The 281,369-nt window shown below is 47.5% G+C and overlaps 9 protein-coding genes and 3 long non-coding RNA genes across 20 annotated transcripts; 7 read left to right on the forward strand and 5 right to left on the reverse strand.

Moving 5' to 3' along the window:
- Nucleotides 1–2,111: 2,111 nt before the first annotated feature.
- On the reverse strand, nt 2,112–13,328 carry CYSLTR1 (cysteinyl leukotriene receptor 1). 2 transcript variants are annotated; one of them, XM_075763018.1, is made up of 3 exons: nt 11,601–13,328; nt 10,708–11,500; nt 2,112–4,079 (listed from the first exon to the last, which is right to left on the reverse strand). In XM_075763018.1, exon 3 carries the CDS (start codon nt 4,031–4,033, stop codon nt 2,996–2,998), a length of 1,038 nt encoding a protein of 345 aa, XP_075619133.1. In that variant the 5' UTR covers nt 4,034–4,079; nt 10,708–11,500; nt 11,601–13,328; the 3' UTR covers nt 2,112–2,995. The 2 variants fall into 2 exon arrangements, with proteins under 2 accessions (XP_075619133.1, XP_075619132.1); XM_075763017.1 differs by having other exon boundaries at nt 10,708–13,328.
- A 4,042-nt stretch (nt 13,329–17,370) lies between these two features.
- On the reverse strand, nt 17,371–161,897 carry LOC142603311 (uncharacterized). Of its 3 annotated transcripts, none has more exons than XR_012837206.1 (3): nt 160,061–161,897; nt 112,427–112,583; nt 17,371–19,304 (listed from the first exon to the last, which is right to left on the reverse strand). It is a non-coding gene; the product is annotated as an uncharacterized LOC142603311 (long non-coding RNA). The 3 variants fall into 3 exon arrangements; XR_012837204.1 differs by lacking the exon at nt 160,061–161,897 and adding an exon at nt 155,899–156,876; XR_012837205.1 differs by lacking the exon at nt 160,061–161,897 and adding an exon at nt 128,116–131,364.
- On the forward strand, nt 36,214–45,897 carry LOC142603308 (uncharacterized). The gene is made up of 2 exons (XM_075763016.1): nt 36,214–36,380; nt 42,625–45,897. Exons 1-2 carry the CDS (start codon nt 36,343–36,345, stop codon nt 43,319–43,321), a joined length of 735 nt encoding a protein of 244 aa, XP_075619131.1. The 5' UTR covers nt 36,214–36,342; the 3' UTR covers nt 43,322–45,897.
- On the forward strand, nt 64,694–98,341 carry LPAR4 (lysophosphatidic acid receptor 4). Of its 5 annotated transcripts, none has more exons than XR_012837201.1 (3): nt 64,694–65,077; nt 67,220–67,377; nt 79,237–83,433. XR_012837201.1 is itself a non-coding variant. In XM_075763020.1 (3 exons), the coding sequence occupies exon 3, from the start codon at nt 96,816–96,818 to the stop codon at nt 97,860–97,862; it is 1,047 nt and encodes a 348-aa protein (XP_075619135.1). In that variant the 5' UTR covers nt 85,213–86,239; nt 91,372–91,512; nt 96,663–96,815; the 3' UTR covers nt 97,863–98,341. The 5 variants fall into 5 exon arrangements, 4 of the variants coding, with proteins under 4 accessions (XP_075619137.1, XP_075619138.1, XP_075619135.1 ...); XM_075763020.1 differs by lacking the exons at nt 64,694–65,077; nt 67,220–67,377; nt 79,237–83,433 and adding exons at nt 85,213–86,239; nt 91,372–91,512; nt 96,663–98,341; XM_075763022.1 differs by lacking the exons at nt 67,220–67,377; nt 79,237–83,433 and adding an exon at nt 96,663–98,341 and having other exon boundaries at nt 64,730–65,077.
- Nucleotides 134,491–143,643, forward strand: P2RY10 (P2Y receptor family member 10). Its single transcript, XM_010311321.2, has 2 exons — nt 134,491–135,108; nt 140,428–143,643. Exon 2 carries the CDS (start codon nt 140,430–140,432, stop codon nt 141,450–141,452), a length of 1,023 nt encoding a protein of 340 aa, XP_010309623.1. The 5' UTR covers nt 134,491–135,108; nt 140,428–140,429; the 3' UTR covers nt 141,453–143,643.
- On the forward strand, nt 147,408–153,470 carry LOC104638458 (putative P2Y purinoceptor 10). The gene is made up of 2 exons (XM_010306257.2): nt 147,408–148,039; nt 151,263–153,470. The coding sequence occupies exon 2, from the start codon at nt 151,313–151,315 to the stop codon at nt 152,426–152,428; it is 1,116 nt and encodes a 371-aa protein (XP_010304559.1). The 5' UTR covers nt 147,408–148,039; nt 151,263–151,312; the 3' UTR covers nt 152,429–153,470.
- On the forward strand, nt 159,297–165,937 carry LOC142603310 (uncharacterized). Its single transcript, XR_012837203.1, has 3 exons — nt 159,297–159,615; nt 161,924–161,996; nt 165,804–165,937. It is a non-coding gene; the product is annotated as an uncharacterized LOC142603310 (long non-coding RNA).
- Nucleotides 165,938–166,216: 279 nt separating this feature from the next.
- Nucleotides 166,217–169,468, forward strand: GPR174 (G protein-coupled receptor 174). Its single transcript, XM_010306258.2, has one exon. It carries the CDS (start codon nt 166,217–166,219, stop codon nt 167,195–167,197), a length of 981 nt encoding a protein of 326 aa, XP_010304560.1. The 3' UTR covers nt 167,198–169,468.
- An 11,928-nt stretch (nt 169,469–181,396) lies between these two features.
- On the reverse strand, nt 181,397–192,578 carry ITM2A (integral membrane protein 2A). The gene is made up of 6 exons (XM_075763024.1): nt 192,063–192,578; nt 188,118–188,249; nt 187,710–187,898; nt 186,232–186,342; nt 184,955–185,105; nt 181,397–182,466 (listed from the first exon to the last, which is right to left on the reverse strand). The coding sequence occupies exons 1-6, from the start codon at nt 192,144–192,146 to the stop codon at nt 182,378–182,380; spliced, it is 756 nt and encodes a 251-aa protein (XP_075619139.1). The 5' UTR covers nt 192,147–192,578; the 3' UTR covers nt 181,397–182,377.
- Nucleotides 192,579–238,158: 45,580 nt separating this feature from the next.
- TBX22 (T-box transcription factor 22) lies at nt 238,159–243,965 on the forward strand. The gene is made up of 8 exons (XM_075763033.1): nt 238,159–238,440; nt 238,578–238,707; nt 239,018–239,119; nt 239,397–239,571; nt 239,769–239,933; nt 240,207–240,271; nt 240,354–240,439; nt 243,355–243,965. The coding sequence occupies exons 1-8, from the start codon at nt 238,302–238,304 to the stop codon at nt 243,963–243,965; spliced, it is 1,473 nt and encodes a 490-aa protein (XP_075619148.1). The 5' UTR covers nt 238,159–238,301.
- A 14,817-nt stretch (nt 243,966–258,782) lies between these two features.
- On the reverse strand, nt 258,783–264,069 carry LOC142603315 (uncharacterized). The gene is made up of 2 exons (XR_012837210.1): nt 263,350–264,069; nt 258,783–262,399 (listed from the first exon to the last, which is right to left on the reverse strand). It is a non-coding gene; the product is annotated as an uncharacterized LOC142603315 (long non-coding RNA).
- Nucleotides 264,070–265,742: 1,673 nt separating this feature from the next.
- On the reverse strand, nt 265,743–277,313 carry CHMP1B (charged multivesicular body protein 1B). 2 transcript variants are annotated; one of them, XR_012837211.1, is made up of 9 exons: nt 277,154–277,312; nt 274,441–274,538; nt 273,576–273,722; nt 272,862–272,930; nt 272,371–272,478; nt 271,333–271,376; nt 270,393–270,465; nt 268,245–269,373; nt 265,743–266,110 (listed from the first exon to the last, which is right to left on the reverse strand). XR_012837211.1 is itself a non-coding variant. In XM_075763027.1 (8 exons), the coding sequence occupies exons 1-8, from the start codon at nt 277,167–277,169 to the stop codon at nt 269,329–269,331; spliced, it is 600 nt and encodes a 199-aa protein (XP_075619142.1). In that variant the 5' UTR covers nt 277,170–277,313; the 3' UTR covers nt 265,743–269,328. The 2 variants fall into 2 exon arrangements, 1 of the variants encoding a protein (XP_075619142.1); XM_075763027.1 differs by having other exon boundaries at nt 265,743–269,373; nt 277,154–277,313.
- Nucleotides 277,314–281,369: the final 4,056 nt, after the last annotated feature.

Here is a 281,369-nt window from a genome sequence, read left to right on the forward strand (position 1 = left end):
GAAGGGGACAAGGGTGCAGGTAGGAGCTGAGACTGGACTACTGACGAGAAGAAACCTCGTTAGGCGACAGGCAGCGGCTGCAGGATCTCTCAGCACTAGGGGACACTCTTGTACCAGAAATTGCAGCCATGCAGCAGGAAAAAAAAAAGTCCTGTTTCAAGCAAGAAACAACCCCTCGCTTTCCTTTTTTAGGCATTTCTGACCAACACTGCACCAGGATGGCCCTTCGTCCCGCATCCCCCTCCTCTCACTTGTACAGCCCGTACAAACGCCGCAATTTCTAACTCGCCTCACCACGGGAACGGGTCCTGTTTCTTGCCACGTATTTCTCTCCGGGTCCCTATTCCTGAGCAAAACCTGGTCAGCGTTTGCTGCCAAGGTGGCATTTTGCCACCGGAGGGGACGGCTGCCCTCGCCTCTCCTCTCGCCTGGGGCTGGCGAGACCCAATTTCTGCCGAGCCGATGGCAAAGCTCCCTCCTCACCACTGCAGGCTGGAGTTTTATAACTAAAAAACACTTTGCGGATCCTAGATGTATTTTTGGAAAACACAAATAGAAAAATATCACTCTCAGCAGACTTTTTCCGTACAGAAACCTCTGTACAATAGGCAACTGCACACGACACCCAAATACATCGTCGACACCCAAAGCATCACTTCCCTCCAAGTGCCTTGCAAGCATTTTCCATCCCTAAATACAGATTTAGCGAGGTCCCAGCTGCCGTTTGTTGGTGTGCTCCACCTCTGCCAGACCTGATGGCAGCTGGGGTCTCGGTAGAAGTGGTTTGGCTCTGACAGGTCCCCACCAGCAGCCCCAGACAGTGCCCTGAGTGTAGATAAAAAAACCCCACATTGTAGGGAAAAATCCATACACAGAGACTTTAAAATAATACACAGAAAACAGTAATTGTCAAAGTTTAACTTGTAACATTTTAATTTAATTTTCAGTAATCTTTTTAAATAGTCTTTCCTATTGTACAAAAACCTACCATTCCTCTTGCCATAACCATTGTCTCAAAAAAAAGATAAAATGGAAAAAAAAGATCTCAGGTACAATAAGAATGCTTTGCAGCACAAACACACATACACATAGCTTTACTGTACAATATTTTAAAGTCTAGAACATGCACATTATTTCTACATATCCTGAAATGCAGTTTTCCACAACAATTTCTACTTACAGTTGCACGACGCCTTTAATGCTTTGAGACACAGCTGTAACACTCAACGCTGACCCCTGAGGAGAGGTTTTAGCCAGCTCTGCCCTTACAGACGCTTTCTCAAAGCGACCTGCGGTTCTGGCGCTGAACTACGAGCTCTGCCCTCGCACGGCTTCAGGGGGAACTGTACGCTCCTCTACGCGAGCGGCTTTCCGCCCGCTTCCACCCTACGGATCCTTACGGTCTTCAAAAGGTGTTTCGGATCTTGTTGAAAATTCACACCCATAAGCTGTCCTGCAGGTGAATTTGCTTTTTTAAGTGCCTTTTGCTGGCCAGGGAGATGCAGACCATGGTGTAAAGAGTGAACTTACGCTCTCCTGCGTATCTGTAAAGATAATTGCTCAAGCAGACCTCTGCCCCCAAGCCAAACTCCTTTTGTTCACTCTTATTCCACCATATTAAACCCATTTTCTTTATTTAAGATATAACATCAAGTAACTTCACAAATACCATATCAGAACATATCCATTTATCAATCACTTTGCCAATTAAGAGTCTTAACTCTACAAGAATTACTATTTCTCTCTGAATGTATCACGCACATCGGGCTGGGCTTTGCTCCAGCAAAAGGCAGGCAGTGCTGCAGTTCTGTGGTTCACTGGAAAACCACAGGAATATTTCCTTCTGTCCAAAGTTTTGAAGTTTTTCTTTATATAAGAAGCATAGCCCAATCTGGTTTTTCATCATGCTGTACTCAAAATAAAATTCACTCCTGTCTCAGACTCTTGATCTCCAGGTCTTCCTAGAGATCTTTCCCAGGCCCTTGGGTCGTCTCTTTTCTGCAAGGTAGGAGCAAGGTGAACACTTTTGAACAGGAACAAATATCATATATGGCTATTTTTAAAAAGGACTTATGCGTTCATTTTTTTAATTTTTTTTTTTTTTTAAAAAAAAAACCCCTCAGTCAGTAGTTCAGAAAGGCAGACCTGGTCCTGCACTGGACTCTGAGCACCCAGAGCTCTACTTTTAGGTAAAGTCTCCAAAGAACCGGAGTGATAATCCAGATCCTGCAGCCATCGCTTACGGGACCAGTCCCATTGAAGCAAATTTCAAATGCACACTAGGATACCACAATTTTAAAATCTGCTCCCACAAGCAAGATTTTTCTAGAAATTCAGAAAACGCTGGCAGATCCACTGCCCACAAGAGCACGCCCGGAGAGCTGCTTGTTCGGGGTGGGAGAGGGGCTCAAGCCCGAGCTCCGGGATTTGCAGACCCGGGCTCCAACCCTGCAAGTCTTACACACATAATTAGGCTGAAAAAAACAAAATGCAAAGCAGAAGCAGCTGGGAGCAGGGCAGGACTTATCCTGGCCTCTGCTGTGTAAGTAATTTAGCAGCTGTTTGAAGACTGAATGAAAAGCCTGCCCTCTTTATTGGTCAGTGGCTCCCCCGAGCTCCGCGTACAGCAAACACGGTGTTTACATCTCCCACTGACTCGGAGAATTAACACTCTTTGTAGAGTTGTTAAACTAAGCAAATGCCCAAACACAGGCTTTGAAGAGTTTGATCTGGTGATAAACTCACATAAACAACAGTTTTCTGGTGCTGGCTCCTCCACGCTAAGTGGCTGTGCGTGCCCGAGCAGTGCTCCTGGGGAAGGGGCTGGCCATTCCCAGCGGCAGCTGTACCACCAAGCTGCAAAAATCAGGGACCATCCACCGTTATTTTGACATATCCAATTGCAACGAAGGCTTGCGAGCCTCCATCGCATCTCCTGGAAGAGTTCCGAGATCTCCGTTGCCTATCTGAGATCTTAGGGGAAGGTCTGGCCCCCTTATGAAGGGGCCACAGATGCTTTTCCATCCTCCCTATGGCTTCCTCCAAAAGGTTCCTCATCTTTCTCTTTTATGGAGAACTTTTTCCTGAAGGCTTGCGTTAAGCTGGAGGAAGAAGCCTTCCTAAATGTGGTCAGTCTTTTCCGAAAGTTGCCCCCTGAGAAGAAATAGAGAAGAGGATCAAAGCAGCAGTTGGCAGCTGCCAAGGGGAGTGTTACCACGACTGATTTCTGCAGGTATATGGCGTCCTCGCAGGTGGCGTTCTTCAGCCGCAGGACGTGGAGGTGGACCGTACGCAGAATGTGGTATGGGGTGAAGCTGACCAGGAAGGTGGCCGTCACGATGATGATCATCCAGACCGCCTTCTTGCGGTTAGCCTGGTTCTTCTTCAAGGAATTTTTCAGTAAGGTCCTTATGATCATGGTGTAGCAGATAGTTATGACAACAAAGGGGAGAATGAAACCCACGAATAGGGCAATGAAATCCAGGATCACGACTAGATTTGTCTTCTGACGGTCTTCTGGGGGTTCAAAGCACTTGGTCTTGTTGTCATATTGGTATGTCCCGTTTAGCAGAAAGGGAGCACTTGTCAGGGTGACAAAGATCCAGATGCCAACGCAGACAAATTTAGCCTTCTTCTCTGTTACCAGATTGATGTTCTGGACTGGAAAAACAATGGCTATGCAACGGAAGAAGCTCATTGCAGTCATGAAAAAAATGCTGCAATACAGGTTGACGTACAACGCGTATGAACTGATCCTGCATAAGAAGTCACCGAAGAACCAGTTCCCTTTGTGGACGTAGTAGATGACACGCAGGGGCAGGGTGCACACGCAGAGGAAGTCGGACATGGCGAGGTTCAGCATGTACACCTGGAAGGCCGTCTTCTGCCGGTACGTTTTTATGAGGACGTACAGCACAACGCCGTTGCCAACAAAGCCCATAATGCTGATCATGGAGTAGAGCGTGGAGTAGACTCGGTTTCGGAAGTCGTGAATGGAGTGGTGACATGACAGGTTATCAAACAGCGCCGTCATGTTGCCTGGCCGAGGCACCAATTCCACCTGGCGATGAATGTCAAGCCTAAGGATTAAAAACCTCAGGTGAGTTATGTAAAGCAGCACATGAAAATAAAATGCTATTATTAAAAAGGAGGGAAAACCCACCATCTCTTTTGTACAGGAGAGAAGTGCTAGGGATGTGGATCTGCACAGATCCGTGTTATTGTAACTATCCACTACAGCCACCGTTCTTAACCTGGTGCCAACAACTGGTGATGTAAAGATGAGGGCACATTTTCACAAGTTCTCAGGACTGGCGGCATCCTTCTTCCACTAAATTACCAAAAAATCTCTCAGTCCCCTGCAAACTAAGGTAGCTACTCATTAAACAGCGGAGAGGAACCAGACAGGTGGCAACAGCTCTATGCAATTTAACATCTGAACTGGTTCCTAACGACTGTTCAGTCCCGCCTCTCCGCATGCCACCTCCCTGCCTGCGTAAGGACGGGTCACCGCAAGAAGGTTTCCGAAACAGTAGAGGATGTGGTCAAACAAGCCTTTCTCCAGTTAAAAAAAACAAACAATTAAAAAACCTCAAATCCTTTGCACAGAAGGTGGAAGATGATGCCAAGCCAGCGGCTGCTCAGTGCACGACCAGACATTTGTCAGCTCCCCAAACTCTGCATCACTCTCCTCTACTCACAGGTAGCAGCATTTTTTTAAGCTTGCTATGCTAATAAATACGTGTAATTACCAACTTTGGAAAAGATACCGCCTATTATATATCTGATGAACAGGAAGGATCGCTGTAGCGCAGAGGATGCTGCAGGGCTCTGGTTTCCCTGGCACTGCCCGAACAGAGATGCTGCTGCAACACCCAGCAGATGGGGCGGGAAGCCGCAGGGAGGCTCATGTCGGAGAACAAACCTCTTGGTCTGGAGACACCGGCACTGTCGAGGTAACTCCCCAGCAAAGGGTTTCTTCCTGGGCTTGCTTTTGCACGTTGCTTTGATTTACGTTAGCAGGTCCAGGGCTCTCCAGAGCAGTCAGACTCTACAGCCAGGGAGGGTTTTGGATTGGCTCAGCCTCTCTGTCATGAAAATTTTACTGTTTCCTTTTGGCATTTGAGTGCCACAAGGCATGACACTCTTAATTTGGGTCATCCTGAAGTGAGAGGAAAATACACACTTACGTATTTTCCCTGTTCCTTTTCAACTTCTAATGGTTCAGACACAGAACCTCACCTGCAGTCTGAGATGACATAAAGCCCCGACAATCAGAACCGCAGGATACACCCCGACCGAAATAACAGGACTTGAACAAAAACAACGATGGAAGCAACAGCTGGGATGAGAACAACTGAGAACCCACACTATCTATGTGCTCAAAACTGATGATAAATGGTACATGTTTTCATTCATAAAAATAGCCTGGCAGCATTACAGTAAGATTCCCCCAGTCTCCCTCTCTCCAGGATATACTGGGAATTCAGAACCACACCAGGATGCTCAAGGCTTCCAGGTTTCAGTCAAGTTTCAGCTATTTGGGAGTTTATGCTCTTAAAACAATCCTTTCATTACCTGCAACACACAAAATACATTAAAGCTCAACAGATACTAGCGAGGTGGCACAGATAGAAGAGAAGGGAAAACCTGACACAAGAGAGGATGGGGTTTTTTTTCCCCCTTGGGCTATTTGTGGGCACGGAGGAGTGTGTGAGCGACAGACCGTGCAACTGCACAGAGGTCTGTGGCCAGAAGAGGCAGCCAAGACTCAACAGGGCTCTGCCAAAAGCCCTAGATCAGTACATTGTACTTCAGCGCTCACCGTAGCTTGCATAGGTGAAGCTTATCTAGCTGTGCTCATTACAGATAACCTGTTAACGAGGCAGGCAGGGAGCGTGCAGCCGTGTCCTCTCCCTGTCTCGGCAGCCCGGTTCTGGCTACGGCAGAACCCAGATCTCAGCCCCAGCTTGGAGGAGTCTGGACTCCGCCCGATGGAAACCCCAGAGTGGGTCTGAACACCAGAAACCGCCCCACCAGCCTTTCGGGGCTCCAGCCGCCCACCAGCCTTTCGGGGCTCCAGCCGCCCCTCCTCTGCGAGGGCCAGCCAGCACCACGGAGCTGCTGCCGCGGTGCGGAGCGCAGCGAGCCCTGGGTCCCCTGGGAGATGCCGAGAGATCCGGCCTTCAGCCCACACCACTGGCATCCTCGCTTGGCCGGGGTCTTCAGACCTGAGGGTCCAGGTACGAAAAGAGCAGCACTCCAATAACATTTGAAAATCTCCACGATAGGGCAAAAATTAAGTTTGCAGTAACACTGGTCTGGTTTTAACCAACTGCTTGGGAGTGGCGGGCGGTACAATATTCTCTGAAAAGAGCTGCATGATCCCCATTCCTTGTTTTTATCTGTCAAGATAACGTGATGCAGGTGCTGCAGCTCTTACTACCGTTACACTCTTATTGCTGCGTTAACGCCTAGCAAACAGACCTGCCGAGCAAAACCCCGCCGTGCTATGCCCCGTACAAGCACATCGCGATTAGCAGCTCAATTATCTCATGAAAACTCACATAGATAAAATCTCTCTACTTACTAAGGCATCTTATATCAGTTCTTTCTCAGACATTAAAAAGAAAACACAGCCAAGATGTTTGAAATTAAGAGGCTGGAATGATCTCTTGTACACACTGAGGCTCTTTTTCCACCTGCCTGCACCTCCAGTTACGATCAGCACGAAGGAGCAGAACGCGGGACCGACCGCACGGCGAAGCCAGTGGGTAAACAAAGACATTTTGCCTAAAAGCAGTGATGCGATGTAACGCCCCGAGAAGGGAGAGACCGCGGATGAAGAGATGCACAGGAGCGCTGGGCAGAACCTGCATCTCCCAGGTTGCGGGTCAGGTTCCCACGTGCCTTTGACAGCACTAGCTGTGTGCATCTGCAGAAGGTACAGCTGATTTCTCTTCCCTTCGGCCAGTTCAGCTATCCTCTCAAAGAGATCACCAAGAGATAGTGGTAAATGCCTCAGCCCACCATTTGCGCATTAGATAAACTTCCTTATTTAATCTCTGTGCCTATTTGTGCACTTCTCAAGTGGTACTGAGCTGGTTTGTAAACTTTTTGCCTCCTTTGGGGAATAAATTTCAGTCTTTCAGCTGCTGCTTGTACAGACATTAGCAGATAGTAAACAACCATGAGAAGTATTTGTCTCAAAGAGATCAAGACCTGTCACCTCTCATATTTCTGGATGTCACTTAAAGTGTCTTTTGTAACAAAGAGGAAAACTGAGAATTAAAACATTGATGCAGACTGCTACAGTATAACAGAGCTCCACATCTGGAATTGTAGCTTTAAAAAAACCAAGAAAACCCCACAAAACACCATTTCCTAGCTGAGACTTTAGGCCAAGTTTGCATAACGAACTGAAGACAAATCTAATTTGTGCCGCTATTTATTTGTATAACCATGGTTCACTGAACCATTTATTTATGTGCTGGCGAATTCAGCTAATTACAAACGTACACAAGCGAGAGGGAGCAGCGATGGCCGAGACAAGCACCCCAAACAACTGCAGCTCTCCCAGTCTCACGCAGCGCAGCCGCGCTTCCAGTTGCTCAGAAGTAGATTACACTAAATTTAACTACACGCCCAAAAAGCACACCACCACAGAAGATGCCGCCAGTGGGCTCAAGCTCAGGTGCGAAGCATCCCCGTCTGCAGAACGCTCGGCGTTTGGTGGCAGAGGCGCAGGAACACCCAACGCACCGCACCCAACCGGCCGTGCCGGGGGCGCGGAGCCCGCTCTGCGAACCGGGAGCGGAACCAGCAACCGAAGCAAGCAGCGGACGCGAATTAACGACCCAGCTCAGCAAGACGAAGCGCTACGACCGAGCTCCGCAAACCCGGCTGCGAACTGCTCCCTGCAGCCGAGACACCGCGGCTCCGGGGAGGGGGGGGGGGGGCTCCGGGGCAGAGCCCGGCCCGTGCGTCCAGTCCCAGTCCCCGTCCCAGTCCCCGTCCCAGTCCCGCGCAGCACTTACCGGAGCGGAGCCGGGCGCGCAGCTCTGCCCCGGCCGCCCCTCCGCCGCCCTTAAAGCGCGGCCCGGCCCGCCCCGCCCCCGCCCCGCCCCGGCCCCCAGCGGGTCCCCCAGCCCCGGGTCCCCCGGCCGCCCCCTCCCGGCTTCCCTCGGGGGGAACACTGGTGTGCCCCGCTCCCCCCCGCCCCGTTCCCCCCGGTCATGGCGGGGCTGCAGGCATCGCGGCTGGGGCAACCGGCCGGTTTTCGTTTCCTCCCGGCTGCTGCAGAGCTGCCGCCGCCTCCGGGGGAGATGGGAAAGGCTTTTTGGGGGGGAAGCTTTTGTCTATGGTGGGGACGGCTCCGATTTGCACCGACTGTAGCATCTAAGACGGCCCTGTCGGGATAAGTGGCTGGGAAGACCTCTGTCCCCATGTGCCTCCCTGGTTCCCGAGACCCGTCTGGTGCTGGTGTCCCCAGCTGCCCAGTCCAGCTCCTCTCCAGTGGGCAGGTGACCCAGGTGCTCCTGCATGGCCACAGCTTTTACGTGGTGCTGCGTGGTTGGGTGGCCGCTTGGCCGAATTTTGAGCCATTTTTTCTGGCCCGGCTCCGTTTTTGACGGCTGGTTTCGGAGCTGCCGCAGACCTGCACGTTCTCTAGCTGGGTGAGGACAGCCAGGCTGGTTGCACGGTCTCCCCAGATGGGATCCAAAGTGGTGAAGGACACGACTGGGAAACAGTGGTAGCTTAACAGCATCACAGGGGGGCACGAGCAAATGAGGCAACCTCGGCTGCGCACCAGCAGCGGGACTGGCAGGTGCCCCAGTAAAACCCCCGGTGCGCTTGGCTCGTTGCTGTGCACGGAGAAATTGCACTTCTGGAGGCAGATCTTTTCACCTGATGGCAAGTCAGCTACTGAAAAATCCCCACCCACACGCTGACGAGCCTCCAAGCACTTTGCTGCTCACCTGTTCAAAACACGAAATGGGAGATCACGTGCAAACGTGCTCGGTGCTGACTATGGTTGCACTGGACCAACATACGCACCAAAAGAGATTTTTCCTGCACTCGGGAAAGCTTTGCCCCTACACTGTCCTGGAAGTGGTGTCATCACCCTGCCTTCTGCAGAGTCGAGGTTCCCAAAGGTACAGCCGAGGTGACCTTGGCCATTGACACCAGCAGAACTGTCGGGGCTGTCCCTGCAGCATCGTCAGCCCTGCAGACCCCGTGTCCGTGCAGGGGACGAGGAGGAACACAGCTCTCCGCCAGCCCTGCCTTGGAATGGGGGGGTCATGCAGAGCCGCTGCGGTGGCCGAGGAACAGCTCGGACACTCATCTGGGACCTGGAAAGGTGACTTTCTTCCATGCGATCCCAGCTGTACTCTAGTAGTAACTCTAATATTAAGCTTTAGCTTCTCGTGGGAAATAGCAACACTGAGTAAATACATTTCCTTGGAATTAAGGATTAACTTCCAAAGTGTCAGGCACAAAAAAATTTATAGTAACCAAGAGATCCTGTCAATGCTGCTCTCTGCTCATGGGACGTACGTCTCTTCACGTCCCCCTGTTCCCACGGCACCTCTGGGGTATGAAGGTCGTGTGAGGGAACCCCTCCTTGTCCGTCCGTGTCCCCGTGCGAGGGTCCCCGAGGCTGCTCCTGCCCACGGCCCGTTTTCTGCTCAGCAGGACATCCCACGCTGTTATTTAGGAGTGCTCAGTGTAGGAAGGAAACATTCCCGCTATAGGGCTTGCTCCCCCCATTTGGCATGGGTGGGATCCCACCACAGTGTAAGGGGCCAGCCGGGGAGGACGGCGTGCGGGGAGAGGGAGAGCGGTTCTTTCCAGCCCTGCCTCCCACGTGAGCCCCTCGGACCCCGTTGTCCCTGCGTGTGGGTCAGCACGACCCGTGGCTCTTTCCGGAGGGAAGGGCTCAGCACAAGCATTGCTCATGATGTTCCTCCAGCTCTTTGCTTTCTTATAGGCTGTTTCTGCATCTTCCCTTCTGCCACAACAGTGGGTGATAACATTTAAAAACCCCCTACCGATGGTTGGGCAGTGACGTTCAAGCCCCGGGACTTCCCAAACCCTCCTTTCCTCATTCACAGGGAGCAGATCCCGGGGCAGTGTCAGCTGGGTGGGTGCCAGAGCCTTGGCCTGGGCAGGGAACGGGGCCAGCAAGGTGAACCCGGAGCCGCACGGGTGCAAAGGGCCAGCCGTGGCCCCATTCCAGCGCTGAGGCACAGAGATGACATCCAGGCGCTGTGCTGCAAGAGCTGGAAGGGTGCAGAGCTGAGCAGCGGCTGGAGGGCACTAATCACACATTTTGCCACCTGAAACCTTTTAAATGAATGGTTTAGAAGGAAATAAATGCCACCATGTCAATAAACTTGTTATTGCTCTCTAGGAGTGAATGACAAACAAGGTCAACAGTACGCTGGAGTCTGCTCTCGCGAGAGGTAGGTGGATGAGGGTCTCTTTGGAGACTGCGTGATGGCAGGTTGTGCCTGGGCTGCGCCGTTTTGCTTTTGTACTTGTGTGTTTTAAGTGTCACTGCAAGCTGCTACTCACCGTGCTCTTATTGTCCCTTCTTCACTGTTTTACATCACCGGAGCAAACAAAGGCTTGGAGATGGGCTGAACACAATGACAAAGCCCTCGTGCCCCTGGCACTGGAATTACAGACCCATTACAGACCCACCTGGAGGTTTCGCAGTACCGAGCGTTGCAGCTGTGCCTGCTTCCTCCAGCTGCAAGGCCAGGTCTTTTCTTTCTTTTTTTGCTTGCACCTCTTCCACCCTGGTGTGTTCCAGAAAATTGTTCTGCTGTCAAACCCAGAATGTGCAGAGTTGCTTTGCAGACAAAGCCATGGCGCTGTGGAGATGGCAGTTCCTCTTTTGCACCACTGCCTATGAACAGTGAAGGTGTGTGAGAAGTAAGTACACCTCATCCACCTGCCCCTCCTAAGAGCCTTCCCTGCCTTCCTCACCCACCCCGCGCACAGAAGATCCTGCCTGTCTCCCAGGAGCCACTTGGCAGCGTATTAGGAACAGACAAATCATGGGATAATTCAGGCTAGAGGGGAGATCTCTAGTCCGACCTCCTGCTCAACCAGGTCAGGCCAGGTTGCTCAGGGCTTTATCCCACATGGTCTTGAAGGTCCAAGAGCCTCCAAGACTGGGCAACCCATTGCACCACCTGCAATCTCCTACGCTGTGAAGCCAGTTCTGGAGTTTGCTTTTGTTGTGGTGCACAATTTGATATTACTCCACTCTGCCATTCCTTCTGCTTTTTTGGTACCTTTTTTTTTTGCTATTCCTTCTGCTTTTTGCTACTCAGTTTTGTTATTCCTTCTCCTTTTTTTGCTGTTCCTTTTTCTTTTCTTTTCTGCCCTTTACTCTGAAGAACAGGAAGATTTCTAGTTGCAAGGTCAGACTGAGGTTGGTGTAGGATCAAGGAAGCTGATGTTCCAGATGTGTTTCGTCACCAGACTCCTAAGAGGACATCAAACTGCAGCTCTGATACGAGGCCAAAAAGACACGTGGTATCTGATGGGGCCAGGTATGATAATCAGGGCAGGAGTGGGGTACTCACTGAATATATTCGCACTGTGAGGAGCTGGATGAAACCTTTTGTTCTCCAGGACGGCTGGCTGGAGGGTGGCTGACCGTGACACCTCCATGCACCATGGGGACCTCCACATTCCAGGGAAAGGATGGATCCGCAGCACACGAGGAGAGGACAAAGCAGATCTCCTTGGCCGTGGGTGACCATCCCTGAGGACAGCCATCACTGCTTGGTGGGACAGGCCAAGCTGCCCCCGGTTTGGGCAGAAGACACAGTGGGAAATGTCATCAGTGTGGTGTCCCTGGCACACCACATAAGGTCACCTCCTTGCTCTTCTTCCTCTGCTTGGTTTGTTAGAGGTTTCCTGTAAGTTCAAACTGAGATAACATGCCATGGGGACTGACAATTCACAGTCTCAAGAAGATGCTACAGGGTAGATTAGACAAGGAACTGGGAGGGGGCAGTGCAAAGGATGGAGGAGATGGCAGCAGGAACATGCATGTATAAAGGCCAGGCGTGGGCAGGGGAGATACCCAGAGGAGGGCAAGGAAAGGGGAGGAATCCCCAAAGGAGCCCCTGGATGCATTGCCAGAGAAGTAGGGGTGAAGAAGACCCCCACAAAGTGATCCTCATCAGGTCTGGAGAATGAGGTTACACATTACCTCTCCCGAGCAGAATTAGCCTGGGCAGGACTACGGGGATGGGGAGGCTTCAGGAAGACCTTTAGGTTCATGATGTGGAGTGTGAGAACCTGTTCTTGGAGGCTGAGCGTGGGTCACGAGGGGCGAGACTGGGGTCTGAGGTGTGGGTGCGCTGTGGCAAAAGCATGGGGAGTGATTAGGAGAAGGTGGCAGGATCAAGGGTGGTTTTGTCTAGTGCGGCACCTGAGAGCACGCTTGTGTCCTGCGGGGAGAGATCCTGCTCAGACACGGGAGCCCAAAGGCACAGGGGCTGGAGAAAAGGTAAGAAACTAAATTCAGAGGAACATAACGCAGAGGAGGATGAGGGGGGGAGTGGCAGGCAAAAAGAAAACTACAGGAGGTGAGACGTGCAAAAAGACACAAGGCAGCGACAGTCTGAAAGAGGAGGGAAATCCCTGAAAACTTGCATGGTGGAGGTGGGGACGGGATGAAGGCTGGAGATAAAGGGAGAAAGAGGGAAGAAGAGAGTTGTAGGGTGTTTGGGGGGAGGGATGGAGGTCAGCAAGGGGAGGAGGGCTGCACTTCAGGATTTGGGGCTGGGTGAGGATAGCCATAACCTGTCATTTCACTTCTAACGTGGCATAAAGCAATTTCTTTGCCCTCCTTCAAAGTCGCTGGAAGTCTGGGCTAATTAAGTAACAATTTGAATTCTAGCTATACTCGGGAACCAGACACATTTTGGAAGGGGTCGTTTAGCTACGTTAATAAGACACACACACACATGCGGAGGGGAGGAACCAGCCGTGGGTCTGCAGACTCTCTGCACTGGGAGTTTCAGAGCACTTTAGAAAGCGAGTGATGCAGCAGATGTTCACAGCCACCTTGCTGATGCTGATGCTGGCACTTCCCGTATGTCAGCAGATCTCTGTGCGAGCATGAGTGTCGGAGGCATCAGCTCTTTCAGTATTTCACCAGAAGGATTTGCCTAGATAAGATACTTTTTGCCTCTGGGAAAGATTTTCACTGATACAAAGGTGATTATTAATTAACAATAACACAAATTTTAATGGCTGGGTAGACATCTGGAGGCTGAAGATTTGTTCTGTTAGTGCTTAATAAGGCTGTAAATCAGCCCGATTCCTCTTTCATAGGACAATCGGATAAGGCACAATTTAGGGGTACGGGCTTCGGAGATCTGTCTGCGACCATCCAGATCTGGAAAAAGCCTGATCATGCTTTAGGGCTAAGGAAAGTTGCCCCGTAGCACCAACTGACCCTCCATTGCCTTCTCCTCCTGGACCCCGAATACCCGACACCAGACTCCAAGATGTTGAGCCCTTCATTAAATGACATAAATGTCATATCAATCCAGTGCACTGGGCTGCTTCTTCCTTTACTCCTGGAGTTTCAAGCAATTTTCCTAAACACCTAAATAGTTTGTTGCCTGAATGTAAAAGCTCTTCAGCTTTGGTAACTGCTTTTCACGCTGCTATTTAAGAAGGAGAACTCAGAAAAACAGCATTTCATGATAAAGCAAACATATTTTTTAACACGTTGCTGTTTCTTTCCTCTCCTGGGACTTCCTAGAATAGGTTGTTTCTCTTTGAATCGTGTGTGAAAAGGGTGGTGATCTTGACTTCAGTTCAGACTTGCTCATAGTTGCTCAAAGCTGGACTGTGTGACACTGGGGGAGAATGACTAGTGGCGATGTCACCTGCCAGATGCACTTTCTGCAGAAAAGCCTGACCATGGTGATGCCCGAGATCGGGGATGGAGACCTGGGCGCAGCTCTGCCTGCTCTGACTTAGCTGGACTTGAGCTATCCCCAAGCTGGGAAGTGCGTAGCTGCGGTCCCTGTGCTCTGCCGAGGGAGGACTCATCCCCCCAGGCACGTCCTTCCCTTGATGTGGATGAAATGAAGGACATGAGGAAAGGAGGGGAAAAAAAAGGAGGAATGGGGCACGGAAAGCTTTTGGTGTGGGTTAATGAAGGGAGCACCTGGCTATGGTGGCCTGGATCTAGCAGGTATGGGGGGCACTTTCATTGCGAAGCGATGGGAGAGAAATGGAAAGTTTGAAGGTGTTGCCCAAGTGTGGGAGGAGATGAAGAGTCTTTTTCATGCAACAATTTCCATTCCTTGATGCCTGACAGCCCGTAGTCATTCTGAAACAAAAAAGTCAGGGCCGTCCCCTCCGTTTCTGAGCGTTGGCGAGCCCAGAGTCAGCCCCAGGTTGGCTGAGTCAGTGTGTTTGGGTGGCAGAACACCACACCAAGAAATGATGGTATCAGCGGCCGGAGTCAGAGTACCCTCTGCCTCCCTCCTTCTTCATCAAGCTTGCAAACGTGATGCCTTATTTGGAAAAGTAATTTCTGCTTCTTGCCAAGGATAGGCAATCTCTTTTCTGCTCTGCTCTCGCTATAACAGTTCCTGAGAGGGTCCCCAGCCAGTGGAACCTGTTTCTCCAGGGGACCATCCCTTATTGTCACCTAGACCCTACAGGATGTGTCTCCATTTGTTCCCAGACCCAGCACAGAGACCTGATGTCACAGTTCCAGCATGGGCCCTGTCTTCCACTTGTTTTTTTAAGGACTGATGTTCATACGTGCGGCCCTTACTGGCAGCTGCGAGAAGCTGCTCCATCCCAGCCATAGGAGACCAGTGAAGCTCCCCGTTCCCCTGATTTCTGTGGGAGAAGAATGGAGCTGGGGAACTTTCTGTGAAGAAAACCTCAGCCCTTGTCACGGTCTCAGATCTTGAAGCTGTTGATCATATCCTACTGCAAATGCAACCTTTTTAACTAGCTGCTGTGGAAATGAGGACTGAGAAGACGCAAAGCCGGGTGAGATGGTAGAACATCTTCAGCACTGTCTCTAGTTAGCGTTTTTTGGAATAAAGCACTTGCTGTCCTGAGATTAATGAAATAAATTACTACCAGAAATGACCACAAGGACAGCATTCAGACAATCCCATCATTGTGAGCCCAAGTATTTGGAGAATTATGTTATTCTTTCACAGACACAAATCTCTCCTCTCAAAAGGAGGCAGTAATGGTCATGGGTGACTAATCTGGGAAATGACAGAAGACATCAGCCAGGGAACAATGTTGTTTCTGTTTCATCGAAGAAGACAAGGTTCATGTGGTTTTCACTCAAAATGCAAACCAAAAGGTGAGAGATTGTGCTGCCTTTTCTGAGAAGCGGAGCAGAGCGTGTGGTCCCCGCCACAGAGGTACGGGTACGGGTATGGATATGAGTCCGGGTACGGGGCTGCCCGTGCTGCCACAGCCTCCCTGGGGTGCTGCAGCCAAAGTGCTTCATGGCGTTCTGCAGCTGGGTGTGCTTCCACCCTCCCCTAGACTGATCCACCTTGCCTTCACACCGGGGTTTGGAGAGGTCTTTGGGAGCTGTGATTGCAGGGTATTCTGCCAGCGAAAATTTCTGGAAGTAGGGCTTTCAGGGACCCTTTAACCTGCTCCGATCCTTTCACCTTGTGCAAAATGAAAGGATGGGCTTCTCAAGCCAAAACTCCAGACAAGGAACCAGAGACGTCCTTTTGGTGGGGTTCGGCAGGTGAGGGACCTCAGCAAGCCATGAGAACCGGACCATGCGCAATCAGCTCATCATACTCCGTACAAGAACGCTACATATATGCTTGTAAAAGATAAGGTTTGAATTTTTACCTTTCTGTAGGCATTATGGGATTGGCTTTACCAGATGCTGAACACCTGCAAGTCTTGCTACCTTTGATGGCAGGCAGGCATTCCTGGTGTCTTGCAGGTTAGCGTCCTAGGTCCCTTGCGTGGTTAGCCACCTTAGAAAAAAGTTAAAGACGTTATAAAGGCTTTTGGACTGCTGATTTGAAAAGTTGGATTTCCTTGGGGTTTTTTTATGGTTCCAACATGTCAACCTGTAATAAACAGAATAGCCACGCTGTCGGGAGATGCCGTCCTGATAGAGCTAATTGCTGCTTCCTCTTCCTGTTTTGTACATGTAACAAATGAGTGCTTCAGCAGATGGGTAAGATATAACTTTCTTTAAGCTGTGTCTCCATTATTTCACAAGTCACACTGCAGACATACCAGTCAAGAAATGAGAAACGTTCAGTGTCGCTTTGTGGATGTCATGTGTTCAGGCAGAAGCAGCAGAATGTTTTCCTGTTCCCAGAGGCTTCATTTATCAGGAGCTGGGAAATTATATTAATTCTCCTGGTTTTGTTAGAACTGATGTGAAATCTGTATTATATAAAATCTGTCCAAAGCATTCTATCATTCTAATATTTTTTTCCAGAACGGGACAGATCTAAGGTGCATTTGTTGGCCCTTAGACTGGAACTGGGTGTGAGGGTCTATGCAGGTCAAGAGTGACTCTAGTCTGTGCAGGTAATCCTAACTAGCATTTACCTTCAAACTGACAAATGTTGTGCTTCGATTTTCGAGTTTTGTTTCAGATAGTGACACTAGATTTATTGCTTCTTAACACTTTTTTTTTGTTTGTTTAAAAATATTCAGACATAGAAATTTTAAAAATAAGAATAGTCCATCAGAGATTTTTTTATTACATTTTTTTCCCACTGTCCTGGTTTCGGCTAGGGTAGAGTTAATTTTCTACCTAGTAGTGGCTCTAGTGCTGTGTTTTGGATGAGAATACTGTTGATAACACACTGATGTTTTGGTTGTTGCCAGACAATGTTTACACCAAGTCAAGGACTTTTCAGCTTCTCACACCACCCCACCAGCACAAGGAGCTGGGAGGGGACATGGCCAGGACAGCTGACCCAAGTGGCCAAAGGGATATTCCATACCATATGACGTCATGCTCAGCATAGAATTTGGGGGAAGTCGGCCGGGGGTTTAGTCCGCAACTCGGGAACTGGGTGGGCATCGGGAACTGGCTGGGCATCGGTGGTCTGCGAGTGGTTAGCAATCGTGCTGTGCATCACTTGTTTTGTATATTCTTTTATCATTGTTACAATTATTATCGTCACCATCATCTTCCTTTTCTGTCATATTAAACCGTCTTTATCTCCACCCACAAGTTTTACTTTTTTCCCCCCCGATTCTCTCCCCATCCCGCTGCTGTGGGGAGCGAGTGAGCAGCCGTTTTAGTGAGTGGTTGTTTTAGCTGCCAGCCAGGTTAAACCACGACACCCAGCCACAACAGTAAAGTAGCATTTTAATTCTCTGATGCTCATGTTTTGGTAGGAGAGTTTTCTGATTACATAAAGGGTTATTTTTCTCTGGAAGATGAGAAAACAAACTTATCCCTGGAAAATTCAACAGTACACAAGAAAACATTTCTCATGGGGAAATTTTGCTTAAATCTTTTAAAAGTAATCCAAAAAGCTAGAAATAGTATATGCAAGTTGACTTTCTCCTTTTGGAAAGGGAAATGGAAAAAATTCATCATGAAAACATGTGAATTTTTAGCATTAAAATTATTTTTTGGGCTTGTATCACTTGGAAATTTTTAAAAACCTAAACTGAAAGGCAAATTCACGGGCATTATTGAATCTTAACATTGATAATAGAGACACTTACAATTAACTAAACCCACATTTATCTAGTGCATCCATTGAAATACATTGCTTTTACGTATTTGAGGATGGCCAGATAATTATCTATGATACAGTACAAGTAAATTACCACAGAACATCAGAGATCGTGTTCATCTACTTGTATATGAGTAAGATAGTGGGCCCTGCCAGCTGCCTTCCAGCAGAGGCTTTTCTTTGGAACTGTCCATCAAGATACAAACCCCCTGCCCTTCAACGGCACAGCTCCCCGTTAGCTGTATAAATATACCCTCGTGGAACTCAGACCCAGATTTTCCTTAGCGCTAGATTGCCTCGTGCTAGAGCTGCTTCAGGGACTGACTTTACATGTCGTTCAAACCCTGTGCTCCATCCTCAGGAGGTGCCGGCCAAGCCCAGGAGCATCCCTCGGGCTGTGGGAGGGAGTCTGTGCACCGGGGGAGGTGGTTGGCCGCTTCCCAGGGGCCATCCCTGGAGCTGTGCAGCAATCAGCACTTTGTGATTTACACTTCTGGAAAAGTCGGTCATTTAAAATGGCCTGATTTGCCAAAGTTGGGGTTTGTTTTGTTTTTAAATTAAGAAGAAATACCAGGTCAGCAAAAATGTGCACAATTAATCTTTGCTGATTAAGCATACGCTGCTACGGGCTTAACCCTTTAGTTACTTCCTTTTTCCATCAGCATCTTCCCATTTTGTCAAGGTTGCACCTATGCTCCCTGTTCTCACTCACAGTTTTACCCGAGAAAGACACAGGGAACACAAGGATATGACTGGCTAAGCTGGTTCCCAGGAGAAAACTCATTCTTCAACTGTTAACTACCAGGACGACCCATGGTAAATAGTCTGGTGTGCCTGGAAGCTCTGCACACAAAGGTCGTTTTGCCCCACCGTAGATGCTGGGAAGAGAGATCAGTTGTCTCCACTGGATGCAGGTCGCTGAGTGACCAGGGCAGTCAGCAGAGGGAAGAGGAGCTGTGAACACCCTACTGACCCTAAGCAGGCGCTTGGGGAAAGGACAAGGGCTCCGGGGGACGAGCCAGCAGCCTTTTGCTGCAGTGCTGTATTGCTTTATGGCGTGCCAACCTACAGAACGGCTTCTGCCGCCAAGATCTGTCCGGCGACTATGTGCACCGGCCGTGCGTCCAGTGTAAGCGGTCTCTACTGTTGCATTTGACAGCTCTCTTTTTTAATTTGCACTTGCCGCAATGCTTTCTGTGGCAGACTTTTAAATGAAGAGAGAAGTTAATGTTCTGTATCCATCACTTCCGTACTCTGATCTCAACTCGTGACAGGTCTGTAAGAGAGAACAGCTTCGCTCTTTTGTGCATCTTCTTATTTCTTCTTAGGATAACATCCCTTGATTTCTGGACTATATTTAGGTGGTATAAATACTCTGTGTCAGGAGGACGATGCTGTTACTGACTGGTTCATCCAAGAAAAGCCCCATGTTCTTGTCTAAGCTGAGATCACTGGTGGGCATCCTTGGAGCTCAGTAGTCCTAGGCTTCTAACATTCGCGAAGCAGTGAAGTCAACAGGTAGGCACTGGTATCAGATGGACCCTGCAACGAAGGGGGACAGAAATAAGGTCTTAAAATGAGATAATTAAAAAAATAGCAAAACTAATGGGGCACAAGCCTAATCAAGTTCTCAGAGAAAGGAGGACGCAGGCTGCAAGGTGAGCAGAGGGTTAAACACCCATCCCCGTGCCTGTGCGGAGGGGTTTGCCAACCAACAAAAATATCAGGGGAGCCAATGCCAACCCAAACAGAAAACAACCAAAACAATCAACTTTAAATCAAAATAAACTGTAGCACATAATGGCAAGATAGCAACAGATAAACATTGTGCCTCTCTAACAACTAATGCAAGGGTAGGATCTACAATGATGTAAGTCAACAAAAACTGAGACGTTCAGCATGACAATGATGAATAAAGATCATCAGATATGCAAAGTAATTTGGTTAAAATCAGAGGCAACAGTATTAGAAATTTTCTGTTCTTTGAGCATGCAAGTGCTCAACTTGTTTGGTTTTTATTTGTTCTTGTTGTTCTAAAAGGAAAAAAGTAAAGTGAAACCCCCTGACGAATGATGGCATACTTACGTAGGCTCTTTGTTCAGATCTGAGATCCAGATAAGGGGACCTCGCATACCAGGAATCTGTGAAAAGATGCTCTTACACCTACAACACTGGTGTATTTCTGCTTCTAGAACACATCGCAGAAGACATCTCTGGGAAGTTTTATGAAATAGTGGAAGTTTGGGCTTTAATAGTTACACCCTCTTATTTCCTGAATGTCACTGGGGGAACTTCCTGAAAATAATTCACGTTCTTGGTCAGAGAGATGAGTTGTGCAGCATATGCCACCCCCCTGAGCTGCTTTTGCTCTAATCCAGCTGTTATCCACTGCTTCAAAACTTCCCATATTTCTGTCCCGTGTTTTCTGCTTGGATTTAATTACGTATGGTCCCAGCCCTGTAACGATGTGCCTGGCCATAAGCTTCTGATCAGCCCCGAAAGCATCTTCCCCGGGTTGTGAATCAAGCCCTTCGATTATATAACCTACCGCTCTCTGCGGCTGCTCTTATCTGATGTGCTGAGAAGTAGGTGCTTTTTAAAAAAGAAAAAAAACCTCGCTGAAAAAGGATGCAACTTTTTCTCCCACAATTCAACTATTTTGTGCATTAAACCTGTCTGCAGGATAAGAAGTTGATTTTGGCTTTTACCAAGTGAGCTAACTGTCATATAGGGCATATATTTGTAGATTTAAGAATCTCTCTAAAATAGGAGAAAAACAGACTGAAGAGGATCACAGTTTTCCTTCCCTTATGCTTCCTCCTTGCTCAGCTCCACGTGTAACCGCCAGTCCCTGGTTAAAAGATTCGTTCTCCACCGGACTTAAATCCAGGGGATTTTACAGTAGATGTCATGCAAGCTTCTGCCAATGGGGACCTGCAGGAGTTTTCACTAACCAGGATTATCTCAAAAGTAGTGTGCGTTTTGATGCTCACCCCAGCCGCAACTCCCTCGCCGCCTGCTCACCAGCCGTACTCCCGGGAGAGAGCATCGCTGCTCGATCCCGAATGTGGCAGTAGCGATGGGCTGCTAATGCTCGATGGGCATTCAGTGAGCGATACTAGGGTGATCTCAAGCCTTTGTAGCAAATGAGAATTGCAGAAATTGGGGGGAAAAAAAAGAAAAAAGGTGAAATGATGCCTTTCACCTCCAGGGCTCAGGTAAAGCACAAAGCGGAGGGACCACATCAGTCCTGACCGTTAGGTATCTGGTCCTGAGTCAGATAACTGCAGCCTCCAAAGCTGCCCATCAAGCACCATCTATACGTGTTAAATTCACATCACACAGACGCCTACGTGGACAGACAACGTCGGATAACTTTCCATCGATTGCAATGGAAAACATCCTGCTGTCCCAACGGTGGAACGAGGAGCGTCCTTCCTCCAGCCAAGTGTAAGCTCTGTTTAATACACGTGCTCAAATTGTCCTTTACAGACCGTGCACACAAAATGCCACGAATATGCTTTAGAATAGAATAATTCAGTTGGAAGGGACGTACAACAACCATCTAGCCCAACTGAAACTGCCAGGACTCTTCCTCAGCTTGGTCAGGAGATTGCCAGTATTTTTGGAGCGAAGAATCTCAGCTCAGCCCCTCTCGGACACCAAGTGCCGAGTCTCTTTGCCTGTGAAGTGAAATAGCTACAAACCGCACGCAACTTCGCCAGTGTAAACCAAGCATTGTTTTTCATTCAGCAATGGTTTTAGTACCTGGATATCTTCGCTAATCACTACATTCACGCTAATCTAGTCCCATTGCTAAAAATGCTAATCATAGGCTGTTGTAGTTTTACAACTAATAGTTTCTTGTCAAACCAGTGATGCAATATCTTTCCAAAAAATTGTATTTTTTCTCTTTATTAATTCTGCTATGCGATCCTCAATATTTTGAAATGCACTTCAAGGTTTTGCACTTTGATATTCGTTTCCTGTGGTGGAAAGAATTAGTAATGCGTTTAAGCCAATTTAAATGAAATACATGGTTTTTTTTCAGATTGCACTAATTGAAAAATCCTTCTCCGGCAGATAATAGATGGAGGACAGAGGACAGGCAAGAAACAAGTCATTGTGATTAGAAAGGAAAAAGTGCACTGGAAGCTGCCTAAATAACATCCAAGGACAGTGGTAAAATTAACGGGCTAATAAAGATGATTTTTAACGGTAGATCAAAGAAGGGGCTCTGCAGTCAGCACGATATATTGCCCTTAGGGCGCTTCACTGTATTTCATGGACTGAAGCACGCACAGGAAACAAATTATCTTTATTACCATGCCTGTCAAAGTCAAATTTTGCAGGAAGAAATGCTCCCAATTCCTCCTGACACGGGTGCAGGACTGGAGAGGGCACCAGGACGTCTCTGTACCTGCTCCGAGGCGGGGAGTAAACCCCCAGTCCCGCTTACCCACGACCCGGTGCACACTGACGGGAACCTGTACCAGGCTGGTTTTGTTTCCTGGCAGTATATCAGATCTTACACAGCCTGGGATTTAGTTTCCCTCCAGTTTACAAGGCAAAAAAATTTTGGCAAGTGCAGACTATGAATATTGCAAAGTAATAAAAAAGTATCTCAGAAAAGTTGCTCTGCTGGTTCTTGGCAAGAACACTAACCTTTCAAGTCCGAGCAAACCACGGGACTTGCTTTTCTCCTAACATGACTCCTACTTCCCACAAAACAGAAATAAGAAATAGCTCTGGGAAAAGGAATTTCTCCCTTAAAATGTGAGCGTGCTTTACCCATCAGCTTCAGCGAGGCACAGACACACATTCTACATATTCACGTGGTGATCTAATTCCTGGAAACCAAAATCCACTCAGGATCCGTCTCCATCAGGAAGTTATTACAATGTTTACACTCAAATGACTTTTTTTTCTTTAATTTAGTACTATTCCAGCTCTAACCTGAAGCATCACCTCCAATAATTATGCTCTCTTGCTGGTGTTAACCTCTGACTGGTGCATGTTGCTTCTTCCCCTCCCTTGCTTGGGCATTTCCACATCACATTGCGAGTCTCTGGCTGTTAGATTCAATGAAGTGTATTAACGCTCTTTGGTTTGATTTCAGATGCCTTCAGCTATTTAATTGCTTTTAAGGCTTTAATCCATCATCCTTCCTCTTTCAGACAGCACTTCAGGCTCTTTTTACTCTCCTGCTCCTCGCTGGTGTCCCTCCCATCTGCTGATAAGCGTTGCCCAACAAGCTTGCAGTGAAGGACCGCTGCCTTCCTGTTTACCAGCGTGCTCTTCTGTGCCAGCTCAGATCACGGAGGCCATCTCCTGCCCAGGTCAGCCTGATTTACAGCCCACAGCCATCCATTTCCGTACCTGCTGCTCTTGCCTACCAACACAACCGCAGCATCTGATCAGCTCCCGGTCCAAGACACGCTCATCTGCAAGATCTCCCTGGGCGGAGAGGGAAACCATCAGCAATAAGTGACCAACTAGCTCTGGAGATGCAGCCCAAAAGTCATTCACCGTAATTCCTATTTCCCTTCCCCTTTTGCAGCCAGATAAGTTGAGTCAACACAACAATCAAATCGGAACAGCTTTGAATTAAAAGAAATGACAAGAGAAGAGTGTAAGATGGGTCTAGCTGTACAATGAAGCATGAAACAGCAACTGCACCGACTGGTTTTCCTTTCTCACAATTCTCTTTAGTACCAAAGCTTCTGAGCTCCATCTGGGTAAGAGAGGGGTGTTTCTTGCCAGAGGCATTAATTTTCATGTTCTTTTATGACACCAGGCTAGATGAAGTATCTTACAACAAACAAGAACTGAATTTCTCACACTTAATAAACTAATTTGTACAGCCACGCCAAGGAACCATCAAATAAACTTTTTTTCTGATTTGGGAAATCGGACAAAACCCCAGGAGATGAAATGGAGAGTATGGAAATGGAAGGAAAGGAACACGTCTGAGGTGCTGGGACAGTGTCTGTGGAACACCTGTAGGTGGGCTGAGAAGCCTGCTGAGGGCAGGAGGCTAAACAGAAATATATTCTTTTGTTTTCCACTTTCCTTTCAGCGATCTGTGTAAACCTCAGAAACCATCTGGTGTGAAGCAGAGTTGGAAGGGCTGAAAGGTAGTCTGAGCCTGTCTCCTCATTTCTAATTCTGAAGGATCACCACGTAAAAATGAATCGTGCTAGTCTCAAGCCAGACAATACTGGAAACTTGCCCTCATTGCAAAATCCCATTCAAAAGTCAGAATCAGTAAAAGCCTTTAAGAACAAACCATTCTCAGCTTTATGATGGAAAATAGTTCCTTACTTTTCTATTGACCTATTAATTCTGAGTTTGTATACACAACATATTAATTTTTGTGGGCTTAGCATAGCAAGATTCTTCCTTTTGTCTCACTCTAGATGTATCAAATACCCCTGCAACTGAGTTGACGAGGAAGCCCTCTCGTGGCTTTTCTGTCCTGGCAACTGCTCTAAAGTCCTCTCCTCTCAAGGCTCTGGGAAGAAACTTGCAGAGAGTTCCTAAATCTATAAACAAACAAGGAAGGGACACGTACTTAATGATGTTTGGGGAGAATGTGTAGCAGAAGCATCTCTAGTCACTTGCTGATGGGAATGGTCTCTGCTTCCCATGAAGTGCCAGGTCATGCAAACTGGCTCAGCTATTCTGGAGAAGATGGATTGTTGCTCGCAAGAGGAGATGCATTAAGTACAGGTCATCCTGTCATCTGGGTTGGGAAAGGAAAGGGGAGCAGCTAACGAAGTTAGTGGGAAAGCTTTTTTTTCCTAAAAAAATAAAATCACACACAAGATCATCTCCCTTGTGATCACTGATAATTAAGATGCAGTGGTGCCACGTGTGGTGGTGCAGGCTGGGAACAACCCACAGCCTGTAGTCCTTGGTCAGCCGCTTCCAGGGAAGGCCACGCCATTGGGCTGAGACTGAGGGTACCAGCCGTGAACATGCCATAACATGATTCATTGGTGTTGATCTCAAATTCAATACAGCAGCAATTAAAAATCATAGCTTTATAATCATCGCTTTATAATCATATTGACTCTGAGTTTTGGCAACAGCATTTAAAATCCAAAGATAACATGTCTGTTTCCATCCATCTGAAGATCACTTATTATAAAAATACTGCTGGACGAGAAAAATTATCTTATGGGGGATGACAAACAACATACCCTGTCCAACAGATACCAGTGGAGCTTTTGCAGAACTGAGACTTGCTCATGTTGGAATAAATGCCTTTTTAGTCTCTTCCAGTAAATTTCCAAGTGCCAAGAAGCAGAGAGCTAAAGGAGTTCTGTAGTCACTGCCCAGTAAAGACTGGAGTTCGTTACCCATTGCCAAGCCACGTCTTAAACCCCTCTTTGTGCTGCTTCTGATCCATCATCTTGTGAGTTAAGGGATGCAGGTCACCGGGCAGTCAGTGTCCAGAGGTACCACTGGTGGAGACAGATCCTTCCCCAACTTTTTATGAGTTCCTTGAAGTAATTTTTAGGAAGTTTTGTTTCAAATTTGCAGCATGCTGAGTACACGTAGGTATAAAGCACACCAACACAGTTTTTCTGTTCGCTTTGTGGCTGTTTTGGCCTCAAACCTACGTTGGCTTTGCGAGGTCAGGCTCAGGAGTGACTTCTGACTTTGGACTAACAAAACCCCATGTCCAACGCCAACCTCTACTTAGGAGAATTCAGACTTCTGTGCAAACAGCCTGCACATATCTGTGAGATTTAAGGCTGACACTTGCTTCCCGAAGATCATCCTTCATCATGGAAATTGGCCTTTTTTGGCCATCTGAGTACTTCTGAGATAAATCAGCTATGCCTTTGTTTAACTTACAGGCTGAGACTGACAAGGAATTGATGTTACAGGATGTTTGTTCAGAAACTTGTGCTTAATCTGAATGGCTGCTCTCTGTCCCGCAGCCCTCGTATTTGTTCTTCCAAGGCCTTTCCTGATGGGCACCATAAAGTTTTACACTCATGCAAGTCCTACGGGATTACTGTATACTGCATACTTTGTACTTGCCCATCCTCCGAAGGGCAGCAGACCCAAGCGAAGCAACCCAGTTAGAGACGGTGACACCTGCACAAAGTGGAGCATTTTGTGCCTTCCCAGTGCTAAGCCTAACAATTGATATCTGCATTGTCTTCGGATTAATCTACCCACATTCAAGTTCTTCCACTGCCTTCAAAAATCAGATTTCAGCTTCTCATTCCTGCCTCTAAAGTTCTGTATTAGAATAGAATTAAAAAGCATCAAGCTGATGTTTTCCGAACTGTTAGACTTGCACTGCAGGAACCACGAACCATTAGTTCAGCTGAAGTCTTGGCTTGCTCCATTATTTATTTAGTTGTAAGCATTACTCTTTCTATGTTGTGTTTTCCTTCTGATTTTTTCCCACAATGCTTTTTTCTAAGGCGCAGCAGGACTCCATAGAACAGGAACATCATTATTTAGCCTTTATTTTTGTTTTACAGCCATCCGAGATTTTGGAAGGAGTTCTAGCAAACCCACAGGGCCGTGTCAGTGCGGAAATCGGCACGAGTACCTGCTGCATCTCCCTGCCAAGGACCAGCTCTCGGTACTTCTGCACCTCTGCAACCGCATTGATCTGCCAGTAATAACAGATGGGTCCTAGGTCCTATTTTACACCTCCCAGTGCTCTCTTCAAATGAGAGGACAAAACAAATCCCAAGAAAACTACAGAAATCTGGGAATCCTTTAGCCTTCTCTGTGCAGGTTGTGGTGAGAACCACTGGCATTAGCACCATCACCTGTGCACGCTGGGCTGGGTTTGTGGGGAGGCAGGTAACACACCATCTGCAGTTTCGGCTGGCAGTGAAAGTCATCTTCCGAAAACATCTGGTGTGGCCTTAAAAAACCCCCACACCAAAAAAGTTCTGGTAATTCCCCCATTTAACAGATATTTTACTCCTCCTACCCCTTGACTCTCTCCGGATCTTTTATCTTATCAGCTTCAACAGACTCGTGATCTGCCAAGCCCTGGAAATCCTGATACCAACTTTGTCTGATCTTAAGACCAGAATTTCTCTGATCAGCAACCAACATTTTCCTCTCTATTGCCCTGGATCACAAAAGCTACAGCTGTCCCAGCTCGTACGAAGCTCTCTTCCACTCCCAACAGCGCCAATGCTCTCTCTGGTCTAACTTGTCTCAATTTGCCCAAAACTCTGTCTTTGTCATAAAAGCCTACGTGGTATTTGCAGTGAATTGAGGATTTTCATGAGAACAATCAAATCTCTCCTGTTACCTTGCATGGCGAAAATAAAAAGGCACCTCAGAAGATGGGCTGGGTTGTTCCGGCCCTTGCTTATCCCAAACATTTGCAAACCCAGCGGCATCCGCTGCTGGTGGGGCTGGCCAAAGCCCTGTAACCACTAGATGGACCTATCTGTAACCGCTCTGCCCGGCCAGGCCATGGTACCAGGCTGACACGGGCCCTCCAGAAAGGATGTGGTTTAAGAATAATTCCTCGTCAACCAGAAATGAACATTGCATAGTTTTCTTCTTGATAGTTCTACAAAATAGGAGGGTTCAGAGGGCAAAGCATCAAGTTGTGTCCTGCCAAGAGCAGCTCCCCAGGTCTCCCAGCTTGGAGCTGAAGCTCACCCGAGGACTTCTACAGTACCGAAGCCAGCCCTATTTTAACCGCAATTTTATCCATGTCTGTTACGAACTTCTGAAAACCAAAGTAGTGCAATAGCCACGCACAAAAAGAGGAACAGGAGAGATATGACAGCTGAGAGGATAAGAATGAACAAAGTGCCATTTCTGTTTAGTACGTGTTTGTGCTGGCCCTGAGCTTTTTATCAGAGTTACAGCATTGCTATTACAGAAAACGAGAAGCAGAAGAACAGTAAAGGCTCATGCAAGAACCTGCAACGCTGCACATGAGCTGCAGCAGGAGAAAGAAAGTGAAGCAAGAGGTGATAATACAAACGTGACAAGGCAAAGGCTTGAGGAAATAGAAAGCTGCAGATACTCTCACCCCTAACTCCTTGCTTGCTTCCTCATATGAGCCTGCGCTTACAGGAAAAGGAATAATTTTCACCGCAGCAGTGAGAGAGCAGGTCTGCAGCCACATTAGTGCTGTACGGTAAGCACTAAATAGGTGAGATTAGATGGACCAAGTCACTTCAGGAACAAGTGCCAGGAAACAGGAATCACTTGTGCTAAACTCCTACCAGAGGGCTGTAGAGATCGTCCTCCATTAGAGCCAGGCACTAACGAAGCTGTGGACTGAAGGCATGCAGGTCCGCTGAAGAAAGGACACAGGTAAGGGGGTTTTCCATGGAGGCCAGGGTTGAGGGTGTGCTGGACGCTCTGCGTAGCTTGGGAGAAGAATATTTTGGCCAGGACTAATTGAGATGTGAACAACTCTACCCTTCTCCTTTCCTGAACCCTAGCTGGTCTGGTCAAACCCACTTTCCCCTTCTTCCAAGCTGACCTTCTCGCCCTCAGCTGTGCAATTACCAACAATCCCTCCCACTCTGCAAGGACAGCCCTGCCTGCCTTTTCTTGCCCAAGGGAACTATATAAAACGGTGATTGCTCACCAGGAGCTGCTGTGCTACACTTGGGGGCTGTGTTCCATGTGAAAGACCAAGATATTCAGTCTCCCTTTGAGAGCAAAGCGCGGTGAGAACTTGGCACAAGGTGGTCCCTGCCAGCCCCTCTGTCCACGGGGCTGCCTGTACGGTCATTTTTCCCCAGACACCTGCAGGATTTACTCCTTCCATGTGCCACTCAGTGACTGCCAGCTTCAACCTGCCCATGCTTAGTTACATTACTGACTGCCAAAAATGTTAAATGGGAACACAAAGAAATCTTGGCAATGAGGGACAACGGCCAATTTTTCAATGTTTAAACAATCTAAGCATTAAATAAGCCTAAATAACTCCCTTAGGACAACTGTGTTTCCAAAATGATTTTCTAGGGTTGCCAGTGAGGTTGCTCAGAGTGTCTGAAGTTTGACAATGGTGCAATTAGGTTGCTCTCTTAATTAACTGTTTTTCTGTGTCATTTATTTTTGTCCATCTGTGTGGTCCTACTAGGAAACAATTTGCTAATGCCTGTCATCTGTCCAAATAAAATACTTCTACTAATAAGAGAATTGCATGGAGTAGCACGGAATTTGTTTCCTCTTTTCATTCTTTTAGGCAACAATAACACTCTAAATAGCTCCCGAGATCTTTTGTTAAAGAAATAATAAATTATTCTTCCTGTCAACTAGTTTTCCCCCACGCCAGCTGAAGATAACCAACGTTAATCTTCAATACAGAGAAAGCAGATTTCTGGCAAAGACTGAGAGCAGTACCAGTAATCCATCTCACACTTTTTTCAGCCCCCCTCGGCGGCAGTAGGGTTGCTGCCTGTGCAATGACCCGGATGCAGACAGATCACGGCATTAGCTCTGCTGCTGCTGAGTGAGCTATCAGAAATTCACTGCCTAGTACAGGCTTCATCTGCCTGAATCGTGCCACGCTCCAGCCATGCCTCCGCATGGGAGCTAAACTCTTACAATCCCAAATAGTCCTTCTGGCTTTTCCGGTGACTCCGCATTTACCTCCCACCACCGCAATGAGCTTTTGCTCTGCTTACATTTGTCACAAAGGTGTAAAGGTTGGAGAATACCCTTACTCCAGGTAAATACGCATTTGATGAGACATGGGACAACATCACTTCTGCTTGTACGTGACCTGCAAGACCTGGTCTGGGCTGGTACCTCATCCTGGGAATGGCATTGGTGCTATGTGTCACCCATCCCGAATTAAAACCCAGCAAGACCTGAGCAAATCTTGTATTTCCTTGTGCCGTTAGGAAACAGAAATCTCATTCTACTAAACTCAACCATTTGCAACATGTCCAGACCTCAAGGGCTCTTTTCAACACATGACTGAATTTTCAGTTCCAGTGGTTCATCATTCTTTACTCAACGATAATTTGCTGTTCCAGTTTACAAGCCTGAACAAAACTGCTTTCTCAAAAAAAACATAAACAAAGCGAACCAACCCCCAGACATCAGGAAGAATTTCCCCCCAAACCCAGAACAAAGTCTCAACCTCAGGCCAACATAGCCTTGGAAAACAACTAATGCCAAGTTGAAAAACATATTTGCAAATATTTTCTTTTAATGAAGCCCCAGTCACTGGAAAACAATTTCCTTGATGTGTCTTCTCTTTTCCCTCAAGGGAAAATAGAAATTAGAGTCATATTCAGGGGAAGCATCACAAGTGTTTATGGAGGAAATGATTTCCAAAGAAAGTCTGGGGGAGCAACATATGTGTATCCTCCAGGGCCTCAAGGCTAGCAAAGAACACTTTTCTGGGAAATCTGCGTTGAATGTATTCCAGAATGGTAGCAACAATCACATGTCTGCGTGACCGTGTCCCCGTCGGCTGCCTGGATTCACTGCCTGGTGGATGCTCACCAGCGCCAGCAGATATCCAGTCCGTGCTGCTGGTGCTGCGATGGACTGCCGGGATGCCCGTTGCTGGTACCCAATCCTCCCCTGCGCTGCCGGGACTCAGAGCTCACGCAGAGCAAAAAGGGCTTTTCTCTTGTGCCTGCCTGGCCGCTGGAGCAGCACCCACCAGCATCAATGACTGGAGACGCTCAAGCTGCCAAAATTAAAAAAAAAAAAAAAAAATCAGGCCAAAAAGTAAATTCGCTGTCGCCATTGGATACACCAACAATAGCCTACGTAGCAGCCTCGTTGTGTCTGACCATAGCAAGGCTACACCTAGGAGCAGCAGAAGGCAGACAGCGAAGCAGGGAAGACAGCGAAGGGGAGAGCAGGGCAGGTGCCTGGGGGAGCACGAAACCGGGGAGCATCGCAGACAGACGTGAGAACAGCAGCGTGTTCCTGGGAAGTGAGGCAAGCATCGTTTCCAGCACGACTCGGACTCTCCAAGGACCACCCCTAAACACTGCGCAGCGGTGCTGTGGGACATGAATCATACTTTGCTACAGTCTCATCATTATTACACTAATGTTAACAAAATAACCCAAAATTTCTAAGGTGAAGCAAGGAAGTGAGTGGACCAGCTGCTCCCAGTGACATGGCTCGCTCCCATTTTCCCTCTGCTTGGGAGGGCTGGGTGCGGAGCAGCTCTCGCAGCCATCTGCGTTTCCAAGAGGCACCTCGGTGCTGCTCTCCTGCTTCGGTTTGCTGTTAAGAATAATAATAAATGTAGGCTGCACGTAGGACGCAGCTCCAAATTTGATAATACAATTCCTATCAGAAGACCACAGAAACGAGCTCGCTCTCCTCTTTTGTGGCAAGCTGGAGGATGTGGGTTTCTGCCATCTCATGTGCTTCACAGGGCGTATTTGTTTGTTCTCAGGTGTGAGGAACTGGAAGGAAAACAAATGTCTTGAAAGACTTTTGGTCAGATGTTTTATGAAATGCAGGAAATACAAGAAAAGAAAAATAATTGTGTATCTGTATCTTGGCTTGAGGTTGAAAAACAGACTCCCTTATCCACGCAGATCATATGGGATAACTTCTTGCTGATGATTATGGTTTTGGCTTTTGCTTTCCTGGAAAAGCTGGTAAAAGTTCACCATATATTCTTACCGATTGTCCTACGCACCTTGTTTGAGCGAAAAAGGTCAAGACAATTGACCCTATTTAGGAATATAATATTAGACTCTAAGACATTTTTACGTATGTGTTAGGTACAAAGAAACACCAGGAAAGTAAAAAATAGAGGGACAACACAAGATATGAATAAATTATAATTGAGATAAATGGAGGCAAGTAACAAGGGGACACTTAAGAAGCAAACATGCCATTTACAGTAGGAAGAGCTCCTAGACTGTGCATCGAGGAAGGGGAGGAAGGGTCATTAGATGGAGACATTAAATCTAATCAAGACAAAGTACTGGAGAAATAATTACAGTGAAAAAAAGCCTTCTGCACTGATGGGATGTAGTAAGAACTTTGAAACTCAAATATACTTAATTTTATGAATCAGTTAGCTAAGTAACATCATTATTCTTGGAAACAGAATAATGCAAGAGGATAGAATTTAGGATGGGGACACATAGAGGCACTGCCTTTGGAGGAGACAGCAAAACTGCATCTGGTGCTCCTCCAAGGGCAGTGCAAAAACCACATTTAATTTTTGGCACCGAGAAGAAGACACTATTTGCATGTAGGTTCGTGCTGTGTGGTCCAGGAGTACTGACCATGACGGAGGCAGGCTGGTCAGGGGCACGGCGAGCGTGCGTTGGGTGTGGAAAGCAGAGTAGTTCAGCAGAAAGCTGCGGTGCCAGAGCCGAGGAAGTTTGTGGGTGCCAGAGAAATTCCCACCGGCTGCATCCTTGGAGATGAGCCAAGCGGTGCCACCGCAGGAATGCTCTGACTCAAAGGAAAGATCCTTGATTGAATTGACTCTGGTTATAGCTACTGCGGGAGCTGCGGCCGCTGTGAGCCCCGAACAAGAATGATAGACTGCGTGTGAAGCCACGTTATGAACGAAAATAAAAAGGCACAAAGGCTGGTTCATCACACAGCACAGAGAGGAACAAGCGAGCAGCTGCTGGGGAGGGATTTGGGCAGGCAGGGTCCGTAGCTCTGCAGGGGTAGAGCCCAAAAGCGGTTAACCTGGGCTGAAGGGAGGTTTCAGGCTTTCCTGGGTTGTTCGTTTAGAAGAGTTGTCACCTGAGAACTTGCAAACTCATTCAAGAGATTCCCAAAACTTCAGCTATGGGCAGTTATGGGGAATTTCCTTCTCAACTACCTTGCTCGGATGAGGGGCATTTCCTAAAACGCTGCTACCACTATGGTTTCGAGTTTGGAAATGCTAGTAAAGGAGGAAGCCAAAACCAAGTGAGATTTGCATTAACCTTTTTGTACCTAGTTCTTCCCCCCAGTTTTATGAATCACCACCTTTTCTTTATGCATTTTATCTGTAATCTTGATATATTCAATACCTTAGACAAAAAGGATTATGCTGTCAACCTTTCCACCGTTTCCCTGTAAGGAAATCTCTGTCAGGTATGCAAAAGGGGCTGATGAAATCCTGGAAGCCACTTGCAAAATGTCTTATCCCCGCATTTGCTGTCCACGAGGAATAAACATTACATTAGTAATGCTTTACCCCAGCATTTGCCCTCATTAAAAGTGAATTTCCTTTTCTATAGTGAAAATAGAGAACAGAGGCAATAAAACAAGTGAGCTGATTATTTCCTTTGCTGACGAGCTGTTTGGAAAAAGTGGAAAGTGGAAACTCATGTTCTTGAGGGAACTGCAGAATATACCCAGGTCACACGTCTCCATAACTGCCCCTGCGTGTTTTACCGAGGGGCCAACATAAACCATCCTCTCTGTAATGAACATCTTGGAAGATTCTCATCTGTGCGTGGCCAGGGCAGGTAATCGCTGTCCTCTGCCAGCAAAGGTACGATCGCCTCGCCTTGCATCCTGCCTGGGGATGTTGGTCATGCCCAAGAAGCAGCTGCGTTGGGTTTGGGGACACGTTGGAAAGCCCATCCCTCCCTCAGGCAGTGTGCTAGTCGTTCTGCTGTTTGAAGCACCGAACCAGCAGGGATAGGGCTGAAACTCCAACTCCTGCTTCTCCGGCACCCAGGCTCTGCTATTTTTCCATCAGAAAGGACACGAAGCAGGTCAGCTCAGCAGTTTTTGGGAAGCCCTCCTGTTGGTTTGCTGCCCGTGAAGGTCCGGCCGTACTGTCTGTAGCTCGGTGCCCGCAGGAGCTGCCACATGTCACTCCTGTCCTTGAGACTCTTCCCTTCGTCGCCCAACTCTTCCTCACACTTGCAAATACCTGCCTGGCTTCTCCTTCTCCCTTTTCTAGTCAGAAGAGACAGTCATTTGGCTGGTTTGTAATTTTAAAATGAGCTTCCTGAACCCTGTGAAGCTAGGGGGAAAAGGTGATGATAAGGAATTGTGGACAACTTCAGCGAGCAATCACAAAAGGTGCTGGAGAAATGCGTATTCTCTGAGGATAACAAAGACGGGAAATGATAGAAAGTCAGACGCCCAGGCAGGAGACCCTCCGTCCATTGAATGAGGGGGAAAAGGGGAAACCCTGGCTGAAGATCAGTCAGTAACTGGTCTGGTTTCTCAAGCCAGCGGAAAAAAAACCCAAACAAACCTCAGGCAAAAAAATGGGAAGAGCAGCGCAGGCTGCACGTACCATAGATGTAAATCGTCCCTGATTGCTCAGGGAATCGCAGCAGCTGGCATGACTTTATAACCCGATAAATGGTTAATCACCAAAGAATAAGAATTAGGACTTGTTTTCTAGGACCAAGTGGCAGTTACTTACAAAGAAAACTGCCTTCCTACAATTTCCTCAAAATCTTCAAGCACGTTAAAGAAACCTCTCAGAAATGCAAGTTATTCAGACGATGTTCATTTATCTGGATTTCCTCGACAAAGCCTCGGCACAGTATAAAGGAGAAGAAATAGGAATGGGATGGTTTTGGTATCAGCGAGAGGGAGAGGCTGTAGGAGAGACGGGCAGTTGTCACGGTGTCCCTCGGCAGTGCTTCTACTGCACTACAAAGAGGTGGTGAGGAGACATGGATGAGCTGGTGAGGGAGAAGTGCTGGAAACCCTCTGGGGTCCAAAGTAAAGCAGAGTACTTTGGACTGAAGAAAATTGAAATTTGCTTATCTCTTGCTGAATTCTAATTGAATTCAATTGTATTTCAGTTGCTGAGGAAAAAAAAAAAATTAGAAGTCCTCAGCTGTAAAGAACACTGCTAATCAATGTACGGAGCTGGCCAAAGCCTTCAAACAAAGGTGTAGCACAAAATAAACAGGTTATGGAAAAATACTGGAAACCATCTCATGCCACTGCAGAAATCCCTTGGGGATGCTGTGTTGGTTCTGCTTGCGTTAAGGGAGTTACCCGCGGGTTCCAAGAGGAGCAGAGAGCCATCCGTCATCGGGAGTGATTACTAATGCAGGTAAAGATTAATCGAGGGGAACTGATTAAAGGTTTCACCGCAGCTGCCTTTCCCATGGCCGGTCCCGTCTCTCCACGCCGGCTCTGCAGACGCCTGCCACCCGGCCAGCTGAAGCGGGGCACGGCTCGGGTCTGGAGCACCCCGTCCCAGCCCGTCCCAGCCCTCCCGCCTTCCCTGGGATTTCAGTATTGTTTTCACAGAGTCAGTGCCACAGGGGAAGCGCTCTGATGAAATGGGTGGTGCCCCAGAGAAACAGAGGGGTTTGCTTTATCTTTTCCCTGGGTTGTTATGAAATTTCAAGCTGGTGAGAAACTGTGTAGCTACTTTGCAGAATTTATGCTCTTGCAGCTGACGGTTCTGTTTTGTCATCTCAGCATGCAAGCAAAATAAGCAAACGTAAATAGAAACAGTAGCTGTAAAAAAAAAACCAACCTGCTATGGAGAGCCTCTGGCAAAAGCTACCTCATTCTTATTAAAATAAAATACAAAAATAAATCTTTATACACATTAATCAAAGCCCAAATTATATTAATCACCAACCAGTCAAATCCCTTTTTTCAGGGACTTTCTCTGGCTTTGGCAGACGTCCTCTCACCAGCACGCCAGTGCAAACCCAGGGCTGCCATTGCCCTCGGAGCGGGCAGGAGAGCACGGAGCGTGCAGCCTTCCCCGCACGATCCTCAGGTTGCGGCTGGAACGGCAGCGCTCCGCAGCACCTGGATTTTCAGCCGCTTTATCTGGCTACAGCTTTCTGGCGCTCAGAGAAGCGGTGAGGGAAGCGGCGTGCTGCCGGCAGAGCTGGTGTCGGACTGGCAGCAAACCCTCGCCGTTGATCAGAAACCAACGCAGCGTCGCTGCCTTTAATTCCTCGCTTTCCCGTCCTGACTCTAGGCGTGAGGTCGGCACCCGCGATAAGGCTGGGAGCTGTGGTACGTGGTCATGTGGCTGTGAACACATCGGTTTGCTGTTCTCCATCATACCTGTGGGATGCTTCTCCGCTCTCCCACTGCACCGAGACCTGGTGAAGAGACTCCCCTGCCCCGAAACACGGATGAACTTGGCTTAACCAACGTCATGCCTGGAGAACAATGCTAGTGCAAACGTAATCAGCATCGAACCTGGGTGTCCCAGGCAACACCTACACAAACACTCCTTGGGATAGCCCAGTCCAGCTAGATGTAGTGCTGCTTTTCATGCCAGGGGACATCCTTTCTTTGCTCAGAATAAAATACATTTTTTACTCATGGATAATCTGTGTTAGCTCATGCGACACCGCGACGAGTTCAGGATTACACCCTGTAATCTGCTCCATCTCCGAGCATGTACTTGAGGAAGTGTCTGGGACTCCTCTTCCACACAGGGCATCAATTTTTCCAGACAGCTGAAAGTTAATAGCTACCATGATTCAAGTGAGTAATTCTTGTGAAACCAGCTCTAGGGATGTTGCCTAGCAAAACAAATTCTGTCGGCGTAGCCTCGTGCTCTGACGTGGTACTGAATACGGGACGCTATATATAAAAACCAGGAAGCAATCCAAGGGAAACGGCACACGTTAGCTCTGCTGCAGACCATACGCAGGGTACAGTGATGCAGAAAACTATTCCTGGCTGCTTTTTCCAGCAAATGTAAGTATTTTTGCTTTTAAACTAAGTAAAAGCTAATACCACTTCAGTGCAGTCAGGATATTCAGTGGTAATCTGGGTTTCAGATTCATTCTCCTCTTCTGTATATTTTTGGACACAATTCCAGGATGAATTTTGAGGCAGTATCTGTTTGAGAGTAGGAGATATTTTTGTGTACGTCTCAAACTACAACAGCGTACCAATGACAAATGAGAAGTTATTAACTGGAACTTGTAAGTGTCTCAGGGGAGCAATTTCTGTGGAGATAAAAAATAGTACTGTTGAAAATGCAAAATGTTAGTTCAGGAAAACTCCCATGAACTTGAACTGAGGTTTCATCTGAATAAGGACTAAATAAAAACTGTCTAAGCGTCACTGTCCACGCTCAGTGATCCTCCTGCGCCTGACTTCTAACAAATACCACAAAAGGCTGCTTTGAAAGCTATAAATAAATAGATGAATTGGCTCAGGTTGCCTTCTTCACCCATTCTGGCCATTCTGGCAGGATGGGAGCAGCTGTTCTGGAAAGATCTCCCCATTCCTGTTCCCATCCGGCACCATCCCAGGCGTGATCCTGCCTGCCCTGGCTGGGTGGAGGGAGGGCAGCTGCCCCCCGCCCCGCCTGCCTGTCCCTACCCCAGCGCAGGCAAAGGGAAGGGTCTGCTGATGGAGAACACCTATTCTCCATTCCTCGGAGTCCTTCGTGGGCTGGAGGCTTTCCCAGCTGGAGGGAAGCTGCTGGGGTGGCTGGGGAGGAGGATGCTGGCAGCGGGAGCTCAGGAGAGCTGTGCCGGCAGCCGCCTTCTCCAAAGGAGGAGCCTGTGGCTTCAGACCTTTCTCTGCACTCTCTTCATACATCTGTTCTTTATCCAATGACTCTTTAATCTTACATATGTAAAGGCTACGTCTCACTAGTGACCGACCTCAGACACCGAGCTCAGCTAGAGCAACGAGGACCGTACCCTCGAACCACCCTCGCAGCGCGGGCAGGGCAGCCATGCTGCCTGCGGGCAGCACTCCCTGCCGCCTGCTAAAGCCCGTGCTGTGCCCGCACAGCGTTCGGGAGGGTGTGCATCGCCAGGCGCCAAAATGTGCTGGGGCCCTCTGGGGCTCTCTCAAGACTGTGAAGAACTGAGCTCCAGCACCTGGAAACATCTCCCAGTTCTGTTTCATTTACTAGAGCAGATGTATCCGAGCAGCATCTGGAGCAAGTATTGGAAACCGGGATGCCTCTTCCCTAGCAAACATCCGCCAACTGTCTGTGTTGTGATCCATGAGCCTTTTCCTGATCCTTGCCCCTTGGCCCAGGGTGTCAACTGTTTTCCTACACTGTGCCTAGATTCCTTAGGCGGTACGAAAAGCGTCCCCACCTCAGGACAACCTGTAGCCTGTTGGTGGGGACACCCGTGAGAGATAAACATCTAAATCCCCTGCGGCGAAGCAGGAAATCAAACCTCGTTCTGCTACATTCTGGATGAGAGTTTTAACCACTAAATCACAGTGTGAAAGGGGTGGAGGGAGGCAGGAGGGAGCCGCAGCAATGATCCTGCCTCCTGGGGCAGCCGTGGCTTGGAAGGAAGGGCACCACCGACACAACTCTAACAGAAAGTGGGAAGGCATCTTCCATCCAGAAACTCCAGTTCCTTTCCAAAGTACATTGCAGTGTTATGTAAAATGCTGGCAGCATTATGTAAAATGCCAAAGTTTTCAGAAGAGAAGACGTGAAGAACATGCTGAGCTCCTTAGTGTCTGGACTGGCAGCTTCCAGGCAGCTCCTCCGGCTGTACCGGCTGCTCGACATCCTCTTGTAATGCTGGTCATTAGGAGAGCCTATGGGCTCATCACCAAGTCCTGGGGTGTGAGACGGGACCCAACGCCCAGAAGCTCAGAGTTAATATGCTCCACATGGACAAGATAAAGTTCTGCTGTAAATCCAGCCATCGATGTCTTCTTCCTTTCAAACTTCTTAAGTGAAAAAAAAGGATGGAGGAAGTATATGAATGCGACCAGCTCGAGTAACAAGATAAATTGTACATTATCACAGCCTGGTTCTCCTCCACTTCTAGCTAGCAAGTTGTGCAAGCTTTCACACTGTGGATTCAGATTGTTTTCTTCCAACAGATCTTAATTTCATCGATGCTCTGTATCGAAACAAATAGTCAAACCAACACTCGGATATCGCTGCTCAGAGGTTAACCCTCCTCTTCACCACCTCCTGCATCCTCAGCAGTGCAGCAAAGCCACATCTTGGTAAGTTAGTACACACGAAGGGGGCTGCACTAGGACTAGTGGCAAAGCCCCTTGACTTTAAGGAAAAAGCAGATACCACTGATATCAGAAAGATTTTTCTTTTGACAGAAAATGCAGAATCATTTTTCTAGTTAATCACTGTGGAAAACTAGGGTAAGATGAACTGTATTACAGTTCAGCTGAACAGGATGAAATTTTTCCTACCTCTTCCCTAAAGGATTCCACTAACAAGTTGGCTCAGATACATAAAGAAAAAGAGAAAAGGTGCATGTGAATCTCGGATGAGTCAACCTGGTACAAATCAAGTATCAACAAGGAGCGGGAATCCCACTCTTAAAAAAGTTGGCTTAATACCTTTCATAGGAATCACTCAGAATTATAATTTTCCCACCATCTCATCAAAAGAAAAACAGGCAAGGACTAAAGCAACCACCCAGACCTGTTGAGTAACTGTTCTGGAAAAGCTCTGCAGTACAAGCTCCAAGGAATACTGAGAATTTACATAAGGAGATAAACGCTCATCTATGAAAGAAATGGCGTCGTTACCTTTAGCTAAACCTCTGATCCCCTCAGTCTCCTTCAAACATCTTCAGCAATTGACACCTTCCTTGAACTGCCAGCCTCAAAACTGGTCGCATACTTCAGTCAAGACCTAACTTCTGCTGAGCGAACCCAAAGACTCATCCCATGTGGTCACAGACATTTCTCCTGTTTACGCATCGCAGGATGACGCCTGCCCTTCCCGACACAGCTGTCTCTGACTCCCGCTGCGGGTGTTGCCATCGATGGGTATCGATACCCACCTGCGCCGGCATTGCTGCCTACGGCTGCCGTGCTCCTCCCCTTACTTGCTCCCTCCTCCTGCCCACACGTTCATTCCTCCTCTCACAGCTACACAGGGACCGGCTCTTGTACGGGGCTGAAATTGCACTTGCAGATTTGTGATAGCTGACTTAATACGCAAACTTACTAAGCACAAACTCGATTCCTTATTGTAGTTAATGAAAATGCACAAAATGTCAGACCTCTGCAGAACCCTGCCTGATACACCATGCCCCTAATTTCTGATATTTAGCCTTTTCTTAGTTTCCCATCCAGCTATGCATGACTTAATCAGTTTTGTCTAGCCCACATTTCCTTAGCTTGCTCCTTTATAAGAATGCCTTATGAAACAATATTGACAGTCTTAATAAAATTCAAGATACGTGACACTTGCTAGTTTTCTCCTCACCCATGAGGTCTATTATCCTACTACAGCAGGAAGCTGGGCTCAATAAATTTGCTTTATCTGTGAGAAATCCACATTGTTATTCCTTATCTCCTCTCTATCAACTAGATAGCAATTTGTTTGATTATTGTAGTAGTATTCTGGGAACTGAAGCTTAAAATTTTCTGGCTCCTCTTGCCCTACTCCTCCCCTTTAAAGACAGGCCCCATCTTTGCTATTTCAAGTTTTGTGGAATTTCTATTTGCGTTTTAAGACCTCTCATTAATAACGATTAATATCTCTGAAATTGCATCAGCCAGTTTCCAAGTGCTCTTGGATAAACTCCTTGAAGCTCAGGAATTTGAAAACACAGAGTTTAACTAAGCAACGTTCATCTCGTTCTTCCTTTAATCTAGTCAGGAAAGTTTGTCTGACAATGGATTTGTGGAGTGTTTCCTCCTTACCCGTGCATCACTTCTTCACTGCACCTGATCTTATGTCTTGGTCTTTCTGACATCATTCTTATATGTTTATGCTATCTTTTTATATTAATCTTCACCATATAATCCTCTCCCCATTTTTTGTAAACCTCTTTCTTGCTTTTGAGATCATAGGAAACTAATGATTTAACCAAATTAGTCTTTTCCTGGTCTTTGTAAACTTATCCCCCACAGGGACAGTTCACACTTACGCCCTTTCGATGTAATGTTACACAAGTTATGCAAATAGCTAAAAACACCTGGGCACTGAACAAACTTCATTCCCGCTTAAGATATGAATGTGTAAATACAAGGTCAGATCCTGAGCTGTTAGTCATCTCCAGCCAATTCTCTATGTCATGCACAGCTGTAGTTGAAGGTGATGGGTACTTGGTATGCATAGGAAATGAGTACAGCCTTAGGATGCAGCCCTGATTTATTAGATTACTTCGGCATGTTGATACAAAATGACTGTGAAGAGTTTCTAAGCAAACTTAATCTCACTGATGCAAAATACTTCCCCTGAAGTCACCCACTGAGATGTGGAGGACCCCCCCCAAGCAGAAGTGTATCATCCAGGTACCTCTTTCCACTGAATTTAAGGCAAGGGGACTCTTCACAACCTTTTACAGGAGATAACAGTCGGACAAAGAAGGAATCCCACTGGCAGCCTACGGGAACTGGCTGTTTTCATAAATTTCATTGTTCCGAATGTTGCCTAAATGCAGCAGTCGCAGTTACTGATGGCTGGTCGTGTTGGCAGCATTAGCTAACAGTTGGAGGGGAGCAGTTTTTCCTCTTGCTCACGCACCCTGGTGAATTCAGGCTTGTACCAGGCCTGTCAAGAGAGAAACTCAACCCCAAAGCACACCATCGCTGCAGAAGACTGCAGGCAACCAGAGGTGGGTAAATACGAAAGGACTCCTGGCATCCAGAAGCCCCAGGAGCAAAGGATGTGGTCCTCCTCCAAATGCCTTCATCCCAAGGCTCATTCGTGTACCTTCCCACAGGTCTATAAACCTTCCCTCAAATTCCGGGTCGGATCTCACAATTGATTCACAAACCTCCAACTGGATGCATTAGGAGATTCAACTAATAAACAAACTGGAAACACAACAGTACAGCTGTCTCAGGGGGAAATTAGAGTTGTATCTAATTACAGCTCTGCTAAGCCCAAGGAGTGCAACGCCAGCGGTTGCAAAGAGACACCCATCGGTGGGACAGCAGGTTGGTCTTAGGCTTTGTTAATGGTACTTAAGAAAACAAAAACTTAAACAATACACTTTAGCAATAGCGCTTAAAATGGGTCTTGGCTTTTAGTTTACTCCCAGAGAAATGTAGCTATAAAATCAGAACGTTAGAGAAACGCTTTAAGTGGTGCCGTAGCTGGGGCCGGGCACCAGCTGGACCAGCTTGCAGCCATGCAGCAGTCGGGGTGGCCCCGGGAAGCTCCACTCCTGTGCTCAGAGCCGAAAGCTCACACGAACAGGGAGCTCCAGCACGCACGGGGATGCTATCACCAACTGCACATCGAACCAGAGACCACATCCCTTCTCAGCAAAACTCAAAAACCCCATGGGCTTCTGCAGCCAGCAGTCGTGCTTGTGAAGCTGCAGCAGCGAGCGCTGCCGAGCCCACCTTTTCCCCTGCAGCCCAGCGTCTGTAAGTCATTGCCATTTCCCACACTGCGCCCGGGCGCTCAGTTTTATTCAGAAGCTATAGCTGCCGTAGGAATGCGTATGAAGAGTTGAGCTAATGACCAGAAAAGGAAACCAAACGGATACTTGTATGGTAATTCTCAATTACTGAATCAACTGGGACATTTCTTGGATAGCGTTCCCTTTAGATTATTACTTTGTTTCCCAGAATGAATAATAAATATCTCATTTATTCTTCTACACAGCACAACTGGAAATCTTTTTCTTGCTGCAACATTAGAGAATGGCCTCTTCATTCTTGAATTGAGTCACAAAGGCAAATAGAAAAAACTCGATAATGAAATTAGCCCTATTCTGACCTCAATTTTTCCCGTATTAGTCCAGAGTCATTCCAGTTCCCTGCAATGACTCCTGCGTTAACTACAATAAAATGCTGTCGCCTGGGTTTATATGCAATTTACTGCACAATTGATGCAGTCTGAGAATTTCACATAGTGAACGCCTCTGAAGCTGGGTACCCAACCGAAGCCGCGATAGTGCTGGAGTGTGGAGGATGCCAGCCTGCGTCTGTACCAATGCAGGTACATAACTAGTTGTCTGGAATCTGTCCCACTAATTTTACGTGTAATCACCCTTTTTTATATGCGTTCTAGGTATTCCTCCCTGACTGGCATTTCTATGGAGAGAGACCACATGAAAGATCTCAGAAGATACCTGGTACTTAAATACATCCAATACCTCGTCCTGTCTTCTTCAAATGCTATCAGCACTCTTCTGGGCCTGCTGGGCAGTTTCTACACGATAATCATCCTGCAGTCTGCAAAGGTTTCGTCCAAGTCCACTGCGGTTCTCATTTCGAGCCTGGCAAAGGCAGACATCCTGGTTTCCGTTAGCGCTGTTTCTGAGATGGTCGTATGGACCTTTGATGTTACTATCTCATCTACAGCGTTCACGTCAGCTCTGCTGCAGAACCTTCTCACTGCAAACACGCACATCAGCTGCTTGCTGCTAAGCTGCGTTGCCTTCGAGGCTTACTTGATAACCTTCTTCCCCACAGAGTCTCGACATTTACGGACGGTGAAAAACGCCAGACTGACATCCAGGATCATCTGGATCCTGGTGACTGCAGAGTGTGCCCTGCTCCAGATGGATGACCTCCTGAAGGCCAGCAGCACTTCTGCGCCCACCTGCAGCCCTTGCGTTTTGCTGTTCCACTTCTCCAGCATGGCTGCAGCCCTTCTCAGGTCCCTCAGTTACTTCCTGGGGATTCTTTTAAGGATTGTCAACGTATACATCTACTACAAAATATTTTTTAGCATGTCTAACAGATCTACGCTAAAAACAAAGTAGCGCCTATTGCCGGGGAGGTGGTGCTGTGACACCAAGCAGAAGATACTTCAACACAATTTCAAACTACTGGTTTGAAAATTGTTCAGTAACCAGGACCAAGGCTCCTGTTTTGGCACACCACTGAGTTTACACCTTCCTGTTTCCCGATGCTGTTTGGCCTCGGTTATTGTGTGGAGCTTGGGGTTGAGGTGGCCCTTGGCACTGAAGCACAACAAGCTCGCGCTGACAGCCATAGAGCACTGCCGCCGTTTCGATTGTTCTCAATCGAGAGTTTATTCACTGTACAGGTGAAACAAACCTCATTTCATGAACGGTTGAAAAAACTGAAGCAACCCAAATATCATTTATATAAAAAGGGTGCTTAGACGCTTACTCAGGTATCTGTTGAGCCAAGAGCTATCTAGCTGTATACTAAAGATATGATTTATGTCCTAAAATATCTCTAACTCAGGTGACCCACCAGGCTCAGCAGGTAGGACCAAGAGACAAGGCAAGCACCAAGCTGACCAAGCCAAGCTGGGCTTGTCCTGCATCAGCCCCACCATGAGAGTCCCCCAGACAGAGTGGGGCTGAGTTGCCACACCTCAGTGCACACCTGGAGCGATTCCTGGGAGGCTGCTATTTACAGTAGTAAATAGCTTCTCTCACATCCCCCTTCAGAAAAAAAGAGGAGGTGGAAAGCCAGAAGGCAGTTGTTTGCTGCAGCCCTACAAGGGGAGAGAGGGTTTGAGAAAACCTCCATGTGCTGTACCCAGGAGGACCTGTGATTTCAGTGGCCGTGGTTTCGGAGGCAGGGAGGGATGCGCTGGAGTTAGCAGTGCTGTTCCAGCTCCCTCGGCAGTGGTGCAGAAGATCAGGGCCATGGATGTCCCTCTGGCCGCACTGGGGCTCAGGTGGGTGTATAACAGAGCTGTTACCCAGGCGGCGATTCCTGGGGTCTCCTCACAGCACTGGGAGGTTATCAGCAAAACATAAAGTACTCCAGATACCTCAGACGCTCCCCTACGCACAAGCAGACGTAGCTACTTCCAGTTACTCTTGCACTCTTGCATGGGAGATGGCCTCCAGCTTCAATTAAAGACTCTGGTTTTGGGAGATTGAACTTCTGTGATATGTTCCGCAATCCGCAGATCGTAAAAGGTGGAAAGCAAAGTGAAATAAGCCCAAACCCAAGTATTAATATCCAAAACGCTACGTACAGCCTCTCTCCATCATGCTTCCAGACCTTCAGTACACCTTGCCAGCTTGAACACAGCAATAAGCCTCTGCCCATTGCAGAAGAAGAAGGACGTGGGGCACAAGGCCCAAACATTTCAGCTCTAACCTTCCCTCCTTCAGCCTGCAGTAGGTCCTCACACTCAGACTGGTACCAGTGAATGCCTGATGTGCCCCACTGGTAGCAGCTACTTGACACTTAGACTATTAGAGCTGAAACTTGGAGCTGTGACCACTTTCCTGAGCGGCCTGTAGCCCAAGGTGACCAGGGGCACAGGAGTTGTCAACTGAAGATCAGACTTCACAAAAGCAAGGCAAACAGCAAGCGTGGAGTTTCCTCCTCTTCGCTCTGCTCACCAGCCGGTTTCCAAATTTCACAATCACACTTTTTCTAGTCGGCCTCAGAAGTGTTTTCTTCCTCCTTCACAAAGATGAACTTGACTGAAAGGCAACACCCCAAAAAGGGGCAGTGAAACCGGGTGCACCCATGGTGCTGCGGGGGCAGGAGGTGGCCAGCAGCGGGAGGTCCTTCTCTGCTCCAGACTGTCTGCATCACTGCCAGAAACAAAATAGGGTTTTTGGCATGTCAGATAAAGTCAGCTCAGTTTTAAGGAAAGGCAAACATCCTGGCCCAAGGAGCATGCATCTTACATTGGGATCTCTGAGATGACTCAAGTACATTTTTTCTGACAAGGACACTAACTAAAATCTTTTTTACATGACTATACCCTGCTTAGTATCTCCAGAGTCATTTTAGAGACCCTTCCTGCTTCCTTTCCTCCTTCTCTTTGTGTTCCTTCACGACCCTTGCCACACTCTCTGAGAAAAGGCTGAATCTTTGCTTCTACATCAAAAATCAAGCAAGAATAATGATGATGTACTTGGCTGGCTCTAAGAGAAGAAAATACTGAGCTCTTAAAACTGCTAAAATCTTTAAAAATATTCAAATCCCTTTGGCTGCAGTAATACAATTCAAAAGCTATGAATATTGCAGCTATCAGAATTCACAGAAGTTACCTGCTGAGTATCGGCAGCGTCGGAGATGCTGCGGACAGCGTGGGGCCAGAAGTGAGTGAAGAGTGCTTGACATTGTTGCTCAGAAGACTGAAAGGAAACACTGCTAAGGGGTGGGTATCTAGTAAGAGCAGAACAGAAACATAATCAAGTCATTTAAAACAACTTTGATGCAATCCCTGAAATTAGGATGTTGTCTAACAAAGCTGATTCCTTCTGCAAGCAGGATGCCTTAATTTGATGCACTGTGACACGCTGTTCTTATCCTGGAAGCCTGAAGTGCTGCGCTCAGGAAAGACAAAATGCTACTTGAAGTGCTATAATTAATAAAATTTTGTTTTGCTAAAGCGTGGGCATTATTTATTACAAATGTGTATTTTTCCTGAGGATCTGCTACACTTTGGGCTGCTCCTACAGAAGCCTGTGCAGATGGGTGTTCACGAGCGGACCGGGGCTGTGTTTGGTACACAAGGCATACAGGATTTTTAATCTTTGAATCCACCCCTTGGCTCACAATTTTTTTCTGCCTGCTTTTCCTGACAAGTGCCTCTGCCCTCAGGACAATCCTTTTCTTAAGAAATCAATGAAAAAAACACTGAGCGTGACTTGGCTTAAACAGCAAGCACGTAATAAGAAGGTAGCCTATAGCACAAAACAGCGGGATTCGCTCTCTTCCCGGGGGGACATGGGGACACAGAGCTTTTGGCAACCCTTTTACCGTAGCAGCTGTAGAGCAGCGCTGCTTCTTTCTGAGCAGGAGAACACCAGGCAAGGGGAAACCGTGCTGCCTCCCTGCGGTACTTTCCCAAACGCCCAGACCGTTAGCTGAGCTTCACATTGACAAGAATATGTGAATGGGTGAGTCCAAAGCTCGGCTCTGAGGTCACAAGAAGCAAGGACGAGTGGATTCAGCAGCAGAGATGCTGTTTTTCATGGATAATAATTTGATGTAGCTTTTAAATTGGTCCCTGCGTAAGACGGAGTGCCTCCCTGCAGTGCAGCACGTTGCAAGCTGTCCTGGCTCCCGGGTGGGTCAAATGGGACAGGAAGGGCCAAAAATGCTGCCCATGCTGTACCGTGCCTTTTCTATTTCCCTGCTCAGTCTTACCTCAAGGCTTTCGGGACAGGAGGCATGTAGACAATGAGTGTGTCTTACTGTCTTACAATGCCAGGACACGTCTTTCAGCAGGCTGTGAGGTCAAGCTTTAAATAACACCATCCACTTGTTTCTGTTGGCTTTTGGGCACCAAAGCAATTGTTATTCTAACATTCGGAAACATCGAAAATCCACATGCCCTGGAAAAAGTGAATCATTTAATACAAGGCACTCCATGAAATGATGACTAAACAGAGCTGAGACTCTCATGCTGTGCAAAACGAGAGTTCGAGAAATTTCTTCTCCCTCCCAAGTGATTCATCTCCATAGTATGAATGAGCATTTTACCAATCTTAAGTAAGCTAGCAGCCAAAATCATGTTAGCTGATGTTAATACTATAGCAAGCCCCATCAAAAGCAAAGGAATCGATGATGGTTATCAGCTTACTCCTGCCAGTCTAAACTTGCTACGAATCCCAGAATATTGTGTTAGGTGCTTCTTCACAACAGTTCTTATTTTCTGGGAAGTCAGTGATGGAGATCTATCAAAAAAATACTAATAAAAGTAGTTATCTGTAGAGCCTGGCAGGAAACAACCTGGCCGTGTCTAGAGCTGGGTCATCTGTTGTCCTGCTGCCGGCTCTTGTATGTCTTAGGAACCAATGAACTCTTTAGTGACCTTTCCTATTCAAAACTGGAAGAATATACACATAGAAATAAGTAAACCCACAGCTGAGATCTTTTTCAGCATCATCTAACGACACACACCTCTGAAAGGCAAATGAATCCCCCAAATAGTCTTCAACAATAAAAGCATATACTAGAGACAAACCCAAAAGCCTAGGGACTGTCCTCGTTCTGTGAAGGTAACCACAGACCCCATAACCATCGCTGCTCCCGTTGCTTTGATTGCTGCTTCTCCACCTCGATGGACTGCAAGAAAATCCCAGGGAAGGTGAAGAACACGCTGGTGAGGACTTTCTCATCTGCATTGAAGTCAGAGGCTTGATTTATCTCTGATTTCAGTGGCTGCAGATCAGATCTGGAGTGGAGCTTAAAACTTCCCCCATCTGACATGGTTTGAGGACCAGAGGTTCCCAAGTCACATCATACGCTCACCAAAGCTAAGACAGGCGTAAAATAAAATGTCAGGTATTGGAATTACTTAGCTGAGATCTACAGATAAGATGATTATCTTATCTCAGCCAAAGTTGGCAAGATTTTTATTAGTGAACATTTAGACTACATTTGACTCCTTAGGTGGCAAAGAGAGACACAGAGAAAACCCAAATAACAGAGAGATGCTGCTTGTATCTCCTGTCCTAAATCTAAGCAGCAGAAAGCAAATTGACATTTTGCTGTTGCACGCCTACCAGCAGTCTGTCCCCATCACCCCCACTTCTGATCACCTTCTCAAATGTAAAGGAAATAAACCTTACACAGGATGATAAAACTGATAAATACAAAGCATTTCCCCTGTCAGCAGAAAGCCACCAAGGAGCTTGAAGATCCAGGGTCTACTCGTGGTTTCAGCATGCAGATCATGGGTGCTGTGGAGGGGAGATCCTCTTCCTCCTCCCCAGGGCTGAAGAGCTGCTTTCTGCAGGTTGCAAATAAGTCCCCAAGAGGCTGAGCAGCCTTTAGCTGTCCCCCCCTGCTACTGCAACCTTATGGACGTGAGAGTTTGCCCCCGCACACGACCTGCCACCAGCGTCCCTCCTGAGACCAGGCGGGTTTTCTGGGCAGCAGTCAGGCTGAAAGGGAAGGACATGCTCTGCAAAGAAGTTCTGTTCTCCGGGCCTGTAGCTGGGGCAGAAGACTGGGTCACCGAGAGATTTGCATAGCTGGAATCCCCAAAGGGTTTTGCGGTCGATGACCAACCCTCTATTCCCTTTGTTTGCAACCCTACATGAAGTTTCAAAAGCATTAAAAGAAAGGGGATTTCTCTACAGCTCTACTAAGAGACATGGGCTATTTTACTTTTGTTTTTCACTTGAAATATGACTCCCTAAGCAGTTTGGGCTGGTTCATGAACCAGCACATCTGATTGTTCATATAGCTGTGGCTGTGAGGTCAGGTCACTCTCTGCAAAAAGTTCACAGACCCATCTTTCTCTGCCAAGACCTTAGAGTCATCTTCTGCACTGAAAAACTACAGCACTTCTTCCCCTGGCTTCACAGGCACTGCGGACACTGCTGTTCCTCTGAGCACCCGAGGAAGTCCAGTGCATCCTCTCCCTGACCGCAGAAGCCTTTTCTGGGGTGCAAGGAGAGGAACCCATCTCTCTGCAGCGGGGTTGCAAACCAACGGAGGTGGGCAGCGGAAGGCGGGCAGCTGCAGGCAGGGAATAGATGTGTCCTGCGCCTCGCACGGCTCCTCCGTGAGCAAGAGGGGAATCCTCCGGCTGGGGAGACCGAGGGGCCACCTCTGCCCTGATCTCCCCCTCAGAAGCCACCACCTGTAAATGCTTTTACCTCCAACTGCTGCACGGGTACCTGTGGGCACCAGACCTTTGGTTCGCGTTCAGTGGGGACGGTGTATTTTGAGACTTGAAGATGCAACAGAAACCGACATTTTGGGGGCCAACCTAAAATCCTTCTAGAGCTTTAAAAAAAGAGTCAGACCTGCTGTGCAGTTCCGGCAGTGCTTTTAAAGGCTTTTCCAAGTGGTGGGAGGCCCAGGGGTCCATGGTCAACGGCAGAAAGTCCACAGTAGATCTTCTAGAAACTACGAACAAGGTGTAGTCAGTGGTGGGACTGGGAAGGAGCTGTCAACAAAAGCAAACACCACGGGGCCAGCGCGAGCTGGTGGTGATGGAGAAAGCAGGGCGGGCAGGCCAAGTGCACATTCACAGTCTGTCTGTTGTTTAGGTGTTGATAACCTTAGATAAATCTCTCCAAAGCTGGAAAATATCCTGGGCTACAAGATAATGGGCCGGCTGGGAAAACCAGCCGCGCTGCTGTTTATTGGGAGAATATCCTAAAAGCTGGGCAGGGGTGAAACAAAACCACAACCAACTTGGGTTGTGCCAAGAGCTTCGTGTTGCTGAGCAATCCGTGTGATAGCTCAGGGGCTATCTTTGGGGCGAGTTCTCTTTTTCAACACACGCCAAGCAGCATAAAATAAACTGTAAACCACACAGAAGCCCCAGCGGGCAGGGGTGTGAAATCCTTGTTGAGCCTTTTATTAGCTCTCTTTGAACATCCTGAAGCTTCATGGCCCAGTCAGTTTGTCTCACAATACTAACAAACAACAGAGTTCATGAAACCATGAGCAGATAAGCAATTCTAGCATGCAGCTCCCAAGGGAGTGGTACATCACAGCCCTCTTTCTCGGGTGGCAGCACCAAGGAGACCTTGTGCTTGTCATTTTTCCCTTCTCATGTCACAGGATTTGCTCGGAGCAAGTGATTCTTTCCGTTCAGCCCAACTGGTCACTGCACTGATCTAGGATGTGTGTAAACTTTGCCTCTTGGAAGAAAATCAGTTTACATTTCAATGCTTTTAAGTGTGTGTCGGTTAGGAACCACATCACTGCAGTAGGATTATATGAGCAGAAAGTTGAAATAAAAGGAATTTTGGAATAGATACATGATGGTGCACAAAGAGGGAAATTTCCAGGTCATGGGAATGACCAGAACAGTGAAAATATACAGCTGAGGCTTATCAGCATGTTTGCCTCAGTTAATTATTAAGGCAAGAACTGAACCTTTCTCATGTCTTTGCTGGGAAGCCTCTTTCAAAGAAAGTTTGATAATAATCCAGGGAGCAATTTCTGAGAAGGAGACAGTCAGACAGGAGAGTATTTTCCTACAACTGGGTCATCTTTCAGAGATCTATTTTCTTAAGCATTGGTAACCCAAACAAAGGTTAATTTAGACCTCACAGAACCCACAGGAATAGATTGAACTGAAGAGAGGGGTTTGTCCCCTGCAGTAAATTACGTTGCTAGAAGACATTGAATTGTCTTGGAAAATGTTGCTATTTTGACATCAATGCCTCAAAATTCTGGAAAATGAGGAGCAACTGCATTCCTTGCTAACAGATGCTGGCTCCGTTTTCTTCAATTCACAGAAATTTCTCCAAATCACATTAAAAATAGTTTTGAGGGTGTATTATAACGAAACCGAGTGCTTTCGAAAGTGCAGAAGATGTTTGGCCACCGAGGCTCTGGGCTGGGAGCGGTCAGCAGCGCGGGGTGCTCGCTCGAGAGGCAGCCGGAGCCTTTGCAAGGTGCTGAGCAGCCCCGGCCGCACGAAGGGCATGCCGTGCCCCGACACGTCCTGCCTTTGGGGTTTCTGGCTCTGCACACTTGTTCCTTTCTGCCGCATCATTTCAGAAATCGCTTCTGGCGGGGGCGATCACCATTCTCGTTTGTACATCGTGCCCTCTGCTGGGAAAGCAGCGGCTTAAGCCAGGCAAAAAGAAAATCCTCCTGGTTTGCTCTGGCAGATGCTGCGGCACAGGGCGATGCTGGGAGGAGGCAGCGAGTCACGGCCAGCTCCAGACCTGGTCCCACGATGGCACCTTTCACCTGCCACACGATGCTCATTTATTCAGATGCCGTTCGGGGAGCTCTCCCTTGCCCGCTGCGACTGTGCCAAATAAATCCCGCCGGGGCTGATTATCCACCCCCTTGCCCCAAGGATTCTTTGAGTTGGGGCAAGCAATTACGTGGCTATACAGCCAATGCTGAAGAATAAATCTGTCCCTCTTAGGTTGTGGTAGATAAACACTGATACTCCTGGAAATTAATACATAATGTGGCTAGATAGATAGATAGATAGTTTGGTCTAAGACCACTCCTTTTTTTTAAACTTTTAGCCCAAATGTCCGTTTGTTGTCTGCTGCTTGCATTTGCATTCTGACTTTTGGTATTTGTGAGTGTTACTTCCAGTTCGCTGAGAATGAAAGCAGAAGCTGAAAAATAGCACATCTTTCTTGGTTGCACACAGTGACCAGTTCCGGCCGTGACCAGAACATGCTTGTGCCCTCGGAGATCACGAAGCCTTTTGCTGTCGCGAGAAGCCAGACCTGTTACAGAGCGGGGCTCCCAGTGCCATTTCTAAGACGCTGTAGAGGCGCTGATCCCCTCACCCTGCTGAGCCTGTGCTCACGTAGCTGGGGTACCACGTTTGCCTGGTCATAAAGAACAAAACTGATCCGTGCAGAGGGTAGATTTTCAAAAAATGAGACGTATCTGTGCTCAGAACATATTTTAAAAAATCCTTGAGCATCCAGTCCACCACCAATAAGCCACTACAGGAGAAACCAGTAAGACCAGTAGGCTTTGATTCGCTGTCGACAGCTGAATGATGGTGCGGGGTTGCAGTGTTACCCCACTGCGGGGTGGGTGCAGGCGGGAGGGATGCTGTGAGCGCTCTGCAGCTGCTCCAGCGCGAGCTCGGCGGAGCAGCACCCCCAGCCCGGGGCAGCACCGTCGCATGGAAGCAGCTGAGAGGTGCTCTGCGAGCCGTGCTGCTCGGCTGGGCAGCAGAAACCACCGGCAGAGTCTTTCAGATTCACAAGTTAAACACACTGAAATGCAGGGAAAAACACTTCCTCTCTTGTGTTGCCACCAGGTTTGGCAATCCTGTCTGATCGTGGGTAAATGGGGAGAAGTATTATAGCTGTCTCCTAAAGCCCTCCAAAACAAACGAGCAACAAACCACAGCGATTCATTGCGTTTCGTTCAGACGCGACAGCACCGCCACTATAACCCCAAGGGGAAATGGGGAAGGACAATGAGTCACCTACAGCTTTTATAGAAGAAAGGGGGTTTTTTTCAAGCAAAGTGTTAGAAACTTGCTTCTTAAAACCTGCATTTTATACAACTCCCATGATTTAATACTTGGAGAGAGTATTATAAAAGCAAGAGACATTCCATATCCATCCTTTGCAGGGCTCATAAATGCAGCATGTTTTTTGTTTCTCTCTAAATTGTGGTTGTGGTACGGGTAGCAAGAAGGCAACCGGAGAAATGCAACAGCAGCCCATTTTCTACCATTCCCTGCATTTTCTAATTGCTGTGCTCATGTGCCTGACTTGTGGCAGCCCTGTGACCGATGTGTGACACCAGAGGTGACAGCAGGCTCAGGGATGTTGTGGCTCATTAGTTGGTGGACACATGTACAGCGTGCTAGATTAATCCTGTCCAGCTTTGTTTACCCAAGGAAACCGTGCTGGAGCAGCAGCAGGTAGCTCATCTCAAAGCGTAGGTGTGCACGTCCCGGGTCTCAACTCAGAGCGAGTGGGACAGACATAAGTGGTTTGTAGCAGGTTTGTACACCAGGTTTGTGTGAATCCTCTCCCAACGACTCTATGGACAGTCCACACAGGACAACCCGGAGGAGCAGGCGGCTGCTGGTACCCGAGAGTCCTGCACTGCTCTGCAACCCTCTTGCTCAGGATCTGGCTCCTGCCAGGAGCTGCCCATTTGTTGTAACAGCGTGACAAGGTGCTCGCGCCCGAAGATGCCAAGTGATTACTCTGGGTGCAAACAGCGAGCCTGTGCAGGGGTCAGAACGGGGCTCCCGCCTGCACCCCGCAGACCTGCGCTGCGCGTTTGCAAGGGGTGCTGCTGCGAGCAAACCCGTGCGCGATGAGGGTCGCGCAGGCAGGGCACAGCACGTGCAAAGCTCTCTCGGTGACATATGGTTTTCAATTTAACAGGAGCTTACCAGGGTATCAGATGACACCGTGACTTGGAAGTCACCCCACAGCTTGACATTTGCAAGAAAAAGTGCTCGATTCCAGGTGCATGACCCAGCGCTCCCAGCGTCCTGCGCATATATCTTACGATATAATTAGGGGAACACCAGATTGCAGCTACAGATGGGACACCAGGAGGCTGTACGCAGAGTTGAGCAGTGAATTCAGGCTCATGGGATGGGGAAGGACCGTAACCCGTCGGAGCAGAGCGGGGCTGAGCTCTGCTCACTGCTGCTAGCACCAGTCCCCGCCGGCCACCACTCTGCACGGAGGTAACAGCTTCGTACCTCATACAACGGATGACTTAATTTCCTGGTGTTTTGGGATTTGTTTCATGTTTAGCACCGTTTGATCCCGCTTGGTGCAGGCTCAGCCATGCGAGGAAGCAGCTACCCGCTGAGGCGGGAGCCAGCGTGGATGGTCGGGGGGAGGGCAGGCACTGCTGTCCCTGTTAGGGGTTTAGTGAGCGACGCTGCCAACCTCCAGCCATGGTGGCTTTCTCACAGGGGACTTTGTGCTCCCCAGCACCTCAGCAGGTGTAAGCCCTGCGGGCACGTCCGCTTGTTCCCCAAAGACATGAGCTGGAGAATGGGTGTAAACGCCCTCCACATTAACCATGATGTACACGGTTCAGCCAACTCTGTCCTTAAGAATCCTTTTCACTAGGAAACACAGACGATTTCATCTACATAAAAGAAAAATCCTCTCTTCTTTCATGTATTTATTTATAGATACAGTCTGGTAACAGTGGTGTTGGCAACCTGAATCACTAGCCCAAAAGCCTGACCAGCTGAACACGCCACAAAGCAGCTCTGCGGGGACCCCTTGCCCCAGCACAGCCTCCGCAGGACGCTCGCAGCCCCACCACACGCCGAGCCACGCTCCCTCAGCTTAAAGGACCTCCAAGCAAGCCCCGAAACAGAGAAACTGTCGGGAGAATTTCCTTAACATCACCCAATAACTTCTCCAGTTTTACTTTCCTTCGCACCCCGGGGTCAGCCCCAGGACGCCCCAGGAAGAGGTCCCGCGAGTCTCCCGTTTCAGTCGACAGCAATCACGCCGCGACGTATAAACGATGCTGCCGAAAGAGCCCTTGCTGACGTGTCTTCCAGGCTGGCTCTGGGAGGCAGGGGCAGGTTGAGCGGCAGGTCCAGGCATAGCTCTGCCCGAACGAGCTGCACCCCTGCCAGCGCCCGTGCTACGCGGGGCAGGGAAGCTGCGGCTCAGCTCAGCTGCGCTTGCCGGTCCTGCCTGGTAGAGGAGAAAGCAGTTCGGCCACCCCAAGACCCGGCGGCTCAGCACGATCCAGGCTCCTATCCCTATCCCGCATGGCAATGAAAACATATTTTCATCCCAGATAGAAAGTGGGACAATTTTATAATAAATTATGTATTTGCCTTGCCCGCCTGTTTGGCTGAGAGGAATGAGATGTAATTGAGACTGAACTCAAAGCCCTGGGATAATTCCCAACGATGGGAACACTGTGTACTCACTCCTGCCAAATTTCACGTGGTGGTAGAATGTATGTAAAAACAATAAATAGCGTATATGAAATAATAAAATGTTTAAGTCCGTGGTAAACATTTCGCATCCTCACTGCAGTTTACCAGGAAGGAAAGACAGGCGCGGACGCGAGAGCACACGAGCCGAGTCCGGTCAGATGCGGGAGGGTGCTGGTGCCACTCAGCAGGGATGCGCCTGCGAGACAACTCCAACCCCATCAGCACTCTGGGGAGAATGTTTACTGAAAGGGTTTTCACGATCTAAATCCTGCTGGTTGTGTCTGGGCTGCCCTAGTTGACACTCAGCTCCAACGCACGCTCCTTCGCTGGACGTTGCTAAACCGCAGCGATAGCCCTTCGGCAGCTTACGGAGCGCCGGCTTGCTGCGCCTGGGCTGGGACGATTCCCGCTCTCCGGGTGATGCTGTGCTGTCCGAGAGCGTGCAAAGGAGCCGCTGCAGCAGTGTCGATGGGGCTGTTCCGCAGGATTGGCGTTTACCGACGATTTAACCCACGGCATCCATCCACGGAGGGACGCAGCCCGGCAGTTGGCAAAGGCGAGCCCATCTCCGTTTGCTGAAGCAGCACACAAATGTTTTATAATATTTAAAACTGGAGATGTGACACGCTGTACATTTCGATTCCTGTTTTTTCTCTCCCTCTGATCTCCGTGTTTTCCTGAAATTAGGTGGGACAGGCACCCAAAACAGTAGCATCTGTTTCTCCTTCCAATGTCAGCAGTGTAAATAAAATATATTTGTGATGTTTTGATTTCATAAACATATTGCTTTTGGCTTTTCTTTGAGTATGCTGCGGAGCTTTGCTGCGGAGCTGGACGGGCTGATTAGCGTGGCTCTGATCTGTCGCCAGGCCCACAGAAGGCTGTTTACAGAGCCGGGCAACCATCGGGAAGTGTGGGACCCTGCCTGGCCTTTACAGGAGCTGTGCTTTACCCCGACCCTTGCTGAAACAGCTCCCTTAACAGCAGCTGCTGAAGGGGCGATGTACCTCGCAGGGGGCTGGGGGTGCCGGCACCCCGTGGTCGGCCGCCACAGGCCGTCCATCGCCTTTCCATCCTGCTCCAACCTCAGTCGCGGCTGGCTGCCTCCGCCGACACGCTCGCCAGCTAAAATCGCTCTTGTTGCCACGGTGGGGAGCCAGCATCCTTCTGGAAAGGGCTGTTTGTCTGTCCGGCTGCCAGCCTGCACAGGCGAGTTCCCCAGAGCGGGCTCAATCCTTCCTGCCCTTTAGAAATGTCTACCCAGCGCTCCGGCTGCGAGGGGCACTCACCCCCTGCCTGCTCCGAGCCCTGGGGCTCATTTGGGGCAGAGTAACCAAGCACCTCGGTGTTTTAAAACTCAGACCAGATGCATAACCAGAAGAGGTAGCGTATGACTATTTAAATCTGATTTTAGCCAATTTCTTTTTTTTTTCTTTCTTTTTTTCTTTCTTTTTTTTTCTTTTTTTTTTTTTTTTAATAGTGGCGTAAGAATATTTATTCACTGCAACTTTACTGGGGTGAGCAATGCTAACCAGCCTGCTTCTCCCAAAAAGGATTTTTCATGAGACGTGCTGTGGCCTTGAGAACCCAGAAAGCACGCATTTTCCTTGTAAACACAGCAGCACAGTGGTTTGCTGGAATTTACCCCAGAACAGAAAAAAACCCCCTCAGGTTAAGAGGTCACACTATAAGCAGATACTTTACCATAGTTTACATTTTCAGATCTAAGAACACGCATAAACACACCAGATTTTCCTTTGCCTACTAAAGAAAAACGGTGGATGGGAATCCAGGCAGACACCGACCTCAGCGCTGCTCCGCTGCAGGGCTGGTTTGGGGACCTCCAGGGCTTGCAGACCCGGATCCCACCTGGCCCCAGTTCTGCTCCGTATTTCTCTCCTTGAAACCCCCTCTGCCTTTTAGCCACCAGACAGAGCCATGACCTGGCAGCTTTTTTCCAACCTCCTTTCCGTATGACGGGCCGTTTGCCCGGGTAGCCCCGAGGAAGGTGACGAGGAGGAGGGGATGCAAACCCCTCCAGGCTGGCGGGGTCGGTTATACTTCAGAATACCCCACCCGAGTGTGGGACTGCCTTCTGCCTAATAAAAGTCAGTCATGGGACTTAGTGGCTACCCTCACTGTTGATCACCTAGGTGAGAAAATGCAGATTTGCCTGTTCTGTGGCTGGTTCAAGACGCAAGAGAAGCTCAGCCACAGAAATACAGAGATACTGTAGCGTGAAGGGATGTTATTCAAAGGGCAAGCTTTGTTCAGGGAGATAAACAACAAAGAATGGGGAAAACATCAGAAAAAAGAAGAGGGATTTTCTGAGAAGAAAAGGGGCTTTTCTCTGAGGAGGCTGTAGCGAGTATCAGAGGAAGGAGGCATCACTGTCGTGGCCCGTTCGGCTCGTGGAGCTGCTGACCTTCAATCCAGGCAAAACTTCGCTTCTTGCTGAGGCCAAAAGTTGCATTTGCCTTTTGAGAAATGCCCCAGAGCTGGGGCCTCCTTCATCCAAAAGCAACAACGCCGTGTTTATCGGGGAGGAGGAGAGATGGGAAGAGGATTGCCGGCTGAAACTGGTATGGAATAACTGCTTAACCACGGCTCCCCCCGCACGCGCAAACCTCGTAATCGCAGCTGGGGAAAGCAGAGGTGCCAAGACCCGCCGTCGCAGGGCAGCGGTGATGCTCAGCAGCGTTTTCATGCCAACGGATGACAAAAGCTGAAGAATCGGCTATTTCTGACATTATGGCTAGATGCTTAACCAGAAGAAACCGCTCACCCGGGAAGCCCGATGCTCTGGAGACGGATCCTGGGCTAAAAGGCTGAACCATGGCTTGAGTCCTAATAGCCCCAAGTAAAGAAGGGAGAGGTCGGAGGCTGGGAAAGGAGTTTCAAAGCCGTCAGGTAGAAAGGTGGGAAAAGATCTCAATTTGGAACTACAGAATGGGCTCGGCCCATTTCAGATTCCTGAGAAATTTAAAGCTCATCTTGCTATTTTTTCCCCATCTTCCTTTATGCGGAAGGCAGTTGACATTACTCCTTTATTTATTTGTGTGTAAAATATGCAACAGCTTATTTTAAAATGATTTTTGAATTCAATTAGCTGCCCGTTTCATTGACAAGACAGGAGACACATAAAGCAGCTGAAAGAAGAAAGGCATTTTTGAATACCTACATGGATAAAGAGCAGAGATGAAAAGCAGATGTTGGAGGCAGCTGTGTAAAACAAATATTGAGTAGGCCAGAAGAGAGATCATAGAGAAATAACATCCTTGGTGATACGCTTCTCGAGCACCATCTCTGCATTGCTGTTGGTAGCAGCCAGGTTTTTAGCTAGCCAGGTCTGCAGACACCACCTTTTGTCTCCCGACTAAAGCTGTGCCAGTTTGTAGCCGCGCCGATACCCCCAAACCGCAGAGAGCACCGAAGAGGCATCGCTCCCGCCTGCCCCGGGGCTGGGTGAGGGCTCCACGCAACCATCTGCCAAACCTCGTGAGCCTCAGCATCTCCTCCACGTTATTTACTGGTTGTAGGAATACATGCTTAGAAATGTTGATCCTTGCTGTAAGATAACATCTAAGCAGCCAAAACACGCTGCCTCCAAACGAACACGGTCACATATAAACTCACCAGGTAAATGCATTTGGAACAGCTAAAGCTGTGAGGTTAAAAAGGTTAAGCCTGTATCTTTTTCCCCCAAGAATCTTAATTTCCATCTTTAGAAATCATTTCCAAACTACAGAAGGAGCATCTGAAAAGCAAAGGGCAACGCTTCCCGCTTCAGTGCCGGAACAAACACACACACAGTTTGTGGTGCGGCAGCTAAGCACCCTTGTACGCGGGCTGCCTCCGTACGGCCCACGCGCTGCCTGGCTTCAGAAACTGGGCTCAACGGAGAGCAATCACACACAAACGTCTAAGCTGCCCTACTTCGCCAGAAGGACTCGTCTCCCCTCACTCCATGGGATGTGCTTACTTGAATTATGGTCTACCTGAATTTTCATTAAGAGCAAGGAAATGAAAGATTAAATTAATCACAACTTCTACTCTCCCCTTCCCTTAAAGAGGGGAAAAAGAAACAAAGGGCAGGGGGAAAGGATTAACTAGTTGCAAAATAGAAGTTCTTTGTTTCCTCTACAAAGTAAAATGCCTTTCATAATCTTTTTCATTAAATCCTTCAAGATCATTGCTGTCACTAATTAAATTACGGACAGACATCTCCACGCAGCCCTTCCCTTCCCACTGTCGGAGGTCACCTGGGTGGCGTGTCCCCTGCAGATGTCAGGACCACGCCGCGTCCTGCTGCAAGGCCACCGGTACCTGCCCTTCCCTCGCTGGTGCGGCGGCGAGCAGGAGCTTCCACGCCAGCACACGTCACCCCCACGGCCAGCCGCCGATGAGCACGGGGCACGTTACCCGCTGAACCCCAGCCCAGACGCTTACGGGAACCTCAGGGAAACGAACACCAGCCTGGCCCACAGGTTTGTAACAGGGATAAACGCCCAATTCTTTCCAGACACTTTGGAGTATCGGTGTCAATCAAGTGCAGAAATCAAAGTTAGGGCTTTGAAGGAAATAAAAATTACTGTGTTTCAGACGGTCAAGTACAGGTTCATCTGTTTTCTGGCTAATAATGCTCGCTTGTTCTGACAAAAGGAAGACAAATGCCTAATCTGTTCATAATCCAACTGCAGAAAATTCTGTTTACTTCTTTGTCCAAGCGAATAAGAGTTCACAACCAGGCAAACAACACGTTAGTTACTTGAACATTTTTGGTCAATCTCCATATACAGTGCAGCCTCGGAACCGGCCTGGTACAAGCTCTTTCCCTGCTGTGTATCTGCCAGCCTCATTTAAGCCCCCACAACTCCTTCCGTAAGGAAAGCGATGGTGAAAAGCGCGTCACAGAAAGGGCTGGACTCCTTTGTTTCCCGTATAAAACTGAGAAAACAGAAAACCAAGCTGTATGGCAAGATCGAGGCTTGCTCATGTTTTCCGCTGTAGATCAAGGCTTGACCCAAACTGCCGAGGAGTTCTCCCACTGCCTTGAATAAGCTCTCACTGCAAATCGATGTGCCACGCTTGGGAACTGAAGAGAGGAAAAAGTCACTTTCCTTTCCATTTGGCCATTTTGCCTTCCCCAGCCCCGCGGATGTTCCTGGAGAGAGTGCTCCAGCACTGACAGCACGAGCGGCAATCAAGCCTTCCCGCTGCATGCGATTGCTCCATCCAGGTATTTCTAAGGACTGCAGATGGTTTCAGCCCAAATTTAATACCAAATGCAGAAATTAGATCTCTTTTCCCCAATAAATAAAAGCTATAATAATTTCAGTACAGGATATCGCAAAGATCTGGTGATTAAACACAACATGAGACTCTTTGTCCTACTCAAGACAATATAAAACTTTACTCAAGTTCCTGAGTTACAAAACTGCTTGTCATGGTAGGTTTCTCTCTGACACAAATGTTGAAGATGCCACATTTCATTGTCTGCAGTAATTCTCCAAGGAGAGAAATTCAGGCAATGAAAATAGTTTGGCATTTAACCAACTATTTAAAATATTTAACAATGACCTTGAGGATTATAGAAGGATCCATTTAAAGCCCTAGTTTAGGAGAAAAAAAAAAAAAAAGACAAAAATATGTTTCCTTGAAGAATCTGATACTAATGCATGTTTACTGCAAAGTTTCTCTCAGATACGCTCTGTACACAATGAAAATGGGCTTAAATACAAAGGAAAAGGAAACAAGTTGAACTCCTTGTCTTAGACTTACTCTGTGACCCTGCCTGTATTTGGAAATTAATTTAATTTCCAGGATATCTGATCATTTAATTCCAAAAAGTCAAAAAGTTGCTCAGAGCAAGGAGAGTGACCAGGTCTTTTGCTGAAACTTAAGTGGATTTTTTTTTTTAAATTTACGAAAAGGATATTTGTATATACGGTCATTGCACTTATGGCAGGTCCAGCTGGCAGAGTACATGGGCCATGGAGCTGCCTTAGACAGGACCACCCAAGGCAAAGCTCCCAACTGTCCCCAAGTGAATATGCCAAAGGCATCGGCTTCTGCACCTTCTGGGCAAGGGCAGGTCACATGGAGAAGCCCAAAGGACGAGACTGGAGCTCTCTGCCACCGACAATGTGCTCTCGGGGAGCTCCAGCAGCGCAGGACCTGGGCAGGACGTTAGGGGAATATATATGCACGTATCAAGTCTCATTTATCTCATTTATAAGTCTTATTTATGGTTTCCCACCCACAGAGGGGCTTTATTTGGCCAAGAGGAGCAGAAGGCTCCTTCACCAGCTAGTTAAACTGGGCAGCACGGGGCCACCCAGGTGGGGAGGGAGATGGGGAAGAGAGATCACGTCACTCGGGGTCCCTGTTCTCCGGGCTTTGGGCACAGACGGTTCAGGCTGGTGCTTTCCCCATCACCGTGCCTTCCTGCTGCTAACCCATACCTGCTTCTACTTTATATTTTCCATGTGCATCTCTTTGCCACCTATTGTTGTTTCGAAACATAAGTGCAACTTCAGCACACATTTTAAGGCTTATTTGGTACAAAGATTTTAATTTAATAGGTGTGTAGTGACCTGCATGCCGCTCTAATAGGTTGCCAATGTGCTAAAACTGTTGCTTTCCTCTTCTGGCAACCTGAAAAACAACCCCTGGAGCACCAGGTGTTGCTCTGTGTTTCTTGAGCATGGTTTTGTGGTCCAACAGACAGGAAGAGGAGCTGTTTGGTGGGGAGATCCTATTTGTCCTTACAGACCAGCGTAGCTGGCTACTTAACGTGTGGCTCTCTGTAATGCTGTGAAGCTGTGCGACTTCTTTTTCCCATATTATGGGACCTGCAAGGTTTCCTTGTATTTCTTAGCAGGTGTAGCCCCAGAGAAAGAACTCACATGGAGGCCCTGGGGAAGCAGCGAGCAGATGTGCTTTGGGTCCAACTGCAAAGAAATGTGGTTGTACCAACTCAGAAAGCTCAGAACAGGGTAAGAGGACAGATGTGATGGCCCGTGGTACTCGAGGTCAGATAGGTATGTTGAGGTCCTCCATGCTTTAACCTCTGCTAGTGCTTGTCTGCCTTCTTAGGGACTTACAGACTACTGTCAGCTGCTTACCCATGTCCCAAAAGCACAGAAATTAGCACGGAATTCATAACCATCTCGGTTTTGCCAGCATAAGACTGTTTGCTTCAGTCTATGCATCTAGTTTTGGTCATGGCTTTTCACATTTGGTGGATCTTCCCCAGCTCCCAGTTGCTCAGTGATGCTCTTCCCATAGGCTAACAGAGGGATTTGGGAAATGCCAAAAAGCTTCCAGACTTCCAGCCACAAGCCACAGAGATAAACCAAACCATCGAAGCCATAGTACATTTTCCACTAAATGCCATTGTACACCACAGCATTTCAGCTCCACTTGCAGGAGCAACCTGCTTCAGCAGAACCTACGTTATCCATGCTGCTACTCAAGCACTACTCAAGCTTGCATCCACGCTTAGTTTTCATAGACCTAGAACCAACCTTCCTCCCACATACAGCATAAACCTAGCAGGTTTTTCCCCCAAAATAGTCTTTTTTAGGGGGAAAAAAAGAAAATCCTAAAACCAAGAACATTTTTTTTATTATCTTGTACCTCTTAGGAGGCTGTAGGAAACCATGTCATGGATCAACACTTCAAAGTATTATTCAAACAAAGATCAAAACAAGCACTCCGAATCTAAAGAGCACATAGAAAGTTATGCAAACAAAGCCCCGGGAGATCCAGCAATGTCACCAGACTTCGCAGGGCCTCCTAAGCCACAGTGTGCCTTAGCAGACAGAAGCGTTTTGTGTAAGTTTGGTCAAAAAGACCTATCGAGGGAAAAGGCACGCAGAAAGTAATCAGGGCAAGAGTCAGCCAGGCAGCAAGCGGCTCGTCCATGACCTCTGGAACTGGCCCTGTCGTAAAACCCGGATTTGTTCGGTTTTGTGCGACCCGCGCAGAGACGGGAGGAATTAGGGACCTGCACCTGAGCTCCTGTTCACAGCAAGGCTGCTCGTGGTGAGAGCAATACGGCCCTTTGCTTTGCGATTCAAGACTAGAAACCTGGGTGAAATTCACCTGCGCGCCTCAATTTTCATAAAATGTATACATGCTATGCATTTATCTTCTGCAACATTTGCGTTATTTTTTAAGTCACTCAGTGTGTTAAATGGTTAGTATTGTCGATAACACAGCTTTAAAACAATTTTTTGGATAACTTTGTGAACTGGTTGCCAGCTGGAGTGAATGTGGAACCTAGATCCAACTTTCTATTAAATGTTTTTCAAAGAAAACAAGATCTCTTTAGGGATATGGAAAGTTTTTCTAAGATTTTAATGGATTTTCCCCTCTATCCTCAGTTTTGGCATCTGACATAGATACATCCAGACTTGCTGATGGATGGCAGAATGGCAGGGTCATGGGGGACATGTTGAAGAGAAAACCTGCCCCAGCAGCTGTCAGGCATCGCTGTTAAAGGAGGAGAAGAGAAGCAAAGACCGTATCTGTATAGCACAGGCAAAGAACTAGCTTATCTTGACTATTAAGGCCACAAATTTAAAAAAAAAAAAAAAAAAAAAAAAGCATTACCAGAAAAAAATAAGTGATCCCCTCCAACAGTGAGCTCAGCGTAACGCTGCAGGGGCCCGGGGAGAGCGCGGGGAGGAGCCGGGAGCTATCGCCGCAAAGTCCCGCGTCTGTGAAATGCCAAACACGTCCACCTCGTACTTGGAAGATAAAGCACATGGTGAGGATTGCACAAACAACAAGAAGCAGTCGCACGAGGTTGCGTTAATCACTTACATGTGCCTGTTATTAGTTAAAAAGGCTAAAAGGAAGGGAAAGATCAAGTGAAACTAGACTTCGTTTCATACTTTTCAGCCACAACAGTATAGATATTTTTTAAATCCTGAGTGCATGAGCTGTGCTCTCACGTGCTCAGGCCCCTCGCCGTGGGGGTGGTAAGCATCCTCGTGCTGGCGAAACCCTGCGTGAAACCCTCCCCAGCCCCGGAGCACATTCACGGAGTAAAGAAAGCTGGGGTGAGACCTGCAGCCACCCAAGCTATGTGAGTTTTCTGCACCCAGAAAGTTGTCCCTTGTCCCAGACAACCTGTTGCGCTCGGGCACGGCTCTGCCCGTACCCGTAGGGACAGGCGCTGCAGCACGGTCCGCAGCATCCTTCATTACAAAAGTCACCGAGGCAGCAGTAACGCAGAGTAAGACTTCACCGGACACCAAGACAACAGCAACCGACTGGGAACAATTCCGTGAGGCAAAACTGCATCGTCGGTGGTTTTCAGTGCAGTCCCTGCAGTGTGACTGTGCAAGTGCGAGGCGATGCTCACTTCGAGCTGGTCCAGCACCGTAGCCCTTTAGGAAAATGTACCGCCCAGAAAGCAAACAGAGAGCGTTCGGCGTTAGCTGCAGCTGCTCTGTCGGCTATGGGAAGCGTTTTATGGGTCTGCCTAAATATTTAGGTTTCTGCTCCCTTGCATATTTCCATCAGCCTTCTAGTCATCTTGTAAAAATAGAAATTCCTCTTTTAAGGAGATAATTAACTAACCCTGAGCATCTGCGAGGAATTAAGCACGGCAGAAGACACTGAACCCGGCAGCGCTCATAGCCAGATGCATAACATTACTGTTTCCTACCGAGGTCTTTCCTCGACATTAGGCAAAAAAAAAAGGGTAAATGAAGACATAAATCAGGCAGCATCCATTCGCTCTTTTCAGATATAATTTTAACGTGAAGCACGCCTTGTGCAGTCTGACTTGTCCGAGCAGAGTTGAGCAATGCCCGAGATGTTTTTTCCAGGGGGTTGGAGCGGCTCCGTGCTTTGGGAGCGCTTGTCGAGGAGCGGGGCACGAGCAGCGCACGCCGGAGCAGCTGAGCGGGCTGCGACCGCAGCGCCTGCACAGCCTCCGTCCCTGCCAGCTCGGCGGGGAGATGCGTCGGGATTTCACCCCACGTACGGCTACACGTCTTGCTGCACAGCCCAAGCGCAGCCCCTGACCGCTGTCCTGGACGTGTCCTATAGCCCGTAAGCAAAAATGTTCATCAAAGAGATGATAAAATCAGACGAAGGGACACGCTGCCCGGGGCCATCTGTTACAGCGGGTTGGAGGAGCACCGAGGGGCAGGAACCACTGTCTGATGGCTGAATAACTTCCAGTGCAAGGGCGATTTGGGTAAGCTCGTTCGCTTTATCTGTACCTTCTCCTCCACTGTTAGGCAACTGGTTCCCATTACTGACAGGCAGAGAAATGAGCCAGTGATCGCCCGGAGTACCAGATATTGCAGATAGGAAGCAACTTATCGGGAGGCGATCTGGGAAAAAAGGTTTCGTATTGAAAGCTGCCCATGGCGACAGCTGGGAGGCTGACGGCTTGCCACGAGCAGCTTCTCCAAATCAAGACGTCAAAGAATCTGGCTGGTTTGTTTGCTCTGGCTTGCAAGAGAAATAATTCACGTTATTTCAGGTAACAATCTGTTGTGGCAGCACTGCACGGGGTGCTCGTATACTTATTTTTTGTAGGGGGAGATAAGTCTTTGAGAGCAAGCTATATGTGTGCATTAAAGAAGAGAAGCCTCTAAGCTAAAATTGCAAGAATAGTTAACGAGTTACACAACCACAGCTCACTTTTCAGTATTATATGAAAAGCAGAAGGAGAACACATTTGCAGTGACCCTCAGAGACGGAATTTGGCAAAGTACTAAATGCTCTTGGTGAAATAAAACAGTTGGGGGAAAGACATGCCCTGCGATCCTTTTGCTCATGATATCAAGTATAACATTCAACGGTCTTCAGAGACTGAAAACTCCTCTGCTGCTTTTGGATTAAAATGAATTGATTCAACTGTAAATTAACAGCAGATGACTTGTGGGAATGTTTATTCCCATATTTACAGTTTTGGGCTATTTTTCATTCTTCAAAAGCGTTAGAGCAGAAGGCAGCTTGGGCAGGGCTCACCTGGAGCTCCAGGTAGGCAGCAAGAGCCACCAGTACCGGTAGCCAGTCTTGGCCATCGCTTGGCAATACCACTTCAGCCCCCTCCTCCCCAAATATATAAGTGCAAGCTTAAAACTAAGCAGATGCTTAACTTCTGTAATGGGCTGGGGTATGATTGAACACGTGCTGAAATGTTTTGCTGACTCAGAGCCCGAGCCCTGCGCTGACAGAGAACGGGTATTTATAAAGCGCAGGTGAGCCCCAACCGCAGCTGAAACAGCACTTCATAAAAACGCGGCCGAGGAGGCAGCTGCCGACAGAGCGGCAAGAGCTCCTCGGCTTGGGGTAAAGGAGCAAGGGCCGCATCCTGCTCACGTGCACGCTGCTGCAAATCTCTAGGGCCAGCTTCGCCGTGGATGTAAACAGGCACAGCTCTGAACGCAGGCTACGCGCATCCGCTTAAGCAAGCTGTACTTTTAATCAGCTGGTTTCAAAGGTCTGCGCCACTGAGAGCTGGAATGAAAGCACGAAACTGCTGTTAGGAAAAGACTCCTCATTCTCTCAGCTTCTGACAAATCAGCCCCGCTCTGCCTGTGTCAAGTGAACAGTAGCTAGAAATAAGATCTCTGTTGAAAGAGGCTCATAGCTGAGCACCAAATGGCCGCTCACAGCTCTGCGGCACGGCCCGCTTCCCTCCCGGCAGCGCTCGGCACTCTGCTGCTCTGGTTTTGCAAACTGCCTGGGCATTTTGGCCGCCTGTTCAGGAAGCCTTAGTGCCAGAAACCAAATACTGCCCTCCTCCTCCTCTCTCCAAAATTTGTCAGTTTTGTTTTGCATTAGCAATCTTAAATCACAAAGCAATCTTAAATCAAAAGCTAATTTAAAAAATAAAAAAAATAGCAAATTAATTATCAGAGCTCCTGATTTAAGCCCCTTGTCCCTGGGCTTGGATTTTCCTTGGAATGGGGCAGAGCAGGGCTGTGCCATGCCATCACCTGCTGGCTCAGTCATTCCCAATTTCCCCGTGTATTTGCAGACCTGCACCTGCCCGAGCCCATCTCAGGCCAGGGTGACTCCCGGTCCCTGCAGTGTCAGGCTTAGGGATGCTCCCTCGGTGCTGAGGTTACACCTGGCTTCAGCCCTTCATATGCAAACTCCTGCTTGACCTTGTCTACAGACTAAAATAAAAGGGTAAAACTCCACAGCCAGCTCTGCAGGGAGGATTACACATTCATTTCATCCGCCTTTCGTAGTAGCTGAAAGTTCCACACTTCCAAGAAAGAGTGGGTGGCATCTCCCTTTCCTTCCCCTGGCCCCAGCAACGTGGAATTTTACCTGAGCATCAACACGACATTGCGGGCCCAAGCTGACTTTTTCTCAGGCAACAACAGTTTACCAGATGCAAAGCAGTTCGCATCACATCCACTGCCCCTCTCAGCTGCCCCGCGGGATGGCTGCCTGCCCCATAGCTCTTCATTCGCAGGCTCTACGCTGCTCGTTGCGGAGCTGAGACAGCCGGGCACGTTCACCATCTAGCTGGTAAGTGAGGCTTGAATTGGCACAGAGAACTTATTTTTACAAATGCACCTGTGGGCTGTGGCTGGTTGACAAATGCTGATATCTCGGACACTGGTTGAGGACGGGCAGTACAGGTAAAACTATTCTCTCTCTCCTGTGTGTTTGGAGCGGCTGCCTTATCTGACCACACGGTTTTTGCTCTCTGCCCTCAGCGCCGCTGCTGTAAAAGCAACAAGAAGCAAACCAGAAATAGGTAACGCTCTTCGTGGTAACATCCAGCCAACTCCGGGAATCCGGGCGTCTGCGGGTCTGCAAGAGTGAACTGATCTGCACTACGTGACCTGGGTTTCCGTGCAAATTCAAATGGTGCCTGCAGCTCAGCCCGCTGGGCTCCGTGCAGGGACACCTGAGCTGAACAAAGTCCCTCAGTCCCAGGAACAGTGCAGGGCTGTCAGCAGGCCGGTCCTCCCCGGCTGGCAGGCTTCGTTTCTCAGCAGAGTTAATTAGCACAGGATGAGCTGCCTCTTCAGCAGTAGCCCAAATCTCTGCACAGCACTACCTTGTAATATAGGCGCACGCTGACAGATCCAGCCCACCCCCCAGCAGTAGAAGTAGGTATATCTGGAGTATTTCTTTCTAATGCAAGGCCACGTTTGCAAATGCAAACGCACACCAAACCGCTAGGAAGACATCCCACAAACACTCGTGGAGATGTTTAAAAGGTTCATCACGTTTTGGGGCACCACTCTGACAAGAGAGCTGACCTTCAGGTGCTGAGCACCCGCTTTCTGAAAATCAGGTCTCCGCAGCACTCACAATCTCCTGTTGACCATCCCAAGTACCGATTCCGGGTACTCAACCACTCAAACCCCAAACCCACACAACTGAACGGACCCTGACGCTGCTGCTTCTGCCTTACTCGTAAGAGGGAGGCAATCAGGCAGAGGAACACAAAATATCAGGTTACTCATTTTATCTCCTTAGAGGCAGGCGGAACACAGACTTTACTGTCGCAGAGAAAGCAGCAAGAATAGCATCCTAAAAACATCATCCCGGCTGGATCCTTCATTTGGGGGAATAAGCAGATTCGAAGAAGAGAACAGGAATGTCTGCAGCAGTCCTCTGTGGGAGATGATATTTGCTGCCTCCAGTGCTGAGGAGTTAATCAGCAAAAGCAACAAGGGAAAGGCACTTCTCGGATGAGTTTCTCTAATACTGAAAGGGAGAAAAATAATGGCTTTTATGGTTTGGTGTTTTGGGGTTTTTTTAGCAGTGGTCATTAAAGCCTCCTCAGGGAATTCCCCCGAGACAACAAAGCGATGCTTCACACTGTTCTAGCAGAGCTAAACACAGGGAGCTGCGGCTCCTCTCGGGCAGTTGGATTAGATGATCGTGTTAGGTCCCTTCCAAAGGAAATATTCTATTCTATTCTATTCTATTCTATTCTATTCTATTCTATTCTATTCTATCCTATTCTATTCTATCCTATTCCTCTCGCGTGCTCAGCTATGGGAGGAGGCTGGCGGGGGGTGGTTAAGACAGCCCGAAACTCGGTGGGTGGGAACTCCCTGCAGCTCTTCTATGAACTTTCTGCCCTGCAGAATATCCCGTTCTGAATCACGAGCGCGGGTTTCTTTATGACAGAGGTGGCTACGTCTTCAATACATAGGAAATGGGGTTTATTCTCCAAGTTATCCACAGAACTGCTGTTACCCAAAACACTGATACTGTTGTGAGGCTGTAAGAATGTGTTAAATTATCTGGTTTCCATTAATATAGAGCACCAGGGAAAAGCTCACGAAGAAGTCTAAGTTTACCTGAAAATCAAGCCAAACAAGTTTTTCTCTCCCCTTTTCTGTGTGCTTCTGTAATGGAACGAGTTTGAATCTGGAGGTATCAAAGTCGTAGCAGTTTAAATGTTAAATGTGGACTGAAAAAGCAGAGCTTTTTAAAAGATTTCATTGAACGTTGTTTTTCCTTGTGCAGTCTCCCCACTTGTGCAAATCGCATGTAAGCCTTTTTACAAGCGGTCTATTCATAGTGACACTGGCTACTAGATCTCCCTCTGCTCACAAAGTCGTTGGTCCAGCCCCAGTCCCTCGTCTTCATTAAAGTGTTTGTGTTTGGTGAACATGCTGTGGGCTCCTTTCATCTCTCAGCCTATTTTTAAACGTCGGGTTTAAGCGGTGTGCCTGGGCAGAGGAGCCGCCGCCGCCATCGCCGTGCCCTGCGTGTTCAGAGACCTGCTCAGCTGAGAGCCGGAGCAACCTCAACGCTCAATGTAGTGTCCTTGGTCAAGAGCTCAGAGCATGCTCAGAATCGATGCAGCTCAGGAAATTCTGCCAGGTAGATTAAGAAAAACCCACCCAAGTAAACACAACCGAACGGCGAGCGCTGTGCTGACTGACGGAAAGCTGCGGGACAGACGGAGGAAAGCCAGGGTCCTGCCTGCTCCCCGATCGCGGCATCGGGAGCTTTGGTGAGCAGAGGTTTTGCTGTATCTATATTCCAGGGCTGGTTTTGTGGCACTTAACAGGTTTTTTATATCGTTTGCCCTGGTTTGTGTAGCAGGTTAGCGTAGCATTCCCTTCTGCTTGTTTCCCGGGAGCACCGGCCCCTCCCTGGGGCAGAAGGGACCAGAAACTTCCCTTCTTTCTCCCTTCCCAATTTCAAACCTCCCTTTAGAGAAGTGGGACACAGGCATCATACTCTGTGCTTCTGCCAGACTGAGGACAGTTCTGCCTGCAGCCAGGAAAAGCGGCATTACTTTCTGCCTCTCTGAATTAGAAGCACAGCCGGCTCCCTCCCAGCAGACCAGCGACCGCTTTTCCCCCCGAAGTCGCTTTTGCTGGGTTCTGGCCCTGCTTTCGCACACGCAGCTACGCCAGGCTCTGTGCCAGTTGCTTTTTTTTTGCCCGTGGCTCTCTGGACCAAAAAAAAGACTCGTGCAAGCCCTGCCAGGAGCACAGGGTGAGGTTTTCCAGGCGAGATGCTGGGTCCAGCCAGGCTGCAGGGCAGGCAGAGCCTCGGGCTGTGCCCAATGTTTCCCTGGGGCGAGAGGGATCGTGGAAGTGCTTTATGCCATGTCAAATAGCTCCAGGACTAAACCAAATAGTCGTTTAAGGCAGTATATTATCAGAGACTACCCACATTTCAAATCTCTTTTTCTCTGTACTACAAAGGCAAGTGATAACAGCTCCCAAATTGCATTTTAAAATTTTCTCAGAAACTGTCCCAAGAATCTCTGTTGCTGCCAGTGTTTGAGGAAGCCTTTGAAGACTCAGCCAATTTTTCAAGTTCTGAAACCTGCTGTTTACCAGCCTGTGCACCAAAATGGAGTGGCACCTTGTGGAGAAAACAACATACTCACTGGGTCAAAAAAAGTGCAGATAACCAAAATAGTGGCGTTTCTTAACTTTGGAATGCTCCATTTGCAGTCTAAATTGATAGGACTGCTCCCTCCACACCTGCCTGAGGTTAAGACACTAGGTGGGAAGCAAATTCTAAATAACAGCGTGGGAAATTGTTCTTATTTGTAGAAGCAACTTGTACGAGCCAACAAAATGGTCTCAAAGCCTTGTCTGTGCCAATGCTGCCAAGGCAGTTCTGCAAAACACAAGCATTTTTTACAGTAAACCCTTCCTCATCCTTTCCTGAGGACCTCATTCCATAACTGAAACTCCTTCTGCATGGGCTTTGTAAATCTGATAGTCACGGCTCAAAACACTTAAAATCAGCGTAAGGTGCGTAGAGAACTGTTGATTTGAATCATGAACAGCACAAGTAGTTTCTAGTTGTCCTCACCCAGCGTGTCTAACCCCCAGACACTGCTGTAGATAAAGCCGTACAATCCGCTGGCAGGGCTAAGCGACACAGAGCGAGAAAGGAAGCCTTTGCAAGTTACTACGAGTCTTGTGAACACAAATGCCCACCCGTAAACAACAAGATCCAAGATCCGGTCGTGATGGCTCCAGGATGTGCTCTTTCATTTTGAACACCCTCTATTAAGATTTGTCTAAGCCCTTTTCTGGGGGGCTGACTACGGGGAGCCGTCTGGATGTGTAAAACACTGCTTGTACCTGTTCCCCCCCTGGCCCCAGCAGATTTGGTAGAACCAGTAAATGGAGATTCCTCGCCAGATCCTGCCCCAGCCTGCTGCAGGCGTGCAGGGGGGCTGTGCTGCCCCGGGCGGTGGAAAAGCCTCGCAGTATGCCCAGCTACCCACTGCACGTCAGACGACAGACCGCCTAGTTAAACACGGCAATGACGTCTTGATTAGAAAAAAGAAAACATCAATAAATGTTAAGAGACCAGCAGCTGGTAAATCTATACATAGGAAAACAAATAACCACGAGCTTTGATTGTTCAAGTTCACAGCAGAGATTACTTACCTTGGCAGATACATATTCAAGACATACGGCTTGTAATTCCTTAGCTAGTGCTAAGCAAAACCATGTGTTCTTCTAAAACAAGGGGAAAGTTTAACTCCAACACTGCGCAAAGACAGAGCTATGGTCATAACTTGCGCTCGTAGCAAAACTAAACTGAAAAGGGCCAAGTGAGAGAGGGGAGAAGAGCAAAGACTGAGCAGCAGCAGCTTGGAAGGGAAGGTGGGTTACAGACCCTCGCTGGGGATGGAGAGAAGACATCCACTTGACCACCGATACACCCACGGCAACGTGGGGTGAAGAAGAGGGTATCTAACCACGAATTTCTCCAGCGACGAGAAGTTATGGTGCTTCCCGTGATTTCAGGTGGAGCAGTATCTCAAAAAATGAAGAATTTCAGCGGCTCCTCTCCCCTTCTCTCCTCAGGAAGCGAGCTGTGGCCGCAGGGCTGGCTGCGCACTCCCCCTTCTTCACAGCGAGATGGCTACAGCACCATTTTAACAAACGGAAAGCTCTGTTGCCTATAACGGGGTGCGAGGATAAGAAATACAGGACTCTAAAGTTGGCTTGCTCTCGTGTGACCCTCATGCAACCCAAACCAAGTTTGGGAGTGGGAGCGAAGCTGAGCCTGTGCACTAGGCAAGTTTTCTCCTTCCATCAGATGGCTTTATTGAGATTTTGCCTCCCTCCTTCTCCAGATAAAGGACCATTATTGAAAATGGTTGTAAAGCTGCTGCAGCCACCACTTACCACCCAAAAAGGCCTCAATTCTGGTTCATTTCCCACGGATGGTATTTTTTTGCTGCTGCTGCTGGCTTAGACTGAACTGTCATTTGGCGACACTGTCCTCATTAAAAGATAATGCCGTCAAAAAATAAATAAAAGCACATGAAAAAGAAAGAGATTGGAGACATGCGCAGTGTGTTGAACCCCGTGCTCAGCACCAGCCGGGCCAGCAGCCGCTGCTCTGCCTTGGCAGCAGCTCCCCAAGCGTGGGCACGGTATCAGAGCCGGCAGCTGCCAGAGGCACGTGCAAAGCGCTCCTGCGATTAAAGATGCATCCGTCATCGTTATAAATTAGCAGAAGCCAAGTTTAAGTGTGAAGAGCCAACAAGAAGAAGTTAAAAAAAAAAAAGGCTACAGTTTTCTATCACTCACATTGCAAACAGATGTCCCACCAATACCGGAGTAGGGTACCCCAGCCAAAGAGGTGAAATCATACTTCTCAAGGGACATTTAGAAATAAGTCATTTACTCCGAGGTGAAGCGGAGGACCACGTGCTTGGCAGTCGAGGGCAGCGTGTACTGAAAGGCCGTGTAAGAAAGGGGGGTGATGAGGGATTTGGAAGCAGTTCAGCAGGATTTGAAAGATGGTAGGAGAGGTGGTTTGGGAAAGCTAAAGAAAACAAAAAGAGGGGGAAAACGTTTACACAAGAGGTGTAACAACGACTGGACACAGAAGGGAGAGTCTCTGGCAACTATTTCTGGTCAGATAAATGTTAGCAGGATCAAAGTGGCGCTTAGGGAGGCTCTGCTCCTTTTCAAACTGCTTTGAATGAACCACACTCAGCAACCGTGACAGTGGTAAACTCTTTAAACAGGGACCTTGTAATGTAACCGTGCTATTTAAAGATGTGTCAGCATTAGGATAAATATAGCATCCACTAGTAATGGTCCAAGAACTCACATGGTCGCTTCAAACTCACATGAGAATATCTATCGCAAGCTCCAGCAGCGAGAGCTCCCAAAGCAAAACCTCCCCGTGCCGCTGCAGAAAACGGCACTGCAATGGCTGGAGCTTGGTCTGAAACCCGTGCCGAGGAAACTCTTCACACCGCTCCGGTCCCACTGCCCTGCACGCTGCCTCGCAGAGGAGACATGACGCGGAGACCCAGGCCATGTGTGGTCCTTAAAGTTTTGGAGGAGATGGGGTGACAACCTCGAGGACATGGACAAATTCCAGGCTTTTTAATTGCTTTCTGTCTCCCTGAATTCCTGCTGCGCTTCCCTTTGGGCATGCTGGTTTCTGCTTCCTGTCCTGAATCACAGCCCGGTGCTGCTGGAGCCCAGTCCCTCCAGGCATGGAGCTGAAGATGCTGGCTTGGTTGAAAACTTACTGTTTTCCAGTCCTGCGAGGAAACTGCACCTGCAGGTCCTGCAGAATTGCTGCCTCTCCCCAGCGCTGGGGTCTGCCTTGCAGCTCTGCTCCTTGCAGCCCGGCTCACCGCTGCACAGCGAAAGCAACTTCACCGCAAGCAGGGAAATCGCACACACCAAGCCTACAGAAAAAGGAGGAACATCACGCCTTTTATCTGCCCCAAGAACGTGGTCTGCAATGAAATGGGTAGGGCGATGTGCGGGCAGAGCTGCACAGCCAAATCCCCGAACAGGCAGAGCTGCGCCGACAGGCCAGAGCTCAAAAAGGGCGATTTGGAGGAGAGGAGAGGAGAGGAGAGGAGAGGAGAGGAGAGGAGAGGAGAGGAGAGGAGAGGAGAGGAGAGGAGAGGAGAGGAAGAGGAGAGGAAGAGGAGAGAGGAGAGGAAGAGGAGAGAGGAGAGGAAGAGGAGAGGAGAGGAGAGGAAGAGGAGAGAGGAGAGGAGGAGAGGAGAGGTCCCCCTGCCAAGGGAGCAGGGACAGCCCGCGGTGGTGGCCTTGACATGCCGTCCTGCTCTGAACTCAGGCTGCAGCCAAACCGGGTACCGCGGCCTCTTGTCGCCCACTGACAACTCTGCTCCCTGACGTTCCCAGCCCTCCCCGGGACAGGCAGCGCAGAGGCAGGCCCAGGGGTGAAGAGGGCTGGAACTGGGCCATTTGGAAGCTTTTTGGATGCATGAGGTTAATAAAAGCCTTTTCCAACACATACAGACTAGCTCCAGCAAAGCCTTAGCAAACCCGCCAGCCGCGGCTGTGTCACTGCCTAGCTAAAATCAATGAAAATCTTCCCAGCTTTCGTTTTGCTGAACATCACGTCTGTGGCTCTGACAAAGGCAGCGATGGGGACAGGGTGGATGAAATGACCCTCGAGCCCACAGCTCGCACCCGAGGGTGGCGGGTGCCGGCACAGCTCGGACAGCAGCTGCGCAGGTGCTATTATAAGCAAAAAAGCATCCCATCTTCCCCCGTTTCACAGCCAGTTTGCCTTGGAGGAGTCCATGATGATTACTAATTAGTAAAATCACATCGCAAGAAACAAGAGATGACTTAGCAAACAGCAGGAAAGACTTTTTAATCAGAGTATGTAAAATTATACGGGTTGGTTTGGTCTACTTGCTTCAGTCAATAACGCTCACCGTTAAACGTTAAGTAAAATCCTTCCTTTAAGTAAATGTTCTTCCACAGAATAAGGACGGTGACAGTGGGAAGACATGAACCCAGGAGTAAAGCCTGTATTTTGCTCCAAGTCGCAGGCAACACATTTGTCCTTCCCTGTTCACGTAGTGATGATAAAATAGGAAGTCCATGACTTATGAGCGAGGGGCTCACGTTTCACGGAGAGCTGTCCTCCAGGGCAGGGCTCTGCGGGAGCTGAGCTGGCACCGTGGGCCACCGGGGAGGGATCAGCCATGGGGAGTTTTACAAGATCTCCGCATCAGTGCAAACTGTCAGGGTGTCATTCAGATAAGAATGCTATTTGAATTTTGAATCTGAGATATTCCACATTAATAATGGCTTTTGGATAAAGGAAAAACAAAACTGCACATTCAAATCCAGACGCTCTTCAGCCTTCCCAAGTTTTACGTGTAACCCCTGTTGCTGTGGTACCACATAATGCCTAAAACCAGAGGGAAGGGATCGCCTGAACACGGTTAAATCTCGGAGGAGCAGCTGGTTTCACAAGGGCTCTCGAACTTTGGCAACTAAATCCCACGGCACTGAATGGCAAGAAAACTTTAGTCAAAATCCTGAGCATCTTATGGAAGGAGGGACGCAGTCTGGTGTGAGCCCTGTCCTGATCCAGACCCAGCGCGGCACCAGCTCTGCTGAGGGAACAAATTAGCTAACACGTAGCCCCAGTAACAAATACAGAGCACCAGCAGCCTGGCACAGTGTGCATTCAGTGAAGCAAGGGACTCGGTGCCCCGAGAGCAGACGGAAGAGCGTGCAAGATGGTCACGGGGATGGGAAGCAACGGGCAGGGGGTGAGGACATGGTGCCACAGGCAGGTGAGTAGGCTCACGCCAGGGAGGGAGGAGAGGCACGAGAGCAAAAACCTCTCCTAGGTTTGCAGAGTCGCACCAGGAACTGATGAAATCCAGAGAGCTCTGGGAGAGCCCACGGCAGGGATGGGCAGAGGACAGCAGTGGTGGGTGGTTTGAAGACTTGGCTTAGAAGGCCATCACGAGTCAAGAGAGAAAAGGTAAAAGAAAAAAAGTCGTGGCCCCGTTGGTGTTGCTTTCCTCTGAAGAAGCAATGCTTTTAAAAGTGTTTCTTCCCCCCGATAACAAAGGGAAACGTTATACAAGGATTTCCATTCTTATCTAGGGAGCTCCTAGACAGGGTGGCCTTTCCCCTCCCATGGCAGGCTGCCTCTCCAAGCTCCTCCTCCTTCAGGAGTAAAAACATTTTTAAAAACACAGCTTGTCTTCAGCATATCTTCTGTATTTATTTGTCTTGGTGCTCTTTTTTCAAGTTGATGGTACTGTAGAAACAGCCATCTCCTCTGAAAGGACCACTGGGTCTCAGCCACTGTGTGACTTGGGCACCGGGTCTTTCCATGTGATGAGCAGCTGAGAGCTGCAAATACATCTCAGAAAGTCATTACTATTGGAGCAAATTCTCCCCTTGTGCTGAAGTGCCCCATGGCAGCCTGTCTCAGACATTGAAATATTCATCACGACAGGCATGCCGAGGCACTGCTGTCGCTGTACCCTCAGACCCCGGAGCATGGCGGGGGCTAGGAGGTGACATCTGCGTTCTCTGTACCATAACCTGTTGGCAGCAGCCGAGCGGTGCCCAGGTGTCACAGCCGGAGCCTCTCCGCAGCTCTCCTTGGGCGCTCCAAGGAAGCGAACAGAGACCATCTGTTGTTATCTGCTAACAGCACCCCTCTGTATTTTAAATCATAGTGCTGGTGATACCGTTTCCAAGGTGGCTCACGCCGAGATGCGCGCCCTGAGCTCCCCACGTCTGAGGGAGAGTTCCAAACTCTGTCATTTGGCCTCATCTGTATTTCTGAACCTCGCAAGCTGCACAGCTTGTCCTGTACCAGTGACGGGCTGTTAAGCTAAGCCTTGACCAATACACCACTGAGATACGTAATCAGATATTTGCAGTTGCCTCCTTGCTGGTAGAAGCTCTCTCTGAGGAGTGTGAGCAGCATTTGGCCCATTAATAACTCCTTTCCAGGTGACTCCAGGAAAAACTGGTTGAATTTACTCTCCAGAGGACACCCGGTAACAGGCAGCGTGCAGTATGCCTTCCGTCAGCCACGTTTCCTCAGCGTTAGCCTGGGCATGAATTTTGGGTTGTGAACTAGAAGCTTTGGGATTAATTCCTATCTTCAGGGTGGACTCGCGGTGGATGCCAAGTGTCTGCTAGAGGCTATCGTGGTGCTGGAGAAAGGGAGAGTCGGTAGGAAGAAGGTCGGGTCCTGGTGCACCAGGAGGGGTTTGTGAGAGCTCCCGATGGGCACTTCGGAGGCGTTTTGGGGCCATCTGCAAGGAAATGTTTCATTGCAGGCTTCCAAGGAGACACACGAGCTCTCAGACGGGAGCTGGCTCCTGTCCCTCTGTATGTGAGGATGGAGAAGGGATCTTCTCTCACGTCACGGAAACCTTGATATGCTCAACTCACACTAAATTACTGCAAGTTGCCTTTCGTTTAAAATAAAAGGAAATTGGGCAATGCCTGTATTTGCATACCTGATGTTTATTTTGTGTTGCTTTAGCACAGATGCAAATAGCAGTTCACAGACTTATGGAGTGAAATGTAACGGTCCAGGGTGAAGTGGAGAGCAACAAGAAATGCTGGAGAGAGCCTGGGATAGGCAATTCCTGCACTAGGTCAAACAGTCAAATGTTAAAGAAATACCTGTTTCCTATCGTTTCTGGGTTAGGTGGGCTGCAAGCAGGGGAGGATGTCAGAATTGCAGAGCACAGCAGAGAGAAAATTTCTGTATTCTCTGTAAGCTGACGTAAAATAGAGACTTGAGCAGCCTAATTCCTGCACATTAAGCTCATTTGCAGAAAAAAACCACCGCCATTACCCACCCTCCGCAAATGCCAAAATAATGTCCTGAGACAGAAGAGGACGAAAGAATGTAAAGGATAATAACTCTTACAAGTTTAAACCTAACAAACCGCCCCCCTGCCCGTGAGGAGGGGGGTCCCAAGGTACAGACTTTCCCCCAGTCGCTGGCTGGACGCTGCTGCCTTCCCACATTTGCTCACCAGCTTTACTGCAGACACTAGCGAACCAAGGCAGCAAGTTGCAGCTGGAAATAGTGTCTATTTCCAAAATGAAACGCAGGCTCCATTTTATTTTTACATCTGTGTATTGGCAACACACTTAGGCCTTGATCTCTGTATCAGAATCTTTCCTCTTTACTGCTCTTCTACACATAACATCCTGCTTTCTTTAGGACCACGGGCATTTTTCTGGAGTCTCTGGTAGAAGAAACTTTAAGAAAGTCTTTTTTTGGTAGAAAAAAGCTTCAGAAAAAAACGCATAACCCTAAGACATTAAATATGTACTTTCTTTTCCTCGGAAACCACTTTTCAATCAGAAAACCAAACAAGTTAGTACCAAAATAGCCTCCATGAGCCACAAAAAAATTATCAAAACTATCAGACAAGGGCATTATCAACACAGTTGGTAGCATATTCCCCGGAACATCCATTGTGGAGAACCCTTCAGAGCACCAACAATCAAAACCAGAACAGACAGCCCTGAACGACGCTTTGTAAAAAGCTTAATTGCAATCAGATTGACGCGATGCCAAAGTACTATCTACAATGGGCTGGTAGGGAGCAGGAGTTAAGTGGTGGTGCAACACGAATAATACCGCTTTGATTTGCATAACACTGTCCGCCTGTAAGTTTGTGCAACAGAAAAGCACATGGCTTGGCAAGATTAGCTCCGTTAATACTCCGTTAACACGGTTCCTAGGAGAGAAGTACAGCCTGATGGTTTGGACCACAGCGTGCAGCATGGCCCTGCACACTGGCACACACCTCACGGCAGAGCCGGGCATCAGCCGCGCTCTAAACAGTCTTCTCTTGGGTTGAGAGACTCAAAAGGGTCATCCACTGAGAAGCCGGGGGAAACTGCAGGCTACACCACCTCCTGGGTACTGCAGTGGCTTGGATGCTAATGAAAATTGGAAATATTTAGTTTTTTTCCGTTCTAGCATTTTTTTCATCGATAAATTTTCTGATATTAGCTATGCTGTCATATGTTGTGACGCTGCAAGAGGCTCTCTAGACAGTGAAGCTACAGAACATGGTGAATTTTACTAATTTAGCTCTGTTTCTGTTCCCCATCGGTGATACAGCCGTGGAGGCTGGCGCAGTGCCGAAGGTGCGGGGAGCCCGATGGGGCTCTGAATCATCCGGCATCACTCTGCCGTCTGTGGCACAGCCAAAATCCTGCAAGCCCCCAAAAGTCCCTGCACGTAAAGTGGGGACCAGAAGACGCTGGTGGGGAGATGACTCTCCCAAGCGGTTCTAAGGGAAGCAGCTGCCCTCTAGAGGGAGCGGGGCCTGGGTTAATTGAGATTTCTTATGAAAATGCAGAAAACGGGCTTCCTCCTAGGGACGGGGATAGCCCAGGCAACCGCTTCGCGTTGTTGGGAAACGCAGGGCTGTGACGGGCAGCGCGTCCCCTCTCCCCTTTCTCTACTGCCCGCCTCGCAGCGAGAGGGCCTGCACAGCCAGCTCACAGCCTCCTCGTTAGCAAGAACTCTTCTAAATCTGGGAATCAAAAAATGCATCTTAAAGATGTTATTAATAATAGCAACGCTCTGTTCACTAGGTATTGTGAATTGTGTCTGACTGTACTGAAGGATTTCTTTCCAGTGTATGTACGCTATGGTTTTGTCTAGTTTTCCATTATTCAGCCCATGCGGGCTTTTACCACTTCCCTCGGGAGTCTCCACCGAAGGCTAATAGTCCGCATTGTTAGAAAACGTTTCCTGATATTCAGCTGCTTCTTCCTTCTATTCATGCACAGCAGAATTGCAAGCTCTTGCCCGGTTGCGCCTTCAATTGTTTTAGGTGCTCCAGGGCTCCTTTCAAACTCTGCTTTTTTGCCATCGGAACACAGATTATATTCACCGGCTTCTCGCGTCCTTTGGGTTTGTTTTGTCGAAACTTAATATCCCTCTGCTGCGGAGCTCCGGGATGCTGTCCCTGCTGCTGTGTGGGGAAGCCAGCCAGCGCTGGCCTGCATCGTCCGTTGTTCCCTGCTTGCTTCGTTAACGGTGCTGCAATGGCTTTTCCTGGCGTCGCAGCTCTTCATCCTTCCCAATTCATTTGGTGAAACTCAGGTTTCCTCCAGTAAAACGCCAGCGCTCGCCGATGCCGTGTTACGGTCTGACTGCGGCCGCTCCCCAGCCTCAGCCCAGGGAAGCTGTGCTGTATGAAAGAGGGGTACGGGTCCTCCTGCTGACACCGACAGCCGCCGCAGGCCCAGTCACACCAGTCAAACAGTGCTAGCCCTGCTAAAAAAAAAACCAGGCTACATCATGCCTGGAGTAGGAGCCATTGGTTGGCTATCACTGGAATTCAATTAGAGAGTAAACCAACTCTATTTCACCCGCTCTTCGTTGAAATCTGCTCCGCTGCCTGCAACGGGAAGAGCAAGGCAGGCGCCTCAGCTTCCCCTTGGACACGTTCAAACATCCTCCACCGCGACGGGCGCAACGTCGCTCCGTTCTGAAATCGGGCTCCTCCTCAGCCGGTGCTGGCGGCGGCTCACGCAGGCAGCCCGGCAGCTTTGCTGGAAAACACCTGCTCCGCTTTCCAGGGGATAAGATTTCGGCATAACTGGTGCCTCTTGTCAAAACAGTGGTGTACGTTACCGCGTGTTTATTAAAGCGGGGACTCTGAAGCACGCAGAACTGAAAAGCAGTTCCTTTGAACTGGGTAAAAAGAATCAACGAACCCAAATCCCACACCAAATTAGGAGAGAGCAAGTTTCTGAACTCATTCCGGAGGAGAGAATAATCAGGTAGTTCTTGCCCGAAGTAACTCCTGGATGCAGTTTCTGAAGGGAGACATCATGGGCTAGATTTGGTCATGAAAACTTGGAAATTGCTCCACGGTATGGGGAAAATTACTAATGACCAGGGAGTCTGCACAATGAATCCCTTTTTCATTGACAAGAAAAATTAAAGACTGAAATGACTGAGACACACTTGGAAGAGCCTGACTAAATTACTGCAAAACATGGAAAGCAAAGGGAGAGGCGTGCCTGGAGGCACGGAGAGGACACTGTCCAAAAGACTGACATTCTCGTAGCTTATTGATGATGCTACACAGCAAAGAAAAGCAAAGGTTTAGGAAAAACCGCATGGTTTGGAGGGATATTCAGGTTCAGGCACTTGGTGCCACCAGAGGTTTCCATTTGCCTGACCTAGCAAACAGCACAAACTTTTGGGTTGTTTTTTACACAATGAAATACATTTCATCTAACGCCTTTGCTTGGAGTTCAGTGCACTTAATAGAGGCAGACCCTCAGGACTCAGGAGAATGCAAACAGTTGCTATCGGATGGGTCTGAAAACCAGAGCAGCAAACCACAGGTTAGTCAGTTAATCCAGTCCTTACCCCGACGGACCGTGTTCGTGTCTGAGCAGACTGTGCTCACAACAAAGCTCTCACACCCAGAGCCGCCGGGAATTTCTGGACACCCGGTCACCCCGCTGGCACGAGCAGCGCCTTCCCCTGCCCCCAAAAAGCTTCGATTTGATTAAACATTTGGAGAAGAAATATGCTGTCATTTGTTAGCAAAAAGTCCTGTTGGACTGGAAAGTCATGGAACTTTAAGTGCTGGATGATTAACAAACCAGAATTTCCAAATGGAGCCTTCTTAAAATTGCAAGGATACCGATTCAAACAGGCACTTGCTTTTTTTTTTGTTTCCCCCCCCTTTGGTCATCTCTCTGCAGCATGTAAAATGATTTAGAAAAGGTCCTTCTAAATGCATATTTAAAGAAAACCAAACAGGATGAGGCTTCACATTTCCATTTGATCCCAAAGTGATCTTTTAAGGTTTTGTTATAAAACTCTTCAAAAAGGATTTCAAATGGAAGCACTGACAAACCATTAAGCATTAGTAAACACTGCAGCATTAGTGAGCTCCTGAAGGGTTCTGCTACATCTGCTCAGGAATTTTCTTCAAAAGCTTTTCCAGCACAGACTGTGCTTTCTGTAAAGGGACATTCCCCCCCCGCCCCCCAAGAAAAATGTCGGTATTACTGATTTTTTTCCTTCAGCTTTCCTGGGGAACATCAAAATGAAATCCTCCTTTCTAACAGAAGTGAACCTGTTGGTTTCATCATCCAAATGTTTCCTTTGGGGTCACCCAAACATTAACCTTATTCCACCGGAGCTGCTGTACATGGGAGCTGTAGTCCCACGGCTGGTGCTTTAAAAGCGCGAGACCTTAGGAAGCTGCGTGCCTCATAGGACGAGCAAATGATACAAGACATCTTAAGGACGGATTGCAGACAGCCAAAATTCCTAAATACAACCGAATTTATGGCAACGTGGGGTTACCCACTTCCCCAAGCAGGGTCCCTCGACCACTCTGGTGCCATGAAGCCGCTCCTGGACGGTCCGCTCTGAGCGCTGCAGCTTGTCCGCAGACTCCTCTGCACGGGAGGGAGCGCTCAGGGGGCCGCAGAGCATCGGATATGCGCTGCACTACCAGGAGGAACTCAAGCCATGCAATATTTAGCTACCGAATGGTAAATTAAGTCTGCTGTGGTAGGAAAGCAAAGGAAGGAAATAAGCCTTGGCAACAAATAGAGGAGGAAAGGGGAAAGCGACTGTCTATCGTATATAGTCTAGTGGCTTTTAAAATGCAATTTTGATTGGGTTTCTGCTCTTTGGCTCCTTTTGAGTGCTCCTAAGTGCCCTGAAGTAGGAATCTTGGCACAATGAAACATCAATTGACTGAAAATAGTCAGTATGTTCGACAGCAGAAGAATTAAGCAATCCAGAAATGCAATATGCTAGTCCTCTGGGCAAATTTTTTCTTAAAATTCAGATATTCCCGCCTGGCTGAAATCAACGGGAATTTCCTATGGCAGCCCAAAAGCCACCAGGCCACTGACACAACAGAAGTATCACATCGGTAGGGTTTCTGTGCACAAGCAGAAAATCTGAGTACTGTAAACAGGGGGTAAAACTTTTGCTTCAACATGTTATGCCTTCTCAGCAGCCATGGTTTCCAATAAGATAACAGTCCGGTTTCCCTTGTTTTCCAAAATAACTAGAGATTATTGATGTACTGCCAATGTTTTAACAAGGGGAGCTCACCAAATCCCACCCTGTCCCAAGTCTAAGATGAACACCATGGGATCAGGGTGGGGACAGCAAATGAGTTGTGCGGCGAGGAGAGATGAAGAGCCGAGGAGTCTCTTCATTGTTTTTCCATTTTAAAGAAAACACTTGCCTGTAACTGTAACCAAGAAGAGAGGCAGCCACCTCCTTTTTTTTTCGTGTTTGGCAAATAAACCTATGTTAAGGGTACTTTGTTGGAAATGTTTATACTTTATTTATTTTAAAAAAATATACAGAGTACATTGATAGCACAGCGTTTGGCCTGTTTAAACTGGCGTGGAGAAGGTAAAGGCCTGTGCGTATCGCTTTGTGAAATGTGCCGCGGAGGGGAGCAGGAATATATTGCTCTGGGGACATTTTCTTTCTCGTTAATACCAAAACCTTCCTGTGGCCCATAAGGGAAAAATTTGGGATTTTTTTTTTTTTTTTAAATAATCTCTCAGGGCTGGAGAGTAGCATCATGGGTCAACCTAGAGATTCTACTTTTCCAGCTTCTAGTTTTGGCTATAGCCAGCAGAAAAAGATGCTCCTTTTCAAAGAGAAAACCCAAAGTAACAGGTGACCGAATAACCTGCTCGCTAGAGATGCTTTTGAATTCAATGGCAATCGTGGATGGATGTGAAGTTGGAACCGCGACGATGGTTTAGAAGGACGGACTCCCTAAAGGGCAAAAATACCATCCCTGGTCTCCTGTTAGGTTAGAGGTAATGTTTTAAGGAGGAGTTTCGGAGAGCCCTTGAAGTTCACAACAGCTGAAGACTTTTGTTAGGAGCGTTTAATGAAACCAGTAACTCTAGAGAGAAAGCAAACATCCCAGATAGGTACAGCTGCCTGGTTAAATTCCAAAAGCACCAAAGTGACACAGTTGCCACATTCTGACTAAATACTGTAAGCAGCACAGAAGTTTTGTTTTAAGATTTATGCTGTATTTAATCTTCAAGGAGTAATAAGCCTCCTCTCTAACGGGGTTGCCCAGCGACTGGTAGTTTTGAAGCCTGACACACAAAATGTTAATCTGAAGAGAGTTTCAGTGTGCTTATTTTAATCTGTGTCAGCACACCCCGCTTCAAACCATCTAAACCACGCTTCTTTCCCTAAAAAGGGCGATTTCAAATGCAGACATGTTGTTTAATTGGTCCCCACTGAGAGCACTCACACTCGCATACGAATGGCCCCCGGGGTGTGAGAAGCAGCCGCATTATCGCCGAGGGACGGGGATTTCCATGCAGCCAGCCCGAAAATGCCCGCTAGCCATGAAGGGCCAAAGCTGATTCTGAGTTTACCGGTGGGTTTTGCATCTCGAGCCTTCTCCCAGCCCACATATTCACCCCCACATTTGTACACGAGCGAGGTGATGGCCGGTAGCTTTGGCCATCCCTTCACAATTTACCCGGATCGTCTGTCATCTTTACCAGCTAAAAAAAGGCAAAACGGACCTTTGACCATTGGGGGCAGGAAACATCTGCACCTTCACCGTTTTCAGTCCAAATCCACGCTCGTGTTTTTATACGTTTCGTTAAACCGTGAGCCCTCAGAGGATGGGGTTTTGCAGACTGGAGTTGGGCTGTTATATGAGATATTCAGGAAGTTATTTGCATCGACTGGATAAAAGCCCGCGGCAGCTGGGCCGTGCTGCAGAAGCGAGTCAGAGACCGCTGCATCAGCCACCAGCCCAAGGAATAACATTAGTTCCAGCTTCACAATGAGTTGTTTACTGGCCTTGGCTGCCTGTGGGAACAGCCAAGAAGAGCGGAGGAAAAGGAGAGACAAACACAACGCGAGCGAGACACGTTAGGTGGGAGGCTGGGCTTTAAAAGCAGACTCAGGATTTCAAACCTATGGAACTGGAGAGGGATGAAAAAGAAATAAAAGGGCACCAGCTGCTCCACGGCATAAACAGGCTGATGTTAAAGGTAAGAGAGAAAAATAAAAAGCTTTTAGCTAGTGGCTGTGCTGGAAGGCAGATTCACTGAAAGGCGGCAGCAGCTCTCAGGGTGAGCTACACAGGGAAAAGCAGCCACGCTTCCCTGGAGTATTTTTAATTATGTCCCTGAACGTTTGAAAGCCTACAGGTTTTCCAGCAGGAACCCAGGGCTTTCAGAGCAAACGGCTGGGGGACAAGAGCCCAGGCTGTTTTAGTCAATTCCTTTGAGAAGATTTAAAAAACAACAACAAAAAAAAAAAAACAAAAAAAAAACAACCCAAAAACCACAACCCCCAACCTGAAAAACAACCCTTTTCTAAATCTGTTTAGAAAGCTATTTTATTTTTATGGCCAGCTTTGCTTTGCAGCTTCTTACCCAATGCTTTCCCGATTCCCAGCTCCCCCCGCTCCTCCTCGCTTTTTTAATTGGAAAGAAAAACAATTACAGCCATGCAAAGGAAAATCCGAGATTTAAACAGCTTTTCCCCGGCTCATTACCATCCCCGGCGCGCGGAGGCGCGGGCACGCTCTCGCAGTCTGTGTCCGCCAGCTAATTGCTCAGGAAATCCGCGTTACCCATTGTCGGGCTGTCCTTAAGCTGCTAATTCTGAACTGGGAGCTGCTGGGCGATGCTGGGGAAGGGAATACAGCCCTGCGAGAGGGACCCGGCAGAGACCCGGGCGCGGGGCGGGCCGGCACTAATAATACATCCCTGCCCAATGGAGAGCGTTTCCTAGCGAGACCCCCAAGAGTTCCCCCTGCCCACAGACCCTGCCCAGACATTGGGCCCATTCTTGTGTCCCGTTTCCCAAGACACGATGGCTGCAGCGTACAGCGGTTTTGTTTCCTCTCCGAACAAAGGAAGGCAGACAACTGCCAGTCGCTTTAGATTTTAAAGATGAACGGGTGAACTTTTAGAAACTCGAACACGCAGATCTTCCGCGTGGGACTAACTCGGCTTGCGTTCCATGCACACAAAAAGGATAAATGTGGGCTGTCAGGGAGGAACTGGGCTGAAATCTGCCGAGCGGCGGGCGTGATCGCAGCCCCGGCTGCTCTGCCGTGGTAAGTTTCTATTTCCTCACTTTTTAACTCAGCAGAAAAGCATGCAGATTTCATGTCAGCTCTGAAAAAAAAAAAAAAAAGGATTTTAGTGTTTTCTGAAATCTGACGGCTCAGAGAAATCTGTGGGATAAAACTGGCCGGGGATGGGCTCGAGTTGTACGTTTCAATGGAGATTAGCAATGTTTTTTCTGTACAGGCAGCTCTCATTCCTCTTACTTGAGCTTTGCTACGGTTGGGATGGGAGAGGCGAATGTTTCTGTTTAAAGTGAGAAAGACGATCTCCAAGTTTTTGGAAAGCGATTACTATGGGAGCTACTCCTCCAAACTGCTGCAGTGGAAATTGTTATAATTCACATCGTAATTCTCATCATGTCACTGCAGATGACAAGTTAAGGACTTTTCTGTTCCTGTTGTTTCTTTCAGATTTGCGAAAAATATCCCTTGGTTAGGGCTTTTTTTTTGTGTGTGTGTGTGTACTTGAAGTCAGTATCATAAAGACACTTTAATATAAGCTTAGGAAAGGTTTGTATATAAATGTGGCATAAACTTAGACTTTCAGCTTGCAATGATACATGCTTTCAGTTTCATGTAATGTGAGGTCTAGTGCCTACAAACTGTATTAAAAATTAGGAAATAAGTTATATTTTTTATACTGCAAAAGTTTAAAATTTCATTTATCACTTTGGCTTTCACTTATGGCTAAAATCTACTCCTTTTAAGCTCAGTGGCAAAATTCCATGAAACAAATTCAAATACAGCTTTAAGCAGATAGAAAAACTGGTGTCAGAAGTAAAAGGAATGATGAACAACATACTTAATCTAAAGATGCAGCTGTTTGGAAGAAATAGGATTTAATACAGTATAAGCCCACTGCAGAAGAATTTGCAAGAAAAGTTTGGGGTTTTTAATGATACTGCTTAATCTTGGTTTGAGATGAGACAATTGGATGTGTTTATATCACTCCCCTACATGAACAGAACAGTAAAACCCAGAGGATGGGAAGTGCAAAGTTCACAGATCGGTGATAAGGATATTCCCCCCCTCATAGCACATTTCCATCTTCTTTCCCTTACTAGCTTTCTGAAATCCAAAATAAAACAGGCAGGAAACTAACCTTGGGACTTTAGGGGGTTCAAAGCCTCTGCATTTTAAAAGAAAATCCTGAAAACCATGGGAGGGAGGGAGGGGGAGGCTGAGCATACATTTCACTTTAATCCTGTGAGACTAAAAATGAGACTACTCCTCAGCTGGGGTTATGTCAGTTGATAAAAATCAGCATCTTTCAAATTCTGCAGTTGGGAGCTCAGCTCCTACGCAGACAAACAGAACTAATGCCTGAACACAACTACCCATTCACTTTCATTCAGAGTATTGTAATGAGGAAGGGAAAAAAAATAACGAAAACCTGCGCCTCCCGGGTTTCTGAGAAGCGGCAATCGAAACATTCACGGTGCCCGAGCGCTGCAGGTTGTGCCAGGGAGAGGATGCACTCCCAGCTGTAAGATGGTTGCTCTAGTTCAGCCTGTGACCTCATGGCTGGAGCACAAGAGCAGGAATTAAGGCGATTTTACCCAACCCTCGGGCCAGATCCCGGGGAAAGGGTGCACTGCAGGAGGGTATGTTACTCTGGAACAGAAGGTGAGAGAGGATTGCTCCTTGGGGAGAGCAGTACATGGCAAAACAATTTGGGACTTGGGTATCGTGGTACTGCCTCGGCACGTACGTGGCCCTTTGCAGCCATGCCTGTTTATGCCGCTGTTTGGGATGCATCTGTGCAGGTTGCGGCTAACTCTGGCTGAAGCGTATCTGAGCGTCAGGGCTGTGTTTACCGATGTCTGCGTGCTGCTGGCCAGGTGCACAGGGGTGACGTGGTGGTCCCAGCCTGGTGGCTCACACAGTGCCCCAGGATCACAAACTGGGGTGGGTGAGGATGGCTCCTGGAGCACACCTCCAGCCTCAATAGGTCTTTCCAGGTCAAGCATGCGTGCAGAGACTCACTCTGCCCCTTCACATGTTGCTCCTCCTCCGTAAATAAGGATCCGATTTAGTCTCAGGGCAGGGGAGCCACCACCTTTCACAAAAGGCAAATTCTCTCCTCGAAAAGAGGAGCTCTTTATTCACCAGAACAGACAGTGGCTCTGCAAGACTTCCTCTAATGTACCATCTTCTCAGCTCAGTCCCAGAAAAGGGGGTAAAGATCCACATCACTTTGGAGCCAAACTAGCCTGAGCTGACCTCAGCTGCAAGGAAAATTTTCTGTATTATTTGTAACAGTTTGGTTTTGTAGAAAAAAGAAAGTCTCTTTATCTTGGCAAGCGAAATTGAGGGACATTCATCAGTCCCTAAGCCCTGAGACAAAGATGCACGCTAGCAACAAGGCAGATTGCTTTCTCGGTATGTAACATGAGCTCGTGACATTTTGAGAACCTATTATGCCTGTAAATAGATAGCCACAATGGAAGCTCTTATTTTCATCTAATAATATTCCCAGTTTAATTTCTTGAACCTGCAGATAACGCACCATCTTCCGCCTCAGCATGCATTTGCTGTTGCACGGTAAATGCAAATTACCACATTTAGCAGTAAAAGCAGCATCCCTTATACAGCGCCAAAGTGTCATTCCCCTTCTCTCATCTCATTATTAGAAATCTGATTTCTAAGAAACTTCACTACAGAAACATCACTCACTGGCTGAGATCTGATACTTTTGCATTGCGAAGTCACTTATTTATTTTAACGCATTAGTGCAAATTTACCCTCTGTAGTTCTTACTGAGAAATAGCGTGGCCATGTGCTGTGCTTCCTCACGCATCCCTTCATTACACACCACTAAATATATTTCAAGAACTTAAGGTTTTTCTCCAGAGGGGAGTTGAGGGTGAGATGACGTGAAAACTCCAATCATGCCTCCCAATCAGCAAAAATTTCTTGCTGAGAAACGTGCACCGAGGAGAACAGGGAGCCCAGCAGCTCCGGGAGGGACTGCGCATCTCCGGCACTCAGAGACCAGAGCAAACGACTCTCGGGCTGACGATACCCACCCAGACCACGCTGCTGTCAGAAGAGAGTTCTCAAACCTTCCCCTTTCCCCCCCAGAATAAAGCAGTTTGAGAGAACAAAGCCCTATTTTATCAAATCCTTCCAGTAAATAAGCGCAGGGTACAGATACCCCAGGGTCCTGAGCACCGGAGTACAGATTGCCTTCTGTGCTCAGCACCCGCAAGGAAACCAGCCGCACCTCCCCGCACCCGGTTCAGCTCGCAAAAGCTGAAATAGGTGTCTGTGCTGTGGTGTTGGCGGCTGGATGGACGCTTGTTGGTGCTAATATATGCAAGGGGAGGGGGGGAAGAAAAAAGCCTATAATTTTTGGATAAACAGAGGTGAAAGTTCAGCTCTCCAGCTTCAGCAAAGGGACTGCAGAGGAACCAGCCCGCGGCGAGAGCGGTCAGTCCGGGCTCGGGTGAAAGGAAGGCTTCATGCGGCTGCAGGCGCCTCGCGAGGAGCCGAGTAAAGGCAACAAGGAGCCAAAAAGTCAAGCAATCACCGAGGAACCACTGGAAATTGTGTCAGAGAAAGCAAAGAAAGGAAGCTTTTTGGGCAGGACGCTGACTGGAAAGTGTTTTGGAACCGTAAGCAAATAAACCGAGTCCTGTTGTTGGATTCCCCAGTGGTTCAGGGAAACAGGACTCTCTTATTTTTATTTTTTTTTTTCTTAACCACGCTTTGTAAATAAACAGGGCTACATCAAAGACACAGCTACCTCCGTCACCAACTTCTACTTCTGAGTGAAAACAACCTGTAAATCTTCAAGTATTGGGTCAAACAGCGTAACTCTGCTTTTCTTCAGTTCATCAGTTTTTTCTTTGCATCTAAACCTTCTCTTACTGGGATTTCTATTGAATCTAGCAATGCTATTATAAAGGGATCTCCCCTTAATGAGAGACCTGATGGTCAAAAAACGCAGCATTCTTAGAGTCTTCCATCATCAGACTGAGGTTCCTTTGCCGGCAAAAAAAGTCCCTCTTACAAGAGTAAAATAATGCAAGCTTTGCTGAGAAGTTTGGGGTGAATTTCATCATTTCTGGACCAGGCTCTCCGAAGGCCGTAGTGGATGGGGAAGGCCAAAGCACGTCAAGGGTTAAAGTGGTGATGTAAATGGAGAGAGACATTCTCAGTGAAAACAAAGAGAGAGTCATGCCCTGAGGATCAGTGTCTGAATATGGGGTAAGTCAGTTCACTATTCTCTTCAGAAGGAAACATTTTAATTAGCTCAATACAAAACAGATACAGCACAGAGAAGTCACCATGAGCAGGAAATGCTTTGTAAGTCTCAGAGGACAGTTAGGAGACAACAGTGCTGAGCAATTAAAAAAAAAAAAAGGGGGGGGGAGAAAAAAGGAGAGCGCCTTTAGGATTAGGTCCGATAGGCTCAGGTTTCCACTGCCCCACTCCGTCTTGGAGAAAAATTAAATTGGGGTCTTGCCGCAATTCATTCACTGACTTCCAAGCAATGGAAAGTAGCTGTTGAACTTGGAGGGTCTGAGAGGTTCTGGAGAGCCAAAGCCACCCCAGGCAGGGATGAAAGGAGTGGCCGGCACGTTCCCAGCTAATCCCAGCGGGTCCCTGGGATCGCTCTTGGTGGCTGAGCAAAGGGAAATGCCCCGTGGGCTCCCACGTTTTGTTTTTCTTCTCTCAAAGAAGATTTGAAAAGCAGGCGGTGAAACCTGATGGACTGAAACCATCACGAGCAACTCATGATCTCACCTTCCCACCAGGTGCGGGAGACATCACGACACTCACGGCAAACACTGGGGCATGAAGGTACTGATGGTACTGAAGAGCCTTGCACAATAAGTGTCAAAGCCATGAATAAAAGCCTGCCTGCCTTTTATGCTAATCATCAGAAAACGTCCCCCTTGTGCCGGGCGTACCGGCTAGGCATTCACTCTGATAAAACACAGGGAAGAATGGCTCTTTGAAGCTACAGAAACCTTTGCTGGACTTCAAAGTCACACTTCTGTCTACTTCTTTCCTACTGTTCTCAAATACATCATTTGGGATTAGTAAATGAAAGAGATTAAAGCATTTCTACTTTCCGTCACTTCATATAGTCAATGGTGCTTTGTTTACAGGCAGCTGCTTCGTTTCCCACTGTCTAATCCCAGCCTTTCTCCTGCTCCTACCACACCAGGGAAGAACCCTAGGCCGAGGTTACCGTGCAACCGCAGGAAGCTCCGGGGAGGACGGAGAGCTCACAGCAACTCTGCAAACCGGTCACTTTAAAAGCCAAACTGGTGTCCCAAGGCATTTCCCATCCCCAGGCATTTCCCTGCTGCAGCAGCCGGGTCCGGCAACGCCCGCCGTCGCAGGTACAGCTTTCCCTAAGCCCACGCTGCTGGCACTGGGAAAACGGAGCCAGCGTGGCTGTGCAACACAGCTACCGCCTCGTCAGCCTCCAAAAGGGAAAAGCCAGCAACCAGATTCCCTCGAACTGGAGGTTTGCTCTTGTAACTGCTTTCGGCTGATGCTCTCAAAGTTCTTTGCAACCAAAAATAACTAGTGAAACTTTTATTGGAAAGAGAAAGTATGAGTAAGTGGAGCTCCCGTTGCAGGCACTGAGGTATTGCAAGAGCGGCAAAGCAGCGGGGAGCTCAGCGGTGTGACGGTTTTGTTGCGTTTTCCATCGCTGCTTTGCTTTCTTTGAATTCATGTTTCGTGGTTTTCAAGTGAACATTTGTAAGCCTTTAGAAACGATAGCTTGGGGGTGTTACGATTCCTCATTAGCACTGCCATAGAATTGTCAGAAATGTTTACTTTTTCAGGTGGAAAAAGTTTCTCGTTTATCTATTTAATCTGTATTCAAACAGTTGCAGTATACCTCACCTTACCTATAGGACGTAGTCTGCAAGAATCCGAGTCCTGTAGCCTTATACAGAATTATCATCCATGCAAAAATCTTCAAAAAACCCAAACAGCTCTTCCTCCATCTCCCCAACCAACAAAACCTTTTTTGAGCCTTCTGCATAATTAAAGCAGAATGAAGGAGGGAAATAAACACCAAGAATTGAAGAAATGATAGAGTTGGTGGTTGTTAAAGCTGTAACCCTGGGCTCAGCGGAGGAGGCGAGTTACACACCGTACGATCATTGTACCAACTGGGTGAGTAAGAGGGAAGTGAAAACCCTCTAATGAATGTAGTTCTTGTCAAGAGAAGGCATAAAGTGCGTGCTGTGCCCAAGGGAAATACTCATTTATTTCCAAGGTCAGGGTCTGAGACCATATCAAAACACAACAAGTGCTGCTATAACCTAGAGACGTTTCTGGACAAAGCCCAGAGAACCCCCCCAAAGCCAGGACCCCACCTCTTGATCTGTCAGGTTTTGGCTTCTGTACCCATCAAACCTTTGTGTCTCAAGATTTAGAGATAACCTAAGTACACATAGTGGTAATCCAGAAAGACATCCTTCAGATTTGAAAGGTTTTCAATGTTTGGTCTGTGTCAGACCTCACAAGAAAAGGCTTTGCAGTTATTTAGATGAACGCACAGAGGATGTCCTACATATTCAGACTGAAAAAGATTCATCTTACATCTCACATGAGAAAAAGAAAACGTAAAGAAGCAAAAACATCAGTCCCAAACTTCACACTGTTTTTTGTGACCTCAGTTTGATGGACTTGTGGAAAATGGGACACATGAAGCAGAAAGAATGGGCTCAATGGAATTACAGAATCCGATTGTGAAGCGTGCTTTTTACCTGCAGTAAGTTTTTGTACTAACAAATGCTTGATCTGAATTCAGCTGCAAGCTGGTTGTTTTGAAGATGTCTTGGGGTGCCAGGCGGAGGAAATTCAAGAATTGTAAACAGGATACTTGTGCACCGTAGGAAGCAATACGCAGAAGTTTTCCTTTCTTTTCCGTACAGGGAGGACAGGGGATATCTCTACAATACAAGGCAAACGGGAGCAAACCCTGTCAGCTACTCTGCTGCACCCTGCTTCATAACTCTGAGAATCACAGGGCTGCGTAAGAGAGAGCTGCAGAAGGTTTGCTTGTACCATCCCCGCTACGAGGGAGAATATGCTCAATATTACCACATTAAACTGGCTGTATATTCTGTTATGGCACCGCTTCTGACAACAGCTAGATACATCCTCCCCTTGGGTACTGCCCCCGCCCCGTTTCAGATACAGGATTTAAAGTTTTGGCCTGCCTGAAAAACAGAACGGTAAGGTGGTTTTCTTTATAGTCACTTAATTCAGCATTTTAAAATGTATTGCTAATTTTCTTTCCCCAGCAAGGCAACAGCAGTAGTGAACACGGTGTACACAACGAGCATCCTACTGCTTTAATCCTTAGTGAGAAGGAAGGAAAGTGACTCTTACATTCAGAAAACTAAAACTGTAGGCTCATGCTGCAAAATTTAAAGCACGTGGCTGAGTTTGAAAGCAACTTTTCAGCTTCTTTAAACACCTCGGTGTTAGATAGGAATATTTTAAAGGCCTGTATTTTAAAGACCGTAACTTAGCTAGACAATTGCTGGCAGGCAATCCCCGTAGATTCACACACCAGAAAAACTGGTATTTCACCGTGTGGCTGGCTGATGCAGAGCAGGGAAAGAAGAATCAAGTGATGGAGCATCTTTTCTCCTGTGTAACGAGTATCTAGGTCAGGCTGCTGGCAACGACCATGAGTGTCAGTACTAAAGGTGAGCATTTCAAAGCTGCCTTTCAAACCTGCTGCGTCAGGGCTGTGTTTTGAGGAACAGCCAAAATCCTGGACTGTGTGCACAGAGTGGAAAGCGGGGTTTCCATCGACCTCCCAGGCACACGGCTGTGTAAGGTTTCGAAGGACACCCAATCCCCCTCACACCTCCCCAGTCAGGACCCAGAGATGAAGCCTGGACCAGGACAGTCTGGTGCACCTGGTTTTTACGCCCCGCAGAAGAAAAAGATCTACTTATGGAGGTTACATTTCAGCATAAACAAAAATTGTTCCTGATGGAGATAACATGCACTCTCTTTCTTCACTGAAAGGGAGTTCCAAGCCAAGAATTTAATGCATTAGGCTGTGGGTTAAGCCAAGAGGCACAGCTATTCCTTTTGGAGCTCATGTGCGCTTTTGAATCTGACTAAGTTCTTGCTCAAAGGCGTTTCAACCTATAGGTGAGACCTTTGCTTATTTAGATTACCTCATACTGAAAGAAAGTGCACCTTTGAGATTTTACTACTATCCTTTTCATAAGTTGAAATTCTTGGTATCTTCTTTAGGTCATTTCACTATGAAGTTAATTTAGCCGTGAATTTAGTAGGAAAAATACTGAGATGAGTGCAAAAGCCCACAGGGGCGCAAGGAACGTTTTGTTCCCCTGCACAGCCCGTTCCCTGCTCTGTCCCTCTGTCCCCAAAGCGCTGTACAGTTTGCATAACGAAGCACCTGCTTACACATGATCTAAAGCCCCAACGCGGGCTTCGGTCTCCTCTGGCATTACCACACAACCAACAGCAATCGGATAAGGGCGTATCTACTTCTGGTTTCAACATTTGCTAATACAGGATATCATTGCAAACGCGTAACTCAAAACGCAACTAAAAAGAAGGAAGGATTTACTAAATTGGGTGAAGAGCGTGTACCAAAGCCACCTAGGAAAATCACAGGGAATTCCAGTAGTTCAAGGCATGCAGAGCAAGCACAGCCAGAACAGCAAACCAGCACAAAACGCCGGCCTGCAGAGAGCATGAACCCTCCCCGACAGGAGACCCCTAATAGTTCCAAGTTATCTTTTTGGATGTCAAAAAGTTCAAGTCATTTGAAAGTCATCTTTCTGAGCAGTGAGATCTGGGGATCCTCCCTTCCTGCTATTTTGCTTTACGTCCGACTAACCTCTCAGGTGCAAAGGCGAGGTGCTGCCTGCTCTCTGGGTCACGGCGCTGGTTTTTGCAGCTGTCCGGGCACTCCCAGGTGAGGGCAGAACTCACACCTTCCATCTGGCAAAGCCGAGGCTATTACATCTTGCTCAACACTTGACATTTTACCAGCTCGCTCCCTGACAGCCTGCATGCAAGAACAACTCTCAGCATGAGCTTTTCCAGTAGGAAAACATATGGAAAACATTTGATTTTCAAAAATCAGGTCAGCTTGTGTCCCAAATTTTCTTGATTTCGTGCTTTCTTCCCCAGTTTATTTGTTTACACATTGCCATTTCAACCTTTAACACAAGCTTGCTCAGTTGTATGTTTGCTGTTGAAACTATGTTGACAGAGATCACTTGCTGGAAAGGATCCTATTCTTCACAAGGGTTTCATCTCTCTAAATCACTCCATAGTTGTAGTTACTAAGATGTTTCTTAGATTACAAGAAGATTACAAACTTTGTTTCATATTTGGTTTGCTGTATTTTACAAGGCAAAGGTCTTTCCCTTAGTTATCCAACTTTGCTCCACGTTTCCAAGACGTACGGGCTGCCCTGCCCGTATTCCGACACACAAACCCTTCTCACTCTGATTTCCAACAAACGGCATGCTTGCTCCAACTCTACACTTCTCTAAAGCTTCCTGAATTGGGACAAGATCTTATGAGAGTGTAGTTTATGAGGTTTCCCAAATTTCAGGTTCTGAACCTTGACGAAGAGAAGACTTCAGTGAAGCTGTCAGTACAACTCAGAGAAGTCCTTTTTGCAAAGCATTTTACATTTGCAAAAATGTCCTCTTGAAAGTAATACCATTTTTGCTGGAATTCTTAAGGGGGGGGGGGGGGGGGGGGGGGTGAAGGCAACATTTTCCAAAAGTGGCAAGCTTAACTTTGGAAAGTATTTTTGAAAAAAACATTTCTGAAATACATCATTTCAGTTTTTCACTTTGAAAAACGTGTGTAAGGATGCTCCTACTTTCAAGTAGAAAAAAGGCAAAGCGGTACTTTGTTAGCATAGGTTTGGGGGCGGTGGTGGTTAATACTTTTGCATCAGAAAGGTTAAAAAAGCATAGAAATTTCATTTCTGCACAGTTAAAAAACAAACACTAAACCTTTCAGCTTCTTTCTCCTCTTGTTACAAGTTTAGGTGAACGTTTCAGACTGTTTGATTCTATACCTGGGCAGTATTGTGGGTCCATGATTTAATTTATTTCCAAACATCAATTCCATCTCAAATTTTAAAGAAAAACATTTCCAAGTGGAAAGTTGGAATTAGCGACCCCTCTCCTTCCAATAGGAGGACGAGGGAGCGATGGAGGAAGGAAAGGAAAAGCTGAGTACAGTAACTGCTGCGTTCAATTTTGAAAAATCCCAGTAATCGTACAAACTAATTGCCAACTAATTACTGGTCTTGGTTGCGCATCCGTTCATTTGGAAAAGAAAGAGTACGTGTTCTCTGTCACGTTAGTTGATAGCAGGTTGCAAGACTGATGGCTTCTGTTTCTCTCTCCTTTAGGATGAAAGGATTTGTGACTGAGCCGTGGTAGCAAGGTGTCAAGCAACCTTCCTGGAATGCGTTCCTTCAGGAAGAGAAGAGATCACTGCCTTATTTTATGGATGTCACTGAAGTAGACTTTGAAGTTCTTTGGAAGCACATCACAAACTTGGCATGGGAAACCACAGCAACAATCATACTTGTTTGACAGATGATTCCTTTAAGTACAACTTGTATGGAGCCGTGTACAGCGTGGTCTTCATCCTTGGTTTGATTACTAACTGTGCCTCCCTCTTTGTTTTCTGCTTTCGGATGAAAATGCGAAGCGAAACAGCCATTTTCATGACAAACCTGGCTGTTTCAGATTTGCTTTTTGTGTTCACTTTGCCTTTTAAAATTTTTTATAACTTCAACAGGCATTGGCCTTTTGGAGACAGCCTGTGCAAGATTTCTGGTACAGCATTTCTCACTAACATCTACGGGAGCATGCTGTTCCTCACCTGCATTAGCGTTGACCGTTTCCTTGCTATCGTTTATCCATTCCGATCTCGCACCATTAGGACCAGGAGAAATTCTGCCATAGTCTGTGCTGGTGTTTGGATACTGGTCCTCAGCGGCGGAATTTCAGCTTCGTTGTTCTCCACAACCAACATTTCCAACACCAGCACAACCTGTTTCGAAGGTTTTTCCAAACGTATCTGGAAAACCTATCTGTCTAAGATCACTATATTTATTGAAGTGGTAGGATTCATAATTCCTTTGCTACTCAACCTTACGTGCTCTTCTCTAGTTCTCAGGACTCTCCGGAAACCTGCCACCTTGTCTCAGATCGGGACAAACAAAGAGAAAGTATTGAAAATGATCATTGTGCACGTGGCCATTTTTGTCGTGTGCTTTGTGCCTTACAATTCCATACTCTTCTTGTATGCTCTTGTGCGGTCCCAGGCGATAGCAAATTGCTCCTTGGAGAGGTTTGCGAGGACAATGTACCCAATCACATTGTGCATTGCAACAATGAACTGCTGCTTTGACCCGTTCATCTACTACTTTACATCAGAATCCTTCCAGAAGTCTTTCAACATAAAAACCCAAATAAAAATGGACTCTCTTTTCAAGACTGAGACACCTCTAACAAAGACTGCGCTACCAGCGCCACAGGATGAAATAAGTGACCAGGCTATCACGAATGGAGGAGACCCAACATCTGAATCGCATTTCTAGTGAGATGTTTACACACAGTGTTATCCCCCATTAATTTTTGATTAACACCATGTGTGAAATAGTTGTTTCAGAATATGTGGGTTCACACACGGTGTCAATGAAGAAAAGTTGCTGGGGAATAACTACACAGGCAGACAAAGCCTTACACTGAGATGGTCCCATCAGATGCAACAGGTCAACATGAAGTACAAAAATCCCAATGGATCTCCCTTTGGAGATTACAGATAGGTAACAACGTACGCGCCAACTAAGGAGGGAACAGAGCAGCTTCTTTAATCAGAAGATGCCAACATTTGACATTTTTTTTCCCTAGCAGTTGACATGGGATCAGTCGGGAAATAGAAAATTTGATTTTCTTAGAGCTATCTGCCAATATTTCATGCCTTCTGGAGATGCATCATCATATGTTAACTCAATAACGTCACACAATATGTATGTTTGCTTAAAAAGGCATAATAAAAGTTTTTGGCTTTTCCTTATTTCACTGCAAGAGGATACATCCTGGTTTACTAGATACTGGCACGTTGAATTTATTGTATGGCAAGGTTTGAAGTGTAAATAATTGTTTTGAAAGCAGGCGAAACAGTTACTTAATGATAGAGAAAATAAGAGAAAAGAATAATTAATAACACAGTTTCATTTTTGCCAGATTAAGCTACCTTTTAATTTATTTTAAATGCCCCCTCTAGAGAGAAGTAACAAGCACATTACTGCCCTGCTGCACCTGGACTTTGACATCCCAGGGGATGATACTTCTGGTAAGGGTTACACTACAAAGTCAGCCGAAAGAAAGGGCCCGAAACCCCAGAGTTCTTGCAAGGGCAGATCTCTGGTATGGAAACGTGTGCAGCTGAAGAACCACAGAGTGCTGACCCCAAAGAGCTTGTTTGGATACAGACAGCTGGTGTCCGAGCACCCCGTTAACTGAAGGTCTTGTAAGCGACTGCTTGCTGGCTTTTGCTGTACAGTCGACTAATTAAACTGGAAGGTCTCAAAATAACTCCAAAAGAAGAGCAAGTAAAACAATGTAGCTGCACTTTTTTTTCTTAGTTACAGCAATGCTTTCTTGTTTTCAATTAATTACATATCCTGCATTCCCTTTTGTAAGATTATATAAGCATATGGGAAGTTAACTCTCTGTACGTCGTTGCATTTTACTAGATGGTTCATTTCTCCAGCCATTGTTTCGTATTTGAAGCTATAACAGGCTCAACAGGTTGATTCACTCTGAAGTGTAAGACACATGAATGAGAAAAAAATATAACTTGAAACTGCAAAGTTACGACTTGTTAGATCAGTAATCTACATTTTCCACATTACAGCATAAAGCTACTTCTAGGACTAGGTTGCAAAAAAGAGACAAAGTATTAATTGAACAGATGCTTTTCAACTATTTATCCAAAGTCTCTCAGATCAAACCTCCTGAGCTACTGAGAGCTACATGCTAAATGTGATTACTGCTTAAAGCAATCGCAGGTTTTTAAAGTGTGAAAAGAATTCAGCTGCAAAAATACTACGCTTTGCAGGCAATGTTTATGTTGCTCTACATTCACTTTGAATAAAAAAAAAAGTCAGTTGCTTACCAGGGCTAAGACAGACCCCAGAGATCATTCTATTCTAGCCCTAAAATGACTGTTGCTAGTCTAGTGGTCCCGGCTTTTGGCTTTTACTGCAGAAAAGTATATGATCAGCTCATAACAAGTATGAGAGCAGCCAAACTATTATATCGCAGCTTTCCGTTACAGCTGTATTTACTAGAAATTTGCACAAAGACTGGCTTGGGAGATTTTTACTGTACATTAAACCCTCGGACGGCACCACTTTGGAGCAGAAAATAAAACAGAAAACAAGGACAGGTCATTGAAACTGGTTGGCGGATGAGACAGATGTGGCAGGACAAGGGCACAGTCAATTACAGCGGATTTGTCAGCAGCTGGGAAAAGTTTGCGTCAAAGAGAAGCAATGAGCTGTGTTTTAAGAAGCATCAATATTTGTCACTTAACCATAGGCAAAGTGAAAGCCAGTGCCATGCCCCTTTCCTTCCCGCGCAAGCCTGAACTGAACTGTTTAGAGGGCTTTTTAAAATTCGTATTTCCTTTGGCTGATGAGCCTGTTTCAACACTTGCCATAAAATGTATATATTTCAGAGAAGCTGTTTCCATAACTTCAGATCAAAATGCAAAGCGAGCCAAGAGGGATTTTACAGGCTTCGCCGCGGGCAGGGTTTTCCTGTATGCAGCAAACCGTCCTTGACACCGCAGCACTGTCAAGCGAAGAAGAGGGGGTTGTGAAATCATCCACAACTCAGACACATCCTCAGCTGTGCGAGAGGTGGGGCACCCCCCTTCCACTGCCCTACCCTCAGCTGGTTGTTAAAAATTGTACTTAAGTGCTCCGTTTGTAGGGACAGCAGATAGAAGGAATGAGAGGGAGAAGGATTCACTAAAAAGCTGAGGGTATGTTTCAAACCCTCTTCCTATTTGCAAGAAAAATATATGGTACATGAGTGAGTGCTCTTCTCCGAGGCAAAACCCCTTATTATTTCAATTTTACAAAGAAAGACTAGAAACTCATTTATACACCAGCTTGCTGTCAAGGGCCAGCCTTTTAACTGTCAGCTTGTAAGTCCTAATTTAAAGCTGCTTCTTTCCACTTGCCGCAAGAAGCGGAAAGAGGAGATTCCCGAGTTACGTGGGGTTTGGGAGCTTCGTGGGACAGGGCTGTTCTCACGCATGGTGGCTGCTCAAGCGGCTCCAGGGTGAGCGAGAGCAGGTTTTGGCCCAGAGGAATAGCTTGTTTGCAAGAATCCTGGAAGACCTTCTACTCTGCGCTCCGCAGACCTTCCTCTAGTTAAATCCAACGGGAAAAAAAAAAATAATCTAACCTAGAAACCACTGTCTAGCCTTCTTAAGGAAATGTTAAAAGAGAGGAGGGAAAGAACTGCGTGTGACTGGACAACCTCCAGGCTCTACATACATAGCTTAACTGTAATCCCAGCATAATGGGCGTCTTTTTCTAAGCACAACTAGTGCCAACGCTTACAAATTTCTGTTTGCAGTTTTATAGGGCAAGAGCTGTGGTCGATATTCTCACATAAAATGTAATACTATCATCATGTGCCAAAATGCTAACTGAAAAGATTCATTATTTTGTAATTTAATACCTTATAAATTATATGGAGATCATATGTTGACTGACACGCACATCTGGTAGGATAGTTCCTGACTAATCTTTTTTTCTAGGTCAGGTATACCAAGTAAATGCTCTGTGGTTTGTGTATAAATAACCAGTTATGCATTCAGAGAGAGGAAAAGTAATTTTTCAGATGTTGGTAAAGCCAAGCTGGAAGGAACAATGGTGGCAAAAGAAAAGTGGATTCACAGTTTTTCTGGCTGAGGTGCAGCTGAGCGTTCCTGCTCGTCTGACAAAGGGCTATTGTCAGCAAATGGCATGCACCACAACTGGGAGTTTACAAGCAAAAATCAAATTAATTAGAAGTTGATGCCTTTATCCAGGAGAAGCTGAGGGGCAGGACCGGGCAATCCTCGCAGATGCTAAACATACAGCAGCACTCAAGGATTTCATTGCTCCCAGCCAGCTCGCTTGTCCTCCTCCCCAGTTCTCCGCACGCGATTCACTCACTATAAGTTCACCACAAGCTTTGCAACTCATTGTCCTGCTGGAAAGCTGAAGCTTTAAAAGGCAACATGAAAACCTCTGTGCCCAAACTCACCTTTGTCTATGCACACCTATGCAAAATGCCACACCAGTCTGAGTTTGCATGGGAGACGTCAGGACAGGAGGGAGCAGGGCTTGGTGTTACAGTCCCCGTGACAGCCCCTCCTCTCACAGCAGGCTTTTCTTAGTAACACAACAGGCTCTACATCAGATGAACAGTGCCAAGCGTTGGTGGGACAGCATAATTCTTCACCAGCTTTGCAGAAATCAGCACGAACTACTTAGGCTCAAGTCTATGAAATGCAAGGGCAAGGAGGCAGCACAAGTCACATATACAAGTCTTGTACTGGCTCCTTGTGTGAGAAGGGTGAAGAGTTCCTGTGCTGTTCACGTGAGTACACGGGTACACATCAGAGAACAAGGCTCTGTTCCTCCTGAGCTTGCCCACTGCAGACCTGCTGTGCGGATTCAGCCTCGAGGTCCCTTTAAAAATACCCCCATGATGTTTTTAGGAAGTTCTCCCCATGGTGCTGCAGGGGTGATGGAGTGAGACTGCTCCCCCTCCCCAGCAAAAACCTGCTGTAGAACCCAGCAAGGACTTCCCTCAGACAAACAGCTGGTAAAGGCAAAGGAGACCCATCACACTGAGAAGATTATATGGCACCTCTGGTTATCTTCTTTGAGGGCTGTGTCCCCAAAGAGCTCCCCAGTAACGCTCCATATCATTCCCAGTGGGTAGATTTGCTGTAAAATGGGCAGGAATTGCTGCTGTCCCTGTTCTGAGGCAGCATACAGAGGTTCCTGTGAAAGTGTCTACGCAGCGCTCTGTTTGGAGAAACCAAAAGCAGGAGGTGTGAGGGAAGTGAGAGGAGCAGCCGAGGCTGTTTTCTCAGCACGCCATGGAGATGCTGAAATGCTCACTGATGCAGGCTGCAAAGTCCAAGCAGAACAGGCAGAGCGGTGCATGCCAGGAGCAGCACCGCCGTGCTCCTGCGCACCCCCAGCTCCGCTCGGCAGCCAGCTGCACAAAGGTGACCATCCTGCAGAAGGGTCATTAGAGCCACCCTGTCCTTCTCCGCTGGGCCAGGGCTGGGCCTCACTGTGCCTGCCGAGCAAACGTAACCCTAAGCGCAGGATAACCCCAAAGCTTCGCTGCATCCGAAAGGACGGACTGCAAATGGTTCTTTGGGTAGGATTTAAGAACAGAAACAAAACAGCCCTCATTTCAGTAAGCTGATTATGTTGCTCAGCATTAATTTAAGAAAGAGGCAGAGCTATTCTTCATCAGCTTGGAAGTCCAAGCCGTTTCCCCCGCTAATGCCGGAAAAGCTGTAATTTTAACTTCTGAACACTGACCTCAAGCTTACCCCTGAGAGTCCTGTCTGGCTACGAGCTGTGCATTCGCTCTCCGACACACTCCTAAGGACCATAACTCAAATCACCCTTGAGATGCCGTGCTACGGAGATGTCTTGTTTAGAAAATTAAGTTTGTGGGAGATTCAAGATGATGCACTTAAAGAGCCTAGAAAGTGAGGAAGATCTACTCAAAATACTTTTTTTTTTTCCTTCCCACACCAATAGTCAGATATCCTTTTCTCTGGGTACCAGTTCCAGCTGCTGGAATCTTCTTTATTTTGTGTTTGTTCTGTCAATATCTGGGTATATTGGTAAGGGCTTGTTCTGCCCCTTGCTGTAGATGTGCAATGCAGTGAGTGGAAGCGTGAGAGATTGAGACACGGGCTGTACCTGCTGGGGTTCCTCGTGGGGAAAAAGGCTGGTCGAACTTTGGAGCCTGCTGGGCTGGGGGAAAGGGAGGGCAGAAAATGGACAGTCTTAAGCTTGTCATTTGACGCAGTGATTTTAACCTCTATGAAACGGGCACATTTCACAGCAAAAGAAAACATAGCACTATTCTTGGTTTTTCTCTGGAAACTGCCACTTTAAAATAACGTTTAACACTGCTGGCTGTTCTCACATTTAATTCTTAAATTTAACTTCCATGGAAAAACAACAGGACGCACACACCTAAAACACTGGGATAAGTAAGGAGTTGAGTGGTTTCTCTTTAGGATCACATCTGTTTTCCCAGAATATTTAACTGTCCAGTACCTAAAAAACCCTGTGCTAGCTTTTCTCTGCCTAGGGGATTTTCACCAATGTAAATATCATATAGAACTCAACCTGCATGTTTTGCACTGTTTGCTCTTTTACGTGTCTGTGCATGTGTGTATATAAAGAAAAAGGAAAGTTTTTTCCGGAAAAACAGCATATGTGAGCATGCTCATTTACTCTGACTTCTATAAATATACATATTAACTGCAATAATATTTAAATTTAAGGTTTTTTTCTAGTTGTCTTAAGAAACTCTGAGTATATCCAGCTTACATGGAGAATTTCCTGGAAACCATACGCATGGGAAACTGGTCACTTGTTGTTTTGTACAAATCTCCCAGCTTCTTCTAAGGCAGTGTATTTTCAACCTCAGCCATCTCTGCAGAGTACTTTCTTGGAACTCGTTCACTAGATCGCTTCTGAGAGTCGGCATCCTAAGACCACATGAGACAGATGAGGCTAGAGCACCTATTGTAATAGATCTGTTTCCCTGAGCTCCCATCTCTCTCCCGCACAGGACGACAAAGCCAGAGCCTGGGCTGCCAAAACACCTTCTGTCCCTGCTTGTGCCTCCCAGAGCTGCCCTCCTTTCAGCGTGCATGTCTGCAGTCCCCCTCTCGCCCTCACGTTTCCTACTTCCCATGCCTTGCTGGAAGGGGTTTGTATACTGTTACAGCACACTCAACCCAAAAGAAAGCGAGGGTAGGTATCCCCTCTAAGGGAAAAGGAAAATGTCTTCCTAGACTTGGTATTTTGGATGTTACACATTAATTTCAAACTCAATCATGGCACAAAGTTTGTGTCCCCACACTAACAGAATAAAATTAATCGTGAAATCTCTTTTGACCACTGGAAGGACTGTTGCCGCTTCCAAAGTTGGCATCAACGATCCTGTACTTTGTCACTCTCCATTACAGCCTTGTGCAGAACCTGTGCAGTAACGCACTCACAACCTGGACTGAAAAAAGCCCCACCAAAAGTGTCTTGTGTAGGCAGAGGGCATGATTCAGCGAGGGCAGATGCTGACATCCAGGTAAGGCAATAAAGACACTTTAGCAAAAGAATATTTTCTGTTAGAAATAGGACGACCAGCACCGCTCCTATAGAGCTTGAGGTTACAAAGGAGTTGGTATTCACTCATGCAGCTGTAGAGCTATCAGAAAAGAAACAGTTTCCTGCACCTTAGCAGTATCACATACGTAAAATGACTTCTTCAAACCAGTAGAAAGCCAGGCATGGAACTACCTGACTGCAACCATACCCATCAGTAATTTGATGAGACCCTGATTCATTTTCAGATTTGTACAGGAAAAAGGTTCAGATTTATCAAAGGACAAATTTCAGACTCAAGTCCAACAATCACATCCTGCTGAATGTTCTTCTCGCAGTAATATCTGGAGAAGGCACGGTCTGTTTCTGGTCCCTGGTTAGGCTGTTTTCACTCCTGGCAGTGGTCACTTGGCACATGGACAGCTAGGAGGCCACAGAGCAAGGGGCCAAGGGTTCCTATTAAAATTCCTCCACTAACCTACAGATTTTGCATTACAAATTATACAATTTGAAATGCATCTCCCCTCAGCATTTCTTGTGAGAGTTAGTTTTCATTTTCCAACACCACTGCTACTTGCGTGTGTGGGAAAAGACATACCTGTGCGGTAGAGCCATCCCAACCGATGAGAAAGGAGAATACTGGTAAGACCCGTTTATCATGATGTTGGTACAGCCATAAACATGGCTGCTGTGTGGCAGTTCAGATTCCTTTCTCATTCCCATATATTATCATCACAAACTAGCATAGCAGCTAGGGACGCAGGCAGAAGTAAGGATGGGGGATGTACATGTAAGACACTGCCACGCAGCACTCATATTCCCAAATATTTATTCTACAACTCCCCCTTTAAACACAACTCATGTTGGTTAACTGACACTCTCTGAAATCAGGGTTCACAGTTCAATTGTCCCTTTTTTTTTTTTTGAGGTGTGGAGAACAATGAAACTGATTTTAGGGGCTGCCACCCCTCTCGAGTTCTTCCACTGCCCTTGAGCTGTGCAACAACTGCTTGGGAGGTCACATCGTCTACCAGATCACTGCAATGATCTGGTCTAAATATAACTTGTATTTCCATCACCTCCCCCCCAAAATGGGGGTTTATTTTTAACCTGGATCATTTAACCAGGTTCCTGTTAACAGCTCTATCCCAGTAACGATTGTGCTGGCACAACTGAGGGGAGGGTGTACGTGGGGGTAGGACAACGGGAACCTTTAAAGCCAAGGCCAGTGCATGACAGAGCCCCTCTTCCAGAATAAAGGCAGGTGTGTAGTGGAGGTGGATTTTGATTTCTGTGTGAAGCCTTAAATAAAACACCCAAACATTTAAGCTGATAAGACTAGCACCTCAAAGCCATCTCATCCTTAGAGGTCAAAGGCAGCATACCTCTAGTTCAGATCAGAATTATCAAGGGCGATTCAAATACTGTTTCACTGTTCAATATAGAAGTGAACCCATTGCACACATTGTTTACACCGCATAAAGTCTGGTTTTATTTAGTTATCTTAACCTGTTTGGGTTTGCACTCCAGCTCCCATAACATCAGAGTACCTTCTGCTGATATAGCAACATGCCCTTGGAAAAAAAAACCCACAAGAATACTGTTAAAAGCATCCTTTGCAGTTGTTGGGAAGCCTGCAGCCGAGGAGGGACCATTATCTCCCTATTCCTGTTAGACAAAGCAGGATCAGTCACAAGGCCAGAGGGAAAAAAAAAAATCAGGATAACTGCTGTCAAGCAGTGAGAACAATTGCCTGAGTTCTTGAGGAATCCTCGTATGTGACAGACTGCCATGGCCTTGAACCAGACTTTGACTGATGCAAAAATCACAGGACCAGACGTTTTGGCTATTTAGGGATTTTAAAAATCACCCGTGGATTTGTCTGACACCAAAACCTCAGACTTTGTGTGATCTAACACTTCAGTGAAGAGCCCAAGGACAAGCTCCAGTAAGAAACTCACAATGAGTAAAATTCTTTAAAAGTAAACAGTAAACAAACTCATATAGTTACCAAACTATGAACTCATAACAGACCCTTCAGTACCTAAGTCACTGAAAGTTAAACCAATCTAAGCCTGCTATAAGCAGAAGAAAGTGTCACACTGTAGCAGGCTACTAAATAAGGTTTAAATGGTACCTTCTGCTAAGGCCATACATCTTTTTCCACAGACAAGACGCTGCATTAGAGGGAGAGACTTGTTACTCATTTTAAGGGGCATGCTTGAACATAATTCACCGCTGACAGCAACAGTCCGTGTCCTCGGTGCCCGAAGAGCTGCCAGACAGCAATGTCTAGCGTGCACTAACGCAGGGGAGAAAGCTCAGGCGTGGGGGAACCGGCGCTCTGAATGACGTGCTCAGTGGGCAAGGTGACAAGTCATTAGATGGAAACACCTCTCGGTGACTGCGATAACAGAAAAAAATGTCTGGTTCCTTTTAAATAACTTCTGAGCGAATTGGCAAGATCTCCGCAAGGTGCTGTAAGCCTGAAGAAACGACCTTAAAACCCACACAGCCAGACAGGCTTGCTGCCTTCCAGCTCTGCTACACACAGACCGACCCAGGAGTAATTGCACACCCTGGTGTAAGATACAGGAGTGCTCACAGAGATGCACGCCCCACACTGCTCAGCTGCTGCAAGGCGCCAGACTCCCAACCTGCTTCAGAGCACACGGTAAGACAAAAACACCAGAAATACCACCAGAAGCGCCGTAAGGTTTTCTCATCTCTATGGGTGATGGCCTAAAAGCACGTTCCTGCTGTTTCCCAGCCGGTATATGACTGTACACAATGCTTTAAAGAGCCAAAAGGGCAGAAGGGTAAGAAGCGAGCACAGTACAGAATCCAAAATAATCCCACACGTACATATATCTCGAGGAACTGATTTAGAGTGATTTCTAGAAGGAGCAGGTTGTACTACAGAGGAGGGTAAGGATTTGGGAGGAGCAGGGCTGAGGGAGAGGAGAGAGAGGCTGTGTGCTGGAATTAGAACATGAATTTCCCCAAATAACACGTGGGCTTGAATCTACCACAGCATTCGCATCCACTTGCCAAGCTGGCTAGCTGCCAGCCAGCTCACACCTGAAATCCCTGTCCCTGCTTCAGTACAGCACTGTGCTCCAGGTTTAATAAATCCCGGCTCTCGGCAGGGGTTGCTGGCCAAGGAACAACGCTGAGCTAACACGGCCCCGTTGTTTCCGTTCGGGGCTTGGCTTGCACCTGGCCAGCCCAGAGCACGAGCAGAGAGACAGCCCACACCAACTGCAAAAGCACCCAGCTTCAACACATCAGGTGCTTTTCAAACCATTTTGCAATGCAATTTTTTTTTTTTATTACAAACAGGATTTTTTTTAACCAGAACAAGCTAGAAACTAGTTTTGCAAACAAGTTTTATCACATCTTAGATTGGAGGTTTTATCATCCTCGACATCTTGGACTGGAAGAGGGATGAAAATCACAACCCATTGCCAAAGCGATTCCTCCTTGCCCGTGAGTCACCGGTTTGACTCAGCCTGGTGGGACACAAGCCATCTGACAACAATAGGAACCTGGCAGTTTGCATTGAGAGTTAAACAAGCTCACGCGCCCTAAAAATAAAGCCTGCTAAGCTGCTGAAGTTATATTTTCCTACCTAATTTCCTGCTGAGCCGTTCCAACCATCATTTGACCACATACTACCTCATTGATAGACCTTCTTGGTTTATTGTAGGCAGACAGATTTAATTACTAAGTAAGGAAGCAAGGAATTCCTGTTGGTGGGGTTTTGTTTGTTTGTTTTTGAGGAGGGAGTAGGAGGGAAGAAGAAATGAGATGGAGAATTATGAGCGATATGCACATTTTCCTGGCATCAGAGTCACTTCAGAGTAAGCGATGCTATGAAACACACACCTCCTTCCTTTGCATGTGTCTCTCCTTTCCTTCCCTTCGTAAAGTATGGTTTAAATAAAGAAACATCTGCGGAAACTCTGCAGCAGATGAGCCCTAATCAGGCAAAGATAAATATAAGTATCTGGGGCTTGCACAGAGGTGCAGGATACCAAGGGTCTTTGTGAGAAATGGGTGCCAAGTCACTTGAGCTGCAGATCAGAATTGGCAGGGGTTTCAGGGAGCCCAACGCCTGGCCCCGGCACACGGAAAACGTGCTTACAGGAAAGCATCACAGCACAAAAAGGACATCTGGGTGAAAAACAGAAATGCTACAAGTGAATCTATATAGCAGATGTACAGAACAAGTTCCTAATTACATAAATTTGTGGTGCGCAGCGTTAACAGCTAGTGCTGGAATTACCCTTCGGTTCAAGGATTACTTGTCGTATGCGTGGGAGCTCTCAGAAGTATATCTCTACATCTTTCTGTCTGCATTTAGGGAGAATCCAAGGCAAGAGTTCCCATCCTGACGAGAGATTTGTTTGGAAAATAAGAGCTGTTAAGGGTCCCAACCTCAGACAAAGGTGCTCTCTGGATGCTTTACAGAAAAGAAGGACATGGCCTCCGCTCCTAATGGATGGGCTTAATGCTTTCTGCTATGGAAGAAGCAGTTTATATACAAACAGTACAATCGCCTCAATTCATGCAGCTATACCGTCTCACCATTAAAAATGATCTTTATCTGGTAACAGTGATCAACACCACAGTTGTGTCTGTGCTTCAAACAGGAAATCTAAGCAAACACCACGCAGGGCTCTGTGAGCAAACATTGACGTTTGCTGGTAGTGTTTTCACACCTCTCTCCCGGACTGCTCTTTCCCTTGCCTTTCTGCTAAATATTTCACCAGGGGGAGATGGGTAACACAGGAGATTTAAAGCAGTTCCTCATAAAACGCGCTCAGTTTCAGAGCCCAAGCTCCAGCAGTAAAATTGCATCTGGGAAGGTTAAACAGACAGTTGCAGCTGGAGCAGGGTGAGACCAATGGCTAGAACAGGATATATTTTTACTGGCTTTGTCTCACTTGATTGCTACAGAAACCTAAGGGCTCTGGGCAAGGACCAGAGATCAAGTTTACTTCCTTTTCTTACAGAATTTAAAGGGAAAGATCATATTCCACAGTGTGCTCTCACGAAAATATATTATTACTCTTTCCCCCCACCTTTCTTTTTGCAATAGCCTATGCACGACTGTCCTGGATAAAGACCAGAGACGGGGCCTGGTATCTGTCTGTATCCTTGACATTGCACTGGATGGGCTGAGCCACATCGCAAAGTTCCAGAGATACGTTAAAGGACACGTTCGCAGGAAGAATTCAGCCAGCTAAGTTTTAATGGGCTTGGCCCCGCGTGCAGAGCCAGGGGCTCTGCGAGAGGCCTACGGGCACCTTACAGAGCTGATGAAAGCTGCGCATCTCGGCTTTATAACACTCTCCAAGCCAGAACTGCCAGGTCCTTATCAAATCGAGTCAGATTGTGCAGCTCAAGGTCACGTCTTTGCACAGAACAGCACAGTCAGACTGCAACCTCGCACCATGGAAAAAGCCCTCTCCTCTCAGCTATTGCACAGGACTAAGGAAAAGAATTATTCCAAAACCTCCATCACCCCAGTCACTTTTGTTATGAAGCTCAGTGTCACAACATTTCACACAACTTCAGACCTCACGAAGTAATTAGCTAAAAACAAGCAATCGCAGAGATTGCCAGGTTGTCACTTAGTTTCTCAGGAAAAAATCTAGTGGTAGGTAGCAGGTTTCTGATTCATGCTCTTCTGTTCACACTGGGAATGTGAAAAGCAAGCGAGGAAGGAAGTTCCATCCCCATATGGAAAACAACGTGTTAACTAAGGAAACACAGGACAAATTGAAATACAAAGGGATGCAGATAATTCAGAAGTTGAATGACTGTGTGTTAGCTAGCAGTGTCCAGTGGTATTTTGGAGACCATCCTAAAAATGGCTATTTATTCTTAGCACCATAGCGACGAAAAATAGGTTCGTGTTAGCTGCTCTTGTACTGCAGCCAGGCTCGCAGCCTTGAGTCTCCAGCAGGAAATCAGGGAAGGAATTTTGATTACGAGTGATCACTGCTGAAGATGTGTATTCAGATAAAAAGACTTTTCATCCAGTTCCTTTTGTTTCTTGATTCATAGTCAAACTCTAATCCTATGCATATGGCCTGGCAAGTTTGAATTTCCATAGCAACTCTTTTTAAGCTAGCTTCAGGATAGCAGAGAAAGCTGGCAAAGGGGAAAGGTCATATTTAAATACCTTATTACTATTACTTCTACAGCAAATCTGATGCCAAACACAAAAGAACAACTAGGCTTATTTTTAAGCTTGATCTAGTTAAAAGTAAAAACTCCTCCAATGTGAAAATCCTTCATTTTAGGATCCACAAATTCTTGGTCTGCTTTCACCGTGTGGCCTATATATCCATACAGCACTTAAACCACTGTTTCCCAATGGAAGAGGCAAGCTTTCTGGTGAAGGTGTAGGGCAAGAGAGCAAAGGAGGCTTTATGTTCAGGGGTGTAGACTTTGGAGAATCATGCAAAAACATTTTGAGTCTTCTCTGCTGTAGTCCCTAATGTTGAAGCAGTTATCTTTTCTAGTCACACTGATGAACAGAGGAAGAGGCAGGACAGATTGCTAGCACAGAAACTAATCTCCCTTTAAGCAGTCTAGATTTTGTCCACTAGCCAAAGAACTGGCATTTAAACTGTTTTATTTAGAAACATACAGAAAAGAAGAAAGCCTGCCTAGTGTGCTGCACACCTTCATTTGGTTCTGAACAAGCATACCCCCGTCACAGCTCAGAGCTGTGACACCGGTAGGGCTGTTGCTGACCCTCAACACAATCGAGACCTGTGTCCAGACCTTCCCAAAGCCATCCCCCAAAACCAACGGGGAAGGAAAAAATCAGCCTTAGAGAGCTCTCTGCTGAGCTGGCCCCGAGCTGTTACAGACTTGGAAGAAGCAAACCCCAACTCAGGGGTCACCCCAAGATGCCTCTTCCCTGCATGCTATATTTCTCTATCAGAATTGCAGCTGTTTGCACAGGGTGTTTGTCCCTAACCATGGAAATGAGACAAGCAGTTTTTCCTTAAAACAACAAAAACCTCAGACACAGAATTGTAAGTCAAACAACAAAACAAGGCATAATATCCAGAGTCTGCAAACTCCTGCAGTTTGGACACCTGAAGCAGCAAACCACTGCCTGTACCAGCACTGAGGCTTCGTGCACAAGTACTTCCCCGGCCTCCACCTTCAGAGCCGAATGCTGACAACATTGTTCTTCCCCTCCAAAAACCCAATACTTAAGTCAAATCTGTCAATGGGAAGGAGGCAGCTGGGCATTACTTGGCTGGGAATACCCAGGTGTTTCACCTCAGATGGCCAGTCACCCTACCATGGCCATCAAGGTGCCTGGGCACCACTGCCACATTTGATTTCATGTTAGAGCTTGAGACAACAGCTGTGCAACTACTTCAAAATATCAAGCATTTAGTTTATAGGCAATGTCAGCATTTCTCTTTGGTCTTTGGACATCTGGTGCACATTTCAGGTGAGAACTGAGGTTAGGATACATTTCCAAGCACACTCCATGTGCCTTCCCCTGTTCTCTTAGGTGTCACTGGGATGGCTCAGACACCATAACAAAGAAAAATGCCAAGTATCCCATCTCAAAGTAAGACTTTAAACATGAAACATCTTTTTCTTTCAGCTTTCATAAACAATAAAACCATGGTATACCCAAAAGGGAGGTTTGCATAGTCAGCAGCTGGGCGCTGACTCCTTACCTCTGACCCAAAGGCAAGAAGCACAATGTAATCACGGGGGTGATGCTGACTGCTATCCGTGGGCAGGCACTGCTCCTTGCGCATGCAGCTCTGATGAACCAGGATCAGGCACAAGGGTCATCCCAACGCTTTTCTGCCTGTCATCTGGAGGGAGACCCTGAAAAGGAAGGCGTTCCTTAGCAGCCTGCATTTGTGCACTTGCCACACTGCAGACGCAGAGATGTCACCCACTCTTAGCAGGTCCTGCTTACAGAGTCTTATACCACTTTTGAAGGTAAAAATCAGTCCTAGTACTGGCTTTGCAGCCATCTACCTGCCCTTGGAAATCCACCTGGATATTACCTGGCAGCTGGTGCTCCCCAAATGCATCTCCCTTGACCTACCCTTTAGCTTGATTTTACCCAGTTAAACATGTTAGCCTGCATTAAAGAATCAGCACTGAGGTTGCGATCTGCTAATATGGGTTGGTTACAGATGGCTTGAATGCTTCTACCTAATTAAAAAGTAGAGGAGGTAGAGCTCAAAGTCCTCTCCCATGACCCCAAGGGAATGGAGGATGCAAGGAACAACAGAGATGAAAATGGGATGTGCAAACAGAGAGAAAGACATGAAGAGGCAAGATGGGCTTGGGCAAATAAAAAGAGGTAAAGAAGGAAACCTGTAAGAACTAGAGGGAAGGCGAATGCTAGCTAGAAAGCAGACATAATGGGGCAGAAAAGGAGAGTGACATAGGACAGATAGGAAAGAAAACTCCAGAACATAAAGCATGAAATGGGAGGATAAGTTAAACCAGCGTGAGTCACATTTTTATAGCCCCCATCTATGACATGCTGACATCGTCTCTCTCAGGCACTACAAAGAAAAGGGTAGACACTCCTAGGTCCAGGATCAACAACTCCTGTCATCAACTCCTACACCAAAGTTTCCCAGCCCAAAAAGGATCCATGTCACCATGGATCATCCTGTTTTCTTCTTACAGAAATGACTATGTAAGAAGTCAGGAAGAATAAACACATCATTGCTAGTTCCAAGAAAGCCAGGAAGTTGCAAACTGCTCTTGTGAGACACCCCCCACAATGATATCGGACTAAGAGGGCAGGCAATTGCCTCCCCACCACACCCGGCACCTGTACAATAATTCCTAAATAATCAACAAGCACAAGGCCCTGCGATCCCATAACAGCCTTTCTGTTGAGCAGAATGTCACTGACCTGTTAGTACTACAAGTTCTTCTCAAACTGGTTGAGGCCTCAGACTCCCTGTGCTGGGTGCTCCACAGAGCTTACAGATTGCTGTGGAAGGCAACTATCAACTTACTATGCTATTTGCTCAGAAATCACTCAGGGCCAAGGCACCTGCTTTGCTCAGCACCCAACAGCAATTTCTGCAGAATGCCTTTTTCTGGAGACTTGCTTGAACCCCTTTGTGCAGCAGCACAGCCCTTATCCTAACTGCAAACTCATCTCCATCCTGGATCTGTTAGGAGAGCTCTGATGACCAAAGATGGGTGGGTGACTTGACACCCCCACTCCCACCCAAACTCCATTATCCTTGCAACTGAGATCTCCACAGCACCCAGGGGGCTGTTTTCCTAGAGGGAGGGCTGCTCTCTCACACCCAGCCCCTGACAATCCTGATCTCCAAGGCTTTCCTGCTGCTTTCTACTCAGCAAAGCTTCAGTAGGTGACAAGTCATAATTTCATTGGTACTGTTTGAAGACAGATCAGATTCTGATTTCACCACTCCCCCCAGGTGTGCACACTGCAGTCTTTGGATGAGATGTGCACCAATCCTAAATTTGGGAAAACAGGGATTTTCAGGGATACACCTCATGCTTTACTGCAAATCACAAACTCATATTCTCTAAACTGCGTCCACCATCGTATTTAATTTGCAGATTATACGGCTAGATAAAAATTAACATCAAGCCTTAGAAATCGGGAGGAGTGTTTCTGAGACCTTTTAGCAATGCCAGTAAGAGGGGTTTTGGCAAGTTTTAATTAATACTTCTTTCCCACCAATGAGACCTGGAAGATGGCCAAAGCTACGTGGGAGCACTGATGCTGTGCGTAGCTATGTGGGAGCACTGGTGCTTTGTTTATCTTAATTCCCAGAACGCACAAGTGACTTGTCTCCTCTCCGGATCGGCAGGAACGCTGTGTCAATACACTCCACAGGAAACGTCTGGGAAGGACTTGTAGTTTTGCACTTGGTGTCGTTAGGACTAGAGCTCTTCAATTAACCTCTTCAGGGTTGAAAGCACTTTGCTAAGATTCACTTCCAGCATTCGCAGCTCTTCAGGTCTGGGGCTGCCTCTCCCAAAAGCAGCACAGATCATGCACAAATTCCTGCTCCCCCACCCCCCACCCCCAAGGATCTCTCCCAGAACTCTGCTGGCCTGTCAATTTTTTAAGGTAGTCTTTGTGAAAGTCTGAGCCCTGCAGGTGGTAAAGGATGCTTCTGGATTTCACACATCTAATTATTTGGGTTCTGTGTACAAGGAGAACATTCTCCAATGACAAATGATTGCATCCACACGGGCAGTTCTTTCCTGGTGCTTAGAAAAGCAAGAATATACTTCTCTCTAATTCTCTGCCTTTGCACATGAGCAGCTGTCCAAGGCACATCAGTCCTGTGCGATAGGTAGGTTCCCTCTGCATCACCTTGAGCTTCCCTAACCCACAGAAGACATCCACAAACTTCCCCTTCACGGATGCGCTCTTAGACAAGAGTTTTGACATTTTAAATCCAGTAACAGTTTCTCTCCCCACGCTTCTGCTGGAAAGCATTATTTATTCATATAGTTAGGTACATACATGAATTCAGCAAGAAAATGCTCACACTTTTAAGCCTTGAATTTCATGTGCTTGCTGCTTTCTGCCTCTTATTTCAGTCATCTTCACTTGTAGCTCCACATCTGGCTTATGCATTTATATCTTCTTTACAGTAAGCAAGCGTTCCTTGGCTTTTCTGAGGGCAGTGCAGCCACTCCTTTGGAGGGCAGTCTGGTACCGCTCAGTTTTGTGCCTTCCTCAAGTTAACTAAGAGACTAACGAAGCTATTAAAGATAGCAAGGGCCTGAGGAAACAGCAAGTTTCTCAAAATTATCTTTTCCCTGTTCTCCACTGGTTAGATACAGACTAATTCACAATTTAAGCCATCTATCTTTCAGACAGCAGCTCCTTTTTCTTTTCAAAAAAATTAAAAGAAGGCTGTTTACAGCAGGTCTCAGATGTTGCTCAGATGTCACCCTGAGCTAAGCAGCACAATGGGTCTGTTCTGCTCCATGTCAGGGTCTTACCCAGGTTAAACTTGAACCTCTGGCCAGCACAGCCTGCTCCAGAGCACCCCCCACAGCCTGCCCACACCACTGGTGGTTCCAAAAAGCTTGAAACAGTGACTACAAGGTGCTCCCAAATTATTTTATTCACCTGGCTTGCTGGACCAAACCCATTGTCCCACACAAAGGAATAGGCACAGATGGTTTTGGCCACTGCAAAAAGACAGAAGAGCATCATTTCTTGTGTTTTTCCTGCATGAAGGTCTCATTGTATCACAGATGGAAGAGTTATATACATCAAACATAACAAGAGATGTCTCAAAATCAAATGGTGCATCAAAGGAGAGGTGCATAAACTGTAAAGCATTTACTGAAGAACCCAAATTGTTTCTGTAAAAGTGAACTTCTTTCAACTATGTCTGTTACAACAAAGTGGTGTCTGTATTCGATGTTGTTAATTTAAGTCTGGTCCTAGAATGATGTCCTCAAATAGGAGTAATGGCAAAAGATGAGCAACATGAAACAACCCGCACAATGACTCAGGGCTACAAAGTCTGCGTGGAAAACTGCTTAATGGCAACCAGAAACGTGGCAAGGGGCCCGTCCCCACACCGAGCCCCACAACACCAGAGGGCAGCCGTGGGACACGGCAGGAAGGAGAATCGCAGTTCACGGGAATCAGTAACGTGCATCTGAGTGAGAGTTGCCTTCTATAAATTCATCTACTGACAGAGAAAATTGAGGGTATCTTTGGAGAAAGAACATTGTTCACACCCACACAACCCCCCATAAGTAAAGATAAAGAAAAAAGAAATTCATAAGGGCCCTTCAAAAACAACTTCGCTAAAAGCTTCTTATCCAAGCTAGCCTGAGACACTTCAAATCCTCATGCTGTAAATTAACAGCAAGGATTTCTTCCTCTACAACTGCTTCTGCAGGTCCTCGTCCTCCAAGCTGCCTTCTTTATTCCACCTTAGATTCCTTCGACAAAATGTTTGTTACCCCAATGCCAGGAATTGCTTTTCCCATTGCACCACCCTGAGCTACAGATTGACCTATGAGTAAAATCCCCAAACCTGTGCTATCTACACAAGGGAAGCACCATCTCACACAAAAATCTCTGCAATTCAGAGCAATAGGACACAGCACCAAGAGAAAGTAAAGCAACATTAGGAATAAGGGCAGAACTGAGTTAAAGGGGAAGAATAAGGAATGGATTGCATTTTTATAAATGAAAGGGAGATATTTAGGCACGGGGGGATAAATGCTTATTTCATGTCTTGTAAGATGCTGTAAATAAAAAGATTAGAAGTTTGCATTCAGGTTTTTTTGAAATTAAATATTGTAACTGGCACTTAAAGCATGTACTGCCATCATGTGTTCAGAAAGAAAACCACAAGAGAAGGAACTGACCTAAGCAGCTCAGTGGGTGGGTGAAAGCACCTCTGCATTGCAGAATCTTCAAGCCATCATATAACATCAGCTACTCCTAGGCGTTAGTGTTCGGTTCCGATTTACTGCTCCAGCAGCTCAGCTCGTTCACCCAAATAAGCTCTAAAATACCCCTGTAGAAATAAGGTTTTTTCCTGGCAACATACTGCATATACTTCTTCAGCATACTCACTGGCACACAACAAAACGCTCCCCTCCAATAGGTACTGAGATAATCAAAAGGATGGTGAGAATAGAGGAAAACACCCCAAAACAGAACTCATCTAACCCAAACTATCCAACCAGCTCTCACACTAGCTTGCTCTCTCCTGCCATCCCCATCCTGGTTCAGACCTGGAACAAGGCTCAGGTGGGGAACAACCCCAGTGTGGCTGTTCTCTAGCTTTCCCTCCCACTGCCACCACCTTCCAATCCTTGCTATGAGAAATTGCTCCCAAATGATCAAATTGCTCCTAGAACCACAGTTCGGAGTCACCCTTTGGCAATAACACCCCTTGGTATCGTGATGGCAGAGCTGCAATTCTGTGGGCAGCAGTATAAAACTGCTGGGAATTAGCAGCATGAGGCTCTTGAAATAGAGGTACTGAGCATGCTTTTGGTGACTTTCCTTCTTAATGCCCTGACCCAGAGTGGCATTGCCCTCAAAGGGAACTTGGTCATTATCAGAGGTTTTTCAAACAATTATAAAAGGCTTATTGCAACAAGATGGACAACAGTGACTGTTACCTATGGAGGTCAGACTACTGATGTTTTCATAACTGCATAGCTGATCAGGAATATTACTAGCAGAGACAATCTGAAAAACCCTCAGCTCCCCATGAAAAGCTGATATGAAACTGTCTGACATTCAAAGCAGACACAGATGGAGTGGTTAAAACTAAAAAACAAAAAAACAAGAAAACAAACCACCTGTTAAAGTATAAACCTAAGTCAAGTTATTTCTCCTTTGAGGTTTACAAGAACAAAGTTCTTTTTGCTCCCCACTTTCACACCTGAGAAAGTTATTTCATCCCAATTGAAAGCACTGGTGCTTTGCTTGGACCCACCATAATGTCACTCTGCCAGATGGCAGGTTTTCTTTTTCCTTTTCTAACAAAGCACAGGCAGAGTCCTGAGCACCAACCCAGCTCGCTTCCATCCTATTGCTCTTCTCAGGCACACGTTTTCAAGCGCTTTTGGCATTTACTGGAAACATGAAGGACAAGATCAGCTGGCATGGCTCTTTCCAGGGAAGCAGGAGCTAAATGTCAGCAACCAAAAGTCTTTTTTGGTAACAGGTGGATGTTCAAGATAGGAGTCTGGGAGATAACTTGTGCCAATGATGTTTCAAGAGAGGTCAATTATTTATTAACATCAACTAATTGTTAAGGAATCTTTTGAGAAGATTTCACCATTCCTTAAACAACCCAACAGAAAAAAGCTGAAGCATGTGAAAATCCTAATGAGATGGCCATTGTTTGCTGCATCCCACACATTAGGGTGTTGAGTCATGAATTTCCAATAAATTTGCTAAGTAACACAACAGCTGTAGTGATATCAGATGACAGATGCAATTTTTATGCTGTCTCCTGGGATTAAAAAGGATCCAGTGGTGAGTTTGGGAAAGTTGAGTAAGGACTACACTGAACATCCGGCTGTCCTGAGGTAACCTGGGCACAGGGAGGTGGGCCAGGGGCACCCAAGAAGTTCACTCTGTACATTGCACAGCACCAGCAAAGGTTTTCTGTTGGTGATATTATCCACAGATGAGGTGTAGAGGGAGAACAGAAGAGAATGAAATACAGAGCCCTCTACAAAACCTAAAAGTCATGGAGGAAGATGTGTTCTGAAAAAAGTACTAGAGACATAGCAGGGAAACCAGGAGACTATGGAATTCTGGCCAAGAGAAGACAGAACTGTGGATTTGGGAATTGATTAACCCAGAGAAGGAGAACTGCTTAAGTACACCACCACAATTTCTGAGAAAGAAATCACCTGTGCATTGGAGAAAGGCAACAGCATTCCTGCCAGGGATACATGTAACCAGAAAAAGGGTAGGGGATGGAGGGCAGAGCCTGGAGTCACCAGGCTGGACCATGCCACATGAGGAAGGAGCAAAAGCATGAGATGAATCATTGAGGTCATGGAGGACAAGAGAAGACAAGGAAGCATGAGCTGACATTGCAGAAGCTGGCTGAGTGAAGATCCCCATCAACAACCAGGGGGTGGAAAGGAGCAAAAAGGGTGGAGGGTGTAAGAGGTGTTGGAAGGTGGGGTGGGAACCAGGAGGAGGGAGGTGAAAATGGACATTGGCAAGGGCAGGAGCAGTGCCTGAAGCATGGACATCTGAGGAAGCTGAGAGGGATGAAGACTCCTCTAGCAGCAGAGATTTCAGAGAAAGAAAAGGAAAAGGTAGGGGAGAGAGAAAGAAAATGAAGCAGGAAATTGAGAGCCAGGCTGGCAGAAATAGTAGTGGAAACAAGCGTGGGAGATGTAAAGATAAAGAAGGTGATCTGCCTGCATAAACAAAAGGTCTCCAGAACTGAGGAGGACAAGGAGACAAAGGTAATGGCGAGAAAGAAAGCGGAACAAAGAGGGGATTTTATGAGGGTGGAGGGAGGGAGGATGGGGAGAAAAGCCAGCTGAGAGTGAGAGGAGGAAAGCAGAGGAACAGGACATCTTTACTGTCAGGAGAGGTGCAGGAGGGCAGAGGCGATGCACAGGGCTGTTACCACTTGTGCAGACAGATGAAAACCAGAAACGTTTTGGGTTCAGTGAACAGAAACGGGCACCTTCCCTCAGAAACCAGTGCTGGGGCACAGCGGGGGGTGCCAGCAGGGACAGGACCGCCAGCAGCCCTCGCCAGACACCCAGCTGCTTCCCCACAGCGCTGTCACCTCAGGGGAGCAGGGCTGCTGCCAGCTTATGGCAGCATGAAGCCAAAACGCTCTGCTGGTGCTTACAGCAGCTGTGGGGAAGCACGGCCGGCTGGGGCCAGAGAAGGGGAGTGACACAGCTGCACCTGGGGGAAGGAGAGCAACCCAGCTCTGTGCTTCCCTGTTATCACTTTTGGTCCATCCTACACAGGATAAATACACCACCCCCACCCCCTCCCCCCCCCAAAAAAATGACAGTGGAAACGCCCTAAGGATTTATCTGATGAAGAACAAGCGCTTGCCACAGCACCCACCCTGTGAGGCAATGACCTGTGAGTTCCCTCTCACATCCTGCAAGGTCCCGGCACAGTCATGACTGCCAGGCCAAGAGCCACCCAAGGGCAAACCCTCCTGGGGTTGTGTCCCACTCCTGGACGTGCACATCCCTCGCTGCTGGAGGCAGCCCTGCTTCTGCTGTTTCCTCTGTCCCCATGCCTAACAGCATTGTCACCCCCCTCCTTGGCCACCCTTTCCTGCGGGTCAACCCCATGGACGGGGAGGGGCCTGGGCAGCATGGAGGCCCCATGCCAGCAACAGGGGAATCTTGCTATTGATACCCATTTAGCTATATTTTTTAATTAAAGGAAAAAACCAGCAGCTGCACAGAGCAAGAAATAAGGGGGGCATGAAGCAACAGGGAGATGAAGTGTTTGCTGAGGTGAATCTTTGCTTAAAACCTTTGGGCATGTATTTACCACTAAAATAAAGTTCTGTTGGATGGAAATGTCTGCCAGACCAAAAGTGGTTAAAGTGCTTTGTCTCAAAATTTCATAAGGTTCTTTGTTTCAAAGAAACACCTTTTTCCTCATTTCATATTTTCTCAGTATCAGTGAAATAATCTTCTGCTTTCCCTGCACCTATACATCTAGTGAAATGTTTTTCACTCTTGTTTTCATTTGAGCCAGAAAACATTTAAAACTCATTTTAAATTACCTTAATTATTTTTTTAGAAATGCACTTTTTTTTTATTGCTCTACATATGTTGTATTTCCAGCTCCACATCTTTAGACTTCTGCACAAACAATTCAACACAGGCTCCAGACTTTAACAACACATTCTCAATGTTTTATACATATAAATTCCTTCATTTCATTGCATTTCAGTAGTAGATGCCTTATAGCCTGGGGCAAACAACTGCTTACAGAAATTTTACTATCTGAAGTGGAACTGAAGCTTATTGTTAAAAATAGTCACATAATTAGGTTAAAAGGGATATAAATCTTCACAAAGTGAAGTTCCTTCCTGCTCTGAAGGCACATTTTCAGCAAGGGAAAGTCCATTTAGCCAGAGCTTAAAGCTGAAAAATAAGCTTAAAATAGCAAGTAAGCCCAAGAAGATAATAAGTCACAGTTATAAAATCATTTACCCTCTAAATACAATTGTTTGAAGTTGAAATGAACTCCACAGCCACGTCTGCCAAAGAGCAAGAAACAGGTCCCAGAGGCTGGCGGGGAAGATGGGGACTGCACAGCCCCATTACCAGCCATGAAGAAAAAGCAGTTCAGCAGCTGGAAAGGCACTGGGGTGAAGGAGAAGGGGCCCAGATCCTGCGCTGACCTTTATGCCAGGTGTGCTGGGCTAATCCAAAAAGGATTTTGGCAGCTCACCCAAGTGAAATTTAGGAGCTGAAATCCCAAGCTGACATCCTAGAGTTTCTCATACTTCTGTCTGAAGTAGGCATGTCTGATCTCTTTTTGTGGCTCCAGACACTAGGCATGGGACACAACTTGCATAACCTTAAATGCTAATTAGTCATCTTGACTTCCCTTTAGCCACCAAAGAAAAACAGGCCCTTACAACAGCAAAGTTTAGCTTCTCCTCCTAGAATAGGTATCTAAAGCAATCCCAGCCTAATCATACCCATTTCTTCTGGGTAACTAAAGGAGTTGCTCAGCACGAGTAGCTCACACCATACTGTTCATTTGTGCCCCAACAAGGTCCCTACAGACTCTCTGGAGAGGCTGAACCCAACAGTTTATACCCTCCTGATGGCAAGAGCTGTCACATCTCCAACACAGCATTGTCTTTAAAAATAGAAGTAAAAAATGGTGCCTGGGCTCAGTGCTCCTTATGAGCTCAGCTCAAGCAGCTACCTGCACAGGATGCTGACCGCTCCAGCTCCCATTTTAGGATGCTTTACTTTTCCTAGGGAACACATGGGAAGCACCAACACCTTACCAAGTTCTGCATCCACTGCAAAACCTAAAATTAGCCACTCTAACACTGACCTTGAAGGCTGCAAGTCCTTTATTTGTAAAGGGGCAGCTATTTAGGCATTCACAGGAAGTTATGTACAACCTCAGGCTGAACGGGGGACTGTCAGGGAGCCCGAGGGTGGCTGCTCCTGAACAACAGGGGCCCTGGGAGCCAAGGGTGACCCCAGCACAGGCATTGCCCTCACCCACAGGGTATAACCCCCCCCAGGGCAGGCAGCTCATCCCACCATTAGTCCCAGCCAGGGCAAGCACAAAGCCAGGTCTGGGGTCCAACCAGGCATTTCAGGCAGCAGCAAAGGGAAGCAGAGCCAGGGCTGGGGACCAGGCTGCAACACAGCTCCAAAGCCTCTCCCGAAGAGCCAGAGTCAAAGCCCAGGCTGGAAGCAAACTACAACGCGCATTCAAAGATCTACCCCAGAGACACGATACCTGGCATGGCTGAGGTCCATCCCCAAGGCAAGACCAGAGATGAGCATGCTCACACTGAGGTGAGGAAAAGGTTAAGGGCTCCAGGCTGAGCTTAAATGGAACTGCAGGCAGGCGTGGGGGGGCTCAGGTGAGGCTGCTCAGGGCCATTAAGGGCCATTGACCCTAGCAAAGATTTAGTAATGGGTGTTAACAGCTGCCAAACATCACTGCTATGAGAGTGCTCTCTGGAGCCCTGCAGCCTTCCAGACTTTTCTACACTAAGATGCTGAGTCATTCTCATACCAGCTTCCTTTCAGCAGCCCCCTAAAAACCTTCTTCCTTTGCCGGTAAACCGATGCCCTGTCTGCACAGCGGAGGCCTCTTCCCTCTCTTACCACCACCGCAACTGCTGAATGCAGTGTGGAAAAGTGCTCTAGTGAATCCAGGATTGATCATTGCCCCTGAGCAGATCTCTGCTGGCCTCCTCCAAGCACAAAGATAGAATGTGCCTGGTGGTGGTCTCCACCTCCTGCCCTCCATCACACCTGTGTGCTGTTGTAGACCCTGTGTGCCCTACCTGCCACATGGCTCCATAGCAGGAGAGCCAGCCTGAAAGGAGCATGGATTTCCCCTGCAGAAGCTATCGACCATGGCTTTGGCAGCGGCAAGAGCCAAGGTTCAAATGGCTTCTGAAAGAGCTGTGAGGTTTGTGTGAGCCAGAGATACATGCAAGGTGGCTGGTTGTGGTTCACCTGGCTGTCCTGCTTCCTCTCGGCCACCTCGCTCTGCACTGGGGCTGGGCTCTGAGCAACTCCCAAAATTCTCCAGCAGTGCTCGGTGCAAGTCTTTCATCCACCTTGTCTGCAGCCCTTTCTTATGTTGACTGCTCCAAAAGTCAGGCCCTAGGTGATGGGAGCAGCCTTGTCTGCTGCGATAAAACCCATGCAGCTGCCAAACAGGAATAGCCTCGTGCTGCACCGTACCCAGGCTGCTCGTTGCAACTCCGTATCCATCTGCTTTTGCTGACGTTTACCCCTTTCAAAGCCTTTCCCAGGACTGCTTAGAAAAAAGATCTAGACAAAGTGCCACATCAGCAAGTAAGTGGAAAGGATGGCAGTGCCTGGAAGCCAGCCCAGGGGCTGCGAAGTTTGGGTTAGCAAGCAGAGAAATAAGGAGAGCTATCAGTCCTGCGATGCAAGGTGCACGTGCTAATGGCACAGTGGCAGCCTCCCTCTCTGGATGGAACAGTGAACAGATTGGGAACCAGACGCTGTTTCAGAAGGGAGCGATTCGAGACTGCCGTGGTCTGCTGGACACCTTCTGGTCTTTAGGAAGGGTAAAAGGCCCTGCAATTTGCAAGGATCTTTTTGGAGGGCTGGCCAGCTGGTTTGGCATGGCTGCATCCATGAGCTGCAGTGCGAATGAACCTCTGCACATGGAGATCTCTCATTAGGGCAGGCAGTTACAACAGCGGAGCCACATAAACTGACACAAAGGTCTGTGGGTAAAGGGACCAAGACCAACGTGAGAAATCAGAAGCTTTTTGTCTTAGCCTTTGGTCCTCTTTCTGTGAAACACAGCTAATACCACTGCTTTTCCTAGTAGGCTGAACGCATTAAAGGCCATGAGGTCCTCATGGAACTGCAACTGCATGTAGGGAGACGCGGGGATTTGTGCACCACGGGATTATCCAACAGGCCGAAGTTGGTTTGGATTCTGGTCGCAGCAGTTACGCTTCAGTCATACAAATCAGGACAGGCAGTGGGGTGTACAGGACAAATTTATACAATAGGACAGACAGTTCCTAAGCATGCCGCTCTGAAGTGAAAATTGGGTGAATGAATGTGAAACCTCAGTGAATTCAGCCAGGTTAATGCTGTCTGTCAAGCAGCTGTGTGGCTAGTGTTCTAGTATTAGCAACCTTTTGCCCAAGTTTACTCTCTTGCTGAGAAACAGGCTGAGAAAAAAAGCATTTTTTCCCTAAAGTTTTCTTTGGTGACCTACAAGGGGAAATCTTTTGATTGTTATCTCTGGTCATCAGCTTTCCATCAGCAAGCACACTCCCAAATGCGCAAACTGAGGTTGAACAAAGGACTTGGGCTTCTTAAAAGTGGTTTTGCTTAAGATAGAGGTACCAAAACTGCAGTCACAGACAGCCACCACTCGCCCTGGATGTGCCCAAGTGCTTTAGACTTTTGGGCTCCATTTGGGCTTCTTTTCTTTTCTTTCCTGCCTCAATCCGGCAGGAATCCAGGAAAGAACTATTCCTTTAAGCCTCTCGGACAACTCAGGCCAGCCAGTCCCTGTGCTGAAGGCACACCTACATGGACACGATCAGGCTCCTCACAAAATGCAGATGCAGTGGCGCTTAAAATAAACAAAGGGAAACCGAATGCCTGGCAATTGCGGTAGTGCTACCGCTGTCCTTTGTCATTTCCACGTGGCTGGAGGACCGGCTTGGTGCTGGCATCCAAGGTGGGTTCCCACCCATGTCACGCACCTCAAGGGAGACTGCCCTAACTACCGCACTTGTCAATTATTCCTTGTAAAAAGGAAGGGTGCCTTCTCCGCCCTTCCTTTCTCAGCTCTTCCACTTATACAGCCAAGAATTCAAGACTCACTGAGCCAAAAGAGAGAGGGAAAGATGATGCACCCATCAGCTCAGCTTCTTTTCTGAGCTTGCTGCTCGCAGCACCCGCTCTCTTGAGGAGCCTACCTGCCCGGGGGCTGGAGGAGAAACCATGACCTGCATACTTCAGTGTCCTCACATCAGGCATGGGAGTGAGTGCCTGTTGTTCAAGGTCATGGAGATGCACCAAGTCTAGCCCCAACAAATACGAGCAGAAGGCAGCCATGTACTGCTCTGGGTCAGTTTCAGATGAAAGTTATATATAGCCTTGTTTGAAGAAATAGCTATGAGACGAAGGGTAGCTGGGTTTTGGGCTTAAACATGTAATTTTAAAAATATAGCTGTAATGGAAGAGCCTGCTAAGCTATGCGTGATGAATTCACACCTTAATGGGAAAAGGGTCACGTTTAACCAGAACCACAATAGGATTTAAATGCGCTCCCTCCATCTTTTGGTAATCGTTTCTCAGCAGAGAGGATTGAATGAGGACAGGAAAAAAATGAGTTCTCCCAGCTGCAGAGCTCCTCTCACTTCTCCAATGGCTTTTATCTTATGTTTTAGGATGCAAAACCATATTTTGTTGCCTTCGCTCACTCACTCCCCATGAGAACAGGGTTAATTACTTTTGCCACTTTTAACAAGAAACCATATAGGCAGCAAGTAACGAACATTTCCTGCTTGCAGATTTGGCGTGACGTCATGTGAACTGGGACCCGTTTCTCTCTCTGCTCTGCAGCGCCTGTTTGGCAGTTCAGAGATGTCTCTGCCTGACACCGCCTCAGCGCCAGACTGTGGTCACTGTCCCTGACTCCTCCTGCAAGCCTGTCCGCGGGCTGCTCAGGATATGCTTATCCCTTTTGGTTTCCTGTTTCCATTTTGATGAAGCCTGATGTCTTCTGCTCTGCAGCAATCTAATAAATACATGGTAATAGAGCTAACTTGAAATCCCTGATGCAGTGACTGTTCAGTGCTTCTTCCAGATATTACTTCTCTTTCCAGTTAGAGAGAAAGAAAGAAAAAAAGGAATCACCATGGCTTATCTTTGCACACTGACACCATTATTAAATTGAGTAAACCTCTCACATCACTGTGCATGTCTTGACCACGAAACAGTGGTTGTTTTTTTTTAATTGTACAATAGTTCTCAGAAAAACTTGATTGTACCATGAATTTATGAGATGCAGCTATCCACGAAAATGCATTTTGTCATTTACTGTGGCTAAAAATGTTTTTTATCTAGATGCAAAGATGCTGAGATGTCCTGGGAAAAGTAGAGATGGCGTTGATATTGATGTGGAAGAGGAACCTGAAAATTACTGACAGATCTGGGAAACATCTGTGTTCTGCTTACAAAGAGTAAACAGAAAAAAAACCAAAACCCAAAGTGTTTTATGACGGCTCAGCAAGCCAAAAAAAAAAAAAAACACAAACAAAAAACAAAACCAAAACCAAACAAAAAAGCCCCAAACCCCTTAACCAGCCTGAAATGAGAAAGTGTGGAGTCCAGTTCCAGTTCAAAGGCAATTACAGTTACTGGGATTAGCTATGGCTTGATTTACAGGGGATTGTATTGTTGTGCATTCTTCCACTGGTTTCAGGGAGGAGGGGAAATAAGAAACTTTGCATTTAGTCTGAAATTAGACTTTTTAAGAAGCCAATTCTGAACTTTTTCTCTCTTTGACTACACATTGGGATGTTCTACATGTGGAGCCCCCCCAGACCGTACTCTTCAGTTTCCCAGCAGGTTTTAAAGACAGAGGCATTATCCCAATCTCAAAAACTTTCTTCTGAATCACCCAAACAAGATTCTCAAAGGTTTGCATTTAAGGCAGCAAAAATTGAAAGTTACAATCAAATTAAAAACCCATTAGAAGTTTGTAGGATGCCTGCTTTCTCAAGGGAGTAGGACTGTTGCGATCTGGCTCCTTAATTAGGTATCTTAGCTAAATGTGCACTCTGTGTGTGGGAACACGTTTGCAAGATGTGTTTGTGGTAAACGCCCCTAATGTTTACGCACACAGCTCAAACGCACTTCACGTGGGCCTGATTTCTGTGCAAAAACTTAAACAGCCTGAGAAACGATGTGGAATGTTTGCATGTTTTGCCAGTTAAAGCTTGGATTTAAGCCCTAATGAATAGATAGGAATCGTGGTGCTGTTTCCAGGGTAATGCAACTGGTAGTTGCGCTTTCCCTCTCCAAGTAGAACTGTAATACGGGGGGAAAAATAAATGTAGACTGACTCAAAGGCAACAAATGTTCCTTCTCCTAGCTCATTAATCCTATATCTGATCATGTATGGTTCAAAACACCAACTTAGAGTCAAATCCCTTAAGGCAACTGATACCTCAGCTTCAGAAATACCATTTAAGGAATTGGTAGTTCGATACAATCCACATTATGGATAGAAAACGAAACGGGTGAGAAGCTAGAAAAGTGAGAAAATAGGGGAAAAAAGTCAGAAAAATAGTGTGTAGCTGAACCATCGTGTCATCTCAGAATCTGAAGGGTGCTTTCTGCTCAAAACATGGCCAAACTGCAGACATAATTAAGATATTGTTGTGTTGCGTTTCCTCCCCAGGTGTCAGACAAAACCAGTGACTGATAAGTGAAAGATAAATTTAAAAGAGAAAATAGAAAAAAGGAGACAACCTAAATACAGAGATGCTAGAGAAATTATCAAAAGGAGAAGTAGTGACTGAAAAAAATCAACAGGGCCAATGAATTATTATTGCCAAGGAAATCTTGACTCCTCTATCCAAATGAACTCCCTGTAATAGTAAATACTTACTCATTCCTTCCAACACGCAGCTGGATTTAACAGTCCTCGTGGGATGCAAGCAAAGGACAGCAGTCTCCAAAATGGGAAGCAGGCCCCAGGTCTGACACGCAGCCCCGCTGGCTCCTGCTCTGCTCCCTCCCGCCAGTGTCAGAAGACCAAATCCACCTTCTTGTGGGATGCCAGAGCTCCTGTCCATGCCTCTGCCCAGCTCTCCTTTGCCTAGAACCTGCTGTACCATAGGTCTTCAGCTGCAGCTCTGTCCATACCCCCAGGAAGGCACAAACTTGGCCTTCGTAACGGGTGGTGTTCAGCTTCCGTGGAGTCCAAGCGCAGTTAGGCACTTGGTGCAGGAATGATAGCTTACGAAAGATCTTTATGAGCAAAAAAAACCCCGCAACAGATTATACTTAGTTAATGTTTCTCAGGAAGGACTAAGATAAAGCTGCTCTATCTTCATCTACATACTTCCCCACCACCTCTGCTTTTGGGCAGGGAAATTAAACCAGCTCCCAAGACTTTAGCCCGCTCTGTTAGAATCGTGGGAAGTAGTGACAGGAGCAAACCCTTCTCATGTCTTTTTATTATTCCAGTCAACCAGTGAAATCCTTGTTGTAGATGCTTTGATTTGTAGGTACTGCCAGTACTGTTTCTCATCTTAATGGAATGATAAAACAATTGTTTCATGAGCCTGTTTTCTTCCACAAATCATTCTCCTGGAGTCCTTTCCCAGACAGGAGCTACCCAAAGCAGATCTGAAATATGACTTCTGCTGTTCGTCTCTTGGTGGTAGCTGTTGATGTCATTGAATTTGTTTGTTTCTTCGCTGAACGTGATTACATCTTGATACCTAGGCACATGCCTAGCCCTGTGTTCATGCTTGGTAGACACCTTGTTTATCCTACACAGTACTTGACAGGCCTTTTACCGCCCCAATGCAGCACGACGTTGCCAGCTCTGCACAATTTCTGGGGATGCAGACACCTGCTAACCCCCTTTGGGAAACATCCCATTTGTAGCACAGTCTCGTCCGACAGAGCACGAATACAAGGTGTTTCCATTGCAGTCCCACTGCTCTCTGTCCCTGTATCTCTTGGCCCCTTTGCTGCCGGGATGGTGGGGAGAGCTTTCCAGCCTGGATTCCTGTTGGCCCCGTGGCCTGCCAGCAGCATGTACGGCTGCTTGGGCCTCAGCCCACGCGCTGCTGGCTGCACACACTTGATTATGACTTTGAAGGATGGCCAGTGAAGTTGCGAAGGATTTCATCTTCCTTCAGCTGCAGTTGGCTTTGGCTTAGGGCAGAAGATACGAGAGGGGCTTACAGGGGATTAGCTTTAGTGGCAAGCCCCTACCAGTACTTTGCTATGTTGAGTTTAGTTGACTTGCTATGACTTTTGCTCTTGTACAGTTTGATCTATGCACCAATCTCATTTGCGTATGCTAGCAGTCTGACCTCATTCTTGTCAAGTTATTCCTAGTTTTAAAATTTATTAAGTTCTCTGTTTGCTGAAACCTTTGCTGCTATCTACCCAGATGAAGTGAAAGGGGAAGCACAGCCTTATGAAGAAAATGTGATGAAGAACATGAGTGGAAATTGCTCATATTTGTTTGGAGGGTGTTTTCCAGTCTCGGCAATCCCCTGTGGAGTGCGTTGCTTTTTGTGTTCCAGTTTGCATGAAAATGCTTGCCCTTCACCCTGCAGGTGTCATGCGCAGGCTGCAGCAGCCTGCAGCGTCACAGACCATATCTGGGACATTGGCACACCAATGGCTTTTGCAGAAGCCTCATTTTCCTTCCAGCCTTCCTGGTGCCCAATTCTCTGCCTCTCCCGGTGCGTTAAATCATGAGGTGCTGGTAGGCAATGTCATGTAACGGATGGGAACTCCTTTGGTCTGCTGAGAGGAGGTACCGCAAACATGCAAATATCTGAACTCAGAACCATGGATCTTCCCACACCAGTTTCATGAGCTTTCCCCTGCTGACCCAGGCACTACGACACTTTACAGCCATCGTATCTGCCGGCTTAGGCAGGGAGGGTGAGCTGTGGCATGGGAATGCCCCAATGGTTCCAATCGAGACCGAAAATCTTATTTCCTGAAAGCCAGCTACTGAATTTCATGTAGGTTCCCAATGGTGACAACCTGAGGATGTACAAGTTCACACCACTATTGCAGACTTTCATTACCACTACTCTTCTAATTAGCTTGCCACTACAAAAGGGGTTAGTCACCAACATGTAAGAGTTGACGTAAGTCTAGCAGATAACTCCTAAGCTGATTTTGGTTCCCTTAGCATGATGATCTTATACTAGAAGATCCTCATGCAGAGAGCTCTAAAGCCTGTTAATTGTGTAAGCTTTACCTTGAGTTGGATCTCACCAGATTGTGCCAGTCTTTCTCCTCCAGGGACACTGCCTGGCAGCGAGCAATGGCAGTCAGCACGCAGCTCCTAAAGGCCCGTCAAGGATGTGCGCAATATGCCGTGCAGATGAGAAAAAGGAATCACACGTGCAGGCTTGCACCAGCTGCTACAGGGTTACTCACTGCTCTGTTGACCCCCTTGGAAAGAGAACTTTGCAAGCCTCTTGGACAAACTGGGCAAAGAAATTAAAATCACCACGGACAAAAATAAGCATATATTCCCTCGCAGGTCCCTCCCACACAAGATTTTCTTTTGTCCCCTCCAAAAGGCCATAGGTTACTGGATCCTGCATGTCAAGGGATTCTGAACTGTAAAGGAGATTTTAGCGAAGACAACCGATGAAGCTATTTTTAGTATCAGTTGCATGGAAAATACTTCTCAGAGGTTCTGGTGTGTCAGAGTAGAAGACATATTTCCTCCTTTGTAGTTTCTGCTGAAAAACAGAACTTCAGAAGTAAATAACAATAATGGTTCTGACGGGCAAGCCCTTGTGGCTGGTATTGGCAAGCCCCAAATCTCCCATGAGAAAATCTTCTCAGTGTTTCATCCAGTTCCAGAGGTTCAAGGTGCTCAGCTGGTCTGAATAAAATCTGGGGTGCACTTCCAAGGTTCTGGGTACCCCGCGCTCCAAAGCATTCTAAGATTTTCTTTCCCTTTCTGCTGTCAGAGAGGAATATTTTTGTTACTATAGAAACACTTGGATATGAACGTGTTCAGTTCATTATCTGTTCACGGTTTCAAGAGCCCACGGCAGGGAGCGAGTGTTGTGGGATGTAGTCAGTGATGAACTAAGACAGAACTAGCAGGCTTCTCTATTAGGAAATGTTCCTGTTTTGAATTAAAAACCAATCTATTTCAAATGAATCTGCCTCTCTTTTGGACAAAAGCAACATGTGCGTCTGTACTAGGGCCAGAGGAAATTATTAACAACATGATTTAACTATGCTATGTCATTTTAGCTCTGTAACAGCAAAAGAGTCACTAATGAGCAATGAGATTTCAGTTGCCATAAAAACACAAGCAGGTAATTAGAAATTATTTCTCACAGTACACCCAGTTGTTGCCTTTTCAATATGCCTACTTTTTCTTTTTTTTTTTTTCTTTTAAAGGGAAAAAATGATTACCATCTGGGGGCCCAAATACACAGATAGAAGTACAGAGTTTTGAAATGTTTGCCATTCTGTGTTCCTCTTTTTGTTATCTGATTTATAGCATGCAAGAGGATTTTAGAATAAACAACACATTTATGTACTTTAATCTGCATATATGCTTTTCGCTTTCTATTATAAGCGATTGTACTCCTTTAAATAAACCTGTCTAGCTCTCCATAAGAAGAAAGACAACCAGGTTACAAATATTTACTTTCTGTTTGTCATAGTCCAACTTTAAACAAAACTCATATAACTTCTTGGTAGTATCTTTCACTGAATATCTGCATTTCCATACTACAAAGGCTTGAGTTGATGGCAAAATAAATTTGCTATCCATGCTACAACGTGAAATCTAACTCTAAATCTTTATTTCAGGCAAATGTTAATCATTATATAATGTTACCGATGCTAATAGTAATTTAGACATGCAGTTGTTTTTTCTCTGGTTCCCACTAAGGGGCTGTAATTTGTTTCATTGAAGATTGATTTTTTTCCTTATGTGGCTTCTTCCCTTGTACATGTGGAAAACATGCATATCTAAAAAAACCTGCTTCAAATATTCTATGGACTAACATGCATTGATGCTGTTATTGCCTGGTAAGACACGTAGTAGCGACCTCATTTTGGATTTTGGAAAAGAACTCAGACGGGAAACAGAAGCATGAAAAAGCCACAGTAACATGTTTCTACATGTGTTCACTCTTGCACGTTGAAACAAGCTTCCTAACAGACCAACAGGCAAATTTGGAGTTATTTTTTGCATGAAAGCCATGACAGCGTGTATTGCTCGATTATTCATTAAATAACGGCGGCGGCGCTGGCACCGACGAGCTGCAGCAGCCAATGCCCAGGCTGCTGCTGCGGTTAAACCCCCCCACCTCCCGAACGCGCAGGTAGGCTCTGCAGCCAAGGGCGTCCTCTTACCGGGGAGGTTGCTCCACACCGGCTTCTCATCTCTACAGTGGAGGACACAAAAATCACGTATAGACCACCCCGGGGAAGGTCCACCAGTAACTGACCTGGAGCGGCACAAATACAGCTGAGGTCGAGCCCCTTCTCTGAACTCCAGGAAATGATTGCCCATGCTGTTTTGCAGGAGCCGTGCTCTCCCCTCATATAGGTAATTATGGTAACGAATATTTCTGGCAAGCTCATTATTGTGGTAAGCAATAACCAAGAGCGGGAACAGTCTTAGGCATGCTATGCAAATGGAAGTTTTACCTACAAAATTTGGGCAAATAAATCTATAGGGAAAGCACATCTGTAACCAGCATAACTGTCTGCAGAATCCCTAGGGTGAGTTCAGTTTTATCAGCAGAAAAACCCACTTCCTCACTCCTTGTCTGCAGGATAACTGATGTGCAATACTGGCAAGCGAGGTTCAGATCCTCCAGGCTGACTATACCATGGGCCTCTGCCTGGACCGAGCGTGCATGGTGCTGCACAGGTCACCTTGAAGTGTTCTCTGCTGTACGTAATCTTCTAGCTGAGTCTTACAAAAGAGCCCAGACAGCAAACATCCTTCAGTTTCAGACAGGAAAATGTTATCCCCACTTTGCAACCGGGTGAATTTAAACACAAAGAACTTCAATGGAATTATTCTGCAGGTTTTATATGACCTGTGCCTTTAAACCTCTGTCTTGGTCCTACACTTCTTGTATAAAAATCTGCCCTAAACCAGGCTGCCCGAACAATTTATGTGCATGAGTAGCTACATCGCTTCTGTAAGTAGACCCGTTCTTAGGCATAGCGTGAATTTTCACAAGCACCCTTTCTTATTGTTACAGTTTACTTCTGTGACTGCAATGTTTCACATACCGACATGTACAAGTGCAGCTACGATTAACTGCAGCTCTCCCTTCTGCAAAGATTGTGGCTTTGCTCAAATCAGTCAGGTCTTTTATTGATAACTGAGCAAGGGATGAAAGCGTTATAGATGGAGTTCATGCAGATGAGAGAACATATGCAGAAGAGCTGATGTTTGTTTTGTACAAATGCAAGTGAGGTGAGTCAGTGAACTGTTTCTGAATTGCTCTTCCCAAACAAGGCTCGGCTTAGCTTGCTGGGCTGCAGAGTATTGTGCGGTGGTTTAATGTTAAAGACAACTTTGGGAGTGGATAAATTCCAGCAAATATGTTTCCATTGCTGATGAACAACTTAAAAAAACAGCTAAACAGGATGTACTGATAGATGCTGCAACATTGGTCAAAAGCTCACTATTGCTTTTCATTAAGCCCATATAAGTAATTTAAAAATAAACATCTGACAATCTCCCAGCTTCTACCAACCTCCTTTGGCAATTCATGGAAACAGGACCGTCTGTACAGCACAGCGCTGCATTTCAGGGGATGTTCATCACAGAGTGTTCTTATTTGAATTGGAGCCATTGGGTTTGGGTTTCTGAGGTTTCTCAGCAGTCTGACTTCAACACGTATATTGTCCCCAAGTCAAGTAGTAGGTGTAGTGATGTTCTGCTTCGTGCCCATAAACCACAACAGAGCAGAGTTTAACTGCTGAGCTACAGGGCCAGTCATGCGAGCCAGAGGCTGAGCCTGAAGAGGCAAAGCAGGGCAGATTCCCGGTGGCCTTCTGAAAATCCAAACAGATCCTCTGAGTGGGTAAAGTCCTAGCCTCACTAATGCACTTACCCCCCGGGATAAAGCTGGATTTCACCCCATTGCTGGACACGATTTCAGAAATGCCACCGTTTGACATAGCTGGCAGCGAGCTCCAGCAAGTGCAAACGGAGCTGCCTGCTTATTTAGTTCAAGAGAAATGCCAAGCAAGGCTCACACGAGCGCTATAAAAAGCCATTGGGAAATTGGACTTCATTGGCAAGAGGGCACAGCACTAGGTGAAACAGCAACCACCGCCCGAGGCTCACACGTGGGCTCTCCATAGGCCCACGAGCACGAGGCAAGAGCAAGGCTGAGCTTCCCAGCGAGGAGCAAGCAGAAACCTCGGGAGCGTTTCCGTGGTCAGCTCAGAGCTGTGCTTGGAAAGGAGGAAGAGTGGGAGAGGAGGAAGGGGTGCCCTGCACAGAGCTGCACTCAGCTCCGCTCACGACCTTCTCCTACACAGCAGCCCAAGGGGTGCTGCGCCATCCCGGCGGAGCAGCGGGAGAGAAAACACCTCGGACGAAGGCACACGAACCCGATTTTGGGGTAAGCATGCAGCGCCTGGCCGGGACTCAGCTCAGCAGGGCTGGGAACCGAGCAAGCGAGTCCCACAAAAGCAGGTGGGGGCTGCGAGCCCAATGCCCGCCCCAGCGGCAGCCACAGCTCTGAGCAGCAGGCAAAGCAGCACCTTGCAGCACCCTGTGATGTCATTCAGGTCCCTGTGCACATGTAAACAAGGCTGGTGCGGTGAAGCTGGGACACTCTACTTCCTCCTGACAGCACAGTTGCACTTAGCTGCGTGTCTGCCTGAAAAGGTAAGGCTGTTTTTAAGCTCTCTCTCTCTGTGATCTAGAACCGACGCTAACGAGCCTATGCTGTTTCCTACAAAAATCTTGCGCTCCTCCAGCTTTTTCTTAGGGGTTAGCTCTTGCCAAGAGGAGATTTGTGGCGCTTTGAGTCTTGAAAAAACAGCAGCCCTCCTTGCGCGCCAATCCTCTGTGTGAACACATGGAGGAGTTGAAACAGCGGCTGCATGAAATTGCTATTGCTAGAGAAAGCAAAATGTTACAGCGTGGGCAATGAGCGGTTCTCCAACTGTTCTCCGGTGTCATCACTAGGCATAACTTCTTTCTTTCTTTCGCCTGATTTCTCAGGGAATATCTTTTATTGTACAATCATACGTGACAGTAAGGGGAAACTTGCAAATCTGTTTTTTCTAACGGTGACTTACATTACCATAAAAACCCCCTACGTGCTGCCTGTCTTTGTGCTCTTTGAGTTGCAACATTAGGAAATTAGTATTAGCCGGGGGGGGGATGGGGACGGACACACGACGACAATATGACAAAAATAGCAAGATTGCTTGGACTTGGTTTTGTTCATGAGAATCCTCAGGCAGTTTTAATTCATAATTCAGACTGCAGTCACTGGTCTGGATTAAAACTTAACTTAGTTCATGGGCTGAAGCTTTTAAACAGTACTTTGTAAAAGGTGGTTTACTGATGGGTTTGCATTCACTTGCACCGCAGCTCAGCTCTGACGGGAGCACAGTGATATAGCACGTATGCCCTTTAGCAATTATAAACAGGATTCATAGTGGGCGAATTCAAAGTAAATCAAAAGGGAATCACACCAAAGGTGAGTCAGTATGTCAAATCTGGCTTGCCACAGATTTATGTAGGAGCAGAGTTCAGCATCAGATTGGAGCAGTAGGATGTGTGAAGAGTGTGATTTTTGCTCAAGAGCACGTTTTCTGGTGTCAAGCGAAAGTGCTGGGACCTGGGCTCCGGCGCGAACATCACCGGCCGTGGGAATTGCATCCATGATGGAAGTCCATCCGCAGGACAGCCCTCACCCAGCCTGGAGCAAGTGCTGCAACGAGGCTGCCAGCGTCCTGCTGCCGGTGCATGCCCTGCTTCTTCAGCTGCCAGAGCTGCAGAAGAGAGAATTAGACTAGTGTTGCAAAATGAAAACAGCTCATCACAACACATCAGACAACCCAGATCTGCCTTTTTTTTTTTTGTGTGTGTGTGTGTGTGTAAGAAGAAAACCAGAAAAAGTACCCTTAACTGTAGAACTTTCCACTTCTGACTGCAGAGGTTTCATAAGAAGTGCGAGTGCAACAGTGTGAGATGTTCACAGCCATGCGATGAGGGCAGAGTGGAGAGGCATTGGTGTCTTAATCAAATCAATTCACCCATCTGCTGATGGGCATGCCAGAAAGATCCAGGACTCTGGAATGACATTGCTGTGCTTCTCAGTTATCAAGATGAACATTTTTTTCCTGGAAATGCCACATTTAGTTTCCAAATGTCCAGCTACGAGTAGTAACATGCAAATTTAATTATGTCCTTATTGCAACAGCCTCAGAAATACAGACTCGACTTAAAATGTAAAAACCCGCAGTTAGATAACAGTGTATTTAGTTACTGCCATTTTTTTTAAATTTCATATTCTGAAAACAATCTTTTAGTAGGAGCCATCTCCCTGCAATATGTAAACAAGCGTCTATAAAATCTGATGGAGCTTTTCAGCCTTCTACCTTTGCTGTACACACATCACGCAGCAAATGCCTTTGCTTTCTTAACAGCTTTGGAGACCTAATTTCCGACAGACATTCAGTGGCATCTCTGTGTGTCTGCTTTTGTGCACAGGTGGGGAGATAAGGGGACAGTGGGGGTTAAACTTCAATCTGAACAAGAGAAGTGGGAGGAAGGGCAGAAATACAATCGTTTTGTAGTCCTGTGGGCATATGCCTGGGTGCATTTTGTCTAAAGAGATGGTTTAATCTCATTATATTTTTATGACTTTGTAATGAAGGCATTCATTCTCAGAAAGCGCCCTGTTCTGATGAGCCAGCAGACATCACCCATGTAGATATTAATTGTATTAATGCTTTTGCACTGCCAGCCAGGTCAGCCTGTTCAGTCCACTTCATTATAAAAAGCCTGACCCCGAGTTCACCAAATGCCAAGGAGGGGCTTTTTCTGACTCCACGGGCCATACATCTCCTCTTCATCAACCACGGTGTGACATTTGGTCGGGGTGGTGGGGATGGGACATCACCTGCGTTTCCGCAGGTTGGGTTTTATTCCCTTTGGGTTCCAAGTTTCAAAGCAGCTCCCTAGTCTCCACCAAAGTGCAGCTTTTCAGGACGCTCCTACCTGTAAATATCAGCAATGTGAGGACTGCTCCTGGGAGCAGGTTTTTTCCTAACATCAGTTATTCAGCAACACTAGAATTGTTCAATTTGGGGTCATTCTGGAAGATAGCTCATGAGAACTCATGAGAACATAGTCACACCGCCACCTCTGCCTCCCGCCACTCAGACAGCCCTAGTCCTTTAGGGGTTAGAAAACTGCCTAAAAGAGGACGGCAAAGAAATGAAATCTTGATTAACTCTGACACCTTGTGGACAATTAGCAGATGAAGATGAAGGCCGAGAGGGGAACCCTCTGTGTGCAGTGGGCTGCCCCATGGACTCTGGCACGCTGCAGCCCTTGCAGCGCAGCCCCGTGCTCTCCTGCGTGCCTGGGAACAGCGCGCTGCAATCAGAAGGGGAAGGCTGAATTCTGGTATCAGGCGTGTGTTACACCCTCGATGTTATAGCAGACACATCCTGGACACGTCGGTTTACCCTAAATGGCTCCATTCGGAGGCCAGTTTGAGTCAGCAGCCTGAACTTGATTATTCTGATTGCTGACGTTGCAGTCTGGTCCTTAGCTGTCACATGAAATGTAAATGAGGGCTAACTGTTTCTGGGGACCTCAATAAGCAAACTGACTGTTCTGACTCATTTGAACTGAAGAACATGTGGGCACTGGTCAGCATTTAAATGTAAGCGTGCCCTTAAAATAGAACATTTTGCAAATGTACCTAATCCTCCATGGTTTCGATGGCCATCCAGCACTCCTGTTTTGGAGGAGCACCGGCCACTCAGCCTAACCTTTACATCCAAGGGAAACCAGGCAGCTGGTAACTTTGAAAGTGGCACTTTAATGGCTTCTTGGCAGAGCAGGAGGTCACCTGAAGGGACAGGAATTGGGTGTTGGAGACAAGGGCAGCAGACAGCATGTCCAGCTAGAGCTGCAGGCGAACCAGACGGAAAAGGATCACAAACATCCAGAGCCAGAAATTCACAGCACTCTCAAGAAAAGGGATGTAACCCAAATTTATCGCTCGAAGAAGCAACACCCTGAGTGAACACCCCGGTGCTCAGCTCCATGCCCTGTCTGCTCCCTGTCTCAGTGTCCTGAGGAGCACCAGAAAGCAGAGCGGGAGGCCTCCAGCGTGGCTTCTCAGACCGGTGCCGATCAGCCCATGGGCCAGATGCATCTTTCCCCTCCTTACCAGCACCCTTTGAGCCCTCTTCCCTTCTCATGGGCATGTTCTGTCCTTGTGATAGGAGCAAGGCTCCGGTGTCGTAGGATGGGGGCAGCTGGGGACACCCCACCACGGAGCAGAGCATCTTGTCCCAGAGCTGCCTTGGGGCGAGGGTTACTGGGAGCAAAGTGCAGACTGGAGGGATTGCCCTGAGGGACAAAACCAGCCTGGGAGGTGTGCCCTGAGGCACCCGGCCCCCGTGCACTCGTGCCATCCTGGCGAAGGAGGGGCCTTAGACAGAGGGTTTCTCATTTCTTTGAAGTTTGATGCAACTGAAGGATGTAGCCCAGTTGCTAAAGCTGAGGGTGCTGCAGGAGATAAACACGCAGACCTTGCTTTTTGAAGAGCATGAGAAAATGAAAGACGAGTTTAAAAAGAAAAGCGAGGAAATTGGCAGCAGCATCTGTTTAGGGAGCTCGCGGGAGCAGTGGTTGGGTGGCAATCAGCATCAGCCAGAGCCACTGCACCCGCGGCGAGGGTGGCTTGTGTCCCATGCTGGGACCTCGCCACATCTGGGCATTTCTGGGGCCCGAACAGTGTCTGTACAAACCGCCAAGTCCAAGTACCGCAACGCTCAACAGGCTGAAAAAAGTAGCTATTTGTGTTGTCACTTGAGAGCTCTAAACGCTACTCTTTTTTTGTAACATGAAGGAAAAAAACATTAGTAAGAGGGTATGAGTTACTAATAGCTACCTACAGAGACACTTTTTCTGGCAAATGCCCCTTGCCAGCGGTGCAGGAAATGAGTCAGAAGGAATGAATCAGTGTCTGCAGTGCCACATGAATTAGGAAGCTGATATTCAAATTTAACAGTTATATTATACACAGGAGGCAATCGCTGTAATGAGAATTATAACCTTATGGGGAAATACCTGATAAAGCCAAACTCCTCCTGCCTGAGTTGCCTTACCGAAGGCAAGTCCCAGTTACAAAAGCTGACCAAAGAAAGATGGCCCAACAGTTCAACATGTGACATTTCACCATCCCTACCTATCTGAATCAAAGGAAAGCCAGAAATTGGAAATATCTAAAAATAAAATTATCTGATGGAAAAAAGCGTTAAACTGAGGCTGCTGGGGTGATAAGAAATGGAAGTTGGTGATCTGATTAGGTCTCTGCTTCTTACATTAGCTTAAGTACATGGCAGCACCCACTGCTTTTACAACAGTCAAACTTTTCAAGCCCACTCCCTGCTACCCTTTTCCACATGGCCTGTCCCCATCATGCCAGAGAAGGTGGGTCCGTGAGGTCCGCTGATGGGGTCAGGAGAGATGCCACCCACACAATGCCTAATGGACAACTTATCGGCAGGCATGATTCAGCGGTTGGCACCCACGTTTTGATGGCTGGGCCATGTGGCTGTTCACACGCAGAAGCTGGGCTATGGCACACCTTTCTTCTGTGTATTCCTTCCCTGCTACCCAGAGACCAAACCGCAGATGACCTTGAGCTCCCAAAAGGATAGGCAGCTTCTCCTGCTCCTCTGTTAGCAGTGTAGTACAGCTTCACCCACGCTTACGGCACTCGGACAGCCCAGCAAGGGGACACAACAGGAGTGGTCCCCCATCTCTGAGTGAATAGTGGGAGACCTCTGAAAGGGCAGCTTTGAAGAAGATAGCGGGATGTTTTATACAGAAGACATTTCCAAACCTCTTCTTTGTACTGAATAGTCATGTAGGAAATGCAAATGCGAATATCGACAGCTCTTGCAGTGCCTTTGCCTTTACAGCCCCTGTTTTTGTTCTCTACAGGAATGACCCACTCGCCTTACACCACGACAGATGTTTCCAGCAGCCCAGTCATGACGCAGAGCAACCAGACCTGCTCCAGTCACAATATAACGTTCAAAAACACCCTGTACGCAACCACGTACACCCTCATATTCATCCCCGGCCTCCTGGCCAACAGCGCTGCCCTGTGGGTCTTGTGCCGCTTCATCAGCAAGAAGAGCAAAGCCGTCATCTTCATGATCAACCTGGCCATGGCCGACCTGGCTCACGTCCTCTCGCTCCCACTGCGAATATATTATTATATCAACTCCACGTGGCCTTTTGGGAGATTCCTTTGCTTACTGTGTTTCTACCTGAAGTACCTCAACATGTACGCCAGCATTTGTTTCCTCACCTGCATCAGCATTCAGAGGTATTTCTTCCTGTATCAGCCGTTCAAAGCCAAGGACTGGAAGCGGCGGTACGACGTAGCCATCAGCGCTGCGGTGTGGTTCGTCGTTGGGGTGGCGTGTCTGCCATTCCCCATGATGCGCAGCTACAACCTGGACAATAGCACCAGTACCTGCTTTGCAGACCTTCAAGTCCGGCAGATCAGCAGCATTGTGGCCACGGTGCTGATGACAGGCACGGCGGAGCTCTTCGGATTCATCGTCCCGCTCATCACTATTTTATTCTGTACTTGGAAAACAAAAGATTCTCTTCGGGACTTCCACATACCGCTGCAAAACAGCAGTGAGAGGCGGAAAGCTTTAAGGATGGTTTCCATGTGTGCCATTGTGTTCTGCGTGTGTTTTGCACCATACCACATCAACTTCTTTTTCTACATGTTGGTGAAAGAAAATGTCATTACAGACTGCTTCCTGAGTTCCATCGCGCTCTACGCCCAACCCTTTTGCTTAAGTCTTGCGAGTCTGGACTGCTGTTTGGATCCGATCCTGTATTTCTTTATGACTTCAGAGTTTCAGGACCAGATATCAAGGCACAGCAGCATGGTCATCAGGAGTCGGCTCATGAGCAAAGAGAGTGCCTCATCAATTAAGGAATGACAAAAAAGCCAGCTGAAAAGAATTAGGCTATTTCATATGAAATCTGGGACTGTTCTGTGATATTCGACTACCAACTCTGTTGTGGAAGATCCTGCAAGTTTATTCAGGGGAGTTTTGTAGCAGTGGAAGTCTTTTGATATATAGAAGATAAAACTCTGTGTAAGACTGCTGTGTTGGAGGCTGCTGAGCAGCTCAGCTGGCATGACTACACCTACCGTGCCTGACCTCGCTCGATTAGAAAATATAGAAGAGGGAGCAACAAAGCTTATGCTAGGAAATGGTGGAAACATCCCAGGAGTTTTTCTTCTATTTTCCCAACTCTATGGCTCTGTGATCAAGCCAAAGACAATCCTACATCCATACACTGACATCCGCTGAAGTGTCTTCTCTGCTGAAAACACACATCACGCATGAGAACCTGGAAAGGGCCAGTAACAATAAGTGGCAGCTGTGCTCTCCGCACTCAGGGCTGCAGACATGTGAAGGTTGGCAGCTTGCTTCAGCATGGAAGCCCCGGCTTTGCATGCATCCCACTGGTCACCACACTCACCTCTGCTTCTCCTTCCCCACATTCCTCCTCACCCAGCTCTAAGTTTGCTCCGTAATTGCTGACACATCCCATAACTCACACCTACAGCTGGCCTAAGACCCTCTGCAAGACAAATTCTCCCAATGGTTCCTCAAACACTCCAGAGAGTGGGACCTGGAAAGTCCGAGTGACTTTCTCCCGCTCTGAGCTGCCCCTGGGGGCATCAGCACATGGCCTTCGCCATGGGACCCCAAGGGGCAGGACCACCAGCCGCACGCCGCGGGCTGGGCGCAGCCGGACTCAGCATTGGTGCGGGGGGATTTGATGATGCTGGCGGTACCGTTCAGGTCCTCGCTGTCTTCTGCATGTGGCTTCTTGGGCCCAGAGGTACTTGCGATGGATCCGCCCCATGAGATCTCTGCGCAATGGGTTCAATTGGCACAACTTTTTAAAGAGAGCTGTCCCTGCCAAGGTGATTTCACTAATAGAGCATAGGCTAATTTCTTAAAAAAATTATTCATTGTGATTTTTTTCCGCCAGCTCCTCTCGTAATCTTAATGTTTACAGTTGTATAACTTCAGCGGCTACAAAAAGCAGTGACAAGGAAGGATGCCATTTACCCCTCACTTTAAATTAGTGACAGCTCTTTGGCCAAGTTCACCCACTTCGTGTAACTTCAAGGGTGTCCTCACGATACCTGGGGATTGTTTTGGCTGAACACAGGCACTGATTTATTGCCTTTGAAAACCTGTGTTTTTCCAAAAGGCACATGTACAATTCTCAGTAAGCACCAGTGCCAGCATCTTACATCTTGCTACAAAAATAGAAGAAATACCAGAGACACTTTGCTAAGGATATTTTAAATTTAACTACTCAGTTCCACTTAATTACATCTTAGCCAAAAATTCTTCCGTATATTATGTTTTCCCACTTGACTGTTTTACAATAAAATGGGAAAATACAATCAGTAGGCAGATTTAAATAACCATTACACTGGAATCCCTCTAAAAGGCAGTGAAAACACACTGACTAAATACAATAAGCTCTTGTAGTGCTCCTCCCATTTGTGAGAAGATGATTATGGGCTACAGTACGATGACCTTAATCTTATGTGTAGATAAGTGAAAATACCAAAATATGCCTATCTGAAGGAAGTAACTTTCACAGAGAGTATTATTGCAGGCTTCGATAGTTTTCTGGTAAGAAAGCTGCAGAGTAGGGAAACGCTCCATCGCCCAGTGAAGTCAGTGGAAATGTTTTCTCCGATTTAACTGGCAGTTCGTTATGCCAACGATACGCGGACATGTTTACACACTGCAAGTAGTCCCCTTAAAAATGTGAGCAAAGGTTGATGCTCAGGCACATGGTTAAGCATGCATAATGATTTTTTTTCCAATTTATAGTTTTCTCATAAGCTAGACACTGTATAATATTGTCAGCGAGGGAGACTTTGGGTTCAATGGTTGTTTTGAGGATTTTTATGGACTTTGATCAGCTAGAATGTGACTGGGAGCTGTTTACTGTGATTTATTTTTCATGCAATTCTCCATTTATGAGGTGCAAACATGTTGCAGGCACTGTTACGGTAACTATGTAGCTTGTCCTACATTTTTCTTTCCAAAAACTGATGCTTAAAAAATAAATGCATTTTTGCAAACATAAGCTGGGTTTCATAGTTATCACTTACACCTAGAAAACTGAATGGGATCAGCTCCTCCTTGAATCAAAGAGTTGAAGTGACGGAGTGCATCAACTTTTATTATTCTTAAACAGATTGCTGCTCATCTACAGAAAATTTTTCACCCCACTCTAATATGACTGGTGTTTGGGTTTTGGTTTTTTTTTTAAACTACAACATTTACACTGAAGTTAGAGGTTTTTTGGGGAGAGAAAGGTCCTCCGCGGGAATAGCTGTGCTACGGGTGGTATGTGACCGGGCGGGGAGGAGTGACTGCTATCATCCTTAGATGCAGGCAGGACTGCAGAAACCATTTCACTACATCTATCTCATTCAACAATCATTCTGCAGATCCAAATCTATATGGCTTAAAAAAGCACTCACACTGCTGACGACAAGATTGCTACTAAGGTAAAGCAGAAATTGGTCGCTATAGTCCCCTACAAAGTTCTAATGCGGACCCGGCATGGGAATACCTGCTCCAGCATCCAAACCTCCAAAGAGTGCTGGTGGCTCTCGCATCCTTAACGACAAATTTGGTGGCTCCATGAGGGATAACACTCCCTGTCACCATGATGTCATCGCCGAGCACCTTGGCTGCTCATGCTCTCCTGCCAACTTCCTGCCTCACTCGCCCTCTGAACCGCCTCAGACCGCCCCAAACTGTCCTTTTGACACACTGCAGCCCCAGCCTGTGAGGGAAAGTCACATGCTCAACACTTTCAGCCTTTCAAGTCAAATCACTTTGATGTGCAGGAGGTTAGACAAGTCGGTCTAATGGTTTCTTCTGGGGTGTGGGAAAGCGTACTGGTTTTGGCTGGGATGGAGTTAAATCGGCTGTGTGGTGCTTAGTTGCCGAATGGCGTTAAACCACGACAGAAAGTCAGCCAAGATGGTCATGACGGTGAGCTAGCCTAGAGAGCAACAATTCAAAGTAAAAAAGATCAAGGATAACGCATCATTTTCTGAAACACGTAGAAAGTCAAAGACCATCACACAAACCCCTATGAAAAACTCAAAGCCTTTAGCTCAACTCCTCCAAAACCTCAGCACTGCGTCTCCAGAGAAGAAGAGACAAATCCAGCGTTGCTGTCGAGGAGGACAGCATTTCGGCTGCCTTCATGGCTGGGAGGTGCTGGATCCGAGACCAGAGCTGGGGCTGCGGGTGCTGGCTTTGCCTGCCAGCGCTCTCATGCTCTCAAAGGCGCAATGTGCCCAGCTCCGGTTCCTGTAATTCACCCCCTTTCCTGTGACCATAAAACATGTTTGTTATTTTGACAAGAGGAAATATAATTTCATGATGTTGCTCCTGGATTATCTCTTGTGCTGGTCCCGCTGGCCCAGACTCACCAGTTATAAAAAGACGACATCTTCATCCTTCTTGGATGGCACAAAAAAGCGGACTTTCAACAGAGATGCCACAGAAAGGCAAAAGTTAACCGAATCGAGAGGCTGGGTACTGATGTGCAGGTCTGTGAAGGATGGATCTGAAGGGCCACCCCATCTTCACTGGTATCAGAGGTAATTCCTCTTCTTCTTGAGAAAGGGCCCTCCCGGCCTTGACAGCAAACATATTTGGAAAGAAACCCCATGGGATTTAATGCCTTTCCACAGCCTCAGGTTCTGAGCTGCAGGATCTTGCGAGTACTTCAGCTTCATTTGCTTTCCTTAAATGAAATTATCAGCTCTCTGCACTGAGAAAAAACAAAATATCCTGTAAATGCAGGATAACAGCTAGGAGCCAACCCAAAAGTATGAAAACCCTTCATCGCATTTAACAGATTTCGGGGCTACGACTGGTGCATTTTGACCAAAAATGGTGAGTCTGTGGATTACACAAGGGTTTAGCCTGAAAAGGTAGGGAGTGACCGACAATTATTTGCTGTAAAATAAATGAAAACTTGCTAAAAATGCTGCCCCTGTAGAGATCACTGTGCAGCGGCGAGAGGGTCTGTGTGCCGCAGGGCACCAGGGACTCTCCCAGCCGCACGGACCATGTGCTGTAGCAAGTGTCTGCACCAGAAGGAGTTGCTTTGTGTCAATAAGACCTCCTCCTCCTGAACGGCTCACTGTTTTTCACACATCCTTCAGGTGCATCCTGTCAGATATTTCTAAATGCTGAGTGCTTAAAGAGATGCGGATCATATACGTTTGGCTTTCTGCCCACAGGATACCAGGCTAAAGGCAAAGACGACCTTTATCTGGAGGCCTTAGATAAAGTCTCACAGTTATTTAAAAATTCCTTTGTGCCTTCTGCCTTTGAAAGTATAACATTGCAGAGTATAAAAATGCATATTTAGTATTGGTAATGAGCCGGAAGAGCAGAAATGCTAAACAAAAATACGCACGCAGTTGAAAGAAGAATGGAGAGGTTGATTAGTGTATGTTGAAGGAAATGGCTTGAGGCTTGTCAATCCATCAGCCTTTCACCACCAGGAAGGTTGTGATCTTCTGCAAAAGTACTCCAAAAGCTGATGAGCGGAGGAAGGACGCGTTATGAACCCCGAGGTGTGGGTCTGACCCTCACCATGGTCTGACATCCACCGACCTCTCCTTCCCCAGCAGCCCTGCTGTAAACACCGACCTAAAAATAGGGCTCAGAGATGGCTGGATACGGCACTGGATGTGTGCTTTGGACACAGAAGTAGGATGTCCTAGGCAGGATATCCTGATAAAGCAGCCACTTCACTTTGGGATCAACCTTTAACCTCTGGAGAGGGATGGGGCGCAGCGCCAGCCTCCCTTCTATGCCTCTGTGAACGTTTTGTAAATACACGAGCACTGTTCTTTCTTCCAAGGATCAGCATCGGCCGCTGAAAAAGATGCACAAGAAGAAAACCTGGAATGATAGGCAGGTCTTGCGTCTTCCAAATCACTTTGCTCTCAGCTGAGACAAGGAGCATGGGGCTTCACAGGTACTTACTTGCTGGCAGACTATGTTTACATGATGGATAAGCAAGAGGTAATGAAGAAGCCCATAGACGTGTCCATGGAGGCTGGTATATAAACTGTACGTAAACTAATCTTGCTTTCAGGAGGATGTTGGTCAACGGACTTAAGTAACTGCATCTCCACTCACCCCAGGACCCTTCAGGTCAAAGATCCTCTTCTCTATTTTCTACGCTACTATCGTGAAGCTCCACTTCACGGCACAGAAGCACACTCAGGTCCCTGAGAGCAGCATCACTGCCGGCACCGAGAAACCCCGGCAACCGCAGAGCCGGTGGGCTCCGATGCTGTGGGGAAAGATGCACGCTTCACCCCAGAGCCCGAGCTGGCCACTTATTCTACAGCAAAAGGGTTTAACAGCTTCCTCCTTTCATTTCTCTTCCACAGTTATGTTCCTGTTAATTTTGCGGGGTCATAGGACCAATTATGGTAAATAGATGAGGAAGGCAAGGATAGCTCTATTTATACGCTACCTACGGTGAGAAAGGGAAAGACGCCAACGGCCACATTATCTTTGCGAGCCCTGGGCCGTAAGATGGGATGCTGTATATCGAGTAAAACTGTTCAGCTGGAAATGAGGCAGCTCGTAATAGGTTACGCTACGATGTATGCCTGCCAGCTTTCAGCAATTCAGAAAGAAGAAGGTCATGCTTAGCAGGCAGTAAAAGAACTAAAAATTATATATAATTATGTATATATATATAATATGTATTTTATATATATGGGAAAAGAATTAAAGGAGGCAAAAAGGAAAAAAAGAAATTGGGAATGACACACATTATAGGTTTTTTTAAACAACAGAATTTTGAGAAAATCTCCACCTTAAACTATCATATTATTTCAGAAATAAAATCCAAACCCTTAGCTTTAGCTTATAGCCTTGATTGTCTGAGGCTAACCAAACTTCCAAGAAAACGCAGAAAAATTGCTGCCTTCCAGTAACTTATACTGGCACAGTTTTCAGTTTTCCTTTAGTAAATGCTTACTGGAAGATTTTTGCTTCTGTGTTTTATAGTTTTTAGCAAGCAAATGGCAAGCGGCTGGGGATAAAAGCAGAAGCAGCTCGACTGAAGGACACTGTCACCTAACACAACTTCTGTGCAAAAAGAAGGAAAGAAATCCACGTCCGAGGTCTCTATCACCCGACAGTTGGCTCAAATGACGTCATCACCTTGCTGGTTTGACGTCATGAGCTGTACACATTTTGTACGGTGAAGAGAAACAAAATACAGGATTTCCTGTTCTACAGCCACTGTACTGGGCTGCAGATGCCGGCAGGATTCCAGCGCTCAGAAAACATGTGGAAGTTTAACGAGGAGCCGCTGGGGCTGGGATTGCTGCGAAAATCGGTAGGAAATAAAAGCAGAAAGCTTGCTCCTCCTGCTCTCTAGCATGGATGTCACCCCCCTGAAGGATGGGACTCAGAGGAAGGTAAGCTTGATTTCTGCTGTGTGTTTTCTTCAGTAGAGTGAAATTGTAGGAGGTTTGAGCAGTGCTGTCACTTTTTTCTTTTCTTCTTCATGAGATCTTATCAGAAGCTGGTGCAACATCCTCAGCAGCTTCTCGCAGCGCGCACATATTTCTGTCTCGCTCGGCTCCGAGGGGTGGGCGAGCGGAGCTCGGTGCAGCTGAGCAGGGTGCTGCGTACGCAGGGAAAGTCTGTTTTACCCCAAATACTTCAATTTTGTCATTACTGACAGAGGCTGCCATAACCGATCAGCTCTGTTTACATGTTTCCTACTAGTGCCTGGATTAAACAAACAAAATTATTGCTTAAAACACAAGTGCCAGAAAGCCTCCACTACTTCAAATCAGGAGCTTATTTCAAGCCCAAAGTGAATTTTTTTCTTTTTTTTTTTTTTTCTTTTCCTAGACTGCTTTTTCCCCCCCTAGCATCCCAGGCTCGAAGGGAGGCAGCTCTGCCCCAGCCCCCCAGCTCCGGGGCTCCCCCCAGCCACGCCTGGAGCGCAGCTTTAGCCTGGTTTGTCCACCCGACCCATGGAAAAGATGAGGGCGAGTTTGCCAGCGGATTTGGGAGTAGTAAATGTAGGGCTGGGTGGGGTGCAGAGTGATTCAGAGCAGCCGGGTGATTTCCAATCATGACAGCCACAGACGCCTCCAGGAAGAGATGCTGCTAACACACGAAGCAAAAGAAACACGGGTGTTTTAATAGCTGCCTTAACTGCCTAATTAACTGCAAAATGTCTTGATGTTTAACACAATGCTACATCCCCAAGCAGCGGTCTTACTCCTCTGGCAATGATAGTGGTCCCACCGGTGTAATTTCAGCACGCACCTGGATAAAACGCAGCTTTGCCGCTTAGAAAAAAAAACGCTCCCGCCTGCCTGTAAATCTGTGCGTAGAGGAAACAGGAAAACAATCAAGGAATAGCAGGGAGAATTTTGTACGAGCTTTATAAAGTCGCTGAACAAAACCCCTGCCAAAGCCCACAGGAGCATCCCTGCCCCGACACAGACATCACCGACAGCAAAACATGGCGGGAGCTGGAGGGGCTTGGGGCAAGGCGCAGGCGGGGGGAAAGGCGAAAACTGGAAAACAATAATAAATACAAAAATCTACCCTTTCAGGAAGCGTTGCAGTGACTGGGCACTGGCCTGAACCCAGACCAGCTGCGGCTCAGCGGGGACCTCCCTGCTGCTTTCTTGCCAGCTGCCCTGACAAGCGCTGGCACCTAAAAACTGTGTTGGGTACCAGGAGTGACACCCAGCCGAGAAACAGGCACTCCTGCGCTCCCAGGGAAAGCCGAGAAGTGGAGAAAACCAGCAAGGAGCCTCCCCATGGTTACACCTGCAGGGACAGGGTTGAGGATTTGGGCTGAGATGAGTGTCGGGCAGGAGATGGTGGCACAGGGACTCCGGGTGCTCTATAATCCTTTGCACAAACGCAGACCAGCGAGTGTCACCTCTGTTGCCGGAAGGCTGTGACAGGAGCTGGGAATAGCTGCGTTCCCCATGCTCTCTGGCAGTTTACATCCCTATTTTCTGCAGGGATGTGAAGATAAGGCATCATGCCACCGCTTTTCCAGAGTTGAACAGACTCGGTGCAAAGGGTACCGGCTGAGCACAGGTTTTCAGGCAGGTGAGGAGCATGTGGGGATGCTGGAGGGACCAAAGGGGTTTGTTTCCTGCTGTCCCCTCGTGATGTCCCTGCTCAGCGGGGAAATCCGAAACCTCCAGTCCCGGGCTACTGGCTCAGAGTCAGCAGCCAAGAGGTTCAGTAGCCCAGCAGCCTGCCTACAGCCAGAGTTTCAGTTCAGCCTTGGTTTTTTGCACCTAAACCCTGGAAAAAAAAAATAAAATCAGCAAATGGGAAAAGGCAGTTTGGGAAGGGCTCAGTTCAGAAACCAGGGCACAAACACTGCACGTGCACAGAAACAGGGGTCAATGCACTGACCCTTCTCGCAGCAGCGGTGTGGGTTCTGGGCAGCCAGCCGAGAGGCTGCCGACTTTATTTTTTATATATCTATATATGCATCTACATATATATAAATATATCACCTTCCTCCTGAAACTGAAAACATGGCAACGCCCCTGCAGAGCTGCCTAGGTGAGGAGGAGCAGGGCAGAGGAGCCTTCACCCTGCACCTCAAAGCACTGCTGGGCTCGACGCAGAAGCCCGGTCCCCGCTGCGGGTAATTAGCTTTCAGAAAGCCGTAGCAAACGCCAGGCTCAGGGCTGTGGGACACAGCACCCCTGGTTGCTTCTTAATTAAATACCCCTCTGAGGGGCTCGGTGGCAACAGCAAGAGGTGCTCAGGGCTCTGCCAGACCGGGCTCTGGTCCCCAGGAAGGGCAGGGCCGGCAGCCGGACACCTTGCAGGCAGCTACAGGCTCCGTTTCCGAGGGGAATCTCGCACTGTTTTGTTGCGGGTGATGCTACAGGCCTGTGGTTTGTAACCTGCTGCCACCGAATCACCTCTTCCCAGAAGAGCAGACCCTTTCCCTGCAGGCTCTGCTCCCGAATGGCAAAATCCATGACCTTTCTGGAGAGCTGTGCAGGTACCTGTGAACTTCCCCTGACCCACTAATACCCTCAGTGCCGGCTGGATGAGGTGAAATGGGTAAATGGATGAAAAGAATTTCTGCTCTAACGAAGAGACAGATGTATTTATCTTCCTTCATGTCCTGGACTATTGCTGGAGGATAATTGCTGTTGCTACAACACGATGCCTGCACAATGTGCCATGAGTGCTGCAATTGAGTTAGCAGGACAGGCAGAGCAACTGGCGTGTGTTCGGCCAGCTATTAGTTTATAAATCGAGCCTTAAATCTGGAGCCAGAGCTCTGATAGATCTGTCTGCACCGCTCCCGCTGGCCTCTGCTCCAGTCGGCTGCCTGCCAGCACCACCGTTTGCTGATGCTAATTATTGCCTTTGCTGCCGATTCACACTGGACCACTGCATGGGTCCAAAAAGACAGTGCCTGGCCCTGTTTAAAGTCCCTGGTTATTTACAGTCCCACCGAAGTCGCTTGTAGACGTATCAGAGAGTACCAATTTGATGGGAGTTTGACAGAAAGCTATATGCAATAGAAGTGTTCCTGAAAAACCCTGGAGAGCTGAAGCACATTTACTCCATGTGGGGAAATTACGGGGAGTTTTTTTGTTTTACAGCATCTGTTTTTACTCCCTACAGATACCCTCCATGCACCTTCATCACCCCATGAGCAAGGGGACTCAACCGAGATGGAGAGCAACACGTCCTCCGGGAACTGTACCAACCCCCAGATGTCCTTCCAGTCCACCCTGTACGCAACCACGTACACCCTCATATTCATCCCCGGCCTCCTGGCCAACAGCGCTGCCCTGTGGGTCTTGTGCCGCTTCATCAGCAAGAAGAGCAAAGCCGTCATCTTCATGATCAACCTGGCCATGGCCGACCTGGCTCACGTCCTCTCGCTGCCCTTACGGATGTATTACTACATAAACCACACCTGGCCGTTTGGAAGTTTTCTTTGCCAGGTGTGTTTCTACCTGAAGTATCTCAACATGTACGCCAGCATTTGTTTCCTCACCTGCATCAGCATCCAGCGGTACCTCTTCCTCCTGCATCCCTTCAAAGCCAAGGACTGGAAGCGGCGGTACGACGCAGCCATCAGCGCTGCCGTCTGGCTCTTCGTCGGGGCAGCGTGCTTACCCCTGCTCATAGTGAGGAGCCCAGCCCTGTCCAACAGCACAAACACGTGCTTCTCAGACCTGGGGGTGAAGCAGCTGAGCCCGGGAGCCTCCATCGCACTGGTGACGGTAGCGGAGCTGTTTGGGTTTGTCATCCCCTTTGGCATCATTGCGTGCTGCACTTGGAAGATGTGGCAGTCCCTGCGGGAGTGTCCAACGCAGCTGCAAAACACTAGCGAGAAGCAGAAGGCTTTACGAATGGTCTTGATGTGCGCGGCTGTCTTCTTCATCTGCTTCACCCCCTACCACATCAACTTCCCTTTCTTCATGATGGTTATAGAGAACATCATCCAGGACTGTGCCATTCACAGGAGCACGCTCCGCTTTCACCCCATCTCCCTCTGCCTGGCAAGCCTCAACTCCTGCCTGGATCCGGTCCTCTACTACTTCATGACCTCTGAGTTCCAGGACCAGCTGCTGCACCACAGCTGTGCTGCCCTGCGAGATTGGTTCACACGCCACGGGAGCAACCTCTCCATCACCAAAACCGGCCACAACATTCGTATGAAAAAGAGAAACCTTCCACGCTTTAGGTTTAGGTCTCTTCCCAAGTTCTTCAGCCAAATAAACAGCATGGAAATGCCCCCTGCACCGCCTGACGAGCTTCTGCTGGAGTCCATCTCTTGAAACATAAGCTATGTCTCTCTGTGTAGGTGCTTCTCATAGCTTCAGCGAAGATTGCGCTAGGACTCCAAGTAAGTCTTGAATTACCCTTGTGTGTAACAGATGCCAGTATCTGACCTAGAAGGACATTTTGATGAAAAAAAGATTTGCTGGTTGTGTTGTTGGGGACTCTTTGCCTTACAGCATTCTCCATCACGTTATTGTTAAATACCTGAAACAGCCTGATGTCAGTATTTCTCCTGTGTTGAACTGCAGCCAGGTTTGGGTCCTCTCTCACTTCTGTTGTTTCAGTATTTCTACACATTTGTCATTTTTCAAAATCCTTCTGAATCCCGAGTTGTAAGCAGGCAGCTCGGCCTCAGCGCAGCTCGGGGAGGTAGCACCAGGGGAGCTTCAGCCCCGACCGCAGCTACCTGCGGCCCGTGATGACTTACGGCACCCACCGTGCTCACGTGAGGCTCTAGATGAGGACAGTTAGTTATCTCTAGGTAAACCAAACCTCTTTCCATTGCAAAAAATCAAATCATCTGGACCTAATCTGGACTGCAAAACTACAACTTTCCAACATACATCAAGCAAAGATTATTAACCTATATCCATATCAGCAGTAAAGGGAGTTTTCAAATGAACTGAGCTCCGCTCATGCTACTGAAAAAGGCACCCAGAGCTGAGCAAGGGAGTCCACCTGGCTCCCGGGGGCTACGGGGTGCTCGGCTGATTACGGGGGGATGAATATGGCACAAGCAAAAAGCAGGAAGGATGAAGGACACCTCCCAGGGCACATTTACTTGCCGAGACCCAACGCGAGCCGCAGGATGGAGGACTTGTAGCTGGCGTTGCCATCTCTTGTGTTGTTACTGGGAATCTTGTGTTATTTGGCATTTTGCTAAAGCCTGTGGTTGCAGATTAAGATGTTATCCAAGCTTCTCAGTTTTGCTTTAGAAACCAAAAAAGTCCTAGCCCTTGCTGGGTACTGAGAAAAGTTTACAAAAATCTTAAGCATCGTTAAAGCTTCAAACTCTGGAAGAAATAAAATGATCGCAACATGTATTTTAGCCTTGCGGGTATTATTTTAAGTGCTTGTAAATAGTCTCACTACGCACCACGTCTGCTCTCAGAGCAACGGTGCAATCTGCAGTGGGGGGGGGGAGCCCCACTTTGGGACTCAGAGAGGCCCCGTTGCCACCACAGCCCCTCGCAGAGTGGCTAGCGTGGGGGCTGTGAGGTTTCCTCCTTGTGGGCTAAGGCATTGACGACTTGAATCCCCCCAAAAAAAACTCCTCGGGGAATTATGTAAGTAAACGTAGGCAGAGGGGGTTTGATAGAAAACAGCTTTGCTGATGATTGGATGCACATTTCCAACCCGTGCAGCGTTTCTGGGAAGAGCGGGCGGTGGTTTACCCTCACGTTGCCAAGGCCGGTCTTAGAAAGACTAGGGGAGATCCAGACAACCTGGAGGAATTTGCTTTGGTACTTAGAGCGTGCCAGAGACTGGCAAAAAACACTGAGACGGGCAGAAAACACACTGCCAAGCAGCTCACTCTGTCCCAAATCTCCTCCTCCTCTCGCAACAACAACAAAAAAGGAATAGAAAAGGACACGTTTTCCTTGTTTGCTTGGGAGGAAAAAAATAGAGTTTTGAGGGCTGAAAAAAGCTGTTTCACATGGCACAAACCCAGTTGTGTGCACAGGCAAAACAGGAAACCCAAGCAAAACCTCACCGATGCCACGGCTGGGAAGACCCAGCTCCAGGCAGCCGCCACAGACGGGACAAGTCACAGCACCAGCACCTTAACCGGGAGCGTGGTTTTAGCCTGCGAGTGTCTTTCGGGAACCATACAACCCTGAGTAGCCGGGGTGGACGTCCAGGTAGCCATCAATAACCACAGGTAAATATTTGTAAGTCCTGCAGACTGACCGCAAAGCCCCTGTTGCAGCTCCAACCTTACTGGCAGCACCAGCTCCAGGTTTCCCAGTAGCTCCAGTTACCACTGGGACTTTGCCAGCTTGTTTTCAGATTGCACAACTTTTCTGAAGTTTCTGCAATACAGCTTTCCCCTTCCAAAAAGAAAACAGGAAAAAGAAAGCAACTAGAACCTCTCACTCATCTGTGGCACAGAAACACAACAGCAACCCTTCCCAGGGCTGCCCCTCAGGCTTGCCGGCACCACAGGTTGCATTGGAAATACAGCAGAAAAATCCCTTTCTGGGTTAGAAGCACTGGATAGCAAGGATTTTGCTGGGTTTTCCCTGAGGGAATATCTTTTTCCAGCACAGACCAGTGCTTTCTGCCCTTCAGAGGCCACAAGATGCCTGCCAGCCCTCCTGTTTTATCACAGTACACCAGTTCCACTACCACAAACCCCCTGGCTGGGTGCTGGGACCCAAACCACAGGGATTTGGGGTCAGCAGAAGCTCTGCCACCTGGATGCTGCATCGAGGGGGGGACAGACGGACAGGGACGCTGCTGGTCCCCGGTGCAGAGGCACGAGAGCTGGGGGCAGGGAGCGAGGGGCAGCAGGTCAGAGTGGGCTGGGGGACATCTGCCTCTACAAAGTCCCTAAGAAGATTTAGGTAAAAACCCTGCGGCTTTGAGGATTTGCTTTGCCAAGGCCAAGGCATGACCTAACTTCTTACAAGGGAAAAGCTCAAGGTCGAAGAGAAGGGAGAGAGGGGACTGGGAGCTGACGTGTGGGGAGGAGAAAGCTTTTCAGGATTTCTCTCAAAGCCATTACCTGTGGGCATTAAACCTTTTATTCACAGGTTTTCAGCCAGTAATAACCCCAATGCTGGGCTTTACCCTCATTAATTTTCAGGAAAGGGAAATTTCCAGGTAATTACAGACCCTGGCCACTCGGTTCCACCTACCATCCCCAGCTATTCGCACGGACAAACCCATGGCACGATGCTCGCTCTGCCAGGCGGCCTCAGCCAGCCCGAGAGCTCAGACCAATAAGGTGCTGGTGACGATTTTGGCCGTGATGATTTCCTCCCCAGCAAGGCACACGGGCAGGATGGCTCCAGAAATGCCGCCCACTGGAAAGGGCGAGGGGCTGCAGCAGCAGGGAGAGCTGCAAAGCTGGCAGCTCCGCCGGACCTCCGCCGGCACCGACAACATCCGCATATCCTGAGTTTTCACATGCAATTCATTATTCTATACAGCTTAATCCTTCACAGCTGGCTTTGACTAGAACTGCTTAGTTGCTTTTACATGTGTGTTCATCCATATACACGTACACCCCTCCACGCATACCATACTTTTATATATTGTGCAATACTTTGGAATATCCGAGCAGCTGCCACTTGCACACAATGCTTCCTAGGGCACCGCGCGAAAGGAGGGAAGACTGCTTTTCTCTTTGCTAAAAATACCTTTTCCCTCCCTCCATGACCGCATACTTCCAGTCCAGCCCCAGCAAAGCGACTTTGCCTCTGGAAAACCGCTCGGCCTCAGCCCAGCTCGCACCACCTACCCGGTAGCGAGACTCAGACTGATGATTTTTGGCACGCTGCTGATAGCCAGCGCTGCTGGCAACGAGCTGCTGCTCCATCCACCCACCTCGCACTGGGGAGAGAGGAAAATGCTGTGCCTGCAAAGGAACAAACACACCAACACCTTCAATTCTGTCTGCAACCTAAATGCACAGAAAGCAAATTTTGCTGCTTTAAACTAAGCCAAGCCAGGGAGCCGTTTTCCAGACAGTCATGATTTCATCAGACTTGAGTCCAATTTTTTTGATTCATGGGCTCAGCCGGCAGCACCCTGCAAAGCCGGGGTGACTAGTGTTCAACGGGACAGCACCATTTCAGAGACCCAGGGATGCCCGTCAGTCCCTCCGGTGCTGCAGAGTCCCGCTCACGGCACAAGGGAAAGGGTTTTGGGAACCGTGTCGATGCCACAGCCGTGTTCAGCACTGCAAGGGTTAGCTCTCCTCCGAGAGCAAAGCCTCAACCTTGCAGCAGTCAGCAAGTCCTTGCCCCACCGATCGCTCAGTCTTGCTCCTCTTAATGGGATTTTTTTTGTTGTTTTTTAAAGAAAGTTTCCCTGCTGTAGGCGGATAGGGAAGGCACCGAGGCTGGGGAGGAAAATCCAGAACTTTTTAGCCCCCGGCACAGTGAAAGCTGCACGGCTGCATCCCTGGCTCCGCACGAGCCCCACTGATGCCAGGAGCTGCGGACGAGAGCCTGGGACACCCACGGACAGCGGGGCTGGGGCCCTGCGCCTGCTCCCCCTTTGCAAACATGCTCCTGCCCTTCCCCGGGCTCCTCCTGGGTCATCACCGGCCATGTGGAGAGCAGACATGTAACCTATTCTCAGACGTTATTTCTATTACAGACCGTCTGCGCAGACCAAAAAAAGACCTTAACTGGTTTTGTCTGAGGATCTCCTACAAGGTCAGGAAGCACAAGCTTAGATGAACTGAAAAATTCCAATTTTTATAAGATAAAATGCAAGTATAAGACAACATAAGTAATACGAGAAGTAAAATAAAATTTTATCTTTTACTGTGAAAGAAGTGCTTTGTGATTTGGTGCCCAGCTCCAAGTTCTCCTGATTTTTGGTGGCCTCAGCAATGGCAGGTTTAGGGAACGGTGCCACCATGCGCCCCATGCCAGGGGACGGCACAACTCCGAGACTGGCATTCGGCTGCCAGTAAAGGTGAGCTGGGCAAGGCGCCCTCGGGCTCCCACCCACGCACCCCAAAAAGGGGCTGACCCGGTGCTGCCGCACGTGACGGCTCCTGGAGTGACGGGAAACGGGATGGATGCTGGCAGCGGTGCACGCTGAGCACAGCGCCAGCAAAACAGGATATGGTTATGCCGTGAAAGGTGTTTCTGAAACAAAAGTCTATCTGTACAGTAAATACACTCGCTGCCCCAAGCGCAGGCTATGCTTTCTTATAAATAGGCTGGCTTCTGCGGAAATGAAAGTGCAAAATTGAGCATCCATCATACATTTGATTAGGAAAAGAAAAAAAAAAAAGACATCTTCAGAGCCCAGGTGGAGGTGGGTGGTACCGCTGTTGCTCATGGGACTGGTGTCAACTCTGCGGGCTGTTAAAGTGGGCTCCAAACCACCCCCTCGGCCCCCCGGTCCCCTTTGCAGAGCTGGGGAGTGCCAGGGTCACGCAGGGAAAGGCTGCCGGGACAGGAGCAGAGCCTGGGGACTGCCAGGTTTCACATCACATAATTTTGGGGTGGGAGGGGAAGGAAATAAAAGGTTTTTCTTTAAATCACTATGGTGAAAACACTTTGCAAAGTGTAAGAATACACGGCAGAAGCAGCTGCTGGGAGGCACTGGCAAGCACAGGGAAAATTTTGCATCCCAGATCCCACTGCAATTACAGAAATGCTTCAGGACTGACGTGAACCACGCCAGCATCCTCCACTGAGGTCTCAGCACATCGCCCAGGAGACTCTGCAACAGCGATAAACCCCATTTAAACAACAAACCCCAAACCTCTGCTGCTTGTAGTCCAAAAGCACCAGCAGATTAATCCATTCCCGCACCCAGGGGACAACTCTGCGGTGAAGATCCCACAGTGCTGAAAGCTCTGGCTCCCATACAAGATTAATTAAGGCACACGAAGTAATCAGCTTAAAAAAAAAAAAGGCTAGGAGCTTTAACTAGTAGGAGTATTAGCTGCTGAAACAGGCAAGTGCTCGTGTGTTTTGGGAGGTGCAAGCTGCAAAGCGCCAGCGAGGAGCTGTGCCACCGCAGGGATGACAAACCTGGCACGCTGTGAGGCTATAAAAGCCTACGATGTGCCCAAGAGATTAATTTCCTATAAACCACAATAAAAAAAGAAGTATACAGAGCTACAAAACCCTGCTATAAGCTGGAATTGTTATGGGAGTAAATCAATAATGCTTTAAAGGAGTAGGTGTCACTGGGACCCCGATACCTCCTGCAGGAGCGCGAGGCCGTGGCGGGTGATGGCGGTGCCTGGGGACACGGCAGTGGACCGCACCGACTGCTCCCGAGCATCCGCACAGCACCTCTGCGGAGCTACAAACCTCCCCATAAGTCACACTGCAAAATAAGCCCTGCTCTCCCGAGCAGACACGCAAGAAACATGAATGAATGAAAATAAAACGTTACAAATAATTTTAAGTAGAATTGCTACAAAAGGGGTTAAAAACCCTCACTTTTTCAAAACAAGTTAAATCAAGAATCCTTGATCTCTGTTGATTTTTTTTTTTTTTTAAATACTTCTTGAGCTCGAGTCCCCAGATGGCTAACTACAGCAGTGCTCCTTTTCAAAATCATGAAGCCACTGACGCAGAGGCACGCGTGAGCAGCCGGTGCCGCGGCCAGCACTGCCCTCTGCTGATGGCCATCACCAGCTGAGTGGCCAGTGGGTGCGGAGCCAGGGGGCCATGGTGGCTCGGGAACGTGGAGACGGGCAACGCCGCTTCATGGCACAAGCATGCGTTTGGAAGAGAGGAATCCTCAGCTCTGGCCCTGGTTTGCCCCGCACGAGCTGTGGAAAACCACTGAATAAGAAAATAACGACCATGGAGAACCTCCTGGTTTTGGGGAAGCCCGAATCAGACCACAATCAGCTTCAACATGACTTTCCAAAGCCCCCCTCCAAAAAGCGTGGCGCGCAGGGGTAAAAACGTCCCGATGAGAGCAAAGGAACCTTTCTCAGAAAGCTGAAGGCAGAAGAAAATAATTGATGAAGCATCTTGCCTCATGAGCCTCATTAGCTGGGTGCCCTGAGCAGAAGGGGGCTCTGCGAGCCGGTGCTTGCCTGTGGGAGCCTGCGCAGCTTCAGCCGGGCGCTGCTGGGGTGTCGAGCCCCTGCACCCCCCACCCCCACCGGGGGAGGCTGCTGGGGCAACAGCAACCTCACAGCAAGCAGCAACTGCCATGCCGCAGCGGCGGTTTCCAAAACACCCCAAAACCAACACCGCCTGTAACATATATATATATATATCTCTCAAACTACAGAAAAAAAGAAAGAAAAAGGGTCAGGTCCAGCTCGGCCCCACACACAGGAGGAAGAGCACAGAAGGTGCTGCCAGCCGGGGAGAGCCCCGCTCCCCTCCCGCGTGGGCGCAGGCTGCTGCTCCCGGCAGTTGCACTTTTGCTTTGCACGTCGAGAGGGGTGGGGAGCCGCTGCCAGCGCCCGTGGACCGGGGCCCCCAGGGTCACACCGGAGCAGCCCACCAAGACAGCAAAGGTAGGACCGATATCCTTTTATCATCGGTTACCTTTGGTTCAGGCTAGCGGGTTTAAATTGTGCTTTTTTTTTAAATATTTTATTATCACAACATGGACTCAGTGCCTCTTCCTACTTGCACTAGAAGTGCCGAGGGGGGATGGGGACACGCCACCAAGAGACAGGGGGGTCCAGCATTAACCACCGACCCCCATGAATCTCCAAAAGTAAATGAGTAGAAGTGAGGAGATGCAGGCTAAGCCCAGGTACGGGTGAGGAGCTAATATCTCCATCTATTAGAAGAGCGAGCTCCTGTAAGCGCTCATGAGATGCTCCACGCATCCGAGGGAGAGGCGGGTACGGCTTAAGCCAAAACAGCCAGCCATGAAGATTCAAACCGTATTTTCTGTTACACAACTATCAAGAAGCTGCTTTGAAGAATAACACCAATTGTGGCAATTCTTACCTGTTGCAAAGCCCACAGCTGCTTTGGAAGGGACTTGTCTCTAAGTGGACTTTTTGTGGCCATACAACCCCATCTCCACAAGCTTGGGCAGAACTGATCTGATTTACTCATTACTCCGGGTCTCACTTGGACTCATCTCACTGTATTTGTCCAACGGATTTTCTCAAGCGGCCTGGTCTTTACAAGATGCCGTACGCTGACTTTCCACTGGCAATTTTCCACTTAATCAGAAGAGGCAGGGCAGGGAGGAGGCAGGGTTATCCATGCCACCAGCACTGCTCACAGCCCGGGCAGCCCAGGCTGCATGTCCCTGGGGGAGCGCGCGCCGCCAGTTTGGGTGGAAAACTCCCAGCTTTGGTGCTGGTTACCATGCATGTCTAACCAGGGACATCAGGGTGTGCCAGGAAGGGAGAAGGGGGGCGGGGGATTAGGCTAATACACAACACTGCTGCTCTGGGTTTATTTTCCCTTTTTAACCAGGATAAACATTAACAAGGGAGGACAAGGGCTTTTGCAAAGGATTAAGAGGTAAAGCAGCGTATTTCACGTGGCGTTAAACCAGAGCGTTTATTTTTTCCTGCACATTCTTGGAATTTACCCAGCCAAAAATCCCCCTGGTCTCCCCAGCTGCCTGCCCGCCTGACTCACCACCCAGCCGGCCCCCCACCACCGCAGCCCAGCCCTCCTTCCCAGGGATCCTTCCTGGGGATCTGGCCCCACAGCCCCTTCCCCAAGATGTCAGCGCCAGAGCAGGAGTCTCCCTTGAGCAGATGCCAGCAGCTCTGACGCTCCTCCCAGCACGGACACGGGCAGAAAGGCAGGGAGCACAGGCCAGGCAAGCCACAGAAACACTGTTACCTTAATAATAAGCAAATGAGAAATTAGTGACAGAACAACTAGAAAGAAGCCTTTTCATTCCAGAACTAGAAAGACCCCTTTTCATCCGCTGCACCAATGCCCCACAGCCCTAACCTGTAAAATCTCCGCCGTTTCACTGCTTTTTTGCCCTGCAACAACCATTCACCACCTTTAGTGACTCATGTTTCAGGTAACCACAGAAAGCGGATGGGATGAACAGGCACTTGCTCTGGTGCTCTGCAACTGAGCCAAAACAAAAAAACTGCTCTCATCCATATTGCTTTGCAAACACCACTTTAGCAAATATATTCCGGCAACTTGGAGTATGTCTGGTGTGCGGTGCAGAACAGATGCGGGGTGAAGGGAGGGATGCTCCAGAGGCCACTGGTACCCAGGCTGGGAGCCCAGAGGTGCCCGGGCTGGGAGCGCAGGGTCAGGGATCTTGCTGTGCCAGGACAAGCACAGCAAAACACAGGAGACCCTGAGGATGCCTAACAAAAACACTGCGGCCTCTGTGGGCAGATGCTACCAAAGAAGAAATAAGAGAGGTCACCACAGTTAGCCCAGCAAAAGGCAACATTGCTCCAATGGAAGAGGATAGAAACCCCAAATATCTACCAGAAAATTGCTTCAAGGCAGAAAAGCCTTTATCCTCCCCTGAAATTCTTAAAAGTAACAAAAAAGCAATCCTATGCAATGATCAGTTTATACTTCCATTATTTCTATTTTCAGTCAATACCCATTAATTACTACTACCAGTAGTTATCTCCACTAAAGTAGGCCAGCGGCACTTCAGGTGACATAAAGCCAAGCAGTTACCAGGAGAAGCCCAGCACAGGACACCGCTGCCCTGGTCCCTGGGCCAGCCCCACGTCCCCAACACCCCTGGCCAACTGCCCAGGGAGGGACAGAGCCACCACTGCACTGCATCTGCTCACACAGCTTCAGCAGGAAACTAAAGCTCTATTTGAAATTACCCCTGCACATGTTCTCCTTTTACTTTAGGGTGTGGAGGAGAAGGAAGAAAACCAGAAGCGAGGTTCCAGTCAGCAGCACAGCCCAGCCTCCCCCCAGAAGGGTAAGTCAGCAGGTGACACCAGGTGCAGCACCAGCTGCTGCTCTGTCACCTCTGCCACAGGCTTTACGGGTTCTCACAGCCTAAACGCCAGCCCCACACCAAACACGGGGTGCCTGTGCACCCACTGCTCACCTGGGCACGCAGGGGTCCTTGCAAGGAGGGTACTCAGTGGCAGGATCTGGCCAGGCTGATCTCTTACCCTGACTCCAGGAGGGAACAGGAGGTGTTGGGCAGCATCCCAGGTTCCCTAAGGATCTGAGCTCCAAGAGGGGAACCAGGACATGATGGGCAGCACCTACAAACAGTGCCTGGCCATGGGCTGCTTTCCTCCAAGCTGGTTTAAGAGCCTCCCACCGAGCTGGGTTTTAAGAGCTGCTATGGCTTTGCTTCCTGGGGTGAAACCCACAGGATTTGGTAACGAGGGTCCTGGGTTGACCCAGGCAGTTACAACAACCCTCAGGTGAGGAGCCTCGCTACTCATGGAGGGTGTGACGGGCTCTGATGTGGGATGGGGCAGAGCCTTGCTGCATGCCAGGCCCGCGGGTACTGCGGCTGTGAGCGACTGCTCCCACATCCCCGGCTTTTGCGCTTCTTCATATGGATACATGGCTGCCCTGCAGCATATAGAAAACACTTTACACAACATGTGCCCAGAGTTAACGAGCGTTAACAAGCCCTGGTTGTAAAAGCTAGGTGCAAAACTTACCTGGTGTTTCTGATGCATTAAGTACAACCAAGAAGTGTTCGTCCAGTGCCGATGTGGCTAACTGTGGGGTCACCTTGGCAAGACAGGGAGGGAAAAGCCAGTCGGGGGAAGAAGGAAGTTGTGCCTGGGGAAAGTCTCGCACCTACCGGTGCAGCCGGTAGGGGAAGCGAGCGCAGAGCATGCGAAACAAAATTTCCTCTTTCTGGAGCTTTTTTTAGCATCCTGCTGCTTTTTACATAGCACATTTGGCTGAACTTTACAACGCTACTGCTCAGGATTTCCAAAGCATGGTTTCTCACATTGCTGTGTTTTTACCTCCCCTCCAAAGGCAGCAGCTCTCACACAGGCGTTTCTGGGCGCCCTGGTCAAGCACCCCCACTGCTCCCCAGCTTTATCTGGACTTTTTGGGACCCCTTGTGCTGCGGGTTTGCAACCCCAGGGAGAGGCAGAAGGTGCTGCAAATGCATCCCTGCCCTGGGGCTGGGCTGGAAGGAGCAGAGGATGGTGGTGTAGGAAAGATGCTGTGCAGTGGGGACGGGGACATGCAGGCACCGGGCTGGGGGCAGCAAGAAAAATGCTAGTGTGTGCGCACTGGGCTGTGAACAGACAGTTAGGCTGGGAGTGCACCTTGTCCTCCCTTTTGCATGTCTCATGGCCCAGGAATGGAGGTAGGGTGGATTTACCCACCTGGGAATGAAGCCAGAGGAAAAGGAGCATGATTCAGCCTCCCTGACTGGGTGATAGGAGCCCCTGGGCAAGGGGTGAGAGGAAAGGCAAGCTTGTTTAAAAAAATAATAAAAATTTAAAAAATCACTGGGTGACACAGGTTTAGGGCTTTATCTTGCAAACACCCCTGTAGATGCTGCCCAGCCCGGCGTAGCCCTGCCGAGCAGTGTTCATGGAGCGGTGCCAGGTGGACACACATGCATCTGCAGGAACGGGAACCCTCCACGGGTAGCAAGTGATGGCACTGTAAAGTCACCCGAGCTCCTTGCTGCTGGTGCTTCAGAGCAAACTTCAGTCAAGAAGTCGAGACATTAGTTTTGCTCGGACACCCTGGCAGGACCTTCCCTGGATGGGAAGCCCAGATACATCACGCTGAGGAGTTTGCTGTAACGGTAAAGTTGGGCACGTCTTCACAGGGCCTCAGCATCACCACGGAGAACCAACCTGAAAGTCAGCATCCCTCCGTTCCTCTATAAGTACCAGTTCCCCCAGCACAGCCTGCTCTGCCTGTACCTATACGCAGCATTTTGTCAAGCCCAGCAAGGCAATTTCCAGCCACTCAGGGAGGATGTTCTGGTTTTGGCCAACTGGTTTGGCTCGGTCCCAGTACACAGGAGTAGGGAGGAATCCCCCTGAAGTGGGTGCCACTTGCAGGAAGCCCCGGAGGGGTTAACCAGCTGCCAAGGGTGAGCTCGGAAGGGCCAGGGAAGCCCAGGGCATGACAGGTACTGCCAAAACCCAGCCGTGTCCCCAGCCCCCTCCCAGTTACTTGCGCCAGTCAAGCTCCAGCAACTGGAAACTGAAGCCCTTGGCCCAAGTTACCCACCAGTGAGTGACTGGTCAAACCGAATGAGTAGGTGAGCACCAATTAGTTCTCCTGCATGAGGAAGAGATTACTCATATTTCTAGAATTAGTCGTACAGGTTTGTGCATTGGAGGTTGGGCAGTGAATTAATAAAAAAATTGGAAAGTCTTTGAAAAGAAGGATAATTGGATTAACTCTGCAGCTTATTAATTGTCGCTTCTGGAGTTTAACGGGATTATTTCACGAGCCATTTTGCTCTACTGGTTATGTTAGATCCTGGCTCAATGGAAGACGGGAAAACCTCTCAGTCTTATTGGACTCGTTACTCAACGGTATGCAAGAGAAACCACACAAGTGGGCACAGAAAAGCTGCTTCCCCCCCCATGGTTTCCTTTTGTGGAAGACTTTGTTTCCACCCAAAACTACTTCAAAGTTTTGGTGTAATCACACTGGCAAGTGTTGAACATCAGCTTCATTAATAAATGTTCACATTTTAATGCCTAAAAGCACAGGACAAAACCTCAGAGACTGCAGCAGGATATAATTTTGCCTTTATAAATGTGCCTTTGGCATCTTGGTTGGTACGTACAAACTTTTCCCACTTAGACCTGTAGGTTCATTCTGGAGCAAAAAGCAAACCTGAGAGAGTTTGGACAGAGGTTTGCATTTCCCCTATATTTATCAGATCTGGGTTAGATTTTGTTTGTCTGATAGATTCAGATAATATCAGCTGCTTACAATGCAAACAATGTTTAAATAAGGTCCACCTACAGTCACCATAGTGATGATATCTGGTATTTCCAACAGCCAGAGCAGTCACATGCACAAGATCGGTAAAGGAAAGTCTTAGAAAAAAGTTGTGAGCAAGTCAAATTAATATAATGCATGTAGTTCTGCAGCAAAAAGTGTTCAATAAATGGGCTGTTTGTCCCTGCTTGCATGCAAATATGTTCTATATTCCATTTATTAAAGTTAAATGAAAAACCTGACCCCCAGTTTGGTGAAAGTGACTGCCTTGGGACTTCCACGTCACGCTGCGGTGGCTGCACCAGTGGAAAATGTTCATTTCTCAGGCGTGTGTGTCAGGCTCATTTACATAAGGAACAGATCTTGTTCAGTCATCTTCTCGGCTGTCTGTAGCCGTGCTGCGGGTGGGAAGTTTCTGAAGGGCTTTCCTGGGAAGACCAGGAGAGGGTTAAACTCATGAGTGCTGTGTGAGGCGGGAGCATCCCTCTGCCCCTGGGCGTCGAGGAGGGATGCAGGCAGGGTGCTCACCAGGACACCTCTGCAATTGGGGGTGACTTCTGCTTGGCGGTACTGCACGGGAGGCTGGTTTGTAGCAGCAGTTAAATACATTTTCTCTTTTTTCCTCCGTGGTTTTGCACCTCCCTGCCCTAGGTGAGGCATGGCACCTGTTAGGCAGGAGAAGAGCTGACCACCACAGCTGACACTAGCAATAGCTTTCTGCTTGAGAGATGCTCCTACCACTCTTGTGAGCTTTCCTGTACCTTTTGCTTGGTAAGACCTGTGTCTCCCTGCAGTGTTACAACTGCACCGTTCTGTCTTTCAGCTGTGGGGCCACGTCGGTTGTCAAACTCCCGTGTTGAGGGAAGTGGCTGAAATGCCACCCAAAAGGTGACAGAGGTGCAGCTCTGGTGATAAACTGCTGACTGCTGCGGCACACGATGATGCATTTCTTGGTGTGGATCCTCTCCCTGTCAATCCTGCAAGCAACTAGAGTAAGGTCTCGTAACTTCTGAAAAGAGCATGAGCCAAGCACACAAGCGGAACTTTAATTAACTTGCTCACCCTATAACGAAGCTCCTCCCCAGAGTGGACATGATGATCTGGTAGCCGAAGTCACCCACACAGACGCTGAACCTTTTTATTTCAGCACCGACAACCTGAGGACAACCTGGCTGCAGGATGCGAGTGAGGAACATGTTACCATGCCGGGGCTGAGCACGGATCTGGAGCACAACCATGACGAACAGTTCGACCTGCAACGAAACAGACCTCAAGCCCTACTATGCGATTACGTACACTTTCATCCTGGTCCCTGGACTAATAGGAAACACATTAGCTTTGTGGGTCTTTTACGGGTACATGAAAGAGACTAAAAGGGCCGTAATATTTATGATCAATTTAGCCATTGCGGACTTATCGCAGGTTTTGTCCTTGCCCCTGAGGATTTTCTACTACTTGACCGGGACATGGGAATTTGGAGGAGGTCTCTGCATGCTTTGTTTCTACCTGAAGTATGTCAATATGTACGCAAGCATCTACTTCTTGGTTTGCATCAGCGTAAGACGTTACTTGTTTCTTATACACCCATTCAAATTCAGCGACTGCAAACGCATCTGTGATGTGTATATCAGCATCATTGGGTGGGTCGTGGTCTGCGTTGGCTGTTTGCCTTTCCCGCTTCTCAGACTTCACCAGGATGTTAAAAACACATGTTTTGTGGATCTCCCCGTAAAGGAAGTTGACCTTCCCATCTCCATTGCAATGATGACAATAGGTGAATTGGTGGGGTTCGTAACACCCCTACTCATCATCCTATACTGCTCCTGGAAAACTATCTTATCATTAAAAGAAAAAAATTCTGCTTCACATGACCTCGGAGAGAAAAAAAAGGCTTTGAAGATGATTCTCACCTGCGCTCTGGTATTTCTGATTTGCTTCGGACCTTATCATATCAGCTTTCCACTAGATTTCTTTGTCAAAACAAAAAAGATTAAAAACAGGTGTGTCCAGAAGGTGATCTCAGTGTTTCACGTCGTAGCTTTGTGCCTTGCCAGCTTGAACTCCTGCGTGGACCCAGTCATCTACTACTTTACTACAGATGAGTTCAGGAGACGCCTTTCCAGGCAGGATTTGCAAGACAGCATTCAGCTCCACAGCCTTAGTTACGTGAGGAAGCACTCCAAGGATGTGCTCAGGGAGGACACCATGGATTACTAGCGCTGGCCTTCCCCAAACGGTTGCAAGAACTTCAAATGTTCACTATATTTTGGGGTTTTGCCCAATTTTTTTTTCCCCAGGACACTGACAGCGACAACTCAGACAAGGTTCTGCTGATTCCAGTGAGGGTTGGAGAAAAACAAACAAAATCCTGCCAAAACCCAACCTGACTGAAAATATGTTGATTTAATACTTTGGTTGCAATTTTTCTCTGAATATAAATAACACCGTGCAATTCCCACAGGCCCCATTTCTAAGCTGGGCAGCCAGGAGCAGGTACCTTTGGCAGTAGGAGAAGGACAAGGACCCGTGACGAGAGGTGATGCTGTGCACTGTTGTCACTGGTGGGGCCATTGCCCCATCCTGGTCACGCACCCTGGCTTCAGCAAGGGGCAGCAAAGATTTTGGGGTCTTTCTATGCAGAAAGAATTTGATCCTAAAAATTACTAGCTGACACAGTATTATAAATTTCTGAAGCAAAAGACAATCCAGCTGTGACTAATTTCTATGGAGAGTACCAAGAACCTGCCTCAAGCCACGATGACCACGAAGCAAGGAGCACAAGGTGGCCCCAAAGGACTTGTCATTTAAATAATTAACTAAGCCTCCATTTTGGGCCGCAGCAAATGACATACACCCAAATCAAAGTCATTGAAGCGTCCAGACACTATTTTTCTGCCATCAGTTCCCATTTCTGGCTCGAAAGCCATATGGTTTGAAGCCTAGGATAAGCTTTAACCACGAGGCTGTGCTTTGAGGGCTAGATGCCCATCAAGTCTTTCAGGTCCTCTTTTCACCGAAGATGGGGCAAATTATTTCCCTTTCACTGATAACTGACCCTGCCCCAACACATCTACTCTTCATTAACAGCAGCGTGATTAAAATGCAGTCAGAGGAACCAAACCTTTCTGAAGTTTGCTGTACTGAGAACTCACTATGAGCAGAGTCAAAGGTACCACGCAACAGGCTACGAGAGATTTTTAAGAAAGGTTCAAATGTGGATGTATTTTTAATAATAATTTCTTTAAAATCAAACAACAGAAGCTTTGGGCTTGACTGGTATTTCATTTGCACCTTCTTGTAAGATTTATTTTTCTGTGAACATTTGAAATGTTACATTTTGAAATGTAAAAATACTGTGACAGTATTAGGTTTTATTTAATGCAAATATTGTTTTACAGATTTAATTTATAAATATATATATATGTATTTTGTAGAAAAATGATCACAGAATCATAGAATCGTTTAGATTGGAAAAAGACCTTTAAGATCATTGAGTCCAACTGCTAGCCTAGCGCTGCCAAGTCCACCACTAAACCACATCTACATGTCTTTTAAATACCTCCAGGGATGGTGACTCAGCCACTTCCCTGGGCAGCCGGTTCCAGTGCCCTGATCCTGCTGGCCACACTCTTTGTGATACAAGCTAGGATGATGTTGGTCTTCTTGGCCACCTGGGCACACTGCCGGCTCATATTCAGCCAGCTGTGGACCAACACCCCCAGGTCCTTTTCCACAGGGCAGCTTTCCAGCCACTCTTGCCCAAGCCTGTAGCATTGCCTGGGGTTGTTGTGACCCAAGTGCAGGACCCGGCGCTGAGCCTTGTTGAACCTCACACAATTGGCCTCAGCCAATTGATCCAGCCTGTCCAGATCCCTCTGTAGACCCTTCCTATCCTCCAGCAGATCAACACTTTCACCCAACTGAGTGTCATCTGCAAACTTACTGAGGGTACACTCAATCCCCTCATCCAGATCATTGATAAAGATATTAAAAAGAACTGGCCCCAGTACTGAGCCCTGGGGAACACCACTCCCCCTGGTTCTTACCCATCAACATGCAAACCTATGGTCACCATCATCAAGCTCTAGACTGTCAAACTACTCCCTAACACATACGGCCACCCCACCGCCTCTCCTTCCTTACCTAGCCCTCCTGAAGAGTTTATAGCCATCCACTGCAGCATTCCAGTTGTGCACGTCACCTCACCATGTTTCTGTGAGGGCAACTACATAATGTGAATCCCAGGAAGCACTGGAATACAAAGAGATTTTTTTTCTTTTTAAAAACCCTTCCATATAATAAAACAAAACTCCATCACCTCATCCCTACAGGAGTCTGAGCCAGTGTGTGTATACCTGAGTGTGTTGACTGAGTAAGCACTGCTAATTCATGGAAACCACAAAGCACATTGTAATTTGTTCACAGCAATGAAAAAATATTTATTTTTTATTTTCCTGTTATACGTGATTAAAAAATCCTTTAAAAAAACAATTAAATGTAATTCTTGGCCCACTCTCCCCTCTGTAGTTGCCTGCATCACCAATACACACTTATGCGGACCAACGTGTTGCAGCACTTGGATTGCTGACACCTCTCGAGAACCTGTAGAGCATTTTAGACGCCTTTTCAAAATTGTTTTAACCACCTCCTCCTCACACCGGGGAGAAAAGCAAAACACTGGCTTGCAAAGGGACAAAACGCAGTGCTGCAACCTGCAGCAGCTCATCTGCCCCACACGAGAGGTTTACCAAGACAACGTGAATTCCTATAGCTGAAACCCAGCACAAGCCCATCACCGTCCTTTCTGGCCGCTGTCTGTCCCCAGCCGCGTGGGTAGGGAGTAGGATGGCCCCATACAACCCCCCAGAGCTACTTTCAGCTTCCGAGGGGAAAAAGATGTTACACAAAGCGGTGTCAGAAGTTCAGAAATTGTTCAATGAGAAAAACCTCAACAAGCTTAAGTTTTCCCATCTAGAAAACACTGTGGGTGCAACACGAGCTGTTCCCCTGACTGTCATAGCAACGTGGTTTACTCATATTAGTATTAACGGTCTCTTTTAACAGGAAGTCAGCTGTAATAGTTGCAGTAGCTCACATGAGCCAAATTCAGGAGAGACCTGCCTGCCCTCCCCCACCACAGCACCTCTGCTGCAGGCAGGATTACTTCGATTAACAGAAGGTTCATTTTCATGTCCTGTTGATGGCTCAGGATCCATGATACCAGCCCATGCTTGAGCCCTGGAGCAATCGCACATCAGCACAGAAATGCTCTGCTGCATTTCTGCCACCCAAGAAAGCCTCCAGTGGGGATGGCACATGGCACACAGGAGGTTTGGAGAAGACAAGTAACACCCAGCCACTGCAGCAGCAAGGAGCAGTTGCTGCTTGACCATTTTTCTGCCCAGCTTCAAGCTCTGTGCCAGGCAAGATCCAATTCTTCACCTAGATTTGTTCAGCTCTGCCTGCAGTTCTCCGCTAGCCTGTTCAAAACCAGCAGAAGCTGATACTCCCACAGAAATCTTTTCTCCAGAAAGCCTTTTGAATAAGAAATCTGGTCTGCAGCACTGGACTGGGAATCTGAATCAGAGTGTAACTGAGAGCAAAAAATAACCAACCCCAGAACATCCCCTTTATTCTGCATGAAGTATTTCCGCTGGTTGCTCCAGAAGCACCTCTCCCCCGAGAGGGCTGTCATTGCTGAGAAGCAAAGTAGCAAGGGCTCTGCCAACCACCTCGCCAGGCAGACTTTGTGCTGAAGTGCCAAGTGGCTTTTTGACACAGAGTTAGGTTTAATTTGTGCTGGGCCAAAAGGTACTGTGGCAACAGCGCAGACCCAGGGAAGGTCTCAGGGGACGCCTGGGGACCTTAAGCTGTTCAGAAGCAGCATCAAGTGTTTTTGGGGAAGTCTTATTTATACATGAAACAAGGAGAATGAGGATGACACAGTTCTAGGTGGAAGCAGAGCTCTCTGTGTGTTTCTGAAGGCTGCACATTGCAGCCCCCCTGTTTCCATCAACTCCCACATGGCCACGCGCCTCCAAACCCACATGCTGTGGAAAGTGCAAGCATTGCCTGCAGCAGCTGCAGATGATTTCATCACACCTCAGGCACCGCTTCTCACAGCTTCCTTTGTGTCATTGTCATCATGAGAAGAGACATGATCTGGTAGTTGGTTTGGGGGGGGTTTTTTGCATGTTGAGACTTAAAACTGTACTTGCAAGCAAAGGCTGCTGCAGAAGTGGGAGAACACATGCCTGTCCCTCTTCCCATTCTCCTTTCTACACCTTCACCAGACAGTTGCATTGAGCCAGATCAGAGACCACCAAAGCAGCTTGCTTGCTGCTCACAGTGGGCTTGGGGAGAGCGTTGAAACGCTGGGCTGTGGGCAGCAATCCTGCCTGGGCACGGCCATCTTCCACTGCTGACTGTGGGGCTTCCCACAGCGATGCTGAAAGCTTCATTCTCCAGAGCCACAAAAAGCTCTTTTCCAATCTGGTTGACCAACGTACACCTGAACCTGCTGATCCCTTAAGGCCAGTGGCAATGAATTCCCGATTTTAGTTATACACACATTGCTCAGAAACATATCACTCTTGCTTTGAGCCAGCCACCTGACAACATCTTTCAGTGTCCCTTCCTCTTGCATCATGAGCAGCCAGTTCCCTTTTCACTCTCCTCTGCATGACTCGTGCCTTGGCAGAGGGGAGGTCTTGCCCACGCTCAGGACCCCCTGCCACCTCCTGCTCCCACCCGGAGTCAGGGCCATGTGCTGATGGCCCCAGCACAGGTCCTCCAACATCTCCAATGTCCTCTTCACCTCCTCTGCCATCACCAGCCATTGCCCATGAGCTATCCATGTAACTCAAAAGATCTCCCTTCTGTCTGAAAAGGGCTGATTTACAGCCTCTCTTACCTAAGCAGAGGGTTTTTTTTCCCCCTCTTGCACATCTTGTCTTCTATCAGTGGTAGATTTTTATTTGCTATTTTGTCATCCGGTTGCTCAATGTCCTGAGAAGACTCCCCATTTCTCTGTAGCTGGTGTCAAAGCTGCAACAGCAGCAAACTTTGACACTTTTCTACTTCACTGTTTACCTCCTTTTTCACTTTGCTGTTAGAGGCTAAAAATTAGTATTGTCCCCAGCATCACAAAAACAGCTTGTTGGCCATAAAGGCACACAGAGCATCAAGCACAGAGGCTGCTGGACACCACTCAGTAACTAAAAATACCCCACAAAACAACCCAACAAAAACAACACAGTGAGTGACCCAGATACAAGTCAACCCCATCCAGTACAAAACAACAAAGATAAAATCTTTTAAAAATTTAAAACCAGAGATGGTTTGATAAATACCCTGGCTAAAAGAGAGCAGATAAGCTGGACCTGTCTGGACAGCGCCTACTCCACGCTGCCAGTTAAGTCAGGCAGAAGAGCTCCAGCATTTGGGCTGATAAACTGAGCTCTGTGTAAAAGTGATCTATGTGATAGACATTAGTGGCCAAAAGATCTGATTTTGGAAAAAGATGCAGTTAAAGCCATCAAGAAGAAAGTGATAGCAATAAAACCCCAGAACACATCTGCAACAGCTGTTCTGGTACCACCACTCACCACTGTAACGAGTTTGTTGGGACCAGCAACTACCATCAAGATTAACCTGTTTCACTCACCTTTCTCTCTAACATAGTGATTTGCACTTCGGAATTAACTGCATGGGTAACACTGCTGAAATAGAGGAAGACTCTAGAATTTCTCAAAACTAAAAGAAAAATATGCCAGAGGAACACATTTGGGAAACTTGAGGTAAAAACATGGCATTCCAGTTTAAACGAGCAGTCAGAAATTACAGGGATCTTTGTTTTGCTTATCAGTTCTTAGCTCCAGTGTTTCTTTAATATTTTCTGCTCTGTTGAAGACTAATCCACAGTCTCTCACCACTGACAAATTACCCCAAACCCTTTTTATTTCTCTCATACTTTTTACATCATTCCTTATCTCCCAAGATGGGCCTCCATGCAAAAACTCCTGACACCAGCAGGCTCATTAATTTCCATTAATGCAAAAACGCTGACCTTCCCAGGAGGAAACAGGGATGGACACCATCACACTTTTGGATTAGCTCAGCTGATATGAGGAGGTGGCCTTGGTGCAGTCTCCTGAAGGCTTGACCCTTGTCCAAGGGTCTGCTCTGCCACAGGAACCACAAAAGAGAAGCAATAGAAGTGTCCTTTCTCATCATTCCTACAGTAGCTACAAGAGGAATGACAGCACAGCTTGTTGGCCCGGCATTTAGGAATAATCTCCATCTGAAACAGACTGCTTTTGGGTATCAATATACCTTCTTTCAAGATTGTCATCCTCCTTCTCTTCCTCAGAAAGAAACCTTGAGCCAAAAGAAGGAGATGCCTGATCCAGGGTCAGGCGCATCCAGTCGATCCACTAAGGGCTAGATTTAATGTAGGACTGGGGCTTCTAACAATTCAGCATCACCTGAATCTCTCTGGGATGAGCATACCCTGGTCCTAAAACACAAGGAAGGGATAAAGGCTGTCACTGCACCTCCCTGTAAGTAGAGTCCTTGCCTAAGAAGGAAGGAAAATGGTTAAAATTCCTCCTTAATTCAAGAGGCAATTTGAATCCCTGTTTCCCCTCGCTAGGGCCGTGGCTAGTCTGTATGAGGACAGTCACTGTTCCTCCATCAAAGCCGTGAAAGAAAAAAGAAAAGATGGCAGCCCAGTAGGCTGGTCCTAGGTACAGGGAACAGACACGAACATGACACATGATGTTTGGTGGTTAGTGCTATCTCCTCAAAGGGGAAGACCTGGGTGCTTGTTCCTGCTTCCAGCTCTATTTCTGTATTTTACATCAAACCAACATGGGATATGCTCCGCAAACATCACCAGCTGCTGGTAGAGCTTAGGTGGGGTTTTTTTTGGTGTTAGTTAGCACTCCGTTTTAAGGGATCTCCAACCTGTCTACATGCGGGCGATGACTGAGCAATGCTACCTCTAAGAAAGCGAGTCCGGCAACATGCCCGGATGTCCCTAGAGCCCATTTCAGCATGAGTTAGACCTCAAAAAAAGTCCTCATCCCAGTCAGAGCCAGTGCTCTGTCTGGGCATACACAGATGCCAACACAAAGTTCAAGGGAGGAGAAAAACAAAGCCTCTTTGGAGGTTAGGTACCTCCACGGTCAGCAAATGGCTGAGCTACAATCATCAAGATTATAGTTTTAAATGCCAGTCTGTTCAAGTCTCCTTCCACCCCTGCTTTTTTCCCCCTTAAACCTAGAATTCAGGGAAAGAAACCTGAAAAAACAGAACAACTAAAGGTAGGATGACCACAAATGACATAACTGATTGTCATAACGTATTGTGAGAATAAACAAATATCTTAAATCATCTGCCTACCCATTTTCCCTGGTGGGCTCAGCAGTGATGTAAGAGAGGAATAGCTTGGTGGGGCTCCAGCTAAGTAAAGGTCACAGCTTTTACAAACCACAATGTGCAGCCGCCAGTGGTTTGCTCCAAGCACCCGACAGCAGCTTCACCTCCCTCCTTGCCCTCCCAGGAGTCTCAAGGGAAAAAACTCTATTTTAAAGTTGCAAATCTACCCAAATGCTTGTCTTGGCTGACTAGTTACTCTAATCTGCTGTCAGCACGTTTATCAGCCCTGTGATTCAGTGCCATGATCTTGCACAAACACCGCTATTACATGACATACTTGATATTTAAAGAAATGGTAACTCCTTGTGGTCAGACAGAGGTCTCTGCAGCTAGAGAGATGGTTCCCAGGAGACCTATGTAAAACAGAAGCTAAGACTCACATGGCTTTGAGTTTCTAGTTTAATGAGAAGTTTCTTATTTAAGTGAATCAACGCTAACCATCAAAGCCCCACATCCCAGCCTGTTCCTGTCGGTTAACAGTCTATAAAACCCAGAGTGGCACCATCACTAGCCCAAAGACAACAGCAGCACTGCTGCCCACATCAGCGTGGTGCCGTTCCTGCAAGTTCTTTCACCCCAAACAAATCCTTTGGGTGTTCCTGCAAGTTCTTTCACCCCAAACAAATCCTTTGGGTTCGTTTGTCCCCGACTGACCCAGCCCGGGTGCCTCCCATGGGACATCAAACCCCTGGCGGCATCTAGCTCAAAAGCTCATTGGCTGCTTCCTGGTTCAGTGGGATTGTCTACAGCAGCCACTGGTTTGTGTCAGAGCCATGTTCTCCCTATAGGACAGCAAAGGAGGTATTACCCTCCAGCCCCCCCATGAATTATTATACTTAAAGCAAGGCACAGGCTATGACAGGCTCCAGGGGACATGCTGGCCACAGGATGGGATACAAGCCAGCCCCAAAACAACTGCCTCACTTCCCATGGGTGCACAACCCTTGGCAGCCATGTAATGCAGGCAATGCCGCAGAGTGCTTTTAAGGGTTTTCTCCTATCACTCAACGGCCCTTTGTTTGGCAATGGGTCAAAACCCACAAGTACAGCATAAGGGAAGATTGTTTCTGGACATCAAAATCCCTTCAGAGATACACCTGCTGCCCAGGCAGCGCTGCCAGCACCCAACAGCACAGCGCTAATGCCAACTTGACACCAAACTAGTCAGATATTTAGATGTTGAAAAGAAACGAAAAACCCTGACTGTAAACTATAGAAATAAGTGGGCTGAATACGGCACATGAGGACTCAACTGAACACAGAAGAAATCCCAGCATCAAGCCCTGCTGATGACTTCATTACTGATGAGTTTTGCCCTCAGATGTCTGCTGTGCTAAAGCACATCCGTGTGCTTCTGAAGCTTACTCTGAATCATATTTGGCAACTAGAAGGTATTCTTATGCTGGCTCAAAGCCAGGTCTAAGACCAGCACTGGGCCAAAACACATGCAGGCTCTCCACGGCTCAGTGCCAAGCCCTCAGGTGTTGGTCGCCAGCATGTGCAAGGGCCTCATGAGGATGAGTTCACCTCCATTTGCACTGAACAAACTAAGCCACCCTTGGTAGAAATACCAGATGGAGGACCACAACACCGCTCAAAGGCAAAAGGACGACTACAAAAGCAACACTGCAAAGCTGAGATTTTACAGCTTTGAAGAACACATCCGTGCTCCTCAGTGTAATAGCCACAGTCAGCCTGACCTCTTCTATGTGGACCTGCAAACCAGGTCACCCCCAACCAGCTCCCCAAGGAGCGGGTAATGCTTTCCCAGAGGAGATAGGGGCCCAGCCTCAGAGCATAGGCCCCAACTCACCTGAACATCAGGGTTCAGCTGTAGATTCCCAGCTCTGCAGCAAGGGCCCATCTTTTCTTTGTAGCACTGGAGTTTTTTGACTAAAGGGTTGTTTCTGTTGTTTTGGTTTTTTTTGGTTTTTTTGGGTTTTTTTAAAGTAAACAGAAGAGGTAGAAAATCAAATGATACTGAGAAAGCAAAAAGAAGAGTTTTGTAGAGGGAAACCATTAGCTCCATTAAGAAACAAATACGGTGGGCCTGCAAATAGATACTGCAGCTATCCAGTATATCTGCAAATAGGATATTTACAGAAATACAAAAGTTGTAGAGAGCTTGAGCTCACTTCTTTCTCTTACACTCAAGGCACTCAGCTAGAAACTCTTTTCCCTCCAGTCAGTATGAGTCACTTCCCTATTGAAAATCAAGGGTCTTACTCTAAGGTTAAAATAGGGCCTCAGAAATAAATACACCAGCAGTCCTAGGAGCAAGCTCTCCTCAAGCCATACATGTTTACTTCCTAGCCACTTCCACCCAAGCAAGCCTTTGCTGTAGAAAAGGCTTTCAGGCAGTCAGTAATGCAAGGAGCCTGCATCTTTGGGGTGTCACTCCTGTTTCTCAGCCATTCAGACACCCATCCGATTATTCAGTGGTGGTTTGCAAACTGTCAAGAGCAGTTAGCGCTGAAGCTTTGACAAGAGCAGGAAGAACTCAGACATCAAGGAAAGCAATTTACACTGCAGCACAGATATACAAGATAAGCAGAAATGCTTTCATTTTTCAGACTAGAACCTTAAGTGAAATCCAGCAGTTACAGCTCAGCTCACAACCAGGGCTGTGCTGTGGTTTGCTCTGTGTGAAAGTATGATCCCACCCTCCCCTCCTTTTTTGAGAGGGCAGCACAGCTGTAACTGCTTCCAGCTTCACATGGGGCAATAAGGCACACTGGTAAGGGCAGGAGAGCCTGAATGGTGCCTTCTACACCCCTCTTATTTTTCAAAGCATTAAGGATTAACTAGTGAAAGGGGCTAAGAATGAGATGACAAAGAAGCTATGACCACCAAGCACAAAGAAACCAAAGCATTGAATTACTTATTGTCAAGCAAGAGTGCGCTGCTACTGCTGGTATTGCCATCCCACCAAGGGAGTTTTTGATCATCAAGTGGAAACTGTAGGTTTATCTATCCCCCGATCTGTTCCCGATGAATCCTACATGCAGGCATTTTCACTCCAGGACAAAAGCACCCAGCCCCACTCCAACAAGGGATTAGGTTTGTAGGAAGTTCCTTGTTCCAGAATCGGGTGTCCACACACTGGCTTAACCCAGAACAGCTTCAACAAGGCCTAAAATAGAACAGCTCATGAGAACCCAAACACTTCTCAAACATACACAACATCCACAGTCAGAACAACTTTTAAAATAGTAAATTCACTTTCACATTTGTTAGTGTGGAACTCTGAGGTGTCACAGTACAAAGAGAGAAAATACACTTAGGTAAACAAAATAGTTGAACTGTAAGAAATAATTTCCTCTGGAGGTAGAGCGCTAGGTGGGGAGTCTTTAAGTATTCTCAAGGCGAGAAATACACCCATTTATATTGCCTAGGTAATATCACAAATATATACACGTAATGAAAAAATAATTTGAATGTATAATGTGACTAATTATACATATTATAGTTATTTTGGTCACAGGCTGAAAGCTTCCATCAGTGCCAGCATTTGGGCTCTGTGCAATAGGTAGCAGCCCAGCCATCCCCCACACAGCTCAAAATTAGGACAGTCAAAGCAGCTTTAATCCTTCCAAGCCTGACCTCAAGCCCAGTCAGCCTCACGGCTACTGTGCCGCTGCAGGCGCTTTGTGGACTGTACTGCATTTATCTGGCCCTACAAATGTTCTCTTCTAGGATTTTTTTTTTTTTTTAGTTTGGGGCTTTTTAGGAGAACAGGAGGTGAAATGCAACACATTGGGCAAGTGGTAGGGTAGAAGTGGCCGTCTTCAGTTAAACCATAGTGTTTTCTTTCTTTCTAGCCTTCCCAAGTACTTCAGAGAAGACCAAGGAACAAAAGCAAACTACAAAATCTAAAGCTGGCAACTGCTCAATTGCTAGCGAGGGGACTGCCCAATTCAGCCCACCCTGCTGCAAGCAGAGCCGCAGCAATTGGAGAACAAGTCCCAGACACAAGAGGAGGATTTAAAAGTAGCAAACCAGAATTTCTCAGAGAAATTCAGAGCCTATTCCAGCACTCCGATATTTCTGCCATCATTCACCATAAACTCTGCTGAGCACATCTGTATTTTTGGCAGCTTTCCCTGCAATGCCAAGAACTAATAGTCAGTCCAGCCTTGCTGAAGTCCTAGCAGGCTCTTCGTCCTCCAGGCATCTGCATATACACTGTGACTCTGGCTGTGGGCGTGAGGTGAGAGTTTTCCACTACCGTACTAAGCATGGCTGTGCTGCAACAGTCCACAGGATAGAGTCAAGCTTACTGTGAAAAATCTCACTTTTAGACAACCGGTTTATCAAGTCTGAGGTGCTAAAGCTCTATTTCATACGAGGTTGATGCCTGGGTACGTCTTTCAAAGGACTCCACCCCATCCCCATTTTTCCTTCCCTAGATCTTCATCTCAGGGTATTTATGTATGCAAATAACAGTTTAATTCCTATGCTTTTTTTTTTTTTTTTTTAAAAAACACACACACAAGTAATACTGGAGGAAACTCTGAAGTTCTAGGGCAGACTAGCACCTACTCTACTGGAAGTGTCTGTCACACGCCCACCAGCAGCAGCCCACACCTTACCAGTCACACTCAGACAGAAAGCTGTCAGGCTTCTGCAAAGGTCAGTGGCATCTCCTCCAAGTAACAACTTCGAGTTCATTCTTAATTGTGATTTCTCCTGTGTCTTTCTGATTAGGTTACTTAAAACTTGAAAAAACTTCACATGTAATGCTGGAAGAGGAATCACCTAAAGCACTGGATTGTCAGCTTAACATTCATAAAGGTATTTAAAACTTGCATCTTAAAAATACTGTGTCAGAAAAATAACCTGCAAGGTAGCATAAAGATAAGTTGTCAATAAGCAAGTGCACAGAGGCTGCTGCTTGCCCTGGGCACACTGGTTGCTTTTTCAGTAAACACACCTATAAACAGAAGCTACTACAAGAGCTAAATTTGCATTTGCATCTTGGTAATGTTCTCCCTTCAGTTACCACACCCACGTTTGAAGCACAATCTTACTCAGATATTAAATAGGGTTTTTACACAGATCACAGTTGTGTTATGGAAGTGTTCTCTCCTATAGGTAAAAGCCAAACAAAGACACCAAACGCCACCTAGAGGAAGCTTTCATCAAATCATTTTTAGGTTTACCGGAAAACCTGTACGTTAGAATACACACATGAAGTTTTTAATCAGTTACCATGCTTTACGTCCAAGCACTTGCTGCCTGTGCCATCTACTGGTGCAAAGGACCTCCGACTCAAAGCCGCCGTTGCTTCCTCAGACCAGCTGAACACAGGAGCTACTCAATCCAAGGGACAGCATGACAGGATCCCAGGACTACCAGCTGTTTTCATGGAAGCAACCTGAGAACTGCAGTCCTTTGATATGAATGCCTGCCCCCAGCATAAAGGGATTAGGGCCAGATAATAAGCCTAGCACACCGCATGCATCACCGAAACTTCAGCTACTTTCTCCACGTAAGAACACCAAGCAAGTAAGAACAATCTGTTCCTCCGAGTATCCTGGCTTATTGCCTAGAACATCTAATAAGCTCTTAAGGAACTGACTGAATTTCTTTCAAAATCTTTACCAGACAAAGGTAAGAGAAACTGTTTCAGCCTATCTGGAAGCTTGTCTAGCATTCCTGTTACATGCCTCAAGGTAACCAGCAGGTTAGTGGCTTATATAGCGAGAGCCACGCGCTGCACAGTCACTCAAGGCTGGAAGGAAGGGTTTCTGGGTTTTGTTTTCAATAAAGTCAAACCCCAATGCTGCAAGCAGATGCTTTTTGCTGTCTGCAACTAACACCTTTCCAAACCCTTCCACTCAACACTACCAAAACAAACTAGACAGCCAACCTGCCCTCATTATCCTTTCTGAGAATCTGGAGAAGGAAATCACGATGACAGGAACTTGCCCGAGCACACTGCAAGTGTGTAGCAGAAACTTGTCAGCACAGCTACTTCCCCCAGTAACACACAGCTGTTTCAGTAAAGCATATCTGACTCCCAGTGACAATAATTTGATCTTCCCACAGCAGTCCATTCAGTAAAGTTATGTACATAATTAAATACTCTTCTATACTTACTATTTTAGAGCCAAGCAGATGAAACCTCTAGTTTTGGGGCACATCCTCTGCATCACATCGCCATATGCCTCAGGAGAACAGCTGTATTGTTTTCCAGGACAGCTCCCGGCTGCCCAGGAGCTGGGCTCTACTCCTTTCCCCTGCAGTTTCATGAACAGTGACTGAGAGCTGCTACTCCTACCATCACTTCTCACTCCCTACTACTTAGTGCAGAAAGCCTGCTTACTGTTTTACTCCCAGCTGTATAATTTGAGTTCCTTTCCAGGAAAGCCAGAAGGGTTCAATACACACTTTAGCTCTGAACAACCAGTCAGAGAAATCTCACCGCATGGCTCTCATAGTGCAGCAAAGGTGAATGCTGAAAGGCATTAACAAGCAGCTGGTCATTAACCCTCTGCTGTCTTGGTGTATTATGATATGCTAAAGACTTCTCATCAACACTGTCATAAATACACAAAGACAAGCATACCTTTCATCACCAGCCTAATCCCACCAATATTCAAAACAGCTGAACTAGACTGCAGCCTTCCTTCCTATACCACAACTGACAGCTAGAGCCCACACACCAGAACCCTGCTCCATCGACTCGGCTTACAGCACTGATCACTGAGAATTGCCCACAGGGGGATCAAGTCTGAAGCAAGATGTTTCTTCCTCCCTGTTGTTCCCCATGGTTGTTCTGCACCACAAAGCATTTCCACAGCAACAGGAAGAGGAAATTCTGCTTCACAAGCTGAAAGAGAGATAGGGTAAAAGAGGTAAGAGCACTGCATGCTGCCCCAGGCCCGTAACCATCACTCCCCCCACAGGGGCCATAGCCCAGTGCACTGTGCTCTTGCCTCTGAGCACCATGAAGTCACACAAACACCAAAGTTTTAGAGAAACATTTATTATAGGGTTGCAGAATTTATGCCAATATAAAGTCCCTTAATAAAACTCTCAAGTTCATCAACTGCAGAACACTAACTCTTTGTTATCTTTATACTGCAGCTTTCAAAAAAAAAACCCGAACAATGCTCTGACTGCAGTAGTAATGCTACTTGCTCATAAAAAGTTGATCTAAAAAGTTTTATATAAGCCAGAGTAGTTTAAGTTTACAACTACAGTCACATTCACAAATGACCTACACCAGAACAGATTCTTGAAGTAGGAAGTTACAGGATAAACCAATTCATAACCAAAAATACTGATAAGCTTTAAGAGCAACTCTATCTGAATCTAACTAAATACCACAAAACCAAAGGTAGAAGAATTAAATGTAAGCTCAGAGAAGGTTCCAAATATACATACTAATTCAATACAGTAATTGCACAAAAAGAAAGAGGGTAGTGTTAGAGGTTTATGATCACTGAGGTTGGATTTTACATGCTTCACACATGGTAGTTAAAATAAACCTTTAATGATATGCATCAGAAGGTTTTTTAGCCAGGATACGGAGTGCAGAGCTATTCTACAGAACTACACAAGATGTGCAAACCACAGATTATTAATAGTAATCATTCTGTGAAAGTTAAGGTGAACAGAATTGGTTCCAGCCAAGGAATTGGTTAACAGTTTATATATTTTTTTTTCTGCCATTACCAGATTACACTAAATCAAACCACATTCAACGGATAAACTGATATTAACCTTCTAAAAAAACATACTCAAATTTAAGTTTTACATGAGACAACTAAAAAGTTATATCAAGGATCAAAAAAGTGAAATGGTGACTCTGTCTTTGAAATACAAGCAATACACAGAAAATGCATAAGGCTTTTGATTATCACTGCACATTTTAATTTAAGAAGTCAAAGTCTAACGCTCAGACTTCTCAATGAAGGTGTGAACTAGTCACCTTCCATCCAACACCCTTCACTGCTGACAGATCTTTGTTTCAACAACGAAAGAGTTTTCAAAGTGTCTGATTGAATGACAGTTCTCCACTGAACGTTTCTGCAGACCTGGGGATGAGAGAAGATGAGAGCCTAAGTAAAGCAGAGCTATAACCCAGTAGCAAGTATTTACAGGTTTTGTATCATTATGAACAGCAGCAAGGTACAATCATTCAGTACAGTGTTTCTACAGCCACGAATTCCAACCAGAGCTTGACATCAGTTTCTATCCGATCAGAAAGCCTCCCTCCTCATTTTCAGAATGGTAACAACAGAACAGGGGCTCACATACAACACAGGGACAAGGCAAGCAAGCACTTTTAATCTAGTATCCCACCACCATTTTAGTGACAGAAGAGGCAACACTAAACAGATAATTTATGGCAAAGTTTCTCATAGCCCCTCCTAACCACAAAGGAAAGCAAAGCAGAAATTACAGGAAAAGAGTTGAAAAACCTCAGAAAAGGGTGCAGAAAAAAAAAAACCCTAGCTCTTTAGCAGCACTTCCCTGCACCCAGGATATAACAACACAGAGCATGCTTCTACAGAGCAGTCTTCACCTTGAAGAGAGCCCTGCGAGGATTTGCCACTCAGCTGACGATCTTAAAGTTTTTCCTAACACTATTAAAGTGATTTTCTCTATTTTGGGCCATGCCAGCATTGGATTGGACCCAGGCAGTTTACCTGTATCAGCTGTGAATCTTTACTAGGAGACAAGAACACAGTAGTACAGCCAAAGACAAGCTGCTCAACTAAAGCTCTTAATATACAACAATTAGAAAAGAAAGCTTTATAGCGTGTTTAATAAGCAGAGAATCAGTCAGAATAAGCAAGAGAAGCTATCCATTGAAGCTAGCAGCACTAGTGCTTAAACCAAACCCAGCAGGGCACTGCTATAGTGTATAAGCACTTAAAAATATAGGCTGTCCTTCAATTCATCTCAATCTAAACGCCATACAAGCTAAGAAGTTTCCAACAGCTATCTAAGTGGGTACATAATTGAACGGTCAGGATAACTTGCCCTGTTTCTCACATGCCTTCAGCTACAACTCCAGGGAACCACTGCAGAACCTGAGGTCAGTTTGATTTAGCTGATGAACCCATGAACTCTACAAGATCTGAGAAGTTATGCAGCACCAGCTAAATGAGAAGACTTCTCCACAGAAGTTACAGGAGTTTATCCATTTTAGTCTAATTATTTGCATGTGCATGGCTTGTACACAGAAGAAAGGCGTGCTAGAAATTTGATCTGGAAGGCAAGACAAGCCTTGTCGCTGAACAGTTTTCTCCTGAGCAGCCGTCTTCCATTTGACTACATTTCCCACCCCCCTCTCCTCCAAGGGCAGACAAGGTTAGTTACAGAAACTGTACCAAGAAGCACTTTTCATTTGCTAGAATCCTTTTGTGCAAGTATTCTGTAGAAGTCTCTTACTATGTAGCAAAGATGTCAACAACGTGCCATAGCAAGATGATTTAAGGAAATATCATAAACACTTTTCACAGTATTGTCTGTAGACACAATCTTTCAGTCACAGCAGCAGTCAATTTGGACTTGTTCACAAAAGCATCTTCACAATAGCTAAGAGACACACGCCTCTCCCTCCCATAAAAGCAACATTTACTGTTTCTTCATGTGCCCTACACTGTTAGCTACTCAGGACCAGTTTTATGCTCCCACATACACAGCTTTCCATCTAGTAACAGGATGCAGTCTTTAGCAAATAGCAGATGTGACTCCTGATGCTGCAAGCTGTAACTGGGCTGAGGAAACTCTTGCCTAAGAGCTTGGCAGGAAAACCAGAGCAGTGTTTTGACAAACCAAACATTTGCATTCTGAAAGGCTGTAACTGACAAAGGATTAGTTTGCTATGTGTTTGGTGAGAGCAGCAAACTATGAAATGCTCTGAGAACTAACAGCAAACTGAAACTTATAGCATCAGATTCCTGTACTCCAGGCCTCCTTCCAGTATGTCAAACCACCAACACCTCAAATTCAATCATTTTCATGGAATGGCAGGGGGTGGCACGAGGAGATAGGCAATAAACAGAGCTCAGAAGTTCCTATGAAGTGTTACGCCTCTTTTAGAGAGTAAGTCTGGGATGTCTAATGCTAATTGTTCAATTATTTTTTCTTCAGAGCAAGTGAACCAGAAGATAATGCTTTTACTTACTTACTGGTTTACTTCCCGTAACCCAGTCTTAGACAGCAACAGTCTAAGCCACACCTACAGACACTCACATTATCAGATAGATTATATGAATTTTGGGGCTAAACTAACTTATGATTTCAACCAAAAGATGGAACAGAAATAGGCTAAATCCAAATTTGGTTCTGGCATGTAACCTCTAATTCCATAACTGAAACTCTCTCTCATCATGTTGGAATGAAACTTCAGATGCATACTTGTAAGTCAGGGAAAATACTCACCAGTTTTATGGGTAGTCTCAGCTCATCTTGAACACTCAAAGATTTCCCAGTCCAAAAACTCCAAAGGTTTAAGTATTTACCCTTTCCCTACTTGAACAATAGTGTATTTTTTTACTGAAGGGAACCTACCCGTTATCTGGTCTCTGCGCTGAAGTCTGAATGTCTCTTTTCCAACACAGAGTTGGTAGATGAAGATACCCAAATCAGACACATTATCTATCTCCTCTGTAACCACCATTTCTTCACGGACTAAGTAGGTCTGAGGCAAGTAAGAGCCAGTCTAAAAGAGAAAAAAACCCCTTGAGTTAATAGTATTCTGGTAACAATGGACAAACATCACTACATTTTACTCTCTGCTTTGGAAGGGTTTCAAGCACTAGATTTCAGCATTCCTTCTTTTTAATACTAAGATATGCTAGTCTCAAACAGCTGCATACCAGAAAAGTTAAAAACTGACAAAGGCTCTTTCAAACAGTTGCAGTTACATCCAAACAAAGCACAGTTAACCTTAACATTGCTTGCCTCACATGAAGCAAACATAAGTAGAACCTGTTCAAGTTTCTTTGTATGCAACAGAAAGTTTGTAGTTAAAAGAGGAGAAACAAAGTATTATGAAAGTTTCCACTTTGAGGCAATATATTTCAAATACAAAAAAGCAGCGTGACCTACAAAAGTTAAGGCTTTACCACAAGACTGCTATTGAAATGACTTCCTACCCCTTGTGACTAACTCCTAAAAATGGAGGCAGGGAGACACACTTAGCTTGTTTCACTGTATTTTTTTGGCTTAATGAAGACAAGCTTTAAGCTAGATCAGGTGGCCTCTAGCACTAGGTATAGAGGAGTCAATGACTTTTTTGAAAAGTACATTTGACACACGATAGCTTAGTATCACATTTAATTTGGAAGTAGCAGCAAGCTCTATCAACTTGACCCATAAGTCATCTTGGAAAGATACCAGTTTTAGTCACTGAAGAGTCAAAATGCTTGTGGTGAACTCCTAACTACAGCACCAGTAAAACAGAAGAACAACAAATTCACATTGTTCTTTTCATTAAAGCTCTCATGGGGCAAGTGAGCTTTCCGGTAGTAACTTTCAGGTTTAGGCTTTCAATGACATTTGGAACTTTATCAAATTCCTTTATAATAGCAAAATTTAACCTTATTTGCTGGTTGCTTTCAGCTTTTATAAAGCTAGGTATTAATAAGAGCATTAAGCATGAATCTACTCAACATAATATACACTGACAGCTGGCCTTAACTTCAGCACAGTGACTGAGCCAGGGGGATTATGTACTTTGATGGCAAGAGGACTGTTCTAGCAAGAGACTAGTTCAGAAGCAACACCCAGCATTCTTATCAAAAGCTATCTTGTCAGCATAACTTAATAGTAAAGTTTCCACGTACCGCCAGCTTTGCAAAGAGATCCATCAAGTTTCTCGGCGGCATAACTATGGATGTGTTCAATGGAATCACATAGCAGTTACCCAGTTGCAAGTCAAGATACGCCGTCAAAAGCTATTTTGAAAACAAGTTTTCAATTAAGCATGGCATTTGATTATTAGAACACAGTTCTACAAGGACTAAGAAGAAAACTCAAAAATCTGGAGATCATACACAGCTAGTACCAAAGCAATGCATTCAGGAACTGTCTAGTATAAGAAGTTTAGCTAACAAGTGGTTATAGCTATGGTTTACAGCAGAACTGTACAGAAGTGAGAGCCAACTATAAAAGCTGTTTCTATCATAATTCTAAATGACTACAGTTTGTATTAATGCAGAGAAAGGATTTGGGAGCAAGCCCTCCTAACTGAGGAAGTCCAATTAAGCATAGCACAAACAAAAGGTATGCAACCGCTGATAAGCAACTGTTGCCCGTAAATGGTTCTTCAGAAAAAGGTATTAGTCTCTAGAAAGTCACATCAACACTACCGCTGAGTGCAAAACCTGCAGAAACTAAAGTTATCAACATATCTACTCGTTTTATTATCAATTCACATCGCACTTAACCAGAATCAACTGAAGTTCTTAAGTTGCCCGAATCCTTGAAGTTATAGCCAAGATTCTGTCAAGACAGCAGCGATAAAAGCTGCAAAAACTGCGAACACAGGCAGCACAGCTTGGCTGTGCGACATTCCATGCTACTGTTAAAGGCAGCATGTACAAAGGTCAGTTCTAGTGTCCTCACCATCATCATATCTGTACTGCCAAGGTTTGATTTATAACCAACCTATGAGAGCTTTCACGGTTAAGGATAACAGCACTATCAATGCAACTTTAATAAAAAAGTCGAATTAAAACCATCCTCTCATCTTTGCTATAGAGAAACTATATGCAACTAACACAGCATTTTCGAGTCCTAGGTTTCAGCTACCTGAAGTGATTTTTAAACTCACTTATCCAAGGCACATGCTTGTTTGGAATTCGACATTTTGCTGTAACACAGTCTGACAGAATCTTAGACCAAATCCTCAGTTTCCCTGTTTCTTAACTCACATTTACAATCCTACCCTTATTTACATGAGATTCTTAACCAAACAGCAAGTGTCACTTCCAGACATCCTATGGGCAACAGAATTTAAAGATGCATAGCACCAAGATGCATTGTTCTGAGAAACAATCCAGTTAGAGGAGTTCATACCCACCGTGACTCCAACACTCTTGTAACTTCTGCAAGGGAGGAGGAGTGTTAAGTCTACTATTACAGAGTTAAAAGAGTCAGATTTCCCACACTTAAACCCATCCCCAAAGGGAAGCTCGCATCGACAGTAAGCTTTAAATGTCTCAAGAATGGAAACCTTGAAGCTGTTACAACTACCATCCGCTCCACAAATTCCCAGTGGGCAATAAGACTAGCAATTTCTTATCGCTTCACATATACTCACCCTATCAAAGTCATGAACGATCGCTGCTGGATCACTGTCCGAGAACTTTGGAACAGGCACATCAATGATGGCTATGTTATCATCTTCTCGAATGTCAGCTTCTTCGGCAATAGGGAGGAAATAAGGTTCTACCGCACGATCACGATTTTCATTTTCAAAGTAGCACATTTCACCACGGTACACCTTATGCTAAAAGTAAGAGCAAGACTAATTATTTTTACAGCAAATGGTGCTTTACAACTGTATTTCTATGACAAAGCACAGGTCTGTCACACCAGCAGCCTTTATAAGGGACATAGCAGCCTTCATGTCCTAGTTATTGAAGGTTTTCTATAATAGTGATAATTCATTTATAGTTACACTTTTTTTATTCAGGGATACTTAAAGAAAAAAGAACTTTCACATTACCTTAGGCATGAAGTACTTGTAGATGCAGGCTCCACCAACAACAACTCCTGCCAAGATGAACGCTAGACCCAGCAGAGTCAACAGACATCTTCCAGATGAGTTTTCACCTCCGTGTGTGGCAACTTCTGGATCCTTTAAATAAAAAGGGATGAGAACTTAGAAAGCACAGACACTCAGAATTTAAAGTAAGGTGTTATCTACTGCTTCACTTAGAAGAAATAGAAGATGGTAGCTCAAAGTGCGCAGTGAGAATTGTTAAGTCAAGCATCATATAATAAGAAAACACTTACATGAAATACTACTGCATGATATCAAGATCAGTTTTCAAACAGCACTGAAAGAAGGTACCTTCTTAGTCAGAGGATGCTTTCTAGACAAAACTTTACCCAGAAACTATTTGAGGTGTAAAAAATTTAAATTACTATAACAAAAGATACAGTGCTGCATCCACAATATAGCACAAGGAAAGCAAGATTTGTAGAGCAAGGTCATTTTAAGGTACACTGTGTTTTCAGGCCTCTTCCCAACACCTAATTTCCTATCCTCCTCTTGCTATCACACAGAGTAAGATAACATTACTTTTCCTTACAAAGCTGGACTAACAGAAGAAGCTGAGATGCAACTTTGTCTATCAGATGGGGAACATCTGACACTTTAGTCAAAGACTCAGGTTTTTGAACTTGTAATATGCACAAGTGAAGTCCACTATGAAAAAGAACCACTCGCCAGCTCACATTCTGCTTCAAATTACGCCAAATAAAACAAGTCCCTGTGGCACATCCTACCTCGCAGCCTCAAAATAACAAAGTTAGTGGTAGTGTCTGAGTGGCAAATGTAACACTCAGGAGGTCTTTCAATGCATTTCTAGACTTCCAGGTAAAGCACTCACACAAGCTAAGTTGAGAGAACAACAAAAGTACTGCCAAATAGTAAATAATCAGAAGAGACATTCCCTTTGGGCAAACACACACTGGGTTTGGGTCTTTCAAAAAAAAAAAAAAACCAACCAAAAACCCAAAACCCAAACAAAAAAAAAAACCCCAGAACACAAAACCAAAACTAACCAAACTCCAAATGTTTAGATAATCTATATATTTGGTCAAGTATGGCCCTTCAATAATTCACAACTCCAGTATTTAGTGGCTCACTTTCAAGACCTGCTCTTTGTGCTGGTCAGGAAGAAAAGCTGGATCTCACAGCAAAAAAAAAAAAAAAAAAAATCTTTCTTTCATGTTGTTCCTACAGTCAGTAGCTAGTTAGCACAGCAGTTTCCACAGCCTTTTTCCATTTGGGTCTATCTGAACTCCCATAGAGCACAATATATTTAAGTGACCTGTGAACACTACAAGCCCCAGTATTACTGCAAAGGCTGCACATATTTCCATGCTCAGCAAGATATAGCTGTGCAAAAGTCAAACGCATCAGCTATGCAAGTACTGAAACAAAACCCAAGCTGTTTTGTGAAAGTCAATACTCCTACATTCCACTCTCGCATCCTCCAAAGAGGAAAATGTTGGTTCAGCAAGACATAAGCCACTACAATCAGCTAGTTAAGCATCTGTAAAAAAAAAAAACCCAAACAAAAACACCCAAAAAACTCAAACCCAAACCTAGTTTCAAGTCAGAATTATGCCCCATTTATATGCCATTACATGAAAACCACCTTTCAGAGTTAACTAGCTCTTAAGATCAAGACTAATTCTGTTCTCTTCATATTCCACCACCTTTATCTACACCTTTCAGTAACTTACTCATCTAGCCTATCATTACTTGAACACAACAGTCTGCAGCATGTTTTGGTACCACAGCCATCCTTAGTGCTTGGATGATGTTGACATGTAATTAGCTACACTTGCACACTACATGTATTTCAAACAAAGCAAAGGTATTTATCATACTAAGAAGCAATGCAGGCAGCCTGAATCTGAGAAGAAAGAGTTGGTAAGAGAACACAATACCAAGACTTCGCTCCAGTAGGTTACAAAGCCTCTGCTCAAAAATACTAAATCATAAAAAACCTGCAAAGAAAATATGGTTCTAAGCTGTGAAGTAACAAGCAAAGCAAACTAGGAGTAACAGAGGAGAAAAATCACTTGTGTTAACATCTGCAGTTAACTCAAGAGACACCGTTGACACAGCTCCAAAGAATCTGCAGGGAGAGTATTCTGCAAGCTCAAGTGTTTTGTGCACATATTCTAGGGGACTTTTATTGTGCTGTTTCAGCCAATATTACCCATTAACCTTGTTTGCTCTGCACAAATATTCCAGCAAAAGGAGACATTAACAAGCACTAGAACAAGTTTGTCTTGGAGTAAAGTTGTGAACTTGATGTCTATGTGCAACTCGAAGCCCTGAAGTCCGAGTGAAGAGCTGTTAAAACCCCACGTACACATGCACAAACACAGAGAATATTGTGACATATACAACAAAACAGCACGAATAGCTTCTAAATTGAGAAGCAAGGGTGTAAGTGTATATTAGAACTATTATGCTCACAACTTGCATGGTAAAGGACCAGTAAAAACATGTATAACAAGTTGCCTTAGGAGTAGCTGAGGAGTTTGTCCTATGAGAAACTAGCCAGAATAATGATATTTTCAAAATTTAAATTAGTCCTCCACCTACACTGTTTCCCTACTTTCCCCCCTCTCCTCTTGAACTAGTAATTCAGTGCTACTGTATTAACTCAGCACACACGACTCCTACAGTTGACTGAGCAATAACATCACTGTGCATCCCTTCCCCTTTTAAAGGGAGGCTTTTTCAGGAGAGGCAGAGGCTCTGCAGGCTGGAAGGAAAGCTGTTTACAGCTTAGGGGAAGACACTAGAGTCCAAGTCCACAGATTTTGGTGTTTTTTGGAGGGTTTGTTCTTGGGTCTTCTTACTCCCTGATTACAAATAAACTCAGCCCATCCCATATTCCTCCTCCAGAGCTACTGATTTATTTACCTAGATGCTGATCATCTGACTGAAAACATCAGTGGCTAAGCAAGACATCTTCAAAATAAAGTCTCTCACAGATTTGGAAAGTTCAATTCAAGACAGAGACACGGCAACTCGTTAGGAAGGAAAAGCCAACCACAGAGCACTTCCCTGGGTTTCTATTTAAAACCCTTTATGGCAGGTTTCTCAATTTAAGCGAGACATACCAGAAGGCCAGGCACCTCACCACTGCGCCGCTCTCCAACTCTCTGCCTACGAGGGTGTCAGAGCAGCAGCGAGCGGAGGACGAGCCCTAACCCACTTTGTTTGCTCGGAAGACGCAAACCCGCTCTTTCCTGGACGGGGACCGGGCTTCCACCCTGCACTTGCTCGGCGCCTTTTCCCGGGCCGGCGGCGGCACCGGGACGGAGCCGAGCCCCGGAGCTCGCCAGCGCGCAGGACTGACGCCTGCGAGCTCCCGAGGTTTAAAACCCCGTCAGGAAACGCGGCCCTGGCACAGGCCCAGCTGTGAGATAAACAGCCAGGCCTGCCCGCTGCGTGCGGGCCCGAAGCTCCCCCGGGTATGTCACGGCAGCCCCGCTGCTCGGCACCGCCCGGGGCCTCCCGAGCGGCAGCCGGGCTGGGAAAAGGGCTGCGGTGAGGGAACCGCAAACCGCTGCGGCCGCGCGGCGCGCTCGAGCCCTCTCAGACCCGCACCGCCCGGCGAGCGCCCGGCAGCCCCTCACGGCGGCGGCCCTGAGGGGAGCGGCGCCCCCCTCACCGCCCGGAGCAGACCGCAGAGCGGCCGCCCCCACGCCCAAAGGCTGCCCCAGCGCCGGGGAGCGCCGAAAGGAGCGGCGGGGTGACCGCCAGAGGCTCCGCGGGCTGCCAGCTGCCTTCCCCCGGCCCGCAGCCGCTGCGAGAAGATGGCGGCGGCTCCCACCTCCTCCTGCCCCCCCCACCCCCTCTCGGCCCCGCTCCTCCCGCCGCGACCCGGCGGCGCGGAGACCCCGCTCCCCACACCTTATCGGCCACCAACGCCTCGGCCGCCTCCTTCTTCGGCTCGTCCTTCTGGGCGAAGGGGGAGTTAAAGGCGATCTTCACCATGACGCTGCTACTGTGCACCACCACCTCCTCACTAAGAGCCTCCGGGCGGCGGGGCGGGGCGGGCTGAGGTGGCCACGCCCCGCGCGGGGCGGGCCGTCGCCAAGCACCGCCCCCCGGTGTGGGAGAGAAGCGCGCCCCCTGCAGGCCGGGCGTCTCACACCGGCTCGGCCCTGCGGGGGCCGCTGCGGGAGCGGGAGCGGGAGCGCGGGCGGCCCCACCGCACCGAGCCCGGGGAACGGCAAACCCAGGGGCGCTCCCGGGGCTGGGAAGTTGAGCACAACGTTGGCAGGCTGCCACTGTCCCTTCTCAGCCCTACGAACTTCGTACTTCCCCTCAGAAAGTGACAATGAATTAGAAACGTGGGCAGCAGATGTGCCATAAACTCCTTGAGGGCGACTGAAACTCCCTTCTCTCTTCATGTCTGTGTGCGGGGTGACAGCCTGCCAGAGATGACCAGGCCCTTTGAGCCGTCGGCTGTGTGATCAGCCGTGAAACACTGCCACCACCTGCCCTCACTGCTGAGGCCGAGCCCGCCATGCCGGTCCCTCACGCAGGCCTGGCCAGAGCAGCCTTCGTTCTCGTGGAGCTTTCTAGAAACACCACATCTCTCCCCCTTTGGGGGGTTATGCAGCTCTGTGGCTGGACGGGGAGCTTGACAGGCAAGGGCAGGGAGCAAACTCCTCCATTAAACGGTCTGCATCCTAAAACCGGCCTGAAGTCTGGGGGAGGCTGACTGTGGTGTGGGGAGGCTGAGGCGGCGAGGGATGGCGGGAGCCGGCGGCACTGCACGTTTCTGGACCCTGCCTCCACATCTGGCACTCTCTTCCCTTATAGCTTTGTGTGCTATTTGTGCAGACGACCATACACGCTGCTCATACTCCGTATGTGACACTGGGAGTGCATCGCCGGTGAAGAGGAAGCGCCTGGGCCATATTCAGCATGGCACAGGGGTGGGGATATTTTTAGCGAAGCTACCTCCCTTCCCTCATGAAATACAGCCTAAGGGATCATTAACAGCCCAGCAGACGGAGCAGGCATCACCATTCATTTAATGTCTCCAAAGAGGGAGAATTAAAAAAAGCTTCATGTGTTAGACTGTCTGAAACAATCTTCTCCTTCATATGGATGAAAGTCTGTGTCCGTCGCCCTGGAATTTGACTTTATGGCTCTAGAAAGAAATCTGGTTTGAATCTGGTGTCTATACTATTGAACTCTTCCTCACAGACAGCTGTAATTAAACAGAACTGAACACTATGCAAATATTGCAATAAGTAATTCCTCTCGGTGTAAACAAAATGCAGCGTGTATTCCAGCATTCAAAGCATGTTCCTGTTATTCTACAGATGCAATACCGCTGCTGCTTCCTTTCAAGATCATAGGTTTGATATTACTCCCTTTCATGTTAATAAGAATTTTGACTTTGACTTCAGTCAGAGAAGAACAAAGTCTTTCATGTCTATTTAACCTGACTTTGTCTAGTAACAGAAAACACTTTTACCTCATTTTACCAAGGAATCAGCAAAAAATTAATTTTCATACTTCCTAGCTTTAGCAAGTTAGGAATAAGTTAAGCCATACTCTCATAGTGTAATTACTTTGTGCTTAAAAAAAAATCACTTCATCTTCCAATTACGCAACACCTTTGCTTGAGAAATAAAACAGAAATAGACCCTTGCTATTTATCCAGACTTGCTATTTATCCATACATCAAGGCTTGCTCACTGCCTTATGTTCTGTGATCTGTTGCAAGGGATGGACACACCTTGAAATACTGTGCTCTAATAAAAATTTAAAAAAAAACAAAAGTTTTTTTAACGTTTATCTGCACTCGTTGAATTTGCAAAACTGGAACTCTCATAAGATTTGCTGTGATTTTTTTTTTTTGGTGCATTTCTATTAGTAGCATCTGTGACAATCATTAATCTTAACATGTTCAAATCTCCATGGGTGACTCCACCACGTCACCTGTAAAATGCTTTTGCATCGGTCTCTTCCTACTGGCCCAGTTTTCCTTCAGACTTCTTAGGCTGCAGTTTAGGCCTGGCAACCCCAAGACATCTAAACAAGGAATATCACTTATTCTTTTGAATTCCATAATATTTCTGATTTTTCTTTCTGCTAAAATATCCTGGGTTTAATTTACTGGCATTTATTCTGAGATCATCTTTAGCACCTTGAAAGGCAAGAGATTATCCCCTTATCCTTAGTTATCCTTTTAATCCTTCTGGTGTTTGTAAAGTTAAAGCTACACTGCTTAAAAATTTAACAAATATATGGACTAGATTGCCTTAGACCCTGGAGGAATTTGGCCCAAAGAAGGGTGAACTGATGTGCCGTAGTGGCTGTGGTTCTGTTACCTCTAAGTTTACTCACGGAGAGCAGTGAACTGTATTTCTTAAAAGTGACATTAGACACCGACACATCACAAGTGATGATGTGAGTAGCCCAGACAGCCTAAGAATATTAAAGAGCAAGGTTCGTAAGGTGAGGTAGTATCGTTTATTGGACCAGTCGCTGGTTCGGCAGATAATGCCACCTGAAGCATCTTTTTGAGCAATCCTGCATAGCACTAAAACTAATTTTTACTGCGTAGGAATTTTTTAACTAGTCTAATGTACTTTTTACAACACTCAAACTTGAAACTACAGTCTCCTTTATTCTGTCTCCTCCTCTTGTGTATGCCAAAAGAATACTTCCTTACCTTTGGGAACAATATGAAAATATATCTGTCCTAGTTTGTAAAGTGTTCTCAGATTTTGAGGTAGAAGGTGCTGCGTACGTGCAAAATCTTCAGTTGTGTATATTGTCCTAGTGCAAGCAAAACTCTGATCAGGAGGCTACAGTCTGGCGAGATGTATAAGCACACGCTTTACATTTCAGCGGCCACTTGCAGCTTGATGTTGAGCACGTGGTTACGTTTTTTGTTAGCCCTGAATGTATGTAGTTAAGGACCGAAGCGCGTGCTCGCGTGGCGTGAGCTTCGTGCTCTCACTGCACGTGTCAGAGGTTCGCAGGCGACGAGGGCTGTCCCCTACGCGGGGTGTTACACGTGCACGGAGCAGTGCACGGGTGAGCCCCAGCCCAGACTCGAGGTAGCACATGTCAAGAAACAATAGTTAATACATGTAATTAATAATAGTTTTAAATATAGACTGTATCAATTGAATTCTTTTATGAGTAGTATGATTACCGAAAAGAGGACAGCGAAAGGTAAACACTGAGTACGTCAGGTAGGACTGTTGGCGATGAAAGAGAAACTACAAACTTTCTCCTTTACGAAAGGAGACCTCTTCCAAGTTTGACGTTTTATGTTTATCCAGATGTCTGAAGTTCTACTTTTTGCCTCCAGTCCTTTTCCGACTCTCTCGCTAAGAATTCCTCCTCCGTCACGTTTTCCCTCGCCCTCTAGCTCTGATGTTCACCGTCTCCCTCCTCCAGTCAGTCCCCCTGGAACCTCTTTTGCATTTCTACCTCGCCGTTGTTTATAAAGCTGTTTATAAGGAATCTCTCTCTATTTCAGACTATGAAAGTGTCGTGCTGAGAGCTGCCAATAAAACCTTTGTGGGTTGGGATGAATTTGGTCCCTTGGCTGAGGATTTCTCGTTCTGGACAGCAGTTGCTGTGTTTGCTCCACTGACTTCCCTTACTGCCTGGCGTGCTTTTCTTCACTGCAGCAGTATTAGATTAATATCTGTGGCAAGGAAAGCGTCCATTACTCACTCCTACTGATTGTTACAAAATACTATAACAGGAATATTATTTAAATGAAAAATAGCCTATTTACATTCAGGGGAAAGTCATGAGTCCTTTTTCTCTGCAGCGACGAGCTGTGGAAGTGCTGAGCAGAAAAGCGAGCCTGAAGGAGACAAAGACGCAGAGGAGATGGCCGATTAAGCAACGATGTCAGGAGCGCATCCTCTAATGGCTGTGCCTGGGCTGATGCTGAAGAGGACTCGCTGCCCACACAGAACAGAATTCCACAAGAAATTCCAGTGCTCCAGAAAATCTGCCGAGCAAGCAGCACGCCCAGAGCGATCAGCAACCCCAAACGATTAAAGGGCCAAATTCACCTCTGGGGTAACTACAGTGAGGCAAGCGGAATTACACCAGAGATATTTTAGGAACCCAGAGCCTTGGCAGATCTGAAAAAGCATCGCTGAACACTACTATTAGAGGAAACACAATAAACACTCAAAGCTCAAACTATGTCCTACTGAACTGACCAAATACACATTTTTGGACAGAGATTGTTTACCTTGGCATTGAGGGGTGTCATCTCGGGTTCCCCCTTTTCCCTTTCAGGCACACTTCCCCCCAAAACCGCCCTCAGGGACGGCACGCCCCAGCGATTCTCCCTCTGGCAGCGTTGGGCCGGCTGAGGCTCAGACGGTTCCGCTGCTCGGCGGCACCATGCTGCGAGTTCTCCCGCCTGGGGCTGCTGTAGGCGAGGACCCCCGTCCCCGCGAGAACCACGGGCTGATGAGGGGCTGTCACTTGTCAGACACCCTAAATGGGAAAGCACGGGGGTTAACCCCACCCCTCCATCCCTGGCATTTTCTCTGGGTCCTAATCTCTACTTGCTCATAAGGGCTGGAATGCAGCGGGGGCAGAGCCCACACCTACACCCCAGACTTGGCAGGCGTTGCTGCGACGGCCGCCCTCTTCTCAACGGCAGCAAAACAACCCGGTGTTGACCATGCCTGTCACCATGGTCGTCGTTTAAACTTGGTTTAATGACGAGCGTGGACAGGGGCACATTTGGTTTGGCTATGCTGTCCCAAATTCTGCTGAACTCGGCGTGAGCTTGCCTACAGACGCAGCTAAGCCAGAGCTGTACGTACACTGTGGCCGCGTGAAGATGTTCTCGGACAAAGAGAGCTGTGTTGGCAGAGATCCCTAACGTGCTGTCAAAACTCTGCGCTGACTGGTGTAGCTTGTTCGACTCGTTATGCGTGGGTTTACTTTGCAACGTGTTGCTGCGCACACAGGGGCGGCTCTTTTCTGGCATGATGAAAATAGCACCTATAGAGACTATAGGTACTCCTAAACTATGTAAAGGATTGCTCTGTAGGCACAGCATCAGTGTAACGTCGATTAAGGCTTCCAGTGAAGATGTAGTTCCAAAAAAAGCCAAGGAAACAAGAGCTCTGGGTTGGTCGGATTGTTTACGTCCGTGTGTGTGTTGCATGCACACCACTTGCGTATTGAGTAGCTCTGTCTGTTAACATGACGTTAATAAAGGATTTATAGCTAGACAATATTCCAGCAGCAGAGGTTTCTTATTTACAGGGCGAAGTAATTAGGCACCCAGCTGGAGCATTGCACTAAGAGGCTACTCAGGGTTTTGGAGCTGGGGTGAAAAATCACAGGTGAATCTTTCAAGGGCTTTACCAGAGTTTTGTTAATCATGCAGAGGTACATCAGAATTGGAACTGATACTATCTGGTTAGTCAAAAAGTTATAATACAATTATAGAGACACCTTTCCTGCAAATAACACCCTACTTTCTATCAGTTTTCTATCTAAATAAAAGCAAGAATATATTTTAGATATCATAACAATATAACTAATTTACAAGAACTTTAAAAAAAATAATTTATTATATGACCTTACCTACGAGCTCCAGTCCATTAATGCTAACAAAAATCAACCTCGTACTTGCCTTTGAGTAAGAACGCATCGGCAGGTTTTGCAGCCCGCTGCACTGCCCTTTTGCTTTCTTTTACCTAGTGAAATAATATGAATTTTTGAAAAAGAAGCACCTACAGAAAATGAACCTGCCTGCACCCTCATTGCTCCTGTGGGCATTTTTTTTAGAGTACAGGTGTCCCTTTTCATCTTGTGTGAAGCCTATACTGTCAAAAATAGAAATACCGCAGAACACCTGTCCTAACAGCAGCTTGGAGTGCAAATATTGTCAGTTAAAGAGATTTGTTGCGCTTTTTTTTTTTTCTGCAAGTTGCCGGAGAAGTTGCACAAGGGGGTGCAGATTTTCTGTTAAGGAGCAGAACGGGTGATAGTGATATCCTGTTTCGGTATTTATCTGTGAGCAAAGGGACCGGCAGCTCCGAGAGGCAAAGCCTCAACAAAGTTGCGGTGGCTGCTCCTGGGTGAAGATGAAAGCTGGTTCTGTAAGGCGCAGGCTGTCGAGCCCAGCTTGCATTTCCTTTTTGCGATGCAGAGAGGAAGAAGCCTGTGATCGTACACACACACGCGCACACGAGTTTCCTCTTTACAGTGCAGAGGAAAAAACATGATCCCATACGTGCACTCTCATACAGACACAAGCACATACTTACAGAAACTAAGTTTAATCCATATATGAAATATTTTGTTGTTAAAACAGACCCTAACAAAACTGGGTTTGGGGTTTTTTTACGTATTGGTTTTGAGAAGATGGCTTTTGATTTTAAGGGAAAGGAAATCTACTGTCTACAGCATTTTTGCAGACTATGGGTTTTACTGCAGGAGGCGTTTTCTGTTCATGATAGATACCACATCATGATACGGGAAATAACTTGTGGTACTTTATTTTCTTCTTCTAAGAAATCACCTGGTATTGAGGAGATACCTGGTGATGTTAGAAGTCTTTGATGGGACCCCATGCGATGCTATTTTTGAGTGTGTTGGCTCCGCAGCAGACAGCAGAGTGAATAGCATTTGCATTTTGAAGGAGTAGAATTAAGAAATTTAAATCCCTAAAAGTTATTAAAGAAACAATTGTTAAAGAAATTAAAATCCCTAAAAAATGGTAGTTTTCTTCTATTGCACTTTTGTTCGAAGCTCCCCCAGTTCAGAAAGAAAGTCTTTTTAAGGAAAGCAATGCAGGTTATATTGAAATCTCACCAAGGATGGAGACTCCTCAACCTTCCTGGGTAACTGAGCCCCGTACTTCACTATCTTCTTACTGATCTTTTTTCCCCCCTGATGTCCAACCTGTGTCTCCCAAGGCACAATTTGTGGCCATCGCACCTTGTTTCCATCTCCTGGCGCTGCTGACAGGAGTTTGGTTCTGACTTTCCTATAACTGCCCTTCACGTAGTCGTGGGCAGCTCTTCGGTCACCCTTTGGGCTTCTCTTCTTCAGGCTAACAAGCAAGGCAAATGTTCTGAGTTTCTGGTTCATATAAGTAGTATCAAAAAAAGAAAAAATAAATCGACCGTATTATGGACTGGTTGGAATATTTACACCCAAAGTCATGTGTTGGGACGTGTGAGCTCTGCTCCTTGACACCATTTCCATTCCTTTCGTGCCTTCAGGGCTCAACTCCAGTGGTGCGGAGGAGGTTCCCGCTGCCCTAGTTCTGACTCTTGGCTGTTCCTCTGCCATGCCGCTGAGCTGCGGGATGAAGGGTTTCCAGGAACGTGACCCCTCCGTCCGAGTAAACAGATTTCGATTCTTCTGCAAATTTTAGTAGCTCTTTCTAGTGTCAACCATTTTGCCCTAAAGGAAGAATCATATGGAGGTAGCAGTGTGTTTACTTCCAGTTCTCTAAGGACTGCGTCACAGGGAAGTACGGTTCTCGACGTTATGGTGCAACATTTCATGTTTTGGTAATGCTCGGATAAACTAGGAACCAAATTATGTCCCAGCTTCGTGCAACGATAATCTCAAAATCTGTGCGTTGGGAATTCACATGGGACCGTTTGCCCGAAGGGCTAGAGACTCTTACAGACTCTTCCTTTGGGCTTTCTGACATTTTCCAAAGAGATTAGAACTGGTTCCACTGTTCGCAGCCTGCTGCTCTTGCTGCCATGTGAAGTGATGTCCGCGTGCCTGGCACGGTCAGCAGGAAAATCAGTTCAGTCTCAGCACTACCTGAGTTTCCCACGGGGCTGTCAGGAGAACGGTGACCTTATTTCTAGGTTATTTTCTTCTATTTCTTCCCAAGTGAATGTTCCCATTAGTGAAGGACATGGTCTCCCCTACCGTGCCCCCCTTACTCTGTGTCATCTGCTGGAGGCCTGGAGATGATGCCAACTCGAATTCCAGTTTAACCCTGTGGCAGACGTGCATGGCCACTCTCCTGAAATTCAGCTGCTTTCATTCGGCGGAGTTGGATGGTGTTTGCTGATATGAAAAGATGCCACTGAAATTAATGGCAGCATTAGAAATTCTTCCACTTATATCCTGTATAACCTCCCGGGGATAATAAATACGCAGGCTATAACAAATAGATATGTCTTTGGAACTGCTTGCTGAGAGCATTGCTTCAATTTCTTGGATGAGCTGCTTTTTTCGCCTTAATTAACAGACCTGTGTCTGGTTCATTTCAAGACTTATTGAAAATTAATATTAACTGAGGCCAGTTTCTGTTCAATTACTGTACTAAGAGGATAAGGTGCAGCCTCAGTCCTGGTTTCCATCATGCAGGCATTGGAAACGGTCCCTCCACTAAAGGTATTGCACAGATTGTTGTTTTTCGTAAGAAAGTTGCTCACCGTGTTTTAAGCAGTCCGAGCGGCAAGGCAGGAGGGGCTGGGGCAGTGCTGGGGAGGGAGGAAGAACCGGTGGCACGAGAGGGAGAGTGGTGCAGGGGGGAAGAGGGAAAGGGGAAGGAAGCGTTGCCGTAATGTAAAATCCAGTGCTCTTTGAAAAGATTCTACCCTTCAGATATCTGTTCTGATCCTTTGTGCAAGTTATTGCAGCCACCGGACCGAGGGCAGTGTCAGAGCCCTGTCTGTGCTCAGGGAGGATCCTCGGCGTACTCGAGCACATCGCCGTCTCCTTCGGTCCCTGTCTTGCTGAGGAATTGCAATTTGCAATTTGCAATTAGAGAACAGATAAAGGCAAAGGGATTATTTACGTGCGTACTGACCGTGAAGCCTATTTACAATGCGTAAGTTCGTACGGTCTTACTGGACGTAATCACTGCTTGTGGAATACAACACAGCACAGAAAATGATGTTTGGGTACAGGTACAACTGAATCATTATTTACAACTGGTGTTCGTTTTGTTTTTTTGTAAAAAAGAGCTTTTTAATCAGAATGTCTGCTAGATGAGTAAAAATCCTTCACAGTAGCAGTACTAACAATTTTCCATGCTTCGCACCGTTGATGCAATTCTAAATGAAGGACACAATGAGGCCAGAAAAGAGGCAACAGCCAAAACTGAGCACCAAATCTTTTTGGAAAAAGATCCAAGAAACCAGACAAAAGGGTGTTGGCTTTTTATCTACAAAAGACAAAGGCCTCTCTGAGGGTGGAGTTCCCCGGGGGAAAGGGATTGCCCAACGCCTGGACTTGCTGCAGGGCAGGGGAGGTGGCGGGAAGCCTGCCTGATCCTGCCTCCGCTTCCCGGCCTCTGGCAGTGTAACCACGCTGCTGAGCTTGCGCTGCCGGCTTGGGATGGGCAGGGAGCCCCGGCATATTCCATAGGAAAAACCGGGCGGGTAAATCTGCCCGCTCCTCCACAGGGCGACGGGCAGCGGTGACCCAACAGTTCTGCTGAAGGGATGTCGGCAGCCTGAGCTGCAGAGCACGGGGACGTCTGGAGCGGTGGAACCCAGCACCGGGCTGACCGTGGCGATGGATGTGCTGATCCGGCACCTCAGACCGAAGCAAGCGGCTGGGGTTCAGGCTTTTGCCGCTCTGCTCTAGACATGAAGTGATGCTAAGGGTGGAATTCAAGAGGGAGACCGTTGATCCGTCCCGTTCCTTTGGGATCCACGCACAGGAGGAGATAGGAGACCAGCGAGAGGTGTGAGGATGACAAGAGGTCCACAGACACTTCAATAGTGTCTGCTGCTGCCTGGGGTCCGGTGGATCAGCTTTGTGAGACCGTGGGCAGCCATGCCCCGATCCTGCACACCTTACCGAGGAGGACAGTCCCCACAAAACAGGCGGCACTGCTCTCACGGTCAGCCTGGCAAGCCCCGGCTCTTCATCACCTTATTATCCACTCAACAACGTTTGCCAATCTGCCTTCCCCTCACCCAATTTAGACGTTTCCTTGTCGATCCCGAACACGAGGAAGCCGGCAGAGAGCACAGCGAGCCTCATTGGCCCCTGCCTTCTGCTGAGCTCTGACTTGGATTCAAAATTTGGCTCTTTCTCCTCCGACTCTTCTCCTTGCCGGCCCAAGTCCCTGCAGGGGTGGGAACTGCGACTATTGCTCTCAGGAATGACGCCCAAATAGAGAAGGTTGGGGGTTTTTTTCCTGTAAAACCCACTTTCAGGGACTTTTCAAGAGCTGAAATGTCCTCAGAGAAAATAAAAACCCAGACCTCACTTCTTTTCCCAAGTTTTCCACAAGAATGTCAACTAGAAAAAAGAAAACAACCCGCCAGAAAAGCACTTACAAAACAAAAAGTGCTATCCCTCCAGGCTGAAGGGAAGTGAAATCAAAAGAGAAAAGAAATTTCTACATGTGGGCTTTGTATTTTGGGGAAGAGCCTGTTGCAGAGGTCAGGGAGGAAATGCTGCTGGGGCGGCTGGCTCATCTACAGTCTGCTGCTGAAATCCAGTGCTGAAAACTCAGTAAAAGACTTGCATTGATAATTTGCTATCGTTCCTCAGAAATAACTGTGGGATACATAACTATGGGATTTTGCAGAAGTAAAATCGAACCACAAGGTGAATGAGGGAAAAAAAAAAAAAAGAAAAAAAGCCTTCTGCTTTCCAAATATCTTCCTTTTATCCTTCATTCTTTTCCACAAAATGCTCTTTCTTCTACCACCTCATCCCCTCCCGGAATATCGTGTGGTATCGGAGTGTGATTTCTTATTGAAGAAGAAAAGCCGCATTGTTCAACGTCTTCCTCTACTGAGTTATGCCAGAGTGGCACCTATTTTGGCAGAGTCTTCAGAGTTTCCTCATATCTGACTAATAAGAGATGATGAAAAATATGATTCATTAAAAAAACACAGATAATCATCTGAGAAAATTAAACATGCATTTTTAAATGTGGATTAATTTTGTTAAATGACACTCGAATCGCAAACGAAAGGTTTAATCTCAAGGCTCCATCTGGTGGCAAAGTAAAGCAAATTCACTTATTGTGAAATTAATATTTGCCCTTCCTTAAATTCCACCGGTTCTTCTTTCCTAACCAACGCCCATGATCGGTGCCGATGAAGGGGGCTGCGTGCTCACGCACAGGATAAATTCGATTTAATACCCTCGAAAGCCTAGAGCAGTAGACAGAGCTGTGACAGGAAATATCCCGACTGTCCTGACCTCCTGAATATTTGTGTCTGAGATGATTGTGCTGGACTGCATTCCTGTGAACAATCTCTTGCAAAAATGTAGGATTTGGCACTCGGCTTTGGCTGTTGCCTCTTCTCTGGCCTCATTGTGTCCTTCACTTAGAATTGCATCAATGGTGCAAAGCATGGCAAAATTATTATTATTACTACCGTGAAGGAATTTTGATCAGCTGGCAGATATTCTCATTAAAAAGCTGGTTTGCGAGCGGGAAGGTGGAAGCAGGCAGTGAAGGACTGCAGCCCGAGCATCGCCTCGCTGACGCCCAGGGCCATTTGGCCGCTCTCTCTGCTGCTAAACCGCTGCATTATTTCCGACAAACCCCGTCCCTGCCGCCGTGCCCCCTCGCCCGGGAGCCGGAGCTGGGCAGCTCTGCCTTCGCCAGATAAAGCACGGGCTTTCTGTTGGGCGGTGGGGGAGGAAGGAGGACCGGTGCCTTATCTTCCTTCCTCCAGCACTGTGCAGGAGTGAGTCATCTATTTTTTTTAATTTTTTTTTTTTTTTCTAAATATAAAGCGAGGCTGTTTTTCAGCATGCAGGAGCTGGCGAGCTCCCAGGAGCACGTCCCGGGCAGGGTGCTCCGGCCTGCCCATCCACCCCTGGGACCTCCTGGCTGTGCCGCGGGGGAGGTGGAGGTTCAGCTCCTGCCTTGAGGCTGTCCTGCCTGCTGGGTTTATCCTGGTAAAATTATTAACTCTCTTTCGTGATGCAGAGAGCAAGGCATCGTCTCCCAGATCATGTCTGGGGTACCCGTGTGGGATATCTCGCTGGTGACAGCTCCTGGCGTGGTTATGAGCTGAGCGCCAGCTCAGACCCACCTGAAAGGGCATCAGTGAATGCGCCCGCAGCAGCAGCTGCTGCCTTTGCTTGACATGTGGAGAACCGCTGCAGTTTGGGGGGTAATTGTACTGATTCAGAAGCATTTAGCACACTGAAATATCCTGCTCCATGCCTTTTTATTTTTTCCTGTTCCAGCTACAATGTCAAGTAACTAATGAATGCAGCATGATGGGGTATTAGGTTTAAAGCGGTATTTTCCTGTTGCTGTTCCTTACATGTTGGTCGCACCCTTAATGATCTTCATAGGAAATATTTACTTTGAGGAGTTTGGTTTTCAGTATGCCAAGTGATCAAAACCAGGCAAGGCAGGGTTTGCTCTCATATGACTTCAGTTTTTCCTGGAAAGAAACAGGAATAACAACAACAACAAAATAATCTTACTTTCAAAATTAATGCAGATCAGCTTGAAAATCATCTTGCCCTGATAAATGAACACTCTGTTCTTTCTCAGGCGATCTAATATTAACTTTTATGGGAATAAAAACTCAAGGAAGAATAAACACTGGGGAAAAGTGAGGTTTGTAATGGTGGTGCTGGTAGTGTCTGACTGCAAGTGTTAATGTATAGCCTACATACGGGTGTTGTAGATACATCCTTGCAGCCCTCCATTTGGGCTACTGAAGCCGAGAAAGGGGAAATAATTACCTGTGCAAAGCTTTCTTCTTAGGGCAGTCTCTGGGTTTTGAGTCTTTTAAGTCTGCAAGGAAGCAGCAGCCTCATAAACTGGCTCTTGCTTAAGGTGAACAGTTGTCCCACCGCTTGTTCTTCCTTCTGTTGCTTCACCCAGATTTCTTACGGACTGAATTGCAAAGAAACCCGTGCCCACGCTAAGGTGTACGTGTAATACACATTTCCATCACGATGCGATGTAGCCTCTTCGTGTGCCGTAGCGGCTGAAGGAATATGATTTTGTCAGGCCAGACATTTCTACCTGTCGCAAACCCCTGGACGCAGCGTGGCCTGGGAAGGGGGGATGGCTCCTTCCTCACCCCGTCCTGCGCTGGGGCTAAGCAAGGATAGGATGTCCGCGCATTTACACCGCCAGCTGGAGCACGGCACCTCTCCTGGCTTGGCTGCCATCAACCAGAAACACGGGTTTCGGCAGCGTGAGGAAAAAACCCCGTCTTTTTTACCCTGGAAATACTGCCTATGGCGTTCTGTTTGGGTCATTGCTCAGCATTTGTGCATAAATGTTTAATGACTTTTAAAAAACCGAAGGAAATCGTTATGCAAAAAAGCCTTCGTTAGTGTGGGCTTATGTTTGAGCGAATGTATTAGTAAAGAAAAGGAAACTATAAAGCAGGGATATTTTAATTATTCCAGCCTAAGAGCCAAGAATTTGAAAGTGCGGAGTTCAGGTTGGACACGGCAAAGTGAAAAACAGCCGAGTTGCCAGAAAATCCCTCGCGTGCTTCGTGATACTGCCGTGAGCCGGGAGAACAGCTTGTGTGTCTTCAGGGTCATCTCAGATGGTTTAGAGCCACGGGACTGGAAAGGGTGGGAGGGACGGAAGGGTTGGCACGGCCTCGTGCGGTTTTGGGGTGCCCGGAGCCCGGGCAGATCGCTTTGCACCATCAGGGAGGCGGGGAAGAACCCCCCCTACTCTTAGAGCAGGTACCGTTAAACACGATTGAATGTTATTGCCTGGCGGTGGTTTTGGAGTGGAGCTCTCAGCCCTTGGAGTTCTCCTGCTCTGTCAGCCTGCTCTGCCTTGTGCTTTCTCCCGGGAATTGCAGATAAAACGCTTTTTAGCTAACCCTGCGGCATCGCAGCCTCTCTCTTTCCTGTTCGCACAGCCTCCTGCGCTCGCGCGTTTGTTCCCTAAAGATGCGGCAAGCAGAACTCGCGGCCTTGTCCAGACGACTGCTCTAAAGCCAGGCGAGCATACCGTGCGCGTGCATACGCGCTTCCAAAGTTACTGTTCGCGTGGCTTTTTGCAGCTTTTCAGGCGGTCGCGGCAGAGGCTCGGCTCTCTGGGGCGGCAGCTCGGCGGGATGAGCTCAACGTGGTGTGCGTGTGCCAAGGACATCTGGGTACCTCCGGCCTTTCCCAGCCTGTAAAACATACGGCCTGTGGCTTAAAAACCTTTAAAGATACTCAATTACCCTTTAACTTCCCAACATCTAATTCGGATGCTGATGTTTCTCTGCTCTCGCGGTATCTGGTAGCGGCTGAGACTGGGATGAATCCCGTCCGGAGTCGGTTCAGGTGGGCAGAGGAGGGGGCTCGGAGGAAGCCAGAGGAGCAACCATGGTGGCCATTGCCTCTCCTGGGATGGGATAAGGGGATTCCTCTTGGATTCATTGGCATTAATCTCATTCACCCTCCAGTCTGGTAGGAAAAACTCATTCAACAAGGAGTCACAGTAGCGACTCTTTGGGGAACGGGCAAGCTTTAAATGACACTCCTCAGTTAGAACCATGCACTTATTTATAAATGATCGATAAACCCATGCAGTGAGACATGCCAGCAGGAACCGCGTAAGGACAGCAGGCGTTGAACTGTGGTTTCCCACCAGCGTGCTCTCCCAGCCGGCCACAGCGGCTCGCGGAGAACTTTGCTCCTTCTGCCACTGCAACACGTCGGCTCATCTGAGACAGGTTGACCTCCAGCTTTGCCGCTGAATAATGAGACAAGGAATGTGTTCAAGCTGTTGAGTAAACCGCCATCATCTGTAAGAGATTTCCCATCTTTGTGCCTTAATGGTCAGGACAAGATTTTGCGGGCTCGTCTCCTGCCTGGTGGGAATGTGCTGCTCCTCTTTGCCAGCTGAGATGGGTTTTTTAGAAATCAGGTTGAGTTTCTTCCACATGTTGGGTTTTTTCTTTTATTTGTTACTGATTAATTATTCATCAGTCTCATGTAAACTGGAATTTTATATGCGTTTTGCCCGTTTTCTGATCCCCGAATTCCTGTGACGCCATGTACCCTGTACCATGTTTTGTTTGTCGCTGGGCTGTGCGTCCCCAGGGACGCAGCTCCAGGGACGCTTGGACACTTATCAACACTTCATGTGCCTACTCCAGCACTTTGGCCCTGGGATCAATTCACAAAACACGCTGGTTTGATGCTGGCAGAGTTTTTCCGAAGGGATGTCTTTCCTATTAGGGCAGGGGTCCCGTATCTGGAGGAAACCCACCATCCCGACCTTGCTCGAGCTGTCTTCTGCAACTGTCACTGTCCTCATCTCGGTGTCACAGCATCGCCAAACTGAAATCCCTGAAGAAACGCCATGTCTGCATTTATTTTGAAGTACCACACTAGTGGCCCTTCCCAGAAGAAGACTTGCTGGCACGATGGCCCTTTGGCGAGCGGCACCTGCAACGAATTCCAGCCACAGGTGCGAGGATCGCTTTGGAGGCTGATGCTTGGGAAGCAGCTTGAGGAAATCCCAACCACCTTATGGCTCAGCAGCCCGCTGGTTGCTGACCGAGATACAGACAGCTCCGTTTTATTTGCAATCCCACTCTGAAGCTTCACGGTTCCTGTTTCCCCCAGATTAGGGAGCACACCGAATGCTGGTTTTGCCTCCTGCAATTTCCCTGCTCAGCTGCACCTCGCTGGAGTTCGCACCCCCCGGGGAACACGCTGGTCCCCGGGCTGCGCTGTCCCCACCGTCCTGCCTCCCCTCGGGGCTGTCATTGCACCGGCTGCCTTCACGTTTGTCTATCTTAAATCCTCGCCCTTTGCGAACTCAAATGAGTCGGCGGAGCGTTGCTGTGCCATCATTTTCCGCCAGTACGGCGGGCGACTGCAGCAGGGAGCTGGGCGTGCGGGTGCGGCGGTGCTGGACCACGCTGCAGCATCCTCGGGCGGGTGCCAAGGGTGAACACAAGCACCCTCCTCTCGGGTCCATGTCTGAGTGAGCTTCCGAGCTCTGACCCGTCCCTCTCAACCTTTATGGGCCTGAATTCATCTTTTCAGTGAGTTTTCTGCCCCGTGACTTACCTGTTGTCTTTACCTGCTGCTCCCTGCGGGGAGACATCTGCTATTTCTCTGTGCTGCCTGGAGCCTTTCGAGAGATCCCCATTGCAAAAGAGTTTAATTTTATTAGATTGTCGATAAACCAGCAGGGCATAATTATACAGCAAAATCATCTAGACTTGAAAGCACGGCGATCACTCCCTTGTTCTCCGTGAGCTGTAACTTAATGCAAAACCCTGTGTCATTTTCCATTTTCTAGTTCTTTCATTCATTCCTGCCGAATAATTAAAAATGGCTTATAAATAAACACTGGGGATGATTTCCGAAATGTTCTGTATTTACTTGCAAGGCTGGTACTTCTGTCATTGGCCCACTTAAGTGATTTTGAAAGATTGTATACAGGTTCCTTTTACAATGTATTTGAAGTTTGTAATCCTGCTTAAATACACAAAAATAGGAAGGATTAACAAACTGCCACACTGAGGCCAAAAGAAGACAGAGCTAAAAGCAATCAAGGAGCAGCCTATCGGATACATGAAATAAATTGGGGGAAAAGTGGAAAACTGTCAACAAAAATAATATGTTATGGATCCTCAAGCCTTTGTGTTTATGCTAGAGGAAGCCTAAAATAATCTGTGGTTTCTGATGCTTGATTTAGTTTTCCACAAGCCTAATTAACACCAGATTAAGTTTGCTGCCACTATAGTTTATTGCTGAGCCTGACAAATACTTGCTGTTTATTTGTTTTCTAAAAAAAATGACTGGAGGCAATAACAGTATGACACAGTTAATAAGCTTGAAAACAATGCTATAATATTCATTTTTCTAAACTTAGTCTTTAGCAGAAACCCCCATGACTTTCCATATTAAATTCCGGCCCTACAGCCCTCATGAAGACAAAAATCCCACTGCGCGAACGTCCCATTGATTTGACACAGCCCTCTGAATTTAAGCTGAAAACTAAGCACATGCTTAAGCGCTTTGCTGAACAGCGCTGGACTATACCGTACGTTTAAAATAACTCACGTGCTCGGGGGCTTGGCCAGGTGTGAGCCAGCGGCTCTGCAGGACCAAGCTGTGCAAAGCAGCGACTTACAGACAGAAAATCCGGCGGCATCTACATCAGACCCGTAATACGGCTGTTTTCGGTCAAAAACATACTGGAGTGGCATCAGCCATTCTATGATTCGATATGTATGTCACGACATCAGGATTGAACCCCACAATCCCAGCTACCGCCCAGGTGAAATCCCACATCTGCAATCAGTTCTTTAGGCAGGTGACTTTGCTCACTGAAGTCGCCGGGATTGCTGATGCGAGCGGAACTCCTTGCACGGTAAACGTGTGCGGAAGGACACCTTGCCGCGTGAGAGCCGAGGGTGCTGCTCCTCAGCCCGCAGAAACGGGCTATTTCTGCCAAAAGCCGGCACATTCGGTGAATTATGCATTCGCCAAAATGACACTTAAAGTGCAAATTAAAAAAAAAAAAAAAAAAGTCTGTGGTTTGCTGTATAGTAGATTTGCCGTGATTCAATCCAAGCGTCTGTGAAATAAGGCTCAGGATGCTTCTCCTGAAGCTCCAGCACGTGGAGGCCGGTGACCACGTCCCACCCCCTCTTGCTAAGACAACCCCCCTCAGAAACGGGTACCCGGTGTGGGAGTAAGGAGGCAAGCGGCGAACCGGGAGCCTGAGGAGGGAGAAGCGAGCGGCAAGTTGGCAGACCGCAGGCACTGGCATCGTTTAAAGCCTCCCTGGGGATGCTGAGCCCCGGCTCTGAGGTGGCGGTACCCTGTCAGGAGCTCTGATGCTTTGTGGGGGCTGTGCGGGGCTCCGGGCAGACCCTCAGCCTCTACAGAAGTCGTCCGGGTGGGGGGAAGAGATCACGTCTGTGTGACTAAAATGTGGGCGTAGATGAGGATGAACAGGTCAGACAAATACACGTTTTCACTGCAAGGCAGAGCCAACGTAGTCACCGAGTTTTCATCCTCGGGTTTTCATCTCCTCCCTGAAGCAAAGGCCAAAATATTCTTGCCTTTCTGCTGACCTGAACCCGGACTTTTTTTGGAAAGGCTGAGCAGATAATGTTACTGTTTAGTGGCACAGCCGGCAGCTCAGCTGGGAGATAAACGGAAAGTCGTAAGCAAGCGCAAATGTCTGATGCTAAGGGGCAAATGTCAGGATTTAGTGGCTTTCTGCTCTTTTCCGCTCTGTGTTATAACTCGCCGATGGCAGCAGCTCACCTGAGCGTGCGCTGGCTGAGAGGAACGCACCCACCACGGGACGGCTCACACCTTTCTTCCCAGCCGTGAGAAATCAAGGTGACACCTCTGAGCATCTTGTATCTGGACGCTCAGGGACGCGTGGTCCCGCCTGCGCCATGCCTGTCGAGCGTAGCTTAAAGCCGGTGCTGTTGTCTGAAATTCATTTTTTAAAGGATTTCTTTTGGAACGGACATTGCAGCCCCGTACTCCGAATTGCTGTGCAAAGCTCAGATTCATACCGGTGCCAGGGACAGGCACCGTCCTGCCACCAGCCGCCCTGAATGGAAAAGGACAGGACTTGAAGGAATTGCACTGAAATGGAAGAAAAATACTGCAGATTTCTTTTCCTTCTAACATTTAGTTAGCGTCGGGCTGGAAACCTCACTGAAAAAGCTATCGCTGTATTTAAGGTGTGCGTGGGGAACAGCTCTCACGGCGCTGCAGTTTATCATGCCCCATAATATTGTTAATTTTGCTAAGAAGTGAGTAAGACAGGCTTGGGCTGTAGAGCCATTTGGATTTAATAATACACTTCCATACCTTCTTAGCCCAGATTTCTCAACCAACTGTGCAAGGATTTATCGTTTGCTAACTGTAAATGAATTACTACAGGGTAACCCAATCCTGGGTTGAACGCAGAGGAGGAATGATGTCTTTCATATGGCTGGGGAGAGCCTGCAATGGGCTGGGGTTACATCCGCAGGTGGCCCCCACTGCAGGGGACACCACTTCCTTCAAGGCAAGAAAAAAAAAGACGAGAAGCCTTTCCTGAGCATTTAAATCATATTTTTTTTCTTAAAGGAGGTGTACCAGAGCCCAGCGCTGCCCGTCACGCCGCGGGGCAGCCGGGGCTGCGTGGCACAGGGCATGCCGGCCCTGCCTGCCTCTGCCTGCTTACTGCCCGCAGCAATCCCCCCCCCGCCCTGTCCCCATGTGGGGCGGTCAATGGGGCAGATGGCATCGCCCAGGGGTCGGAGGCCGCCATCGGCCTCGGGAGCTTCCTGCATCGCCCAAGGCTGCTGCAAAGGCGAACACCGCAATGCAGAACGCAACTGTAACTTGCATTAAAAGAGGAAAACTGCTGTTTTGAAATATCTTTCAGAAAGAAAAAGCCCGATGCCCTGAGCTACGGAGCTTTTTTTCTTGAATATATTTTCTAATAGCGTGGTAGATGCCGAGTTGTTCTGCTCTTCGTGGTTCGTGGAGAACCAGGCAGTCTCCTCCTGCTTCTTGCAGGAGTGGCTGCAAAGCTGGGGCAGCTCTGCCGCTGCTGGTCACCGCTGCTGGGCACCGCAGGAGGATACAAGTCGGCCCCAAGCCCCACCGAAGCAGCACATGCTTTGAAAACCCAACTCCTATAGCTGCCTCTGCTGAAGATTTTGGTTGTGTTTATTCATCAGCCTCAGAAATAACAGAATTAGAGGGTCTTTCCCTGGGCTTTGGATGCACGCGTGTGTTTTAAATCCCATCCCCATCTGCCACAGAGGACTGGGCTGCTCGAGGTGGGGGTCAGTCCCTGCCGGTCTTGGAGGGGGTTTTCCTTTGGGGGAGACGGTGTTTGGGCACGGGCTGGTGCGGTGGTGTTCCTTTCCTGGGCCGTCGCTGGCAATTTTAAGCACTCAGCATCCCCTCCTGCTGCCCAGGGTGCAGAGGGAAGGGGTGTCATGTTTGAGTTACTGGTAGGTGCCTCTTGGGGCTGCCCTGTCCTCCCGCCTAACCTGGTGTGTGCGTTCTTTATGGGCAACTGCCTCCCTGCTCTCTCTTCATCAGCTGCACAGCTGCAGGCCCAGCAAAGCCTTCCCTTCCCTTCCCTTCCCTTCCCTTCCCTTCCCTTCCCTTCCCTTCCCTTCCCTTCCCTTCCCTTCCCTTCCCTTCCCTTCCCTTCCCTTCCCTTCCCTTCCCTTCCCTTCCCTTCCCTTCCCTTCCCTTCCCTTCCCTTCCCTTCCCTTCCCTTCCCTTCCCTTCCCTTCCCTTCCCTTCCCTTCCCTTCCCTTCCCTTCCCTTCCCTTCCCTTCCCTTCCCTTCCCTTCCCTTCCCTTCCCTTCCCTTCCCTTCCCTTCCCTTCCCTTCCCTTCCTCTCTGCCGCTCAATAAGATTTGCTCAAACAGGGATGGCTTAAGTCCAGTTCTAAAGCGGGCAGAGAAGCAGAGAAGGTAACCGGGGTGTTCTCAGGGTCGGCAGGGACAGAGCCCAGCAGGGAAACTGCCCTGCGAAGATAGATCAAAGGTATATTTTATATACATCACGGGGACCGCAGCGGGAACGCAGCTGACAAAAGCTGCTCTGCCGTCCTGCGCCTGGACCCTGCCAGCGGCCCCTGGCTTCAGGCCGGCGCCTCAGAGCTGCCCTTCTCCCGCACTGCTTTGGCCTTGGCTCCCTCCAGGCAAAGTGAAGCCTGGAGAAGCCCGACCTCATCTTCTCCCACCTGGGGCTCCGGCAGGTACCCACAGAGCGGCGACTCTTCTCTTTTTCTGAAAACAGCCACCGAGGTGCGACCTGATGCCGGGATCCCAACTGCATCTGTTGGTCCCAAGCGCGAGCCAGCCAGGCCCGACGGCGCTTTTGCCGTTCAGCTGGATTGCGGTGGTGGCGCGGGTCGGCGGCGCCGTGCCGTTCCTTCAGCCTCCTCAGCCTGGCCAAAACTTTTCACAATGGAGTGGATAATCAATAAGGTTTTGGGGGTCACATTTCCAGCTGGCTCACGAGCTTCCTGGGATCGCTGGGCCGTTTCACAGCCCCTGGGTACTTTCCATGTTCTCACAAACAAAAGTTACACCCAGGAACTGCAAAGCGCAGAACCGAAAAGTCTCTTTTGCTTTGGCGCAAGCCTCCGCAAACCTCTGCGTTTACTAAACAGCTTTTCTTTCCTTTACTCCTTTCCCCACTTCCCTCAGTCCCCCGTTGCTGCAGAACCCAGTGTGCTCTCCCTCGGCGGGGTGTTACGTGGCAGATGATCCCCCTTTTCGGGTCCTCCCAGGAGGGACGCCGGCTGCAGTCCCACCTCTCCGAGCACCCGCTCCGACCTCGAGGAGACCATCGCGGCTGTGGCCGAGGTCGGGGTGTGCACCCTGGCTGCTCCCCCCCCGCCACCTGCAAAGCTCGGCCCGCGCTGGTGACTTGCACCAGGGCTTTGCCATGAGATTTGGGGGATATTCAGCTAAAGCCTAAATCCGGGTCAAAGTTGCTTTCTTCTGCTAATCCTCCTCAGTCGTAACGATGGCCCGCAGAGTCTGAGAGCAGGACTCAGATTTTCGTGAGCGTCAGGAGGTCAGCTACGCCTCGGATAAAAATTATGTGTTGCAGAGCGACACATTTTATGGGACAACGTCACGTAGAGATCCTTCATACAGGTCCTCCAACCTAACGTCACTTGTCCCCTGCCACCCGTTGTACAGAACGATCCTTATGCTCAAACTTTCTCTGTTAATTGCTGTGGAAATTTGATAATTTCATCCTAAAGGAGAGTTGAGGAAAACTCAGGAAGAGCTCCGATTACTGAAAACTGGAAAAAATTAATCTTGATTAAAGCACTTCCCCCATGAAAATAAGGACCTTCTGAACTTTGCAGAGAGCTGATTGCTCGGAAGCTGTTCTTTGGGCGATGTTGAACTGTACTTCTGCCAGTTTTTCCTGCAAAGTTATAATAAAAGACTGTAGCCATCACAAGACAGAAAAAAAAAATTATCTTTAGAGGTGTAATTTAGTGGGCTATTGGCAAGACCTTGCTTCAGTTCCCTTCAAGGGAAAGTGCCAAAATATGCATATTGCCCTCCAAATGCAGAATGGCTGGGAAAATAGCTGTCAGCGCCCATAGAGTTGCTCAGATGAAAAAAGAAGACTTGAGCATCGAAGATTTTTTGCCAGCACCAACAGAAGGAGCAAAAGAAAAAACGGACCCTGCTTATTTGGCATTTTTAAGATGAGGAGACAGAAGTCCTCTTCAAAAGATCAGTGTAGTATGGATTTCTGTGTATTCTGGCAGGTCGATTCCCTCTAAGATAAGAGAGGATTGGGATAGGGAGTGCTACAAGTCTGCTTCACAGATTTTAAGCACACCTGGAATTTGCATAACCAAAATAAACCAAACTGTCTATTTATTTTATTTTATTTTATTTTATTTTATTTTATTTTATTTTATTTTATTTTATTTTATTTTATTTTATTTTATTTTATTTTATTTTATTTTATTTTATTTTATTTTATTTTATTTTATTTTATTTTATTTTATTTTATTTTATTTTATTTTATTTTATTTTATTTTATTTTAGATTCCACATCATTACTTTCTTTAATTCCGTATTTTCCTTATTTCCTGTGAGGCACACATTTGCCTAGCACTTTATGGAGTAGGTGTGATGGTGGCTCTTCCCCAGTGCGTGCAGCGTCCCTGCAGTGTCCAAACTTTTACACCTCGGACGATGATCCGGAGGAGCGTGCCCATGCATTTTTACCCTTGCCTACCTTGTCCCCACCCACTCTCATACTTGGTACTACAGATGCTTACAATTATCTGCAGATGCAGATTTTGTGATTACAATTTGTACACCCCCCCCGCCCCAAATTGTCCTTTTGAAGAGTTGTCTCCGAATTTCCCCAGGCTTTCAACACTATTTATTTAGCAATTGACTCGCAGCGTGAGAGCAAACTTCACCCTTGCTCCCAATCCCCCTCAGCAAAGAAGATTTATTGCATTATTATGCAGAATTGTGCCAGATTTGCTGGGAGGGAGAGGACGTGCCTGGCTGGAGCAACCTCGAGGTCAGTTTGCCCTCGGATGAGGGACGGATGTGTCCTGGTGCTCCCAACCCACGGAGAGGAGCTGAGGACACTGCAGAGCCGTGGCTGCTCTTCTCAGCTCGCCTGGGGGTCTCTCCCAAGCCAGGGTAGTTAAACCAGCAAATTATTCCACCTCTTTGGGAGCTGTTTCCGCAGAGATCTCCGTGCTGTTGCAGGGTCTCTCCATGTGGATTTTGTTGCAAGACCCCGTTGGTTCTCCTCCTTCCAGCTGCTTTGGAGACCAGAACAAAATGATGGAGGAAAGCACCAGGGGCCCACTTCCATAGCTGAAATAGCTGCTGGAAGTGAGCATCGATGCAAAACCCAGCACCCCACGTGCTCCAGACGCCGGCTGGACCGGTGACGGGGTTCATTCCGGTCTGTTCTGGGTGGGATGCAGATTTTGTTGACGGGTCATTGTCTGCCATTGCTTCCCAGGAGATGTGCTTGCATCCTGCTGCTCGGCAGAGCCCCACGTTTCTCCAGAATGTGTTACAGCTTATGGTACGGATCTGCACAGCACAACCCTGCTTTTAGCTGCAGGGGCTTGAGAAGAGGAAAAGCCTGTGCGCTGCCTCTGATGTGGATGAAGCACCAGCAGAAAACCGTGCAAAGCTCCCAACGAAACCACCTCGTCAGCCAGGACTGCTCAGATGGTGTCAAATCGCTGCTGCGGAAAAAGGAAGTAACTGAAAAAGTGAAGGATTAGTCCAAGAAGGCGCGTGTCCAGGGTGGGAAACACTATACGAGGTCTTGGCAGCACCAGCTGGTGCTCACGGCAGCCCTTCCTCCAGCAACTTAACGCAACGACCTGGTTCCTATTAAACAGATGTTTAAAAGACAAGCTAAAACCCCACTGCTGCCTACCCCAGGCGGTTCCCGTTATCCAACTCATCCTTCACCTCTACAGCTTGCGTCCCCCTGGGTTGGGGTGGCTTCCCGTGGGACCATTTGTGGTGGAGCGTGGAGGCACAGAGAGCAACCTCGAGCTCCCCGGGGCTCACCTGCCCCATGAGCAGAGCACGGCCTCCTTTAGGACTGCCGCCAGGATTTTGGGTGGGTGGGTGAGCGGCACCAGTCACCCTGAGCTACTTCAGTCGAAGTCCAAGCTGCTTTCAGCCGTATTTTCCACTTGTGCCACAAGAAGGAGAACACGGAGCCCGGGGTGATGGGGAACTGAGGCACGCCAGGAGCCAGGAGCAGCTTTAGGTTAAATGTGATGTTCATACTCATCAAAACTGATCATAAACCACGAAAAGCTGGAAGAACTGCTGAACTTTCCTGTCCCGTCAGACCTTGGTCTGAAGCTATTGGAGAGTGAGTGGAAACAAAACCACTCTTCAACAGTTACATTACCCCCTGAGAGCTGCCGTTTTCTTGTCAATCACAAAATATTTGCATTTTAAAGGTTTTGCCCTGATTCATCTGGGGTCCATCCTCTGCCCTGGCTGTCGGGGCAGGTCCGGCCCCCTGTCTGAAACCCTTCCTTGGTCCCAGCCCAGTGGAGGCTTTGTGGCACCTCGAGCTCATCGTTAAACGACGCAATGAAAACAGAAGGAAAGCAGAAATCCATGGGCCGCCTCTCCGTACCCGAGATGTACAGCTGTCAGAGGATCCTCACAGATTTCCTTGCCCCCGGGGTAAACTTGATGCCACGAGTCTGTATTTTCCTTTGTGTAACATTTTGCTGAGAGATAGCCAAAGCGGGTCCAGCAGGCTGGATCTCCACCAAACTGGGGTGCATAGACGCACGTTTGTGTCCATGTCTGCACTTGGACAAGGTCCACGTTAGATAAAGACCCCATGCACCAAGAGGCAATAGCTGAAAAGTAATTTCCTGCAGGATCAGGTCTTCTTGCATGAGGTTTGATACATCTGAGTGCAGATTTTCGCCCTCCTTTAGCATGCTGTTGAACGAGGTGGGGCTGAAACCGCACGGGTGAAGGGGACACGTCTGCATGGGAAGGCTGGGACCTCCTACACCCCCTGTGCAGGAGCTCCGTGGCTCCCTTTCAGCTATCTCTTTCAACACATTCCCCCCCCCCCACCAGGCACCACAAATCACAAACGTAGTCAAGTCCATCCCCTGTTGGCATCCGTGGCATCGCTCATGGTCCACACCACGGTCCTCAGTGGTGGCTCAAGATGTCCCATCCCGCTGAGCAGCCTCTCCTGTCCGCCCGCATCCCCCACCGTGCCAGGGGCTCCGCCGGTCCCACTGCACCCCAGAAGGACGTCTCCGAGGGGCCGGTGCTCCAGCCACGGCCGCTTCCCCTGGCCTTCATTATTGCATTGACAGCAGTCAATATCTCCCTGCCTAGGAATGTATTTACTTATAGGCACATAAGTAATTCATTTATAAAATTGAATTATCTGACTAGGGAGATTGTGTGTTTTGATTGTGTAGCAGTACTTCTGAAACCGACTTAAAATTGATAAAAGCCAGATGGAAAGCGGAAACAGTCCATTTCATGACTCTTTAAACGTTTAAGTTGGTTAACCCTTGTACTGCACAATTTCTGAAGTTGGGGTGTAGTGTGGAAGCAATTTGTTGGTGAGTTCTCAGGATGCAAAGTGGGCTGTAAGTGCTCACCGGGTTGTGCGCCGAGGGGGAAAAAGGAGCCTCTGCAGGGATCTTCAGTAGGAAAAAATACTTAGGAGAGAGATGTTTCAGCTTGGGAGTTGTTACAGCCGGAAGAATTTCTAAGGGAATGGGGCAAAATCCTGACTAAGGGTGTCTGCGTCCTGGGAAGGTTCCCGAGGGTGCGGGCCAAGCAGTTACAGACACCCAGGAGGCGGCACGGAGAGAAAATTGCCGAGAAGCCGGCCAGAAACAGGAGCGAAATCAGCCCGTCTGCGTCCCTCCGCATGCCAGAGGCGGGGAACAGGAGCTCATTTTGCTTTGACTGTGTTTCAGTCGTCGGAGAAGGGAGGAAGAGAGGAGGCACACGAGGAAAAACTCTCAGGGCTGCTCTCGCCGGTGCATGTGAACTGGAGCAAACCCACAAATTCACTTTATTTCTCCTCTCCGTCCTTTTTATTGCTTTTTTTAATATTCTATCCCCGCTTGCCATCGGAGCGTATCCCCCCGTGCCGGGCTGGATGCTGCCGCGGGCTGGTGCAGGGCATAAATTCCCAGCTCAGCCGAGCAGGACTCAGCCCTAAACCCAAACCTTTCCGAAATATCTACCAGTGCAATTAAAAACCTGCCTCAAATTCCCTAAGAATTACGGAAGAACATGACACGACCGGCCCATCTTTTGTATCTGCAGCTGAAGGGAGGGCAACGGATGCCGGGGCACATCTGCATCGAATCCCCGCTCCGTCTCTGGTAGCAATAACCTCCGCAGGTGCTGGGGGTTGCGTTGTCTTCGCTGCTTACTGCACCACCATAGACACGCCAGACCTCTTCCCTCCGTGAGAAGTCTCTTAAATTAAATTGCCTTTAATTGGTTTACGGTTCTGCTTCTGCCGCGTTCGCGTATTGGAAAATCGAAAGCTCTCCAGACCGAGATGCTTTACGATCTCGGTTTCCATTTCGTTAATATTTTCCAAGCTGGTTTCCTGTTTTCCTGTTGCCAAAAACATGCATCGGCAAAGAATAAAATAATTCACATACCAAGGGTTTGAAACAATTGTTTCTGCCCAGAAATTAGTGAAAACCTGATATTTTAAATTTTTTTTTCGCAGCAGACCCGGCTGTGATCCTTGCTCTCGCAGCAGATGGATTTTTATCACCATTTCTTGGCGCAGGGAGGAAGCCCGACGCTCGCGTGCCTCCCCGGGTTTTGGGTCCGTAACTCAAATACCGAGGTCTGCTTCACTTTGCGAAACAATATTTTTCAGATCCCGGCAGAAGCGGGTGTTCTGTTCTCATCAGTTCAAAAATATTCCGTCGCAGGGCAAAAATAACAGGGAAGCTGTTAAAGGGCAGGCAAAGGGCTCCGGGATTGGAAAATTTCGCTCTGTCTAGAGTTACTCCTTTCAGGGCTCAAGTCGGTAGGAAAAAAATTTGTGGTATTGTGAAAGGCCGTGAAAGGAAAAACCATTTTACCGGGGCACAAAGCCAAGGTGACTTAGCAGGCTCCGCATCTCGCACATCCTGACAATTTTCTCTGTACTTCAGCTATTAAGCAGCCCGTGCCCCGACCGTTCCCTCCCGGGGATGCAAAAGTGGGAGTTAAAACCTTGACGTTTTGAAGAGCTGATGATTAAAACCTAGAGGAAATCTTGCAATAGTCCCACCGGGATTTTTTTTTCCTGCAGCTCGAACCCCGGGGAGATGCTGGCGGAGCATCCCTGGGACGGGCGGCTCGTGGGGTGTTGAGTGCCTGGTAAATAAATAATAACACAAATTCCTCCCGAGCAGGCTGGTTCACGACAGGGGTTGATAAATGGCAACATCTTCTAGTCATTTAATTTTTTTTTTTAAATCTAGGAGGAAAGGTAAATTATTTAAATTTCCTCAGGAATGGCCATTTTATAAAACACGAACCAGCCTTGCCTGCCCTGCCCCTCGGTGCGGGGAGTTGCATCGGCAAAGAAAACAAAAAAGAGGAAATTATACATTTCCAAACCCGTGCTCCTCGTATCGCCTTTCTCTGCGCAGCTCCAATCTGTTTTCAAGTGTTTTTGCAGTGGGTGAAGCAAAACCTCCCAGGGCAGGAGGACAACTGGCTGCAGCACAAGGAAAGTAAAATAAAATAAAATAAAATTTAAAAAATTAAAAAATAAAATAAAAATAAAATAAAATAAAATAAAATAAAATAAAATAAAATAAAATAAAATAAAATAATAAAAGCATTAAATTAAAAAATCAAGGAGCAAGTGATGGAGTTTGTTGGTCCTTGGCCACCTCCAACAGAACCTCAAAATGTAATATTAGGATAGGTAACCGATTTGGGACAAATATAACCCAAAACTGATGCGGCTTCACTTCCTCCAGACTATGGCAATAATCAATACGGCTTTAGGGGAAAAGGCAGAGAAAGTCCAAGCTGGTCCTATGGTGTTTTCATGTTACTTTTTATTTGAGTGATTAAATTTAATGGAGTTAATTCTAATTTATGCTGGCAAACCCAGAATCAGGAAGAAAAAGACATAAAATAAGGATGGGGGGAGGAGGAAAAGAAGAATGATTTTAATTAAAAAGAGAAAATTGGCCAAAAATTCCTACAACTTGAACGTATTTTTAGGAAAAATCCGGGAAAAGAATGATAATCATTTTTATCACTTGGTGTTCCAGGCACTTATTATTAATATAACTTGATGAACAAGTCATTTTATCCCAATATTGCAGTTTAACGTAAAACCCAATAATGATGCTTCAGAAAAGAACAGGCAATTCAACGCCAAACATTTCCCTGAATGTTGATTGTCCTACATTAAATATATCTCGACCCTCGTCTTCTCTTACACGACCTAGCGTGAACAGGACCCAACGGGAAATGCCGCGCTGGGGTATTTTCATGTCCAGCCCGTCCCTAATTGCTGAGAGCGGCGGCACGGCAGCGAGCATCGCGCTTTACCCCGCTCTCCCCCTCAATAATCAGGTGTCTTACTATCGATTGCTTTATCTAATATGAATTAAATGATAACCAGAGTTAAATGAGCCTAGGTAATCACCATCACTTAGAGGTAAACATTTCACCTTCGTACTTCAGGAACGTTAATGAATTTTCTATATTTTCCAGTAAAACTTTTCCCTGCAGGAACTGCAAAGCCCAGCGCAAGCGTTGCCCCTCTGCCCGTCACCGCTAGATTTTCTTTTCCTCTGCAGAGCTGGATCGACAGCAGCGGTCGCATCCTAACCCCTGCCAGCAATGGTGATGGCACCGCTAGGAATCGTTTCGTTTAAATTTAAAACCGCGCAGGTCTGCTTATTAAGGCACTTTGTCTCAGGCATATGAAATAATTTCTGTATAGGAAAAAAAAAAGAGAAAATTAATTTCCTTCACCCTGCTCGAGTTTCAGAGGAAATTCCACGTTATCACTCTAGAGAGCACCCACAAAAGAAAACAGGGAGAAAGAAATCTTTTTTTTCCAATCATAAAAATAACTCGACTGTGGCGCTGCCTCCTCTCGGCTGAGCGGGACGGACTGCACACGCTGTCTTTGGGATTCGCTAGAAAATTGCGTTCAGTAGAAAATAATAAACCGGAATATTTCCTATTCCCATCCGCTGGGCTGTCCCTCCGATCCCCTGCCCCGTGCCGGGGAGCGCTGCCGTTAAACTTCACGAGCAATGAGCATCACGAGAAAACGGGGCGAGGTGTCGGGCCCAGCACAACGTACGCGATGCCGCGGGGCAAGCGGCTTCTCGCCGGGTTTGGAGGCTGGAGGAGAGCACGGTCCTGCCTCAAGATGGCACACGGGAGACTTGGACCGCAGCAGCGATGTTTTACGAGGTGTGGGATAAAAACCTTTACTGTCCCCAAATCTGCGTGGTGCTGGCACCACCCAACAGCATTGTGCCAGCACCCCCAGCCCCCGGTGCCGGCACCCCCGGTCCCGTGCCAGCATCCCCCCCAGCCCGGAGCTGGTGCTGCTGTCCCCGGGGCTGTCACCGGGGCTGTTACCACCCCTGGCAGCATTAATGGACGTGAGGACGAGGGGTGAGCTGGATGGACGGAGCTCACAGCAAAGACCCCCCCCCCAACAGCAGGACTGTCCGGGGGGATCTTGGGCACCTCCCGCTCCCCATCCCAAGGCTGTACGGACACACGGAGCAGCTTCTGTTGCTGCTTCTCGTTGGAGATGAAAGAAGCGGTTGCTGCAGCAAGGACGCATTTCCCTGGGACGCCTTGCACAGCTTTTTGTTCCCGGCTGTGCGCGGGCAGCAAATAAATGGCAGCGGCGGCAGCAGCCTGTGCCTTTCGACGGGGTTTAATTCAGCCCCACAGCAAAACCGGTACTGAGCACGGCGCAGACACGGCACGTGAGGACCCGCTGTGGGTGAAACAGCCTCTGCTCCCGCGGTGGCCGTGGGCAAGGGGCCGGATCCATCCCGTGGGCACAGGGAGACGGCACCAGCCTTGCTGCGTCCTCTCTTACGGCAGAGACAAACACCAACCGGCACGGAGAGCCCCGACACCGGCCGGCGACGTGATTTCAGCCCAAACGAGAGCAAAACTCTCCTTTTCCCACTGACCTGCTGCCACCCATCCTCCCCTCCCCAGGAAAAGACTCAGTCAAGAAGAATGACGTCGAGTCACTCAAACTGCTTCGGTTTGACCACGCACAAACTGCCCGCTTTTCCTTCAGTTTAACTACACGGAGTTTCTATTTTTATTATCAAAAAACAAGTTGCCACCCCAGCCTGCCACCTTGGCCACCCTGGCCAAGAGCCACCGGCTCGGGGGACCCCTCGGCACATCCCGCGGCTCCAGCACAGCTTCGTCCCGAATTTCTGCCCCTGCAACGCCGCCCACGGAAGGGTGACTGCACGGGGATGTGTGCTCGGCGCTTTCCGTCAGCATTTTAGCATTATTCTCCGTTACCATAGTTTTGCTTATTGTTGCCAGCTCATTGCAGATATTTATGGCGCTATAAGGTGTATTCAGAAAACCTTATGGGCTGAACACTGAAGCTGGAGGGTGAGCGTGATGCAAGGATGGGTTAAATTTAACTTCTAAATGGAAGTCAAAAGAGAGGAGAGGTGTTTGCTGGACGGATGCAGCTTATCCCCTTGCACAGACCACACCGACGTTTTGCACGCCTCATCCTTCCCTCCCTGCGCGTTAAAAAGAGGTGACAGTGTGAGAGGCAGCAGAAAGCCCACTGGCGTATTGCTTCCTCTGTACAACTGAAACTCTCCTTCACGGTTTAAAACACTGAAGTGCAGCTTTAGTTTCACCTGACCACGAGCATTTTCTTCCCTCTTCCAGGGAGCCAGGACCTGGGTGCTGGCATTCAACGTCAAGCTGTGATAGGAAGAGGTCTTTGGAAGTGAATGAATTAATATTGGATATGGGCGACCGCCTAATTAGCCCTTAAAAGCGTCTTTCACTCAGGGCCCGGTGACAAACGAAGGCGCAGAGCTGCTTCTCCCTGTGCAGGAGGGCATCTCGGAGATGCCACCGCCGGGAGCGGAGCCTGGTGCCCGGGCAAAATTCAGTCGCATTTGCAGAACGACTTCCCACGGAAGCAAATTGCACGTGGCGAGTATTCAATTACAGTTTATAGCTAAGAACAAAACGACAAAATAAACACCTACGCTGCGCAAAGGGCTCTCTTCTTTACAGTCTCGGAGACCGTAAATTGAGCGGGATGATGAGCGTTGGCTTCCTGGTTTGGGGGGCGCCTAAAGCTAACGTTGAGCTCTTTGGGAGTTGATTTTGTGACAGAGGATGGAGGAATTGCTAATCCGTACTCATCCCGTGTCTGCTTGCATTTGAAGATAGAGCCTCGGAGTGTTATGTCATTTGTTATTAATAACATCCATCGTACGCGCCCAAACTGCGTCTCGTTTCATGCGTCCGACTGTTGGGGCATCGTGTGCCACGGACCATATGGGCCTCGTTTGGAACCCCTCCGAGTCGCAGGGGTCCATGTGCAACTGATAAAGGCCAATTTGGGGTGGGTGGGAGCGCGGGGGGGGGCACCGCTCTCCAGGCAAATCCAAGAAGGACGCCCTATATGTTTTCTAAGTGCTAAACCCAAGGGAAATTACTTCATCAAAACCCGATCCAGACCACAGTAATGAAGACTGTGATGTAGCCAGTGTTCAACCATGTTGACTTTACAGTACTGGAATTAATCCATCTGCATTGCAGCTCGGTGAAATCATTTCCAGCCCGTAGCGGCTCCGGGGCTGACTTCATCCTTGCAGACCCAGATGCAGAGCCCTCGGAGTCGGGGCAATTACGGAGAGGACCGAAAGACCGTTCCCTGCGCGTGGGGACGGCCGTCTGTTGTTGGGGGGGGCGGTGGCAAATTCGTCTCAGGGATGGTCGGGACCCCACAGCTCCGCGAGGCTTTTCAGTGGCCGTGCGCGGCGTTACGCTCCTCTGCTCCCATCACCGTGCTTCCCGCAGGGCTGGAGACAGGGGGATTTGCTGCTTCGCTCTCCCTCGATGAGATTATTCAATTTTAACCCCCATAAAAATCCCCGGTAATCTTACCGTGACCATGGGTTATTCAGGGTGCAAATTCAGCCCGATGCTATCGGCCGTATCTCGTGCTTCCTTGGAAAAGGCGCTGGGCGCGCACGGGGGCTTTCCCCACTGCAATAAGTCCCAGCTGCCGTCATCGCAGCAATCTTTTTATCTTTTAAAAATAGGCTCTCTGGATATTTTTGTGCTATTTGCACCAGAAAAATGCAAAGCGATGGGATGCCCTGGCTGCGAGTGCCCTCCCGGGAGCTTGTCCCGGCTCGTGGAGCATCTCTCCGGAGCGTGTGCTCGGAAGCAGAAATCTCTCCAGGTCTGCACATACAATCTGCTGCCCACCCCCCCCCCCGCTTCTCTTCCTTTTTCTTCATCCCGTACTTCTTTATTAACGTTTTCTCAGTAAAAATGCAATCGCCTTTTTCTTGGTAGTTGCTGCAGAGCACAAGCGCGTTTGCTTTCTGTGAAAATAAGGAGCTTCTGCGAAGCGAAAACGGCCACAACCGCCCCCCCCTCCCCGGTTTTGGTGGGGTTTCTTCGATCAAATAAAACCGAAACCCCGTGGGGACGGATGCTGAAATCCCCGAGCTCTCCCTTGTGCCCTGGCTGCTGCCGGGGCCGGGGGGTGTATGGGGGGGTGATGTCCCCGGGACCCCCAGGAGCTCCCACCGCTGGGGTTTGTCCGGTAAGAGGGTCCCCAAATCAGGGGGGTCTTCACCCAAACCCGATACACTGCTCGTGCCCCTACGACGCAGGGAAATTAGCGGGAATTCATCGACGCTCAGCTTTCGGAGGAGCTTCCTGAGCTCTTTAAACTCTCTGGGAAAGCAGGATTTTAAAACATATATAAGGGCAAACGCCTTCTACAAGCGAGAGGGGTCTGGGCACCGCTGTGCGCGCTGGGTGCTGCGGGTGCTGCGGGGCGTGGGCAGGGGATGCTGCCTCGCTCAGGCTGCCTGCAGGGCCGCAGGGTTTAGGAAAAGTGCAAGATGTGAGTATATCCAAAAGGATTTATCGACCCTTCTACTCTTGCCGGGCTTTTTGCTGTCTTACCTAAGCCCTGTCATGTAATTTAATTAAGTTTGTTTAATTTATTTTTTAAAAAAATGCATGTGGGACTAGTAAACTTAATTAAAAAGAAATATTGTTAAGCAGCCTGATACAGCTATAATTTGATTTAAAGTACTGGATGATACCAACGTTATAAATGTAAACAGATATGCCTTTTTTTTAAAAAAAAAAAATCTAAATGGAATTTAAAATACTTCTTCATTCGCAGCGAGCCTTATGAGCTGGGGTTAATTGCGAAGGCTTTCCTCCTCCTGGTCTTTTGCTGTAGGGCTTTTTTCAAGTGGGGTAAGAAATATTTCATCCTCAAACGAATTACTGCTGGCTGGTTTGTGCTTTGCGTTCTGCGTACGAGCCAGGTTTCGATACCTTTGTTCATGTAACGCAAGATCCTGACTGCCCAGAAATCGGTGCCAGAGCTCCCATCGATTTCAAAGGTAGCGGGACATTAGGGATAATTTAGATTTCTTTCTGGAGTAATCTCCTGGATTTCCGAGGAACGAGTCAAAGAGGAAGAAGTTGTCATCAGAACTTGTTTATAAAGCTATTAGAAACGCGTTACATGTAATGCAATATGGTAGAACCCGTAGTATCGCATGATAAGCCTTGGATTCACGTCTTTTTCCGATGAATTTTCCTGTTTAAATCTAAGCAGGTCCACCTCCTCGCGTTCAGCAGCCCTCAGAAACAGATGCTGGATGCGGTGGATGCCTCAGTCCATGTGTGCAGCCCGCACCGTAAAGTCCGGATATCCTCTATTGCACCCCTCAAATCCTGCCGAAATCTCCCTGCTGGGTCGGGCTGCGCGGCGGCCAGAGATTCTCGCTAAAAGAGAGAGAAAATAACTTGGGGAATTTGAAAAGTGTCCCCAGCGTCACAGCAGGCACCGCCGGGTTGGGTCCCGGTTTCCGTCGCTGCCTCCAAACCCGAGCCGAAGGACGGAGCTGGGTGTCAGGGCGGATGCTGGACGACACCGACCTTCCCCCCACCCATCAGCAAAACTGTTTGCTAATTCCATACGAGAGTGAAAAGCTTTTTCTTTTTTTTTTTTTTCCCCCGGCAGCGAGGTTATTTTGTAGAGTTGCTGGTTTTAACCTTTTCTCTGAATTCTTTGCAGGAACATTCAAGCCAGGCCCTCAGGAGGTGCCTGGGTGACGGGAACGACGACTTTACCGCGACTTTAATCCCCTCCCTTAATAATACATAATCACCGAAACCGGTTATTGCCTTTGCCATCCGCATCTGTCCAGAACTGGACAAATCCACGGGTGCAAGGGTTGCACCGGTGCGAGTTTTGCACAAACTGCACCCAGAACTGAACAAACTGAAGGCAAATAATTAAACAAATGCTAAATAGCGGGACTATGGCTGAGTGTATTTTGCTGTTTGTTTTCATAAGCTGTGGATGTAACTGTTCTGATGATGTGAGGCAGTAGACTCACAGGCAGGCTTAATTCAATTCCACTTATTTTAATTTAAAAAATTAATACATATAAAAATCGTAATTGAAAATATTCCAGTCATTACGCTTTCCCTTGGATTTTTTTTTTTTTTTTGGCCAGTTTCTTTTGCCTTTAACAATAAATAACAATAGTATTGTCCCCTCCTTGCTTTTAAACCTCCAGCAGGAGGGAAGAAGGTCCTGGCCAACGGACACGGAGGAAAAGCCGAGGTGGAAGAGAAGGGAAACAAACTGCTGAAAGTAAAAAAAAAATTATTTTCCTTCAACCACACTTGATTACAGTGATCTGAGATGGAATTGCAGGCACAGAGGCCAAGCCAGAAAGCATTACAAGTTTTTCATTTAACTGTCTTCCTTTAAATTTAAAACTTTACGTAACTTTATGACTGAGAAACTGTCCGAGAGCTCCCTGCAGCAGTGTCGGCTCCGGCACATGCGAAATCCCAGCGTGAGGTTTGCAGGGTCCCCGGTAGGAGAAGGTATTTAATATTATTTGTTGAACAGAGTCCTTGATAAATCAAGGTTTTTCTTTTTGTCTTGCAAATTATTCTCAACGTGTTCTTGATTTTTGTGAAAGTCAACAAACTGAGACAGTTTTCAAACTCGGGTTTGTTCGCACACACAACGACCGGCAGGAACTCGCAGGGCGGATTGTGAGAGCCGGCGCCGTCCCCAGAACGGGCAATAAACCCCGCGGTGCCACAGCCCAGCCCCGTCACCGAGTCACCGATCTCCCACCCCCCTTTTCTGTCATTCAACTCTGTTTGCCAGCCATGGAGGCAAGACAGTCTTTTGGTGTTCATTTTCTACTACTCTTCCTGCTTGCATTTTATCGTCGATATAAATTGCAGGGGAAAATAATCCCAGCGCTGTCTTTTGAATATTTATTTCCTACAATTCGGTGGAGTGCAGCTTCACTCCCTCTCTCGTGTCTATCACCTGCATTATAACAATTAGAGGATAACACATTTTTCAGTCCTCTTACCTCCAAACTCCAGCTGCCCGGCCAGGATAATACAAACCACATTGAGCTGGGCCAGGCAGGGCCACGGTCGGGATGGCTGCGTGTCTGCAAGCGGCCTCAGAGCCGCGGCTGGTCTTTCAGATGGGGAAACGATCCCTCCGAGGCAACTGGGATTCATCATCTACAGCTAATTGAGCCCCGGTGAGCAGGAGGGTTCCCATCTGCCGGCTTTCTCCGTCGGGCAGAGAGTGCCGGCAGCGTCTCCTGATCCCGTCTCCGGATGGGATGCTCCCGCTCTGAGCATCGCTCCCGCCCCGAGGTGCTGGGAGGATGGCAGCGGCTCTCGTGCAGCTCCCCGCCCCGCGGCTCCGCTCTGCCCGAGCGGTGGGTAATGCCAGGTGAGCGATGCTAACAAAACCCGTCCTGAAACTACCTTAAATAAAAGACTTCTGAGTTCTTCCCTGCCCTCCGACAGCAAAGCAGTGCTGTAACCGAAGCTTCCCCAGCTCCTCGGTGGGTCACTGAATTTATTGTTTCTGGGGTAGGTCGGGATCGGGAGTTGGAGGATGTGCAGAGCAGGAGCATTGGGTATCAGCAGTGCTGAGCTTTATCGTGTTTTTTTTTCAGTGAACTGGACTAATTCTGTTATATATGGAAGTGCTTTAAGTTTATGGAATGTGGGACAATAAAACCGAGCAGACGCATGAATGTAGGCAGAACTCCAGAAAAAAAGAATATGGTCCGTCTCCCTACAGCTGATAGAAACTCCCCTGCCCTCTGCTACGGGCTCCGCCGGTCCCAGGAGGGAGGGAAAGCGGAGTGAAGAGCGAAGCCAAAGCTCATGGGAGTCCATGGGGTGTCCCCGAGGCTTTTGGCCGGGGCTGGAGCATCTCCTGTCACGCTGGAGCATCTCCTGTCGCGCTGGAGCATCTCCTGTGGTCACTGGCTCTGGGGAACGTCTGCGGGGCTTTGGTGCTCTCACAAAAATATAAGGAGTTTCAAGACCACTTGTCCTCAGTGGCACAGGGCATGGGTGATGTTCTGGGATAAGATGCATTTGTCAGAGGGTTTTTTCCAACCCAGATTACTTTTCCTGGCAGCGCAGGAGCCATCCAACCTCCCGCCTTTGGTGGCCCTATGGTAGGAGATGCAAAACCTGCCCTGGTTTAATGCTGTGCTCAGTCCTAAGCCTTCAAACATGGGATTGCTAACGAATTACCAATTATATTTCAATGTAAAATGTCCACCAGGTTCCCCACAGTGCACTTCTGCAGATGGAGGGGCTATTTACTCCGGTAACTAATGGGCACAGACAGACTTGAGCAGCACTGAAAGGTAATATCACTCCCAAATACAACCAGATGTGCAAAAAATACACAACTTTTCGATGGATAAAACTTGCTGCAGAGCCAAAATCAGACTCAGCTGCTAGTTCCAGGTCTTGAGGGTTAGGAAGAGGCAAATTTTTTGTGCGTGAGCTATAATCATAACACAGACCTCTGGCCAAGAGTGGCAGGGCAGAGTATCAATGAAGGCAGATGCTCCAGATCAAGGATTCGAGCTCCCAGGGCTGCGGTACCCAGCAGCACGGTGGTTATGAGGATTTTGGGGCTCTGCCGGTGTCTCTTCTGCCTCCTGACAAGGCTTCTCAGAGAAATTATCCCCATATTCCTAATTTTAAACTGCAGTTTATTGAAAGAAAAAAAAAAAACCGCAAGGAAAGGAGCTGAGATTGAAGTATTGCACATAACAAGGAAACCTATTTTGGTCAATTCAAATCTTCTTATTTGGCAGCGTGAGCTCCAACCAAGGGTGGGAAAACTCTTTGGAGATCATCGCAACCCCAGCCGGAGCGGGGGATTTTACATTTCAGATCGGAAGATCTTTCCTCTAGCACCTACACGCTTGACTTGCTTCGATCCTGGCGACCTTAGACAGAAAACGGTAGCTGGTAGGCACTGGGCCATGACCACGATGGCTCTGGTGAACCCCAAGAGCGTGCGCGGAGTCTCGGAGCTGGGACAGAGCAGGCTGGAGAAACACTGCGGGGACGGTGCTGGGTGGGGGTGGCAGACCCCGAGGAAGGGCTCGGGGAGCCCAAGCATGGGATGGGGCACTGTCAGTCCAGGAGGGGATGGTCCCTGCAAGCCAAGAGCCCTGTTCCCTGCTGAAAGCCAACGGATGCTCGGCCGGAGCCAGCTCCACTTCGAGCCGCAGCTCTCCCGCGAGCCTTCCCCATCTCACCTTGTTTTTACATTACTCAAGGACAGAGCTTGTTTTTCAGGGCAAATCCCCTGCTAATGTTGCTGGGATTTGAATTTATGGCCACGGGAGGTGTTGAGCCACCAGGCCAGATGGTTATTTGCTAATTTTGATTGTTTGGAGTGGTTTTCGGATCTCAACAGAACTGTCCGCATTTGCAAACAAGAGAGCGCCATAGGTTGAACTGTTTCGTGTATTAAAACATTGCATGGTTTTCTTCTTCCCTTATTGAAAAAGATCGCTTGATTTTTGGCTGTATAATTTACAGTCCGCAGCCTGTGACCCAGCGCAGCCAGAAGGAAACTTTGGAAAGGGAGATAATACCGTGGAGACAGATTTTTCCTCTTCTCTGAGCTGAAATTCCTCGTGAAGCTGAAGCTTGTTGACCCGTTCAGCTAAAGCTGATTTTCTTCTGCTCCAGCAACACTAGCCACAGACAGACTTCTCTGACAGGCTTTCCGTAGCGACTACCTGTACATTAACACGGGCGGATTGCATTTACTTTTTTTTGCACGACTCGGTGCTATTGGGTGGCAAGTCAATCACATTTATTTATTACTTTAAAATTAAAAGCAGAAAATAATATCCATCGTCCCTAAGGGGATACTTGAAAAAGCAGTTTCACCCAGCTTTGCACGGAGAGTTCACGCGGTTTTAATTTCAAATACAAAGAATAGATAGCTTGGTTGGGGGGTGACATCACCCTCCTTAGAAAATTTCATGGGATTCTTTTTCTTGTTTTTCAAGCTATTATTTTACATATCTGCCGACAGATATTTGTATTGGCAGATCTTACGAAATGTTGAGATCGTATCTTTTCTGCTTAATTTCGAAAGTCGCTTCCTTAACCGAAGTGCACGCTAACAACTCAAAAAAAATCATGCTTCGAAGGTGAATGAAAGCTTCCTTACAAACCTTTTGATTTATTGTCCTTCTCCCCAGCGCATCACCCCTTCCAAGCTTTTCTTCTCATCCCTCTCTATTTGCATTTACAGCAATAATTAACGGCAATAACTGGGGATAGAATAGCGAAACAAAGCTGAATTTCTCCACAGCCGGTCGATCTCTCCCAGGTGTAGGCTCAGTTTAAGGCCAGAGTTTAGGTTTATCTTTCCAGACAGGGAGGGATGGAAAAGTCTCAAACGTGTCTTGGGGCTGACTCCTCCAGCGAAGTGCTGGTGGGGCAAAGACAGCGGCGGTGGAAAGAAATCAGTCGAAACTGAACAGTTGGAAAAGCACTCTGCCCCAGAACTAGCAGGACGGGGGATAAATCACCGCATCTTGTTTGGACCCACCTTCTCTAAGCCTGGCGAAGGAGGTAACGAAGCTTGTTGGAAACGTCAGCATTTGGGGAGAGAGAAGAGTGAGCCTCAGGAATCTGCAATTTCTGCGTGAATAAGCCTGCCTGTCCCTGGCAGGGCTGATTTTCTGAGTCAACCTCCAGAGCAGGCTCTTGGCCGCACTACGGAAGGCTCCGTCCGACACCTGGGGACTCCCCAGTGTCCCCATCCCGGCCCAGCGCCGCGGACATCACCAGCCACGGGGCATCGCTTCCTCATGGAGCGAGCCCCGAGGCTGCGTGGACACAGCCTCCGCAGGGATTTTGGTGGCCGGTACACAGGCTCTGGGGTGCTGCTGGGGCAGCGACGGTGAGGGAGAGGCAGCTATTGCAGGGAGGTGCAGTGTTCACCACAACAGCCACGAGCATCCGCTCAGGTGGTCTTTGCAAGCCTGACCCTCTTTGGGACACATGCTGGTACTGCGGACCCTCCGCTCCCCTGAGGAGCAGCCAATCGAGCCGCCCTCCTCAGCCCCAGGTCTTGGCCATCGCAGGAGACTTTGGCCCATTTTTGCTTTCGGAGCAGACGATGTGATCAAGGCCATCAAAGGACCTTCCCCACATGCACCAGCACCAAGATGTCTCAAGCTATCCAGTTACTATTTAATGTGAAGCAAACCAGAACATAGGCTGTATTTTGTAAAAATAACATCATTTTCCTCTTTCAAGAGGCTTTTTGCTTTCAGATTCCTGCCTGCGAAAGGGCTCGCTGCTGATAAGGCCCCGGTTGGGGTTCCCAAGACCCCGGGATGCTCCATGGCCGGACCCTGCCTGGCCCCAGCTCGGAGGCAGGGGAGTCGCAGGAAACACGTCCCCGAGTCTGCTCGGCTCCACTCCTGCCCGGGAATATAGAATAACTCAATATCAGCTTCCCCATAACTATTTTTAATTTCAGTTCTCCTGTGTGGTTTCCCTGGCAGCTAAACAGAGAACTCTGGCTTTTTCCTCCCTACACTCCACCGGTGAGAAGAGCAGGGGGGGCCCTGGGGACAGGGGGTCCCGCAGCTCGCAGGGCTCACGCGGGGTCACCCCCTCTTCCCCCGGAGCTCTTCCCTGCGGTAAAGCTGGACAGGATGCATTTTGGTGCCATTCTAAAGGTTTTCTGCTTCATCCACGTGGTTAATTTTGCGCTCCCTAAATCCCCTATTATTACACATTCTTTAAGTATTTTCTTTAAGTATTATGAGAAAAGTTCAACACGACAGGAATTTTCCCCTGTACTTAGAGGGGGAAGGGACCATTTCTTGGTCTTCTTTCTCTGCTCTGGAGAAGTCATCATGAAGGAAAGGTGGTGGGAAAGCTGCTTGGTGGGATGGCCAGGCTGGCAGGGGCTTCTCCGATGGAGGTGCTTGGAGAAGGGATGGAGCAACCTCTTCTTTGGATGAGGCTTTGGGCAACCTGGTCAAGTGGAGGGTGTCCCTGCCCATAGCAAGGGCATTGGAACTAGATGATCTTTGAGGTCCCTTCCAACCCAAACCATTCTATGATTCTATTCTATGATTCTCACTCTCATGCTTTGCACACAACCACCAGCCAAAACCCAGGCACTGGGCTAGGAAAAGTGACCTTAAAAATGTTCCCCGCAGCCCAGAGCGGAGACATCTTGCTTTTCAAGGAATTATATTGCAGTGAGATATCTCACAGAAGCCCCAGGGTCTCAAGGGTGGAGACGACCGCAGCCGGAGCTGCTGGATGAAAAGCCCTCGTGGTGGCATGTCACATCTTGGTGCTGGAGGTACACACGGTGGTCTCATCCTTACCCAACGGCAGGTCGACATTACTGACCCTTCCTCGACTTCCCTGGCTGTGGTGGGGAACACCACCAACCCTTCTCTCATCGTGAAGTGATCCGAGTCCCCTAATTTGATTTAACTCTCCCCAAATGCTCTATATATTGTTTTTACTTCACTGAATCATTTCCTTAAAGTTTAATCCTATTCCCTGTGCAGCCTTTTGGGGGGGCTTATGTATAAAATAACATAACAGAGATTTATTTTAATATATCTTTAACTAATGCAGCGCACGTGGCGGTGAAGAACCTCCTTAGGAGGTCAGCCGACGGAGAGACTTCAACACCAGCTGTCCACAGCCGTAAGCTGGCCTTTTCTTCCCCAGACCTGCCATTTTTGCCATGAAATTAAGTCGGGGCGTTCCTGAGAGCAAGGACGGGCTGAACCGTGGCATCACCTCCCGCTTCGGACATCGCAGCGTCAGCACGGAGGTGCCGCAGCCCAACGGGGGACGGAGAACGCACGTTATCGCACTGCGCTTGGATGTAAGAGCAGAGGTTTTTTAAAGTTCATTAAGGGGAAAATAAGATGGAGACTGAAATTAAAGCTTTGCTGTGGGACTGGACATTCGAGAATGTAAGGGAAAACAATCTCCTAAGCGCTGTTATAAGCTACGACGAGTGTTTTCTGCCAAGATTTACTTAGTCTTCGGGAGTTTCTGTTTAAAAGATTGTATTTTAGAAAGAGCAATATTTGTTAATCCGTCAATAAGTAATTAGTTAATAATTCGTATGGAGTGGTAGTTGCATTCACAAAAATTGAAGTTGAATATTACAAATTCCAGTTCCCATGGAACCCAAACCAGCGTTATTTCAGCCCACAGAAGGGTTATTCAGCTGCCAGCCACATCCACTCCACTCGCAGCCTGCGCATTAGCCAGAGCGTTTAGAAACTGTTTCATTATAGCTTTAACGAACCTTCCATCCCGTTCCTGCATTGGCAGTGGCAGCTGTTTGTGGCACACTGTATCATCCATAAGTTTAACTTTATTTTTTTTCGTCCAAGAGAATGATATTATTTGCACATTGGTATGTTAGATATTAGGTTGCATTTCATCAGTGTCAGGTTTATCCATGTTAGATTTGAGGCAGCGCGTACATTTACATTTACAACGTGACGAGCAAATAGGCTGGGATCTAAAAAAAATAATAGATTATTTATTGACTAGTAACGGCAAGGTTGGGAAACGGAGGAAAAAAATGCAAACTGAACTGCGAGAGCTGGAATAAAAAGTTAGAAGCACGTGCAAAAATGGTTAAATCCATCCTAAAGCACACGTTTACAGGAGAGGAAAGATTTTGAAAGGGAAGATGCGAGGGCAGATGTGGTTGGTGCCACCGAGGCTGGGGAGGGGAGAGCACGCGGGGACAAGGGACCAGCCTGGGCTCCGCTGTTTGCTGGCTCTGCAGGAGAAGAGGAGTTTCACCACCCAAAGAGGTTGCTCAGAGCGCAGCCCACGTTGCGCACACCCAGCGGGGGAAAGAGATGCGCCCGCAGCCGTCTGCAGCCCCGAGTACGCGTCGTCTAACGAACCGCCGGTGGAGCGATGGCCGAGGCTGTGTTACGGAGTCAGGGCTTGTTTTACGGTACACCACGACGCAGGGCTGCATCTTTCTGATTAGAAACTGCAGGTTTGGAAACTGCTTTTTTTTGGTTTTTTTCCCCAAATGCTAAAAAAAAAAAAAATAAAATATTTTCTTGCTAACAATTTGTGAAGCAGAGGGCAAACAATCCTTTGAGTTTATCCATTAGAACTGAAAACGTCCTAGCACCAAATTTATACTTGTAGCTGTGTATAAATCTGTGACATATCAGGTGGAGGGATAAAAGAATTCGATGCGTAATTGAGGGCAGGTGATATTAAAATATCACCCCTAAGCCACAAGTCAGGTTTGGTTTGCTTTGTTGTTTGGTTTGTTTTGTTTTGTTTTGTTAAATGCAAAGTAAATCTTGGCAAAATCGCGAGCAGCATGAACACAATTAAATCTCCTGAAGTCTGCCCCTAAATTGGTCAGGAAAGTCCGTGTTTAGAATTTACCTGTGTGCTTTAACAGATTAATGGACAGTATTAAAAGATCATTTGCAAGTTAAGCAAATATTTCTGGCATATTGTATAACACTCGCTTTAAAATTAAGTTAGTTATTCTGAACTTTATGCCAAATGATTATTTGCTCAATTTTCTGATGACGCTAATACGTGACATACCATCACATAATTTGGTAAAGACAATAAGATTACAAAGCCCGAGAAGGGTCTGAGTCAGTCTTTGACAGATTAAAGCTCTCCAAGTCCCCTGAAAACCCTTCTCTGACATATTAATTTGACCTAAACCCTCAAAATGTTCCTGATTATATCATCTCAATTGGGCTTTATTTTTGTTTTATTTTTCATTGTAGGAAATTAAAAAGGGTTGGTTGATCCCTGGCCAAGTTCTTGAAATGTGTTGCAATGCTAAGGAAATAAAAGATTACTCGAAATACTTTTTAATAATATGTCATGTCAGCAGAGATAAAGGTTCACACTTAATGCCCTCAGCTGGCTTCTATCAGCGCTGGGGAGCGCAGCATCAGTCCCATCCGGGCTCCGGGAAGGACCCGCGGTAACCTTTGCTTTTCAATCATGAACTTACGCTGTTATAATTACGAACACGTTTCTGAAATTTGTCTCATTTCTCTTTGTAAGAAGAAATAAAGACCTGCATAGGTGACGCTGATCCTGCCTGGGCTGAGGGCAGAGCAAGATAACCTCCCAGGGTCTCTTCCCCTGCCCCGTTCTCCGTGCGTTCCCTGTCCCGCGGGACGGGGACGGCAGCGGGATGAGGTCCCAGGACAGCCCAGTTTGGGGCTTTGCACCCCTGATGGGTGGAGCAACACGGCGACAAACCCACCGGGTAGTTCGGATTGCGACGGGATGCGGCTGGGCTCTGGATTTTGAGACACTTTGTGAAGGAAGATTAAGTATCGTTACCCTCAATAAAAGGTAAAGGGAAAGTTAATCGGCACCAGCCTCTCCGAAGGCCGTGCCAGGAGGTGCCTGCACTGCTGCCAGGGCCGGGGCTGGCTCCTCTCCCGCACAACCCCGCGTACGCACAGCTCCGCGAGAGCCCGGGGGGAGCAAATGCGAGGAACGTCCTTCCGTATACTCACCGTATGGCTCGCGTGCATCTGTCCCAACTCTGCCATTGGAAACGGTGGTGTTGGGTTTCCACCATGAGTTCAACAGGAGCTCGGCTGGATCTTTCAGAGCCCCATTTGCAGACGGGATGCTACCTTCCCGCTCCCGAATCAGGCTGCCGGCATGGTCCGAACCGGAGCTGGCACCGGGACCATGAGCATGGAGAAAAGTCTGCAGCCTGAAAAACGGGTGGCTTTCAGCACCTGTACCTGCATCTGTTCATCCCTTTGCTGCCTTTAAGGTCTTTTCCTTAGACAAACTCCTGTCCCAGTGAGATATGCCAGGAGGTTGGTGTGCAAATGTGTGTTAAAAAGTATAAACGGTTATAAATGAGTATAAATGTATAAGTGAGTATCAACGTGCAAAGCCCACCATGAGCCGAGTAGCGAGCATCCTCGGAATGGGGGTTTGAGGATAACGATGTGAGTCTGGGGCATTTAAAACACGCACTCGTCAAGAGTTCTGCCCGATAGCGGCTGTCTGGTGGTTTTGGTTGTCTCCGCAAAGAGAAAACGCAGTTTTCGTTCTGTTGCCAGCCCAAGGCTTGGAAGAAATGTGTGCGCCAGGACACAGACCCTAACAAATATGGCAAGAAATCCTGAAAAGTGAAACATTTGAATAAACCAGTGCTCCCCTGAGACACTGGGAGTGTTTCAAAGTGGGACAGGGAGCTCTGCACCCCAACCCCTGCCTGCCCTGAGGCCGCAGCGCCCTGCGGCAGCTCCTGCAGCCCCCCCCAACCTGCTTTCTCAGCTGGCCTGTGAATTTTATCCCTTTCCACACGGGGATGGATGAGGGGGGGCAGACATCAACCCTGCTCAGCGTGAATACCACCACTCCCACCCCCCCCGAAAAGACAGACCCCAAGAATCCCCTTTGGTGCTGGCTCTGGAGACGGCGCCCGGATGGAAAATAAATCAGCGCGGTGCGTTCAAGCCTTCACAGAGCAGGGAGGTCCCCAGTGGGGGGCTCAAAAATTGCCGCACAAATCCGGCTCAGCCCTTTCCCTGCTCACCTGCGGGTCCCGGCCGGAGCCCCCCTGGCCCGGAGCCCCCCCCGGCCCCAGCCCCGGCCCAGCCCGGCCACGCAGGGCTCCCAGGAACCGCCCGAGTAGAAAACTGGGATTTCTGCCCCTAATTCAGCGCAGCTGCTGCTGCGGGGCCACGCTTTGAAGCGGAGCCGTGGAAACATCCCGGGGGTGATGCCAGAGTGGGTGGGCGGGGGCAGGTTTGCTGCATTTAAAATAAGAAAAACCACACACAACACCCCCCCAAAAAACCCCCCAACCAAACAAACGAACAAAAAACGGGGGACAAGCTGAGATCCCCGTCCGGTGCTGTCACACAGGCGGGGGGTGATACCACGATCTGTCGTGCCGGGGACAACGGAGGGGCCGCGTGTGACCGACCCGTCGGGGCAGCCCGGTCGCGCCCAGGCCTGGAGCTCAGCGCGTACGGCCACCACTCTCCCTCTCCTTTATTCCCTTTTTTTTTTTTCTTTTTCCTATTTTTTTTTTCTTTTTGTGCTGGTTCTGGTTAAACGTTATTTGCACTTTTGTTGGAAAAGTGGCCCCTAGTGTGCAATTATGTCAAATTTCTTTGAGTTTTACAATTTAATGGAGAACAGTAACTCTTTTATTGATCCTAGACGGGGCCGGCTCCTCTTCCCCCACTCTTCCCCTCCACCACCCGCTCTCCCCTCCCTCCCCCGCTCCCCCCCCCCCCCCGTTACTCCTCTGAAATGTCACTCAATGTTTCTTATGCTCCCACCAGTTTCCAAAACAAACAGTGGAGGCTGCAGCCGTCTATTGACTCAGTTGGATGCAAGAGGATCTCGCCGTGGCCGCTGCCCCCCGACGGGAGCCGTGCGGCGGCCGGGCGAGGGTCGCTGGGTACCGGCCGGGATGGAGCCGCCGCTGCCGGGAGCCCCGCCGCCCGCCTGAGCCCCGCTGCCGCCCGGGGGGACCCCCGGCCCGGGGGGGATGGCGCTCAGCTCCCGGGCTCACGCCTTCTCGGTGGAAGCCCTGGTGGGACGCTCGGCCAAGAGGAAGGTGCCGCCCGATGGTCGCGACGAGGAGAGCGGGGCCGGCTGCAGGCAGAGCCGCAGAGCCCCGGAGGCGGGTTGGTAGCGGCGGGGACCCCCGGACGGGACCCCCGGGCCCGGGGCGGCGGCGGGGCGAGGGTCACCGCGGCCCCCCCCCCCCCCCCAGCCCCCGGCAGCCTCCCGAGCCGCCCCGTCCCGTTTCTCTTCCCCGCAGAAAAGCGGCCCAAGGCGGGCGCCGAGAGCCGGGAGGCGGGGGCCGGGGTGCAGGTGGAGCTGCAGGGCTCCGAGCTCTGGAGGAGGTTTCATGACATCGGCACCGAGATGATCATCACCAAGGCCGGCAGGTACCGGCCGCCTCCGCTGCCCACCCCTTCCCCGCTCCGATTCCTCCTTTGCCCCCTCGGTTATTTTTTTCTTTCTTTCTTTTTCGTTGTGGTTTTTTTTTTCTTTTTCTTTCCTTCCCCCCCCCCCCCCCCAAGTTTGGGATATTTTTATTTGTTTGCGGTTTTCGCTATTTTTGTTGAATTTGAATTATTTGGGGGTTTGTTTTTGGTTTTGTTTTTGGTTTTTTTGCCGATGCCCGTTTAGTTTTTTCAAGCCGTTTTGGCCGTTTAACCGGCAGCTCTTGCTCAGGACCTTCCCCTCTGCCCGCAGGAGGATGTTCCCGTCGGTCAGGGTGAAGGTGAAGGGGCTGGAGCCGCTGAAGCAGTACTACATCGCCATCGACGTCGTCCCGGTGGACTCCAAAAGATACAGGTACGGGGGGGAAGCGGCGGGGCAGCCACCCGCCCCCACGCACACCCCCAAACCCACGGGGGATCCCTCTCGCCGGGCCGAGCCTTTGGGATCTGCGGTCTGATCAGCCCGGTCCGCATTCAGGGAACCTACGTGAAACAGGGGCTGCACAGCCGTGCGGCGCGGCGGGAACCGCCGGCCTCGGATGCACGTATAGAATCTATAGGTGTGCGTGGGCGTGGGCGGGCAGGTCGGGGAAGGGCTCATCGCCGCCTGACCGCGGGCCGGGCCGGGCCAGGTATGTCTATCACAGCTCGCAGTGGATGGTGGCGGGGAACACGGACCACTCCTGCATCACCCCGCGGCTCTACATCCACCCCGACTCCCCCTGCTCGGGGGAGACCTGGATGAGGCAGATCATCAGCTTCGACCGGGTGAAGCTCACCAACAACGAGATGGACGACAAGGGGCACGTAGGTGTGGGGCAGCCCGGCCGGGGGGGGGGCCGCGGGAGGGGGGCAGAGCATCACCCCGGGGGGCAGCACCGACAACGCGGCGGGCCGGTCCCTCTTACCGGGGCTGAGGGCTGGGTCCCACCCGCGTCTTGCATCGGGCTTTCTTCCTGCCCTTCTCCCTCTCGGGGGGGCTCAGCCTGCCTCTCCGCCCGCAGATCATCCTGCAGTCCATGCACAAGTACAAGCCCCGCGTCCACGTTATCGCCCAGGACTCCCGCTTCGACCTAGCGCAGATCCAGTCCCTGCCGGCCGAGGGGGTGCAGACCTTCTCCTTCCAGGAGACCGAGTTCACCACCGTGACGGCCTACCAAAACCAGCAGGTACTGGGGACCCGGGGGGGGACGGGACCCAGAGCCCCGACGGTCCCGGGACCCGGGGGGGGGGGACGCAGAGCCCCGACTGTACCGGGACCCGGGGGGACGCAGAGCCCCGACGGTCCCGGGACCCGGGGGGGGACCCAGAGCCCCGACGGTCCCGGGACCCGGGGGGGGGACCCAGAGCCCCGACGGCCGCGGCGGCCGGTCCCGGCCCGCCCCGCACCCCAACGGCCCCTCTCGCTCCCACCCCTCTCCACCCACCCACCCCCTCCCCAGATCACGAAGCTGAAGATCGACAGGAATCCCTTCGCCAAAGGTTTTCGGGACCCCGGGAGGAACAGGTAAGGGCCGGGGCCGCCCCTCCGCCCGCCCCGTCGCGCCCGCCGGCCCCGCCGCGGTGCTCAGCCCCGTCTCGCCCCGCAGGGGGGTCCTGGACGGGCTCCTGGAGACCTACCCGTGGCGGCCCCCCCTCGCCCTGGACTTCAAGGTTTTCGGCGCAGACAGCCAGGGTAAGTCCCGTTTCGCTGCCTTTTTCCCACCCCGCCTCTCCCCGTGGCCTCGGGCCGCTCTCCCGGAGGTCTCCGCGGGGGCGCGGTCGGGGGGGGGGGGTGGTGTCTTAAACCATTAAAATAATGAGATGGGTTCCGAAAACGAACCGGCGGCCAACGGAAGGTTTTGGGAAGCCAATTCCTCGTGTTTTCGGCAAAACCTGCTGTTAAAATCGGTTTGAGGAGCAGCGCACTCGCCCCGGGAAGAGGAGGGTAACGGTCTGCCTTCATCGCCCGGCAGAAATCAGATTCAGATGCGCAGGAAAAAAAAAAAAAAAATATTTGAGTATGTAGGAGGCTAATTTAGAGTCGGGTTGTCAGGGTTTTGATCCTGTTAAACTAACTGTTTCCAACCCGTTTGAGACTATTAGCTCAAACCGTGATAATACTGAGCGCCGGTGTCTTCTGCAGCCGGCTGCTTCTGGGCGAACAACTGCGTTGTGCGACAGAAAATACCATTACCTGCTGTTTAGGGTGCCGCAGTCCCACGGCCCGTTAACTCCGCAGAAATGCAGGGAAGGGGGAAAAGTTTTCCAGGGAAAACGATCTCCCTCTGCCTGACAAGCGCCCATCGGTCTCTTACAGCCCTTTTCCAGAAAAACGGCTTTTGGAAATAGTATTTGAAAACTGATTATTCATAGTGCTGAAGGAAAAAAAAAAAAAAAACAACAAACTAACGGAGCATTTGCACTCCAGTTTGGGTTTAAAGTCACCAGTTTAACTCTCATTTATGTTAGGGACTCTTCAAAGACATTTGTCCTGGGGCACACCAAAGCATTCCCTTCTCTGCAGTGAAATACTGCAAAAATCACAGCGAAATTCCGTGCTGTACCGGCGTAAAAATGCGGAGACGTAAAAAAATCAGACTCGGGAGAAATTAAGAGGTTTACTGGATCGTAAAGAGAACTAGATTTATTTTTTTTTTTTCAAATTTAGAAAAGACCTTATGCAAAAAGGCCCTTTTGAACCCGTTTTGCAGGCTGTGATGCAGGATCGAGGAGAGGAGCTGGTGGATGGGCTGCAGTGGGGAATGAGAGAACAGCAACTGCCTCGATTGTTGTACAGATGCTAAAATATTAGGGCTTCCTGAGATTTTTTTGCTAGTCTGAATGCAATTGGTATTTTTCTTCAGAGTAAATTTCCAGGACTGATGTAAATATAAAAAAATCTCCAATTCCACTAATATTAAAACTGTATTTCTGAAGAAAAGCTGAAAAATAGAAATCCTGAAGCCCCCAAACCAGAAGGTAAATTAAAAGAAAGCACGAACAGTACGCTGGAGAAAGAATCGGCGATAAATTTGCGATTTTTAAGCCGAATAGAAAAGGCAGAAAGAATCTGCTCTTTGAGCTGCTCTGTCCTCCCCGCTGTGATCTCCGTTCCCAAACTTGCGCTGGAAGTCGCGTGCTCTTATCGCTTAGGACGCCTTGAAGCAAATACTAACACTCGTTTGCTCTGCTACAGCTAGCTGCGTAGGGATTCCTTCGCTGCCTCGCACTCACCAATATCGGCTCAATCCCGTCATTTCACACGGCCAAACGTCCCTGAGTCCTGGGAGGACGTCAGGCCGTGTACATCGGGAGAGGACCAGACCCCTGCCCTGCATCCGCTCCTGCTGATGTCAGTACTGAAACAGCCGCTGACATCAGCGCGGAAGGGTGAGACGTTCAAGCCGTAAAACGTTCCCGGATTACTGCGAATAGGTGCCGCCTGCGCGTTACCCAACCTGTGAGATACTCTGCTTGCTGGGAGTTTGCAAAAGTAATTTGCACCACGTCGGGAATCTTTGTGGGGTTTTTTTTAGGTTTGATATACTAGCAGGTATGGCTTGGTGATACAGCTGATTCTGTGCTGCTGAGTGCATGTAACGTCTGACCAGATCCCATCCAGCCAGTACATCATTTGGAATTAAATATAAATAGAGAAAAACACATAGTAAAAATGGATCCACTTTCCCTTCCTTTCTCAGTGACTTTGGTAAGAAATGAAAACAGAGAGGGGGGAAAAAAAAAAAACACCCAACAACCCACTCTGGAAGAATGTGGTAATGAATGTGCAGCAGAGACATACGGCTCTTAAACGGCGTTAGATGAAACCAGCATCTGTTTAGCACCAGGCCGGCCGCTCCAGAGCACCATCCCCACGCCAGAGCAGCCGCCGCCGCTTAGTTTTTGCTCTTGATGTTGCTCCGGAGGAGCGGCGAGCCGGGGCTGAACAGTGATGTTACACACCAGCGGCCTCGGCTCACACGTGTGAAGCGAGCCGGTGTCGCTTTTCTACCAAATTATGAAAGTGTTCATTGATTCATTTCAGAAAGGAGAATGTTAAAATGACATGTGCATTTGAAGTTTCTGGAGACACCTATAGTATTCAAGGGTATGTTTCAAATTGCATGGGAAACCAAGTAAAATTAGTCAATTCCTGTGAGCAGGAAGGTACCAAAAAAATTCTCCATCAGGCTGAATGCATTTTTTTGTTCTTATATACAAGGGGGAAAAGCTGCCTGTAATTTGCCCGAAAAATAGGGAACCTAAACCAGCGATGGCGTGTGTCTAACAGGAGCAAGTCGTGGGTTGTATAGCGAGGCACAGCCCCGGCAGGTACCTGTACGTGTGGAGCTGAACTTCATCGCTGTCCCGCGAATGAATGGGATTAGACACGCGTGACTGTTGTCCTTAGAGAGGTGCCAAGTAACAACAACAAATAATTTACGGACAGGTCTTCCCATTTTCCAGGAGCTGATTTTCGGAGCGGGTTTGTGCTTGGATGGACACCGGCAGCGGGAAAATGTGGAGTGGGAGCAGGAGTCCCCCCAGGGTTCCTTGGCTGTGAACATCAGCCTGCCCAGCTTGGATGGTTTCTGTTTCCCTTTTCAGGTGGGAGCTCCGGTTCTTCGCCGGTGACCTCCAGCGGTGGGACGCCCTCTCCTCTCAACCCCCTGCTCTCTCCATCGTGCTCACCTCCTACGTTTCACTTGTCAGCGAGCAACATCGGCGTGTCATGCCCCGAGACCTACCTACACAACCTCAACGTGCCGCTCTACTACAAGATTTGTCCTACGAGCTTCTTAAGACAACAGTCTCTCATCTTTCCAAGCCATGAAAAACTGGGAGGCACCAACCCACAGCTTTTACCCCACTTCATGGTGGATATGCCAAAACTCTCTTCCCTCGGCATAACCAATCTGAAAAACGCTAAAGCTGAAGACATAAACGGGCAATGTCTACAAGTACCCAATTCTGCTAGTCAAATGCTGTATGGATTACATGCATCTGGAAACATTTTCCCATCAAGTCCCATTGCTCGGGAAGCACTTAATTGTTCTTTACATCCTCCATATGGCTTGTACGGTTATAACTTCTCTGTGCCATCTAGACTGATGAATGCAGCAAGCCATTTCAAAGTGAGTGACAGCATTCCGGCTTCTTTGAGAGATGGCAGATGTAATCACTCTAACTGGCACCCGACGATTAACCATTGCCTTTAGTGGAATTATATAATATTTCTAAGCATTGATATGTAAAGCAAGCCTTTCCTTCCTTCATACCCAAGGGCTTGCTAGTTAGTGACTATGAAATACTGCATGGTACAGGAGCGGCGTGTCTAGGCATTTCTTAAATGTTGGGTGGGGTTTTTTTTTGTGGGCAAACATGTTGTGTTGTTGGGAGGGTGGAGGATCTGGGAGCGTGGAGGGTCTGAGATGATCCACAGCAAGGTGATACCTTTTGGTGATATTTATGTCATGGTTGTAGGTTAAGAGCAAACTGTACAGTCACCTTTTTAATATTTGCACTCTGAAGTGGGAACGTAGACGTATGGAATTCTACAAGTAGGTTTTCCTGAAGCTCTCTATCTAGCTTGCCTTTAGTTAGCTCAAAGCCCTCGTGAGCTTCTGCTCACCCTGCTTGAGTTTTTCCACTCATTTTAAAGGGACTATTTGAGACCTTGAGTCAGGAAAGGAGCTGTATTTGGCCAAGTGCTCGAGCATGTTCTCAAATTCCCTTGGCTTTAATGGGTTGTAATTAATGACATGAAAGCGCCTTTTTGCTCCAGGACCCAGATGACTCAGTTATCAGAGTGGGGATGTAAATTCAAGTATCTGCTGCTGAGGTAAGGAAAGCCGGGACAAAAGACGGATGCGTCCCTACCTTGTGGGGATGAGACAGTGGAGCCTGATGCGGGGGTGCTCCAAGAGCCCTCCTCTCCACGCTCCTGCTTCTGGAGGTCTCCAGGAGGTGGTAGTGCAGAGCACACCAGCGCTGACAACGTGGTGGGAAGGATCAGAGGATGAGTGGTCACGCATCTCCCCCAAGCTGAGCTGGATCTGGGCTAGAGGACCTGGGAGATACATCTCGGAGAGCCGCGTGGGATGAAACACCTCCGGCAGCCTGGCAGGACGCTTCTCCTACCCAGCGTTTTCAGCCCTGGGGGGCACAGAACATCCACCTGGGATCGCATCGGCCAGCCTGGGCCCGGGGAAAGGCCAGGGACGCTCCTGGCTCAGTCCTGGCGAGAACACAGCTCCTTTCCGGAGAATTACAACTCTACGGGCCCCAAAACATGAGATTTTACGTCTCTTCTAAAAGTCCTGTTTTATTATAACCTGTGGATATTCTTGTTATTCCTGTAAATAATCTCTAGCTCCCAAGGGCACAATATAACTCGCAATAAATTGGGGCACAGGTTTTATTTTTTGTTTGATCGATGCTCAGTCCCTACCTGAAGCCAAATTTGTTATTTGATATATGACAGAGATTTGAAAATAGTGCTTGACTGAGACCGGCCGCGTTTTGGGATTAAGAGAATTCTGTATTTACAAACATAACACAGCATTCCATCGGGATTACGTGCAGGTTTAAGAATCAGAATTGGTATCATCTCAGTTCTGGTTTTACTTTCATCTGTAACAGACAACAAATTAAGAACAGAACAAGCAATATCGAAAGCTGTTAAAATAACGAAACCTCACACTTTTACTTTCATGAGACTTTGATAAAAATCACCCAACATTGGTTTCGCTAACTTACCTGCTTTGAGTGTTCGCAGAGCCCCCAGCGATACCAGTGTGAAACGGTGGGCCATGCTTGCCTTGCTAAATGGTCTGTACAACTGTTAAAACCGAACAAACCTGCTTTCTTGTGCTGTTTCTTAGCAGTTTATCTCGCTATTTTTATTAAAAAAAAAAAAAAAGAACCTTTTTTTCATTCGGGAGTCCTTCTTTCCAAGCCATCCCTCATCATCGGCCGAGTTCCCGCGGGCGAGCCCGCTGCAGGCGCTGGGACGGGCTCTGCAAATCCCCACGGGCCGAGTGACCGAGTACCGGCCCCCACATGTGGTTATACTTTTGGGGAGCTGGAAGGCTCTTCCAGATCAGTCACGGATTCGTGGGTGGATGCAATGGGTAACTTCCAATTTTCCAAATATTTGCGGTTGCATAAGATGTTCCAGAGTTGCTGGCCACGAGCTGGTGGTCCAACAGATCAGTGTCTGTCTAGCTAAAAACGTGACTGATAATGACTAGAATAGATATCTTCGGCACAGACAATTTTACAGCAATAGACATTTAAATTTGGATCAGATAAATTCCCTCTACTACAGCTGAGTAAATGCTCTCTTTGACGGAACCCGCCTCGTTCCTACCCAGGGCATATTTGCAAACGGGCGCGGGGCTTCCCACAGCTGCTTGTTTATCCCGTGCCTTTCGGCATCAAACTACAAACCCAGCGTGGGGCTGATGCGCTCAGCTAATTCCACTGGAATCGGGTTGGGTCTCGATGCGCCTACGTGGGTCGGTAGGAGCCCGGTTGTCACCAGCCTCCCCAGTCACAGCCCCACGGGACACACGCGCCCAGAGCCTGGTCCCTGCGAGGGATGCGCGACACCGGTACCCGTGTCCCTTGGGTGCCGGCACCGCGCTCCGAGGAGGATGCAGCGCTCATCAGCGAGGGTGAGGCAGCCGCAGAAATACAATTAAAGACAATTAGCTCTGGATGAGAGGTCAGCACAGCATGAGGGACACTGTCAGACCTGGGCTATCTGAGGATACTTTCTATTTCCTTTGCCTTTAGCACCTGATTTATCCTTTCAAATATCACTGTAACAAACAAAAAAGATGTCGGTGGTTCTTTACGAAACAAATCAGCGTTTTCAGGCAGCCGTAGCTCTCTGTCCTGATGTCCACGTTGTCGCCTCAGACCTCGCCAAGGTTCCCTGACCGTCCCAGCATGGGAATATTTTCCATACCTGCAATGGTAATTCAGCTGATGGTTCTGCTTATATGAGAAAAACCGCACCCAAAATAGCGGATGACCCGCACGCTGCTTTCCAGGGGTGCTTTGTGAAACGGCTGCTGGCGCGAGGTGAGTGGTAGAATGCGAAAGAGTAGGTCAGTGTAATAAATCATTAGTTATTAAATGTGAAACTGGGGGAATCGAGGTCAATATTTCAAGCGGGAGCACACGGCTGTAAATACAAATACGTTACGTGCTGCTTTGCACGGCCTCCCCCATTAATGTCATTTGAAAACCTGTGGCAAGCGCAAAACTTCACATTTCTTTAGATCAGCGGGTGAATACAAACATAAAGGCAGTATTAGTGTGCTATTTTTAAATGGGAACAGGGAGAAAATAATCAGGGTGTTTTTTTTTTTTTAAAGATTAAACTTGCTGAATGATCTTAGCTATTAGTTATGTGACCTTTCCCAAGAAGAGTTTGAAGTTACTCGGGAATATCTGATCCCATTTATAGCACTCGGCAAATTAAACCGGCCGTACCAAGGGACGTGGGATGGATTCGGTGCTCAGACACCAGGAGTCCGATTTAAAAACCAAGGAGACAAAACCCCCCAGCGACAATGTTTTTAATCAAAGCGCAGTTTACTATCCGGTTTCACCCAAATTTAATACGTCTATTGAAGATGCCAAACACGTAGAGGGAGCGTCGGATGCAGCTTTTCCTGATCGAAGTGCTTTGGTTTACATTTGATCTTCTGAGGTTTGGTCCGTAATTAGATGATAATTTGTATCACAATTATGCAAAACAAACGAGGATTGGAGAGCAGGATAGCCCAGAACAAATAAGCACCCAGAACATTTGAAAGGCATCCCGTACTAAAAGGCTGTACATGTGTGGCTGGGGCCAGGGGGACATGCTGTTCCAATCAAGCTGCAGAAAGGGAAACGGCCGCTATCGGTCCCTACAAAAGGTTCAAATGCTCGTGTTTACAAATTTGTATTGCACGTTAATACGTAAACACACGCTATTGGAAACAGATGACTCTGCGATATCTACGTGTTCTTTCTTTCTAATTTTGTGTGTCTGCCCGACTCCCAGAATACACAAAACATGCAGTGACTCTTTTCAAACGTGGCTCGGAAAGCTAAATAAGAGCTACGGCATCCGAAGACATAATTTTAACATCGCCGGCGCCACGGCAGCTCTCCTGGCCCCTGGATGTATTTTGGGTACCGGGTGCAGGGGGATGCACCCCCCGCCACCCCCGGGGCTGAGCTACCAGCCGGCTGGTAGCAGCTCCAGCTGGCTGGAGTTGCGCTTTGCCGCGAGTGATAACTCCCTCCTTGGCGTTGACACACTGAATGGATTTCACAATTTTTTTTCACGGCCGTGGCACTCGGAGGCACCGGAGCCGTGGCAAGTGGCCACAGCATCACCCGGCCACCGCAGCAGCTCCATCCACGCTGGCTCAGCAACATCCGTGCTCCGTCCATGCTGCAGCCACGGAGAGCTGGAAGAAAGCAGCTTTTAAAATGTAAAGAGTTATTTTTGATAAAGTAATTTTGGAAAGGAAAAGAAAAAACACCTTCCTTGCAATGTGAGTAAAACCTTACAACTTGTTAATCAACCTTTTCTTTCAGCTGTTGATTTGCATTTTAGGATGCAATCTCCAGGCACCCCTTCCTGTGCTCGGCTGTGTCCGTGCAAATCGCAGCCTCCCGGCCCCGTGGAGTTCGAGCCGGTGTCAGACGGCCTGGGTGCAGCACTCGGGGCTGTGGGGAATTATCCCGGCTGCAAGGACTTTCGCAGATGTTGGGTATTGCGCTGCAAGCTGTTCATGCTTAATAGGGGTCTGCTCTCACCGAGCTCGCGTAGTTTCTGAATTTTATAGTTATTTATAAACCCACTTCTCCTCTGTGTCCCTTCGGTGACGCTCACAAGAAGGACCTACCGTCTGCTTCCATACATCAAACAATTTCCTCCCAGATTGCTTATCCCAAAGCATCAAGTTTTAAGTTTATTGTAGCAATTAAGTACAAGAAGTAGTCCAGGTTTTGCGAAGGACCCCTTGAGCTTATAAATCAAATGACACAAACCAGCAAGTAAAATTCAAGACCTTTCTGGAGAGGAAAACACCAGTGATAAGGGAGAACCCCCAGGAAAAGTGACGTTGGCTGCCGAAGGAGGCAGATCCTGCCCAAAGCCAGAGGTGGGGGCAGGGGCTCAGGACGGTTTCCAGCCCTCTGAAGGCTGAGGATACATTAGATGCACTAAAGAGGCTTTCCGATATTTTCTCTCATTTTAAAAGCCTCGCTCTTTCAGGTTTTGAGAGACCGATTTTGGAGAAATTCACTTTTTCCTTCTTGGCACCAACTCCAGATCTCATCTCTGCGCTGGGTCCCAGTTCCAACAATTTCCTCCGGGCCCTGCCCAGCAGCTGGGAGCACTTAGCAGCTCATCCGCCCCTTCGCTCACCTGCCCGAGCCAGCCCCGACAGGTCCATCTGCTTCCAGTCAGGCCTGCAAATAAAATGGGGCCTCCACTCCAAGAGGAAGAGAAGAATAATGGACTTGTGTGGGTGCTTAGGGGTACTCTTGCTGTTACTCAGATGATGCTCCAGGGATGGATGTTGCCTTCTGCTCTGGCTGCCGGTCCATTGGAGTGAGCTGCTGCCCCCCTTCACCATGGACCTGCAGCCTGAAACCAGTAGAAATTCACTTTTTTTTTGATCAGGTTTGGGAGAAGATGCTCATTGCTGTTGCATGGAAGGTTTCAAATACATGATATTAAATGCCAGTCGGTGTCGTGTGGGAAGGGCTGTGATATTCGTTTGTGCGGTCGGATGCTGCCCTGCCTGTACCCAACCTGCCCCAAGCACTTGGTGGTTTTAACCATCATCTTCCATCACACATTACTTTAAGTGTCTTGGAGGTCCTGCTTTTGATGGGATGCTATGTGCACTGCAGAAAAAGCCCTGTATATTTAAGGCAGTTTGGTAAATTTTATGGGTGGGTTTGTGTTTCTTGGGTGTCTTCAATACCAGGACAAAATGGAGCGATCCAGGAGGCTGGACTGGTTTATCCTCAACCGGCACCACGATGCTCTCCATGCAGACTTAAACCTTAAGAAAAAAAAAAAAAAAAAGGCATAAATCCAGATACAGAGCAACAGTTCAAAAGCTAAACTGTTCATAATACAGTGTTAAGGCTAAGAATTAATATCAGACGATGGAGCGTGAGGAGGGACGGCTGGCAGCTCAGAAAGCTCCTGCACACCCCAAAGCTGTAGGACTGCTCGAAGGCAAAACTTCTCCGTCCCAAACGTGTCTTCATGAGTCAAGCAAGACCTGATCCTCTTGCAGGACTTGAGGTTTAGGTGCTGGAATTAGGGCTTTTTCTCCCTGCAGTGAGGGCATTTCACATGTCTTGCCGTATGGAGATGTCTCAGGGCTTTAAAAGCAGAAGCGTGAGCCACAGGCACCCCTGCCTGCGCACAACAAACAGATCGAATTTAGGTTTACACATATATTCATTTCTACAGTCTCGCAGCAAATCGTTTTGTATGGAAGTGTTAATAAACCTAAAGTGGAGAACTAACGGTCTTAAAAAAATAAAATTGGTTATCAACTTGATAATTGGTTATTTGTATCAGGAATGCTGTGGCCAGCAGGACCAGGGCAGTGATTGTCCCCCTGTACTGGGCCCTGGTGAGGCCGCACCTCGAGTGCTGGGTTCAGTTTTGGGCCCCTCACTCCAAGAAGGACACTGAGGTGCTGGAGCGTGTCCAGAGAAGGGCGATGAAGTGGTGCAGGGTCTGGAGAACAAGTCTGATGGGAGCGGCTGAGGGAACTGGGATTGTTGAGCCTGGAGAAGAGGAGGCTGAGGGGAGACCTGATCACCCTCTGCAACTCCCTGAAAGGAGGGTGCAGCCAGGTGGGGGTCGGTCTCTTCTTCCAGGTAACAAGTGATGGGACAAGAGGAATCAGCCTAAAGTTGTGCCAGGGGACGTTTAAATAGGATATTAGGGAAAATTTCTTCACCCAAAGGGTTGTCAGGCCCTGGAACGGGCTGCCCAGGGAAGTGGTGGAGTCACCCTCCCTGGAGGCATTTAGAACGTGTGTAGATGTGGTGCTTAGGGACATGGCTTAGTGGTGGACTTGGCAGTGCTAGGCTAATGGTTGGACTTGATGATCTTAAAGGTCTTTTCCAACCTAAACTATTCTATAATTCCATGATTCTATTATTCTATTATTATTCCATGGAGTAAAACACACTCTGACTATCCAGCTGCCCCGTGCAGGTACTGCACATCTCCATTTACCAACAACAGTTGTAGCTTCAGCTCTTTGCTGAATTTTTCTTTTATCTTCATTAAAAGTCTTACCGTTAAATTAATCGAAGTTGATAAGCTATTTCCTGTATCGTATTTCTTCTAACATTATCAATATTGCTCATAAAAATATAGATTGAAACAATATGTTGTAATGTCCAGGATATAAGCCAGATTCTGCTGCAGCTCAAATAAATATGAATTTGGCTTTTGGCTTTCATAAAAGCAGGATAATGTCTCTATTTGGGCTATTCTAACGGATAACATCAGCCCTCTTTGCTTCGCTTCTCAATACTACCAGAATTTAAGAATTTAGACTGGTAGAAGAAATACAACTCTATTTCCTGGAGATTTTTGAGATTAAACCAAATCAAAGTAAAGCGAAGGCCCAAACTTCATTTCCCACTGAAACGAAACCCAACATTTCAAAAGCCTTCACGCTTTGAAAGTGCTGACACTTGCCATGAGGGACGTTGGAATTGCAAATGAGAAGCTCTTCAGGCGAGGGATGTCAAGGAGAGGGCAGGGAAGAGTTCATCTGGATCCGGCCAGGAGAGGACAGGGAAGGACTCGTTTGGCTCTGGCCAGGTCCAGGTGCTTTGTCCCCGCTGCCGTTCCTCCTTCCCAAGCCGATGTCCCCACTTTCTGAGATGGTTTTTGGTCCAAGGGGTTTGGGTGGTGGAGTACGGACCTGTCCCCTTTGGTCAGCTCCTCACCGCTTCGAAGACCCTACGGAGAGTCAGTGTTTCTTCAGTCCAACACGTATGAAAGGGCCATCTGAGAGCACATCCCATTAACTGCTGATCCGAGGAGCGTGGTTGCCACGTCTGGCTGGTGAGACAGCCACAGCACCCTGCTCCAAACTTGAACTTCCCAAATGACCAAAAGATCACTTATTTTTAAATTGTTTTCGAGTATCATTCGTGCAGCTGGAGTCATGGGCCATAAAAAGGAGGAATTTCACTGGGTAGGTCTCCTGGACACAGAACAGAGCAGAGGATGGAAATGAGATCCAGCTCTGCTCAAGCCGTAATTTTTCGGAGGAGATGGCGGGTACCTCTGCAACTGATCACATGTGGGGGTGGTGGGGCAGGGATGCTCCTGCATCCGCCGACAGCTCCCACCACCCTGCGTCAGGTCCGGACCCTGCTTGGGGTCCTGGTGGCAAAATTGTCTCCAAAATTTGGAGGCTTCTGGGTTTCCTTGGGCAAGCATCCCTCACCGGCCAGAGCCGTGGTAGCAGGGACCGGGTCGGTGTCCCCGCGGCTCCCCCCGTGGGTTTGCTTTGCAGCAGGTGAAAACACAGATGAGTCATTTTCAGATAATTTGTCAGTTTAAAAAAAAAAAAAAAAAAATTGAATCAAAACATTCCTGGGGCAGGGGAAAGCGTTTCGAGTGGTTTATTTGCAGTAATTGGGCTTGGTCAGTTTTGATCTCGGTGTTTCTGCCCTGACAGCCACGCTCTCCCCAGAGCCAGCCCCCACGCTTTAATTCATTCTTTTTCTTAAAATAGGACACACCTGCGAGGAAGGCAAGTTTCTTCAAGACATTCCTGATCTGGAGCATATTAAACCGATATTTTTGTTTTGTATTTTTGATGATTTGCTCCAGTGATAACATAATAGCATGATATTTTGCCTGGGACTGATTAAAACATTTCTTTTGATCAGTGCAGCAGATTGAAACAGTTGTTTATTACTGGACAAAGCTTTGAGAAAAAGAAAAAAGAAAAAAAAAAAAAAGGCAGAAAAAAGAAACGGCTCTGGGTGGCTGTTGGGTCTGCTTTTCGCCAGGGGTATTTCCGTCACTTTGGGAAAATTCTCCGTTCCAGCCGGGGTTGGGGTTTGGGAAGTGAGAGAAGGGAAGGACGATCCATCACGCTGATGGACAACGGCTGAAAACCCGGGCGCTGGTTGTTAAAACTACACGTGTGCTGAATAAAACTCGTTTCTCCCTCTCAGGACACACCGGTCGCCTGGATCATAACTGATGAATTGCTATAACCAGATCTAATGTTTCCTCAAAAGGTTGTCCTTTTAAGCTATATCCATCACTGCACGTTTCAAAGCTACCTAAATTTTAAAATGTAAGACTTAAAAAAAAAAAACCCAACTTTTTTTTTTGCTTTATTAACCAAAGGCAGCGTCATTTTGTTACAAACCTACAACATCTGAACGTAAATGTGTTATTTTGCTTTAACTCCAGTTCCTGTAAAGGCTTTCAAGACTATAGATTTTAATTACGTGAATATTTTTAATAAAATCCCCTATTTAACTGCTGGCAAGACTGTAAGGGAAAAAACAATAATATCTGGCTCTGTGTCTTTGACAGAATAATTCTTCAAGTTACGTTTGCCACATTCACGCAGCTGCGACCAATAACCCGGCTGTCTTTATTATTCTCCTACGATATGAAATTAAAACGAACTGGAAATGTTTATGCCGCAAATGGCGTGCAACACATTAAACAGATAACGCCAGCTAAGGTTTTGCTTAAAACAGGGGGGGGTTCTCCTCCAGCAGAGCCGGGCTGTAACATAATCCCGTCTTTTCCCAGGCAGCGGAGATTGCCGCTCTGCCGAAAGCCTCAGACACATAACAATATCTTCATTAAAGAGGAATTACTTCCATCTCGCCATCCCCAGGTGCCACTGAAAGCGGAGCTTTGTTTCATGTGGCCACTTTCAATTCCTGTGTTTATAGCAGCGGATTCCTTGGCTTCGCGGGACGGTTGGAGATAAATCTATTTTGGGTCTTGTTTGCTTCCTCTTGACTTTTCCCCACAGTGTGTTTATAAGCTGCGTATTAATTTCTCAGTCATGCCTTTGGTATTTTTCACCGCTGTCAGAAAAAAACCCAACAAACCCAAAAACAAGAAAAAAAAGACAAGACTCCCTTGCATTTAATCATCTCAACCCAACATATTTTTTGCTTGCTTGCACGGATCGATAAATTGAGGTAAATCAAGTTCCTCCAGGCTGTTAATTCTGAAGGGCTCCATCCCACCACGTGCACCTGCCCCGTGTTTTCCTTGCAAGGGGATACGTCTCCGCAGCAGCCGCACGCGGCGCGGGCAGCTCACCGGGAAATGCCGGGGCTGCGCGGAGGCCGCTCGCTGACGTGCGTCTGCAAATCCTTCTCCAGGATGCGGAGAACCTCGGGGCGAAGCCGGGGAGGGGGGGGAAGGAGGGAGGCAGGGCCGCAATCCGGTAATGGATTTCACGTGTCCCTCCGTGGCGCAGTCTGTCGGTACATCAGGGTTAAGAAGGGGCGGGTACTGCCTTTCTGCCTGCTCCCCAACGGCGGGATTTCACCCCGCGCTGCTCCCCGGATGCCTCCACCAGCACCACCCCGGCCCGGTGGCGGGTCCCCATCCCTGCCGTCCCGCTCCTCCTCTCCCTCCTGCCTTCCCCTTCCCCGTGCTGGGGTGCGGGTGCTGGGCTCTGACATTTTAAAGCTATTATGTAAAAAAGCACTTTAGTGTCCTCGGTAGCGTTTTGTTTCCTGCACGACACACTGAGCGCTGTTTCCCTCTGAGATGACGGAAAAAAATAATTCAACATCTTCCCTAGGACCAGGTCGGCTCTGCCTGTCGATTTGGTTTTCACAGCAGCGTCATCGCTTCACGGACGTGACTAAATCCGTCAACCAACCCATATTAATCTGCTAATATTTATTATCCGTCAATTTAGTGCACTTTTGTTTCCAGCTCGGGGCCCCTTCCCTCCCTCCCTCCCAGCATCCCGATCCCGCCGGACAAACACGCCACTGAAGCAGTGGAAACGCTTTATTATTAAGATACTGTTTTGCACTGGTGGTGTTGAAAGATAATTGTGCACAGTGCTAGCAAACAAATAAAATAGAAAATTGATTTGTTTGTTAGAAGGTTAAAGGAAGAGGAAGTTTTCTTTGGTTTCTGAAATACAGTCTTGAAGTTAAAGTTCATTGATTTTAGCTGGCAGCATTGATTTTTAATAGAGGATTTTAACCTTTCGTGACACAGAAACCCAGAGATGAGTATTTCTCTGACTGACGTGCTTTACCACTGCAGATTTTCAGGGATTTTGCAAGAAAAATAGTCGTCTCGAATGACCATCAAGGTGAGAGCAAGGACTGCCGAAGGCAGCCAGGGCCAGCTGGTGCCTCACCTCCCTTCGGCTGCCAGCACACGCCTGAGCAATTTCAGCTTAAAAAAACCTGTCAGAAAAATAGCATCGAACCCACAAAACTGAGCCAGCCGGGGGGAGCGGAGCGGCTTCCTTGCCTCGTCGCTCGGTGCAGAAGCTGGGAGCGGCTGTCGAGCTGCCAGGGCACCTTCACGGGGAGCTCCCAAACCTGGAATGGAGATTTAAGGAGAATTTTGCTCCTCGCCGGGCAGCTCCGGGGCTGCCACTGCCCACAGCCCGTGTGAACAGCGCTGCTCCGGCCGGGGGCTGCCGTCTGGCCCCTCGGTTTTCCCAGTAAACCGTAGACACTGATAACATTTAATGATGGGATGAGGGTTATTGCCCACCATTCGCCTTTTTTTTCTTTTTTTTTTCTTTTTTTCCCATTCATTTTGTTTTTTCAATCTCCCTTTGTATTTGGCTTTGCTCCTGGTGCAAACCAAGGAGCTCCCCGGGGAAATCCCGCACCTCCTCCTTTCCCCTCGCCGCAGCCCTTTTTTTGGTCTCCTTTTGCCTCGGCTTTGAACCGTTTTGACGCTGAAGGGTTGTAGCGGAAGGCAGAAGCAGGATTGGCTTCCTCCTCATCTTTCCATAATTTTTTTTTTTTTCCCCCCCCAGATGACAGCTACCGTGCCCCGAGGTGACATCCCACCTTACAAGCGTCCCCCCCACGGCTGCTCCCGGGCTGCAGACGGTCAGCGCCACCCAAAATCGAGCCCAGTGCGAGCAGAACCGGGCAAAACCGCAGCCATCACGGCGGTTCCTTCCGCGTGGACGCACAAATCAGCTGGAGCAGGGTGAAGGCAGCCCTGCCCAGCGCGCGGCCGTGGTTTGCGTTTCCAGCCTGGCCAGGATACAGACTCGTACAGGACTGAAACAATAAAGGGGTTTTTTTTTTTTTGGTTTGTTTGGGGTTTTTTTCAGTGATCTCGGTTCTTCTTTTCTTCCCGCAGTCAGAGGCGAGAGCGGGCGCCCGGCGGTCTCCGGTCCCGGCGCGGGCTGGGGGTCAGTGCCACGGGCACGCCGAGCCTTGCTTGGGGCTGCCCGACGCGCTCTGCCCCTTTTCGCCGTAAAGCCGCCGTTTCGCAACACGCCATGCTGCTGTTTGAGCTTTTAATGCACCAGATTAGTAAAAGTTTAGAAGGTTTGACTGCTGAGAGTCCTTCATTGAACGTTAACTTCTTGTTTGGTTCTGGCTGCTGAGGGCAGGGCGGTCCCGGAGACGGCAGCTCCTGTGAACCCACTGAGCCATCTGGCTTGGGAAGCTCTTCCGTCCTTTCCACCGCAGGATCCAGGCACCGTACTACCCTGGAGCGTATTCCTCAGGGATTTCTGCTGCTCTGGAAGAACTGGCAGGCCGTGCACAGCGGCCGTGTTCTCTTGGCAATCTCTAAATCGCACTTGGACGAGAACCGCAGAGCCCCTCGTAGCACGGCTCTGCCCAGGAGCTGCAGGAGACCCAGCCCACGACGGACGGGTCCCGATATCGCCCGTCCCGCTCAATAAGCAGCTTGCCGAGCTGATTGTTAATCATCCGCTGTGAAATGTTCTTTGCTGCTACATGACGCTGGCTGGAGGAATGCAAACTCACATCAGCTTTGCTTTCATATTTCGAAGCGTGAGGAAGCATCGCTACTTGTTCCTCCGTGGAAGCCCAACCATCTCTAGATAGCACTCACCGAACAAAAGCTTAGATTGAAAGGAGCACATTGTCATTTTGGGGTGGGTTTTTTTAGGTTTGTTTTGGTTTGTTTTTTTTTTTTCGCCCCCAGGCTATTCTGAGCAAAGCAGAGTTTAACCAGCACTCTCCAAATCGCAGCATAAATCTCGCCGGCGAGGGAAGCGCACTGCGGTGCGAGCTGTCAGCAGCTCCCTGTGATCTGACAGGGTCCAGCAAACGCTTCCCCCATCCTGACCCCGCCTGTCAATCAGCTTTCGGGGGAGAAGCCCCTTCTCGCTCGCCTCCCGTCTCTTTGGCAAGGAGCAACAGCCAGCTACAATTTTGCCTAGCTGTCATTTATCATTATTTTGGGGAGGAAGGAGCCGGGGAGGCACTCTTCACCCCGAAGGTGCGGGCAGAGCAGAATTTGAGATGATGGGTGGGGATTTCCACCGGCACAAATGGGAATAAGACTTGGAGCTTTCCAGGCTGTACCAAAAATAGCGGACCAATTTCAATCTCAATTATAGCTCGGTAACCCCGGAGTATAATTCAGAAGTCAGCTTCTAATATTTCAATTCGGGAGGAAGAATAGTATTCCACTTCCCCCTCCACACCCCACGCGTTTTTTGTTTCATAGGGGCTAATTTCGACTTGAACACGTGTTTCAGTGAGATACTAAAGGATATGAATGTACTAAAGAAAATATGCAAAAAAAAGTTATGCAGAGATGCCTGTGTTAAGATCTGCGGAGGAGTCAGCTCAATAATACGTCTCCTTGCAATAAAATATTCCATTTATCCCTTTGATTGTAGCATCATTGATTGTAGCTCGCATTTTTAAAATACACCAGCAAAACCGATACTAGACAAAGGTTTCATCCTCCTCGTGTACACCTTAGGCTCCGAGGACAGCAGATAATTGGTATTTTTGTGTGTAAACGGGCTTGCGCGTGTTTTGTCGGAGCCAGGTTTTTGGGAAGGTGCCCAGGCTGCTCCCAGAGCTCTTCGGCTTTGCCGAAACCCCGACACGGAGCTGAGCTCCCTGCGCCCGTTTAGCACAGCCCAAAACATGTGTCATCCCCATCACCACCACCCCGGGCTCCTCCTCTTGGAGGTGATGATAAAATTCACTTGTGACTAAGGAGGGCCTTTTTGTTCTCATCATTAACATCCCCTAATTAGCATTAACGCCTCTCATTTATTTATGTCCGTCAGCCCTTTGGACATCGCTGTTACCACAAAGCTCCTACCAATGAGCCTCGTAGAAAAAGATTGAAATAAAAAAGAGCATTTATTGTTTATTTTGGCAAGTGCCCCCTTTCTTAGGCTTCCAGTCAATATTATCCTTCTAATAATAAATTGCTTTAAGAATCAACATTTAAAAAACACTACCTGAAGAACGTTTGTCATTTTAGAAGATGAGTTAATCAGCTCTCATTCTGATGACAAAGGAAATCGGCTTTATTATTAAAATTACCGCTGTTATTTAGAAACACAGCATGTTTATCACTCACACGGTCGACCTGCGCGCACTTCCGCGCAACGCGTTGCGCTTCAAAGGACAAACCTGAACGAAAAGATTGGTCCCTTGGGTGGGAAGAGGGGGATGCTGGAGGTACGAGCTCGGAATGCGCTCTTCCAACAGCAAAATACTGATTTTTCCAGCCCTGTTTTAGCCCGTCACTGGAGGCTCCCGGGGTAGAAAGGCTCCTTCGGGGTTTCTGCCCACCCGTAGACCCTCCTGCACCTTCGGCTCATCCCTCCTAGGGAAAGGGATGGCGCACGAAGAAGTGCCCCTTCCCTGCCCCGCGGGCCTTCCCCCTTCGCTGTAGGAATTATTTCTTTGTTACTTAATCAGCTGTAATTATCTCCTGGAGTAAATTCTGTTGGTGCATCAATTTTCAAACACAACAGTCATTTTTATCAGTCATGTTTATTTAATTTTAGCTGATTAGCGCAGAACCTAACAAGTGGCTTAGACTAACAGTGTGTCACTGCCCAAGTATTTTGTAGGTAACAAGAAGACATGGAATAGCGCACATGTTGCTTTGTCTGCATTAATCTATTTACATTGTAATTCTTCAACTGTTTTTAATGGCTGGTTCAGCTGGAAGCGATTAGTTGTCTAAATTAAAGCCACATTTCTCACTTTGTGCACTGGGAAGGTTTTTAGCTGTTGTCTCTTCCTTGCTTTTTGTTTTCCAAATCAAGAGGGATACCATTTGAAAACGCATGAAATCTTCTTGAGGGGATTGAGCCGGGTGTTCGGAGCTCTCTTCCCGCGTACTCCTCTTGAAGCCAAATACTTGGACGGGCCACAAAATGGTGCGTCTGAAGTCGAGCTCTGCAGCACGGCTGTCAGCACGGCGGCGTCTCGGGCTGCGCAGGAGCCGACCCAGCAGCCGGGCTTCAGAGGGAAACCTGGGGGCCGCTCCAAAAGGAGGAGAGGAGGAAAGGATGGGGAGCAGAAGGAGCTCCAGACACAGCGCGGGACTGTCTGGGCAGTTCTGCATGGGCAGTAGGCCCTTGTTTATAAATTAATTAAATTAACAAATACGCTTGTGTTGTGCGCAACGTAATTTATATAGAACTTCAGACCGGAGCGTCAGCGCGTGTTGCATCTCACCCTCTTTTTTTTTTTTTTTTTTTGGTGCTTTACAGGGAAAAAATAAAGTCGCATTTGCAAAACAGTCACGAAGCGCTCGGAGTCAGCCTGGCCTTGCTCCAGGACTTGCACCTGAGCAGCGCGATGGCGCTCGTCCCATCTCCTCTCATCTCCCCGGCTCAGGATTTGCCAGGTCTGACCCAAACACCATGCTCTTCTCCCAACGCTACAGCCAGATATAAGACGTGCAAAGTCTCACAAGAGATCTTCAGCTCAGCCGGGAGGCACGGAAGGCACCCGTAGCTGTGGGACAGTGCAGTCGGATGTCTCCCAGGAGATCAGGACCCTCCGTGCAAGGCGAGGGCAGATCGCTTCCCACCCCAGCGTCTCTGCTGGGAATTACTTCTCTGTACGAGGTCAGCGTGGTGCCCATGCCCGCATTCGTTCACCGTGGCGATGGCACTGCACCTTCTTGCTGCACAACCCCGGGGATTTAGATGAGGTTTTGCCCGTTAGGAGATGATAGGAGCCTTCCAGCCGGTTTCAATCCAACCTGATTAAGACCAGGCTGAGGCTGCTGGGAATTGCAGTCTCGGGTGAGATGTACTGCTGCCATGCAGACCTGGGGCTGCCCAAGACGACCTTCAGCCAGAACGGCGTCCTCCTGACGGCACGTCCATGCTCTCACCCTTGGTAAGTATCAAGTGAGACCTGTTGGCTTCGTCCCTCCCCAGAGCAACGTGTCGGTGCTGCAAGGTGACGTCTACCTTGAGGGAAGGGATGACTTCAACTCTGCAGGAAGCTAACAATGCCGGACAGGCTCCCAGATCCGCAGGAAATGCGGGGTGAGTCGATGAAGATTTGGCTGAGGACACAGCACCAGCTCAGCACTCCTGTTTACCTGCAGCAACTGCATGGACTCACCTCCACCGGCACTGCCTGGCTCACCCCAGACAAGTTTTCCTTTAAAAGTACTATTTAATACTATTTCTGTTAAAAATAAGAGACTGCTGTCCATGCTATCCTCTTATGAAGTCGAGGAAAGCAAAACCCCGCTGTGCCCCACATGGACTTCAGAGCATCCCGTAAGGTGGTACCCAGGGCACCAGCCTGGGAAGGTGGATACGGGGGGGGGGGGGGAACCCCCTGCCCAGGGAAAGCGGGGTGTTAAACCCCAGCCTCCCACGGCATGCCTGCAAGGGCTGTTGGGCAGGTTTCAGTATGGGTGTCAGATGAACTCAACACATTTTCTTTTAATTTCAGGAATAAAAGAAAAGAAAATTCACATGTGGTATAGTCCAAACTGAGTCTTCACTGAAGCTGATACGCAAACCAAGTAAATCAAGCCTTTGGCCAGACTTACTCCTGAGGAAGCGCTTATCTGGTCCTCCGGCAAAACAGGGTGAAAGAAAGGCAGGCTAATGCGCTGCGTGCGCCTCTTCCTCCCCCCTTTCCACCCACCCCCAAACCCAAAGGCAGCGGCCCCAATCAAGAGTTTTCTGCCTTCATCAGTTTGTCACAACCCAAAAGTCCCTCGAATATTTGTGTGCGTTCAATTACCCTATCTGTCGCATCTGTAGCTCATTACATGCTCCAGCTGAACGTGCACAGAGTCAGGTTGCGACGAGGCAAAGGTCAGAGGAACCTCCAGCCTGCATTTTGCCATCCGTTGATTATTCAGATAACAACCAACCATCCAAAAGACTGGGGGCTTCTCTGCGGCTACGGACAGGACCGTATCGCTGTGGCACAAGCAAAGAAGATAACTAATTCCTCTCGGCTACCAACTACCTTGAACATCTGAAAAATAACGAAGCAAAGCGATAGTATTTGCTACAGCTTGGCGCATCGATGCGGAGCTGGTGCTCGGCAGTAGCCTCCTCGCTCCGCCGCGTCTTGCTTTTAATATACAGCCCAGCATTAATCAAGCTGTTTAGAAGCATCCTATATCAGTTCTGCAAAACAGACCTTAAATGATTTACTGTCGGATTCTTTCAGCTCCTGTTAGACTCCTGTTTTTCTTTCATGTGGGTAGCAGAGGTCAGCAGCGGCAGGAGATGCATGCTTTCACTTTGTCTCACATTTGCTGCTGTCATTCTGATCCCGCGCCGGTCCCTGCAGAGCGGCAGGATGTGTTCATGCTCACAGCCCTAGATGCTAATTGATTTTCGGGAGCCCATTCATCAGTTCAGTTTAGTAGATCACCCACCAGGTTTGCTGTTCACTGTCAAAGGTAATTCAATTAAAACTCCAGAAGTGTGACTAACTACTCGACGTTAAATATGTTTAGCAGCTGTGTTGCTCTATCTTCTCCATCCTATTGTGTCTGCGAACCAGCCCCGGCGTAGCATGTGAGCGAGCCATATACCTTGGCTGATTAATGTATACAATAGTTCTGCAGCAGAGCCAAAAATTAAGTCCAAATGCCGCCCTTGGTATGCAACGACACGCAAATGTCTAAATGTAATAGCTTCAGTAAGAAAAAACCCTCAAAAGTGTTGAAAGGCAGCAGCGGCTACAATGGTTGAATTAATTCCGTGCATCTATAGGGTTTGGTCGGGCTTTTTTTAATAACTTTCAAAAGAATCACATTTGGATTTTCAGATCCATTGCTAGCTTGGGATCTCCTCATTCCTACTTGTAAATACCTCGTTTCCCCTTAGCCATCAAAGTTCCTGTGAAAGCCATCCAATACGACTTTATCCCATCACTGAAGGCGCGTATAAATCAGACGTTGCGGCGCTCTCGTAGAAAGATGTTTCTATTAAACGCTGGGCGTGGGGGAAGCCTGGCCGGATTCCTCCTGGCTGACAAACCGGGCTTTGACTCTCCTCCTCCGCTGGCATCCCTCACTCGTACGCGGTTTGGTAGTAATTAAGCGCATCGTTAGTGATCCCGTTGTACGCCATGGGACAAAATGGTGTGTCTGCTTAATAGATTAAAGGAAAACATTATCTGAAAAGCGCAGGTAAACAAGACACACATCCCTCAACCCTTCACCCTTGAAGACCAGGGTTCACATCCCATTAGAGCACAAACAAACAGGAGACCGGGCTCTCGTGACTCGCTGCCGGTGGGTTGATGCTCACGGGGAGACCAGTCCGGAGCCCGCTGCGGTCGCTGGGATGCAGGCTCGGAAGGGGCTGGGAGCAGAGGTGCACAAACTCACTCCCCAAACCGCTGCCCGTACAGAAACCGGCACGTATTTACTTACGGGGACTACCTATGATTATTCCTACAGAGTTAACTAGGCACCGGCGCGGAGTTTATAATAGCTTCCATCGCACAGGTCCTGTTTCATCGACTTGCTCTGCAAGAGTCGAACCCCACGCAAACACCGAGATTTCCTGAGTGCCGTGTGGTTGTAGAAAATAAATGAGATCCAGCGCCTCCGCACACCACCGGCCTTCCTGCACATCTTTTGTAGGCAGGAGGAGGAATGCTTGTGCGGTTTGGTACAGAATCTCCTGAGAAAGCATCCAGATCTCCCAAACATCACCATAAACCTTTACGAAGAGCTTGGGAATAGCTGGTCTATTTAATCCGCTAACTACAGGCTAATTGAAGTTGTAAAACTGCAACAAAAGCATTACACTTGAAAGAGAACCCAGGATATTCTATATTTGCCGCTTTAAAGGTTCTATACACAACCCAGGGTTTGGTAAGTATTAATCTTTACCATACAGTACATACAGTGTATTTTTTAAATATTTGGATGAAAAGCAGTGCCATTGTTAAACATAATAATTACCACTCGTTTACACCGATACTTCTGCTATCTTTACAAACAGAATGATCTCTGCAGAAGAGGTTGTCAGACATATACAACATTGTGTATAGGGATATCAAGTTTTTAAGCGATGGTCAAATACTTACAGCAGCGTAACTGGATAAGCAACGGCTTTGATACACGGTTGCTGCCAGGAATCTTTTTTTTTTGTGGTTTTTTGTTGCTGTTGAATCTCTCCCTCCTTCTGCCATTAATAAATTAGGGCACCTGCTATAGAAATCAGCAGAAATCTGGAAAATCATTATCACTTCAATGCGGAAACGATGTCCGTCACAGAAGAACAAATGGGGTATGCAGCCTACACGGGGCTTTAAAAAAAGCTTCTATTTGTCAAATTACTAGAGGAAAAGTTGATCTTACTGTTATGGACTTTATCCACTTCCAGGTCATACCAATTAGTTACGGCAGTTTCTTGGAGACTGGAACTAATTTGCAACGCTCTGAACGGGACTGCCTGCTTCTCCTACGGATGTCAAGTCAAACGCTGGGGCTTCGTGCTGGAACCTGGAACTGAAAATCACCGGCAACCGTAATGGAGCTGAATGGTTCCAATATTTTTTTTCGCAGCAAGAGAAACTAAGTTCTGACTGCGATAAGAACCAACTGAAATATCTTGGATAGAGACTCCGGGATTCTGTTAAACTAATCTTCTAAGGAAAAAGAAGAGTAAAATAAATTTAAAAATTAGTGTGTTTAAAGGAAGTTTTAAAAATGTTTTACTGTCCCTGACAGCTCATTTTGACAGAAATCGATTGCAATAAAGAATTATGAATCAGATAGTAGGGAAATCAAATTAAGCTGATTATTATCTTTTGACTTTCACAAAAAGATCGTCTCAGACTCACCAAGTGTAGAATATCCTAAGCAATATGCACACCTCATCGCGACAGCAAATCGTCGTTTGGATTAGAAATGTGTGATACTTTAGGACTTTTATCCTCCAAAATCACCCTTGTCTAGGTAAGAGCTTGCAAGCAGCCTGTCTGCTGCGGGACGGGCTGGTTCTGGCTGTGTCTCACGGCATCTGGCACCGCTGGAAGGCACGGGAAAACTTTCCATAGAACTGGAAAGAGCTGGGATCCCACGGCCCATTGATTTCCTATCTTGAAGTGCGTATCACAGCTGCTTCAGCATGACTTTCTTAATAAAGAGTAGTAAAGGTCAAGCGAAAGCCTGTAAGACTCACTTACTGCATCTTCTTCCAAGTTAAAAAGGCTCAGTTGGCACTTGAAATTAGTTACAGATTGTTCGCATCGGTCTTTTCCTTTATTGGAATGGTAACGAAGAGAGCTGCTTCCGATACAAGTAAGGCCACTGACCCTTCTTGGGATTTCATTGGAAAAATATTGTTGGACAAAAGAAAAAAAAAAAAAAGCGCTGAGCAGTACGCTGCCGTTAGTTCAAAGCAGGCCTTTGCCATCGATGAGTGCGGATGCTAAAGCCAGAAAACGCAACGCACTACACGGACAGAGAGAAGCCTGAAACCAGAGTCAGTCCTTCATCAAATCAAATCTCAGCGTGGGGAACACCTCTAATAAACCAAAATTTTCTATTAAAATACATTTTCCATCAGCACACAGTGCATGCTTCCTTCTGTATAAAATAGAAGTATCGTCACAGGACAAAACCAAGAACACCACGACGACTAAGGAAACCCAAGAGAACTTACCTAAAAATTAAACAGTTTAAACAAGTTTTAAGCACAAAGTTATTCACTATCACGCTCCTAACAGTAGATCTCCAAGTCCCACATCAACGCCTGGAGACAGCAAAGAAACGTTTTGAAGCGCGTTTAGCGAGGATGGTTAGATGATGACACAAATTAGCTGACAGCCCCGTGCAACGCGTTTCCAGGTTGTATTCTGTGCAAGAGAGCAGCCTTTAGGCGAGGAGCAAATTCTGATACGGGCACGTCCTACCGAGATCGGACACTGCCCAGAAACAAAAAGTTCCCCAGGAGAGCCAGTTCCTTAAACCAGGCAGTGATGACTCTGCCAAAGTCCTCTAAGAATTAAAAAAAAATAGTAATTTCTGTAGGACCTACGCAAACGCAAAGCCCGGGGCTCCCTCTGCTGGCTCCCAAACGGGAGCCGAAGGGAAAACACACGCGGGTTTTGGCTCTGGGGAGGACAAACTCCAACCCTGAGCATCTCCTGCCAGCTTTCCACATGACCCCTTCCTACACATGGCGAGGACAGAAAACCACCTCAGATGTGTAAGCATGAGGGACACACTCCACACCAGGCTAAACATTTTAAAAAAATATATTAATTTGATTATACTTTATTTTGCTATACTTAATTACTCCCTAAACCATTGTCCCAAATCTTTCTCAATACTACCCACTTCACTTTCTTCTTATTTTGCCTCCATAAAGATTTAATTTTCTGATTATCTTCTCCCAGGAAGATGACATCCCGACATGTGCCGAGCCCCGCCAGCAAAGAGCCACCTACCCCAGGAACACACTGAAACAAGCTGTCTGTACAATTTTTATTTACCACTTGCAGTTACATTTACAAATTGTCCCATACAAGTAAAGCAGTTTTCCAAATGAACTCTACCAGAGCTACAAAAAATTATTTTCTTCTCTATACACGTCACCAGCTTCAGAATTTATTTCTGTACACAGTAACTGATTATATTTAACAAAATTTCACTGTTTTTTTGGCTCTGAGGATCTCCACAAAGGCAACTTGATCATTTTATCTCATTGCAATCGAGAAAGTCAAAGTTCTTGTTCTTCTTTTCCCTTCCTCTCCTTTCATCTGAAGCTCTTCATGGCTTTCAGTTTCGGAGTTCAACTGAATGAAGACTGATGCTACTACACACTAGCAGTTTTAGTAACTAAAGGAAAAAAAAACCAAACCATGGAGCAAAACCATCTCGCAACATTTCAAGCAATGTTTCACTGCAGATGTGCCTGCTCATAAGCATAAATATTGAAATATTATCTGGTAACAAGGTTACATAAAAGCCCATACAATTATTTAACATGAAATGAACTTCTACAGAGATATACAGTCAGCTTACAAAAAACATCGGCAACGTCGGAGTGAGGAGCCAGAGCTGCTCAAAAGGAGCGAATGTTTTGAGGAGAGCCTGAACGGAGGAAGGATACGACACTCAAATATTGCTCTAAGAGTAACTTGCAGTTTTAAGCATTTCCAAAAGACTTGAGAAAAATATATACATTAAAAATGTAACTGTTAAAGCGCTCTGAACGCCAGCGCTCACACACAAGTGCTTCTAAAGAGAAAAGACATCACTTTCCCCAGGAGAGGGCAGGAGATCTATAGACAGAAGCAACCAGCACAAAACCCCTTCAAATCCACCACAGTTCTCCGAGTGAAGCCAGCGGGGCAAAACTTCATTGTTTCGAACACGCGCTTCTTCCCCAAGCCAGCTAAGCCTGCCTACCTCTTTGCATCACAGTCCCGCAGAGCTAACCGTAATTATGTCAGTCAAGCCTTTATGTTTCCTTGTTGATCCTTTAAAAAAAAAAAAAAAAAAACCAAAAACCAAAACCTATTCCAGTACTGGAATTAGCAAGCCTGGGCTAAGATCAAAACCATGACCAGGCGGTGTATAGCCAGTAAGATAACAAAGCTTATTTAACATTTACCTTGCAGCAATGTGATCAGCCTCATCTCCCCTTATTTTTAAATTCCTCCAAAGCCCCAAGGCTCACAGCAAGGCAACACGCTCAGAAAATCAAACACACGGGATCTCAGAATTGCCGTCTACCCCACAAATACTTTAGGAATGGCCAGGAAGAGCCTAAAAGCAGCGGGATCTTTAACGTTACAATAACCCAGCAAGCTAGCTGAACTCATCTAATAGCGGACACCGAACTCCTCAGTAGTACCTGGTACAGCTCCGTCAACAAGCAACCCCAAAGTAAAACTCAGACGTGGATTTATTACACAACAGCAACTTTCCAACCCTATCATGAGATATGAAGTAACTGAATATCAAAAAAATAAAGTTCAGCAAGGCAAAGGCACACACATGCCGTTACCACCGTCGCGGGTAACCTGGTTGCATAGATTTACCGTGATGGTTTTGTGAGGTTGTTCAGAAGGAGCTAGGGAGAACGAACTAGTTGTGTATAGTCCCTTTCCTAAGATGTTTTATTAATAGTTTGAAAGGATTGTACCAAGAGTATAGATGTGAGCACATGGTTTTTAAACACCTTCCAACTTCTCCCATTTACAGGAGGAACATTCAAGGTGTTTATAAGAAAGCTGCATCGAAAATAAGTGTAAACAAGTGAAACGACACATTTTAAACAAGTTTTGTTTAGGCTGCCAGTGAGATACATAATTCCACAACATTTTTGGTTGTTTTGTCTATCTTCTTCTCCTATCTTATTTTTACAGTAGCATTGAGTACTTCAGTATATAACATCCTGCTAAACCTTCAAAGTGATTTGAATAACACATTCAAAATACAGTTTGAAACTGCCCTGAAACGTTTCCTCCTTTTTGCATGTTTTCATTTAGAAAAAAATCCTACTTGACTGTAAGAAAAACTAAGTAGTTTTTTTACTCAAGTATTTCCCCAACACTGAAAAACCCACATGATCCTGAACACCAGTGAATTAAGAACTAATTCTAAGCCTAGTGCTTCACACTTCCCCTCATCCCTACAAACATAAAACAAAAAACTGAGCCATAATTTTAACATCACTATCACAAACACATCTCAGCTGCAAACATCTACAACCGTTTCTTTAGTTCACAACTGCAGCAAGAGTTTGAAGCTACTGAAAGCAGCCAGCAGATTCTCTTACTGTGCAGAAATATAAAGGGATCACTAAAACAAACTAGTCGCTCTGTAAGACCGCAGTATTACAAATCACGTCATTTTATCTGCAGAGAGCCACGTTACACCTTACAAAATAAAGTGGCTGTTCTTAATCCAGCACAAGCGATGTACACGTCTAGCAGCCTGCCCGTTCTACTCGTCTACTACTCACCTGCGGTGAGGGGCAGAGGAGGAAAAGCTGATCTAAGGGGGTATCCTGGTTCGAGGTTGGGAGCCTGACGCACAGAGGAGGCTCCAAACCTGGGGAAGAGCACCGCGGTGGTTTCCGTATGTGGAAGAACACTGAAGCGCGGAGTATGATCACAAGACTTGCCGTTACGTATAAAAAAGTGGCTAGATTAAAAGCAAAGACAGGGCCAGAAGGAAGGGAGAAAAGCAGGCTTCAGTTACTTCATAAAAAGCTTCTCAATCTGAACCTAAAAAAAAAAAAAAATCAGTTCCCTATTCACAGGAACTGGCTGTTACGTTGGTAGGAGTAGAGGTGAGTGGCAAAAACTGGCTGCAGCCTAGGACACAGAAAAAAGCAACACGGAGAAGCTAGAGCACTCGACATCAAACAGGAGTAAGCTGCAACATTCAACAGAACTGACAAAGAGTTGAAAAATATATTTTATTCCTCCTGTACTAAAGTGATGACACTGTACAAGTTCCCAATTATATGAAAACAGCTTTTGGTAACTCATTTTTGAGCTAAACCACTAATTTCAGCACGATTAGCCTAGCTTTAAAAGACTAAAAAACTCAGACTGAAGTCCACTTATTTGTTTTAACAACTGTATTTTCCATGTAGTCCACGCTGTCCACCTCTGCATGTTCCAGAAGTTTGGCTGTGTAAGTTATCTACAACAATCATCTGAACTGAATACATCAGTTCTCCAACCACAAACAGTTCTCATAATTTAAAAAAATCACTTCATAATTTAAAATATGTATCAATGACACTCTGCTTTTCTTTCAGCTAGAATGTACCAACATTACTAGCTGACTTAGAATATCAACTTGATTTGTGAAAAAAGCTTGCAAAAAATATATCAACTTCAAAATGTACAGAAAAGGACATTAGAGAGCTGGTATTTTTGGGTTACTTAATGTATTTTAGAAAGAGTAGCAAGCTAGGAGTGAAGTACCCTACATTACAAATATTCAAACACCTAAGCCATACTGTATACACCGTTTTAGTGTAGTGAAGGGTTAGTTACAGAAAGCATGTACAAAGAACTGCAGCTTTGTTTAACTTATACTTGATCACGTAGGCGGGCCAGTCTCTGTGACAGCTCATCCTGCAGAGTTGTAAAACACAAAGAAACCAGCTATCAGTAATGCGAAAATTAATTTTGGAGAAGTTGTGCAATGGTCAAGCAATCTCGTGTCCAGATGATACGAAATTATCTTGTAAGTCATAGCGAGATTTGATTACGACCTCGAGAATGGTGTACCTGGTGAGACCACAGGTCTATCCAGCTACCTCACCTCCAGCAGTGGGTACCTAGGAAGGAGTTTCAGGACACAGCAAGCAGAGATAGGTTGTTTTTTGTTTGGTTTGTTGTTTTGGTTTTTTTTAACGTATCATCTTTGCAAGTGTAAATCAGCTTTTACACAACTGTGTCCTTGTTTGGATGCAGCCTTGACTGACCATGGCTGGTATCCAACTGAACTGCTACAGCAAGACAGCAGTATGTCTCATTGTTTTAAGGGGCCTGGTATAAGGTCAAACTGAATTTTCAAAGAATGTGGAATACTTGGGGCTTCCCAAACGTCGGTCAGTTAAGATGAGGCTCCCTAAAGCCTTCTCCACACATTAACTGCTCTTCTATTCCCTCAGATGTATTCCCCTACAGTGGAAAAAGCAACCGACCAAAAGATCTGTGCAACTTTGGCATCAGGATCTGCTCAAGCATGAGAAATTCTAAGTTATCCATCTAGTCTAGAGCAAACGTGGAATCCTTTGCACTAGTCCTGTAAGACCTTTCACACATTAAAGGGGAAAAACCCCCAAATGCCTTGTGCATGCTGCAGGAGATGGCTGGATTCATTAAATGTGGAGTAGGTAGGAAAATCAACTGTTTGGAACTCTGAAATAAACATGCAAAAATACACCTGCAACATCTAAACTTTCTGGATTTACTAGATGTGTTCTTAAAATCATTTTGATTGCAAAACTGTTTTAACTACACACTATTTCTTTTGGACAGCTAAAATCTAATTACAATTTAACAAGCCCGTTTTGACCAAATGAAACATTAATTCTCATACCACATTTCTCTAGGAAACATCTATTTCAGTAGAATCTAATGTTTACCTGTTCTGCTGAGGCAACGCTTGTACCAACAGAACCTGTCTGTCCTTGAGGTAGTTCCATGTTCAGATCAAGACTAATAGGAGAAAACGAAACAAAACAAACCTGAGTCAGGCATACATGGCTAAAGGAAGAAGCACAATAATTGGCAAGCAGAGCAATACTGAGATAGCACGAGGCCACCAGCATCCCATGAACACTGTACTCCAGCTAATTAGACAACTTCATCAGTAAATCTGACTCATTACCAAGAAGACAAGTCATATATTATAACTAGCAATAGCTAAATAAATTCTGCTTAATCAGGACTGAGCAAGATTTCTGTTGAACAGAGGTATATCAGACATGGCATACGTATGAATGGGGAAAAGTTCACTCATAAAAAAAGTTTTCTGTAAAATTTGTCAAGAGTATTTATCCTCAAACAAACAGAACGACACTTCCAACTTATGCGTCACCAAGGCAGCAAGCAAAATTCTCTGAAATATTTCAATGCAACCCAAAGGCTTAAATATGTCACGATGACCTGTTCCACAATGTCTCGCTTGTGAGAGCAGAACTACAGGAAATTTTAACGTGTTAAGAAGGGGAAAAAAAAGAGTAAAAATGTGGAGAAACATGGCAAGGATTGCTAATGCTAAAGCGAATCCAAGTAAATAATAAAAGGCTATCCTGACATGACAAGTGACACACGATTTTAGGCTTCGGCACAACCATCCTTGCATCCTGACGTTCACGGTAGCTCTGAGTGAAAACAGAATGAAATACTGGCAACTTAACGATTAAAAGAATGATGCCCTGAGGTGAAAAGAAAATAGCAATTCTGTTCTGCTTCTAAGAGACAGACACATTTAAAACACAGGTATCTGACCTTCAATTTAACCAGGAAGGGTTGCTGGAACCAAGATTTATTCAAGAAATAGTCACTCAAAATTTTACCTACCCTGCTTCATCTGCCATTTCCTGTAGAAGCATATCCACTTGGTTCTAGAGTAAAGAAACCAACATTGATTATTCCACACTGTAGTTTATGACAACCTCTTCTGTTAAATCTTGAGAGAAAGAAATTATGTCAATAAAACTGATTCAACAGTAAATGCCTTTACAGAACATTTTTGTGCTTAACCACCAGAGGGCCCTGTATGAACCCAAAAATAATGAGTAGACGTGCTCAGCCTGTTAAAATCCCACTAACTAGACTCTAGCTTCCGAAATAACGCTTCTAAAGAATTAAACTTACCTGTAAAAAAACCCCGAACACATACTTGAATATTTCAAGTGCTGATTATTAGCTACTAAAACACTGCTTTGCACAACATGGAAAAGAGCCCATCTCCAATAGATTTGGGGTTAGGTTTATTGTATTTACAAAGTACTACCTCCAGTAAATTTCTCTTTCTAACAAACTTGTGTTGGAAAAGCATGTTTAGCTCCTTGTGGAATTGCACAAGGGGACAGGTGCTAGGAATTCTGAACCATGTCAAGCATTGTTTCAGGATTTATTTTAGTAAACACATGTCCATAAATTGAAAGTAGGTAATTAACAACCTTTCCATTGCACATACTACTACTAATTTGGTGGTGACTAATGTCGTTTTGTTAATATCAGCGAGTTAGAGCTATTGATTTTCTCACAGCATATTCTGCTTTGATAATTAATGCTGCAGTGGCTTCTGGTTAAGACATTAAGAACTCATCAAAATGCCACGTATGCAGTAGGAGGGTTAAAATTTTCAAGACGTAATATAAAATAAAGCTTGCTATAAGAGTGAAATAGACTAAAATACATATATGTGATCCTCCGTACTTGCGACTATAATTTGAAATAGTCTCGTCATCACAAGGAAGCACAATGCAAAAGTGAAAAGGCTCCAGTTGCTGCTATGGCTCAAAGGAGGCAGAAAGAAGACAGACATATCCATACAGTTTAGACACATAATTTTAAATCACCTTTAAAAAAAAAATAACAGAGTATTCTTACTTGTGGCGTTGTTAGTGTAGTAGTGTTGCTCATAGTGTCTTCCATCTGTTGTGTCTGAACATCTAGTGTTTCAAACTGATGCTCAAATTTATCCATCAGTGCAGATATCTATTAAAAATATGAATCGAATCAATGATCTGCAGATAACAGAAGAGAAATATGCCTCCATTGGGAAAACCAGAATCACACTACAATGAAGGCTACAAGTAGCTTTTGGAGATCAGACGCTTGCCCCCCTGCCCTCCCAGCATCAACTCTGAAGTGGATCAGACACTGCAGTTCAAGCAGGTTGGTCAGGGCCCTCTCCACTCCAGTTCTGAAGCGTCTCCATTTACAGGGGTTTCACAACCACAGTGGGCAGCCTGTTCCAGGATCTACCAGCCTCACTGCAAAACTTTTTATCTTGATTGGAATTTCCCTTTTCGAAACTTGTGTCCACTGCCCTTTCTGGTTTTGACGTGTTCTTCCAAGAAAATTAAGTATCCACTTACCTTTTCCAAGTTCATGCTCTTCAACGTGGCATCCATAGACTTAACTACCCCTGCCATTGACTTTGTTACCTGAAATGAGGTAAAGGAAATTATTTCAAAGAAAGAAAAATGAGCAGTTTCTTACCAAGCTCTCTTATCTCTACCCACAGAGCTTCTACACTATCAAATAGTAGGACACACATTTTTTAAGGCTCCTACCACTTCAAATTCTATAAATTAACTCAACCACTCGAAATATGCATTCTGAGCTGAAACTCACTAAAAACTGAGATGTATATGGCATTAACTTAAAGGAATGTATTTGGTATACAGATCACATGGCAGAATAAACTCTCCGGCTGAAGAGCAGTACAGCAGCGTACCTTAAAAAAATCACCTGAGCTAAAAAAGATTTCTGGAATCACAAGTCCTATGTCACGACTTTATGTATTTAGAAGGGGAGCAATATCTTTGCAAAAATAATCTTAAGCATAACCAGTAAAACACACTGTATCCTTAGGAGCATGAGTAATAACAGCTAACAGAAGTTACTAGCTACAAAACAGAGTGGATAGCAGTCTGTTTCTAAAGAGCAGCTGCCAGGGGGATTCCAGTACCAGATTTACTACTGGCTACCACTGAAACCAAAATAATGAGCTGAAAAGTTTCAGTTAAGTCACTTCTAAGAAAATCAGAGGTCTCATCCTTGCAAGAGATTTGTGAAAAGACACTTGCCTTGCCCATTGTCACTGCAGTCTGAACTCTTGCTGCTACAGCATCTACCCTGGCACTCATGCGCAAGAAATTGATGGCTTGGTTCTTCTGGCGGATTGCGTTTTCCGCATGTATTCGTGCGACTTCCATGTTACCCTTCTGAATTGCCTTTTCAAAAAAAAAAAAATTTAAAAAAGCATTTTAACCTTCCCTGCTCTTGTAAACATGATTTCTGAATAGCCTTTTTAATTTTTGAAATAAGCATCAATTCATCACAGTATCTTTTCTATTAAAAGCGAAAATAAAACCCTCCCTCCTCCCCTGATAGTTCTCAAACTTTATCAAGATGTGAACCTCTAACTTCCTTCCAAGGAAGGTATCTAGCATGAACTTCACGTAGAAGGTTTCACAGAGCTACAGAAACATAATTTTCTCATTCCTAAAAGTGTTTTCAGTATCATGACCCAAGCACAGACACAGTTGGTATGGTTGTATCTCACAGACAAAAATACAGTAAAATAAATTTAGCCTCTCTCTTTACTACTTCAAGGACTCAAAAACTATTTTGAAGTTCCTTTTCATAAGCCCTTTTAATATAAGATGCTAACATTAAATATTTTTAAGAACAACAGTCTCTAACAAAGTACATACAAGACAATCTTCTCAGGAAGCAAACGCCACAAGCTGTACAAGACGATACACAAGAACGTATCCTCACATTTATTAATAATTATTGGAAGATCTATAGTCATAGATTTTAAGTCACAAGCATCTATCACAATATTATTAGCATGCATATCAGAAAAATGGTAGAAACACCAGATATTTTCCTGCTATAATATGTAAACACCAGATCTAAAGAGCTTGTTTCAGACTCACTGCTTACCTTCTTAATTTTAGCTTTCTCAGCCTTTTCTTCTTTGTCACATTTTTTTGAGTTCCTGTTGAGTTCCTTTGCAGCAAACTTCAAATTAAACAGGTGTTCTACAGCACGAGTTAAGGGTTCAAGAACAGGATCAATCCTTTCATTGTAGTATTTAGCTCTCCTGTTTGAGGTGCTACCAAACCTAATGTATACTGTGTTTCCCCATTAGTGATATTAAAACTTGGAAAATGTTATTTAGTAAGCCCTTAAAATTCCCACAATAAGACGACCTACCAAGCTGCTTTACAATTATAATGCCACTTATCTGAGTTATAAATATATAAGGCCATAAAAAATAAGTTCAGATCCCAAACTGGCTCTATTTAACATCAAACCTACTTCAGACTGACAAATACACAAACCAAACCTCCCCCAAGAGGAACTGAAAGCCTGACTCCGACAGCTACTTTCACTCGCACACCCAGAGTCCTGTGAGTCAGTGAAATGGAAATGCAGTTACTGGCCTGCCTGGAACCTCCCCCATCCAAAAAGGAAAAAAAAAAAGCCGCTGAGGAACAACAGACAAATTAACAGTGTAATAGCAAACTGCTTGCCTGCCCGTGCCCAGGTGCAAACCAGGAGGCAGGGCTGTCCTTTCAAGCCACAACATGATCTCGGGTTTAAATTGCTCATGCAGCTCCTACACAGAGCAGCCTCCCAGCCCTGGGTTGTGTGAGCGATTCTGGGGTCCCGGGCAGCTCCGTCATCTGACTTTTGGGGAAAGAATATTTAAGTGAGCAAGAGACACTTTTCTTTTTAAAAAGTTCAAGTCCTGCTTCAGCTGGAAGCTCTAAGACGACAGTACAACAAGGCTTCATAGTTTGCATTAAGCTGTTACTGACAGAGAATTAAGGATGTGCTGTAAAAATAACAATTAAAAACTATACTGTTAAAATACCATTAATGAAAGCTTCCAAATAGTATCAGTCTTTTGCAAACAAAATGGAAGTACAAGGCTTTATAGGCTTTTTTTACGCCACCTTTTGATATCCCAAGAGGAAGATGCAGCAAGTACTAAGATGCTTAACAGTTTAGTGGAAGAACAATATGAGGTACTTGAGGCTTCTTTAATATTTCAAGTATATAAATTATTCCAGAACTGGGTGGGTTTTTTTCTTTAAAGTTCAGCCATGCATCTTAGAGCTCTGACAGCAACCAGAAGACATCAGAAGCCTGTTGATGGATTTATTATCCTAGCCTATAGGCATCACATGCAGGCTGCAAAAAGGTAATAGCTACGCCTGTACATCTAGGGTATCTGTTAAGGTAGCTACCAGTAACACTAAAATTGCTGCTTGTGTTTATACTTCTCTGCCTTAATACCCAAGTCACCATCCCTGTCAGCAGCACTAAGTGCACTGCTCCGAGCCACAGATTAGATAATTTACCAAATGGGAAAATACCCTTAGGTTGATCATTCAAGTATACTTCAGGTCAGAGACCAGACTAATCAGGTAAAATGTGACATCACCCATTTACAATTACACTGAAACAGCATTTCAGAGCAACTTATTTTGAAATAACTTCCGCAGTTACTCACTTGAGGCATTCACCTTTGACATCAAAACAGCTCACCCCGCCACCTCCACAGCTCTTCCACATCCCATGATGAGCACATACTCGCTCCTCCCTTGAAATGTCTTTCTCGATGTGCCATAGCCCAAGTGAAACCGCACTTCCACCATTAACCGTGACTCAGAGTCACCCGCTCCAGCTCTCCCTCCGTCCTACCACAAGAACCGGCAATGCCCGGTGCTGCCAGCACATTTCAACCGCACCCAGACCTCTGTAATCTTTAAGGCTTGTTTTGCCCCTGTGCTTGAAGATAATTTTATACACCACGAAAGTTTCAATTTGCCCACAGGGGGTTTTTCCCACGTGTGGCTTCTCAACAGCAGGAAACACAGCCGGGTTTGCTCAGCTGACAGCGGTCGCTGTTTGGGAGGACAGCTGGCGAGTCTGCCTTGCTGACATCATTCCAGTCTACACGCAGCACTGGATGTGTGGCACATCACACGTCCCTGGCGCACAATTTGCACTACTCTACGCCGCAAATTGCTTTTTCTGCCCCAGGGACGGGGCTGCCCCTCCGTGCACTGCAGCCCTGGGAGAGCTTTCTCCCTCCTCGCCCCCCAGCTAAGTTTAGCCTATCTTGCCTCGGAAAGAGAAACCCAACTTCCCGTTCCCTTCTCCACCGGCGCAGGGAGGGCAGTCCCCCAATTCGGCAAGCGCAGCTCCTGCCGGGGTCACCCCACCGCTCAAACCCTCCTCCTGCCACCGGCCCCCCCGAGGCCAGGCCCCGTCCCCGCCGGCCGCCCCGCTCCCCCAGCGATGAGGGAAGGGACTCGCTTCCTCCCTCCCACCGCACCCTGTCGCGTTTGGGGGCTCCTGCCCGGGCGGCGAGGCCTCGCAGGCCGCCCCCACCCGCCCCACGGCTGGCACCGGCCCCCGAAGCGCCGGCTCTCAGCTCGGCCCGGCCCAGGCCGCGGCCCACAGCCCGTGAGGGCCGCCAGGCGCCGGGGCCTCCGCAAAGAAGCGCCGCCGCCTCCGCGCCGCCAGCCCCGGTTCGCCAACAGTGACCGGGAGCGGTCGCAGCCGCGGTGCCGACGACCGAGGGGACTCCGCGCCGCCTCACAGCGGGGACGCACGGACGAGACCCGCGCCCCGAGGATACTCTCCATGTTGGACATGGCGGCGGGCGGCTCCGCGGCGCTCCGGCCGGCCCGGCGGAGGGGAGCGGAGCGGAGGGGGCACGGCGCTGGACCCCTCACTCGGTGCTGTCGCGGTTCCGGCTTCCGGCCACCGTGCCCCGCTACGCGCAGCCGCGCCAGGGCGGGGCGGGGGCACGCGGCACCGCCCGCCGGTCACGGGGCAGGGGCGGGAGCGCGGGGCCGCCGGTGTTGTCCGCCGCCTCAGGTCCCTCAGCTCCCTCTGCCCGCCCTCAGCCGGCGGCCTGTCAGCTCCGCCGCCGCGGGCAGCGCCGGGGAAGGGCCGGGCTGTGCGGGCTCTGGCCTGGCCGGGCGGGCCGCTTGCGGAGTGGGGAGGCCCGGGCTGGGCCGCCTGAGGTGGTGGGCTGGGGGGCTCCTCTGGGCAGCAGGCCCGGCACTGCCCGGGGCCTCGGCGGCGGGTCTGCCTGCGGTGGAAGGCAGAAAGGCAGTGGGGCTGGAAGGGAACGGACGGGAGGGCGGTGGTGTGAGGGGTTTTCCTTGGCGGCTGTGCGGCACACAAGTGCAGGTAGAAATTATTTCTTCTGGCAGCTGTTTTAGCTCTTAGCTGTCCATTGATGGAGGCTTTAAGAACAGTAAATGTCGCTTTGTAATAATTAAGGGAGTTACAGCGCTTCACAGAGTAAAACGTGAGCAGTCATTAAAGGTAAAACACAAAGGATGTTAGTATACGGGTACAAAAACTTTACAAGAAACTTGCTTGTACGTCATGCTGATTAATACCATCAGAATGTAAAATGAATACTTTCAGTAAAAAGTTATACGTCTTAGTTAGATACCAAATACAGATTAAATGTTTTAAGATGTACTTTTTGTTTTCATTGCCTGTTATTTCTTTAGATAAATAGGATTAGAGTCTCACTTGCTGGTGTTCCAAACAGCACGTCAGCCATTTACAGCAACTGACGAGTTGGACTCTAATCTATGATACTAAAAGACCTCTCAAGTCAATCATTTATTAATTTCAGGCCACCATAAAGTAAATCCCCATATCTGTCACTGTCCCAGAAGAACATGAGGGTAGTTAATAGTCCTCTTGGTGTCATTCCCAGCCATCACTACTGTTAGACTCTCATCTCGTCTGGCAGCGGCAAATGGGAAAAAATCAACTATCTGGTGATTGAAAGTGTTAGTCTTGACATCCCACATCTGAGAAGTGTCGTACACTTAATTTCTGATAACACTTGACTGTTAATTCAAAACTGACAGCTACTGAATCTAAAAGCCGAAAGTGGTGTTATTCATACCGAGCGTGTTCTGCTCCCTAAGTTCAAACCCTGACCTCTTCGTGGTCGGACTTTGATTGCCGCAGAGTAAATCTAACAACGTTTCTCAGATGTAAATGCACTGTGTTTTAGAGGACTATAGCTTGCAGTTAGGCCAAGATATTCTACTCTACAAGACCTGGTCTTCAATGGAGGATTTTAGGTTTCATTTGTCATTTAATTTAGATGAAATAAACTGATCAGACTAGGGCTTTTTTTCTTTAACAAATCTTTCTAGCTAATGTAACTAGATTAATCCTGCTAAAACCCAAAGAACATTCTTGCCAGTTTATTGACTGATTCACTTTGAGTGCCATTAGCCTTCAGAATAGGGAAGCGACTGCATTTTTCAAATGGAACGTATAAAATTCTTTATAGTGTACAAATAGTCCTTGTGAAGTCATCTGTTTGTTACACAGATACTAAGATTCTGATTTTTCTTCCAAACTGAGTGTAGTCTTTTAATGTCTTAGGGCTGGTAATTGGAAGCTGTTCGAAGCAGTGAAAATTGGACAATGCTAAGAAGGTTGATCTTCACTACTTCTGTCAGAGGAGGCTTTCTTCAGACACCAGAATGCTTAGGAAAGATTGTGGATTTACTACTTCACAGCTAGCTAAGCTTTCAAACATGAAATCACATTTTTTCTTCATGAGGATGAACTAATCTCTCAGCCCTAAACACGGGTATCTGTATTCCTCATAAATAGGGTGTCCAGAAAAGGTATTGGCACAGGAAATTTAATCCTGCTTTATGATAATTCAAGTCTGTATTTATTTATTAGGATCAGTCTGTATGCCTTTTAAATCCTTGATATAGTGAACAGGATTTCTTAGATATGCCTGTGAGCATTATTTAGCTGTTGCTTTTTAGGTGAAGACATCAGGAATAAATCGCTTCCTTAATTTTGTTACTTCTGAAAACACCATATAAAAACATTTATAAATGAAAACCTCTCGTTCCTGGAGTCGGGGCCAGAACACAAAGTTTGAGATTGGGTGAAAGAGTCTGGAGGACATCCCTAAGTTATCTTCTTAGGTGAAGGTGGGAGTGTCTGGGTGGGCAGCAGAGGAGTGATGAGCCTGCAGGCTGGTGACGGGCACAGCAGCACGGGAAAGGCGGCTCGCTTGCTGCAGTTTTCATGTTGCGCTCTGCTGAAGCATCTCGGGCAAAACCCTGCCAGTAAAGTGATGGATCTGAACTGACAGCTTCCTCGTTTACCCCCACCGTGTGAAATTCGTATATGAATAGCTTGTAGAAACGGTAATAATGTAGGAGTACTTATAGCAAATGAACTGTAAAAAGTGTGGCAGAAGATATTTGTGAGCAAAGTTTGTACCTAATTATTCTAGCTTGTGTCTCAGGAGTCTGACTTCAGAGCGATAAAGATTGCTGAATCCTGACTCTAAAAGCTTTGAAATACCTACCAGTGGCAGGCGTGCGGTGACCAGCAGCCACATTGCTCTGTGTTTTTAATGGGAGAGTTCTATGTAAAGTACCTTTTCAGGAGATGGGAAAAGATGCAATGGTGGTATATGATTTTCTGGATTGGATCTACGTTGGTAGATAATTCTCAATATCACTAGTTCACAGAAGCAAGTGGTATTATCTATGGTTTTAAAACCGAACCTGTGGAGAGATGTAGCAGAGATTTAACGTATTTAATAGAAAACTGTGAGCAGAACTGCTCCTGCACGAACGGTCCTACTGAAATCAACCTCCTAGAAGCTTGCACAGTAATTCTCATGAGTAATAGTTACTTAAATGAATAACGCTTTCCAGGGTCAGAAACAGACACTAGATCATTGAATATCCACACTTTTTTTCTATAGTATTACTGGAACTCATTAATTAGGACATGATTTGGAGGTGGCAGCAACATTAGATAGGAACTATTAGAGTGATCATCTACTTTGAAAAAAATGATTCATTTCGGTGATGTCAAAGAGAAGTAAAACTGCCCTAATTATCCACAACAATGGCAGAGAACAAAGCAGCAAAAGCTGCTCAGAAATAGGAGCATGTAATGTTTTACCTCAGTCAAACCTGAGAAAGCATAAATCAGATTCACACAGCTGACACAGGAGGGAGCCAGCTAGGCTACAAACCCTGCAGTGCTGCTAAGGACAAAAGCTAACCCAGCCAATTAAAAATTAAAATTAAATCCCTCTTCCCTTTTGACTGCTGAAGAAACATCCGACTGGTGGTGGGCCCCTCTCTGTCATTCCCATTTCCTCAAGAACACAAGCCTCCTGCAAAGCAGAACATTTACAAACCAACGCGTGGCGGCTGCTTTCCTGCCTCTTCTCTTGCGTCATTCACAGCAGCAGAGATACTTGGACACTATTTCATATCCTTCCTCTAACATCCTGCATGGGCGTTAGAAGGAAAAACAAGGGCAAGGAGGAGAGCTTTATGGATGTCCCCAAGAAAACAGTCTGATTACCTCTGACTTCATCACTAGCTGCCTCCTCAAACTCTCTAGCAGTCGTTCCCCTTATTAAAGAGCCACAGCAAATTTGGAAAGATGTAATCAAGCTATGAAATCCTCACAGATCAAAAACCATGTTAGTGCCATGACACCACTAGTAGAGAAGATGTTCTCTAAACGCTGGGTGTGAGTCCAAGTGAAATTTAGCATCACAAAGTTCAGAGGGCTGGCCAGGTGGACAGGTTGAAGAATAAGCTTAACTGGGTATAAGACCTATGAAAAATTGCAAATTATTGCTTTCTAATTTTAAAATAGTAGATGTCTAGAGAAAGTAGCCCATTGGGGTTTTGACTCACACTATCGTTTATTCAGTTTTTTTCAGAAAAAAGCCCTTTCAATGGCAGGAGGATTGTAAATGAAATACTGCCAAGGAAGCACAATCATTGCCATGGCAACGTTGTGGTTGCGGT

The sequence above is a fragment of the Balearica regulorum genome, chromosome 11, assembly GCF_011004875.1.
Source record: "Balearica regulorum gibbericeps isolate bBalReg1 chromosome 11, bBalReg1.pri, whole genome shotgun sequence".
NCBI lineage: Eukaryota > Metazoa > Chordata > Aves > Gruiformes > Gruidae > Balearica > Balearica regulorum.

What these genes read in the sequence shown, in the direction of transcription:
- CYSLTR1 (XM_075763018.1), bottom strand. Translation starts at nt 4,033, where the DNA reads ATGACGGCGCTGTTTGATAACCTGTCATGTCACCACTCCATTCACGAC.
- LOC142603308 (XM_075763016.1), top strand. Translation starts at nt 36,343, where the DNA reads ATGCAGAAAACTATTCCTGGCTGCTTTTTCCAGCAAAT. An exon ending in GGCTGCTTTTTCCAGCAAAT is followed by an intron (nt 36,381 to 42,624) that starts GTAAGTATTTTT and finishes TATGCGTTCTAG; the next exon opens with GTATTCCTCCCTGACTGGCA.
- LPAR4 (XM_075763022.1), top strand. Translation starts at nt 96,816, where the DNA reads ATGGGAAACCACAGCAACAATCATACTTGTTTGACAGATGATTCCTTT.
- P2RY10 (XM_010311321.2), top strand. Translation starts at nt 140,430, where the DNA reads ATGACCCACTCGCCTTACACCACGACAGATGTTTCCAGCAGCCCAGTC.
- LOC104638458 (XM_010306257.2), top strand. Translation starts at nt 151,313, where the DNA reads ATGGAGAGCAACACGTCCTCCGGGAACTGTACCAACCCCCAGATGTCC.
- GPR174 (XM_010306258.2), top strand. Translation starts at nt 166,217, where the DNA reads ATGACGAACAGTTCGACCTGCAACGAAACAGACCTCAAGCCCTACTAT.
- ITM2A (XM_075763024.1), bottom strand. Translation starts at nt 192,146, where the DNA reads ATGGTGAAGATCGCCTTTAACTCCCCCTTCGCCCAGAAGGACGAGCCG. An exon ending in ACAAGTACTTCATGCCTAAG is followed by an intron (nt 187,899 to 188,117) that starts GTAATGTGAAAG and finishes TCTTACTTTTAG; the next exon opens with CATAAGGTGTACCGTGGTGA. An exon ending in GCGCAGAGACCAGATAACGG is followed by an intron (nt 182,467 to 184,954) that starts GTAGGTTCCCTT and finishes TCTCATCCCCAG; the next exon opens with GTCTGCAGAAACGTTCAGTG.
- TBX22 (XM_075763033.1), top strand. Translation starts at nt 238,302, where the DNA reads ATGGCGCTCAGCTCCCGGGCTCACGCCTTCTCGGTGGAAGCCCTGGTG. An exon ending in GTGGACTCCAAAAGATACAG is followed by an intron (nt 239,120 to 239,396) that starts GTACGGGGGGGA and finishes GGGCCGGGCCAG; the next exon opens with GTATGTCTATCACAGCTCGC. An exon ending in CGGGACCCCGGGAGGAACAG is followed by an intron (nt 240,272 to 240,353) that starts GTAAGGGCCGGG and finishes CTCGCCCCGCAG; the next exon opens with GGGGGTCCTGGACGGGCTCC.
- CHMP1B (XM_075763027.1), bottom strand. An exon ending in GAAATGGCAGATGAAGCAGG is followed by an intron (nt 270,466 to 271,332) that starts GTAGGTAAAATT and finishes TTCTCCTATTAG; the next exon opens with TCTTGATCTGAACATGGAAC. An exon ending in GCGTTGCCTCAGCAGAACAG is followed by an intron (nt 269,374 to 270,392) that starts GTAAACATTAGA and finishes ACAACTCTGCAG; the next exon opens with GATGAGCTGTCACAGAGACT.